Source organism: Nomascus leucogenys, chromosome 15 (genome assembly GCF_006542625.1).
Source record: "Nomascus leucogenys isolate Asia chromosome 15, Asia_NLE_v1, whole genome shotgun sequence".
NCBI classification, from domain to species: Eukaryota; Metazoa; Chordata; class Mammalia; order Primates; family Hylobatidae; genus Nomascus; species Nomascus leucogenys.
In genome coordinates this window covers 95682325-95929725 of record NC_044395.1, presented here as the reverse complement: position 1 = coordinate 95929725, position 247401 = coordinate 95682325, and the positions used below count along the sequence as shown (strand labels likewise).

At 42.3% G+C, this 247401-nt stretch overlaps 2 protein-coding genes across 7 annotated transcripts; one reads left to right on the top strand and one right to left on the bottom strand.

Annotated features, from left to right (window-relative positions):
* Window positions 1-41827: 41827 nt before the first annotated feature.
* Window positions 41828-44349, bottom strand: FJX1 (four-jointed box kinase 1). Its single transcript, XM_003254428.3, has one exon. It carries the CDS (start codon window positions 44054-44056, stop codon window positions 42743-42745), a length of 1314 nt encoding a protein of 437 aa, XP_003254476.1. The 5' UTR covers window positions 44057-44349; the 3' UTR covers window positions 41828-42742.
* Window positions 44350-55793: 11444 nt separating this feature from the next.
* Window positions 55794-236263, top strand: PAMR1 (peptidase domain containing associated with muscle regeneration 1). Of its 6 annotated transcripts, XM_030829201.1 has the most exons (12): window positions 55794-55912; window positions 170612-170788; window positions 176109-176237; window positions 193548-193662; window positions 197450-197667; window positions 200155-200262; window positions 215941-215991; window positions 226108-226320; window positions 228104-228170; window positions 231922-232154; window positions 233226-233518; window positions 235198-236263. In XM_030829201.1, the coding sequence occupies exons 2-12, from the start codon at window positions 170659-170661 to the stop codon at window positions 235732-235734; spliced, it is 2094 nt and encodes a 697-aa protein (XP_030685061.1). In that variant the 5' UTR covers window positions 55794-55912; window positions 170612-170658; the 3' UTR covers window positions 235735-236263. The 6 variants fall into 6 exon arrangements, with proteins under 6 accessions (XP_030685061.1, XP_030685062.1, XP_030685065.1 ...); XM_030829202.1 differs by lacking the exon at window positions 215941-215991; XM_030829205.1 differs by lacking the exon at window positions 55794-55912 and having other exon boundaries at window positions 170570-170788.
* Window positions 236264-247401: the final 11138 nt, after the last annotated feature.

Here is a 247401-nt window from a genome sequence, read left to right as displayed (position 1 = left end):
GAAAACATCAGTTAGCACCTTCAACAGTCTACCATGAAATATCCTTAGCTAGAACACTCAGCTGGTTAGGCACAATTTCTACTTTGCACATTACTGCAGGTGACAATGTTACTAAACTGTTGCCACTGCATAACAAGGACCCTTTTCCTCCGGTTTCCAAAAACATGGTCCTCATTTCCCTTTAAGTTCTCACCTGCAAAGGCTCTAGTGTTTTGTTTTTTTTTTTTTTTTTTTTTTTTTTGGAGACGGAGTCTCGCTCTTGTTGCCCAGGCTGGAGTGCAATGGCGTGATCTCGGCACACCGCAACCTCCACCTCCAGGGTTCAAGCAATTCTCGTGCCTCAGCCTCCCGAGTAGCTGGGATTACAGGCATGAGCCACCACACCCAGCTAATTTTGTATTTCTAGTAGGGATGGGGTCTCTCCATGTTGATCAGGCTGGTCTCGAACTCCCAACCTCAGGTGATGTGCCCACCTCGGCCTCCCAAAGTGCTGGGATTACAGGCGTGAGCCACTGCATCCGGCAAAGAGTCTAGTCTTTCACTAACATTGTCCTCAAAGTCCTTCCAGCTTCTACCCTCTGCTCAGTTCTAAAACCATTCCAACATTTTAGGTTTTTGTTATGGAAAAACTATTCTTTTTAATAAAATTTGTGTTAGTTGTCTATCGCTACATAATGTAGGAAGGGAGGGGAAACTTCACCCTCAGAAGATTTGCTGAAAAATCACCTGAACAAAGGCAGATTAATAGAAGAAAAGACGTATAAATTTATTTAATATAAGTTTTACATTACACAAGAGTCTTCAGAATGAAGACCCAAAATTACAGGGGGAAACTGTCTATTTTTATACTTAGGGTCAATGAAGTATGAACAGCCATGTAGAAATATGATTGAAGAAAAAAGGGTATGATCTAATGCTAATGTCAGGGGTGTTTGAACCAGGGCAACTCCATCTTGAATAGGGGCTAGGTAAAATGAGGCTGAGACCTACTGTGCTGCATTCCTAGATGGTTAGGCATTTTAAGTCATAGGGTGAGATAGAGGGTGAACACAAGATACAGGTCGTAAAGACCTTGCTGCTAAAACAGATTGCAGTAAAGAAGCTGGCCAAAACCCACCAAAACAAGATGGCAATGAGAGTGACTTCTGGAGATCCTCACTGCTTCACTCCCACCAGCACCATGACAATTTATAAATGCCATGGCGATGTCAGGAAGTTATCCTATATGGTCTCAAAAGGGTAGGCATGAATAATCCACCCAATGTTTAGCATATAATCAAGAAATAACCATAAAAGTGGGCAGCCGACAGCCCTCAGGGCTGCTGTCTATGGAGTAGCCATTCTTTTATTCCTTTACTTTCTTAATAAACTTGCTTTCACATTACGGACTCACCCTGAATTCCTTCTTGGGTGAGATCCAAGAACCCTCTCTTGGGGTCTAGATTGGGGCCCCTTTCTGATAACACTAACAGACTGAGTGGGGAGACAGCAGGGTCTGCCTGTCTAGATTCTTCTTGGCCTTTCTGTGCAACATTCCTTCCTTCTAGGTACAGGGCAGGACTTTCTCTGGAATGGGGGTCTTATGACCTACAATCAAGTAAAGTAAGTCAGATCGTTTCTTTATGGCCAGTTTTTACACAGAAATGTGGGGGAAAGTTAGAGTAATACTTTTAAGTTTTATGACTGGCTTTGGGGAAAAGATGTTCTGGTGTCTACTACTCACCTTACAAAAGTAGCCGGGTGTGGTGGCACATGCCTGTAATCCCAGCTACTTGGGAGGCTGAGGCAGGAGAATGGCTTCAACCCGGGAGGCGGAGCTTGCGGTGAGCCAGAGATCGCGCCACAGCACTCCAGCCTGGGCAACAAGAGTGAAGCTCCCTCTCAAAAAAAAAAAAAAAAAAAGAGGAATTCTAATTTCTATGGCTAGCCTCGGGGGAGAATGAGGGGCTAGAGACAGGAAAGTGGGAGAAGGTCAGAGAGAAACTTATGCTTCTGAAGCCTTCATTTTGGGGTATCATTTTCTGAGCCCAAACAATAACAAATTACCCCAAAACTCTGAGTCATCTCGGGGGCTGGTCATCACACTTGGCATTGCCGTTGTCTTCTCATCGTAGGTAGCGCGGCTCTAAGACATCTCCAAGATGCTCAGCAGCTGGGAGATGCGGAGGACAGGGCGGTTTGCAGCTGCAGCTGTTTTCTGAGTGCATGTGAGACTTCCAGAAATAAATAGTGTATTCCTAAATAAACAGGTGTCAGCTGTTATGTGGCTGATAGCCCTTAAGTCTTTTAACATTTGAACTCTACACAAAATGAGGAAACCTAGGTTCAGAGAGTTGTAAAACTTAAGGTTTACACAGCCAGAAGCTAGCTGAGTTGGGATTCAAACTCAGATCTTTCAGATTGGATATTACCATATTCATCTGTGGTTTGAATAGTTAATATCCCCCCTAATTGCCTGATTCTAAATAACTTTACCTATCTTTTCGTTCCAGGTGTGAAATCTATTTCTATCCCCTTCACCTGTGCCAAATATAAAAGCCGAGTTTAGTAAGAGGCATAACATAGTATATTTGATTTTAGAAAAACCTTTAGAGATTGAAAAGACAACAGGGTGGAATTTCAAAGTCCACTGCTTTAGGGAAGGTAATGCACCCCTTCAGCTGATCCCATTCTTACGTAATTAGACTGTCACTTCAGTGACTGATTTCATTTTCCCCAACAAGCCCCTGAGATCACCTGAATCTCATCTCATGCTGTTATCATATTAGCCAACATCTTATCCTATTAAAGTCAGTGCAGTGAAATAGAGTATCTCCCAGCCCATCCCAGCCCTGCCAAAATATAAAGAATGAAGCCTTTATGGCTGAGTGGCTGAGCCTGACTTTTTTCCTCAGAAGCCTCCTAGAGAGGGATATACAAAATAATTCCGTGGCCCAATTCCCTTCTGAATATTTTCATTTCATCCAGTGCTTAGAAGCAAATGCTTCATTTCTTGGTAACATTACAATGCTCTAAACACCCCAATCCCTTAAAAAATAAGCATGTGTAAAGATAATTTCAGAGAAGCCCTGATCAAGACATTTTCATTACACTCGTGGAGTATCATACTTGCTAAATAGTTCCTGTAACTATAACAATAATAACATACCCATTTTTATATTCATCATTTTATTCACTGTAAGAATTCAAAAGATTTCATTGATTGTTGTTTCATTTTTCTTCAGACACTTTCTATAGTCTCTGCTAGTGGAGTTTCCATTTTACCAGTGTGTAAATGAAAGGCCAAGAGAGTGATTTAAAAGAACATCCAGTCAATTGTGAGTTAATCTCTGACTTCCTGCCTGGTCCCCAAGCCAGCTCCCTAACCCCTGGGTGGTGCTCATTCTTTCTGGCAAAATGATGTTTTCAAACTCCTCTTCTTGAAAATGCTTTCTTAGGGGTGGTCTTCGCTTTTACCCGAGTGGGCTTCAGGGAATGGAGGCAGACACTTAATCATCTGTGAGATCAGCCCTCTTTGGGAGTGAGAAAAATCCCTAAATTTGCCTTCTATTACTCCAGTGAGAAAAGCAGTCACCTCTGGACTGGAAGTAATTAAAGTCTTTGTATTTCAGCGGTTAGTGCACTGCCCTTGTAAATCAGGGATTATAAGGGAAAATCTCCCCAAGGCTTGTTCTCTCCATTTATTTATTTATTTTGGAACTCAGGTGCAGATAGGCCAGTTAATCATACAACTCAGATCATAACCTGTCTTTAGTTTATGCAAGTTATCTTACTTTATGTAATTTTAATTTAATTTAATTTTTCTTTTATCTACAGACTCCCACTCTCATTCCCTCAACTTCTTCCCACAGAAACTCACTCTAATGTGTTTGATAAATATCCTTGAGTATATATCTATCTTTAAAAAGTGTAATTATTTTGTTTATGCACGTTAGTCCTTACATAAACATGGCACTAAGGAATGCTTTCTGTTTCTGTCTTTTTTTTTTAATACAATGCTGAGATTGTTAAAATCTTGGATATCCACTCCTTGACAACATTTGGTATTATCTGACTTTATAATTTTTGTCAATGGGTATAAAGTGATAACTTGTATTATTTTTGCATGTCTCAGATTACTTATAAAGATGAATGGCTCTTTATATTCTTGTTATATGAGCAGCGTGTTCATAGCTTTTGCTTATTTTTGATTGAGTTCTCTGGCATTTCATTATTGTTTTCATAGAATTTTCTTGTTTCTTCTGGGTAATTAATCCTGGTCAGTTTTAGATATTGTAAATATCTTCTCCCAATCTATCACCTGTCCATTATCATTGTCTATAGTGGTGTCCTTTTTGAATAGAGATCTTATGTTCGACGTAGTCAAATCCATTCTGTTTTAAAAGTTTATCTCTACGCCAAGATTATACGTGTACACTCCAATATCTTCTTCCTTCATCTTTATGATTTTCCCTTTCACATTAAGTTCCATCTAGAAGTTACCTTAGTATAAGGTTTGAGATAGGGGTCTAACTTAACTTTTTTTTTCCATAGAGTGAGGTGTTTTTCTCAATATCTTGACTCAATTTATAATCTTATCTATGAATAAATAAATTTGTATTGCGGGAGGTACCAGAATGATGTAGGTAAGAGTAGAGAGTGAGGAACAGGTAACAGGTGACTTATTTCCCCTAAGTATGCTCTCTAAAAGTGGTACCTTTTCAGAAAAGTTTTAAGACAACATATAGCCATAGTAGTTATTTAGACAATTATGACAAGATATTAGAGAAGTGGAGTTGAGGATGGAAGAGGCCTCAGTTCAAGAAACACAGATAAACCAGAGGGCCCACAGACATAGTCAAAATGAGGAAGAGCCATCCTGAAAACGCTGAGGCAGCCTCTTCTGATGGGGAGGGATGAGGAGTGAGAATAGGTAGTTTCAGAGTGGGTCATTCCTTCAGTCATTTACTTATTCATTTAGTAAGTGTTGGTAGACCAGGCGCAGTGGCTCACGCCTGTAATCTCAGCACTTTAGGAGGCCAAGGCAGGTGGATCATGAGGTCAGGAGATTGAGACCATCCTGGCCAACATGGTGAAACCCCATCTCTACTAAAATACAAAAAAATTAGCCAGGCGTGGTGGCTCGCATCTGTAGTCCCAGCTACTGGGGAGGCTGAGGCAGGGGAATCACTTGAACCTGGGAGGTGGAGGTTTCAGTGAGCCGAGATCGTGCCACTGCACTCCAGCCTGGTGACAGAGCAAGACTTTGTCTCAAAAACAAATAAATAAATAAATAAAATAAAATAAAAATAAAAATAAGTGTTGGTTACTTTCCATGGGTCAGTCCCTCTCCTAGGCTCTGAAGATGCCCCTGCAAAACAGGGCCATGAGTGCTGCCAGTGCATTTATATTTCGAGCATATGTTAACATTCTTCTATTTCTGTTCACCATCCACACTACCATCAGAATCATTCTTTCGAAATGCAAATTTAATTAAGATATATTCATCTTCTGAATATCCATTAGATTTCCATTGCCTACTGCAAACTCAGCATGTTATGCACGGTCCTCCTTGATTTGACCACCTGTTTACCTCTCCAACTTCATCTCTTGCTGCTCCCTCAACTCTACACCTTGGTTCCCCATAGACCAAGGGGGATGTTTCATATGTGCGAAACATCTGGTGACCTCAAATTAGGCAATTCCCCCATTTTATTATGAAATGATCATATAAGAAAACTTGTATTGCCAACTTGAATGTATAAACGTTTGGGGATATAACTGAAAATTTCCAGTGTCTCCTTGTAATATTTCATGTATTAATTTAGTTAAATATATTTTAAATTAAATATTATATAAAATATTAATTTAGAAACGTTGATTCTTTTTGTGTCTCAAATTTCATGAATAAGTTTATTCCAACTCTTCATAGGCAGTTCTGACAATGTCTTCTTCATCACTAGAGCTACATTTTGAGTCACAGAACACAGTTTTTCAAGGCATACCATCTTCACAGCTTTCTACATTGTTTGTAACATAGGACTTTTTGAAATGAAATGATGCAGCCACTGGAATTTTTATCACAAATCATACATATACCTTTATATAACAACAGGACATTTTTTAGAAGTCCCTTACAGGCCGGGCGAGATGGCTTATGCCTGTAATCCCAGCACTTTGGGAGGCCAAGGCGGGCGGATCACCTGAGTTCAGGGGTTTAAGACCAGCTTGGCCGACATGGTGAAACCCCATCTCTACTAAAATACAAAAATTAGCCGGGCATGATGGCAGGTGCCTGTAATACCAGCTACTTGGGAGGCTGAGACAGAAGAATTGCTTGAATCCAGGAGACGGTGGTTGCAGTGAGTCAAGATTGCGCCACTGCACTCCAGCCTGGGCGGGGCTGAGCGAGACTCCATCTCAAAACCAACCAACCAACCAAAAAAACAAACAACCAAACAAACAAACAAAGAAACCCATTCCTTATAGGTGAGAATATATATATTCTCCACAATATAGCCATGTGCTATGTTGTTGCTTTTTAAAAGTGGTCTTTAAAAGGCTACTTTACAATGACATGCACCACTAAGGATTTTGAGGACGTACCCCAGGCAAGGAATAATACTGAGTCTTTACGCCAATCTCTCTCTCTCTCTTTCTCTCTCTCTCTCTTTCTCTCTCCGTCCTTAGGGCTCTGGGCTCAGTGTGCCTGCTTTCCTCTCTTTGCCTCTCTCCCTCTTAGCAAACTCTGCTCTCAGGCTGTGCAGGGCAGAGGGGTAAAGGGCACTGGATGGAGAGAGACTCTGTTGTAAGTGAGCTCCCTCTTTTAGTCCCAGCTATTCTGGGAAGCATTATTGGGAGCCCAGGAATGTGTGCACATGCACACGCATGCACATACACTCTCTCTGTTTCTCAACTAATTTCATCTTCTTGCCTAAATGGTAATTTATTTTATTTAAGATAAAGTAACCCAGAGATCACCTCATAAAATGAGAGACTTTGGAAGAAATCAAGTATAAGATAGCCCTTTTCTGAAAAATAATTTGGGGCCAGAATCTTTCATTGCATTTGGCATTAGGAGTGATTCATTTCTATGGTTCCCTAAACCATGCCATGCTTCGCCATGCCTCCATGACTTTACACCTGCTATTCCCTCTCTTGTAATGGCCACCTCATCTCCTCTCCCAACCACTGCCTACCCCTGTGCCCAGCAGTGCCTCTGTTCTGCTTCATAAATCGTAAAGCGGCCATGTATGTATCTCCACTACTGTGCAGTGAACTCCACAGGGGAATGGGCCATATCTGTTGACTCTGATGTCCTCAGCACTCATGATAGCAACTAGTGCCTTGTTTTATTTCTTGAAACTTGAAGTGGTGGGCTGAGAGTGAAACATGATTGAAAGGAGCACTATATGACTTATTGTCCCAACTGGGATACCTTGAGAATGAAGTGGAACACTACTGACAATCATGCCAGAACACTAGGTAGAGACCAGAACCGTCCTAGGTAAAGTGTGATGTACAGTCGTCTTACTAACCAAGGGAGGCAGCCTTAGCCTTAGATTTCTAGTCTCCCAATGATCCTCTTAGACCAATAGTTTCACTTTCTTGGGTCCAACTTCCAGCTGGTCCCTTCCTTCTTTCCTGTTCTTCCTCCCTTCTTTTTTTTACCTCTCTTCTTGCTCAGCAAGACTGTCCAATCTTGCCAAAGCACAACCTTACAATTCTCATCCTTACATCACAGGTAGTTTCAGGATAATAGGAGTCCATAAATCTCAATGCAGAGTGTACAGTGGGTAGGGTAGGGTGGGAAGTGTCTTGATTGTAGTTCTGAGGGATAAAAACTCAAGACCTTTTAATTTCCTTCCTTAGAAACAGTCCTAGTGACTCAGAGAAAATGCTCAGTAAAGAAAAACTATTAGAATAATCCAAACATGTTTACTGTGTCTTCATCCTGAAACCCATATAGACCCTAAGACACATTTGAGACCTGACAAGATTCAGAGTTGAACTGAAAGGAATCACTACATCATGCAAGAAGAAAAAAAACTTGATCTGCAGTGAAAAATGCCCTTGTGAGTCAGTGGAAACTGCGTATCATGACAGCTAAAGAGTAAGGATTTCAGAACCTGACAAATCTGAATTTGAATCCTGGCTCCACCACCTACTTAGCTGGGTGACTCTGAGCACATTATTTAGCCTCTTTAACTTCAATTATCATACATGTAAAATGGGGAGGGGGCGGTCATATCGGACCCACTTCATAGGCTCATTGAGAGGATTAAATGAGATAATGCATTTAGCCCTGTGCCAAGCAATAATAAACATTCATTCAGTGCAAGCTATTACTTTATATGTACATTAGCAGAAGTTACAAGTACACCTGTTTTGTCTGGATGCAAATAGTTATACCAAGTTTTTTTTTTCTTTTTCTTTTTTTTTTTTTTAGACAGGGTCTTGCTCTGTTACCCAGGCTAGACTTCAATGGTGCAAGCTCACTATAACCTCAAAATTCTGGACTCAAGTGATCTCCCTGCCTCAGCCTCCCTGAGTAGCTAGGACTATAGGCATGTGCCACCACACCTAGCTAACTTTAAAATTATTATTATTATTTTGTAGAGACAGGGTCTCACTATGTTGCTGGGGCTGGTCTTGAACTCCTGGCCTCAAGCCATCCTCCCACCTTGACCTCCCAAAGCACTGGGATTATAGGTGTGAGCCACTGTGCCTGGCCATTATGCCAGGTTTAATGATCAGAGCAGTGGGTTGAGAATGCAGAAATCTAAGTTCTTGCCATGCCTCTGCCACTAATGAGCTATGTGGCTCTGAAAAAGTCCTTTAACTTCACTGGCTCTTCAGTCTCCTCTGTGAAATGAGTGAGCTGAAGTAGATGATTCCTGTTTCGGTTATCTATTGCTATGCCACACACCACTCCAAAACGCAGGTGCTGAAAACAATAATGATTCATTATTTCTCAGGATGGTATGGATTGTCTGGGCTCAGCTGGCTAGTTCTTCTGCTTTATATGGTATTGGCTGGGATCACTCATGCAGCTGCTTTCAGAGGGGTGCTCAGCTGGAGCTGCAACATCCAAGATGGTGTTGCCCACTTGTTTAGCAGCTATGTTTGTCAACCTCAATTCTACCCTAGGGAGAGGAACTCTTATCCTGTAGGGCTAGAATAATCCAAACATGTTTACGCTGTCTTCATCCTGAAATCCATATAGACCCTAAGGCACATTTGAGACCTGACAAGATTCAGAGTTGAACTGAAAGGAATCACTGCATCATGCAAGAAAGCAAAACTTGATCTGCAGTTCTCTCTCTACACAGTCCCTCCCGCTGGATAACCTGAACTTCCTTACGTGGTTCCAAGAGGATGAAAATGGAAGTTTGAAAGCTTCTTAAGGCCTAGCCTAGATGTCATTCAATATTACTTTCATTGTAGAATATTTATCAAAGGAAATCAGTGGTCAACTAAGATTCAAGAAGAAGGAGAAAGGCTCTACCTCCTGAAGATTTTCAGAGTTACATTATAAAAGAGCATGCAGGATGGGAAGGATGGTTCTGACCATTTTTCAAAGCAATTACCATAATCTGTGTGGTCCAGTCCATATTTAAACCTAAAGCTCTGAGACAATTCCCGTTCTTCTCAATTTGGTTTTTGAACTCTGTGAATTCCCCCACTGAGTGCCCAGTATGTTCCAGGTCTTGAACTCTCTTTGCTCTCAGTTTAGCTCTAATAGACATTCATTGTTTTTTCTACCTGGTGTCCCCTCAGCCTCCTTCTGGTACCCAAGTTCCCCAGTTTCCCTCAGGGAACTGATGCACACATAGCTGGTTAAAACCCAGCTTCCCTACTAACAGAACTCTCATCTGTCCAGATATTTAGATATTAACATTCTCAGCCTTGGAGCATGAACCGTCATAGAGCTAAGCCAATCATGAGAATCCCAACCTCTTTTGCCAGTAGTAGGTTTTGAGGTGTACATGTGACCAAGCCTTGGCTAATGAGGCATTAAGGGAGGTCTCATCGGGGCACTTCTGGAAAAGATTTCCTTTTCTAAACAGAAGAAAGAGACTTGCAAGAGGAAAGCCCTGTCCCTTCCTTCCTGCTTTAGGATCTTGTGAGGAACAAGCTATGGAAGCCATCTTATAATCATGAGAGTAAGAGACCACAGAGAAATACCTAGACCCCTGACATTATTAAGCTTTGGATTTATCCAACTGCTATGTCACCCAGTGCTATGATTTGGATATGGTTTGTTTGGCCCTGCCATGCCTCATGTTGAAATTTGAAATTTGATCCCCAGTGTTGGAGGCGGGGCTTGGTGGGAGGTGTTTGGATTATGGGGGTGGATCCTTCATGGAGGGCTTGGTGCCATTCTCAAGGGAGTTAATTAATTCTTACTTTGTCTCCCCCTGCCCCCTGCCCTGCCCCTCCGAGAACCGATTATGGAAAGGAGGCTGTCACCTCCTCCTCCTTCTCCTTTTCCTTCTCCTCCTTCTCTTTCTCTTTCTCCTTCTCCTTTTCCTTCTTTCTTTCCCTCTCTCTCTCCCCCCTCTCTCTTCCTGCTCTCGCTCTGTGACAGGCTCCCTTTCATCTTCCACCATAAGGGGAAGCAGCTTGAGGCTCTCAACAGATGCAGATGCTGGCACCATGCTTCTTGTACAGCCTGTGAACCATGAGCCAAATAAATCTTTTCTCTTTATAAATGATCCAGTCTCAGTTATTTCTTTATAACAACACAGATGAATTAAGACACCAACCCAGATCTGCTTACCTCTGGACTTCTTGTTATGTGAGATAATACACCCATATAAATAAGCAAGTCTGTTATCTGCTGTCAAAATTATCCCTCTTCTACTCCTCTGAATCTGTATGGTTCTAGAGACACTGACTCCATGAGTGATTCTAGGAAGGAACTTACAACCCAGAACTAAGCAATTAGCATCTGCATTTACCTGATCACAGTGGTTATTTCAAAGATGGGCCAGGACTCTGGCAGAACTCTGGCAGAGCCAGAGAGGAAATGTGATTTTTCTTGGGACTTCTGAGAAAGAGGATTTTTTTCCTTTTTTTTTTTTTTTTCCTGCTGGACCTAGAAGCAAAGAAGAATAGTGGCTGGAGCTGCTGGATTTCCCTACATCTTGCTGACTTGAAGAATCCACTCCAAGGAAGGTAGACACAAGAGAAAAAAAGAAAACCAATTCCCTTTTTCTAAAACAAAGTTTTCAAAAAAATTATAGATTCAAAAAACTGACTCATGATAGGATCACTGAGTCTTAAATCCAATTATGCCTGAAGCCCTAATTCTGCATTTTTCAGTTTACTTGACCCACCCTTTTTTTTGAATAGACTGTCCTGATAAGACTTTCTGTCACTTATAGAAAGTTAACAAGGATACCCAGGAATTGAACTCAGCTCTGCGCCAAGCAGACCTAATAGACATGTACAGAACTCTCCACCCCAAGTCAACAGAATATACATTCTTCTCAGCACCACATAGCACCTATTCCAAAATTGACCACATAGTTGGAAGTAAAGCACTCCTCAGCAAATGTAAAAGAACAGAAATTATAACAAACTGTCTCTCAGACCACAGTGCAATCAAACTAGAACTCAGGATTAGGAAACTCACTCAAAACCGCTCAACTACATGGAAACTGAACAACCTGCTCCTGAATGACTACTGGGTACATAAAGAAATGAAGGCAGAAATAAAGATGTTCTTTGAAACCAATGAGAACAAAGACACAACATACCAGAATCTCTGGGACACATTCAAAGCAGTGTGTAGAGGGAAATTTATAGCACTAAATGCCCACAAGACAAAGCAGGAAATATCCAAAACTGACACCCTAACATCACAATTAAAAGAACTAGAAAAGCAAGAGCAAACACATTCGAAAGCTAGCAGAAGGCAAGAAATAACTAAAATCAGAGCAGAACTGAAGGAAATAGAGACACAAAAAACCCTTCAAAAAATTAATGAATCCAGGAGCTGGTTTTTTGAAAAGATCCACAAAATTGATAGTCCGCTAGCAAGACTAATAAAGAAGAAAAGAGAGAAGAATCAAATAGACGCAATAAAAAATGATAAAGGGGATATCACCATCGATCCCACAGAAATACAAACTACCATCTGAGAATATTACAAACACCTCTATGCAAATAAACTAGAAAATCTAGAAGAAATGGATAAATTCCTCAACACATACACCCTCCCAAGACTAAACCAGGAAGAAGTTGAATCTCTGAATTGACCAATAACAGGATCTGAAATTGTGGCAATAATCAATAGCTTACCCACCAAAAAGAGTCCAGGACCAGATGGATTCACAGCCGAATTCTACCAGAGGTACAAGGAGAAACTGGTACCATTCCTTCTGAAACTATTCCAACCAATAGAAAAAGAGGGAATCCTCCCTAACTCATTTCATGAGGCCAGAATCATCCTGATACCAAAGCCTGGCAGAGACGCAACCAAAAAAGAGAATTTTAGACCAATATCCTTGATGAACATCGGTGCAAAAATCCTCAATAAAATACTGGCAAACCAAATCCAGCAGCACATCAAAAAGCTTATCCACCATGATCAAGTGGGCTTCATCCCTGGGATGCAAGGCTGCTTCAACACATGCAAATCAATAAATGTAATACAGCATATAAACAGAACCAAAGACAAAAACCACATTATTATCTCAATAGATGCAGAAAAGGCCTTTGACAAAATTCAACAACTCTTCATGCTAAAAACTCTCAATAAATTAGGTATTGATGGGACGTATCTCAAAATAATAAGAGCTATCTATGACAAACCCACAGCCAATATCATACTGAATGGGCAAAACCTGGAAGCATTCCCTTTGAAAACTGGCACAAGACAGGGATGCCCTCTCTCACCACTCCTATTCAACATAGTGTTGGAAGTTCTGGCCAGGGCAATTAGGCAGGAGAAGGAAATAAAGGGTATTCAATTAGGAAAAGAGGAAGTCAAATTGTCCTTGTTTGCAGATGACATGATTGTATATCTAGAAAACCCCATTGTCTCAGCCCAAAATCTCCTTAAGCTGATAAACAGCTTCAGCAAAGTCTCAGGATACAAAATGAATGTACAAAAATCACAAGCATTCTTATACACCAATAACAGACAAACAGAGCCAAATCATGAGTAAACTCCCATTCACAATTGCTTCAAAGAGAATAAAATACCTAGGAATTCAACTTACAAGGGATGTGAAGGACCTCTTCAAGGGGAACTACAAACCACTGCTCAATGAAATAAAAGAGGACACAAACAAATGGAAGAACATTCCATGCTCATGAGTTGGAAGAATCAATATTGTGAAAATGGCCATACTGCCCAAGGTAATTTATAGATTCAATGCCATCCCCATCAAGCTACCAATGACTTTCTTCACAGAATTGGAAAAAACTACTTTAAAGTTCATATGGAACCAAAAAAGAGCCTGCATTGCCAAGTCAATCCTAAGCCAAAAGAACAAAGCCGGAGGCATCACGCTACCTGACTTCAAACTATACTACAAGGCTACAGTAACCAAAACAGCATGGTACTGTTACCAAAACAGAGATATAGATCAATGGAACAGAACAGAGCCCTCAGAAATAACGCCGCATATCTACAACGATCTGATCTTTGACAAACCTGACAAAAACAAGCAATGGGGAAAGGATTCCCTATTTAATAAATGGTGCTGAGAAAACTGGCTAGCCATATGTAGAAAGCTGAAACTGGATCCCTTCCTTACACCTTATACAAAAATTAATTCAAGATGGATTAAAGACTTAAATGTTAGACCTAAAACCATAAAAACCCTAGAAGAAAACCTAGGCAATACCATTCAGGACATAGGCATGGGCAAGGACTTCATGTCTAAAACACCAAAAGCAATGGCAACAAAAGGCAAAATTGACAAATGGGATCTCATTAAACTAAAGAGCTTCTGCACAGCAAAAGAAACTACCAACAGAGTGAACAGGCAACCTACAGAATGGGAGAAAATTTTTGCAACCTACTCATCTGACAAAGGGCTAATATCCAGAATCTACAATGAACTCAAACAAATTTACAAGAAAAAAAATCCCATCAACAAGTGGGCGAAAGATATGAACAGACACTTCTCAAAAGAAGACATTTATGCAGCCAAAAGACACATGAAAATATGCTCATCATCACTGGCCATCATAGAAATGCAAATCAAAACCACAATGAGATACCATCTCACACCAGTTAGACTGGCAATCATTAAAAAGTCAGGAAACAACAGGTGCTGGAGAGGATGTGGAGAAATAGGAACGCTTTTACACTCTTGGTGGGACTGTAAACTAGTTCAACCATTGTGGAAGTCAGTGTGGCGATTCCCCAGGGATCTAGAACTAGAAATACCATTTGACCCAGCCATCCCATTACTGGGTATATACCCAAAGGACTATAAAACATGCTGCTATAAAGACACATGCACAGGTATGTTTATTGTGGCACTATTCACAATAGCAAAGACTTGGAACCAACCCAAATGTCCAACAATGATAGACTGGATTATGAAAATGTGGCACATATACACCATGGAATACTATGCAGCCATAAAAAATGATGAGTTCATGTCCTTTGTAGGGACATGGATGAAATTGGAAATCATCATTCTCAGTAAAGTATTGCAAGGACAAAAAACCAAACACCAAATGTTCTCACTCATAGGTGGGAATTGAACAATGAGAACACGTGGACACAGGAAGGGGAACATCGCACTCCGGGGACTGTTGTGGAGTGGGGGGAGGGGGGAGGGACAGCATTAGGAGAGATACCTAATGCTAAATGACGAGTTAATGGGTGCAGCACACCAACATGGCACATGTATACATATGTAACAAACCTGCACATTGTGCACATGTACCCTAAAACTTAAAGTATAATAAAATAAAATAAAATAAAAAGACTTTCTGTCACTTATAAAGAAATCCCAGCTAAGGAAGTGTGGATATTCATTATGAAACCATCCACCAAGCTGCCACTTTAATTTTATGATACTCTCTTGGACTTTTATTTGGAACCTCTGTTCCTCGTTCAAGTTCATCCATTCCTGTGGATATACTTGCCACCTGTAATTATATGGTCTAGCTATTAAAACTAAGGCCTTGCGACTAGGCCTGCTCCTGGGTTTAAATCCTGGCTTTGCACTGGTTGGATCTCTGTCCTTGCACAGGTCTTTTAAACCTCTGAGTTCTTTAGCTGCGGCATGTTTAAAACTAGGCTATAATTGTTTCTGCCTCATAGGGTTATTGTGAAGATAAAATGACAGAATGTATACAAAGTGCTTAGCCAGCACAGTACCTGGCACATACTAGGCTCTCACAAATGTTTGCTATTATTAATAAAAACCTAACTTAGTATGGTAGGCAGAGTAATGGACCCACAAAAATATCTATGTCCCAATCTTCAGAACCTGTGAATATGTCATGTTACATGGCAAAGGGCATTAATTGTTGCAGATGAAATTAAGGTTACTAATCAGCTGACCTTTTAATAGAAAGATTATCCTGGATTATCCACTGGGTCCAATGTTATCATAAGAGTTCTTAAAAATGGAAGAGAGAGACAGAGGAGGTAAGCAGAGTGATACAATATAAGAACTCAATCTGCTATTTCTGGCTTTGAAAATGGAGGAAAGGGGACACACAGGCCAAGGAATGCAGGCAGCCTCTAGAAGATAGAAAAGGCAAGGAAGCAAATTCTTTCCTAGAGTCTTCAAAAAGGAATACAAGCTCTAAACCTTGACTTTAGCTTGGTGAGACCTGCTACTGAGCACCTTCCCATTTCACTCTGTGATTGCTACCATCGACTCTTCAGTGAATGAGATAGGCGTGACCCTACCCTCATGTAGCTTATGAGGTGTGTGTTCTGTAGCAACTAGGACTTTATGAATGCTTATGTGTTAATGAGGATAGATTTTACCAAGGAGAATTTGGACATGTAAATCATGACAGCTACACAGAAGAGATGTAAGACAGAAACCCATGAAGAGGGAAAGTATCAGTAGAATATGGGTTGCTAATTGGAGCAAGAGCTGAGACAGTAGATGCTTACAATTCCTCCTGCTGTGGACTGAATGTTTGTATCTCCCCAAAATTCATACATTAAAACCTTAACTCTCAGTGTGATGATATTAGGAGGTGGAAACTTTGGGAGATAATTAGATCATGAAGGTGGAGTCTTCATGAAGAGGATTAGTGCCCTTATAAAAAGAGAGGCATGGTGGGGCGCAGTGGCTCACGCCTGTAATCCCAGCACTTGGGCGGCCGAGGCGGGTGGATGACGAGGTCAGGAGATCGAGACCATCCTGGCTAACACGGTGAAACCCTGTCTGTACTAAAAATACAAAAAATTGGCAAGGCATGGTGGCACCCGCCTGTAATCCCAGCTACTTGGGAGGCTGAGGCAGGAGAATCAGTTGAATGTGGGAGGTGGAGGTTGCAGTGAGCCGAGGTTGCGCCACTGCACTCCAGCCTGGGCAACAGAGTGAGACTCCATCTCAAAACAAAAACAAAAACAAAAACAAAAAAAAGAGAGGCACAAGAGCTTGCTTTCTCTCTCTACTCTCTGCCATGTGTGGACACAGTGAGAAGACTGCCATCTGCAAACCACAAGAGTACCCTCAGCAGACATCAATCTGTTGGTGACTTGATTTTGGACTTCCCAGCCTCCAAAGTGGTGACAAATTAATTTCTGTTGTTTAAGCCACCCAGTTTATGGTAATTGTGCATAGCAGCCTGAACAGACTAAACCACCATCTACAATGAGAATCCTGAAATTGACTAACTTGTCATAGCAGGCTGAATAGACTAAACATCATCCTTAATTGAAATCTTAAAATAAGACTGGCCTGGCTCCTCCATTTTGGGGGGCACTCGGGGAGGACAGAGACATCTGTTTTGGTCGTATGAAAGCCAAGCCTCCTGTGTGCCAAGCGAAGGGCCAATAGGGCTTTTCCTTTTAACATAGTGATGCCTTCAATCCTCACCACAACCTTTTAAGAGATGTTACTAGGCCCCTTTCGTAGAGGAGAAAATGAACATATGTAGAAATTAAGTAACTTAAACATGTTTACACAATAAGTAAATGGTGAAATGGAATTTTTTAATTCAAGAATTAAATTTCTTTTTTAATTTTTTTTGCCCACAAAGAACCAAATCGTCCCTGTCTCCATGCAGTGTTGACTTAGTTGCTTCAATATTCTTTTTACATTGTCTGCCTCACATTATAAATTCTTTAAGAGCCAAAATTGTTTGGGCTGATTTACTCAAAACAGTATGCCAGTAAGCTTAATGCTTAATGCCATATTTCGTCAAAACTTAGATCCCATTGATTGGAATACGTACCATCAATCCATATAGCACTAAGAAGGAAAAAAAAAGTTAGGGATTGTAAGATTTCGTGATCGGCAAATGTGGAAAAAATGCATCTTACAGTCCATAAAATAAAGTTAAAAAAATTTTTTTGATGATGGTGTTGATGAAGTGTCAAATCCCAGTTTGCTGGTCTGTTTCCAGGCTTACCCGTGATTTAGATTTCTTATACTTCAGCCCAGACTTTTTTTTTTTTCTTTTTAAGACAGGGTCTCATGCTGTCACCCAGGCTGGGAGTGCAGTGGCCCAATAATGTCTCACTGCAGCCTTCAGCTTATGGGCTTGAGTAATCTTCTCGCCTTAGAGATGGGTCACTATGTTGCCCAGGCTCACTATGAACTCCTGGCTTCAAGCAATCCTCCTGCTTTGGCTTCCCAAAGTGCTGGGATTTGAGGCATAAACCACCATGCCGGGCTCAGCCCAGACCATTTAAAAATGTCTTAATGCTTGGCACGGTGGCTCACACATGTAATACCAGCACTTTGGGAGGCCAAGGCGGGTGGTCACCTGAGGTCAGGAGTTGAACAGCCTGGCCAACATGGCGAAACCCTGTCTCTACTAAAAATACAAAAATTTAGCTGGACGTGGTGGCGTGCGCCTGTAGTCTCAGCTACTTGGGAGGCTGAGGCAGAAGAATCGCTTGAACCCTGGGAGGTGGAAGTTGCAGTGAGCCGAGATTGCACCACTGCACTCCAGCCTGGGCAACACGAGACTCCGTCATGGCGGGGGAGAATGTTTTAATTAAGTTTTCTTTGAACAATTCCTTTGCAAGTTTTACATTGTTCGAAATGTCATACTATTCAGAAGTATCACCGCAAAACATCAATAATGTTGATATTTTGAAATTGATTATGTGCTGGACACTGTGCTAACTGCATTAAATCTTCCTCTTGATTTCTCCTGACCATCTCATGAATAATTAGGTTTTTCTTATTGTCATTTACAGACAATACAATTGAGGCTCAGAAGTTTAGTTACTTCCAAGGCTACCCAGCGCAGCCAGCAAATGGTAGAGATAAATAAGACTTGAGTCTGCCTGGGACCTCAGTGCTTGTGGCCTTTGCTGTTTCAAGCAGAAGCAGGTAGATAAAAAGCTTCTGTTTTCCTTTAAAACAATTTTCCTGACTCAGAGCAACTCTACCCTTTGAATATTGTAGTTAACATCTGTTTTTCTCAGTCTTTCTGAGCTACTTACCCAGTTAAACTACAGTAAGTGTGTTTACCTCTCAGTACTTATTTGTCGTTATTCCCTTACAAATCAGTTTCCAGAATTTTAATCATTCTTGGCTCACCTCTCTGACAACCTAACCAGAAACCTGTGCTGGAATTGCATTCAGAAAAGTGCCCTGAAAACTTAGAATTTAAAAAAAACTTTTATAGTCCATCTGATCTACACAGGAAATTAGAAAACACCACGTACTTAACTGGAAAAATAGTTGAAATAAAACGAAAAGTGAGATTTACTGTTGTTTAGATTTTGATTAAAAAATGTTTATCCCTTATCTAAGGCTTGGGGACACTGGAAATGAAAGGAGCTGAATGCTTGCTTTATAGAACTTTAATGATCTTCTCTTATTATGTTATATTACCGTTTTCTAAGCCTGTGGTCAAATACAATAGCTTTATTAAAGCTGTGATTCAGTTAGAAAGCGGAATGAATTTTTCTGCCACAGGAGCACTGGTGAGAGATGAGAGAAGAAGATAGTGCTGTTGAAGGGAGAAAACTCCTCGACAAAGAAAGGATGGACACCAGTGGCTCACCTTACTAGGGTGTATTCTTCTTCACTCTTGGAGCTAAGCTTTCTTGAATTCATTCCCAAACAGCCAAGGGATATTTAGCTTCAAGTCTATTTGGAGAAAGAAAACAAAACAAAGCAAAAACCAGGGCTGTGGTTGCAGTTTGGATGCAGGATAAAACTTGCTTACGTTCTGTCTCACGTGCTTACACAGCATCGATAATGACAAACGCTCACATTTGTCAAGCATTTACAATGGGCCAGGTACTGCCATAAGCACAGTCCATTTCTTATGTCATTGAACCCCCTGAACAATCTCATGCAAGAGATATTATTATCATCTGCGTTTTACAGATGAGGAAACTGAGGCTGATAGTGTAACGTACAATAAATGGTGAAGCCAGGATTCGAATGGATAATTTGACTCCAAAGCCCACGCACTTGGCCATGATACTATACTGCTAAACACCCACCTGCTTTTGCCAGCAGGCCATGCACCCTGGCTACCAGTTAGGGGTGGAGTTGGGGGTGGGGGAGCTTCTCAGAAAACCACTAACTTCAATCCATCCTGAGAAAAGAGGGATTTGGAAGGAAATTGCTGTGGAGCCCCTTAACTGAAACAGTGTTGGCTCCGTTTGAAGGGAGAGAAATGAAGCAATTTCAAAGAGTCGGGGGAGGTTAGAGGTCAGGACTAAGCCGCCGTAGCTAAACGATGTAGAAATGCAAGCCTGTCATTGCTAAAGTGGCAAAATAGAATATCAGGACACATTCAAAACAACCTCACGTAATTATGGAAATTAACTGTTGCTATTTCTGAGACATTTTTTACCAGCCATGTGAAGGCCGTATGACATCATGAACAATTACTGATGAAACAGAAGATGAGAAATTGTGACTTGGGGCAACCATATGACCTTGGCCAAGTTTCTTGACCTCTCTAAGCCTCAGTTCCTTCATTTGTAAAATGGAGATATTAATAGTATTCTTGCAAGAATTAAATGATGATAATGTAGGCAAAGTGCTTGACACAATGTACAGTGTAAAGAAAGTCCCCAATATATGTTAATTCTTCCTTTAGCTCAATTCCACCTGCTATAAAACTGGGTCCCATCTGTTCTGAGGGAAATACATTATTTACCCACGAAGAGGAGGCTTCGAATACCAATCATTCGACAAATACTCGTTGTGCACTCTCCATGTCCCAGGAGGATGCTGGGTGCTAGAGATACAGTGGTGTGCTCTTTGGGCCTGGTTTCTGCCCACACAGTGTTTACAGGCTGGTAGGAGTTGGGCATTGAAAACAATAAGTAAGAAAGGAGCCACAGAGGATGCAATGGGAGTATGTGCTCTGGGGTATCGAAAATGACTTCCCGAGGAAGTGACTGGTTAGTTAATGCCTTCAGGATGTGTGCTAGATGACTGAGGGGAGAAGGAGGGTGTCAAATAAAAGCAAATGCTGACATGAAGCCTCTGAGTCAGTGTAGAATAAGGCAGGTCAAAGGACCCAAGACACAGATAGCCTGGTTTGGCTGGGGCTGAGAGAGAGAGAGAGAGAGAAAGAAAGGAATGATTGGTATTAGGTGAAGTCAGAGAAAAAGCCAGAGGTGGGATTATAGAGGTCTTACAGCTCTGGAAGCCAGCTCCTCAGATAAGGCCCAGGGCTTGGCAGCAGCCTCACATCTCTGTTAAAAGTCTAGGCATTAGGCCCCAAAATGGTAGATCCTCTGTGTGTGTGCCTATTATTCTGCTTTGTCAGGCATCGGTCAGGAATACAAAGGCCACTCAATGTGTTCCAAGATTGAAGGCTTGTAACACAGGGAATTTGAGTTTAACAAAACTGGGTTTGCCGGGCATGCTCATGTCTGTAATTCCAGCACTTTAAGAGACCAAGATGGGAGGATCACTTGAGCCCAGGAGTTCGAGACCAGCCTGGGCAACATAGTAAGACCCTATCTCTACAAAAAAAATTTAAGAATTAGCTGGGTGTGGTGGCACTCACCTATAGTCCTAGCTACATGGGAGGCTGAGGTGGAAGAATCGCTTGAGCCCAGGAGGTCGAGGCTGCAATAAGCTGTGTTCACACCATTGTACTCCAGTCTGGGAGACAGAGTGAAACCCTGTCTCAAACAAACAAAACAAAACAAACAACAACAATTGGGGTTGAGGAAGGTAGCTAGAGGAGCAAAAGTCAAAGAAGCATCCCCTGACCATCTGGCCTGGCAGCCACAAAAAAGCAGATTCTCAACTTCCAGTTTAGGGCTATTAAGAATGGAACTTTTGCAAACATGCAAAAGATACGGACACATTTGTGAAGATACGGACATATTTCTATTGGGTGTAAACTTAGGAGTGGAATTGAATGTGCATCCGTTGCTAGTAGCTATTGCCTCATCTTAAGTGTTGTGTACAAAAGAAGCTTTCTTGCTTTCATCCCTCATAATATGACTTTCTTTTTTTTTTTTTTTTTTTTTTTGAGACGGAGTCTTGCTCTGTTGCCCAGGCTGGAGTGCAGTGGCGTGATCTGGGCTCACTGCAAGCTCTGCCTCCTGGGTTCAAGTGATTCTCCTGCCTCAGCCTCCTGAGTAGCTGGGATTACAGGCACGCTCCACCATGCCCAGCTAATTTTTGTATTTTTAATAGAGACGGGGTTTCACCATGTTGGTCAAGCTGGTCTCAAACTCCTGACCTCGTGATCCGCCCACCTCGGTCTCCCAAAGTGCTGGGATTACAGGCGTGAGCCACCACACCTGGCCAAGAAAATAACTTTTTTGACAGCAGATGAGGAAAGCCTAAAGCAGGCACATTTTCTGCAGACAGAAGAAAGAGTTCGTTGCTGGTAAATATTCTACTGCTTGTTTGCAACTGAGGAACTTTCCACTGGAAGTTCTTCCGGGAGGGTCAGTTCTCCCTTTGCTTTATTCAACACCGGGTTACCTGGGCAGATCCAAAGTTACTGGCTTCAGAAAACTCTATATGCACTGTCGGATCTTGCATCCATGGCAACGCATGCCTTACATACCATTTTATTTCAAACAATGGGACATTAAACATTTGATGTGAAGCAATGTCAGATTTCAAGTTGGAGGGTGGGGAAGGGGGTAAGATTGTGTCTCTAAGCGGCAACTTGTCAGAGGCAATGCTTAATGCAATGCACCTAAGGAAAGTTGTTTATAGAAAGTCTCCTCATTCTGTGGTGTGCTTAAAAATGTTTCTCACTACCCTCTCCCTTGGCCTTCCCTGCTCTTGCACGTGGATTGCATCTCAGCATGCAAACCATACACACATGTGCACTCACTCTCTGTCACACACACAAACAGCAATTCTAGGGATGAAGCGGGAGGGGGAAAGCCACCTGTCTTTACAATGTAAGACCTTCTTTTTGGTGCCTCACTGGCAGGGGTAGGGTGGTAGGCACTCACTAAATATTTAGTTAATAAATAAATGAATGAATGCAGCCACTAACTCCTTGATGGAGGAAAGGTGACATTGGGGATCGGGTTTCATTTTGAGAACCAGTTTCCTTATTATGACCCTTAATGACTTAATTCTATGATTATCTTTATGTCCTAATAAAAAGCTTTTAACAATTAGGGATTGTCTGTCTGAAGTTGTATTTTAAGTTAATTAGGTAGTGTATTTAACAGCTTCCACTGTCTGTTAATGGTACGATGACAGGTGGAGAGGTAGAGCCTGTTTACAGTGACAACTGCTGCCAGTCTCTTTGGTTTTGTTTGCTTTTTTAAAAAAATTTTTTAACTTTTTGTTTTCTTCCCCCCATCAACATCAATAAAGAAGGAATGACAGGTTGGTAGAACTGGAAGAATGAGAAATCAAGTTCAGTGCTGAAAAGCAAACAAATGGTTTTTTCCTCGTTTTTGTCTCCTTTCATGTTGAAGTCGCTGGTATTAGTTTCAGGTGTACAGCAGTTTTACTGGCTCAACAGACAGGAAGCCATGCTCTTCTCTCCATGGCGTTTTCTGAGGAATAAAAGGTCTCCTATCCATTGCAGGGAATTTTACCTTTTGGGATAAGTTTTTGTTTTTCTAATAAACACACAGGCACCCACAAATGTGTGAATGCCTAATATTTAGAGAGTCAAGTCTGGCAGGTGGAAATGAGCCCTTCTGACACATCTCTATTTATTGCATTATTTCACCAACAAAGGCTCAAATGCTAACTGGCTTTGCGAATAATTTGTGGATGGAAATGTGATCATTTTTCTAAGTCAGCTGGTGGGCTCAGTTCATTGCACTCCCCACCTAAAAATAAATTCTCTGGCTGACTGTGAACATACTGATACTTGCTGCAAGTGAAGCAAACTTATGGGGACCATTAAAGTGCCAGGGCATTGGAAAATAACAGTGAAGCGAATGCTGATTTGCATTTATGTCATAAAATAACTTGTCACCTTCAATTTATCACAGTAATTGGTACCAGAGGAGAATGTGTGATGCTTATAGTTGGTTCAAAGCTACCTTTTCTCACCTCCCAGTTCCTGCCTCTCCTTCTCCTCAAATAGCAGTGGGTGCACTTCTGAAAATAAGTGATCTTAGATCTTTTCCATATCATTAGAATTTGGGAAGTAAGGTGCATCGATGTGTTCAAAGAAATTAATAATAATGGCCAATATGTTTTGTATGTTTATTTTAAATCAGGCATCCTGGTGGGTAGTTTTATTAGAGCAGGTAAATTTCACAATAATCCAATGAAGTGTATGCTATTATCGTCCCCATATCACAGATGAAGAAACTGAGTCACTGAAAAATGAAGTAACTTGCCCAAGGTCACACAACTAGTAGGTGGTAGAGCCAGGATTTGTGTTCAGGCAGTAAGACCCCAGAGCCCATGGTCTGAACCACTATGCTGAAGTGGTCCAAGCCTGGCTTAGACTATAATGTATATGCTAACATAAACATTAACAGTGGAACAAATACCTGGGAAAAGTACACAGCCCCAAGATCTTCAAACCTATGAGAAAAGCATAGTGAGAATAACACATCATTACCTTTTTCAAACTAAGAGAGATCTGGCCAGGGATAAGTAAGTTATTCCAACTAGGTTTAGAAAAATATCCAGTGGTGTGTGGTTATTACCAATGGGGTGTGGTTATTTCCAATGCCATGGAGACATGGCTCTCTTGATTATAAATGGAATGCTTTGAATTTTCTGATTCTATTTCTTACAAAGCCAGCCAAAGCCACACATGATAGATGTTGGATCTTTAGTAAGGAAATTCTCCAGTTCTCTCTCTATTTAGCTATTATCAGAGCAGACATACACTTTAGTTCTATAAATTACAAGTTGACTTCTACTTCGGCCAATTCTAAAGTATTCTGAGGGTAAGTCTCCCATGTTTCATAGAGCAGATGAATTTGTCTTCCTCTGACTCTCTGGCATGTGAACACCCTGAAAAGGGGGTACACTTTAAGACATTTTGCAGTATGTAAATTGCACTGTATTTGATGATAGGCAGATCAAGGTTTACATCTTCCCTCTATCACTGCCGTGGAACCTGGGCAACTTACTTTACTTCTCTGAACTTTAATTTCCTCTTTTGTCAAAAGAAGCTGATGATACCTCCCTGAAGAATAAGTAAGGTAAAGGCAAGTTTGCACATTTAGCTAACATTTGTAGGATACTTTATAGATTATGGCAATGAATACCCCAGCTCTCTTTCATTTGCCTTGTGATTTATAAGTACTCTGACTACATGCACTGTGCTAGGTATCTTTTTTTTTGAATTGTAGTAAAATATACATAATATAAAATTTACCATGTTAACCACTTTTAAGTGTACTGTTTGGTGGCATTAAGTACATTCACATTATGGTACAAGCTTCACCAACATCCATCTATAGAAATGTTTTATTATCCCAACTGAAACTCTACCCATTAAAAAAATAACTCCCCATTCTTCTCTTCCCCAGTCCCCTAGCAACCACCGTCTTCCTTTGTGTCTCTATGAATTTGACTACTCTATGTACCTCATATAAGTGGAATCTCACCATATTTGTCTTTTTGTGTCTGGCTTATTTCAGTTAGCACAAGGTCTTCAAGGTTGACCCACATTGTAGCATATGTCAGAAACTCATTTGTTTTTAAGACTGAATGATTTTAAGGTTGTATGTATTCACCACATTTGGTTTATCCATTCATCCATTGGTGGACAACTGGGTTATTTCCACCTTTTGGGTATTATGAATAATGCTGCTATGAGCACTAGTGTGCAAATATCTGTTTAATTCCCCGCTTTCAATTCTTTTGAGTGTATACCCAGAAATGGGATTGCTGGTCCTATGATAATTCTAGGTTTAATTTTTTGAGGCTGGATGTCCTTTGTGTATATTATTTGCAGTAGAAGGGGTGTTGAGAGGTACCCTCGGAGATTCTCAGGTGTTTCTGCAGGACTGTCCCACCATCAGTGCCCTAATGAGGTCAAGGACCTGCAAGGCAGCAGGTCTACAAGACTACACCACTTAATCGTTTAGACTTTCTGATGCCTGCCTTTCCTCCCCAGTTGTAGGTGACAGATTGGCAGAGCAGGGAAAAGTAATCCCAGAGACATCAGTATGCAAGCCAGAACAGGGAGCGTTATGGTTTAAAACTGTTTCTCCACTGTTTTGCTATGGATACGTGTCTGAATGAGACACATCCCACTCCCAGCCCACCCCCTCCTCTCTCTGCTGGAAGAGCGAAGGCAGGCACATTGGGGTGTGTTAACCCTTCCAGAACCAGCACCAATGACTTCCTTAAAGTGTTCCATGTTTCAGCAGCCCTGCCTCAAGTTATCTGAGAAGATGCCGTTCATTGGATGACATCAATTGTTCCGTAACTGACAGACACTGAAAAGTCTCATTATCACCAATAACGGGAGCATCTCATTCATATCACACCTGTCAAGGCAGTCAGCTTGGGTCGTGTATGCATCCGGCAAAAGCCACTCAGGATCACACACAAGAAGAATCATGCACTCTGGTGTGGTATCTCCCCCATCCAGCCCAGTCTCCATAAGGAAGTCACAGGAGAAGAGCAGAAGTAACCGCTATTGGATAAATGAACCCATTCTTTTGATGTTGCTTTTAACTTGTTGGTGATCTTCGCAGAGAGGTGAGCTTTTCAGAGAGAAAAGTGTTTGACTTTGTGGATCATGAGCAAGTGGCAGGAGGTCCCGAGACCGCCCTCTGAGCTGTGGAATTGCAGTTGGCTCTTCAATGGTCACTTGGCAGAGTCATTTTCCTTAGTGTCCCAGAGAGGGCTTTCTAGGAAAATCAATTCTGGCTGCATCATAAGGGGATCTGCTCAAAGGGATAAGTCACTGGATATGGTGTGAATATCATGGGCTTCAGTAGCAGATAGACTGGGGTTTGGATCAGCACTAATTAACTACGTCACATGGGGCAAGTTACTTAACCACTCTGTGCCTGTTTCCCCATCAGTGAAATAAAGAGGATTTTTAAAAAATCTGTCTTCCTTTGGTCACTTATTAGCTATGTAGGCTGAGGTAGATCAACTTTCAGTGAGCTTTAGTTTCCTTATCTGCAAAATGGGCAGGAACAATTCCTCTCTCTAAGGGTTGTTGTGAAGATGAGATAAAATGTAAATAGTACATGATAGGTACTCAATAATTGTTAGATATTACTATTTCGAGGCTGGTGCGGTGGCTCATGCCTGTAATCCCAGCACTTTGGGAGCCCGAGGCTGGGGCAGATCACGAGGTCAGCAGTTTGAGACCAGCCTGGCCAATATAGTGAAACCCCGTCTATACTAAAAATACAAAAATTAGCTGGGCATAGTGGCATGCGCCTGCAGTCCCAGCTACTCGGGAGGGTGAGGCCGAAGAATTGCTTGAACCCAGGAGCCAGAGGTTGCAGTGACCTGAGATTGTGCCACTGCACTCCAGCCCAGGCGACACAGCAAGACGCCATCTCAAAAAAAAAAAAAAAGATATTACTATTTCGAGCTACCTTTTACCCTTTTGATGGTAGATGGGGTATAAATAATTAGAATGTATGTACAGAAAATAAAGTTTAGACTTGAATAGGAAACGTCTGTGTTGAGTGTATCTGTGGACCTTTTCACTGTCATTTCTGCCAGGTTGTTTGAGCCTGAAACCACTTCTCACCTTGCCTTATAGAAGGCAGAAGTCTTTCATGATCTGATGTGTTCTCTCAGCATAGTGTTGTCGTTAAGCAAGATGCCCCTGGAAACAATGACCAGGGATGAAAATCATGGCACCTCAACTTCCAAGTCTTATGATTTTGGACAATTTCTAATTTTGTTTGTACTTCAGTTTTCTTTTTTTTGAGACAGAGTCTCTCTTTGTCATCCAGGCTGGAGTGCAGTGGTGCGATCTCGGCTCACTGCAAGCTCCGCCTCCCGGGTTCACGCCATTCTCCTGCCTCAGCCTCCTGAGTAGCTGGGACTACAGGTGCCCACTACCATGCCCAGCTAATTTTTTTGTATTTTTAGTAGAGACGGGGTTTCACCGTGTTAGCCAGGATGGTCTGGATCTCCGGACCTCGTGATCCACCCACCCCGGCCTCCCAAAGTGCTGGGATTACAGGCGTGAGCCACCACGCCCAGCCTTCAGTTTTCTTATCCATAAAATGGAGACAAGAATTGCATCTGCCAAAGAGATTATGATTAAATTCATGCGATATATAACATATGTAGTAAAGTGCCCAGAATGGTATGTGCACAAAGTAAAGTGTTAAATAAATCTTAGCCATTATTATTACCCAGAAGCTTTCCTATGCAACTGCCACAGTCAGAGACAGAGAGGCAGCAGTGTGCTGCAGCAGCTCATACTGGCTCAGGAGAGTTGATGTGTGCATTTGTTCCCAACTCTGCATTCAGTGACATCACATTTATAGCTTGAAACTGGCCACAGTGGGAATGTTTACACCATGGAAATTGGCAAACATTACAGATCAACCCCTGTCCCCATTCCCTACCCAAAGCCAATTGTTAAACATTCACCAAGATACTGCCAAGTGCAAGAGAACACACTGCACCACTGAGCCTGCTTTTCCACAGCTTCAGGGCTGGGTGAAAACAGGGATCCCAGTCAGGTCAAAGGCTACTACCCAGTTAAACAGATGGAAAGAGGCAGATACTCCTCTTCTCCTGACCATGCAGTCTTCACCCCTGTACAATGTATTAGGTGAAATATCTGTTGTCATGGGACAATCATTCCAGACATCATTTCCAACCCCCTACTACTTTTTGAATGTTTTCTTTAATCAGGAGTCTTTAACTGTAAGCAACAGAAACATTCTCTGGCAAACATAAGCAAAATGGGAATTTAATGGCAAGAATGAAGGCACTTACAGATTTGAAAGGAAGTTTGAAGTACATAGCTTGGAATAGACAGGTCCCAGGCAGCTGCAGAACTTCTGATTGCAGGCACTCCCCAACTGTCTCTACAGCTGGAAAAAATAGTTAAGAAGCACACAGTCTGACTCTGTCGCCCAGGCTGGAGTGCAGTGGCACGATCTTGGCTCACTGCAACCTCCGCCTCCTGGATTCAAGCGATTCTCTTGCCTTAGCCTCCCAAGTAGCTGGGACTACAGGCACGCACCACCACGCCTGGCTAATTTTTGTATTTTTTAGTAGAGATGGGGTTTCACCATATTGGCCAGGCTGGTCTCTAACTCCTAACCTTGTGATCCGCCTGCCTCAGCCTCCCAAAGTGCTGGGATTACAGGCATGAGCCACTGTGCCTGGCCAAGAAGCAACTTCATAAAAGAGAGAAGCCAGGCTAGGCACGGTGGTTCACGCCTGTAATCCTAGCCCTTTGGGCAGATCACTTGAGCCCGGGAGTTCGAGACAAGTCTGAACAACATACAAAACCCTGTTTCTACTTAAAATAAAATACAAAAAATTAGCTGGGCATGGTGGCACCCATCTATATTCCTAGCTACTCAGGAGGCTGAGGTAGGAGGATCACCTAAGCTTGGAAAGCTGAGGCTGCAGGGAACCAAGATCACGCCACTGCGCTCCAGCCTGGGTGATGGGAGTGAGACCCTGGCTTAAAAAAAAAAAGCAGTTGCCATATACCTGTAAGGATTTGCTACTGATTCTTTCCCAAATCAATTTCTTCACAAATTCCTCAAAAGCAAAGCCACAGAAACCTGCTGTTAAGGGAGATCATCCAGATAGTACCGAAAAAATAAAGCCATCATCTACAGAGTTGTTATAAACAACAGTAAAAAGGAAGTACAAAAGAGGATAAAACCACCATTCTGAAATTTGTCACAATGCAGGACAGAAGGAAAAGAAAACCCAAACAAGAAAAGGCATACCAAGGCCCCACAGTGTTTCTGACAGGTTTACAAAAGACTTTCCTGGGTGCTCAGCTGGTACCTAAAGAAATGTACAGGGACCTGGGAGCAAACAAATCACCCTATGATGTCATCCCAAGAGTATAGATCCCTCGGGATTCTGTGGAGCTGTCTTCAAAGCCATCATCACATTAATCACCCTGGGCAGGAACGGGAGAAACTGGAGGTGAAAAGGGCAGATTAAGTTCTTAAGTCTTTCCCCAGAGAATGCCACATGAAGATCACTCTGTGAAGTGCACGCCCGTGAACTCAGTAAACTCTGGGATTATTCAAGCTAAAGGCAGGCAGCTCTTCCTTTGAGGTCACTGTTTTCTGCAGTCTGATGGGCTTTGGGTTGTTGTTCTTTGTTTGTTTTCACAGATCTATGCTGCCCTCACATTCTGTGAAACACCATGGACATGAGGGTTAGTTTCCACGATCATCTTCTTTGCAGAAATGGACCACAAAACATTTCCCACTATGGGGACTAAGAAGGTAGAGTGAACATTTGTTGTGGTTAGGGTCACTCAGCATCTATTTCTTCAAGAACATCTGGTTTTCTTTGGAAAAGTACCCAGTTGTCGTTAATGTCGTTGAGTCCTATATCTAGTTCTCCCATACATGGTTCTCTCATACATACTCATCAGGCCAAAGAGTGGGCATATGATCTAAACTCAGGCCTTCCAAAGTGCTAGGATTATAGGTGTGAGCCACCATGCCCAGCAGGAAACTGCTTTTGATAGAATGGATCATGGGAGGGAGAGTCATTACATAATCTTCTCATGAACTATATAGCACAGACAACGTTGGTGCCTTTAAGTGGGATTATTAAGCACAGAATGTTTTTACTACATGTATTAGTCCATTCTCACACTGCTGTAAAGAACTACCTGAGACGGGGCAATTTATAAAGAAAAGAGGTTTAACTGGCTCACAGTTCCACAGGCTGTACAGGAAGCATGGCTGAGAGGTCTTCGGAAACTAACAACCATGGCAGAAGGCGAAGGGGAAGCAGGCACATCTTACCATGGCAAAACAGGAGAAAGCGAAGGGTGAAGTGCTGCACGCTTTTATTTTTATTTTTATTTTTATATATTTTTTGAGACAGTCTCGCTGTAGCCCAGGCTGGAGTGCAATGGCGCGATCTCGGCTCATTGCAAGCTCCGCCCCCCGGGGTTCACGCCATTCTCCTGCCTCAGCCTCCCGAGTAGCTGGGACTACAGGCGCCCGCCACCTCGCCCGGCTAATTTTTTTGTATTTTTGGTAGAGACGGGGTTTCACTGTGTTAGCCAGGATGGTCTCGATCTTCTGACCTCGTGATCCGCCGGCCTCGGCCTCCCAAAGTGCTGGGATTACAGGAGTGAGCCACCGCACCCGGCCAGCTGCACACTTTTAAACAACCAGATCTTGTGAGAACTCTATCACTAGAGAGTACCGGGTGATGGTGCTAAATCATTAGAAACCACCCCCATGACCCAATAATGTCCCACCAGGCCCTACCTCCAACACTGGGAATCACAACTCAACATGAATTTTGGGTGGGGACAAAAAAATGCCAAACCATATCACCACATAACAACCTTTGAACTGGGTGGAAATGAGTAGAAAAGAAGCCGCTTAACCTGTGTTTCCACTTCTTTCTTGTGTCCTAGTGGTCAATGCCTGATAATTACTGAGTCTTTACTGTGTTGGGCATTGCTGTAAGTACTTTGCATGTGTTCTTCATAAATAGGTAGGTCTTATTATTATTCCTATATTCAGATGAGGAAACTCAGGGTCAGAGACCTGCCTAAGGTCTCAGAGCCAGAAAATGGAGGAGCCAGGGTTTGAACCTAGAGAGTCCCCCTCTGTAATTCAGCCGTTACCACTATGAGATAGGGCCTCCCTAAGGGGTGAGGATTATGATATATCCATCTCTTGCCCTCTGTGCCTGGCACTTAATAGGTGCCTGCTTACCTCTGCAGCCTCAAACTCTGCAATCCCCTTCTAGGGCCGTACTCTTCAATCACACCAGCCTTTCATTTCTGTACAGCAAGCTCCTTCTCTCAAGCTCTCAAACATGCAATTCCTTCTGATTGAAATGCTCTCCACTCCTTCTTTTCTCCTCTATGCTGGCTGACTTCTGCTCATTGCTCTGGTCTCTGTTTAAATGCCACATCCTTCAACCTCCAATGTGAGGTTGTCCCCTATTAACACTCTCATAGGGCCATGTATTTTCCTGTCATCCCATTTATTACAGTGATAATTTGCTTAATGTCTGTCTCCTCTACCAGACTCTACACTACAGAAGATCAGAAACCATATCACTCCAGTTAACTGACCTGTTCCTACCACCTAACACAGTGTCTGACCCACAGTTAGCAGCCAGGAAACATTAATGCAATGAGCAGATGCTCAGTGTCTATTTGCCAAGTAAATCGAGGCTTTAAAACAGGAGAACTGGCCGGGCGCGGTGGCTCACGCTTGTAATCCCAGCACTTTGGGAGGCCGAGGCGGGCGGATCACGAGGTCAGGAGATCGAGACCACGGTGAAACCCCGTCTCTACTAAAACATACAAAAAATTAGCCTGGCGTGGTGGCGGGCGCCTGTAGTCCCAGCTACTCGGAGAGGCTCAGGCAGGAGAATGGCGTGAACCCGGGAGGCGGAGCTTGCAGTGAGCCGAGATCGCGCCACTGCACTCCAACCTGGGTGACAGAGCGAGACTCCGTCTCAAAAAAACAAACAAACAAACAAAAAAAAACCAGGAAAACTAAAGATAGGATGACACCTTTGTTGTTCCATGGATTTGAACCTTTACATCTTATACCCAGGAAATACTATTCAAATTACATAAGGGGCAATCAGAACTTACTGTTGGTCTTAGTGCCGGGTTACTGGTTCAAGAACTCTCTGCTACTCCAGGTATTAACCTGTTAGTTGCAGGATCATGGATGGTAGTGGGGATTGTTCCGAAACATGGAAGAGTCACTCTGGGGCTGCAGAGTAGGCATTTATCAACTGAGCTGGAAGTATTTCGATAGTCTAATAACCAACATAACTATACTCATACATGCAGCACATACCTGGGCCATGAGTAATCACTTGAAAACAGCCCAAGAGGGATTTCACATGGAGCACCAACTTCTGAATTGCTAAGTCCAGAGTCATTACAATAATTTTCCTGGCATGAGTCATGCATCCAGGATCATAGTATCAGAAAAGACAGACACTTTATGTGGAGTTGGGTCACAAATGTTATATTGCAGGGAGACTTTGGATGGGTCCCAGTTACAAACAGGTGGAGGAGAAGGGAGCCACACAGCAATGTTTTCTGGGCATCTTTAATTAGCTCAATGCCTTGAGAAGTCAGAGATGCTTAACCTGTTTTTTCATTAGCATTTTTGATTTTGCTAATAGGTCACTAGAGATAGGCTCACTAAATAATGAAATTGAATGTGCTGCCTCTGGAAGTGCAAGGTTGAGATTCATGTGTGATGGCAAAGCCTTTCTTTTTTGAAAGTTTGGCAGAATGTGCTCTTCAGCGTCCAGGGGCCAAAGATTAAGTGGCGATGGCTGGACTTCGCATGGTTGGGAGCTGTAGCACAGGCAGGTTGCTGACTGCAAATGAAAAGTAATTTTCCCTGGAGTAATTTGACCTTTCTTTAATCCTAAATGTAACCTGTAGGGGCACTAGCTCTTTCGCCTGCAATGTGGCATCATTTTGCTGGCTCTGATGCTGATTGAAGGTCAATGTGAGGGCTATCTGTACCAGAGGCAAAGGCTGCTTCTTTGCCACTCTACCACATGTGATTCTTTTTAATGTTCCTTCCCCTTTTCCCTTATTCCCAATCTTTTCCTTTTGTCTTTCCTTTTAATCATTTTCCTGGCATATATCTCAAACTTCCTGGTGGCAAACAGAACAGAATTTGTTATTGACTCCCGGGTCACTTGTTTTATGGATTATTTCGGGTCAAATCCTATTAAAGTAAATGTCTCCATTGTGGGGAAATCTCTCTGAATAACCAAATAGGGCATCTAATCCTCAAGTAAGGGCCAGCTTATTGCAAGCAGGATTTGATAACAGGGTTTAGAAGGAGCTCAGGTGGACTTTGTTTTTAGCAATAAGGCAAACTACATGACCTAAAAACCTTCCCTCTGTAAAACACCTATAAATGTTTTATAAAATATAGCAAACATCTTTTAAAATGCATAGCTGAGCTCATAAAAATGTAAGGAAAATACCCAGGGGTCTAAAACACAGAGAGAACCAAAAGCAGAGTGATAGGTGTGAACTGAAACTGGGGCTGCCCTGGTTTTGTGTATGTGTGTATCTGGTCTTTGTAATCAGATTGGGTTTAATGTGCCCCAGTGGGAGGGAAAGTTGGATCTTTCAAAGACCCTCCATAAAGCCAGGACTGTCAAAGGAAAACTTCGTCCTTCCAGCAAAGGAAGATGTGAGAGGAGATTGCTTGTCTTAGCTTGAACTGTGGCTGGGAAAAAAATGAAAGTCTCTGGGAGGATTCCTCTGGTTGTCGTGTGTTTGTTATTTAAATTTACACTTTAAAATGATTAATATAAAAGTGAGCCAGTCTGGCTTTAACCCTGGGGTGTCTGATACAAGGAAATGAAAACATCTTGGGAAAGACATATGTTCAACCCAAACAAAATGAGAGTCTCACAGATAAAATCCTGCTTGAACATGAGTTTACAATCTCAAATTACAAAATAGAAAGCTTCTGTGTGTCAAGTCACCAGATTTAGGAAAACAAAACAAAAACAAAATATAACAGGACACCTAGTTAACTTTGAGTTTCAAATAAATAATAAATAATTTTTAATATAAGCATATTCCAAATATTACATGCATACTAAAATATGTACATACTAAAAAATTGTTCACTGGATATATGAAATTTAAAGTTGACTGGGTTTTGCATATTTTATGTGGCAGTCCTAAATGTGCAAAAGTCAGGAGATGCACAAAAGTCTGGGGTGTAGGATTAGAGCACCCCAGAACTTCAGATAGAGTACTCAGATTGTATACTTTTAAAAGATCAAATACAATAAAGAAAGTCTTGAATACATGAGAAAAGAAGAGAAAATATTTTTCAACTGCTTGGCAATTCTTGAAAAAGAACCAAATGGGACTATTGAAAATATGAAAATAAAGTCATTGAATTTAAACAGACAAAACAAATTCTTAGGGATAGATTAAGCAGCAATTTAGACACTATCCGAGAGAAAGCTAATCAACTAAAAAACAGCTCTGAGTACCCAGAGAGCAGCGTAGAAAGATGGAAAATATGTGAGAGAGGTTGGGCCTTGAAGGATAGCAAGATAGCTTAACATATGCCCAATACCAGTTCTCAAAGGAGAGAATAGAAAGAATAAGAAAGAGAAAATAATTTAAGAGATGATGACTGAGAATTTTTCTAGACTGGGAAATAAAAGGGAATTCTTAGATTTAAGAAAAAGCATGTTTCTATCAGAAAAAACAACAATAACAAAATCCTAGTGAAGTCCCAGCATGGTATCTCATGCCTGTAATCCCAGCATTTTGGGAGGCTTAGGAGGGAGGATCGCTTGAGCCCAAGAGTTTGAGACCAGCTTGGGCAACAGAACAAGATGTTTTCTCCGCAAAACAAACCACAAACAAATCCCCAACCATATATAAACACATGATAACGAAATTACAGGACACTAAAGACAAAGAAAAAAAATGTAAAAAAAATTATTAAAGACTAATATTGGCTGGGCATGGTGGCTCACACCTGTAATCCCAGCACTTTGGGAGGCTCAGACAGGCGGATCACGAGGTCAGGAGATCGAGACCATCCTGGCCAACACGGTGAAACCCCATCTCTACTAAAAATACAAAAAAATTAGCCGGGGGTGGTGGCAGGTGCCTGTAATCCCAGATACTTGGGAGGCTGAGGCAAGAGAATGGCGTGAACCTGGGAGGTGGAGCTTGCAGTGAGCCGAGATCGCGCCACTGCACTCCAGCCTGGGCGACAGAGTGAGACTCCGTCTCAAAAAAAAAAAGACTAATATTAAAGAAGAGTAAAAAAGAAAAAGATGAGGAGGAAAAAGTACAGCTCACTCTTTGGCACTAGACAGACCTATCTTCAAGCCACAGCCCCATGTCTTCTGGACATGTGGGCAGTTTACTTAATCCCTTTGAACCTTAGTGTCCATATCTGTCACAGAAATATTTGGTGTATAACTATCATTGCTTATCCTAACAATCCTGCAAAATGCCCAACACAAAGCCTAGTTTGTTTGTATGTATTCAGCAAAAAGTAGGTATTGATGTTATTGACAGAACCAATTTCCCTGTGATATTAATTCCTACCGTACTCTCCCTATGCAGCCAATCTCAGGGTGATTACTGTTTAAATGGATGTCCTATTGCAGAAAGTACATAGTATTCCCGCTGGAAAAGTTTAAACCACTACCACAGGGCTCCCTCAACCCTCCAAGACAAGCTATAGAGATCATGCCTCACCACAGTCAGCAGAACATCTTTAGGTTGTTGAGAAAACCACTATGAAAATTCCTCTTTGTACCCTCCTTTTCTTCAAACCTTTCCTAAAATTCAGAGATAAACACAGGCCAACTCGTAAGCCTTCCTTGACCTCCCTCCAGATGAGCATCTGAAGTCCTGTCATATGGTTCCATAGCACTTTTCTCTACCATAGATTGCATTTTTTCACATTTAGCTCCTGCTAGATAATTTTCCACCTTTCGCTGTTAGACTTTAAGCTTCATGGAGGCAGGTTCTTACCTATCTTGCTTACCACTGAATCCACAGTGCCTAGTATATAGCCTGGGGCTTTTTAGGAGGAATCTAAAAAGCTTTTGAATCTACAGGTATGGAAAAGAAACTGGAAGTCAGGAATGGAATTCATTTGCGTAGTTGCTGTACATAAAAACATGGCACTTTTCTAGAGTTGAAAGGGACTCCAGAGATTATGTAGTCTTTCCATTGCTTTTCCAGTGAAGGAAATAAGGAGTTCATCAATTTGTCTTACGGTCCAGGGTTATTAAATATCAGGCTCAAATGCAGTTCCGCCAGTTCCCAAACAGTATTGCTTCACTTTTGTCATGTTGCCTCCCTGACCATGGCTGTGTAAGTGAAAGAAGCCAGGCACAAAAGGACAAATAGTGTATGATTCTACTTATATGAAATATAGAATAGGCAATGTTATAATATAGAGACAGAAAGTAGATTAGAGGTTATCGGAGGCTAGAGGAAGGGAGGAATGAGGAGTTATTGCTTAATGGTTACAGAGGTTTTTTGGCAGGGGGTCAGGGGATTGATGAAAAAGTTTCAGAAATAGACAATGGTGTGGTTGCACAAAACTGTGAGTATAGGTAATGACACTAAACAGTGCTCTTAAAAATGATCAAAATGGGGTTGGGAAGTGTGGCTTACTCCTGTAATCCCAGCACTTTGGGAGGCCGAGGTGGGCAGATCACTTGAGGCCAAGAGTTTGAGACCAGCCTGGCCAACATGGTGAAACCCAGTCTGTACAAAAAATCAAAAAAATTAGCCAGGCATGGTGGTGCACGCCAGTAATCCTAGCTACTCAGGAGGCTGAGGCAGGAGAATCATTTGAACCCGGGAGGCAGAGGTTGCAGTGAGCTGACATCGTGCCACTGTACTCCAGCCTTGGTGACAGAGTGAGACTCCATCTCAAAAAAAAAAAAAAAATCATGTTATGTATATTTTACCACAATGAAGAAAAAAAGAGGTCATGACTAATCATCCCCCAGTCACTTTGCCTTTCCAGGCCAGTTGTGAGGTGAGGACAAAGTCTTTACTGAACATTAAAAGGAATAAATCACCATGAGGAAGGTGTAAAGAGGCAAAGACAAATGCATGGCATAGGGCTATCTAATTAAAAGTGATACCTCTCTATTTTTTAACCCACAATTTCTCAGCAAAGTAAAATCTGTGACTTGGTACTGGAAAAATGCCAGTTCTACATCATTTTTCTGCTTATGGTGTAAAATAACTGATAAAACCATAAAAGACACCATATGGCAGAGATGAAAGAGAAAAAAGGAGTTCTTTTTTGTTGTTGTTACTCAATGAACAATTAGTTCTCTCTTATAAAAAAAAAACAAAACTAAGGTGCCATTAGGAGAAAAATTTCCAAAGTGTCAAGAAGACAAATTCAAAATGGAAAGAAAGTTGGAAAGATAAATACAATGAGCATTCCTTTAGCTATATTTAGTGGAGTCCTGCAGAGAAAAAAATTCTAGTTAGGCAGCATTAAGACATAGTTTATTAATGCAGTTTCCCCCACAGCAGGACATAGAAAGAGAAACTGGTAAAACAGTCACATTAAAAAATTACGACTCCTACATCTGATCTTTATGAATACACAGAAGAGAAACTGTTCTCTTGAGTCGTCCTTGGGCCATATTGAGACAGAGATGCAAAAGATTATTATTATTACTTTTGCTTCAAAGCACTATTTGCTCATACATGGTTTGAACAGACTGAAAGTCACCTCCAATATTTAGGGAATTTTTCAAGTATTTATAGAAAGACGCTACGTAAGATTTTGAGCAGTTCTCCCAATGACATTTTGAAATAAAGCACTACAGTCTTTTGTTTTTAAAGAGTGTACAAAATTGAAGTCTGTTTGTATTGCCTTTGGGGAAATATTGTAGTAGGTAGTAATCTGGTTATAAATGGAATTTCCCTAGAATCTTAGAGCTGAAAGGGGGCTTACTGATGATCTAATCCAGTGTTTTGCATAGTGCAGCCTGTGCCCCACCAATGAGTTACGAAATCAATTTAGAGGGCCACAGTTAGCGTTAGGAAATAAAGGAGGAGGAGGAATAGAATAACATTGAATGAAAGAGAAAAAGTATGTTATACATACTGTTTTGTGAAATTTTTGTTTCAGTGGTATGAGCGTGTGTCTCTGTCTGAGGTCACAATATAAAATATGTGTGTCTTACTGTGAGTTCTGGTCCAAAATATTGGAAATTATCATCCTAATCAAATGTCTTCCCATTGCAGGCAAGATAACTGAAGCCAGAGGGGGAAATGACTTTCTCAAGTCAGACAGTGTATCAGAAGTAGCCCAGGTCTCCTGTCTCTCAGTATCCTTTCCATTAGACTCTACTGCCTAAAATATGCTTGAAAGCGGATGTCAACCCTTGTCCTTTGATTTTCATACTGCCTTGGCAGCTGACATTCTATTCTCTTTTGGAGCATTTCCTATGCTCTGAATTCCCTTTTCTCCATCTCTAGCACTCCCACGGCCCTTCTACCACTTGGGATCAGCGATTTTGTGTGATGCAGGCTGGTGTGCGCAGGGACAAAATATCAGCACTTAGGCTTGCATGATCCATGACTCATGGATAGCTCACGGTAGCTCAGAAGATTTGGAGTTGCACAGCTCACTTCTTCCTGGAGCTGATGGGCCACATGAGGAATAGAATTACAGCCTCCTTGTGAAAAAGAGGGAAGTACATATGACCACTCACTTAGAGGGCATGCTCAGAAACGAGACAGCTAGCTGACAGCTGTGGGCTCTGGGTAATTCCTGCCAGACTCAACCACTCTGGCTGGTTTTACTGGGTCAAAACAGAAGCATATAGATTGTGTTCTATAACTGCAGAGATAGAACAGGATTATGAAAGAGGATCGTGTCTGGAACTTAAGGTGCTTCTGTTTTTGAGTTAGAGGAGAAATGTTCTACCTCACCAATAAACTCTTATATTGCATTTGCTGTGTGCCAGGCACTATTCTGACAATATTATAAATATTTACTCATTTAATCCACATAATCAACCTCAAGGTCTTAGAGGACTCTCCTAGCTGCAATTGTAGGCAGAAGGTTGAGAAGCATTGAGCTGTGTTAAAATAATTTGTTTTTCTTTTTGATTCGGAGACAGGAGGGTGAGTGCACTTAATAGAGTTTAGAACTATGTCACTGACAAAGCGAATTAATCAAAAGTCAAATCCAGGGAGAAAAGGTCAACTGCCTACTGTCTCTTGGCAGAAGGAATAGGGAAGAGGGTTGTTCTTGCAAAGATTGATCACTTCTTGAAGCTTTCCAGAAGTAGTGATGGATTTGCAATAAGCCATCTGCTTTTTTTTTTTTTTAATTTTAATTTAAGCCACCCTCATATACTTGTAGTATAGCTGCCTTGGTGCCGAAGTCTGCTTGGGTCCTGAAATCACCCACTCAAACCCATGTGGGCCTGTGCCCTTGGCCTTATGAACCAGTGCCTTGCATAGTTCTAGAAGAGGGTCCTTAGTAAACAATTTGTTGAATCAATTTACTATCACATGTTTAAAACTGATACTGACCTTGGAAACAGCCAGATTTGGCTTTGATGATGGAAATTACTGAACGTAAGAAGGGCAAAAGTTTTTTTTTTTTTTTTAAAGAGGAATAGGAAGTGAGGTTTTTTGTTTTTGTTAGCACCTGTATGTGCTTGTATGCTTTATATGTTAACATTTAAATCCCACAATATTCTGATTGAATCTCCATTTCACAGATGAGGGAACTAAGTTAAATGACTTGCTGAAGGTAGGTAAGGAACAGAATTCAGAATATTGTCTGCCTGTAGAACCCATTACTCTTTCCAAATCATGCTGTGGTCTGAAAGTTTTTGTTGTTGTTGTTCATTTGAGAAATGATTCGTCCCTAGCAGCATTCACTGACCATGGCGAAACTTTAATTGATCTTTCCATGCCACAGCCTACCTATTATCTATCAGGAACAGCAACAGTTAAAACCCATTCTGTAATTAAGTCTTGGTTCCATTAACAACTCCACCATGTAATTAAACTTATTTCTCGAACAAGCAGACACCAGACACGGTTCACTAAAGAATCTGAGAAGAGCCATTTAAATTATGCTCAGTGTTTTGCTCTGGGTTAACCACGATCAAGTCTGGGCTTGGAACTGAAGTTTAGAAAGAATGTAGAGAATGCTGCTGGCCCAGAACTCACCAGTGCTGAATCTTCGTGGGATCCAGGATGTATTTCCTGTGCAATCTGTGAAACTTCTATCTTATTACTGCTCATTGTTTTCCTCCATGAATATATTGGGTAAAAGTGCAGGTTGCTGAATACTTGTCCTGTTCTTGGAACAGCCTCCATTAACTAAAGCAGCAAATCTAATAGTAAAATAATCACCAGAAATGGAAAATGTTTCTTTCCGAAAGGTGTAATTATGAGACGTATCCCATTAACAATGTCTTGAAAAAAGATAAATTTCCCATTATCAGTACATTCTATGGCTGTACTGTGCAAACACTTGACTTACACCACAGATAGTTTATGGACTATTTTTTTTTAAGGCTGAGATAAGATTTGGCTTAGCAAAAGGCACTGAAAACATAAGGATGACATTAAATAGTTAAATTACACACTACGTTGTAATGCAGAGTGAGAAGGGGAACCCCCAGAGATTTAATAGCTTCCTGAGTCTATAAAACCCTAGGTTTACAAATGCAAGTCAAATAAAAACTATTAAAGTTGCAACCAAAAGTTGATTTGAGTTAAAGGTCATTAAATAAAAAGAAGGTAACAGGCAAGAACACTTGGACCCAGATACCAAAGAAAATGTCAAAATAAAACACCAAGGGCTGTAAAATAAAAATCAACCTCTTCCTCTTGAGTTAAAAATCCAAAAATAATTTGTTTGAAGTCCTGGAAAGGGTCCAAATGTCATACACAAAATACTGTACGCCTTCATGGTCTCACACTGGCTGCTCTGAGGGGACCATGCACTTAGCACCCAGAAAACAGTACAACCTCTTCAGAGAACTGGATGAGTCCAGATGTTGGAGATTATGATCTTCTGAATCCATTGGAATTTATGCCAGGAGATTTAAGAGAAGAATTAATTTATGACTTTCTCTACCCGCTCCCAATGTGGGCTCAGCTTATCATCTGTACACATTGCAATGCACTGTAATTACAAGGCTGAAAATAATTTGCAACATGTGATCACTGTAGTTAAGTTTAAAAAGGGGGTGTTTGTCATATTTTAGTCCCCACATCTGGTTCTATCATATTTGCCAAATGATTAATATAGGAATATATTACAGTGAAATCCTTTCATATCAAAGTTTTATTTGCCAGGAAATAGAACACCTTCCTCCCATCTCTCTCCCCATCTCCCCCCACATTCTAGGCTAAACTCAAATTTCCAGCACCAAGATTCATCTGAGTGAGGACAGGGAGTCTGCTCTTATCTTTGTTCAATTCTGTAAGTTCCGTAGTCACAACTGGAATGGATATGCATCCTTTGTTTTAAAAGCACATCCACCAGAAAGAAAACCTAAATCTTATTCTGAAAGCAGATGGGGCATCAGAAACATCAAACAAGTTAAAACCACAGGAATTAAATTATAAATTTTAAACTCCCTTTTATTGAAATATAAGTTTGTTTAGTATATTTACACCACACTTTATGCACATATATACAGAGAAGGTAAATTCTGTAAAATAAAAAAGTTTTTCTTAAAAAAATTAAAATCAAAATAAAGTGCATAAAACTGATTTTTTTTTCCTTCTGGTGAACATCATCATTGTCAAAATTTTGGTCGGTTGCGAGAGGGAGGAAGAACTTCATTATTTGACTTAGTGCATACAGCTGACCCTGAATTTGTAGCCTTCAGGCCAAAATGACAAGAGGTCAGGAATGAGTCAGGCAAATTGTCAAGGTCTGCAGGGCTCCCCAGAGTCTGGAGGTCCTGCTCTCTTTGTCCTATCGGGAGCCGTCCCCCTGCTTGGAACAGTGATCTCACCATCGCGGCGCTGGAACAAAGGGAGAACACAGGAAGGGGGCTCCACCAGCCAATGTCACAGCCCTGCTCCGGGGCCACCAGCGCTGTGTTTGTTAGAAAATTGCAGAATTAGCTCAACGGCTCAAACGCAAGTTTTCCTTTTTCGGAAAGGGAATGAGGGGGGCCCAAGAATGGGGTGCATCTCCCACAGGGACAGCCACTTGGGGGCCAAACCCCAGTAGCCAGTTTCTTCGGATCCAATCCCCGTGCTGGCACAGGAAAGAATCCTTTTATAAGCTGGGTGGAGAGAATGTTACACTTCTCGCCTCGGTGAGTTCGTCCTCCCAGAACTTTGAAAGGAAACAGCGTGGGACTGAAAGAAAGGGGCAGGTGGGTAAACAGCTGAAGTTTTTAGACACCTTTGCGGGTGGGCGTTGGCCGCCTGGTTTCCGACAGTGGCAGAGGCGACGGCCCTTCCTTCCATCATCCATACCGCAGCCCCAGGTCTCTCTCTTTTCCTCCCGGTGACACTAAGTCCCAGATCGGCGGTCGTACTTGGCCTTACAGTGCAAAATGTGCTTGGCGAGGAAGTCGAGGCGGCGCTGTAGCAGCTGAGCGTGGGGGTCGGCGAGCGCGGCCAGCTCGGGGAAGCGAGGCTCGTGGCGCCGGTAGAGGCGCAGCAGCCGGGCCGCGGCGTCCTGTCCGCGGTGCAGCTCCAGGACGCGCCGCGCGGTCCGCTCGCGGAACACGCACACTGACTGCAACAGCGGCTCGTTATACTTGTCCCACATGCCTGCCACCCGGTAGCCGTGCACCAAGCCCGCCTCATTGTCCAGAAAGACCAGCGCCCCGCCCGGACCGCGGTGCAAGTTGCTGGTGGCACGCTGCATGACGCGCGGGTCCCACTGCAGGCTGAAGAGGTTGCTTACGAGCCGGTCGAAGTTGGCCGTCAGGTAGTCGAAGAGGATTAAGTCGGTCCATTGTACTAGGTCCACCAGCTCCGCCTGGCTGAGGTTGGCCAGCTCACCCCCGGCATCCCGGAGGGGGCGCAGACGACCGTCCTCCGAGCGCCAGGGCGCGGGCACCACCACGTCCGTGAGGTTGGGCAGCCAGCGTGTCAGGCTCACCACGCTGCCCTCGGTCCAGTGCGCAGCGCGCAGCTCCTCCTGCACCTGCGCCCACTGCGCGCCCCGAGCCTCCACCCGGGCCAGTGCCAGCGGCGGCACGTGGCGCTGGAGGCCCAGCAGGCGCGCCAGGTAGTAGGACAGGGCCTCGCCCTGAATCTGCTCCGGGTTGATGCCGTAGCGCACGCAGGCGCGGGTGCCGTCGGCAAAGCGAGCCAGTCGGTTGGAGCTGCGCCCGCAACCCCCGCGCTCCAGGGCCACCACCCGGGCGCCGCGAGCCGCCTCCAGCCACGCCGCCGCCTGGGCCTCCGAAAAGCCCCGGGGCACCTGCTCCTCCAGGCCGCGGCTCCAGAAGACGCCTCCGTGCACCGCGGCGCTCTCCTCCGGCCGGGGCTGCCTGGCTGGCACGTGCCACCTGCGCTCGCTCGGGGACTGCCGGGGCGGGCCGTCCGCGCCGGCCGCCAGGGTGAGTAGCGCCCGGAAAGTTTTCAGGGAGCCGCCGCGGGCGTCCCACGCCAGGGGCGGGGGCAGAGGGAAGCGAGGCGCGGGCGCGGGGCCGCCGCTCCAGGCCGGGCGCCGTGGGAGTCGGTCTTCGGGCGGCCGGGAGGCGGGCAGCTCGGTCCGCGGCGGCAGGAGCCCTCCCCACAGCGCCAGCAGCGAGCCCAGCGCCAGCAGCCAGAGCCCCGCGGTGGCGGCGGCGCCCCGCATCCTCCTGCCCATGCTCCCGCGGCTGTGCCGGTGCGCCGCCGCCGCTTCAAGCCGAGCCCAGGCACCCGGGTCCCGGCGGCGAGGCGGGCCCGGCAGTTTGTGGGCTCCGGGGCTTCGGGCGCTTCGGCCCCATCGCGGCCGCGGGGCGCTGCGGGGCTCTGTCCGGCGCTCCGCCTGGCGCTGGGAACTCGCGTCTCCGCCGCTTCCCAGCTGCTTTTGTATTTCGCTGTGAGACCCTCCGGTGGGCGCGATTCACAGGCGCCCGGACCACGTGGGAGCGAGGGGGATCCCCCTCCCCCTCCTCCGCCTCCGCTCCCCGCCCCCCGCTCCCCCGCCCCCTTCCTCTCCTCTTCCGCTTAAAGCGGCGATGGCTCCTTCCGAGAGGGAGAGGCGGTCCCACACCCAGTCCGGGACTTAGGGGCCTGGAGGAAGCCGGACTGGCTGCGCCCGCGCCGGGGCGTAGGAGGGGGTGGCGCAGAGCCGGAGTCTGGGGCCTGGCGGGAGGGACGCGCCCTGGGCCCTCGCGGGGGTGTCGTGGTAGCAGGGTCCCTTCGCCTAGGCAGCGCGGGTCTCCTGCAAACTTCAGACAGATTTCCACCTCTCTCCGAGCTCCGCCAGGCTAGGATCAGGCAGGGTCCCTTCGCTTTCTCAGTTTCTGTCTGGGTGATTCACGCTGCTTTATGTAAATCCCTGGAAATGTCTCCGAGCCACAGAGGATGTGATTCCAGCGAAAAAGAGGAACCCTGTGTAGCCAACAACTTTGAACCGACACCCCCTTTTCCGAGCACGCACACCACCACCAATCAGTATTGGCCGCTCTGCCTTTCCCAAGGGACTCCCAGGGACTGAAGCCTCGCTGTGCACGTGCCCCTCGAACACCTAGGCCATCTCCCATTCATTCGTGCATCCATTCAACACAGCGACTGCCCCTCGGTTCTGGTTCTGCTCACCAGAAGCAAAATCCACAGATCCGGGTCCCAGTGCTGCTGGAGTTTACATTCCAGTGGGACTCTCGGGTTGCTAAGAGAGATTATAGCCGTCCAACCTCGTGTTGGGGAGAGGGGAGTCAGGGACGACTTTTCGAAAGAAATGATACCAATTTGTCCATGAGGAAACTGAGGCACAGAGAAGGGATGGATGTTGCTCAGGATTGCACAATTAGCAGTGGCGAAGCGAAAAGTCAAACTCAGGTCTCCTGGCCGCATGCACTTGATTTTCCCTCCATTAAGAAAGATCAGTATTTTTTTTAAATCAAGTCAGCATTCTCAAGTTTGAAATTCACTGTCATTTGACCACTTTGTTCCCCAAATGTGATTTTTCAGTTAAAAGGATTTTTCAAATGAAAAGGAAAAAAACCTCAATCCCATACTGCATTTGATTTACTGCTTTTATGATTTAAGGGAAAAAGAAATGGTGGTGGTGGCGGGGGAGGGAGGTGGTGAAGGAGCAAACAAAACAAAATGAACAACCTCTTCACCCCAACACATCTTACAGCCACCTCTGGGTTACATTTACTAGGAAAACTCTTGGATGCCAGTCGGCCCTGCCTTACCTCTCTGTATCGGAATGAGTCCCAGATCCACACTGAGATTCCCAGGGTAGACACAAGATCAGGGGCATGGTGGAATCCACCTCTCATAGGCCAGAGTTTGAAATCTGTTTCCTTACATGGTGTGTATCTTTTGTCTCCTTTCATCTTCCCATCAGGTGCACATGGGGGTTTTCAACTGGACTACCTCATGAGCTGGCACTGATTATGTTTTATTCTCCAAAGAAAAAACGTTCTTTGGAGGGTAATAGAGCGTTCTAGGGTGATAAAGCAGACACTCTTATGTTTATGGCTGAGCAGAGGCATCAAAAAACAACATTTGGAGTATTCCAGCACTGACCCAGGATACAGTCAAGTGTTTTCACTGGTGTAGTTAAGTACATATTGGCTGAACTGTTGAATCTGTTCCCAACCACATGGTGGCTATATCATGCCATTTTATAACTCTTATCTGATAATGAGATTACTATGACTCCCATATGGTTACATCAAAATATATTAATCCATTCAAAGGTCTTATTTTTTTGCCCTATGTAAGCCCCTCCTCATCTTTCCCTAGCAGGCAGGGACTATGTCTTATTAACTTTTTATTTCTTATACCACCTAACATAGTATATTACACTAAATAAGCACTCAATACATTTAATTTGTTTGTCTTTTGGTTTAACTTCTACTGGGATATATACGTATTGATTTGAAAAGCAGCCTCTTTCAGCGTGGGCAAACTATAAGCAAGATCGCCACCTAGTGGGCTTAAGTAGAGTATCATCTAATTGGAGAAAAGTATACATTTTTAACTGGATGATTAATTATTGAAGTTAAACTCGGAAGACTATTAAACGTCTACTGTGTACCAAGCTATGTCCTAGAGGATATGGAGAAATCCAAAGTAGTTGGGGGTCTCTGTCTTTTTGGCTGCTAACAAAAGCTGTAAGTAACTACCATTGTAAACTTCCTGGGGAGTCTGTCTTGTCCATTGTTTTATGGCTGCCTGGGCACAATGCCTGGCGCTTAGTGTGTGTTCAACAACAATTTGCTGAATACATCGTTAGAATGCTAATGAGATGAAGCTCTGCGAGTAGCATGTATTAAGTTTTTTTTTTATTAAACACCCTACTACTAAATAATGCAAAACAATTTTGTCCAATGGTTGTGAGTTATTGTTCAGCTGATTAAAGAATACAAAATAAGAACTTCCACTAATTTTAAAAAGAAAAAATATTGGTGAGGGTTTTGCATAATAGATGGGAGGGGAAGCACATAATTTTAATTCTGGGAGGGCTGGCTTCAAATCCAGAGACTAGAAATCCTGGAATCTCCTAACCATATTGCTGGTACTGATGAAAAAAACCCAGACTTAAATAAATTGACTAAGATCATACACCTCATAAGATGGACTAATTTTATCATTGAGCAGCCGTTTGCCTATAGCCATAGGACTGAATGCATCATGTACCAGAACAGGATGCATTAATTGAAACTTTAACAAATTAATTGAAATGCAGAAATACAGAAAACGAAAGGAACAAACACTGCCTCTTCCTCAAAGTGGAATGCAGTTTTGGAATGGTATTTGATTATTTGAGACAGGGTTTAAAAACACGCCTCTGTTTAGCTGTTAGATGAAAATACTCCCATTCTCCTTTATTTTCTGGACTGAGGACACTCCCCTGCCACCTGTGGTCAAACCACTTTGGCTCTATGGGGTAGCATAGTTAATCACCATGTGTAACCTCAGTCACTTCTGCCCTCTGGCAGTTGCTTGGGGATGAGAAATCCATTTGCACCTTTATGACTTTCTTAATACTCCTTAGAATTTATCCCTGAGCCTGAACTTCCAATATCTTCAAACTTTTCCACAGTCCTGTTTGAAGAATGATCTGGTTCATGTGATGGTGCCTCCTGGGGAAAAGAGAGGAGGTGGAGTTGAGGGTTGGAAGCAGGGGAGGAGGCTTGGAATTGGAATATTTTCCAAGTCTGGCATTAGCACTTTCTGGCTTGTTCCTTGGGCTAGTTATTTACTTTCTATGAGTTTCAGTTTCAGAACCTGAGAAATAAGTTAATAAATCCTTCCTAACTCACAGGGTTGTCATGCAGCTCAAGTGAAATATTAATAATAAGCACAGCATCAGCGGCAGCAAACACTTATCGAGCTCTTATTATGGGCTTGGTGTGGAGCTAAACCCTGCGTGTGCTTTATCTCATGAAACCCTCCCAACAAGTATTATTATCCCCACTTTACAGATGGGGAAGTGGAAGCTTAGCCAGTCACTGGAATGAGGTCATGCAGCAAGGAAGTGGCAGGGCTGAGATTCCAAAATGATGGGGACCAAACCTTTTGTAAATTATAAACTGCTAGGGAAATGTCAGGTGCAGAAATTATTACATTAAATCAAAATAGATTCAACTCAGATGAAATTTTGGTTTCATATGTTCTCTAGGGTTTGTTCCCAAGTGAAATGGTTAAGAATGTGAACTGTCAAGCCAGATTGTCTCGTTAAAACCCAGTCCTGCCACTTACCAGGCATGTGACCTTGGGTAAGTTACTTAACCCCTTTGTGCTTCGGTGTATATATCTGTAAAATGCAGTAAGAACAGTATTACTAGTATTACTAACAAAAATGATAACAATATACAATATCTCATGATTACTAGTAATTAATAAGAACAAATCTTATAGATTATTGTGATGATTAAATAAGTGCTTATATTTAAAGTGCTTAAAAGACCATCTAAGTGTTCACTGTAGAATAGCTGTTGTTGTTCTTTTTCCTATTTCCTTTCTATTTCCCTGTTTCATTGCCCAGATGGGGATGTCTTCCTTCTCTTGTTGCTGTCCTCCACCAAGCCTCACTTGGTCTTGAGAGACCTAACACAGGTGGTGTTCCAGCTCAATGCACCTGCTTTATGCCTGAAATGGTATCTTTCCTGATAATTTTGCAATATTTCTTCCCCATGGAGCTGGACCACCTGGCTTCTACCAAGGTTCCCAGTGTAACTCTTGTTAAAAGCCCAGAGCCTCCAGCCAGCCTCGGGCAGACAGCTTCTGACTTCCTCTCACTACTCTGCCTCCTTCAATCCTGACCTTTTTTGGATCTCCTGAGTTATAAGCCCCTGGAAAAGACAGAAGCGTCCAAATGTACCCTTCTACGTGCTTCCGCAAAAAGGAAGAGAGGGGACACAAGATGTCAGAGATGAGCATAATATTCCATGAAAGTGGTATGACTCCTACATTGGCCACTACTGTTTGACCCTGGGGAGTTTTCTAACCCTCTGGGCTATAATTTTATTATGTATGTATCTCTGTAATGGACTGAATGTTTGTGTTCCTCGCCGCACCATAAATTCATATGTTGAGATCATAACTCCCAATATGGTGGCATTAGGAGGTAGGGCCTTTGGGAGGTGATCAAATCGTGAGGGTAGAGCCCTCATAAATGAGATTAGTGTCCTTATAAAAGAGACCCCAGTAAGCTCTCCAGCTCTGTTTTCATCATGTGAGGACCCAGAAAGAATACCGCTGCCTATGAGCCAGGAAGAGTAGCCTCACTAGACACCCAGTCTTCTGGCACCTTGATCCTGGACCTCCCAACATCTCTTTCTCTCTATATATATATATCTATATATCTCTATATATCTATATAGATCGCTCGATCGATCTATCTATCTATCTATCTATCTATCTATCTATCTATCTATCTATAATTTTTTTTGAGGCAGAGTCTTGCTCTATCACCCAGGCTGGAGTACAGTGGCACAATCTCGGCTCACTGCAACCTACACCGATTTTCTTGCCTCAGCCAATTTTCTTGCCTCAGCCTCTCGAGTAGCTGGGATTACAGGTGTGTGCCACCACCATTACGTCCAGCTATTTTTTTTTTTTTTTGTATTTTTGGTAGAGATGGGGTTTCTCCATGTTGGTCAGGCTAGTCTCAAACTCCTGGCCTCAAGTGATCCACCCGCTTTGGCCTCTCAGAGTGCTGGGATTACAGGTGTGAGCCCCTGCACCCGGCCAAATGTTTGTTGTTTAAACTACCCCAGCCAATGGAGCTCTGTTATAGTAAGCCTGAACTAAGACATTCCCTCCTTCCCATCTTTTCTACCCCAGGGTACATTATATTTCTGCTTGAGGATCAGTTTCCTTTTCTTGGTATCTCTATTTGACTATGATCTGGGTCTTCCAAAAATTGCTTAACTGATCTCATTCTCACATTCTTGGCTGTCAAGGGTGGGTATATTGATGCCTGGTTCCAGATAAATCCTACTGGAGAGCTAGAAGGAGGTCAGGAAATAGAGTAGTCTTTGAATGCAATTAACCTATCTGCTTGAACAAGTCCCACTTTTAAGAACACATTGTGTTTCTGGAAAGAAAGTCATGGTTGACACGAACCTTGTAAATTGGGATGAGACACATTTTTACAATTCTCTTTATTCCACCTAGCTCTCTTTTGGACCCGCTTTGCAAAGGTTCCTGCAGACACTAGTGTTAAAGATTCGAATCTAAAGGTTGGAGCACTGCTGAATCAATTTAGTAAATTTTAGAGCAGTTGCCAACACATATTTCAGTCCTGGTTACAGAGTATGATGGTAAGAATTCTGGACTGGGCATTTGGAGACATGAATTTCTGTACTATAATTTAGTTCAACAGACATTTATTGCCCAAATGGTAAAGGCCAAAGGACTGAGGAATAAGTGATTGGGCATCAGATCTTCCTTCACACCTGCATCAGGGAACGTTTGTTGTCTTCTTTTCATCCTCCACCTTCCCTTCCTCCTTTTTGGCAGGTCTCCACCTTCATCCTCTGTGCCTTTAACCTTTAAGGGATGCTGAATCCTGATTGGGCTAAACCAGTCATGGTGCTTTCAATTCCTTGCAGTGACTGGTTAAGGCTTAGGCATGTGAGACCATTCTGGCCAGTGAACGTTATGGGGGAAGCCCAGTGGAAGGTTTCTGGAAAAGATGTCTGTACTCTTACAGAGACACAAGAAAGATATGGCACCTTTTCTGCATGGTTCAGGCTGGATGGGAAGCCTGGAACTCAGGAAATCATGTTAATGCAAGGGGAACTACGTTCACACAATCAGGAAGGCAGAGTAGAAAGATGGAAGGAACCTAGATCCTTGCTGATGTCACCAAGCCCCCAAGTTAATCAACTCGGAAATGTCCTTCCTCTAGACTTCCTGTGGTTTAAGCTACTCTGAGTTGGGGTTTCTGTTGTTTGCAGCCCAAAATCTCCTGAATGACATACCCTTTCACATCAGAGCTTACAAACTAAGGAAGGAGGCTGACTTATAAACAAACAGATCTCTTCCGTCACAACTGGGCTGCTGGGAAAGTAGTGTGATTTAATGTTTTGGAACATGTGCTCTGCAGCCAGGCTGAGTCTTGCACCTATGAGCTGTACCATCTTGGGAAAATCACTTAGCCTCTCTGGACCACTTAACTCATCTGTAGAATGGAGATGGTAACTGTACCTGCCTCATTATTGTATGGATGAGATGTACCTTAAGCACTTAGAAAGGACTCAATAAATATCAATCGCTGTAGCTGTTATGGAAATAGAAAGCACACGCAGGAGCATAGGATAGGGAGTGACCGATTCTGCCAGGGAAGTCCAGGAAGGCTTCACCGAGGAGGTAGGTGTTAAGATGAGTCTTGAAGGGGAAGTGGAGGTTTACAGGTGGGGTGGGAGATTCAGCCAAGTAGAGGGAACAGTGTGTGAGCTCAACAGCCATGTGCCCACAGGCAGATTACCACATCTTTCAGGAGCTCAATTTCTTTGTCTTTGAAAGCACTTGAGTGTGTTGAATTCGCTTAATCTTCTTTTGGCAAAAGAAGTAAATCTCAGGCCCCCTCCCTAGATTGAGAGGCACCTCATTAGAGACCCTCCATGGCCCCTTCATCAATAACCTATGACTGTTGGTCTCAACCCACCCTGAAAAAATTCACTCAACAAACATTCCCACTAAAATAGGTGACTCTCGTTCTTCTTTGTTGATTTCTGTTCTTCGTTGCCGCCCAGAGATTTATCCAGTGCACAATTAGTGATTCTGTGCCTCCTCAGCTTTCCAAGGCCCCACGTATCTCATCAGTCAGATAGATGCTGAAGCTTAATTAAGCTTGTAAAGCTTTCTGATTTCCTCAGATGAAAGGTAGTTCATAAGTACCAGGTTTTATTCTGGTGGCTCCTGCCAAGGGTTATTATAAATAGGACTTAGTGCGACGTGGCTAAGCTCTTAGGGTGATGATGTGTCAAGACCAATCGAGGCTGCCGAAAGCAGAGATATTATCATAATGGTTCCATCATAGGCGGTGGGTGTTAATGGAAGTAGCTGTGAAAAAAAGAAAGTACTTCAGCCAGCAAAGCCCAGATCGAGATGGCTGCAGGTGAAATATTGGCTGCTCATGGGATCTCCATCATAATCATTAACCATATTAGCCTTGGAGCCATTCTTCTGCCATCCCTCCTAGACCAGGCTCGCGCTCAAATAAAAAATGGATGCTTTAACTCCAAATGAAAATATATTCCTTTGCTGCTTTTTAAAATCCATTTACATTAAAATGATGGCCAGCAGGTAAGTAATTTATAACTGGGGGCTTACTGTAGTGCAGAAAAGTGGCTTCGGAATAGTGAGCCACCTAAGTGGGAGACCAAGAGACTTCCAGATCCAGGAAAAGCCATTGCTGCTGGACTGAAAAATGGCTGGCAAGAGTAGGAAAAGGCAAGGGATAACTTACAGACACTCACTGATGGGGAAGAGTGAGCGTAGAGGTAGTTTGATATTTCCACAATCAGGTGAGTGAAAAAACAGAAGTTCTTAGGTAATGCAGCCCTGGTTAAGAATGTGTTAGCTTCCAGGGCCCTAGCTTTGGTTGCCTAAAATCAGCTTTTTGCATTCCATAGGCAGACAATATCATTTGATGATGTTGGTGATGGCAGTGATGGTGATGATCATGATGATAATAATGATGTACCCTGTTGTCAGTTGAAGCCACCTGCTTTTTTGAGATTCAATTAGACTTAGCCTAAATTCCTATTTGTATTCCTGTTGTATGGTCTCGGTTGTAGGGAGGTTCAAAGACTTTCCCCTATTCCTGAGAGTCCCTGGAGCTTTATGCCTCAAACTTGTCTCTGTGTCCACTTCCTGCTTTCACAGTTGTGACTTTGGCTCCAATACACATCAGCATGGGTGTGAAGTTCAGTGCCTTAACTACCACTCCACCTGCATTTGGACCAAGATGTCATGAGTTCATTGACTTTCCTGAAGATTTGGTGGGGCTCGCTGAGGAGAGGTTGCGGCACTGTGCAAGGTCTTCATCCATGCAGCTGTCTTCTCTTTCCTTTCTCTCTCCCTCCCGTGTGGGGAAACAGGTGAAACTTTTACTCTTACATCATGTAAAACAGGGCTACTCCCATTCAGGATCCATTCAGGATCTCAGCTTCTAGTTCAGGTCAAGGTTTTTCTAGGGATCAAACTGGGGAGTCCCTGAAGGGATTTCTGGTAGACACAATTTAACGTTTTCAGCAAACTTTCTATCACATTTTCACATCAGGCAGTGTGCTGAGAGTTTTCCATGCACTTAATCTTTAAGATCCCTCTACAGCACCCCAAGATCTCATTTTCCCATTTCATTCATGGGAAAAAGGAGCATCATTAGAGCAAGCCTCAGACCAGGAGACTTCTGCTATTGGGTAAAAGAGGAACCCCAACTCTTGTCTACCAAAAGACCAAGGTTATGTTAACTACAATGCCACTTGGCCTCCTGGGGCTGAGAAACACTGGTGAGTTAGCAAAGGGGACTCTTACAGGGGAATTGTCTCTCTCCTTGGTACCTGCATGTCGTCTTTCTCAAGGTTGTTTGATATAGGTACTACCTGCATCCTCATCTCTGCTGAATGATTGAACCCAAGCCCATTTACTGGGAGGTACGTTGCAGTACAGAAAGCTCCACAGGGTTAATACCTTATTGAGTGGGATGTGATTGATCCAGAAAGAGGAGGGTTGGCCTGGCAATCCTGGAAATGGCACTGTCTCTGTCTGGGGAGCAGATCAGCCTGGACAAGAATGGCAATGCAAGAACACCTGCTGTCATTTCTCCCCCGGTTTTGCCCCTCCCATGAGCAAACTCTGAGATTGCCCCAGGGAAGATGCCTCTGTGGGGCTGGGTGTGTTTGTTACACACCACACATTGAGGCTTGATGCTGAATGTCTCATTCCCTTTCATTTCACTTGAAGAATAAAAGAAGAAAGAAACCTCAAAGGCCATTTCTTGCTGCTTGAGTTTAAAAAATGGCTACATTTTACAGTCTCGGCCTGAGGAATAGCAGGACAAAAGCTGAGGAATAACAGTGGTTATTATCTAGCTCCTTGCAGTTTGGCTGAGCAGTTTCACATGCTGATCTCATTGGGTTTTCAAAACAACCTGCTAGGGAGGGGTAGTAAGGCAGGGGTTAGTTACTGTTCCTACTGACGAAGAAGAAAGCTGAGCTTCAGAGAGTTGCATGATGAGCCCTAGGTTCTCAGCTAGTTCCTGACACACCAAGAACATGAATGCACTTTACCTGAGTTTCACCTCAGAGGTTTTACAGGACACTCCCTCTTTGCCCAGTGCGACTCACATCTGCAGATCCTATTTCTATCTCATGTTTTCCACATAGTTACAGGTGCATGTTACCTGTATGTTACAATGGCTGCTAAAACTCCAGTAATGAGGACAGAAAAAAGAAACCAAGGATTGCTAAAATGCTAGAATATTTAGACACTCCTCTCCCATTCCATGGTGCTTTCTCTCTCTTTTTTGAGACAGAGTCTTGCTCTGTCACCCAGGCTGGAGTGCAGTGGTGTGATCTCGGCTTACTGCAACCTCCATTTCCTGGGTTTAAGTAATTGTCATGCCTCAGCCACCGAAGTAGCTGGGACTACAGGCATGCACCACCACACCCTGCTAATGTTTGTATTTTTTTTTTTTTTTTTTGGTAGAAACAGGGTTTCACCATGTTGGCCAGGCTGGTCTTGAACTCCTGGCCTCAAGTGACCTGCCTGCGTTGGACTCCTCTCTCTGTTACTAGCACTTATGAAAGAAAGGAAGTGGGGAAGGAAAATGAGCAAGAATAGTTAAGGAAAAGAGAGAGAGATTATTTTTAAATACTTTTCTCTGCTTACCTGTTTCAATAAGCAGAAGAGCTAACCAAAGAAGTCAGAGAAAGAAAGTGCAGGTGATCACTGATTATTGACTTATTTGCTGAGTGAAATTTTTTGGGGGGAAAAAGATTATACAACAACTCTGAGATAGCTAACAGGAAATGGTAACAAGCAAAAAGCTTCCTCCTGTTTTTCTGCTCCTGTGCACGATACCCCCGCTCACTCAGGGCAAAATCAAGTCAGCAGATCAAAGCATGGTATTAAACTTTGCTCTGTCTTCATCTCTCCCCATTGGGAGGGCCATTTAGTTAGGGGTGACAACAGGTCTGCATGGCTTTTTAGGATAAGTAAGAGTAGCTGGACTATAGAAGTCTTCCCACCTTGCTTTTCTCATTTGTAAAAATAGGATATTAATGCTTGCCTTGTGGAAGTATTACAAGAATTCAATGAGATTATAGGATTAGATAAAATAGAGCAAGTGAAAAGTTCTAAAGCAGTTTCTGGCATATAGTAGGTGCTCAATAAATATTAAAAATCACACATGAAGCTGCATAGAATGTCTGGGAGGACACACACTAACCTGTTAATGGCATTACTCCCCAAGAAGATGTTTGCGTGTGGGGGGCACTTTCACTTTTTTACTGCATATGTTTTTACTTTATACCTCATTGTGGGAATGATATGTAAGTATTAATGGGTGTGTGGATGCTCACGTTAAGAGTTATGATCAGATAGAGAGTACTAATGTGACATTTTTGTACATCTGTCTGTGTGATTGTAAAATCTGTTTTTTGTGGCTTTCTTTTCAGACAGGGTCTCGCTGTGTCACCCAGGCTGGAGTGCAGTGGAGCAATCATAGCTCACTGCAGCCTCGAACTCCTGGGCTCAAGGGATCCTCCAGCCTAACCCTCCCAAGTAGCTGCGACTACAGGCACATGCCACCATGCCCAGCTAAGTTTTTAATTTTTTTGTAGAGATGTGGTCTCAATTTGTTGCCTAGGCTGGTCTTGAACTCCTGGGCTCAAGCGATCTTCCCACCTTGGCCTCTCACGCCTGGGATTACAGGCATGAGCCACTGTGCCCAGGTTGATTGCAAAATTTATACCCACTACTAGTAACAGCATCAATGGAAGCATCAATGGCACCAGCGAACACCAGAATTGAGCAACCCTGGGTATGTAAACAGGAATGCCTTTGATCAAGGGTTGTGGGTATAAGATGTCTCAGCTACAGGCACCTTCCATTCAAGCTTTAATATTCCAGGAGGGAGGAATCTGATTAGTCTATTTTAGGACCAGGTTTCCAGCATCAGCTCATCCAGCCTTTAGTATGTAAGGGAACAGTTCTTTGCTGGAATATGATTCTGCACATGTCCATCCCAACAATTTTGTGTTGTTTGATTTTTTAAAAAGTTATAATCTTGGATTTCTTTGAAAATAATAATGTGAAACCTCTAACAATGGATAAAGCAAGTAGAGCTATACTGTAAGATCTCGACAAAATGTGTTTTGTGCATCCTTTTACAAGGAACCAGCAGGATTCATCATTCATTCATTCATGTGCTTGGTGATACATCGCAGAGTGACACGTCTGCCCTAGGTCTGAATAAATGTTGATTATGATGGCAAACACACCCACACAACAATAACAACACTTGTCTTCTTGACTCCAATGGTCAGCAGATCCAGAATTTCCATAAATTAGTTTTAGTGCTGCCTCTCCAGTTAGGAAGGGAATTTGAGACCTTTATTAGGGTAAAGAAAAGTAATAGAGGATCTTTTGATTTTTCTATCACTAGCTGTCATTTTACAGCTGTCATTTGGGAGGCAGAGAATATGAAGCATACAGAAGGCACACAAAGTATAATCTGTACGTGTGCATGTGCGTGTGTGTGTGTGAAAGACAGAGAGAGAGACAAACATGTCATTGCCCTGGGACAGACTGATTTAGGGCTCTTCTAAGGCGAGCTCAAATCCAGACTGCATTTTCTATGCGGACCATCCGTGTTTCCCAGCAAAGAGGCACCCAGCCAAGGCCCAAGAGGTTGAGGATAAAGTGAGAAGCAGAGAGCTTGGCCAGTTTAGGGAGGGAGGAGGATGTTCTGTGTTCTCTGTAATGCCTCCTGGCAACATCTGCGCCACAGAGGACTTGCTCAGCTAGCTCCCCTCCGGTCAGTCCGTAAGAGTCCTTTCTAGTGGCAATAAATCCTTCCCTCTGCCGCCCACCCATTCCTTGTGATTTGTGTTTTTTTTCTTTGGAAGTGGAGTTGGGCAGTTGCCGGGGAAGAGATCAGAAATTACTTATTGGAAGGCAGAAGCCACATCGCTAACAACCAGGGATAGATTAATAACAGAAACCAGTTACCGAGTCTTGCTACATGCCAGGCAGCTCACATAGCCTCACAAACCCTTTCAGGTGGGTTTTATAAGCCCATTTACAGATGAGCAAACCAAGCTTCAGAGACTTGTAAATTGCTTAAGATGATACGACTCTTAAATGGTAAGGCCAGATTCAAACCTGGGCCAGTGTGTCTTCAGGTCACCCGGTCCTGACCACCCATCTGTATTGGAAAGCTAGCTTGAAAGGACCCAAGACTGGCAGCTTTGGTACCCATCCCTGGCTGCTCTGGGACAGGTCACAGAACTGTTGAGTAGTCGTAGTCTTGACTATAACAGATTGGAAATTATGATATAATAGTTGCTCCCAGAACCAGCACGGTATTAACATCATTTTAAGCCAAGCCTTTGAGTCAGCTCCTTTGTGTATGGTTTGGGAGAACAAGGCACCAGGAACTCTCAGGAGTTCACGCCCAGCCATGGACCCTCTGAGGAGTACTCTTTCTAAGACACCATGGAAAGCTTTTTTTTCACATTTGCAGCTTCAGATGCTGGTGCTCTACCCTCTGAAGTTGCTGAAACGGGACCATTAGGTGGGATAGTTTTATTGGAATTTAAAATATTGTGAATTTTGTGCTGCCTCTGGCTATAACTGGAGTAAAAGTGACATTGCGTCAGACAATAGCATGCACTAATTAAGTCAGTGGAGAATGTAACAACAGAAATATCACAGCAACGAAGTTGGAGTTGTGTTCCAATTGTGTTCAGAGCCCTCCCCCAGCAGGGCAGTTGAGTTTAAACTTCCATTATTTTGAGTAAATGTGGCCCTAAGGAATCATGTAGGGATGGTTTTTTATGTGATCTCAGGGCAGCCCCTCTCTTGTAGTATAGTAACTTTTATAAAGCTATACTGTGCTTTGTTGAACAAGAAAAGTAAAAAATATATTTATTCCTTGAAAAAAGTCTGAGAGGATACATATCTAACTGTTGACATACGTTACCTTGGGAAAAGGAAATTTGAAGAGAAAGGACTTTCTTCCTTTCCTTTTTCAAAAAATTTCTGATATTCCTGGACATCTAAATTCATTATACTCAGCACATATTTTTGAGCAGACTGAAATGATCAAGGGAATGCTCTCAAATGAATAATTCGTGCTTTATGGCATCAGATGATCAAAAGGCAGATAGGATGGGTGACTGTTAAGAAGTTGCCCCAATGGAGCTGGAATTAAGGTAGCAAGAGTGTGGGCTTGAGTGGCAGCAGTGGAGATGGAAAGGAAGGGAGGGGAGTTGAGTGCCATTAAAAACCAGGGGCCAGGGATATCACCTGCATTTGTTTAAGGCTTGCAAAGTGGCACTGTTTGCATGAGGATGGAGCCTAGATACTGGTGCTGAGCTATGGAGGGGCCTGAAGGAGCTAGAATTCTAATTATCAGTGAATGGGTGGGTGGGTGGTGGATGGATGGACAAATGAATGAGTTCCTTCATTTAAGCGTCCTTTTTTTTTTTTTTGAGACGGAGTCTCGCTCTGTCGCCCAGACTGGAGTGCAGTGACGCCATCTCGGCTCACTGCAGGCTCTGCCTCCCGGGTTCACGTGATTCTCCTGCCTCAGCCTCCCCAGTAGCTGGGACTACAGGCGCCCGCCACCAAGCCCGGCTAATTTTTTTGTATTTTTTAAGTAGACACGGGGTTTCACCGTGTTAGCCAGGACTGTCTCGATCTCCTGACCTTGTGATCCGCCCGTCTCGGCCTCCCAAAGTGCTGGGATTACAGGCGTGAGCCACCGCGCCTGGCCTTAAGCATCCTTTCTTTTAGGTTCAGGCTGAACTCCTTTAGAAGTCTAATTAGGTCCTCGGTTAGGGCAGTATTTCACATATTATTCCCTTGACCTGGGCTGTTCTTATCCCAGCCTGAGAGAATTAAGGCCTTTCTAAGTTCTAGGCCATTTCTGGATGCCTCATTGGGTCACCTAAGTCTTGTTTTTTTTTTTTTTTTTTAACTATAAGAATCTCACTTCCAAATTGCTTAAACAATATAGGAGATAGATTTAAGGCACAAGTACCTAGAAGGTCTTCTGGGTTGGGTTGACTTAAGGGCTCACCAATGTCATCCAACGCTAGTTTCTTTCAAGCTTCCTGTTATGCTTTTCATACAGCAGCAGCCTGACTTCCTGATGGTGGCAAAATGGCAGCAGCAGTTCCAGCCTTTACTTCCACATTATCTAGAAGGAGATAGAGAAATATTTTTTGCCCCTAGAAGTTCCTTGAAAAAGCTCAGGTCCATTCTCACTCACTCAAATTGCGTCTCATGCTCATACTTGACTGAGACCCTTTGACTGGAGAATGTTGATTGGCTTAGGTTATCTGGGCAAAGCTTACTTATGGGGGCAGTGGTGGTGGGATCACCATATCTCACCCATATGGCAGATGCACAATGCGGGTGTGTGTGGAGGGGATATTAGGTAGCTGTCAGGCTCTAGTTTAGGACAATAAAGCAGGCATGACTGGTGTTTGTAGGTGTATGGGGGAGTGGATAAAGTTGAAGTAGGAAAATATCCAAGAGGGGTGAAAGATTTCCCAAACTGAGAAGCAAGACAGTGAGTGGGCTCTAGGCTGGGGGCTGTCGAGGAGAATAATCATGAGAGTGCCTGAGAAAACTGGGCATGTAAAACCAAAGTCCTGGAGTGCTAGACAAGGGGCCTCCAGGATTTTATGTGGTTTTGTGGGAGTGAATCAGTGAAGGAGACACTTTGAAAGCCTTCCAGTCTTTCAAAGATCAGTCTTTCAAAGGCTGTCTTGGCATGACAAGGCAGGGAGCTGGGGAGGGGCACCCCATGGCAGCGTGGAGCAGCAGCAGCAGACACGTGCAGGGCCGCAGACCCACAGGGGCTCTGGGGGCATTGAACAAGTTCGTTTATGTGCAGCACTTGGAGTGCATGACACAGAGGGCATTCTCAATCGTTGTTACAAGAAGTATTTTTAATTTTAGTTGCTAGGAAGTAGTGAGAAGCAGTAACAGCAAAAGAAACAGGAGGCCAAGTGATTCCGGAGGCATCGTGGTGTGAAAGTGGCAGTTTGACAAACCTCTTTTCTGGGCTCTATAAGCCCCAGAGAAGAGAAGTCTCAAGAGTGCAGTAACTGAACTTCCTTCCAATCTCGTGTATGGGAGTTTGAGCAGCTTCCATTTTATTAGAGAAATAAAGACCTATAGCATTACTTGTGTTGCAAGAGCATGGAACAGCTCCTATCTATAGAAGTGTAAAATTTCACACACACACGTATGTGACACACATCTCACTCTAGCCTCACGACACCCTACAAGTTAGTCATTAATACTGCCATTTGACAGAGAAGGCAGCTCAATACCTCCAGCTTGGAGGTATTAAGTCCGTGGCAAGGTCCAAAGCTAGAATATGGTGGAGTTGGTCTTTGCATCCAACATCCATCTCCCACCTCCCTCTTGCTTTCTCACAGACCCTAAATTTGACCAGTTATCCCACTCTCCCCCATGAAGCCATGTGCTTTAAGGAATATGTGCTCACCCTCACCTCCAAAGGAAAGGCTGCATTTTCTCCTGATCTAATTTTGACCATTAGAAATCTGCTGATGAGATTCTGAGTAAAGTGTTCTCACTTCTGAGGGAGTGCTATCGGAGGAGTTTCCTTCATCTTCCTCTGGTTTTTATTGCATCTGGATGGGACATTTGCAACTGCTGCACAGCCATTTGCCACCAAATCTGAGGGTGAGGCCAATACCCAAGATGGAAGTGCAGGGATGGAGAGAATCTGGGTCCTTTAGGATTGGACTGAGTCACTAAATAACCCATCCTAGAAGCCTACAGCAGCAGAAACTGCGACTTGCTTTTCCAGTGGGCATTCTATTCTCCTTCAGTAACAGAAAATCTATATTGATAAGTGTAGTAATGTACCCAGATATAAAACCACATTTTCTAGATTTCCTTGTCAATGGAAGTTATGTGGCTTTTTGCCCTAACTTTCTTTACTTTCCTGCTTCTTGGAATGTGGGCATGATGGCTAGAATGATAGCAGCCATTATGTGACCATGAAGCTAACTTGAGGATACAAGTCGTATACTGAAGATGGATGGCAGTGCTGAGAGTGTGGGTCCTGCCATACCAGCTATTGAATGTTTTTCTCTGGGCTTCTTTTATGTGAGAGAAATATAGCATTTTCTCTATGTAAGCTAGCAATTGCCAACTTACATAAGCTACTGTTACTTAATGTTTTCTTTTATATGCAGCTTGATTTAATCCCAACTGAGAAGCCTATATATTTCTGAATTTCCTGTGGGTGAGAACTAATTTTCTTAATGTATAAACCGTTTGGAATTGGAGTTGCTTTTATATGCAATCAATAACATCCTAATTGTTTCCTCATTGAAACCCATATTGTTCACATCTGTACTGTGTAGTTAACTACAACAAGGGCTGTATTCTTTAGTTCTACATTATTCTTGATTGAAAGATCCTAATATTGGGATCCCTACCATTTTCTACATTTTTTTTTTTTGAGACAGGGTCTTGTTCTGTCATCCAGGCTGGACTGCAGTGACACGATCATGGCTCACTGCAGCCTCAACCTCCTAGGCTCAAGCAATTATCCTGCCTCAGCCTCCCAAGTAGCTGGGACTGCAGGTGCATGCCATTATGCCTGGCTAATTTTTAAATTTTTTTGCAGAGATGGTGTTTTGCCATGTTGCCCAGGCTGGTCTCGAACCCTTGGGCTCAAGTGATCTACCTGCTTCGGCCTCCCAAAGTCCTGGGACTACAGGTGCGAGCCACTGCACCCGACCCCATCTTCAGGCATTAAGAACATTCAGAAAGCCCAAACAAAAAACGAATGTTATGGCTTTGGTACAGCGTTGGTGGAAAATCCAGGTGGTTTCTTCGGCACTTACCCCAGACGATCCTAGTAATATCCTCCCACCTGCGCAGAGTCTGAATGTTGAATATCCTCCTGCATGCACCTTCAGTTTCCTACTGCCTACTCCTAAGATCCACACACCCCAACCATGTGGTCTGCCTCCCACACAAATCCTCAGGGAGGAGAGCTTTTAATATCTGGCAAAGCAACTATTGACTCAGGTTTTGTTTGTTTGCCATTAAGTTAGCATTTAATAAATGCAAGATTCTTGGCTTAATAGGCTGGTTATTATGTATTATCAAAATGGCAAATTAATTATTCAAAAGCTGTGTTTGAGATATACCAGAGATGTAACCGAGGTGGCCTCTTTGTTCCAAATTTGCAGTAAGCATTGCATTTCTGGCCAGTCAGTATTTATTTCAAGTATAATAATTATCTTGTTAAACCCAAATCTATTAAATTGAAATGAAAGTCAGGAATTAGTGCTGGAGGGTGGGGGAGGGTTTAGTCAGGCGATGTTGCGAGCATCCTAAACCACCGGCCTCATGACTCCCACCTCACCGTAAGGATGCCAAAGCCAGCCCCTAAAGCATAACTGCATTGATAATTGTTCATTATCCAGGGACAGAGCCACCTACTATCCTTGGCCCAAGTAACTCTCCCTTGGATATAAACTTTTAATGTAATGATGAGAAAGACAGCCACTGTTTATCAGTGCCTCTTATGTGACAATTGCTTTACATCCATTATTTCCAGTTCTCACAGCAATCTCAATTTACAGATGAAGAAACTGAGACTTGGAGGGGTTAAATAATCTGCTGAAGGTCACATATATATAGTCAGTCCCTTGGTGTTCACAGGGGATTGGTTCCAGGAATCCCTGTGGATACCAAAATCCACAGATGCTGAACTCTCTTATATAAAATGGTGTAGTATTTGTGTATAACCTACACACATCCTCCTGTATTCTTTAAATAATCTCTAGGTTGCTTATGTCTAGTGCAATGCAAATGCTATGAAAATAGTTGTTATACTGTATTTTAAAATTTATATTTTTAATTGCTGTCTTATTATTTTTTATCTTTCCTCCAATATTTCGGATCTGCATTTAGTTTTGAATCCATGGATACAGAACCCACAGATAGAGAGGGGTGACTGATATGTTAATTGCAGAGCTGAGAGTTTGACTCAGGTCATTTGGGTTCCAAAGCCATCCTCTCTGCAGCTGCAGAAACTCTGAGGTCTTGAACATGTATTTTTGTGTACTGCACAGGGGAGACTGTCCCTTGCCTTTCAGCTCAGAACCTGATTACCAGAGCAGTCTGTTTTGTTCTCTGCCCCTCCCCAATTAAGTTCCAGACTTGTTCCACTGTTGCATGGGCATGTACACTTGCCTTCTTCCACTCTCGTGGCTCCACACTGCAGCCATCGGGCCATCGTAACTTACCTTTGTGCATCCACTCTGTTTTCCATCCCCATGTGCAGGACTGCAGGGTTTGTCAACAAATTCTAATGAGAAGCAAAAAAATTCCCAAGGAGAAAAAAAATTCCAATGTATCTGAATCAGTTTTCTGGATTCTTTGTTTGTGTCCAAGCCCCTTCAATGCAGGTCTTTGGCCTAGAGCTGAGAACCAGCAGCCAGAGGGTGGAGTAAACAAAAGACATGAACTGGGGACTGCCTGAAGACTTTATTAGAGCTCACAACTTAGGATATTGAGATGACTAGTTATACCCACAGAATGATATTGCAGAGTACCCAGGCCACATGGTCCAAACAAGCTGACACAGGGAGATTCTGTTTGGGCTTCTACTTATGGGAGCCAGGTCATTCACTCATTCATTTCATCCATTCATTTATCCAACACATATTTGTCATTTGCCTGCTTTGTGTCAGGCACTGTTGTCAAGCATGAGGTCTCTGACTTTACATGAGATATCCTGGAATCCCAAGGGTGGGGCAGAGGAAGAAACACTGGCCAGAGTTAGAAGAACTGGGTTTGAGTTAGCATGACCAACTTTTCTGGTTTGCCAGGGACTTTCCCAGTTTTAGCACTGAATGTCACGTATCCTGGAAAACCCCTCAGCAACTGGGGAACAGTTGGTTGCCCAGGTTTGAGTGCCAGCTCTGCTATCTACTTGTCCATTAGTCAATCTATATTTTGTGAGTACCTATTAAGAGCCAGGCAGTGTGCCAGGCTGGGAAACAGCAGTAAGCAAAGAAGAGTCCCTGTGCCCAAGGGGTCCCCTTTCAGTAGGAGTAGACATCCCAAGCAGACACAAATAACTTAAGGTGTGTCTAAGAGCCATCAAGAAGATAAAATATGTGCTGTGATGTAGAGTGACTGCATATGGGAGGGGCTGTTTTAGCTAGGCAGGTCAGAGAAGGCGGTAGCAGGGGGTGACAATAAACAGAGCCCTCAATGAGAGAAAAAGGACAGCTATGTACAAATTTTGGGGGGAAGTTTTCCGAACAGAAAGATCATCAAGGGCAAAAGCCCTGAGATGGGAACAAATCTGCCAGGTTTGAGGGTCAGAAGGAAGGTTAGTGCGAATAGAAAGAGAGGAGGAAAGAGATGGGGAGGGGAGGAGAAAGGGGTTGGAGAAGCAGGCAGGGGCAAGATGATGGAGGGCCTTGGGCTCTGCAGTAAGTGAGTAGGTGGGGCTGCTAGCTGGAGTATCTAGGTGGTAGCTTCTACACCAAGATATCTTAGGTTTCTTTCATGGTAGTGGCAGTATATTAAGAGGACAAGCCCCAACATACAGGCACTTATCCACCTCTGTTGATGTCTCATTTGGTGATATTCCATTGGCAAAGCAGAGCTCATGGCCAAGCCCAGCATCAGTGGAAGGGAGCTAGCAAGGAGATGGGATTCATTGTGGACAATCAATGTAACAATCTGCTACAGGAGGCTATGAATGGGTATTTATTATTATCCTCAATTATAGGTTCTGAGGCTGAGTAGTATTCCTGCACACACACACACACACACACACACACACACACACACACACACACACATATATATATTCACAGTTTCTTTATCCAGTTGTTGATGGGCATTTGGGCTGGTTCCACATTTTTGCTATTGTGAATTGTGCTGCTATAAACATGCATGTCCAAGTATCTTTTTTGTATAATGACTTCTTTTCCTTTGGGTAGATACCCAGTCATGGGATTGCTGGATCAAAGAGTAGTTCTATTTTTAGTTCTTTAAGGAATCTCCACACTGTTTTCCACAGTGGTTGTACTAGTTTACATTCCCGTCAGCAGTGTTGCTGAAACCCTACCTCTACTAAAAATACAAAAATTAGCCCGGTGTGGTGGTGGGCACCTGTAGTCCCAGCTACTTGGGAGGCTGAGACAGGAGAATTGCTTAAACCCAAGAGGTGGAGGTTGCAGTGAGCCAGGACTGCACCATTGCCCTCCAGCCTGGGCAACAAGAGCAAAACTCCGTTTAAAAAAAGAAATAAAAAAAAAAAAGAAGTGTTCCCTTTTTGCTGCATCCACGCCAACATCTATTGTTGTTTAATTTTTTGGTCATTCTTGCAGGAGTAAGGTGGTATTGCATTGTGGTTTTGATTTGCATTTCCCTGATCATTAGTGATGCTGAGCACTTTTTCATATGTTTGTTGGCCATTTGCATATCTTCTTTTGAGAATTGTCCATTCATGTCCTTAGCCCAGTTTTTGATGGGATTGTTTTTTTTCTTGCTAATTTGTTTGAGTTCCTCGTAGATTCCTCGTTAAATTCCTGTAGAGTCCTTTGTCAGATGTATAGATTGTGAAGATTTTCTCCCACTCTGTGGGTTGTCTGTTTACTCTGCTGACTGTTTCTTTTACTGTGCAAAAGCTCTTTAATTAAGCCCCACCTATTTATTTTTGTTTTTGTTGCATTTGCTTTTGGGTTCCTGGTCATGAAATCTTTGCCTAAGCCAATGTCTAAAAGGGTTTTTCTGGAATTTTTATGGTTTCGGGTCTTAGATTTAAGACCTTGATCCATCTTGAATTGATTTTTGTGTAAGGTGAGATATGAAGATCCAGTTTCATTTTCCTACATGTGGCTTGCCAATTATCCCAGCACCACACTGAACAGACCAACAACAAGCAGTGAGGTTGAAATGGTGATAAAAAAATTACCAAAAACAGAGTCCAGGACCAGATGGATTCACAGCTGAATTTTACCAAACATTCAAAGAAGACTTGGTACCAATCCTATTGACACTATTCCACAAGATAAGGAGGGAATCCTCCCTAAATCATTCTATGAAGTCAGTATCACCCTAATACCCAAACCAGGAAAGGACATAACAGAAAAAGAAACTATAGACCAATATTCCTGATGAACATAGATGCAAAAATACTTAGCAAAATACCTGCTCACCGAATCCAACAGCATATCAAAAAGATAATCTATGATGATCAAATGGGTTTTATACCAGGGATGCAGGGATGGTTTAACATACACAAGTCAATGAATGCGATACACCACATAAACAGAATTAAAAACAAAAATCACATGATCATCTCAATAGATGCAGAAAAAGCACTTGACAAAATTCAGCATTCCTTTATGATTAAAACCCTCAGCAACATCGGCATACAAGGGACATACCTCAACGTAATCAAAGCCATCTGTGACAACCCCACAGCCACCATAATACTGAATGGGGAAAAGTTGAAAACATTCCCTCTGAAAAGTGGAACAAGACAGGGTGCCCGCTCTGACCACTTCTTTCCAACACAGTACTGAAAGTCCTAGCCAGAGCAATCAGACAAGAGAAAGAAATAAAGGGCATCCAAATCAGTAAAGAGGAAGTCAAACTGACACTGTTTGCTGATGGTATGATTGTATACTTAGAAAACCCTAAAGACTCCTCCAAAAAGCTCTTAGAACTGATAAATGAATTCACCAAAGCTTCAGGATACATACTTAATGTACACAAATCAGTTGCTCTGCTATACACCAACAGTGGCTAAGCTGAGAATCAAATCAAGAACTCAACCTCTTTTACAGTAGTTGCAAAAAAATAAATAAGTAAAATACTTAGGATTATACTTAACCAAGGAGGTGAAAGACCTCTACAAGGACAACTACAAAACACTGCTGAAAGAAATCGTAGATGACACAAACAAATGGAAACATATTCCATGCTCATAGATGGGTAGAATCAATACTGTGAAAATGACCATACTGCTAAAAGCAATCTACAAATTCAATGCAATTTCTCTCAAAATACCACCATTATTCTTCACAGAACTAGAAAAAAAAATCCTAAAATTCACATGGAAACAAAAAAGAGCCTGCATAGCCAAAGCAAGACTAAGTAAAAAGAACAAGTCTGGAGGCATCACATTACCTGATTTCAAACCATGTTATAAGGCTATATCACCAAAACAGCATGGTACTGGTATAAAAATAGGCACATAGACCAATGGAACAGAATAGAGAACTCAGAAATAAACCCAAATACTTATGGCCAACTAATCTTCAACAAAGCAAACAAAAACATAGAGTAGGGAGAGGACACTCTCACTTTTTAAATGTATGGGGCCTAGAGTGAATGAATGCACATCACATTTGTAGGGATGACCCTTTTTGTCTTGTACCATTTAACAGATATGCATGCACCTTTGTGGGACAAATTGTTCTTTTTTTAAGTCATCTTTTTAGCATTCAATTACAAGAAGAAAATGGCCAAGCAGGCAGAAGAGTTCTGTATTATTTAATCCATCCATCTCCTTCTCTGGCTTCTGGCAAGGGAGGCTGCTGTACTACTTCTTTCCCACCAATCAGTAGACCGATGAAAATAGGAAGTTGAGTGCTCTCCCTGCCATTGCCATCAGAAATCTTGTAGCATCTGACAGACTGAGACACATTGCTTCCCTCTCAATGAGGCCTGCATTGTTGACAGTATCCAGGCAACATGATTGAGAGGGAAGCTGGACAGTCTGTCAGCTTGGCCTTCACAGGGCTATTAGAGTGAAGCAAGAGATAAAATGTATTTTGTTTTCAACAAGGTTCCATGTCTGTCTTATATGATCAACTCCAAAACATACCATGAAATATGACTTCTTATTATCCCTACTTTTAGAGCACTTAGAAACTGTTACGCTAGGTGGAAGTAAAGAACTGGGTGTAACCAGCTGCAGCAGCTTATGCTTGTAATCCCAGCACCTTGGGCGGCTGAGGCAAGAGAATTGCTTGCGTCCAGGAGTTCAAGACCAGCCTGGGCAACATAGTGAAATTCTGTCTCTGCAAAAAATAAAAAACTAGCTGGGCATGGTGGCTCATGCCTGGAGTGCCAGCTACTTGGGAAGCTGAGGTGGGAGGATCACATGAATCCTGGAGGTTGAGGTTGCAGTGAGCTGTGATCGCACCACTGCACTCAGCCTGGGTGACAGAACGAGACCCTGTCTAAAAAAAAAAAAAAAAAAAAGAACTGAGTGTTAATTTTTCCTGAGTATTATGATGCTACTCTTTCTGAGATCACTATTTGTGGTAGATAAGATAATGCCCTCACACCCCAGAGTTATGAATTCTGCTGCTATCGTGTATGCTTAATGCCTTCCATAGGCACTAGAAAGGCACTTTAACCATTGACCATTATTCAAGGATCCATTGAAAATTAGAGTATATATTTCCTATTGCTGATGCCCTGACCTAATCCCTGGAATCTGTGAATATGTTATGTTATATGGCAAAGGGAAGTGCAGGTTGCAGACGAAATTAAGGTTGTTAATCGGCTGACTTTAAAATAGAGAAAGCATCCTGGATTATCCAGATGGGATCAATGTAATCACAAGAGTCCTTAAATGTGGAAAAGGAAGGTAGAAAAGTCAGAGTGGCTGAGAAAGACTCAGCTGGCCATTGCTGGCTTTGGAGATGGAAGAGTGTCATAAGTCAAGGGATATGTGGAGCCTCTGGCAGCTGGAAATCAAAAGAAAAAGGATTTACCCCCATAGCCTCCAGAAGGAATGCAGCCTTGCTGACACCTTGATGTTAGCCCAGTAAACCCATTTCAGACTTCTGACCTCTAGAAATATAACATAATCAATTTGTTTCATTTTAAGCCACCAAGTTTGTGGCAATCTGTTATGGCAGAAATAGGAAACAAATACTCTACTTTTCAGTGGATCCTTGAATAATGGTCAATGGTTAAAGTGCCTTTCTAGTGCCTATGGAAGGCATTGGCGTACACGACAGCAGTAGAATTCGTAACTCTTGAGTGGGGATATTACCCCATGCTTCATGTTCTGTAGAAAACCATATTAAAGCTACATTGCTTGTCTAGCCTTATACCAGAGGGACTTATCTGATTGGTGAGGCTGAGTAACAATTACTGAGCATGCTCTGTTCATGCATTAATTTAGTTACTCGAGATTTTGTGGCCTGGTGATTTGGGCAGGGTTCAGCTGAGATTGTTCATCTCCATTCTGTGTGGTGTTTGTTGGGTTCACTCACATATGTGTGGTCACTTGCCATGTTGATTGGTGTTGCCTGATCCTGGATGATGTAATTTACAGGCCTAGCAGTTGGCTGAAGTGTCAGCTGGGGCACTGTGGTTTTTATCCACAAGGCCATTCCACTGGTTTAGCTAGCTTGGGCTTCTTCACTTGGCAGGTGAATTTTGAGAAAGAGAATGCAGAGGTCGCTTGACTTAGACCTTGGCTCAGAAATTGCTTAACATCATTCTGCTTCTTTCCATTGGCCAAGGCAAGTGATGGGAACAGTAGCAACCCCACATTGCTGGGGGCATATATACAGGGATGGGAGGCATTTATAGCTATATATATATATATATATATATATATATATATATATTTTTTTTTTTTTGTTGCTGTTGTTGTTTTGAGATGGAGTCTTGCTCTGTCGCCCAGGCGGGAGCGCAGGGGTGCGATCTTGGCTTACTGCAACCTCTGCCCCCTGGGTTCAAGTGATTCTCCTGCCTCAGCCTCCTGAGTAGCTGGGATTACAGGCATGCACCACCATGCCCGGCTAATTTTTGTATTTTTAGTAGAGATGGGGTTTCATCATGTTGGTCAGGCTGGTCTCGAACTCCTGACCTCATGATCCACCCGCCTTGGCCTCCCAAAGTGCTGGGATTACAGGCGTGAGCCACCGTGCCTGGCCAGCAATGGTTTTTTAAGTGTTATACTCTCTGTGGCTCTCTTTCTAGGTTAGATGGCCTGAAGCTGGTATATGTTCTGCCTTCTGTTCCTGCCCCTTTCATGTGGTGAGTCTGCCAAGGCAAGCTCTGCCCTCAAGAGGAAAGGCTTCCAGTTGTTTAGCTGCTGTGGCCGTGAAAAGGTGGCTAAGTATAACTCAGTATGGAATAGAAAACTCATTCAGGTCACAGGGACAGTTTCCATTCACCAGACCAGGTAGCCAGTATTACCACTATTATTAGGACCGCTGATTCCTTTTTATACTTCTCAATTGCTTCAGAACATGGAGGAGAGAAAGGCATGATTAAGTAACACCTCAAGAACTTAGCAATAACCATCTGAAGGATACAGAGAAATAACCAGTGACAAGAAGGGGAAAGTTCAGGAAGGACAAAACTGGGACGTTATTCTAAAAGTGAAGGTACACATTCTACCAGTATAAACGATGAAAAAGGATGCACAAGGAAAATGGTCTTTGCCATCCTTATGGACTAATTGTAATATGTCCAATAATTAGGATGTTTAAAATATGTTGACAAAATTCTGGAAAGCATTGGCTGGTTTTGCACTTACATTCTGGTGAAGTTATTTTCTCCCTGTAATTGATATTTGGACAGTTCTCCTGAGACAGCAATGGGGCATAACATAAACTGTGATATAATCATTTAGACATTTCAATTCTCTCTATGTCATCTTTTTGTAGACAACCCAAAGGAATATGTATTGCATATACACATAAACAGACGTGTTTTCACTATTGTTGTGGATGCAATTGATAATGGAAACAAGAAATGAAGGGTCTCTGAAGATGAGTGAGATTTTTTCAGTTCAGTCTAGTTAGTGAAGTCCAGTTCAGTTCTGAACTTAATCCAGAAGTTGTTATTTTTCCACAAAAATGACAGTGAAAAATCAGAGTTACATGGGAGCTCTCGTTTTGCAGCTACAGAAGCAACAGCAGCAGCATGGAGAGAAGGCATTGGTGTGTGGCCACACGCAGCTTTGGGGTTACAGCAGGCAATAAGGAAGCAGTGCATTATAATGGGAGGAGCATGGGCTTTGGTTAAAGATAGACCCATGTTTTTGACTCCTGTCTTTGCAAATTACTCACTTTCTAACCTTTCCTGCTTTCATTTCTTCTGTAAAATGGGGCTGATTGCCCTCATCTCATGACTATTGTAAGGATTAAATAAGCTATATTTCAAATGTCTACTCCTGTGCCTTGCACATTGTATGCACACAAGAGTGATGACCATACAGAAATGAAATTTGCAGAATTGGTGAGGCGAATTGTGATTCAAGCCCTTGCATGGATCTGAGCAGTAGCTAGTAAGAACAGAAGTAGCTAGGGTGGTAGAGATAGATAGATAGATAGATAGATAGTTAGATTGTAGAAAGCTCCATGTTTTTAGGGATGCATTTTTAGCAAGTACATTATAAGAGATAGTATTAGAACTAACTTTTCACTTTCAGATAATTCTCAAGAAATAATAGGTCTGGTTGGAAAAGCCACGGACTAGTGTGACAGGGCTAAGGGGATAAAAGAATAATGTAAGATGACAACAGAATAGGCAGAACTGGACCACACTTGGGCACAGAGAGCTCTCCAAGCTGATTTTGAGTTGTGTCATACCCATGGCAGAGGCAGTATTGGTCCCCATGGGCTACCCTCCAATCTTTCCTCTTGTCGACTTGGCAAGGCTGGGACCTCTTCTGAAAACCTCTGCTCTAACAGCTCCTAAAGTGTCTCAGTGTAACAGGTAAGGAAACTGACAAGAGCAGGGACAAGGGCACACTCTTCCTGTTGAGTCCCTCAGTTGGCCTAGCAACACCTGGGAGAGGCCGCTCCCTGGCTTAGCTCTTTCATTCATAAATTAGGATCCCTGGTGCCTCTCCCAGTTCTTCTTTCTGCAACCTGCTATAGCATCAGGAGGAGGGAGGGACTCAAGCCATCTTTCTACAACTCAATGCTCATATTTCTGGCTTGTTATCACAGTGATGTATCCTTAGGGAAAGTGAGTCACATCCTAGAAGTAGCTGGCATTCTTGGAGCCATCCCTGACTTTCTCTCTCCCAACAGGGTGGGAGAAGAGCACCTCTCCTTCCAAGGCATGGAGGCAAGAAAGGCTTCCCCTTCTCGATCCTCTGTTACGGCTACAGCTTTACACACTAGAGCTCAGGTGTGCAAAACCAGAAAGGAGCTTCTTTTATTTTAATAATGGATTGTCTTCTGCTCTGAAGCCCCCATAGGAGTAGAGGGAAAAACACAAATAAAAATAGACATGCCAATAAAAGAGAACCCAGTCTCTTCCAGTTCGAAATAGTTCCCTTTGGGCAAATATTCTGAAGCGGTTCCCTACCAAGTCTGTTTCTCTCTTTTCAAGAAGTTGCTTTCTACTCTTTTTCAAGATGGCACCTGAGGTGGAGGGAAGCAGAGCCTTAAATATCCTCACAGCAGAGAGGAGGGGTTCTGCACCTGCGTGTGGTCCTCTGGGCCGCTGTTCTCTGGGCCCCAGCTTCTGGCCTTAATAGCCTTCCTTGCCTCAATGCGAAGCCTGGTGGACCTGGTGAATGTTCTCTCAGGCCATGGTATACAACCTCAGCCATCTCCAGCTGCTGACTCCAGCCACCTGAGATTTTGCTGGTGATATTGGTCCTTTGAGACATGGTCACAAGCTCCTTGAGGCCCCCAGACCTGGCCAGACCTCCCTGTGGCCTCTGCTACAGGGTTTCCCCATCTTGTGTCTCAGTGAGCACTTGCAGGCAGGCTTCTCAATTCTTAATGCTTCTTTACTTTTGCCATCCCTTTTATTGGTCCCTGAGAACTTTCCAGATCTTCTTTGTGCTCTGCTGAAGCCAAGAGAGAACTAGGGTGGGGTAGAATGAGGCTATCTCAGGCCCTGGTTATACAGGCACCCACTTCTGCCCATGCTGCCCCATAGTACCCAAACCCGATGTACACGGCACCCTTTGGAAATGCAGACTCCTCCCACAGGCTGTGGCTCTCCCAGGCCGTACCTGGGGAAGCAGAGCACCAACCATGGCCTTGCTAGGTTTCTCCGAAGTTTCCTTAAGGTCCCAGCGCATGCGCACACCCAGCCCAGCCTGGGGTTTTGATTTAGTTGTGGGAGGGAATTCAGGACACTGTGTCACACTTGCCCATCCTCTCTTCAGCCCTCTTCTCAGCTCCTCCCTCCACGGAATGCACCTTCTGTCTTCCCCTTCTCTCCAGCAAGAACTGTCCTCATATCCTCCTTCTTCCTTGTTCTTTACCCTTTGCCTTCCCTTTCCCAGGTCCAAAATGAAAAAAGGATTATAGGAGCAGAAACAAGATTTCCAACCAAGCAAAAATATGTAAAAGAAAGGGACAGGCACCTCAAGCTGTGTGTCCCAAGCCTTGGTGAAAGCCAACAGAACACGGAGTGGTTCACCTCCCATTGAGATGTTATGAAACTAGGAGGACCCTTAGGAATACTATAGTCTAGGAGGAGGTTCAGAGAAGTTAAGTGGCTTGCTCAGGATTGGTGACTTGCCCAACTAATTACCCCTACTAATTAGTTGAATGGGGTCCAGTGTTCATTCCATTTCGCCACACTCCCTCCATATTGTCAGTTAATATCAATGCTAAAACATCACAAATAAATACAAGGAGGGAATTGAGACAATAATAGCCAGAGGCACGCTGTCGTGGACGAGGAGGAATGTATTAGTCAGAGTTCTCCAGCTCTTCAGAAAAACAAAACCAACAGGATGGATGTGTGCTATATATGTAAATATATGGAGACAGAGAGAGGGGGAGAGATTTTAAGGAACTGGCTCACATGATTGTGGAAACTTGGTGAGTCCAAAATTAGATGGGAGACGTGAGGAGGCTGGCAGGTTGCAGACTCAGAGAAGAGATGCAGTTTGAGTTGAAAGACAGTCTGCTAGCAGAATTCCTTTTTGCTTGGGGCTTGGGGAGGAGAGACCAGTTTTTGTTCTGTTAAGGCCTTCCATTGTTTGAATGAGGCCCACCCACATTATGGAGGGTAATCTGCTTTACTCAAAATCTATCTCATCCAAAAAACATCTCTGCAGAAACATCCAGAATAATGTGCCAAATATCTGGGCACTGTGGCCCAGACAAGTAGACACATACAATTAGCCATCACAAGGGAATTGTGGGTCTCACTGTGAACTGGAAAGATGTTGCCGAAAAGGATCCACTATCTCATCTCAGTGGGTGGAGTTTCCAGAGAGTTAGAGATTACATCTGGATTTTTGTTGCAGCTGTTGTTTTTGAGACAGGGTGTTGCTCTGTCACCCATGCTAAAGTGCAATGGTGCAATCATGGCTCACTGCAGGCTTGACCTCCTGCGCTCAGGTGATCCTCCCATCTCAGTCTCCTGAGTAGCTGGGACTACAGTCGTGCACCACCACGCCTGACTAATTTCTGTATTTTTCATAGAGACAGGGGTTTCACCATGTTCACTAGGCTGGTCTTGAATTCCTGGGCTCAAGTGATCTGCCTGCCTTGGCCTCCCAAAGTGCTGGCATTACAGGTGTGAGCCAGCATGCCCCGCCTAGATTTTGGTTTTAAGTGGGTGACCTGGTCCCCGGACACCACATCAAGAAAGGAGGGAAGATAAATAATGTTGAGGAAGGGAACAGGGAAGAGATGTTTCCCCATCTGCTTTGCTTAGGTCATGATTGTAAGTAACAAAAACCAGTTCAACATGGAGAAACCTTAAATACATATTACTAAGTGACAGAAGCCCACCTGTAAAGACTGCATACTGTGTGATTCATGTTCTGGGAAAGGGGAAACTATGAAGACAGTGAAAAGATTAGTGGCTGCCAGGGGTTGAGGGGGAGGGAGGAGTGAAAAGGCAGAGTACAGAAGATTTTTAGGGCAGTGAAATGACTAGAGATGATACTATGTCATTATACCTATGTCCAAACCCATAGAACACATACCACCAAATGTAAATCCTAATGTAAACTATGAACTCTGGTGATAATGATGAGTTCATGTAGGCTTATCAATGGTAACAAACTCTGATGGGAGATGTTGAGAGTGCGGGAGGCTGTGCATTTGTGGAGGCAGAAGGAATTTCTATATCTTCCTCTCAATTTTGCTTTGAACCTTAAACTGCTCTAAAAAATTTAAGCCTTAATGAAAGAACAAACAAATCAGTTAAAGCTCACTTTTTCTCACAGGGGAGTTTATTATAAAGACACAGGAGTGTTTTTTGGAAGCCAACAACAGGAACAAAATGGGGCTTGGAGAAGCACTAAGATCAGGGATCAGGGCACACACAAGCCATACTCATTCTGGGTCTCTTGCCTCTGATCTCTGTTCCATTCTTCTTTTTTCCTGGAGCCTTGATTTCTCTGCTTCTCAATGTACATGGTGGCTGGAGCATGTCCATTGTACAGGTCTGGTTATCCAAAGTCATATTCTCTTTTTCTTGATTCCATTTCCAGTTCCTGGGAGAACTTTGTTCAATCTAACTCGAGTGAATTGGCCACATCTGGGCCAATCAATCATGGCAGAAGATTGAGACAATATTTTACAAAATAACTGCCAATGGCTCACTGCTGTGATGAGGAGAGAGTTAAGAGTTTCTACTTGAACTGGGTGGGTATTGCCAAAAATGATGCACTCCTTTATCTCAGTGGGTGGGGATTCCATGGCATTGAAGTTCATATCCATGAGAACTGGCATGGGGCCGCCTACCTCTCTGGCCCTCTACCCATCCTCCCTTTGGTGGATGCCAGCCTCTGTAACATTTCTCAGTAGCTGAAAGTAGCAAAGAGAACCTGTGGGAAATGCTAGCCTTGTCTCCTGCCTTCCGTTGAGGGCAGATTGGGGCTTGTAGCTGCTATCAGCTGCAAGGAACTGAGGGTCATGCCATTGCATTGCCTGAAACTGGAGATCATTCATAACTCAGTTCATGGTCCAAGAAACAAAAATAATATTTAATGAGCGAAATCTTCTTTGTCTAATTATGGTAAATGTCAAGGTTGAATCCAAGTGCTTTGCTTAAGGTCAAATTCTCAGTGCTATCAAAAAGCATTTAAACCAAAGCTGATGGGCTATTAAAGCCCAGGCTAGTTAAAATCAGGCACAGTTCTTTAGTGATTTATTTCCTCCTATTGGAAGCAGTAATGTTGAAGTTGGAAAGTCCACAGCAGCTTGTGCTTTGCTCTTCTTGGCTGCTCTCTATAGACAGGCGAGGGATTCCCTGATGAAATCAATGCTCCAAGTATCCTAAAGAGTTACTTCCAAGGACCAGGAATTTCATCTCCATTTGGTCAGTTATGTTAAGGTATTGACCTCTTTTTGATTTAATTGGTCTGAGGTGAGACCTGGGCATTGGTATTTTTTTGAAGGCTCCCAAGTGAAGTATTTCTAATATGTACTGGGATTGAGAACAACTGAGCTAAATGCTTGATTTAGTTAATTAAAATAACATGCTGAAAGCTGATGCCTTTGGGTCCTGAACTCTTCTCCATATTGCTCCGTCCTTACTCATAGTTTTCATTTAAATCAAATATGTATTCTTCTCTCCTGCCTCTTATTTTTGGAACCCAGAGCTGTCTCCTAGGAGGTGGCTTGCATTGTTATGCTCCAGAAAGGGCGAAGTAACAGTTCCATACTCCCTTTGCATTTGGTAGTGAAAAGGATGGAAACTATCCCCAAATATCTGCTAGCCCCGTATTAAATGGATTGGTGAAGACCAGTTTTGAAGGTTCAAGAAAGAGATGAGAATTCACACTATGGGACAGGTCACTTCAGAAAGTCTGAAAAGAATGGGACAGCAAAGCTTTCCTGAGCAATGAAGAAACCTTTCTCCCATTATTTATGCACACTGCTTCACTGCTCCTTCTTTCTTTCTTGTCATACAATAGAAATAATGATCTTGGTACCAGACCCTGTGTTGCGTGAGGACAATTAATCACCCACCTAGTCATTTATTTCCTCATACTCTTGCCCACCAGGACCATTATCCTGTAGGTAAACAGAGGTGCCAGTAAATCATGGACAGAACACAAGTCAGTGGGAGAATGGTTGATTAAGCGTCTCTATAACTTAAAGTTATGTAGCACCTCTCATCCCAAAGGATCTCCAAGCACCAGATAGACTGATGTATGCACTGCTGTAGAGCCCCTCTATTTGTCACTTTCTACACCATTGTGTTAGGGGGCTGGAATGTTTATTGCCCTTTTCATGCAGTTACCCTAGAAACTGCAGTCATGGGTAAGACAAGAGGCAAAGGAAGGAACTTTTCACTTTCTGTCCTTTCAAGCAACAGAAATCAACTAGCATCAGAGAGTAACCTACCCATCCTCTTGGGCAAAATTTCTTTGGTTCATGAAATGCTGAAAATATTACACAATTCCATGTTTCTTCTTTTTCTAAAGATGGCAGCAACTGAGCAGGCATTGAGGTTGAGTGGTGAGTGTGGACAAGATCTAAAACGAGTATTTCCAGGGTAAAAATATTTAGGATCTGCTAGAATCATAGTCTTGGGGGAAATCACTGTTTAAAAATCTTCATGTTAACTCTGCCCCGTAAACTTTAGTAATAAATGGAGCCCTTTGAAAGAAAAAAGCAATTTCCACTTTTCCTCCCAGTGTTTACTTAAATTGTTTAATTATAATGCTACTTTCAAATTTATCCTTATGGCTCTGATATATATATATAAAACCAAAAACAAGTTAAATTATATAATTCAGTACAAGTTAAATTCAAACAAAACTACAAAGCCAATTTAACAACATTAATTTAATTGGAAGGATGATGTTGTTTTGCTGAAACCAAATTACCTCTCAAATGAAAACATGATATTGACTGCTGCCTCATTAATTCTTTTAAATCTGGCATGTCTATGCTACAGGGTGCCATGTGATGACCCATTTTTCCACAATTTCTCTTTATTTGAACTACTGTGGCAACTGCCTTTGTAAAGTATACTATCAACTGATTTGGCCTTAATTTGTGTTAACCCAACATTTCTTTGCAAAGCTTACATCTGTGCCACTGGAATAAACAAGGCCACTGGAATCCTGTGGTATGAGTTGATCACGAGTCATTAGAATGATGCAGAAGATAGTAAAACTCAATTTTAAGACTATGATCAAAACAAAAACCTCCAATTAAAAAGATCCTCTTAAAAAATTTTAAGACTCCCCTTGGGAGTGCCTGTGGGAGCCATGGACCTCACATTAAAACACACATACCCAAAGACATTAGGTTTAGGTCAGTAGTAGGTTTGAAGTTAGAATCAATGCAAAATTCTGGGCAAAAAAAAAGAAGCCAAATAAAATTACATGATTACATGACAATGAAATTCATTACTCAACAGAATAATAGACTTGAGTACAGAATCTTGTTATAGACATGTCTGAGACTGCTATATGTCCAACTGTGTCTGTTCTCTCCTTTTCTCTTTTAGTAAGAACATTCTCCCCTACTCCATAGGTGCTTTCAGGCAACTTGGCTAATCAGCTAGAGGCCACATTTCCCAGTCTCCCTTGAAGCTTGTTGTGGCCATGTGATCAGCTTCTTGCGAATGGGAGCAGGAGTGTAAGTCTTTCACATCTACTCTCTTTTCCTCTTCTCTCTGCCTGGCACTTGGATGTGGCACTGCTGAACCAGCATCAGCCACGCAGCACCACCCTAAAAGGATCTAGAGGAAGAAAATAAAAGCAACCTGGGTCCCAGGATATCCTGACAGAGCAGAGCTGCCAACCTCCCCTCCTTACCGCTATTCTGTTGCGTAAGAGAGACATAAACCTTTTTGTTGGTTAAGCTACTATATTTTGAGGTCTCTTTGTTACAGCCTCTGAATCTCTACTTTAGCTGACAGGGGCAGTGGTAGTTTAAGATCCTGTTCCATTCATTCAACAAAATAGATTATGTGCTTATTATGTGGCAGGTGCCAGAGAAGAAGACATTTATTTGAGATTGCCCATTTAGTTAATGGTAGAGCTGGGGCAAAAATACAGGTCTTCTGACTTCCAGCCCAACACTCTTACAACTTCATGCTTCCTTCTCATCTAGCTGTGTGGCTAATGCTTCAACTATTGCAATTAATTAGGGGAGGACTGAGTGTTCCCAGAACTGAGTGTGACCTGGTAGGCTTTACTCTCACATGGCTTGTTAGACCCTTGTTTGTTTGGGGTTTTATTTCCTGAAAGGAAAAAATAACGATAGTCCAAGACAAATTAGAGGAGTTACTAATACAGAAGAAATGTTTATTCATCACTGCAGGACCAACCCTGTCCCCTGTGTATAGAGGGATGTACAGAGCAGCTTACAGTATTGGAGGGATGGGGCTTGCCAGCAATAACATTGGTAGGGAAAGGCAGAGGCTGGAGTGTATAGTCTAAGCCAATGTTTATGCCGGGGGAGAAAACAAACTGGAGTCAGGTTAGGTCGACCCGTCTCAATGTTCCAAAATAGAGTTTGTGGGACAAGAAAAGAAAGTAGCTGAAAACATGATTGGGCATACAAGTAATAGATTTTCTTCCTCCACCCTTTAAAAGTAATTCTTTATTGGATCATCCTGTTTTATTTTCCTTAGGGTATTATAATGATCAGATATTTTCTTCTTTTTTTTTTTTCACACTTTTATTGTCTATTTTACCTAAAACAAGATATTTCCATGGCTGTGTAACTTACCACTGATTCTCTAGTGACTAGAAGAATTAGACTCTTAAAAGTATTGTTAGGCCGGGAGTGGTTGCTCATGCCTGTAATCTCAGCACTTTGGGAGGCCGAGGCAGGCAGATCATGAGGTCAGGAGTTCGAGACCAGCCTGGCCAATATGGTGAAACCCCATCTCTACTTAAAATACAAAAAATTAGCTGGATGTGGTGCCTGAAGTCCCAGCTACTGAAGAGGCTGAGGCAGGAGAATCGCTTGAACCCAGGAGGTGGAGGTTGCAGAGAGCCAAGATCACGCCACTGTACTCTGGTCTGGGTGACAGAGTGAGACTCTGTCTCAAAAAAAAAAAAAAAAAAAAAAAGTATTGTTGGGTGAATAAAAGAAGAAATGAACAAGCAAATCAATAGGAAATGTGACAACACAGAAAATGACCTACATAAATCAGGAAATGTAGCACAGCTCTGCTTCTTTGGTGACAATGTAAAGATCATATATTGTCAACATAGACAAAGAAATACTATGCTGTTACCTCTTAGAGGGGGAGCTATCACTCTACAATACTCCTTTGCCCCCTGACCCACTGCTGACAGAATTTTCATTGTCTTATGCCTCTATGCTGGCCATAGCATGCTCCTTGCAAACCTTTACTATGAGGAGTGTACTTGACCAAGAGCCCCAGGCACTGCACTCTGAAGTCCATTACTGTGTCTGTGCTGAAGCCATGCTCCCAGTCAATGACCAGTGCAGCAGGGCTACTGGGGAAGACCTTTTCTAGGCAACACAGGAATCCTCCCATGCCAGTTTTGGCTTGAAGTCTTCCTGAGAGTTTTACAGGACCCTCCTTGGACTGTGCGGTAATCTGGGATGCTTCCCTTCCTGCTCTTCCTACTCAGGGCCAGGATCCCATCTCAGTCTGATGGCTCTCCCAGCCTTTTCTGACTCCCTCCCATTTTCTCTCCTAGGTGTTTCCCTTATCAAATCCTTGCATATTTGATCTCATGTTGGAGTCTGACTCTCAGCGAACCCCAACTAACATGGGCTCTAAGAACTGTCCCTGTGGGGCCTGTGCTGGTTGGAAGGCTGGCTAATCCCAAGCACCATCCCATTTTGAATCCAGTGCCTGCCCTCACGCACACAGCCACTGTCTGGTTTGCCTTCCATACCTAGATTCAGTCCAAATTTAAAAACCCTAACAGAAAAGCAGAGATATAAAGCAAATGCTGTCTATTAGCCTTTATTCTAGATAACTGGCACTGACAGGAGGAGAAAATAGCAGAAGGTTAGGAAGTTGAATAGGAAAAACAGACATAAAAATCTCTTTTGAGTTTAGAGCCTTCTCACCATGAGAGAAGATGTCGGCTCTGACACACAGCATGCAGCATGTTTCTTGAATTTTTGATAGCAAAAGAAGTGAGATTAGGGCATTTAAGGGGATGGTAGCAGCCCCTGGAATGGAGGCACTGAAACATACAGCTCTGTTGGCTTTGTGTAATCACAGAAGTGGGAGGTAATCGGACAGAGCATGTCAAAAACTAGATCTCACAGCATGCCTTGGAGAAAGACAATGCATGTGAACATTTGTTCCTGAGGAATGGGTTCCCACAGTCCAACCTGCTACATTCTCTCAACGTGGCACAGACATTTTTCTCCTCTTTTATTAAAGTAAGACAATTTTATCCATTTACAACATAACAACAGAGAATGTATTAGTTATGTATTACTTCATAACAAATGGCCCCAAAATACAGTGCTTAAAACAGCAACATAGTTTTCAAATCTCCCAGTTTCTGTGGATCAGGAATCTGGGGCAGCTTTACTGGCCCTCCGGTTCAAGGTCACTGATAGACTGTAATCAGGGTGTTATCTGGGCTGCTGTCATTTCACGACTTACTTGGGGAAGGTCCACATCCATGTGGTGGCTGGCAAAATCCATCTCCTTGAGGGCCGCTACACCGAGGGCCTCAAGTTTCTCGATGGCTTTGGCTAGAAGCTGCCCTCAGTTGCTTGTAGGGTGAGTCTCTCCACAGGGCAGCTCTCAGTGGGTGGTGCTGGAGTTCATCAGAGTGGAAAACAGAGCGGGACAGGGGAGGATTTGAGCAAGGTAGAAGTCCATCTTTTGTAACCTGTCTTAGTCCGTTCAGGCTGCTGTAACAAATATCATAACTGCATGGCTTATAAACAACAGACATTTTTCCTTCGTGGTTCAGGAGTCTGGGAAGTCCAAGATCAAGAAACTGGAAGAGTTGATGTCTGGAGAGGTCCCATTTTCTAGATCATAGATAGCACTTCCATGCCGCGTCCTCACATGGTAGAAAAGGGACAAGGAGTCTCTCTCTGACCTCTTTTATAAAGACAATATTCCCATTCATAAAGGTTTTTCCTTATAACCTAATTGTCTTCCAAGGGTCACACTTCCTAATGCCATCACATATAAATTTTGGGAGTGGGGATACCAACATTCAGACCAGAGAAGTCTAATCTTGGAATTCTTACCCCATCTCCTTCTCCATATTCTATTGGTTAGAAGCAAGTTACTAGGCACAATCTGCACTCAAGGGGAGGAACTTACATGAGGGCATGAAAGACAAGAGAAAGGGATAATTAAGAGCCATTCCACAGGCTACATGTCACACAAAAATAAGCGCTACTCGAGGGCATAATGGAAGAATGACATGGAAGAATGAGAAGGTGAAAATGTATTTCCAAGAATATGATCCTTTAATAAGGCTGTATTGGCTTTTGCAGAGAACACATGACTGGTTAACTCTTAAATTGTGCTAGACAAACCTCTCCACTGAAGTGCTAATCAACTTAAAATATCAAGGTACCCATGGAGCCAAAGCAGTTAGTTGCAAACAGAAAATTTCTTTAAGTTTTATGCTTTGTCTCAAACATTCACATGAATCGTGCATTCTAGGCCATAATATATGTGTTTGCTTAAATATAAAGGTATAAAAATTACTTCCCATGGAGAAAAATTAATTTTCCAAGGCAAGGCACCATGTGGATTTAGTTTGAACTGACTCAGATTTCATAGCACTAGTTTCCTATTGATGGGTCATCTCTGCTGAGTCATTCATGCCTATTTCCTCTGTGACATGGGGAAGCTAAATATTATCATCTGCTAACAGCGAAAAAAGGGAAGATCTTGCAACATCTATTTATTTTCCTTTTTAAAGGAATTTAGCCTCCCCACCTGCTAATCCTTGTGTGGTCCACACACCCGCCATGTTAAACAACCATTTGCTCTTCCCCGAGCAGAGCAGCTTTTTCTTGCCTTGGGTTATGTGAACGTGTAATTCTCTGAGCCTGGGCTGCTCTGTCCTGCCACGTCTCCCTGTGTGATTCCTCTTTATCCTTTTGCCTGCAGCTTGGGGAGTCAGAGGAGGTCTCAGGGAAATAGCGATGCTTCAAGGGAGTTAAAGGCTATGCCAGCCTCTTCCCAGAGCCACCTTTGCACACCTTCATTTGTGCACAAATAGATCTATTGTGACTATACAATGTTTCAACATCTCCTTTTCTAGATGTGAGCTCCTTAAGGAGAAAGACTGACTTTTCTTTTTTTTTAATAAATTCAATAATTTATTATAAGATTTATACAATACTAGTAGAATTCCAAATATTCTTTCTTAATTCCTTTTTTTTTCCCAGAGATGAGGCCCTTAATCGTAGAAGATGCAGGTTCTAAAATTTTTCTCATGCAGCCTGATTTCCCTTGTGTAATCTCTCTGCTTTAAGCAATATGTGTCTCTTCTAATTTGGAATCCATGTATTTATCACTTCAGACACTCATTATATATTTATTGGACACACTAACTATATTCAAGGAATTGTCCTATGTTCTGTGGATAACCTGAGAAAATATTCTCTGTTTTCAACATTCTGTATATAGTATTTTTTTAAAGTACTCCTTTAACTTCATTTCATCAAGACATTATTACCATCAACAATTTATATTAAAATCTGGAAGTGTAATCATAGTAATATTTCTAAAGGTGAGCCAAATAATTCTTTCTCATACTTGTCTGAAAAATTTCATAATCTCTGAAAACTAAATTCAATAAGCTGTTTATGCATGATGCAATGACTGTCATACAAAATACAACATTTTTCTGCCATGTTGGTGTGCTGCACCCATTAACTCATCATTTATATTAGGTATATCTCCTGATGCTATCCCTCCCCTCTCCCCTGACACTATGACAGGCTCCGGTGTGTGATGTTCCCCACCCTGTGTCCATGAGTTCTCATTGTTCAATTCCCACCTATGAGTGAGAACATGCGGTGTTTGGTTTTCTCTCCTTGTGATAGTTTGCTCAGAATGATGGTTTCCAGCTTCATCCATGTCCCTACAAAGGACATGAACTCATCATTTTTTATGGCTGCAGAGTATTCCATGGTGTATATGTGCCACATTTTCTTAATCCAGTCTATCATTGATGGACATTTGGGTTGGAGCCAAGTCTTTGCTATTGTGAATAGTGCCTTAGTAAACATACCTGTGCATGTGTCTTTATAGCAGCATGATTTATAATCCTTTGGATATATACCCAGTAATGGGATGGCTGGGTCAAATGGTATTTCTAGTTCTAGATCTTTGAGGAATCACCACACTGACTTCCACAATGGTTGAACTAGTTTACAGTCCCACCAACAGTGTAAAACTGTTCCTATTTTTCCACCTCCTCTCCAGCACCTGTTGTTTCCTGACTTTTTAATGTTGCCATTCTAACTGGTGTGAGATGGTATCTCACTGTGGTTTTAATTTGCATTTCTCTGATGACCAGTGATGATGAGCATTTTTTCATGTGTCTTTTGGCTGCATAAATGTCTTCTTTTGAGAAGTGTCTGTTCATATCCTTCACGCACTTTTTGATGAGGCTGTTTGATTTCTTCCTGTAAATCTGTTTAAGTTATTTGTAGAATCTGGATATTAGCGCTTTGTCAGATGGGTAAACTGTAAAAATTTTCTCCCACTCTGTAGGTTGCCTGTTCACTCTGATGGTAGTTTCTTTTGCTGCGCAGAAGCTCTTTAGTTTAATTAGATCCCATTTGTCAATTTTGGCTTTTGTTGCCATTGCTTTTGGTGTTTTAGTCATGAAGTCCTTGCCCATGCCTATGTCCTGAATGGTATTACCTAGGTTTTCTTCTAGGGTTTTTATGGTTTTAGGTCTAACATTTAGGTCTTTAATCCATCTTGAATTAATTTTTGTGTAAGGTATAAGGAAGGGATCCAGTTTCAGCTTTCTACATATGGCTAGCCAGTTTTCCCAGCACCATTTATTAAATGGGGAATTATTTCCCTATTGCTTGTTTTTGTCAGGTTTGTCAAAGATCAGATGGTTGTGGATGTGTGGTATTATTTCTGAGGGTTCTGTTCTGTTGCATTGGTATATATCTCTGTTTTGGTACCAGTACCATGTTGTTTTGGTTACTATAGCCTTGTAGTACAGTTTGAAGTCAGGTAGCATGATGCCTCCAGCTTTGTTCTTTTGGCTTAGGGCTGTCTTGGCAATGCAGATTCTTTTTTGGTTCCATATGAACTTTAAAGTAGTTTTTTCCAGTTCTGTGAAGAAAGTCATTGGTAGCTTGATGGGGATGGCATTGAATCTATAAATTACCTTGGGCAGTATGGCCATTTTCACAATACTGATTCTTCCTATCCATGAGCATGGAATGTTATTCCATTTGTTTGTATCCTCTTTTATTTCATTGAGCAGCGGTTTGTAGTTCTCCTTGAAGAGGTCCTTCACATCCCTTGTAAGTTGGATTCCTAGGTATTTTATGCTCTTTGAAGCAATTGTGAATGGGAGTTCACTCATGATTTGGTTCTGTGTTTGTCTGTTATTGGTGTATAGGAATGCTTGTGATTTTTGCACATTCATTTTGTATCCTGAGACTTTGCTGAAGTTGCTTATCAGCTTAAGGAGATTTTGGGCTGAGATGATGGGGTTTTCTAAATATATAATCATGTCGTCTGCCAAAAGGAACAATTTGACTTCCTCTCTTCCTAATTGAATACGCTTTATTTCTTTCTCCTGCCTGATTGCCCTGGCCAGAACTTCCAACACTATGTTGAATAGGAGTGGTGAGAGAGGGCATCCCTGTCTTGTGCCAGTTTTCAAAGGGAATGCTTCCGTTTTTGCCCATTCAGTATGATATTGGCTGTGGGTTTGTCACAAATAGCTCTTATTATTTTGAGATATGTCCCATCAATACCTAGTTTATTGAGAGTTTTTAGCATGAAGGGCTGTTGAATTTTATCAAAGGCCTTTTCTGCATCTATTGAGATAATCATGTGGTTTTTGTCTTTGGTTCTGTTTATATGATGGATTACATTTATTGATTGGCATATGTTGAATCAGCCTTGCAACCCAGGGATGAAGCCAACTTGATCATGGTGGATAAGCTTTCTGATGTGCTGCTGGATTTGGTTTGCCAGTATTTTATTCAGGATTTTTACATCGATGCTCATCAGGGATATTGGTCTAAAATTCTCTTTTTTTGTTGTGTCTCTACCAGGCTTTGGTATCAGGATGATGCTGGCCTCATAAAATGAGTTAGGGAGGATTCCCTCTTTTTCTATTGATTGGAATAGTTTCAGAAGGAATGGTACCAGCTCCTCTTTGTACCACTGGTAGAATTCGGCTGTGAATCTGTCTGATCCTGGACTATTTTTGGTTGGTAGGCTATTAATTATTGCCTCAATTTCAGAGCCTGTTATTGGTCTATTCAGGGATTCAACTTCTTCCTGGTTTAGTCTTGGGAGGGTGTATGTGTCCAGGGATTTACCCATTTCTTGTAGATTTTCTAGTTTATTTGCGTAGAAGTGTTTATAGCATTCTCTGATGGTAGTTTGTATTTCTGTGGGATCAGTGGTGCTATCCTCTTTATCATTTTTTATTGCGTCTATTTGATTCTTCTCTCTTTTCTTCTTTATTAGTCTTGCTAGTGGTCTATCAATTTTGTAGATCTTTTCAAAAAACCAGCTCCTGGATTCATTGATATTTTGAAGGGTTTTTTTGTGTCTCTGTCTCCTTCAGTTCTGCTCTGATCTTAGTTATTTCTTGCCTTCTGCTAGCTTTTGAATGTGTTTGCTCTTGCTTCTCTAGTTCTTTTAATTGTGATGTTAGGGTGTCAATTTTAGATCTTTCCTGTTTTCTCTTGTGGGCATTTAGTGATATAAATTTCCCGCTGCACACTGCTTTGAATGTGTCCCAGAGATTCTGGTATGTTGTGTCTTTGTTCTCATTGGTTTCAGATAACATCTTTATTTCTACCTTCATTTCATTATGTACCGAGTAGTCATTCAGGAGCAGGTTGTTCAGTTTCCATGTAGTTGAGCGGTTTTGAGTGAACTTCTTAATCCTGAGTTCTAACTTGATTGCACTGTGGTCTGAGAGACAGTTTGTTATAATTTCTGTTCTTTTACATTCGCTGAGAAGTGCTTTACTTCCAACTATGTGGTCAATTTTGGAATAAGTGTGATGTGGTGCTGAGAAGAATGTATATTCTGTTGATTTGGGGTGGAGAGTTCTATAGACGTCTATTAGGTCTGCTTGGTGCAGAGCTGAGTTCAATCCTGGATATCCTTGTTAACTTTCTGTCAACAAACCTGCACATTGTGCACATGTACCCTAGAACTGGTCCTTGGGTTTTTTCCCTGTAAAGTAAAAATGACATGAGTGCCGATCTCATGATGATCAACACAAGGCTGACTGTAGACGTACTCGGGATCTCTCGTCGACTTGTCCTCAATGACCACGCTGGAGCGTACCTTCACCCTCAGGAAAAGCACCCACGTTGGGCACCAGATGAAGGGGTGGGTTGCCCCTCCACACCTGTGGGCGTTTCTCGTCAGGTGGAAGGAGAGACTTGGAAAAGAAAGAGACACAGAGACAAAGTATAGAGAAAGAAAAATGGGCCCAGGGGACCAGCGTTTAGCATACAGAGGACCTGCGCCTGACTTTTCTTTTTTATACCACAATTATGGTTATAAAGTTCCCACTATTGGCATATAGTAGATGTTCAAAATATGACTGTTGATTAAATCAGTGGTTCTCAAACTTTATGGTCTTAGAACCTCTTTTTTTTTTTTTTTTTTTTTTTTTTTTGAGACAGGGTCTCACTGTGTCACCCAGGCTGGACTGCAGTGAGGTGATCTCGGCTCACTGCAACCTCCACACCCAGGCTCAAGCGATCCTCCCACCTCAGCCTCCCAAGCAGTTTGGACCACAGGTGCACACCATCATGCCCAGTTTTTTTCTTTTTTTTTGTATTTTTGTTTAATACAGGTCTCCTGTGTTGCCCAGGCTGGTCTCAAACTCCTGACCTCAAGTGATCCACTCTCTTCAGCCTCCCAAAGTGCTAGGATTATAGGCGTCAGCCATTGCTCCTGGCAAGGACTTCTTTATACTATTAACATATATGGAGACCTCCAAAAAAGTTTTGTTTATGTGGGTTATGTCTACTGATATTTACCATATGAGAAATTAAAACTGAATAAGAAAACATTTATTAAAATTTCAGTTGATTCATTTAAAAATAACAAATGCATTACATTAACTAAATAACATTTTTAATAAAAAACGTTTTGAAAACAGAAAACCAGTTAGTCAGAAGAATCGCATTGCTTTATATTTTTGCAAATTTCTTAAACGTCTGGCTTAAAAGGAGTCAGCTGGACTCTCATATCTGCTTCTGCAATTAATCTGTTGTGATATGTTGTTTTGGTTGAAGTTTATGAAGAAGATATGGCCTTGCAAAGATACACAGTTGGAGAAGGAAAAAGCTTTTTAATGGGCATTTTAGATAATTGTGAATATTCTTATATTTTGTAATTTGAGGTAGGATCTTGCTCTGTTGCCTGGGCTGGAGTGCAGTGGTGTGATCGTGGCTCAATACAGCTTTGACCTCCCAGGCTCAAGCGATCCTCCTACCTTAGCTCCTCTAGTAGCTGGGACTAGAGGTATATGCCACCACGCTAGCTAATTATTTTTTGTTTGTAGAGACGGAGTCTCACTATGTTTCCCAGGCTGGACTCAAACTCCTGGACTCAAGCAATCCTCCTGTCTCAGCCTTCCAAAGTGCTGAGATTACAGGCATGAGCCACCATGCCTGCCAAATCGCAGATATTATCCTTTGATACTACACAAAATTTGCTAAGTGATAGTTTCTTAAAGGTTATTTTCAGTGTGTTATCTAAAACCATATTAGTGAACTCTTCATACTCTGTTATACTAAAATCCATTGGTCTGTTTTGAAATTTGAATGGATCTTTTACCCATACATGATTTTGTAACATCGTGGAAAATATTGGCTCACTGAGGTTATGTATATATTCCAGATATTCAAACATTTCGCTATAAAATATCACAAAATCATACTTGTCAATATTACCACTGATTTTATTAGAAAAGCTCTTAGATATTGGGAAACTATTAAGCTCATAACAGTAAATAAAATTTTTCCAAATTCTAATTTTCAGTTGAAAGCTTAAATTTTATCATTGGCGACACATACTGTCAGTTGCTTTTCTTGAAATGATGAGTCTTATTTATGTATTTATTTTGAGATGGAGTCTCACTCTGTCACCCAGGCTGGAGTAGAGTGGCACGATCTTGGCTCACTGCAACCTCCGCCTTCCAGGTTCAAATGATTCTCCTGCCTCAGCCTCCCAAGTAGTTGGGATTACAGGTGCATGCCACCACACCCAGCTAATTTTTTATATTTTTGGTAGAGACGGGGTTTTGCCATGTTGAGCAGGCTGGTCTCGAACTCCTGACCTCAAGTGATCTGCCTGCCTTGGCCTCCCAAAATGCTGGGATTACAGGTGTGAGCCACCACACCCAGCCTCGTTTCATTTATTTTTGATAAAAAGTCTGCCAAATTCTCAAATTTAAATAACTGAAATTTATTTGCTATCATTATGGGCTGAATTGTGTTCTCCCCTCAAATTCATATGTTGAAGCCCTAACCCCCAGCATATCAGAACGTGACTGTATTGGAAATAGGGCCTCTAAAGAGGTGATTGAATTAAAACGAGGCTGTTAGGGTGGGCTGTAATCCAATCTGATTGGTATTTTTGTAAGAAAATGTGGACACACAGAGAGACACCAGGGGCGCACATACACAGAGGGGCTACCATGTGAAGACACAGCGAGAAGATGGCCATCTGCATTCCAAGCGGAAACCATATCTGCCAATGCCTTGATCTTGAACTTCAAGGAAATTGAGAGGCTGCTGGCTGCATTGGTGAGCGAGAGTGAGGAGGCAGGTAGTGCAGTGGTCTGAGGCTCATGGCAGCAGCTGCCATTGTGAGAAGAGAAGGGAGCTGGATGGGCTTCTTCAGCAACCATGTCCAATACACCCAGGAGGGCTGAGATTGAGAAATTTGACAGGTCAAAATTGAAGACAGAAATTCAAGAGAAAAATCCACTACTGACAGCAGTGGCTACCAACCTGGACTGATTAAAAAGGATCAAAGGACTGATGTTTTTGTAGATATTACTGTGAACAGATGACATGGGGACCAGGTAAGCACTCATCAACTTAGCATGTTATAATCCCCTCAGAATGTGTTCACAACCACAGAGAGAAAGGGCAGAAGACTGAATTCCATGTGAAGGTAAAGATTTGCCATTCAGCTACAAGTGGAGCTCAAGATAGAAATTAAGCTGTGTTACGAAAAATACAATTATATTTCTCACTCACATGAATTTCTGAGCTGAGATTTGCCCCTGCTACAGCCATTTTACAGAAGAGAAGACAGCCTTAGGGACAGCAAAGCACGTGCCCAAGGTTCAACAGTTTAGTGGCTTGGCTGGAATTCAAACAGAGCCCAATTTCTAAACTCTCCAGAAGAGTCAGCTTGAGGCTGGGGATATTTGGTGTCTAAGGTGACATGACCATTCAGGGTAAACTCAGAGATGGAACTACATCTGTTGACTTCTCAGCCTGTGCTCTTTTCTAAGCCAATGGGATTCTGTTTTTCAAAGGAATGTGGTGAATTTCTACAGTGAATTGTGTTGTAAGTGAATTACCACTGGCTTCCCAAAATGCCATGAGAAAAACCTTTTGATCAAGCATGGGTTATTTAAATCTTGGCTTTGCAAATTACTAACCTAGAAATCTAGAGACAGTTATTTAATCTGCCTTTATCTCCCTTTTTTCTAAAAAATGGAGCTCCTAAAATTTGTCTTCCCCTTCCTTAAGTGTGTGCTGTGCATGTTGACTTCCTTCCAAGAACTACAGTATGAAAAGGGGGAAACAAAGAGTAACTTCACAGTGGAGAAACCTGGCAAATACTACCTCAGCCAGATGACCAAAGTCAACATCATCCATGAAAAGCTGATAAAGCAATCCTTGCCATGTTGTGCTGAGAATGGCCCTTGACCTCTGTGATCTCTTCCCCCCAAAACACATAACCCCAATGTCTTTCCCCCGAAAACACATAACCACCAAGACATATAATCCCAATGTCATTTGCCCCAAAACACAGAACCCCCAAAACATATGACCCCAATGTCTTTCCCCTGAAAAGACATAACCCCAAAAATACATAACCCCAATGCTGTTTGCCCCAAAACACAGAACCCCCAAAACACATAACCCCAATGTCTTTTCGCCCAAAACACATAACCCCAATGTCCGTTTAGTTTCTATAACAAAATACCATAAATTGAGTGGCTTATAAACAACAGAAATTTGTTTCTCACAGGTCTGTGGCTGGGAAGTCCAATCAAGACAAAGCAGATTTGGTGATCTGGTGAGGGTCTGCTTTCTGCTTTACAGGCAGCCATCTTCTCATTGCAGCCTTACAAAGTAAAAGGGGGGAGCAGCCTCTCTTCCGCCTTTTTTATTTGTAAGGGCACTATTTCCATTCACAAGGGCTGTGCCCCCATAACATAATAACCTGTTGGGGCTTAGAAAACAGTTCCCCAAAATGAAGTTCTCTGAAGTAGCTTCAGAAGCAAAAGTTTTTGTCTAACCTTCTCTTGCGCTCCTGTTTCTCGGTCCCATTCTCCCCCCAGGCTAGCTTTAGCCACAGAAAATAGAATCCCTCTTCCCCAGGACAGGTCATAGAAACCAGAACTCCTTTTCTTCAAAGTCAGCTATAAAACCTAAAAATATTAGTCTAATTTATCCCCTACCTTTCTGGGTAAAAACTGGCCATAAAGCAATTATCTGATATACCTCGTTTAACTATAGGTCCAAAGAGGGCCCTGCCCATAGCCAGAAGGACCAAATGAATGCTCAGAGGCCAAGAAGAATCTAGAGAGGCAGGTCTTGCTGGGATTCCCCCTCAGTCTCTTAGCATTAGATAATACCTATTTTGTCCAGTGGTATTTTTACACAGCTGTCTATAGTTTGTTGAGCCTAAGCATGAAAATGGACAATCTCCCCTGTATCTTTGGGTCTTTATTCTGAAGGCTCCTGTGAACACATGTTAAATAAATGAGTATGTTTTTTTCTCCAGTTAATCTGCTTTTTGCAAGTCGATTTTTTTTTTTTTTTTTTTGGTGAAACTTCAGAGAGCCAAGGGGATTCTATACTCCCAAAGACCCTACCTCCTAATATTATACCATCACCTTTGGGTGAGGATTGCAACATATGGATTTTGGGGAGACACAAAAATTCAGACCCTAGCTCCCAGTCTAACAATCATGACAAAAGTACTAGGCGCATTCAATTTGATGGCCTTTCTGCAAAATACCTGACCAGTTCTCCTCACAACTGCCAAGGTCATAGAAAACAAGAAAAGTCTGAGAAATTACTGCAGTAATTTCAAAAGAAACCTAAGAAAACATGATGACTAAAAGTAATGTGCTATCCTGGATTAGATCCTGGACCAAAAACAAAAGACACTAGAGAAAAACTAAGGAAACAGGAATAAGGTATTATGGACCTTAGTTGATAATGTATAAATAAGGTATCACTAACTGTGACCAATGTGCCATACTAATAGAAGATGTTAATAATGAAAACTGGGTGCAGAGCCTGTGAGAAGTCTCTGTACTATCTTCGGAATTTTACTGTAAATTTAACACGATTCTGAAACAAAATCATCTATTTTAACAAGGAGGAAAGAATGGATATTGGTATGTAAGTGAGAAAATAACTTTGGTGAGAAAGTATCCTTGACTGTGCTATATTTTATTAAGAGGAAATTAATTCTCAAACTTAATTTTAATGATTTTTGGTAACAAAGCACTGGTGACATGCTTGTAGGTCAAGAAACTTGGGTTGAAAAGTGCTGAGGAAGATGGTGTCTATAAAATGCTTTTCAGCAGTTCAGCCTTCTTAATTCAGATAGTCAGATATTGCCTGAGGTTCTTTTCTGAATTCGGTCTCTATCTAGTCTTCAACTTCAGTTGTAGTCAGATTTTGTTAATCATTAGCATCACAGGAAGGCTTACAATTTTTATAAAAAGTATATATCTTGATTAATCCAACATATCTAAAATATTCTAATTTCAACATGGAATAACAAAAATATTGATGTGACTTTTTAAAAAATACTAAGCCTGTAATCCCAGCACTTTGGGAGGCTGAGGCGGGCGGATCGCGAGGTCAGGAGATTGAGACCATCCTGGCTAACACGGTGAAACCTCGTCTCTACTAAAAGTCCAAAAACATTAGCCAAGCGTGGTGGCGGGCGCCTGTAGTCCCAGCTGCTGCGGAGGATGAGGCAGGAGAATGGCGTGAATCCAGGAGGCGGAGCTTGCAGTGAGCCGAGATCGTACCACTGCAGTCCAGCCTGGGCGACAGAGCCAGACTCTGTCTCAAAAAAACTAAGACTTTGAGATCTGCGTGTGTTCCGCACTTACGTTGCATTTCGATTTGGTGAGCCACATTTCAAGTGCTCAGCAGCTACGTGTGCAATTCTGTATTACCATTTAGTGTAAGAAAAGTACAATGACACACACATACACATGCAATCATAATCTCTGAATTTTTTAAAATAAAGAAACTTAGATGAACAAAAAAATGAATTGCCTTGTTCTTATTGTTCTCCCTTCATTATGAATTCATTTGAGGACCATGCCAGTTCATGGACAGGTGCCTAGGAGTTAGGTACAGTTGGGGTGGGTCGAGTTGTCTAAGGGTACCTAGGACTGTCATACCCACACCTGAGTTGGCTCCTTGTTTCCTTCATTGAACAGATATTATTGAGAGCCTACACTGTGCCAGGCTTTGCTAGGTGCTGGGGATGCAATGGTGAAGGTGAAAAACAGATGGGTCCTTCGACTTCATGGAGATTCCAGCCTGTGCCAATGACAGGTTAATTACAAAAGGAGCTGAGTGCTCTGCAGTGGGTATTAAAGATGGGATGAGCAATGAGGGAGTGTATTTTCTGTAGAGATTTTATAAACAATAATACAAAGGATTAAAAGTTGTTTTGCTTTTTATGATCACCATGCATCTGCAATTCTAAACCATGTCAGTGATAAAATACTTGAAGGGGTCCATAATACATCATTGTAGCATAAAAATTATTTTGAGCTAAAGGCATTTGGTTCCTGAAATCTTCTATCTGATTAAAAGCAGAGCCTCCCAACAGAATTCGATTGTCATAAATTCCCTCCGTGGGGGAAACTTGGGAAGATTGATTCTTATTACTGGAGAAGAGAAGTCAGCACCACACACAGATATTGTCACAAAACTATCATATCTCTCATCTCTTCCCCTGAGGGACCATTTATCTTTCCAAAAAGCCATTTGTTTTCCCTTAAGTGCCCTTTCTCTTTCCTTTCCCTATTAAGATAGTATGTAAACGCCAAATTCTAACCACCTCCTTGGGTCACATTTCTTTGTAAACTCCAGTGTGTGATTAAGTTTGTTTTTTTCTCTTGCTAATCTATTGTCAGTTTATGTCTTTTTCCACTGGGTTCAAATCCCAATCTCATCATTTAAGAAATTAATTTTAATATTTATGGATACACAGTAGGTGTATTTATTTATTTATGGGGAACATGAGATATTCTGATACAGGCATACAATATATAATAATCACATCAGGGTAAATGGTGTATCCATCACCTCAAGCACTTCTGATTTCTTTGTGTTATGAACATTTCAATTGTCGTACCTCAGTTATTCAAAATGTACAACAAATTATTGCAGACTGTAGTCATCATGTTGTGCTATTAACTGCTAGATCTTATTTATTGTATTGAACTGTATTTTTGTACCTGTTACCCATCACCATTCCTCCTCCTTCCCAACCTCTTATAACCATCATTTTATTTTCTCTCTCCATGAGTTCAATTGTTTTAATTTTTAGCTCCCACAAGTGAGTGAGAAAATGTGAAGTTTGTCTTTTTGTGCTTGGCTTATTTCACTTAACATAATTTTCTCCATGATATGGTTTGGCTCTGTGTCTCCACTCACATTTCATCTTGTAGCTCCCATAATTCCCACGTGTTGTGGGAGGGACCCAGTGGGAGACAATTTAACTATGGGGGTGGGTCTTTCCCATGCTGTTCTTGTGATAGTGAATGGGTCTCATGAGATCTGACGGTTTTAAAAATGGGAGTTTCTCTGCACAAATTTTCTCTTTGCCTGCTGCCATCTATATAAGATGTGACTTGTTCCTCCTTGCCTTCTGCCATGATTTTGAGGCCTCCCCAGCCATGTGGAACTGTAAGTCCAAGAAACCTCTTTCTTTTGTAAATTGCCTAGTCTTGGGTATGTTTTTATCAGCAGGATGAAAACGGACTACTACTCTCTAGTTGCATCCATGCTGTTGCAAATGACAGGATCTCATCTTTTTTTATGATGGAATAGTACTCCACTGTGTATATGCACCCATTTTCTTTATCCATTCATCTGTTTATGAACACCGAGATTGATTCACTTGATTCCAAATCTTGGTTATTTTAAATAGTGTTGCATGAACATAGCAGTGCAAATATCTTTTGATATGCTGATTTCCTTTCTTTGGAGTATATATCCAGCAGTGGAATTGTTAGTTATTTCTTTTCTCTTGCTGCTTTTAGAATCCTTTCTTTATCCTTGACCTTTGGGAATTTGATTACTAATGCCTTGAGGTAGTCTTATTTAGATTAAATCTGCTTGGTGTTCTATAACCTTCTTATATTTGAATATGGACATCTTTCTTTATGTTTGAGATGTTCTCTATTACTATCTTTTTGAATAAACTTTCTACTTCAGTCTCTCTCTCTCTCTGCCTCCTCTTTAAGGCAAGTAACTATTAGATTTGTCCTTTTGAGGTTATTTTCTAGATCCTGTAAGCATGCTTTGTTCTTTTTTCTTTTGAATCTTCTATGTATTTTCAAATAGCCTGTCTTCAAGTTTACTAATCGTTTCTTCTGCTTGATCAATTCTGCTATTGAGAGATTCTAATGCATTTTTCGTTTTGCCAGTTGAATTTTTCAGATCCAGAATTTCTGCTCGATTCTTTCTAATTATTTCAATCTCTCTGTTAAAGTTGTCTGATAGGATTCTGAATTCTTTCTCTGCTTTATCTTGGATTTCATTGAGTTTTCTCAAAACAGCTATTTTGAACTCTCTGTCTGAAAGGTCACATATTTCTGTCACTCTGGGATTGATCACTGGTGCCTTATTTAGGTGTGGTGAGGTTATGTTTTCCTGAATGATCTTGATGGCTGTGGATGTTCATCAATGTCTGGGCATTGAAGAGTTAGATATTTATTGTAGTCTTCACAGTCTGGGCTTGTTTGTACTTGTCTTTCTTGGGGGGCTTTCCAAGTATTCAAAGTGAACTGAGTGTTATGAACTAAGTCTTTGGTCACTGTGGCTCTATCTGTATTAGGAGGCACCCCAAGCCCGGTAATGCTGTGACTGTTGCAGACTTGGAGAGGTACCACCTTGGTGGTCTTGGGGGAAGATCCGGGAGAATTCCTTGGAATAACAGGCAAGACTCCTGGTTTCTTCCCTTACTTTCCCCCAAACTCTCTCTCTCTCTATGCTGAGCTGCCTGGAGTTAGGGGAGGCGTGATGCAAGCACTCTCACGGCTACCACTGCTGGGACTGTGCTGGGTCACACCTGAAGCCAGCCCAGTACTGGGTCTTGCTCAAGTCCTGTGGCAACAATTTCCTGACTACTGCTGATGTTTATTCAAGGCCCAAGGGCTCTTTAGTCACTAGGTAATAAATCCTGCCAGGACTGGGCAGTACAGCAGATTCCCTTCTGGCTCAGGGTGGGTCTAGAAATTCCCTCCAGGAGGGGATGCCTGGAATCAGGGACCTTAGGAGTCTGCTTGTTGCTTTATTTTACTGTGGCTGAGCTGGTACCCAAGTTGCAAGACAAAGTCCTCTTTACTCTTCTCTCTCCTTTCCTCAGGCAGAAGGAATCTTTCCCCATGGCCACAACAGCTGGGAATGTGCTGTGTCACACCTGAAGCCAGCATCATGCTAGGTCTTGTCCAAGACCTGTGGTGACTGCTTCCTGGCTCCAGCTGATGTTCATTCAAGGCCCAAGGGCTTTTTAGTCAGCAGGTGCTAAATTCTGCCAGGACTGGATTCTTTCCTTCAGGACAATGGGTTCTCCTCTGGCCCAGGGTGGGTCTAGAAATATCATCTGGGAACTAGGGCCTGGAATGGGGGCCTTAGGATTCTGCTTGGTGCTTTATTTACTGTAGCCGAGCTGGTATTCTAGTCGCAAGACCAAGTCCACTTTACTCTTGCCTTTCTTCCCAGAGCTGGGAGCTGCACTGCCTGGAGTGATGCAATCACTTCCTTGGCCACCCTAGTTGGTGTCTCATGGGGTCAAATGCACCCCAAATCCATGGTCCCAGCTCAACACAGCACCAGGACTTTCCAAGGAACTGCAGTCCTTGTGGCCTACACTGCCTTTCAAGTTTATTTAGGGCACCAGAGTATTTTAGCCCGTGCTGATGGGGATAGCTAGAACTCAGTTTCCAGCTGCTGGGATGGATGATGTAAAAACCAAGTATTGTGATTGCTCACCTGATTTTTTTATTCTAATGAAGGTGCTTTCTCGTGTGGATAGTTTTTCAATTTAGTATTCCTGTGGAGGGACAGGAGGGATGATTGCTGGAGGGTTCTATTCGGCCATCTTGTTCCACCTCCTATTGTCAGTTTAATTCACAGACTCCTAAGTACTGAACCTAAGAGCGTGGAGGAAAGGCTTTTCCTCCCCAGGATCCTCCTCACAGGAAGACTTTTAAGCACTCAGATTCCTGTGTCCCACTCCAACCCCTAAGAGGACCTGTGGAAAGCTGGGTTAGGCATTTGAATGTTTAAGGAGCTCCCCAGGTGAGTCTGAAGTTCATTCAAGTTTGGGAACTCTTGATCTAGACCAAGTAACAAATATAATTCTTGACCATGCTGATTGGGAAGGACTTTGAGTCCTTGATAGAAACAAATACAGTCACGTGTTGCTTAACGACAGCAAACATCATAGAATGTACTCTGAGAAACCTAGATGCTATAACTTACTATGCACCTAGGCTATATGCTGTGTAGGCTCCTAGGCTACAAATCTGTACGGCATCTTGCTGTACTGAATAATGTAGGTAATTATAACAACGGTAAATATTTGGGTGTCTAAACATATATAAAACATAGAAAAGGCACAGCAAAGTTAAGGTATTATATATAATTTTATGGGACCACTGTCATATATGCAGCCCATCGTTGACTGGAATGTCATGATGCCATGCATGATTGTATTTGGATTCATTGGTGACGTCTACCAAGGACGACAGGTGAAGGGATGAATGAGGAGGGTGGGGGAAATTATTTGTCACAATTGCCACATATTTGCCGTTCTTATAATTCTTTAAAGTTTTAACAGCTTCTAGTCTTATTTCCTTCAGTCCTCTTATTTTCCTTTTTGGAATCATAGTTTTGATAATTTTAGCAAATCCTCAAAAAACTTTACACCCTTCCTTTTGAATGACACAGTCTTCTTGGATTTCAAGTATAGTTGCCAAGAGTCGCTGTCTGCATTTGTCCATTGGGCTTTTCCTTTTGGTTTATCTGTTTTTCCATTCCTTCTCTTTTGAATTCTGGAAAAACTTGGGAGTGATTCATTAATCATACATTCTAACTTTAAAATAGATGAATCTCTGGCATTAGTAGTAAAAGAAGGCAGCTAAAGTGTGATATTATTACATTCCTTTTCTTTCTCATTCATTCAGCTATCATTTTTAAGCATCTTCTAGGGATCAGTCCTCATGCTGTTCGGCATTAGGGAAACAAAGATAAGTAGAAGACAAAATCTCTGTCCTTGGGAAGTTCCAAGTCACACATGAGAGCTAGGTTCTGTGTCAAATGATTACAACATGTTAAATGCTGTAGGAGGAGGTGTTAGGGAACACGAAGGAGGGAGAGCCCATTTCTGTCTGGAGGAAATGACTGAGGTTTCTGAGGTGCTAATCATGTCCCTTCTCCCTGTTAGCTCATTAATTTGTTAAACAACTACTGAGCACCTCCTGTGTGCCAGGCTGTGATCCAGGCATGTGGGGAGATATCAGTGAACAAAAAGAGAATTTGTTCTCCTTTTGGAGAACTTGTAACAGAGGAGCCCATGAGAAGTAGATCGAAGCATCAGATGGGGTTCAACATGCCAGATTTATTAGCTTGTTATTATTTAAGACACCAGAGTACTTTAGCCCTTGCTAGTGGGGATAGCTAGAACTCAGTTTCCAGCTGCTGGGATGGATGATGTAAAAACCAAGTACTGTGATTGGGATGGGAGGATATGGCTGGAATCTGCCTTGCTCTTCCTTTCCTCCCAAGTCTCCTTCCTTCCCATCATCTTCAGGGAAGGTAAAACCTGCCTCATTCTGCCCAGCTGGCATGTACATACTGTAGAAGGCAGGCCCCACCTTACAGAAAGAAGAGTGGTCAGGTGAATCTGAAAAAGAGAGCTTTTTCTGAGATTGCAGTTCAGATAAGCTACTTCTTCTCACTAGGAGAAGAGTACAGAAGTTTGTGGTGGTGGCTGGGGGTGGTTTGGAATGGAGAGGACAGAATTTTTTCCTTTAGATCCTGGAGGAAGGTAGACAGAGTGGAAAGGAGCCTTCTTTGCTTCATATCAGAAAAAAGTTTCAGAAAGACAAAGAGTTAGACGATGAGGATTTTTTTTTTTTTTTTTTGGAGACAGGGTCTGACCCTGTCACCCAGGCTGGAGAGCAGTGGTGTGATCTCAGCTCACTGCAGCCTCCACCTCCTGGGCTCAAGCAATCCTCCCATCTCAGCCTCCTGAGTAGCTGGGACTACAGGCACGTGCCACCACGCCCGGCTAATTTTTGTATTTTTTGTAGAGATGGGGGTTTTACCATGTTGCTCAGGCTGGTCTTGAACTCCTGAGCTCAAGCAATCTGCCCGCCTCGGCCTCCCAAAGTGCTGGGATTACAGCCATGAGCCATTCTGCCTGGCCTGAAGCATAGGTTCTGCAAATAATATTTTTACTCCCATTACTTAAATGAGGAAACTTCACGAGACATCTCTTGTGCCCTGCCTCACATCCTCTTGGGCCCATCATTTATTGCAGCCATTGCTGCAGCAACCAGTTTGCACAGGTGTAGCCTGATGACACCTCATATGGGCCACACTTGACTTCTCTTGCTTTCCACCTCAGGGGCTTCTCTAACGTGGAAAATCTTTGGGAACCCATCTGGCCCTTATGCATGTATAATCTGGGAGGGTATGCCTATGGGGAGAATGGAGCCCATCAAGAACTGTCCCCACCTCTGTCCTTGGGGCATTCAACATGACCCCCAGAAGGTACCTGCACAGGTGGGCCCAATTGTCCACAATAGTGGTCAACTCCAGCCTTTGTAATGGCTTTTTCTCTTTTCCTGTGTTACTTTTTTCAGTTCTTAATCCTTTCCCCAGACCATTTCCCAAACTACCTGCATGAAAGCTCTTGACCAGGCTTTGCTTTATAGGGGAATTTGGTCTAAGAAAGAAATTGCAGTTCAAAAAAGGGTAGTGATGATACCAAGCTACCACAGACAGTATGTTGCAGAGAAGGAATTCAAACCTGAACTTCAGTCAAAAACAGGTCCTTTCCGGCCCTGCTATATCTTTCTCCTCTGCATGCTATTGGTTGCTAAATATACTTGCATTCATGGGTCTTCTAGGAAAAAAGGCTAAAATAAACCAGGGATGAAAAAGAATAAGATATTTTGTAAAGTTTGAACACATGAAATGTACAACTAGTAATTGGTTTTTTTGGAATCTTAAGAGTCATTGCCATCAATTATTAAATTTGGAAAGCTTTGCAAAATAGTGGTTTTGGAATGGTTTTTCTAAACATTATTTGTTTTGGAATCTATTTAATGTGGTTTTCATAACTTATAAGTGGTTTTTAAGGCAGTGCAAGCCTGTTTAGTGTCAAAATGTGTTTTGAAACCAGATCACTTAGGCAAATATTTTGGTAACAATTTTATGCTATTTTTTTAATCAAAACAATTTAAAACTCTTTAAAAACCTATTTATCTGAGTACCGAGATTTCTGGATGAGTTTTACTTTATTTAACTTCCAAACACTTACTCAAACTAGCTTGGATTCAAGACAGATTTCAAAGCTGTATGTTTTCAAAATGGCTTATCTAGATAACACAAAAATATATGGACCACTTTATTGCCTCAAAACATGGATTTCTCATCGTATAAATATGGGCCTAGGCAAATAACTTCGCATTATTGCAAAATCAGCTACATATTTTTAAAATTAAAACATCTGTGCAATGTGCAAATGGATTGAAATATTTTCTTTATCAATAATATGGAAACTATTTAGCAAAACTTTCAGCCCAACCTCTTCTTTCCCTCCTGTAGGATTATGACTGTGTGGATTGTGGATCATTGGATACAACCATTGGTTTACGGATTAGCCTTGTACTTTCTCTTTTACTTATGTTACTGCTTGTAATTCTCACAGCAGTGCTGTGAGGTATATACTGTATTATTCCTTTAAAAAGAGAACTTCCAGGGTCGCAAAAGGTTTTAAGTAATTTGCCTAAAGTCTTAAAAGTTTCTAAAGCACAGGACAGGTTTAAGGACTCTATTTGGGTCCACATATCAAGCTCTTAACCATGGTACTTCTTACCTAGTGCTCAGTATTCATAACTTTAAACTTATGGACCCATTCTATCTTGTCTATATATCCCTTCACTCTATTCTATTTCATAGTTCTCAACCAAAGAACTGCTATGTACCTGCAATCAGCTGCTAGATATATTACAAGTAATCTACTGGCAATCACAAAATACTGATAAGAGCTAATGATTTACATTGAGAAACTAGAGTGGATTCTGGATTATCTATAAAATCATATCATTCCCACACATTTCGATTCATATATTCTTCTTGAGTGAATGATAAAGGGGAAAAGTGCAATTACAGAACAAAAAATTACATCATCCAGAGGAAAGGAAGCATCTTTAGTATCCTCTAGGATGAGAATGGCCCTTAGCCAAGACCTGAATGTTCTTACACATGGTTACTCTAAATTCAGGCTGGAGCTAAGGGGGTTGTTATTTAGATGTCTATCACTCATCAGTGCCAGCTACCTGAGGACACCATTTGAAAGGGTGAGGTTAGCAGTTGGAGGAAAGGAAGTCACACTTCTGCATAATAAAAGAAAGGACTCACTTCTTTATGTAAGAGATAGCCTCATACATTGAGAATTATGGGAAAAATAAAATATTTCTGCTTATCAGATGACTGTACTGACTCTGAAATTGATGTTTGTCTTTGGAATTGTGAGTAGATGTGTTTGATTCTGATCGTTAGGAGGAACTGGACAATAGGGAGAATTATGAAGTTTATCTCTAACTTCCATTTGTACACCAATTTCAAAAGCATTTCAGGAAATATTCTGGGATATTTCACGGGCCTTACGGTGTCAGAACACAGGGTTGAATCTTGCTGGAGCTATCCCCAGCCCCCACTCATGATACTGCCTGCTGTGGGGGGAACGATGGATCCTGGGACAAGACAGGTTTCTTTTGATTGGGGTAGGGTTGCTCCAAAGGTTGGTGGAGAACTTTCCAGAAGAGAGTTAGAGGAGATGCTTTCCCTGAGAATCACAAACCTGAAGACCAGAAAGGAAGACTGTGAATTGTGTGTGCTCACAGGGCACTCCATGAAAGCCTTATACACAGCACATTCAGAAAGTCATTTGTTTTCTCATGAATCCATTACATTTGCCCCGTGTAGATTAGCAAAAAAATTCCCTGCTCCCAAATTGGACCCTAATTAAAATAATTTGTCATGGACAGATACTGGTTAGGACTCATCTACTAGAATTAAACAATTTTGCCTCTGACTTGCTAGGAACCTGTTAAATTAAGTAAAGAATTAAGACAATTATGCAAATAATTTAGCCTTCAAATATAGTTTTCCTTGACAAATACATCTAATTAAGGCAAAGGATTTCTTTATTTGAATTTTCCCTGAACTACTTTTGGGTTATGTTAATTAAACCATTGTCTGTGGAGGGAAATGCTACTGAGAGGAGTGGGTGTTGGGATTTTCGTGGGAAAAACTGTAATTTAATAAATAAAATGACTGCATTTCTACCTTCCAGGGGAAGGGCTAATTCAATATCTTACATTTTACTATATTTATGTTTAATTTAGTTTTAGAATTAGGTGGTTCTTCTGTGAAGGAAATCACCTTCAATAGCCTTGATGGACTTTTTGGCTTGGAATTTAAGGCCCCCTTGGCTGAATTGGGATGGGCAAGCATACATTGCTGCAGATAGAAAGTCTGAAGAATTAGAGCTGGGGGAGCTGATAGCCAAAGCAGAGAGAAAATCTCCCGAGAGAGAAGGACCAAAAGAGGAAGGAAACATTGAGGAATTCCCCATATCAGAGAATGACATATTTTAGGGATGAAATGCCAAATATTAATTTTTGGAAATGTATGATTGTGTGTGTGTGTGTGTGTGTGTGTATGTATTTGCTTTTGTAAAGGAAATGTAAATGATAAAAATACTGTTAACAGAATCCAGATTCTGGATTCAGAAACCATACTGCATTTATTTAGATTTTAGATCTAACACTTCCTGGCTCCATGACCTTGGGCGATCAAGTTCCTTAACTTCTTTGTCTTCAATTTCCCCAACTACAAAATGAGGACAATGTTGGTACCTACTTATGGAGTTGTTGAGGAGGCTAACTGAATTAACATCTGTAAAGGGTTAAGAGCAGTATTTGGCCTAGAATAAGCACTTTAGAAGCACTATAGTTACATTCCCATTATTAACTATTTTAGGGGAGTTTCTCTGAACCTTGCTTTGTCCTTGGCTATTTGATTTGTTTTGCAGCAAAGCTCATGAGAGCATTGCTTATCATCTTCCTCCAGTGCCTTTTCTCACACTCTCTCTTTAAACAGTATTTCTCAAGTTTTCTTTTTTTCATTAGTGTCTCCTTAAGGAAACTTTTTGATATTTTTTAGCCACCTCTCCCCAACCATGAAATTTTAATACTGCAGATGTTCTGTATCGCCATTTATGTACGATCCATACTAACTACCCCAGTGATCTCTTCTGATATCATGGCTCTAAGTTCAGTTATGTATTGACGGGTCCTGACTTTACATCCCCACCAAACATCTCTCTTAGACTCCAGACTCATATATTTGCTACTTACTTGATGTCTCCACTTGGATATCTAATAGATGCCCCCCCAACCCTAATGTTTTTGAGATTTAACTTTTGAAATTCCTCCCCAGACCTACTCCATCCACAGTTATCTCCTCCTGTTTTCTCACACCACACCACCCATTAGGAAATTCTGATGACAAAGTAAATCTGAAATCTGCCACCAGCTTGGTAGGAGCCACATCTTCTGATTACTGCAGCGGCCCTCTAACTGGGCTCCCTGGTATGTTCTTGGCTCATGGTAGTCTATTTGCAATGCTGCAGCTTGAGTATTTCTGATAAAACACAAGTCAGATCATGTTACTCCTCTGCTCAAAACCCTCCAATGGCTCCCCATCCTACTCTAAGAAAACCCCAAAGTCCTGATTATGACCCTGGCAGCCCTACCTTTCTGACCCTCTGTCCTCCTCCTGTCCCTTTCATTCATGCTCCTTCAACCACACAGGCCTCCCTGCTGTTCCTCTACCTGTCAGACTCTAACACACCAGGCACACTTCTGACTCATGGGCTTTGCAGTAGCTGTTGCCTGCCGCATGGAGAATGTTCTTCCTCTGTGTACCTTCATGGCTCCTTCTCTCACCTCCTTCAGGTCTTTGCTAAAATGCTACCTTCCCAATGAGGCTTTCTTGTCCACCTATTTAAAACTAACTCTCCTGCCCCCTGCACTGCTAGCTCTCTTACTGGTTCTATAGCACTTACATGGCACTTACATAGCACTTACACTTATACATTTTTAGTACGCTATTTTAATATACAATTTACTTATTTATTTTGTCTCCCCTTGATGAAATAAAATCCGTGTAGCTGGGATTACAGGTGCTTGCCACCACCCCTAGCTAATTTTTGTATTTTTAGTAGAGACAGGGTTTCACCATGTTTGCCAGGCTGCTCTTGAATGCCTGACTTCAGGTGATCTGCCTGCCTTGGCCTCCCAGCATGTTTGGATTATAGGTGTGAGCCACCACATGGGGCCTTCTGTGTATTGTGTTTGTTGATTTATTCCAAGTACCTAGAACGATGCCTGGCACACATTGGGCACTCAGTCAGTATTTGCCAGGTGAATTAGAGTCTCCCTGACTCCATGTTCTTCTGTGTAGCACATGCTTCCAGGAATGCTCTGTGCACATACAACCATATGAGATTAAAGTTTAAGCCGATTCTTATATTTGCTATGCTGTAATTCTGTTGCTTACAACCATCAGTAAAAGTCTGCTACACATAACTTTAAGGCACTTGGAAGGGCTGAAGGAGTGGGGTGGTGTTTAGTGTGTCAAAAGAGGGACAGAGAATAGACAAGAATCAAAGGAAGTGAGTGGAATGGAGAGATCATTCAACAGAAATGCAAAATCAGGGTAAGAGGTGACCAGAAGAAATGTGAGGCCCCAAAGAATCCTCAGTTATTTGGGTAATGGTATTGATTCTGATTGCCAATTCATTTACTATTCTATTTGAATGATAAATGAAAGGGCCACACCATGCCACTAAGGCTGGGGGACTTGGCGATACCAGACAACAGATATTTGATGAGAATTGAAGAATTTCCCTGATTCTTTATTTCATTATACTAACATAGATATAACCAGGGCCAAGCTTTCGAATAACAGATCTTTAGGTTTCTATATTCTTCTTTTACTCTTCTTAAGGAGACTAGCTCAGTTCTAATGGCTGGGACCAAAGGGGTCCCAAAGGTGGAAGAAAATGGGCTGCCAGCCTTGGATCATCGGGTTGGATAAAATTCTTCAGGATCCCACCCTGCTGAGTCTAGAGACAGACTTCACTTTTTCTTCCTCACTGAGGCAGTGACTGAAAATGCTGAAACTTAGACGACAACCACAGGGCTGGCCTTCTCAGTTGATTTTTACAACAGCACAAGGATATTTCCTTCTGGCTGAAATGCCTGGAATTGCAGGTCTGGAACATGTATTAGTGGAGTAATGTCTGGAGAAAAAAGGATGGTAACATGGAAACACTGACTGCTATGGCAACAGTTGGAATAATAAACAACTTCTTTTTTCCTAGGAAAATCACAGAGTTTGGCCTTGTGGCAACATTTGGAGAGGAATTATGTAATACACAAGTTAGGTCTCGTGTTTGGCTTGGTTTTCTTCCTCCTAGGTTGAAGAGAATTTCTCAGTGCCTCGTTGGGCAAATTGAGGCGATTATACATTATTCAAAACCTTTCTAGGTATTTCCTTTAAACAAAATTCATTCAGAATGTGTGAATTAAAAAGTCAAAATCACCTCTCCCCCTTCTTATAGCTTACTCTTCTTGGGTAACCACTAAATATAAGAACCATCATAAAATTTCTATACACGACATACGAATGTGTTACTAATTGGTTTGGGTTTTTTCTGTTTCATGGTTATTGAGTGGGAAGGACTTGGTAGGGTGCAGTCAGTAATTGGTACAATTTACCCCAATATTTGCTTTAAATATCCTCGACTAATTTCCCTTTTCAATCTTTTGAAGGCATCTTGTGTGGTCTCATAGCTTTACAGTCACTGTCAGGTATTAAAAAGTCCAGTCCAGTACATATTAAGTCTTCGATCTCTCATCTAGTTCAAAATTTCTTTCCCTGCCACCCCTGCCACCACCTCTGACCCACCTTAGTCCTGAGCTGACGGGGAAGGAGGAGTAGTGGCGATATGATCTGTTCTTTCAAACTTTTCACACCCTGATGTCCTTTGTGGCTTTTGGCTCCCCCAGGATGGGGAAGAGGGAGTTAGAAGAAAAAAGTCAAGTCTTACTTGACTTGCAGTGCTGTGTGGCAGGTGCCTGAATGCTGGCTCTTCAGGATATACCATTTGATGCAATTATTATCCCCAAGACCTGGGCCCTACTCCCAAGGGTACACCCTGGGGTCTACTTGCCTCCTATCCCCACTCAATGTTCACAGAGTTCATTTGGCCCAGTCCTCCCTCAGATTTGGGCAAGAAGGCTGCCAGCCTTACATCCCACACTTTAGAGGACTCCACTTTTGTTTTCTTTTTCTGGCATCTCTTTGACCAGGTGAGAACTCGGCAGTCCACAAGGATGTTCCCAGCTGAGCTCACACGGCTCCTGTAGACCTCATTTTGGGTAATGGGACTCCTGAATCCTCTGTTTGGATGGCCTCAAAGCTCTTCTAAAGCCCTTGTGGGTTTCTTCCCCAGGTTCACCTAGGACTCCTTGCAGATGTGTACACTCCTAGGCTCAAGGGGTTGCCAAGGGGTGCTGCTTGTTGGGTATATGGATGAACTTGTATGTATGTGTGGGAACAAGAACCTGGGGTGGGACAAGAAGGGAAGCTTGGCAGGGCCAGCTGTCATCATGCCTCTGTGTATAGAAGTCAATTCCAACGATTTTTAGACATTTCTTTTTGGATCTGGATTTCCAGGTCATTTTGAAAACATATTTGTCATGGTAGAATGATAGAGCATGTTTCATTGAGCTTTGTTTATACTTTAAACTATTTAGACATAGAGTATGTGGGCCTCCATTTGTACTCCTGTTGTGGACCCTGGAAATATTAGGAGTGGCTATGACTCAACCCATAGGAAACCTTATGCCTCCTTGACATGCACAACCTTTCAAGTACAGATGGGCTCTGCCTCTGCCCTCTCTCTTCTCCCCAGCACCACAAGTTGCTTTAGCTAGTCTCCCACCTTTATACTTCTCTAGGCTAGAGGAAGGCACTTTTTCTTTTTTTTCTGTGGTGGAGTCTCACTCCATTGCCCAGGCTGGAGTGCAGTGGGGCGATCCCGGCTCTCTGCAACTTCTGCCTCCTGGGTTCAAGCGATTCTCCTGCCTCAACCTCCCGAGTAGCTGGGATTACAGGCCTGTGCCACCACATCTGGCTAATTTTTGTATTTTTAGTAGAGACAGGGTTTCACCATGTTGGTCAGGCTGGTCTCGATCTCCTGACCTCGTGATCTGCCAACCTCGGCCTCCCAAAGTGCTGGGATTACAGGCGTGAGCCACCGCACCCGGCCAAGGAAGGCACTTCTATCTCCCCGTCCAGAACTCTCAAACTCTTGGGGCTACAGTTCAGATTCTCCCAGAGCTCCTTTGTGCCCCACTCAGGTAGTAGTGCCAGATGATGGGTTTGCGGATTGTTCCTAGGATGCATTAAGCTGAAGGGTGAGATGTAGCTGCCTCTCCTGGCAGACAAACTCAAAGTCCATGGGTAGTTCTCTGGAAGCATATCTCCCTCAGTTTGAAGGGAAAGGGAGAAAAAACACGATTATGCTCTCTACCCCTATGAATTTCCTTCAAAAAAAATCCTCTATGGGATCTCAACCTTTTCTTATATGACCTGGAGATGGGCGAGGGGGCCTGGTAGTAGAGGTCCTCTGTGGGTGGATGAGACTAGAACTAGAATGCGTAGGTACTTGCCGCTTACTGTTTTTAGCTTTGGGCATTAGCAGAATTTAAAGGCGATAGGAAAAGTCCCATCTAGTAATCTGTTACATGTACGTATATACTCATTTATATCTCTACACTTGCCTTACTCATTTATATCTCTAAACTTGCCTTTTTCACTGACATGACAGTTTCTACATTCTTCAACACCTGTATAATGTCTCATGTGGTATAGGTGGATGTATCAAAATTTATTTAACTATTCTCATATTGATAATTATTTAGGTGGGTTCTTGATGTTATGAGTAATGCTTCAATGAACAATCCTTTAACATCTATCCTTGTGCCCTTATGTAAATATTCCTAGAATTGTGATTGTTGAGGCAAAGGGTACATGCATTTCACGTTTTGATAAGAAGCACATTTTGTGTTTTGATGGATAGAGGCAAATGTTCAAAACATTACAGCAATTTACAATCCTATTAAAAGTATCCAGGAATGCTCTTTTCCCCAAACCCTTGCCTATACTGAATAATTATCAAGATAATCTAATCTATTCTAATCTGATTGGTGAAAAATTACATCTCGTTGCTATTTTAATTTGCATTTCTCAGATCTCTAATGAAGTTAAACATCTTTTTATACATTTACGAGTCATGTGTAATTCTGTGACTTATGTTTATATCCTTTGATATATTTAGAACTCTTTGTTCTTTAGTCATAATAACTACTTGACTATAAAATACGTTGCAAATATTTTCTCACCATCTGTTATTCTCACGATGCTTTCATTATAAATAGACAGATTCTTAAAGATTATTCTGTCTTGAATTGACTTTAGATTATTGACTTTAGGTTACTGTCTCTGAAAAATAGAGTAATGTATTAGTCAAAGTAGGCTAGCTGATACAACAAATTACCCCTACATGTCTAGAGTTTAACCCAGTAAAAATTTGTTTCTCACTTCTGTAACAGTCCACGATGGTGTTCGTGGTCAGCTCTTTTCCAAGTTATGACTGATAGACTCAGGATCCTTCCATCTGGTGGCTCCGCCCTCCTCAAGATTCTTGAAGCCTTCTTCATTTAGCTGGCAGATGAGAAGAGAGAGACAGTAGAGTCTCTCTGCTGTTTCATGGACCAGACTTAGAAGTCGCATGCATCACTTCCCTCATATTCCTTTGGCTAGAACACGTGTGGCAAGGGAGGCTAGAGATGAGATCCTCTTAGGAGTCTGCAGGAAAAGGTAAACACACGGCAGGCCCTGCTACGGTAATAAGAGCAGCAGACAAACATCTGAGCAAATATGTTGTTTCTCCAAGCCTCATGTGTTACTGAAGGAAGCCTAGTGGCTATTAGGAAGAGTGCATAGGGTGATTCCTGCTGAAGAATTTTCAAAACAGAGAGGCTTATTAAAATACCAAGGATCATGATTCTGTTGGTATAAAGTCCTGACTACATCTGTTCCTTGTGTAACAAGATTTAAAGTCTTCTTAGAAGAGACAAGGACTTCTTCTGAACATTTTTACAGAAGTAAAAGATAATCCCTCAATTCCAGAAGAATTCTTGAGTTTTTTCTGCCCTTCTCAGACTCAGAAATTTTCAGAGTGGGGTAATTGAATGCTGAGGTGATGACCAGGCAGCCCTTGCGGGGTTTGGGGCTTAGGATAATGGAAATGGGCAGGTGAATGGCTGAGAACCCACAAGCCAAGCTGGAACTAGGGTGGAGTTGAAATCAGTAGGTGGCTGCATCGGGAAATGATTGTGGGGAGGTTGAAAGATAAGCCTTGGGAATGTAACTCTTGTAAGAGATTACTTTAGTAACAGATAGACTAGGGTAGAGGAAGGAAAAAGACAAGCACAGACTGGAGTTTGAATTTCCAATCCACATCCAAAATGAGAGAGAGAGAGAGAGAGAGGCAAAAGTCCAGGCTGGCGATAGAAAGAGCAACGAGAATTGCTCCCCAAAAGTGATGTGTGGGTTTCCAGACAAATTAAACATTTTATCTGGTTATCTTCAGCAGCCCTGACCCTAGGACAGCCCTTTGGCCGTTGAGACTTTCTCTAAACCCAAGTCTCTGTGTCATCAGGAAGCAGTGCTTCACCATCTGGGTAGTCAACCATCTGCAGGGGTCATACTGGGGCCTTCTGTGCTGTGTAGGGGCCCTGAAAGTATTTGGCTAGTTGGAGACGTGATCCACTGGCATTTGTAACTAGAATGATGGCAAGATGAGCAGTCTCTGTTTCCCCATTTGTGAAATTAGAGAACCCATCTGAATGACCTCAGAAGTTTTAGCCAATGTTTACATTCCACTACACGGGATGTTAAGGCTAGCAGACATCATGACCTGTTCTTTTATTGAGGTAATTAGTCCCAGGGCCAAGCAAAAGGAGACAGCAACTTCTCCCCAGGCTCTTCACTCTCTAGTGGAGTCCCTTGGGTAAGTTGCTTTCTCTCCCTGGGAATATTTTTCCATATGAAAAATGGTGTGGAGTCAGTGGAGTGATTTCTCTTTCTGTATTAGGCCATTTTTACATTGCTATAAAGAAATACCAGATATTGGGTAATTTATGAAGAAAAGAGGTTTAATTGGCTTATGGTTCTGCAGGCTGTACAGGAAGCATGGTAGTATTTCCTTGGCTTCTGTGGAGGCCTCAGGAAACTTACAATCATGGTGAAAGGTGTAGGGGGAGCTGGCACTTCACATATCCAGAGCAGGAGGAAGAGGAAGAGAAGCGGGAGGTGCTATACACTTTTAAACAACCAGATCTTGTGAGAACTCACTATTGTGAGAACAGTACCAAGACAGGATGGTGCTAAACCATTCATGAGAAATCCACCCCCACTATCCAATCACATCCCACCAGGCCCCACCTCCAACACTGGAGGTTTCAATTCGACATGAGATTTGTGCTGGGACACAGATCCAAGCCATATCTCCTTCTGTCTCTGACTTTCTAGGAATCGAAATACAATATGTGAAAACCTGGGTTTGTAGAAGCACACGAGTTCTGCCGCAATGCAGTCAGTGATCCTCCCATTACTGAGTGTGTGTAAATACTCAGTGGTCTTTATGCTGCCCACAGCTACTCAAAGACCTTCATGGCTTCGTCATCACTTACACTGAAGCCAAGAATGTCCAAGCAGAGTGCTTCCTGCTCTGTTCTGGTGGCTTCAATGCCTAGCACCCCTCCACACCCCAATTCTTGCCATATCTTTGCATTCTTCCTTGATGCCACTCCCTGTTTGCTTCTTTCTTTTGAACAAATCCATGTTGATGGTCCCCTGGCTTTAAATTTTGGCTCTTAAATTGCACACCACCAAAGTTCATGGTTAACTCCTAACCAGTCCTTCTCGGAGTCCCAAGTGTCCCTATGGAGATGGATACTGGAGAGAAATTGTGCACCAAAGCATTTGTCCATGTTTGTCTGTGTGACCAAAGTTTGGAGGATAGCAGATGATGGTCAAGTGATCTTTCGCTCTGAGGCCCAAGAATTAGTTCTGTGAGAAGGTAATGTAAACAGTGGCCTTTTAATTAGCTGGGGATTTGGTACAGGCAGAACTCCCAGAACATAACAGTTTCTGGGGCTATCTTGGAGCATGAATTTGCCACAAGTATTGCTAAGATGTGAGGAGTCTGACAATCAAATATACACGAGTAGCAGCCAACAGGGTCTTGGAGTTATATAGGGGCTGGAGGAGGTCCTGGTCCCAGAATATTTACAGGTCCAAGGTATGCCTATCATCATCACAAATCAGGCTGAACTGTTTGAGGCCTTATATAGGTCTGGGGGTGGTTATGATGCTTGAACAGAATGCCAAACCTATTTTTCCTTACCCCAGGAAGCTTCGTCTATAATAATTCAACAAGCAGGACAGGAGAGTGGTCATTGATAGGAATGTTACATTGGTTAATTAGCTTTTTCAGAATGACCAGCACAGTACCGAGCTGATATCACTCCCGACTTTAACCAGAGCTTTATTTCTACCACTTTATCAAAACACATCTGTCAGAGAAAAATGAATTTGCTGACCCAGAAGAAGAAGAGAAGAAGAAGAAGTAATTGTGTTTTTTTCCTTTATTAAAAGAAAAAAGATAATTGCAAAAACCACAATTACTTTTGCAGCAACCTTTAACCAGCCTCTGAATTTGAAGTGAAAGGACTCTGACTTGAACACTGCGTATGCAGTGGAGAGAGAAGCTCACGTGTAGCAGAGATAATTTTCTATCAGAGCTTACTCATTCAGGAATTCCACTCTAGGTCATGGCAAATTGAGGAAGGGTGCATGTTTTGCTCACCTTTGTTTTTGGTGCCATGTTATGTGGCAGCATCAGGAATGAATGAGTGACTCTGGGGCTGTCCCTGTATATCCATAATGGAGGCTCCCGGGGCTGAGGAGCCCTCCTAGATGAGGGAAGCCCTGTAGGATCACCCCACAATCTGGCGCATACTATCCTATCTTGTTACTCTCTAAATCTCACTCTGTTTCTTACATTTTTCATTTGACATGGTCTTTAAGATCTATCTCTGTTCCCAGGAATAAATGATTATTTCTGACTGCTGCATAATATTTTATTATATTTTTATACCAAACACTCTAGAGACAGATATCTAGGTGGCCATCAAAAACTAACTCCAGTTCCTAGTTACTCTGTCACTCAAAGTGCATCCTCAAACTTGTCTTCCCTGGAAACTCAATCTGTTCTTACTCATTTTGTGCTTACTCAAATGGTTTCAAGCATTAACTCATTGCTTTCTTAACTAGTTTGTAAGTTCCCTGCAAGCAGATAATAATAGTACCTGCTTCCTAGGGCGGTTGTGGGTATAAATGAGACCACGTGTACAAAGTGCTTAGCACATTATCTGGTAAATAGAAAATTCTCAATAGATGGCGTAAGCCCTTCAGAGCCTAGAACACATTAGAACTTTAATAAATACCAATTACAATAATGAATGTTTGATTACCTTTGTTGAGCTGAGGTCTATTTCCCTGTAAAGCTAGATCCCAGAGCACTTGAAACAGGAGGTATTCAGGAGATAGTAGTTATGATAGTCACCATTAATCCTCCCAAATTATTCCCCTTGTACAGATGATGAAACAGAAACTCAGAGAAGTTACCCATCTTGCTTCTTATCATTCAGCATAGTTGTGGCAGAACTGGGGCTCAAACCCTGGGCTAACTCCAAAGCTTCTGTTTTTAATTACTTTGCTATGTTGCTACCCCAGGGAAGTAGGTTGAGATTATGATGATTTCAGCCATAATGGTTTATATTTTCTGTCTGTGTGGATAATAAAGAATTTAATATTCAATTAACCTTTACTGAGCCCTAACATGTACCAGGACCTGCTAGGATTCTTTGTAGGGTATATTTGTGCAATCTACTGAAAGATACCCTCTTTGGGTGAATGTGGCCATGGGCACATGGCGTGGTCAGTAGAAGCTGGGCTGGATTCCAGCCTCCACTTGTCCCCTAGCCTGGGCGCCTGTATGCAGCACACAAACTTCCCAGGTGTATTTGGTGCCCTGGGAACTTGCCATGTCATCGAATCTACTCTCTTAAACAGTCCCTTTGCCTCCTCACAGAACTAATTCTTGGGTTTCAGGGCCAAAGGTCACTTGACCATCATCTGCCACCCTCCAAAGTTTGGGCGCACAGGAAAAAAAAGGACAGATCCTTTGGTGCAAAATTACTCTCCAATATCCATCTCCATGGAAACACCTGGGACTCTGACAATGGCTGGTTAGGAGTTAACCATGAGCTTTGGCTAGTGTGCAATTTAAGAGAGAATGGGAGACTCAGTGATATGGAGAGGAACCAAAATTTAAAGCCAGGGACCATCAATATGGATTTGTTCAAAAGGAAGAAGCAAACAGGGAGTGGCATCAAGTTAGATCTCAGAGATGTGGCAAGGACTGGGGTGTCCAAGTACAATGCCACTCCACAGATGAAGAGGCCGAGATTCAGAGTTGTGGCATTTCCACGGCTACACAGGTGTCAACGTGCATATGCAGTGTTCAAGTCAGAGTGCTTCCACTTCAAATTCAGAGGCTGGTTAAAGGTTGCTGCAAAAGTAATTGCGCTTTTTGCAATTATCTTTTTTTTTAATAAAGGGAAAAACCACAATTATTTTCACACCAACCTAATATAGAGCAGAGTGGTTTACTAGGGTCATAGTAGAGGAAAGACTGACTTGGAATTCAGCAATCATTGGATAGAATCAGCCACATTTGACAACTACTGCTCTTAAGATCCTGTTGCTTGGTTGTAGCCACATCCCTGTTGAGTGATAACTGTGGTCTCTTGGCACTACAGGGGAGACAAAGTTCCAGGCAGGCTGAAACCCTCTGGTGAGAAAGCACCGGTGAGCTGGGGCTGTGGAATGTGAGCACTTGAAAGATATGATGAGGCTCTTGGAATAGCCAGGGTTTCAGGTTTCAGAGCATATGCCGTGATTTTCTCACTGGGGACTAGAAAGTATACCTGCACTTACAGAGTAGCACATGCTCAGCTGAGAGCCTGGAGATCCTGCCAGTGGCTGAATGGGGTGGGACAGACAGTTGGGTGCTATGGTTAAGATGCTGGGCTCTGGAGAAAGCATGGCACTTACAAGCAGACCTCTGAGATTAATATCACAGCAATATTTCCTACATGAGGAAATTTACATCACAAGGGAAGCTGACTCTGTTTCCCCATCTCCTCTCTTATTCTTTCATGGCTTTTCTAGCCCTTTGGAGATTGAGTTTATGATCTCCTTGGTAAGTCACAAAGTCAAATCAGGACCTCTGATTTTAGAATGTGATTCTAAAGCATTGGGATTTTTTTCCCCCAGTGAAAGAGATGTATATTTGGATGGACTATTCTTGATCTACTCTTTATAGATATTTCTTCCTTCCAATGCTGGAGACATTTTAACCTCAAACAACTGGGTGCTGGAAATATAGCAATGTTTCCTACATGAGGGAGTTTATATCTCAAGGGAAGCTGACTAAGAAACAAGCATTTGTAATTCAGTATAATAAGAGCTAAAATAGGCACTCACACACTCTAGGGGAATCAGAGAAGACTTCCTGAAGGAAGCGATGTCTAACTTGATGAGTTAGACATCTCATCAAGTTAGGGATGAGATGACATCTCATAACTGAGGGATGAGTAAAAAGTGGAGTGGGAAGAGGGTTTCAGGAGGAAGAGACAGTCTGTGCAGAGGCCCAGAGCAGTCAAAAACGGCTTGTTTGAGGAACAGAAAGGCAAGAAGATAAAAGACCCTGCAGAGTTTTTAAGCCTCATTAATGCATTTGGGCTTTATACTGGGGACAATAGGAGTCCTGGAAGGCTTTTGAACAGAGGATTAAGCTGCCCTGCAGTCGAGAAGGAAAGATCACTGTAGCTCAGTGGAGAAGGGAATGGGGTGGGGACAGAGACAGCAGGCAAGGAGGCCAGTTAGAAGGCTGTTGTCATAGTCCAGATGTGAGATTATTTAAGGAAACTTAAAACCCAGTCTAGCTAGAAAAAGTCAAAAGCAATTGCAACAAAAGCAAAAACTTACAAATGGGAGCTAATTAAAGTAAAGAGATTCTGCACAGCAAAAGAAACTATCATCAGTGCGAACAGACAACCTACAGAACGGGAGAATATTTTTGCAATCTATCCATCTGACAAAGGTCTAATATACAGAATCTACAAGGAACTTAAATTTGCGAGAAAAAAAAACAAACAATCCCATTAAAAAGTGGGCAAAGGATACGAACAGACAAGTCTCAAAAAAAGACATCTATGCGGCCAACAAACATGAAAAAAAGCTGAACATCACTGATCATTAGAGATTAGAGAAATGCAAGTAAAAACTGCAATAAGATACCATCTCATGCCAGTCAGAATGGCAATTATCAAAAAGTCAAGAAACAACAGATGCTGGCGAGGCTGTGGAGATATAGGAACACTTTTACACTGTTGGTGGGAATATAAATTAGTTCAACCATTGTGGAAGATAGTGTGGCGATTCCTCAAAGACCTAGGACCAGAAATGCCATTTGACTCAGCAATCCCATTAATGGGTATGTAACCAAAGGAATATAAATCATTCTATTGTAAAGACACATGCATGCGTACGTTCACTGCAGCACTATTCACAGTAGCAAAGACATGGAATCAACCCAAATGCCCATGAGTGATAGACTGGATAAAGAAAATGTGATACATATTCACCATGGAATACTATGCAGCCATTAAAAGGAACAAGGCTATGTTCTTTGCAGGAACATGGATGGAGCTGGAAGCCATCATCTTCAGCAAACTTATACAGAAACAGAAAACCAAACACCACGTGTTCCCACTTATAAGTGGGAGCTGAAGAATGAGAACACATGCACACAGGGAGGGGAACAACACACACTGGGGCCTGTTGAGGGGAGCAGGGGGAGGGAGAGTATCAGGATAAGTAGCTAATGCTGTGGTGCTTAATACTTAGATGGTGGGTTGATAGGTGGAGCAAACCACCATGGCACATGTTTATCTGTGTAACAAACCTGCACAGCCTGCATATGTGTCCTGGCACTTGAAATAAAATTAAATTAAAATTTTAAAAAACCTGAAAAATCCCATTACTGTACAACATGGCCTCGTTCCATTAGCACAGACAGTCAAACCTGGACTGCAATTCCAAAGAAAAACAACAACAACAACAAAACCCCAAAAATTGATCTAGCTGTGCCCACTGGGAAAGACACCTCTCGCCTTTCACCCTAGAGTAGCCAGGTTGAGGTCATCTACGTCTGAAATCTCTCAGACCACTGTGGTAGGTGAGAACCCAGCTCTCCTGGCCCCCAGACCACTGCTCGGCTCCAGAGCTTCCCCCTCCCTTGCCCTTTCCAGAATCAGTCCTTTCCCCCAACTGGTTAATTTTTGCTTCCAGCGCCCCAGTGGCCTCTGGACTGACCACCGCGTATTTCATCTGGTGCCCTTTCGTTTTCCTTCTGCCCCCTGTTTGATCTTCCCTTGACTTCCCATGACAGATGTGGAGATAAATTTGTTGGTTTCTTGGCTGGGAGCTGGGTCTTCTTTCTAGTTCTGGCCTGACATTTTCCTTAGCTCAGCAGGGCAGAGGCAGCAGCTTCACTCAGGCCTGAGATGGGGTAGAGGAAGAGTGAAGAAGGTCTGGTTGTTGGGTAGTCTTATTGTAGACACGAGGAAAGAAAGAGGAACTGATTCTGATCTCATCCATCAGTAGGGTGCCCTGTCTCAGTGGTTCTCAATCCCGGCTGCACATAGAATCAACTTCGGGCTCTTTAAAAAAAAAATGTCAGCTTCCCACTCCTCAAAATTCTGACTTAATTGTCATGGGAAGATTCCAGGCCTCTGTAGTTTAAAAAGCAGCCCAGGTGTTTCTAATGTGTAGCCAGGATGGGGAACCACAGCTCTATTAACATGATTCAGAGATATGCTGACACTAGGTGGGGGCATCCAGGCAGGAGTCTCAGCTCTGGCAGTTTTTTTTTTTTTTTTTTTGCTGGGTTTGAGCTTCATAGCTTCTTTGAGCTTCATCTATTTCTCCCTCTGTAAAATTCAGAAGTTACTTACTACCTCTTAAAATGGTTAGTTACTGCCTCATAAGATGGTTAATAGGCCAATCAAGTTACGCATTTGCATTGCTTGGTACATAATGCCCAACTATGAGCACTGATTGGTTATTTTTCTTATTATTTTGCCTTCACGTTAGGCATTGTTCTGTCCTTCTAGTTCTGTTTTTACCCCCAGCTACTGCAATGTGAATTAAATGATCAGATTTCTATCATTTGTCTGTGGGAGGACATGTACTAAATGATGGGAAAAGGTGCAGGATTAAAACTCTTACAAAATGATTAAATAGCCTAAGTTTGTCTCCGGGGACTCCACTCTCATTTCCTCTTTCTGTGCCCTAAGGTTTATAGATGGGATTTGGGGCCAAGAGAAGCACTTCAGTCCCAAGTGAGCAGCCCCAGGGAAGATGGAGAGAATTCCTCTGCTCTGGAAATTTTGTCTTTAATTTAAGTACTTTCAATGCCATTATGAAATAAGACTTTCTATAGCTCCCCTGCTGAAGCATGTTCCATTGATCCCTAGATGGTTACATTTCTCCTGGTGGCCTGTGCGGTCTTTTCCTATGAGTACTCTCAGAGTCACCTCCCGTTTCTCCTGTAGCTTCCTTTGGGTGTGACCAGGAGGGCTAGGATGTCTAGCATGGTGGGCCGATGAATGAGTCCTTCCAGTCACGATTAGTTCTGCGACGAACTCTGTCCCTTACTCCTGATAGCACAAGTATGTCTTGCTGGACACGGCAGAAATGTCAACAGAGGATAGAAAGGTCAGTGCAAATGCATCACCATGCTAGGAAAAATATTAATATTAATATTAATAGCTCAACACATATTCTTCCTAGTGAAAAGAACAATGCATCTCTCTCAAAAGATTTGATACTAAAGAGATAGGCTGTGGTGCTCTGGGGCAGCTGAAATTGAGTTCCAGAGGGAGGCTCAGAGGGCCGAGTGATGGCTGTTGAGAGAAGACCAGACTTTCACAGCAATGGATTTCCAGCTCAGAGGATATTACATTGCCTTCCCATAAAGATCTGCTCTCCATTAAGACAGAAAACAAACAATGGTTTCAAATACAAACCTTGAAAGGATTAAGCTAAAGAATCTAACAGCAATTCAATTTCTGAAAGTTGATGCTCTCTTAAAAAGAGGCCGTACAATAATCCTAAAGAATTTTTAAGCGTTGTAACAGTACCTAGAAGTCCTTTGCATTGAATCACTTAATAATTCAGCAAACATTAGATGCCTAATGAGCATCTGTTTCTCCTGTTTCACCACTAATATATCACAAGGACAGATTTTCCAAATTGCAGGCATCGATTTTTGATTGAACTGCTGCTCACGCAGGCAACTGACTCTGCGTAGCGTGATCCAGGGCAAGTAGCTGCATGGATTTAATTGTGTGTCCTGGTGAATTGAATGACTGACTCACTATATAAAGAAGCTTTATTGCAAAATTAAAAATGATCATAGCTTGGTATTAATTATTAGCAATTATAAAAATTATTGTGACTTCAACATTAACTTTTATTGTTTCCATTACATTTTATTTAACAATGGTTAATTCTTTTTCCTGAGCCAACCTCACAATACAGTGAGTGAGATAAAATATATCAAGTGTTTAGCATGGCGTCAGACATTTAGGAAGCAGACAAGAAACGATGGTCTTCATTTTATCACAGGAAAATTATACTTTTCCCAAAAGATAAAAGCATTTTGGAAAACTGTGGGTTTTCCAAAAGAGAAATAAAAATGGTTCCAGCCTGGGCTGGGTGCGGTGTCTCATGCTTGTAATCCCAGCACTTTGGGAGGCCGAGGCTGGCGGATCACAAGGTCAGGAGTTCGAGAACAGCCTGGCCAACGTGGTGAAACCCCATCTCCACTAAAAATACAAAAAATTAGCTGGACATGGTGGCGCATGCCTGTAGTCCCAGCTACTCAGGAGGTTGAGGCAGAAGAATCGCTTGAACCCGGGAGGCGGAGGTTGCAGTGAGCCGAGGTTGTGCCACTGTACTCCAGCCTGGGCGACAGAGTGAGACTCTGTCTCAAAAAAAAAAAAAAAAAAAAAAAGGTGCCAGCCTGATGGCTAGTCTGATTATCTAGGAATGACAGTGTTCATGAAGTTCAGGGTTGGATATTCATTGACATTGTTGTTTTTGCCCTTTCTTGAATTAATACAGTAGCTCCCCCTTACCCATGTGTATTAATCTGTTTTCACGCTCACGCTGTGGATAAAGATGTACCCATGACTCTGGGTAATTTATAAAGAAAAAGAGGTTTAATGAACTCATGTTTCCACGTGGCTGGGGAGGCCTCACAATCATGGTAGAAAGCGAAAGGCAGGTCTTGCATGGAGGAGGCAAGAGAGAATGAAAACCATGCATAAGGGGAAACCCCTTATAAAATCATCAGATCTCATGAGACTTACTCGCTACCATGAGAACAGTATGGGGGAAATCACCTCCATGATTCAACTGTCTCCCACCAGGACCCCCCCAGAACACGTGGGAATTATGGGAGCTACAATTCAAGATGAGATTTGGGTGGGGACACGGCCAAACCATATCACCATGGCTTCTCTTTCTGCAGTTTCAGTTACCTGGTATAGTACAATAAGATATTTTGGGAGAGTGACAGAAAGAGAGCGAGATAGAGATACCACACCCACATAACTTTTATTACATTATATTATTATAATTATTCTACTTTATTATTATTATTATTATTAATTTCTTACTGTGCCTAATTTATAAATTAAGCTTTATCATAGATTTGAATGTATAGGAAAAAACAGATATACAGTATGTGTGTACATATATATCTGTGTGTATATGTGTGTGTGTGTACATATAAATATATACACACACACACGCATATATGTATATATATATAGGCTTCAATACTTGCGGTTTCAGGCATCCACTGGAGGTCTTGGAACATATTCCCCAAGGATAAGAGGGGAATACTGTGGTAATATTAGCAGCAACTACTGTGGCAAGCCAGGTCTCCCTAAAGGCTGACCAGGCAGGCCTCCATAACAACTGTTTCAGCGCTGGGTGATTAAGTTAAATATTAAAAGCCGAAAGACCTAGTGCCCCTTTAGGAAGGCTGGAATGTAACAAAAGCCCGCCAGGAGTTTTGCCTAGGCCTTTCCTGGGCTTTGAAGCATGACAAGATAACGAAAGAGCTCTTAACAGGAGCCGTTTAGGATTAAACATGTCTTACTGGAGGTCTGAAGAAACTCCCCAGGCCTCCACAAAGAAGCTTATTAGGGGTCTAAAGGGACTCCCCAAACCTCCATGATTTAGCAGGAGACAAGATAAGGGTCATTACCCCAGCACCTGGATGTATTAGGATTAAGTAAATTCACTAAGGCTCCAGAGGAAGGTGTTCAGGATTCAGATCTTAGTTATAGATTAGAAGAATTTAATCACTTATGTCTTTAGATGAATGCACACTTACATGTAGACATATAGCTTAGAAGGTATATAAGCTCTGGAAAACTTTGTAATTTTGAGTTGGTCTGGCAATATATCCCAGGCCTTCTCCCTGTACCCAGTTATAGACATAAATTCTCTTCTCTCAGTTCATCTGCATTTTGTTATTGGACTGTGAGAATAAGCAGCCTGACCCTAGGAGCACTACTGCAACTTTTATTATTATAATAAATATTAATATTAGTGGGAATAGTGGTAGGTGCATTCATAATTATGGCTGGCATCAGTTGTTTCTGATTCCCCAGTATTTTGGCCCCTGCTTTCGGTAACAACTAGGCTTTCCTTTATATAATTATCCCTCCCCGTTGGATCTGGTCTTGGTTGGGATGTCAGAGTGTACACCTTCCTTTAGCCAGTGGCTCAAAGATGGCACCCTGGTGGAGCTGATTGGTCCTGACAGTGGCACCCTAAAGAGTCCATCATTAGTTCCTGTGGCTGACATATCTGGGGCTCTTCTGCTTCCTGGTTCTTTCCAAACCTTGGCCATTCAATTTAGCTTTTGATTCTTTCAGTTGTCTCAGAATCATCTAATATATTTCCTTTTCTTTTAAGTTACACAGAGATGATTTGCTGTGCTTAGTAATCAAAGAGCCCTAAATAATACTTGAGAGGTCACATTGGTCATAGTAGCTGTGGTTGTTGTTGTCATCCTTTTTGAAGTCACAGTAGTAATAACTACCACATACTTACTATCTATTATGTTCTGGGCATAGTCTAAGCATTATCTCATATCATCGTCTAACAATCCTGTGAGGTAGCAGATCCATACCATTATCACTCCCTTTTGCAGATAAGAAAACTGCGGCTTAGAGAGATCAAGTAATTTGCCTGTAGCTGGTAAGTGATGGAGCCAGGATACAAATGCAGCATCTCCAGCTGTGGTCCTTATACCCTTGATCACACCATAGCTTCTCTGTTAAATGACTCGTTGGGACGTGCCTGGCGATGTGCTCATCACTTTATATCAATTACCTTGTTTAATTTTCACAAAAATAATTAAGTCTCAGTATGGGTTCTGATGGCAGCCATACAGATGAGGAAACATGGGCTCTGATAGGTTAAATACTTTGTGACTATTGCTCAATCCTAACATTCCAAGCAAAGCCATCAAGCTGAGAAAGGTCTGAGCCTGTTGGGAGAAGAATGAAGACAAGAGCCTGGTCTGCCCAGATTTAACCTCACTCACTGTTAACGGAACAGAGAACCTTAAAAACATGTCGAGAATCAGGCTTCCTTTGGAGGATTCTCAGGAGGTTTCGGCAGAGAGGAAAAACTTCCTTGTACTGAGATAACTTCGAAATCCTCATAACGAGGCCAATTTTTTCCTCTTCCTTTCTTCTTTGAGAATTCCAGGCCTGATTAGATCATGCTCTGGACTGGAGTCGGCCAAGGGCCATGGTTTAAATCACGTGCGCCTGATGACCTTACAAGAACATCTAAGAAGGATAAATCTATTTGTTTTACACTGAGATAATGGAAAATAAAGCTACCCCTGCTCCTCTCCAGGAGACCTTGCTTGCCAAGTTGGTTTTCATAACACACTTTTACAGTTGATTTATCTTCTCTGAAAAGTGAGACAAAAACTAAAAAATAAAGCAGCACTTAGCAGTGCTTTTGCCAAAAACGATGAAAGCCAAGAGCATCATCGTAGACTCTGTTACCAGAATTGGCAGGTTGATGTGTTTCCAGACACAGGAACAAAGACCCCAAATTCCAATGAGTCTGGAGAAATTTTCAATGGCCATCTTTGTAGTGTTTTGTCAGGAAATAAATGATTGGAAGGCACTTGTGTGGCTGCTGCTTGGCTTCTATCATCAACACCACATCCCACCGCCATTTATGGCCCCCACCTCCAAACTCCCAGGTCAAGTGGAGTTGAAAATTTGGAATTTGTACCCAGGAGGTAGACTGGGGCCACTTTAATAATTGTCTGGTCGGGATGATTTTCTAGAGGATGCTGATGAGGGTGGGGTTGGGGAGAAACCAAGGGGATGGCAAAAGAGCAAGTGATTTCTGCTTTGCATTTAGTAGCAGTTACTTCTAGACTCAAACAACTTATTTGCAACTTTCAGAAACACGGAAGGATGGGATTGTCATTGACTTAGTGTTTCTGTGCCTCACATTCCTTTCTGTAAAATTGGGGCAATCCAGTGCCTAACTCAGGCTAGATGGGAGAATTACATGAGATAATGCATGCACTGTGCCTAGCACAGGGTAAGTGACCAATAAATATTAGGCTTTTGTTATTATTACACTCCCAGTTGCCTTGCAGCTTAGGTCATTCTGGGTCCCCATCTATGGCCACTCTTCTGCCCTCAGGGACTTGTGGCCTTCTTAGATTATATCTAAAATCTTTCCTGGGCTAACATTCTATTACCCAAGCCCATTCCTCTCTGTTTATAGGTGAAGAGAGAAACTGAAGAGAGGTGAAGTCACAGTTCAAAGTCACAGTTAGCAAGTTTTCTGTTGCTACTCTTACAAATTAGCTATCTATTGCTGCATAACAAATTACCCTAAGATATGGCATCTTAAAACAACTGACATGTGTTATCTCACATGGTTTCTGAGGGTCAGGAATCTGGGGGCAGCTTAGGTGTATGGTTCTCTCATCAGGTTGCGGTGAAGGTGTCAGCTGGGGCTGTGGTTTCTGAAGACTTGACTGGGGCTGGATTTCATCATTTCCAAGATGACTCTGAAGGATAGCAGAAAATGCCACCCCAAAATATGCCATTTTAGCATAAGAATTATTTTGAGCTGAAGGCGTAGGAGAAAAAGCAGATAGATACAAGAAGAGTTCTCTGCCCTCCCTCTACTTGCCAGAAACACGATGTAAGTTCGTAAAGGTGCCCTCTCTCTTCTCCCTACCAGGAAGGAGAGAAATTAGTGACTAGAGACAACACTAGACCCTTATAAGCCCAGAGTGGGCACCAGAGAAATCTTCATTAAAAACCTTACCAATGAGTCTTTCTCTTCCATTAGCCCCCATATGTATTTGCCTTTCCATAATTTGCCACCCCTAGAAGCTCAAAGTCCTTTTCCTTTGTCTTGCCACTTCTCTAAAACTGTATGGTTCTTTTGTTAAGATGCAATATAAGCCCAAGTTCTAGCCGCCCCTTTGCGTTACTCACTGGGTGTTCCCATGTGTATGTGTCATGCACATGTTAATGCAATTCTGCTTGTTTTTCTCTTGTTTATCTGACTTTTATCAGTCTAATTTGCAGAGCCCAGCCAACCAATGAATCTAAGATGGGTAGAGGGAAAACAGTTTTTTCTCTCCAGCAGCTTACTCAGATGGTTGTTGTCAGGAAGCTTTCGTTCTTTGCCTGGGAGCCTGTCCTAGGGCTGCTCAGGACATGACTTCCCGCAGGGCATGTGATCCAGGAGAGAGTGCAGATGGAGGCAGCAGTGTCTTTCATAATCTAATCTCGGGAGGGATGTGCGGTCACTACTCCCATCTGTGATGGGTCACACATACCCACCCTGGTACACTGTGGGAGGGGATCATGCAAGGTTCATGACAACCAGGAGGCCAAAATTATGAGACACCATCTTGCAGGCTGGCGACCACTCATTAAGTTAAAGACAAAGTCCTTAACAGAGAACTGCTTATCTTATCAGCATCCACTCATAAAATACTCCTTTTGATCTCTGGGCTTCAGTTTACACTGGCCTTTTTTCAGTTGCCACACACACCACGTTCCTGCCCAGCCTGCCTTTGCAAGTGTTGCTTCCCCCTATGCCTGGAACACTAATGTATCACTCCATCTATTAATATCCCATCAATTCTTCTTCATCCTTTAACACTCAGCTCTGACAACACTTCCTCCAGGAAGCCTTCCCTGCTCCCTTAGCCTAGGCCTGGGCTTCTGGTCATATGCATTGTCTTGGTTGAAATTGAGTCATCAGTTATTGAATGGATGCCTCCTTTACAGGAGTCTGTGGTCTGACTTGCACTCTCTGGGTTACAGGCAGGGAGCACGGATCATAGAGTCATGCTTAGATTCCAGGTTTCTTCACTCAGAATCCTGGATCCAGATTCTTAATAACCATTTTTTAATCCTCATTCCTAGAGGGAGAAAAATAGCTGTTATTGTGCCTTGTCCTTATACAAGGCTCTTTTCATTGCTTCTAGAAATAGAGTGGTGGATTTTCCAGACTGAGCATTGAGCCTATATTTTTGCCTCCAAGCCCCCTACATTGGCCACTAGAAAGCATTTTTTTACTGTATATTATTTTATTCCCTCATCAATTTGATTATTCTTTGTCAGCCAGCACAGAGTTTTAAAAATCACCAGCAATGCTCTTTGTCACAGGCATTCTTTGGAGACCCAGGTCTGCTTCTAGAATACACTGGGACGAAGAATTGGAGAAGATAATTCTTTATTTTTACCTGGCCTTGTGGTTTGGCATACTGAGAATTGCTTGGGACAGTGGGGATGTCTCAACTTTAGCCTAAAATGGAATTCATGTCTGCAGAAGCAGTGACGGGGAGTTGGCGGGGTTCAGGAGGTGATTTGCAGGATGGCTGTCCCACCCTTAACAGGGAGGAACCAGGGGATGGGGAAGAGCCCTTAAAGTCAGCCATGCATTTGAGTCCGGTGGAAAGGAGGCTCCTAAAGGAAAGAATGAGAAACTGTTTACACAAGAGTCTCCGTGACTCTTGAGGGCACAAGGAGGCCCTTTTGAAGGTCTGGGTGACCCCATGTGATGCTGAGGGGAGAGGGACAATCTCCTCACTTCTGAATGGACCAGAGCAGCCTGCTGGCACTTAGAGCAGCTGTGAGAGCAGTGGTAGGTAGCACCCTTGCCGTGGACATTGGCATTCTTGTGATGGACCGGCATCCACGGCCGCTGGGAGGCAAGCATTGCCAACTCCTGGGGGCCTTCAGATGCAGGCAATATAGGGGAGTGAGGTGGGAGAAAAGAAAAATCCAATGGCTGCAACTGGATGCATTGTGTCTAATGGTGACTTGTTGGTTTGTGAGCACCTGAGAGACACTTCCAAGGGATGCTGGGATATAGAAGACTGAGATCTCATGGGGGCATTGATGTTCCCTAGGATCCTATGGGAGAAAGAGCAGTGAAGTGTAGGAATGGCTGTGATAGGTGACCAGTTGCTACCCACAGGTCAGAGAGACCTGAGAAACTCAGCTTTATGTAGAATAAACCCACTGATGTTAGAAGCTTAGTGGACTTTAGAGATCACAGAGCTTAACCCTTCACTTTACAGAGGAGGAAGCTGAGGCCCAGAGAGGAAGGTTGATTTTTCCCAGAGTTGATAGCTAAGATGGAGATCTGAGTTCTAGCCTTGCGTCTCTTGGTACCTCAGGGAGTTTGAGGGAACTTACATATATACTGATATTTTCTTGAGGCCACTGAGACTTGGAAGTGTGCACTGATGCTGATGCCAGCAAGTTGTCACCAGGTTGGGTGACTCTATGTGGTGTGACTGCAGGGACAGACAAAAGCCAGCCTGGGCTGGGTGTGGTGGCTCATGCCTGTAATCCCAGCACTTTGGGAAGCTGAGGTGGGTGGATCACTTGAGGTCAGGAACTCGAGATCAGCCTGGGCAACATGGTGAAACCCTGTCTCTACCAAAAATACAAAAATTAGCTGGGTGTGGTGTCATGCGCTTGTAGTCCCAGCTACTCAGGAGGCTGAGGCAGAAGAATCAATTCAGCCCTGAAGGTGGAGGTTGCAGTGAGCTGAGATCATGCCACTGTACTCCAGTGTAGGCGACAGGGCCAGACTCCATCTCAAAACAAAAATAAAAACAAACAAACGAAAAGCCAGCTTGTCCAAGATGTCTCCCTTGACAGACCCTGGACTCAGCAACGTCCTGTACTGAGGTCATTCCTTTGGGCTAGAGCTAGGTACTTAGCACAGATGCTTTTATTAGAGGAACTGTCTCTACACAAGGAGGACAATTCCTGAGGAACTGGGCTCTGTCAGTGATCATGGGAGAGGGGCTGGAGAAGGGAGCTGGAGCCTGTAGCACTAGCAGAGATAGCAGCAACCATGTGTGATGGCAAGCCTGGGTGCAGCCTGGAGGGGAGGCCCGGGGATGCCAAAAAGTGTGAGCAGATGCTAAAATGGGGAAGGAGTGGAAGTGGAGGACAATGACAAAATGGGCTACTTCTCAATTTTACCTTGAGGCTCCCAGCCCGTTTCCCATGCCTCCTCAAGGCAGCAGTCCCTGCATCATCCATGGGCTCAAAAATCTCCCTTCCCTGGGTAACGATGGTTAGGCGTGACTCATTTATGTTTTTGAGTCTTTCTTGCCTGCAAGTCAGGAGGGGGAGAGAAGAGAGGAGAGGGGAAACCAAGGAAAAGAAAGGGGAAAGAGAGAATGAGAGGGAAAAGGAGGAGAATAGAGGGGGAGAGAGACAAATATGAGAAACAAACATGTGTGCAGAAAGAGAGACGTACAGAGAGACACAATAAGAGAAAGGGCAGACATGAACAGTAAATTGCTTCCAGAGTGGAAGGAACCAAATATGCCCGCTTTCAAGGACTTCTGGGGCCACTGTTTAATAGCATCCAGCCGCCTGGCCACAGGTGGGCCTCTCACCTAACTCCCTTTAGAGTGCCTTGCCTCTGGAAACCGGCATGATTTATGGGTCTTCTGGGCTCATGGCTAGACAGCAACCCCCACCCCCCCACCCACCGCATACAGGTTGGCCTTCAGTTGCCCTCCTGCGTGCATGTGGTCCAGCAGGTGGATTTGAATTTCTGATGACTGCAGACACCTGTGTTTCCCTGAAGTGTTCACCATGGTGATGGAGAACAGATCCAGGCCATACCCAGGAGGAAGAGCCCAGTGGAGGAAATAGGAAAGGCAGACTTGTTGGAGACATGAAATATCACTGAAAGTGTGGGCCCTGTTCGATTTCATTAACTGTTTACATTTCCCTGGCTGCATTCCACTGATCACCTGACCAAAAACAGAACTGGAAGCACAAACCTGAAATGAGATCAGATTTTCCAATGAAATATGATAAGAAAAAAGGAGTCCAGAGCCAAATCACAGGTACATTGGCCCAGGTCACCAGAGGGATATTCATGAGGAGCCCGGTGTCAACACAGCCCTGGTCCAGTCTGACTTATGGTTGTGCTGAGGCCCTGGGAGGCCCACTGTGAAGGGGAAAGGGTAAAGCAGGTTTGCAGAGCCCAAGGGAAGCATGTGTGGGCTTGGATTTATGGGGGCCCCCCCTTCGGAGAGTAGCATACTTCCTCAGATAACGATGCTGTTGCAGCTCATGGAAACTCAAGATGCAAAGTTTAAGGCCCATGGTCAAGCCAGCAGGGCAGAGGGGAAAGAGAAGACTTTGTTACAAATCCTAAATCCCTTTAGATGCAACACAATTCACGCTGCTCACCTCTAAGCCGCTTAGCAAAGAGTACCTATTTAATTCCTAGGGAGCATGCCTGGAAAATTCTCCCTAGTCCATAGATGCCAGGTTTCAAGGGCTGCTGCTTCTGCTTAAAGGAAAAAAGTGTTCCCTGCTAAAAATCTTCATGACTCTCCTTTACAGCCTATTGAAAGAGCTTTTTCTCCTCTGCCAATTTTCCAGCCTATGACATCAGAGGAGGTAACTTCTGCTTCTTTAAGTCCTCACTCCTCAAACTAGTACACAGACCAGCCTTTTTGGGATTGTTTGGGACCTTGTTAGGAATGCAAAACCTCCAGTCCCTGTCCCATTCCTGGTAGGTCAGAATAGTGCCTTCTCAGGGGAGCAGCATTGGGAGGTTGAATATGCAGGGGTTGCAGTAGTTAGATTGGCCTTGATAAGCTACAGCCTAGGCTGTTGTGGCCTGTGCAACACCTCCATCTGTGCTACTATGGCCATTCTGTTTATGTGCCCATCATGCCAGGCCTGGGTGGCTGATGACAAACACTGGCTAATTTCAACTGGATGAGCCATTTTGTCTACTGGGTTGCTCAATGCCTCTTCCATGGTGGAGACTTTCTTGTTGACCACTGTCACTATACCCACTCCCATATGCCCATCCATGTGCCTGTACTATAGACTTTCTTGCCTCCAACTATTCAGTCCATTTCACTTCAGGCTTCTGATCAGCCAGCAAAGCCATTCACCCCAGCCCATGAGTCTACAAACATATTCTCACCTCAGGCCACTTCTCCTTCCACACAAAGCAGATGACAAGCTACACTACTCAAAGCTCCACCCATTGGAAAGATCTTTTCTCAGCACTGCCTTTCAAAGCTACTCTTGAAAGTGGCTGCAATGTACTTACCACCCACCTTCAGCTTGCACTCAACTACCAAGATGTCTCACCTGTAAACCAAGCTTGGGGTTCCCTCCTTCAGGTAGTTGTGCTGGGAATTCCACTAACCATATGGCCACAGTGCAAGCTGAGAGAGGGGCACTGGACAGCCATGGAGGATGGCATGTGGGTCTGGAGTTTCCACTCATGAAGTTTGATTTTTCCCTCTGATCCTGCTTGGGCTTGATTCTGGATGGACCATTTCCATCTTAAGACGGATTGCTATGGGCTTGTATAACTTTAGGACTTGGAGGGTCTGATAGAACTCAGCTCATGATGGAGAGTTTCATACCTGTGGTCACTTGATACCCCAGAGTCAAGTGTTCTATGTCCACTGGGGTCTAGGAACATTCCAGTATTCGCTCTTCAAAAAGCATAGAATTCTCTGCTGCAGATGGCATGACCTTGGTCCAGAACATCAGGGACTTAAGTTGATTCTCCCACTGGGGCTTGTGTAAGATCCATAATACACCTTTTCCCACCATTGATATCTCCAACACAAAATCTTCTGCCAGGTCATATGTTCTATGTGGCCAAGCTAGTTGCATTACAGCCGGGACTAACCATAGATCCCTTTCTTGCTCCAGGCCCCACGCAGTCAGCTACCTTTTAGGTCTCCTGGGTTGAAGTGGCATTGAGAGGTGTGAAATGTATTGTCTCCAGAACCCAACCCAAAGAAGGGTTCTGGAGGAAACCAATGTCAGACATTGTACTTCATTCTTTGTAATAGAGGATGCAAGATGCAGCAATTTATCCTTTACTTTGAACAGGATCTCTCAGCATTCCCCTAATCACTGGATCCCTAATAATTTTACCAATGTATCATGTTCATGCATCTACATAGAGTTTATCTCCTACCATCTGAAGTGAGTTGTTTCACCAAGGCCTCCAGTGTGCTAGCCACCTTTTACTCTCCCTGCTCTGTTACTGATGTAATGGGTCAGTGTGTTATCCTGCAAGATGTCCAGATACTCCAGATTGTTTCTGACTATATTGTGATGACTGCAGGAGAGTTAACATACACTTGGGACAGTACCGTGCATGCATATTATTGTCCATTGCACATGAACAAAATTGTTTCTGATTCTCTTCTCTGATTGTAATAGAAAATAACTCATTGGCTGCATATCACGCACCTGAGTTGACATAGATCTTCTCTAGAAATGAGACCATGCGTGATAAGGCAGCCATGATTGGATCTACTACTTGGTTGAACATGTGGTAATCTACAATTATTCTACATTTGGCAGGGACTAGACTGGTGAATTAAGCTGAGGTAGGGATATATGAAAGAGATCATCATCGCTGCATCATTAAGATGTTTAGGGGTGACAACAATCTCCAACTATACCCTTTGAATGTGATATTGTCTTTGATTCACTATCTTAGGGAGAGGATGGCAGTTTCAGAGGCTTTTCCCCTGGACCCTCATTGACTGGGGGCTGCCTAGGAAGAATGTGGCCTTGGCTCAAATGTGGGAGTTAGGTCATTTTGGATAGGCTTGAGAGGGTCCCCACATATCCTGAAACCGTAAGCAAATATCAGAATGCATGTATATTTTTCTAGAATCTATACCTTTTTATTGAATTCTCAAAGGATTCTTTAACATTCAAACAATAAAGTTACACCCATATGAAGCCTCACTTGATCCTCCCATTTTCTCCAGGCCCTTTTCATATTCTCTTTTGTTTAAAGAGTTGATGATGTACTTCGGTTCCAGCTACTCTGGCCTTCTTTGTGCTCTGCAAGAACACTAAGCCCACTCCCAGCTCAGGCCTTTTGCATTAGCTGTTCCCTCTGCCTAGAATGTCCTTCCTCAGAGGCTCCCCTGGAAGGCTTTCTTTTTTTTGTTAACTTCAGTTTTCAGTTTAAATGTCACCTTCTCACAGAGGCCTGCCCTGATTCCACAAAATAGTCACTTTCTAGCATATTCTCCTGTTTCATTTCTAACACTATCATCATCTGGTTTTCTTTCTTTATTGCATATTTTTGTCTGGCAGTACATGAACTCCATGAAAATGGGAATCATTCATCTTGCTCACCATGTTATCCCCACTGCCTAGAATAGTGCCTGGCATAGAGCAGACACTCAAAATGGTTTCTGAAATAAGTCGATAAATGCTTGTTTTCTTTATCCGTCTGAAAATAGTTTCCTATGTGTTCCCCCCTTATGTCATCTTTATAGCGCTATAAAATTTATATGTAATTATAAACAATCCAAGCATATAAAAAAAGCTTAGGTAATAACAGATACCTATGTACTCATCTCAAAGATGAAACAGATGTTAACATTTTGCTTCAATTATTTCAAATTTTGCCTGTGCTTCTTTTAAATTTTCGCTAAAAATTTCATACCCCATATTTTGCTCTGCCCTTCCTTCTCAGTGGTAACTGCTATCTTAAAGAAAGAAATGGCATTTCTTTATATGTTTTAGTAGTTTAATGATATGTGCTTATATTTATAAATAATGTATGCTATTTTTTGTATGTTCCGAGATATTTTATAAATGCTTGCATGCTGTAGATATCTTTCGGTAATTTGGTCCTGGGTATTTTACACTGTTGTTGAGCCACAGGATTAAACAACTCTGGAGCCATTCTACCTGTGGGCTTATTGTTACATGAGATAATAAAATTCCTTGTTATTTAAGCCCCATGAGTTTGGTTTGTTGTTATGTACAGGGAAGCCTCCTAACTGCGATAATCTAACTCTATTTAAACATTTCTCATTGTTGAGTCCTTAGGCTCAACAATATCTATATTAAATGTGGCTGGGCTGGCAGTTTTCATTTGGCTGCATGTTTACTGATACATAGACAGTTTTAGTTTCTCCTTTACCCCATGTTGCCCAATCCAGAAAACTTTTGTATTTGTATTTTATTTCCGTGTGTATGGTCTGATTGTTTATGATTTCCCCCAATTTATATATTTAACACTAATCTCCACTGTTACAATGTTTGGAGGTGCAGCCTTTGGGTGATGGTTAAGTCATGAGGGTGGAGCCCTCATGAATTGGATTGGTAGATGCGTAAGGGGCTGTCCTAGTACAATCAGGCTGCTATGAGAAAAATACAATAGACTGGAGAATTTATAGACAATAGAAATTTGTTGCTCACAGTTCTGGAGGCTGAGAAGTCCAAGCCCATGTTGTCAGCAGACTCAGTGTTTGGTGAGGGCTCACTCTCTGCTTCTTAGATGATGCCTTCTTGCTGTGTCCTAACTTTGCAGAAAGAGCAAACAATCTCCCTCAGCCCTCTTTTATAAGAATACTAATCTCCTTCATGAAGGCTCTGCCCTCATGATCTAGTCACACCCTCAAGTTCCCACCTCTTAATACCACCACATTTGGGATTAGCTTTCAATATATGTTTAGGATACACAAACATTCAGACCATAGTGGTGACTGAAGAGATCAGGGCTCTTCCCTTCCACCACGTGAGGACTCAGCTGTGAACCACATCATCTGTGAACCAGAAAGTGAGACCTCACCAGACAACAAATCTCCTGGGACTTTGACCTTGGAACTCCCAGCCTCGAGGACTGAGAGAAATACATTTCTGTTGTTTATAAGCCACCCAGTTTATGGTATTTTGTTCAGCAGCCTGAATGAACTAACACATTTAGTTGCTTAAAACAATAAATTGCATTATCTTGCCCAGTTTCTGAGTGTCAGGAATCTGGGAGCAGCTTAGCTGGGTGGTTCTGGCTAGGAGTCTCTCATGAGGTTGCAGCCAAGTTGCTGGCTGGGGCTGCAGTCATTTGAAGGACTAGGGGATATGTTCTCAAGCTCATTCATGTGACTACTGTCAAGAGGCTTCACTTCCTCTCCATGTAAGACTCTCCACAGGGTTGTTCCCAGATTCTCCCAGACAGAGTAATCTGAGAGAGAGAGAGAACAAAGGGGATCCTCCAGCACACCACCATGCACCAGCCACAACCACATGGTCATTAAACTGGGAATCATCTTTGACTGCTCTCTCACTGCTGTCTTCCACATACCATCAGTCACAGATCTCATCCTTCTAACCTCTTCAGTGCCTCTCAGTTCAAGCCACTTCTCTCCATCCTATTTTTAAAAACTCCAAGATGAGGTGCTCAAAGATAGATAGATAGTTACAGTAGTTATAATATTAAAAAATCGTACACATTGATTGAGCTCCTATTATGTATAACAGCATCATTGTAGTCTTCTCACCAAAATTCAGAGGTAGCTATTACCCCGTTTTTACAGATGAGGACACTGAAGCTCAGAGGGACTGATGGACTTGCCCAGGTTCATACATAGTAGAGCCTTGATCCATACGGGGATCTTTTCACCACAGTGACTTTTTTGTGTGCCACTGTACTCCATTACCTTATCTTGGAATTATTCTATTTGTTGTTTTCTTCCCTACCCCAATGACTCAACTGTTTTTGAGTTAGCCACTTGGACTGTGGTCAACGTTTTTGCCAGTGGTCTTTGTAAAGCTTTGCAGTTGAGTTTCATAGCAGACAACTGTTTTAAAAATTGAAGTTTATAAATATACATATGGAAGTCAAGAACAGGTTTCCCCAAGTGATTCAGGAGCATATTAACTATGAAGGAGAAAAGCTTGCCGGCTTTCAGCAATTTGTGTGAACAATGACATAGAGCCAGAAGAATGTGGCCTGAGAAAGAACCACAGTTGTACCTACCCCCTTGCTGGCTCCCAGTGGAAGGGAGTGGAGCTGAGCCAGACCTGAGGCAGAATATGATTGCTCATTGTGTAGGTGAACAGCCGGGATTCATTAGGGCTGGAGACTTCCATGAAGGGGCCAGTTATAGCAGGCTCCAGTGGAAGGGCCCTTTGTCTTTTCCACAGTCCTGCCCTTCTCCATCTCTGGCCTTGGCTGACTTGAACTTGGTGTTTTGCACAGCTGATGGAAACCAAACTTAATTACCAGAAGTCTGGGATGCCTCTTATAGGTTTGCAGACCAGTTCTACCTCTGCCCTGTTTCCTCTGGCTTTCCCAGTGTGTGGTTGCTGCTTAGCTGCTGATCTGCAGAAGTGATAGCTGGGAGATAGAGGGAACTGTAAGAATTCACAAGGACAGTCTCCTCTGCTGTTTCTCCCTGTGGATGCACATGCAACCAGCCTCCCTGGTGGCACTGAAAAAGGTACAGGTATTGTTAGAGTGCCTCATCCTTTCATGTGAAGATTAGTGGGTATTATGACTTGTAATTAAACGGGTGGCCTGATATCTATTACAGCCAATTTTTTATTCCTGATGCTATTAGTAGATAATTCTTAATTCCAGGTATCATGCCCTACCTCCCAGCATGCCACTTTGTCTTTTTCATACACAGCCTTTCTTGTGATTTATTCTCCTCTGAAGCAAGCAGTGGTAGGAGGTGAGGGCAGAGGGAGAGATAAGCATCATAGAAACAGTTAACATTTACTGATATCTTAGTTTATTTTAGGCACTGTTTTGAGCTCTTTACTCTAGCCCTATGGCGACAGGTACTATTCTTCAGACTTAACAGATGAGGAAACCAAGGCCATCATAGGTGAAATAACATGCCCAGGTGTACACAGGTAGCGAGTGGTCCATCTGCATTCAACATTAGTCAGTATGGTCAATATTTCTGACTTAAGCAAGTGCTCTTAAGTCAGAAATATTTTTTTAAAAGTGAGGAGGAGGTGAGAGGGCCCTCCAAATGTCCACTGTGCAGTTTATAGCCTAGACTCAATGCTTGTATATATTCACAAAATCACTTTCCCCAAATCTGAGAAATATTTGGTCCATTTCTCAATTTTAACTGATGAAGATTAGTGATTCTAAAAAAGTTGGGAGTTTGCAAATGAGAAGGCTATGGCTCCCTCTTATTCAAAAACCTGCATGCAAAAATTTGTATATGATTTTGGAAGATTCAAAGTCCCTCAAAAAACCCCATCTCAACCAGGAGCTTCCAGATTAAGAACTCTTGATTTAAAACAATACTAAACTCTATCAATATGAAAAATGCAGTTGACCATAATGGGGACAGAGAAAGGTAAACTTGTGTAGGAAAATAGAAATTTGTGTAGGGCTGAATATCCTCGGTAAACTACTGACTTTTCTGTATCATAATAACAGTTCTCCTCTTTCTCTTCCAGCCCTGGGATTATTGTGCAGTTCAACAAGGTAATATCTGATTACTGCTTTGACTTCTCCAGAAAAATACATCCTTCACCTTTGCAGAGCATCTTTTTGAGAGTTTCTTTCCAGGTCCTCAGCTCTAGGAAATTTACAAACCCAAATTAGTGACAACAAACTAGCAAATCAACTCTTGAAGGGGATTCCAGAAACAGAATAAGGGCCTCTGTTTTCAGACCCCTGAACCTAGAGAAGTAAAGACCTGGTACCAGCGACTTCCTTAGTAAGTAGCCAAACAGGTTTTGTTGGGAAGGAAAAATAATCTTTCTTCGCTACCCATCTTAGATTCCTTGGCTGGGTCCCTGTAAATTAGAATGACAAAAAAAAAAAAAAGAAAAAAAAAGAAAAAACAGATTAACAAGAGAAAAACAAACAAAAGTTTATTAACTTGTGCATGGTGCTTACACATTGAAGTACCTAGTGAGGAGTAACTCAAAGGGATGGTTAGAATTTGGGTTTATATTGCATTTTTAAAAAGAACAATAAATTTGCAGAGAAGGGGCAAGACAAACAAAAAGGCCTTTGAGCTTCTAGGGGTAGCAAATTATGGGAAGATAAATAAATGGGGGTACTAATGGGAGATAAGACTAGTTAGTAAGTTTTGATAAGATTCCTCTGGGCTGATAAGGGTCTAGGGTTGTCTCCAATGATTAACTTCTGTCCGTCCTGGTAGAGAGGGGAGGTGAAGACACTACACTTTTATCAATTCAAGTTCTCCTTTTAGGAAAATGGGGGGAGAACAGAGACCTATTCTTGTGTCTACTTCTTCTTAACTGCTTTCAGCTCAAAATAATCCTTATGCCAAAGGGGCATATTTGGGGGTGGTATATACTGCTACCTTTCAGTTTCATCACCTAGAGCCCCATCCTGTCAGGGGGATGCAATTCATGTAGGGATGAGGCTGCTTGGTATTGACTCAGGGAGGTGTGTGTGGTGGGGGGTGGGAGGTGGGAGGTGGGGAGAGGGAAGATGAAAAGAAAAAGGAAGTGGTGCTGTCAGCTGGAATTGAAACAGACTCCTGAGAGGCTCTTATGCCTACAGTTATTTGGGAACTAAGTCATCTTCTTCCCACTCCCATCACCAAAGGACCAGGACTGGTTGGCCAGCAACAAGGTGAACCTCCCTTCTTCTAACCTCTGCCCTCTACCTCTTAGGTATATGCTGCCCTCTGGTATTCTGAGCCTGTTTAAGCCTACTCTTGGTGCTTATTTTAAACTGATTTCACCTCAATATGGAAGTTGAGTGTAGGAACAAGACTCATACCATGGGATGTTCTTGGGGGCAGTCTCAGGACAGATAATAGAGATAATGGTTAATATTCATTGTGCACTTAGTATGTGGTAGGCTCTGTGCTATGGGCCTTACATGCATAAACTTATTAAATTCTTCCAGGGATCTACAAAGTAGGTTTGATTATTATTTCCATTTTCCAGATGAGAAGACTGAGTTTCAGAGAGTTACTTAACTTGCTTAAGGTCACACAGCCAGAAAGTGGTGAATCAACAATTAGAACACAGGCCTGCTGAGTTCTTGCTTCCAGTCACTTCACTGCAATAGGCCCCCAGAAGCAGGGTTGGAGTTCAGAAATTCTTTCTAGTAGAGCACCTGTGTCAGGGCTCCTGACCTTCTGATCTGTCCTGAGCTTTACAGATTCTACCTTCCTCAGGTTTCTCCCCTTATCTTTTCCCTTCCACTTCCATTTCTTAATCCTTACTCCAGGCCTTCATCAATAGTCCAGGGTGACTTCTCTTCCTGAGACTTTGCTTTGAGCTCAGCACACCCTACTCATAAACCACCAGGGCCCGCCAACATCTAGAGAACAAAATTAAAACTTTTATGGGGGTAACTGTCCCCATGATTCAATTATCTCCACCTGGTCCTTCCCAGGACATGTGGGGTTTATGGGAACCACAATTCAAGATGAGGTTTGGGTGGGGACACAGCCAAGCCATATCAAATGGTGAAATATAATTCTGCATATGTAGCTTTCTAAGAAGCTCTGTAGCCTAGGGGCTAAGACTACAGCCTGTGGGCCTAAGCTGCCCGGGTTCAAACTCTGGCTCTGCCGCTCACTAACTGTGTGGCCTTGGATGAGTTATTGAATCCTCAGTGGTTCCGTTTCTCTAACTGTAAAATACAGAGGCTAGGTTTATTGTGAGGAATAATTGAGTTAATACATGTAAGGTACATGACACCTGGCACGGAGAAGTTTATAAAAAAAGTCACCTATTATCTTATAAAACATCCTTTCTTCCTCACTTCGAGATGTCACTTGCTATCTTGTACCTAAACTGAGCCCTCTCGGTGGAGGCAGTGAGGGTTCTTTGTTCTTCTCCATCCCTGCCTGGCCTGTGCGCAGGAGCTTTTTATGTTGCTGAATTCACCATCATGGGGATCACAGGAAGAGGAAAACTTTTTCCACTAGCTCAGGAGCTGTTTATGTTGCTGAATTCACCATGATGGGGATCATAGGGAGAGGAAAACTTTTCCCAGTAGCCTATAGTTGCAGAAGATAAGCTTTCCAAACTGTGATCACCTGGAGCAAACGGAGAGGAAAGGAGATAAACGAGGAGTGCTCGGTGCGGAGTGAGGGAAGGCTGCCTTCCTCCTCCCATCACCAACTCCTCCTTCTCCTCAGGCCAGGCTTTGCAGTCAGAGAGGGCAAAGCCAGCTCCCTTCTCAGCCTCCCGTGGGAAGATCTCCCGGCCTCACCTGAGCGCCCCGCAGCCCTGGGTACCTCTGCTCCCGCCCAGGGTCCTACGGCCCTTCCTTCCAGCACCCAACACTGGGACCCCACCTGTACCTGGGCTGGCCTCCCTGCCCCGCAGCTTCCTTTGCAGCCGCCGTAGCCGGGTCTCCAGGCGTGGCCACACCTCCCGGGGCCCCGCAAGGGTTAAGGCAGCAGAGAGGAGAGGTTTGGGCTGACGTCGCTCTGGCTGAAGGTGGTTCCCCTCAGATGAGGATGGGAGAGCCTGGCGAGCTGAAACCCGAGCTCCCGCTCAGCTGGGGCTCGGGGAGGTCCCTGTAAAAGCCGCCTGCCCCTGGCCTCCCTGGGTCCCTCCTCTCCCTCCCCAGCAGACGCTCGGGCACCAGCGGCGGCAAGGATGGAGCTGGGTTGCTGGACGCAGTTGGGGCTCACTTTTCTTCAGCTCCTTCTCATCTCGTCCTTGCCAAGAGGTACTGTGAGTAGCGTCCCGTCCGGGACACCCTAGGAGGACACCCTAGGAGGGAGCAGTTTCCTCCTGGGGTCTGCCTGGGAGCGGGACTGGGAGTCTCAGGAGGTGGGGGGGGTGTGTTTGGGGTGAGGATTTTGGGGGGGGGGCTTTTCCAGTGATAATCTTGGGAACTTGGCTGGTGGTGCTGGAGCTCCTGTGGCCCTCCCTGAGACTGTGACGTGGTTTTGTCATCCCACATCGTGGGGCTGTACTGTCTCAGGAAAGCGGACCAGCTCCTATTTTATTTGCTCTTTGTATCATTTTAAAAGTACCAAATTGCCTTAGGGAATCAATTCTGAGTTACCCGCTCTGACTTGCAAAAGCGAAGTTTCTCTTGGAAAGGGCTCCCTCAGAGGTGAGCAGGAAAGAAAGAAGAGAGGGAAAGAGGGAAAGGGATAAAGAGCAGGGCTTGCTTGGTGTTCTTCTGGTGAATCTTGCTTCAGGAACTCCTACAGCCATACCCCTTCCGAGTAGATCCAAGCACAGGAGATTGACTCACCCAGCATATATAGACACACTTCCTTTCTGATGAGAGTGAGAAAGAAGAAAAAGCCAAGGTTAAAAGTGCAGATTGTTTCTGGGATGCACAGAGTTTGTTTTGAAAGAGCTCTGGCTTCTTTGGTTTTCATATGTCATTTTCTAAGCCACAATCCCCAGGTCAAATGGGCTTCTGGGGACACATGAGGCTGGGACGTGACATGGAGATCCAGCTAAGGGCAGAAGCGAGGACACGGCAGGCTTGTCTTATAACAGCCTGCTTGCTGGCAGGCAGGGAAGTGGGAACGTCATAGGAACATCTGTCCTTCTATGGCCCAGGGGGTAAAGTTGAGACCTCATGAGGTGAGGGCAGCCTGAGATGTACAGAAATGACCAAATGGGGCAGCTCTGAATAGGGGCAGGTTATGTGTGAGCCTTCGCTGCTTCCCTTCTGTGCTGGTTACCTGTCACCTGAACTCTATCTGAGAGCCGGGTGCTCTGCCGCTGCAAGTAGCTGGCAAGTGCCTGAGAATGAAACAGGCCGGGTCGGTGGGGAGGATGCTAAATGCAATAACATGTGTACAAGGGAAACTCAGCCATAAGCACATCCCTTCATGATCAACGAAAAGCTGAGATAAACAACCCCACCTGCCCTTCATTTTGGTCAATACTTTCCATCTACCTAGAGCCTGCCTGCCCAGGTGGGACCTTCCTTAATGATTTACAATAAAGATGGTGAGTGTTTCATTTGGATTTTGCCTCCATGGTGTCTGGAGCGGCCCAAAGACAATAATAAAGGAAGAAGGAGCCCTTCATAAGGGCTGACAATCCATAAACCTAAACACTTGCCTAGGGGTAAGTGGGTGACTTTGCATTAAGACACCTCCCTACTTCATCTTCGCCTTTGGGCATGGTGTCGGTGGACCAGCTTCAGAAGACCTGGTTCTTCTCAGTGCCGGGGCTCAGTGGATTCGATTCCTCGGGGTTACATCAGTGTTCCCCTGCTTCCTGTTTTATTACATGGCAGGTGAGGCGCTTCAAAGCCATAAAAGTTTATTAAAAAAAGAAATCAAAAAATCTGAGCTGCCTCTTTTTCCTAGCCCAGAATCTGAAAAATCCATTTATTTCTGACCCGAGAACCTCTTTTACCTTTGACTGTGAAAAAGCTTCAGGGAGGATGCGCAGTTCGTTGGTAGCTAAACTGCTGCCTGAACCAGGGCGCAGCTTCATGTGTTTAGCAAGGATATTTTAGTTGTTGGACGTTTTACTCACATTTCGAGGGAAGACGGAGGAATAGCGTGGAGAAGGAAAATATTTCCTCAAGGAGTGAAGAGAGTCCACTCCCTGCTGGGATGCTGAATCTGGCCCAGTCAAGAAAAGCTTGGAAACGTATTTCCTCTAATTAACTTTTCTAAAAAGAGTATTTGCTGAATTGTAAACATCCACTGGGATGGTACTGGAGAGTGTTGTTGCTCACTGGCATGTGACACATGTTGGGAGGATGAGAATCCAAACATGAGGCCAAGTGATAACCCAACATAAACAGAATGAGGGGAGAAACCCAACTCCACTGACTTCACCAAATTGCAGTAGCTCTGCCAGTGTGATTCTGCCGAAGAGGAAAACCTCATTTAAAATATGGGACTCTTGGGAATGAAAACTTAATCTGGAGAACTTCACAAGTGTTGCTTCCAACAGACATTAACTTGTGGGGAATGAACATAAATGCAACCAGGGAAGATAATTTGAAGTGCAGATATTCAGTGGGCAGGAAAAGCCAGCTGAGAAAGGAAACATGGAAAGAAAGCAAGGGAGAAGGAGTGGCAAGAAAAATCAGATGTTAGATTACACTGGGATGTGTTGGCAAATTCCTAGGAGAAAGCTAGGAAAATTGGGCCTTCTTGGCAGGGGTGGATTTTTGCGGGGATCATGAAGAGGGTTTTCCCCTAATATATACTCTGAGAGCTCCTGGCATCCCCAACAGGAAAATAATTTAATGATGGGATCATGGAGTTTAGGAGCTGAGAGTGACTTTAGAGATTATTTTAGTATGAGTCCCTCAATTCCGAGGACGAAGAGATTAAACATCAAGCAAACACTTAGTGAACATTTATTAATGTGTCCAGTCTTCGAGCCAAAGGCTTTATGTGCATTAATTCTCAGACCACCCTGAAATGGCATTGCTATTATTATCCCTGTTTTACAGATGAGGTTCAGAGAGGTTCTATGGTACATAGAGGTTTAAGGATATACAGGTATGGTTCCCCCAAAAATTGAACATAGAATGACCATTTGATTTAGCAATTCAATTTCTGGGTGTATACACAAAAGAATTGAAAGCAGGGACTTGATTAGATATGTTTATATCAATGTTCATGGCAGCGTTATTCCCAATAGCCAAAAGGTGGAAACAACCCAAATGTCCATTGATAAACAAGATGCAGTATACACCTACGATGGAATATTATTCAGCCTTAAAAATAAAGGATATTCTGATACATGCTATAACACAGATGAACCTTAAGACCTTATGCTAAGTGAAAGAAGCCAGACACAAAACAACAAATGTTCTGTGATGCCACTTTGCCACTTATATGAGGTACTTAGAATAGTCAAATTCATGTAGATAGAAAGTAGGATGGTAATTGCCAGGGCCCAGGAGAAGATGGAATGGGAGTTATTATTTGATGGGTACAGAGTTTCAATGTGGAATAGCAAAAAGTTCTGGAGATAGATGGTGGTGATGGTTGCACAATAGTATGAATGTATTTATGCCACTGAACCATGCACTTAAAAACGATTTGAGGCGGGCATGGTGGCTCACACCTATAATCCCAGCACTTTGGGAGGCCAGGGCAGGCATATCACGAGGTCAGGAGATCGAGACCATCCTGGCTAACACAGTGAAACCCTGTATCTACTAAAAATACAAAAAAATTAGCTGGGCATGGTGGCAGGTGCCTGTAGTCCCAGCTACTCGGGAGTCTGAGGCAGGAGAATGGTGTGAACCTGGGAGATGGAGCTTGAAGGGAGCCGAGATCGCGCCACTGCACTCCAGCGTGGGTGACAGAGTGAGACTGTCTCCAAAAAAAAAAAAAAAAACCAACCAAACAAAAAACTATTTGAAAGGCAATTTTTTGTTATATATATTTTTCCACAGTAAATACATAAACAACTACACTGGCAGATTAGTGGAGCCCAGGGTGAGCTCAGGCTGTCTAGTTTCTGAACCCAAGTTCCTCTGTTACCTGGTGGACGTATATTCACACATCCAGCATATGGACTGATTATGCTGATGGACATCTAACTTTGTTAAGGTTTCAGGATGCACATGAAGCAGGGGAAAGAGAGCCCTGGCTAGCTCCTGTTTTAGTGGCATTGTTGCTGCTTCTTGGCTGGTTGTGGCAAAGAGGGAGACTGTGCTGATAGACCACAAACTGGCAACCTTTGGAGCCAAAAGGCCTGCAGAATTTATTTAGTAGGACGCAAGTGCTTCAGAGTGTTTTGAACCTGAATGTCTTGAGGTAGGCTGGATCCTCTCTAGGGTCTGACACTCCACCTCTCAACCCATATGTTTGATACCTGCTAATCTTTACTAGCATTTGAAGTTTTGACCTCCATTTCTGAGAGGGATGGGACAGGAAGGGGGAATGAGAGGGAGAAGGTGGAAGGCTGGATGGTGAATGGAGGGAAAAAAGGGAGTTAAGCTGCTGAGGACTAATTGGCCAACAGGATTTTTCAGAGCATCTGGTACGTCAGACTTTTATCAGTGTCTAACATGTTTTAATCTGTATATTTCATGGAACATAATCTTACCTCTCTGTGTGACCTCCAACTCTTTAGTAAAATGTTTTACTTTCATGAACGCCCTTGAGCATGAGCTTTTGGTGGAAACTGAAGACAGGGCTCGGTGTTATATCTGGGTCAATAACCTGTGAACAAAGCACCTTAGACATGGGAGCCCAGAAGCAGAGGTGACCTAGAGCGTGTAAGTCCCTCAGGAATATGCAGAAGTCTTCGGGAGGGCTTTAGAATGCCACTGGCATGGACAATGGATTTGATTTAATCTTATCCACATCTGGCCTATACTGGCTAGACAGAAATGGCCAAGATAATAGTGCCTGGGACCTAATGACAGGTCTTAAGTCTGAAAATTATTTCCATCTGCCCCACTGGGGTGGCCAATCCTGATGCAAAAGAAAACTTCTCTACCTGCCTCCCGTGAGACCAGCTCTAGAAGCTGCAGTTGATTTGGGGTGTAAGCAAATTGGGAAAAGTGCCATTTCCATGATAAATGAGGGAAGGTTGTGCCCCATTCCCCCCTCATGGAGGAGGAGCTGTCATCCTCACTTTGTGGATATTTGAAAGTCACAAGAGCCCAGCCTCCCTCCCCTCTTATTTTAAAGGGGAGGGAAATGCAATGTTTACATTTTCCAGTTCCTGAATTCCAGGGCAGAGAACACAGAGGGCAGCTGGAAAACTGAAAGCTACCAGATCAGTGGCAGAAACTCTATTAGATTCCAAGCCTGGTCTATGTTTAAGGAATTCTGTTTGTCAGTCATCTCAACACCTGGGTGAGACCTTTAGATTAAAATGAAGAGAAAGAAGTAAAAAATTCAGGACACACCAGATCTCATACCTGTAAACAGAACTGCTCAAGGAAGGCAGAGAATTGGAGTTGGCTGGAGATATTAATCTCTGAATCAGTGTGACTGCTACCCCCTACTCAACTCTACCCCTTTTTCTTGGTTGCAATTGCCTGTGAGACAGACTCGGAGCCCATGTGGGTTGAGAGTGGAGTAAGGAGGGGTTGCACATCAAGGCATCTTTACCCTTGATGATAGAATCATCAACGGTGGAAACACCTTTGAAGAGGCTTCCATCCTAGCATACCTAAGGAAATGAGTCCCAAGTTTGGCTATCCAAATAATTTATTGAGTTTGTGGTAAACACTAGGCACTCCCGTATATGCTTTATATGTATTTACTTAATCCTCACCACAAACCTAGGAGGTAAGTACTATTGTTGTTTGCCCCACTTCATACACAAAGGAACTTAGGCAAAGGGTTTCAGTACCTGCCCGGGTCATATAGCTGGATATCTGTGTTTTTGAATCCAGTCTGACTCCATAAGGCATGCCCTGAAATGTGACACACCACCACCACAGTAAGCAGTAGGTCTAATGGTGGCAGATCTGCTGGCTGTATTTTGGCCAAATGATAAAAAAATCATGGTGTTAGTAAGGGTGTCTGATTATCCCTGGAACATCCCAAGTGCCCAGATTGGCCTGCGTCAAGTCATGTGCTCACCTCTGTGGAGGTGGAGTGGATGCAGGAAAAAGACAGAGGCATCAGCAGCCCCAGTAGCACCACATGGAACCCAAGAGGAGCAGTTCCCTAGAGGAAACAGGGGTGCCAGGCAGACTGAAAGTCCAACCAGTTTCTGGGACAGCTGTCCATGGTGTCATGTACCTTGCTCTCAGTAGACATGAGAGGTGAGAATTTCTTTGTCCCATGGTAAATTTTTGTCATCCAAATCACATGTCTGTTTGCAGAGGAACAGAATTGCGAATGAGACCATTTATTTCCAGTGTGGCCCTGACATTGTGTGTGTCTGCCCCTTTATGGATGTGTTCTATGTAAACTCTTAAGCCGTGGGATGGGAGGAGCAGACCTGGAATGAACAAGGGGGAGCATTTTTCCCCCTTCTTTTTTGGCAAAACATAGCTGATGAATATTGCAGGGGATGGAGACTCAATCCCTTTCCTCTAATCCTAAGATGGGTTTTAACCAATTCATCTCAACCTTGAATGAGGATCTACTATCTACCAGACACCAATGTCCTGGATCTTATGTCAGCTATTTAAGGAAGTGGCCCCCTTGGCTGAGCAGCTATGAAGACTACTATTTCTGTCACTCTTCTGTCTCTGGTGTTGGATAAATGCCCTTATTTCTGCAGTCTGGGCGTCTTTATCATCGCCTTCTCTGAGGTTCTGGCTGTCTCAGAGGGTTGAGTTAGTGGTTTGGCAGCAAGCATCCCTGTAAGTAGAAGTCTGGTCAGTTGACTTGATTGGAAAACCAGGCTGTTGCTGCCAGAACAGAGTGAGGAACACATTTAGCTGACTTTAGCTCGGGGGAGACACAATTGTCCTCACACACTGACACAACAATTGTCCTCATGCACTGTATTTATGGTGGGTTAAAAAAATTCCAGCTAGCTTAATGAAAAACCACTGGATGGAGAGGGGATGTTGGGTTGTTTTGCGTGAAATCAAATGAATTGTTTGATGACTCCAAGAAACTAAAGCATCAATGTTTTTCAAATCCAGTTGCACTTCTATTTACTTTATAATTCCACTGGATGGTATAAGGGAAAAAGACAAAAAGAGGCTCCGTGGTCAAACAACTTGAGGTGATCAGTTAATTCCCTGATCACCTCAAGTTGTTTGACCACGGAGCCTCTTTTTGTCTTTTCCTTTATACCATCCAGTGGAATTAGTGCTCCATGGAATACAGCTTGGAAAACTCTGATCTCTTGCCCATAAGGCATAAGACATGGAAGAATATCCCACCATTAAAGAGGAAGGGGTAAGAAGGGAATTTGAAAGTCTTAAGAAACATGGGCTTCCCTTTAGACTTTTGCATCCACCATGGGATCCCTCCTTAGAAGTTAACAAGAATGATGGAGAAATGTCCTAAGACAAGTTGCCTGGGCTTAGCTTCTACCTGGTATCATCTACTCCTATAATTTTCAACCTACCTTTGCTTACTTGGATACAAGCAGAAGTGAGGACATGGCTGGTGGTAAGGAATCCTTGTTACAACACTTTTTGGTCTGGCTTTTTGCCTCCCAGGGGGTTAACTGCCTGCTTCTCAATGGTGTTCAGCCTCCATTTTGGGCAAGCCTGATCCTCTGGCCAACGCACTGGTAGAACAGAATGGGTAAGTATCTCAAGCCCTCATGGAAATGAGATACAAACTGCAGTCAACAAAAATATTCACTAATGGACCCAGTGGATTCCTCTTTCTGTACAATAGAGACTCTGAAAAGTCACAGCAAGAGAAGATTCTCACATCGGTCTTTGTCACAAATAGCCTTTACACTCGGAATCACACATGCTCCCATGTCCATATTCATGTATTTATTCAGTAATCCTTATCAAGCCCCTATCAGGTGCCAGGCATGGTTATAGGTGTTGGGAATATCAAGATGAATAGGACAAAGTCCTTTTTCTGAAGGCACTTGCAATCTACTGAGAGAACTTATGGTTCAGCTTGGCATTTCCCAAAGTGGGTTTTAGGAAATGCTAATCCTGGGAGATATTCAGCAAAAGTAAACAGAATCCAGGATGTTATGATGAAATAAGTCTGGGGGATTTGGAGATTATAGACTCTGCAGAGTCCTGCAGTAAAGAAAGCTATAATTCACTTTTTATAATGAAATATTTCACAAAGTTGTTTGACCACAGAGCCTCTTTTTGTCTTTTTACCTTATACCATCCAGTGGAATTAGTGCTTCATGGAATACAGTTTGGAAAACTCTGACCTCTTGCCCATAAGGCATAAAACATGGAAGAATATCTCACCATTACAGAGGAAAGGGTAAGAAGGGACTTTGAAAGTCTAAGAATCATGGGCTTCTCTTCAGACTTTTGCTGAGGTATGAGTAGGAAGTCTGATGTCCTCATCACTTAACATTTGCTGAGATGTTGAAAGGGCCATGAGATGATGGCACATCCATGTTCCTACGAGAAAGGTTCTTGCCAGCACTAATCAATTTGGGCTATGGAGAAAACTCATTTCTTGTATTCCAGGTGCTTGTAGTAATGTGAGTGGTCTTGGATCATTTGGCAAACTGAGGTGTGAATCTCATTTGTTAGTACGCCTGATGATGTGGCAGTCTGGGGGAGTGAGAAGAGCTGTGACTTGACTTCTCAGCTAGATGTATTATGTCAGATACAATTATCATCAGTCTACAGAGAATATTTGAGCATGCTTCTAATCCCTGGGACATTGAGTCTAGGGTCTAATCACTCCCCTCTCCCACCTCTTTTTTCCCCTCCCCCTCCTCTCACAGAGGCTTCTCTAATCCCTTGCGATTATTTGTTTGAGCTGCCCCCTGCATTGTCACTGTTTCTACCTGATTGATATTTTATTAGATCATCATCGACTACCAAACATTTGACTACAATGTAAAGTAAGAATTGTGGTCCAATTTGTGGTCAAAATTACTCTTGTGTTTGTCAGTTCTGGTAGAGCCCAGTCACTGTGACCCTGATTTGCACAACCTGAAAGTGGTCTGTCTGTTTACACTGGGGCTATATCCCATAGAGACAGCACACGGGTTTGAGCTGTTCATTGACCCCTTTTGTTGTTTGTGGGACCTACTTTATTCCTGCCTTTGCTAAATATTGTTCTTGTTGTCACGCACCATGGTTTTTCCCTTGGCCCTAGCATTGTGTGCCTCCTCTCTCTGCCCGGACTTGTTTCAGACAGGATGACTGCAGTGACAGTGGATGAGGAATGAAATCAGCTGCTCCTTTAAAGGACATCTTGCCTAGGTGGATTTTGGGAAACTATGATCTTCTCAGCCCCACTGAATATATACCGAATTCATCTTTGATACAGATTTCTTGGAGTGGATGTAAGTTTACATGTGCATGCACACAGAATAATAAAAGTAGGCATATGAGGTGCATATTTGTGGGTGTATATGTATGTATGTGCACATGCATAGGGTATAAAATATTGTAGTTTGAAACACTGATCAGGGTTTGAATCCTGGCTCTGTCATTTATGGCTGGTTTTATTTAGCAAGTTACTTCCCCTCACTGATGTGGCCCTATCACCTTCCAGTCTGCAGACTGAGGATAATTGTGTCTATATCATAGGTTGACTGCAGGTATTAAATGAGATAATCCATTTAACATACTTAGCATAGTGCCCGGCAAAATGGGAATACTTGAGAAATTAAAGTTGTCATATACTCCTTCCCTTCCTTCTCATACTATTCTCACTAACACAAGTTTCACAAGAAATTGAGAAGAAATGATACTTGGTGTTTTCATCTATAGTTTGACGAAACTTACATGATCCTCTTGAGGCTCCCTTTTTCAGGCCAAAGTCCCATTCTATTCATCTGTGACTCTGTCAGAGAAAAAAAAAAAAAAAAAAAGAATCCCAAAAGACTTGGCATACATCTGTCCTGTTGACACTTCCTCTCTCTCCTTGGTTTTAACATGCATCCACCTTCCAGCCTTAGGAGAAATGCCTTTCACATGCCATGGCTTCATTTCTCTGTGTTTGAAATAGGGCTGGTGGCAGGTTCCTGCAGGCACGTGAGGGATAATATCTTATACAACAGGTGGTTCTGGGCTAATGGTGTTCCACCCCAAACATTGAGGCCCCCTTAAAAGTCTGCAGATGAGACGTTGCTCATGACCATCCACCTGTTGTGATTCAAGCTTAGAGCCAGCCAGAAATCCTCAGGCAAAAAGAAATTTCCCTTGATCTTGTTCTAGCTTGCAGAGCTGGGGGAGGTAACTATAACAAGGACTAGCCCGCATGAAGTTGCTGTCAGCTCAGGGCTTCGGGACCCATTGGACATACCATTACAAATGCATCACCCTGGCTCAACATATTTCTACACTTGACATCTGTTGTTGGCCAGCTGCCTTTGGTAGACAGAAAATCTGGCTTCTGCTTCACATAGGGGAATCTGGATAGGAGGACAGTAACAGTTCACATAGGGGAATCTGGATAGCAGAACAGTAACAGTCTGGAAGCTTTTGGCAAAGAAGTAGACAGTGGCAGATCAAGACCCCTGATGTAGTCCTAATGCACTCTGACTCAGAAATAAGATTTTAAAGTGTGAAAGCCTGGGAACAGGTGGGATAGTTTGTAGAATTCTTGGGTCTTGGGAAAACGAGATTGGATTTTTAGGGTATAGCTTATATTTCATTGTTTTTCATGTAGTCATTCTAGTGCTTTGATTGACATAATATTTGCTGAATTGTGTTGCCAAGTTTTATTTATTTCTTTTTGAGACTGGATCTTGGTCTGTCACCCAGGCTGAAGTGCAGTGGCACAATCATGGTTCACTGCAGGCTTGACCTCCTGGGCTCACGTGATCCTCCCACCTCAGCCTCCTAAGTAGCTGGGACCACAGTTGTGTACCACCATACCCAGCTAATTTTTTAATTTTTTGTAGAAACCAGGGGGCGTGGTACGGGGGTGGGTTTGCTATGTTGCCCAGGCTGGTCTCAAACTCCTGACCTCAAGCCATTCCCCGCCTCGGCCTCCCAAAGCTCTAGGATTACAGGCATGAGCCATCACACCTGGCTGCCAAATATTTTTAGATGCATTATTCAATTATTTTTTTTGGTAACGAGTGCTAATAAAAATAAGACCTATTCAGCTCATATTCCAGCATTTGAAATAACCCAGAAGCAGCTGTACTTCAAGGATTTCCAGCACCACAGTTGTTGAGGATAATGGCAACTGGGGGCTCCTCCAAGCTCCTAGAGTTTAGGTTTTGTTCCCTTTGGGTATGGATGTAGAATTTCTGTTTTTAAAGTAAAGCAGCAGGGGGCAAGAAAAATGGAAGAGGGATTAGAGAAAAGGGACTAGGAAATGTAAAAGCAAGTGGGTGGAGCCCAGAATGCCATGATATAAACCTGAACAGACTGCTTGAAAAGGCTATGTATGTGTGGGCCCCTGGAGGAGACATTACAAGGGAACGCCTCCTTCGTTCCCTTGCCATCTGTGTCTTTTTCTATTCTGCAAAGAATAATGGTAATGTCTGACAAATATGCATTTTTTTCTTCAAAAACCCTTTATGCTCATTGTGTTTTTTCAACTGCAGTGACATCAACAATCTCATCCCTGTGCCTCCATCCTCTTGAGGCTTTGGAGAAATGCTGTGGCAAGGTGTCTTGTCCATGGTTGTCCAGCAGCATAAAGGAGGGGCAGATTCCATGGATGTGGGTCCAGAGTATAGCCCAGAAGATCAGAATCCCTTTCAAGGCCACTAAGAAGTCAGGATTATTATCTTTCATCTTTAGACAAGTGGGAAGGGAGAACCAATGCGAAGTACAGCTTTACATGGACTGGAGGGAAGGTGCCTTTTTGGTAACACATTCTCCTGGAAATAGTAAAAGCAGCATCACAGGGCTGTGATTCTCAAAGGAATATGCTTATTTGAAAGGCAGAGACTTAGCTCCCACCTCCAGAGATTCTGAGGGAAGATGTCTGGACTGTGGTCCAGGAATAAGACTTTTAAACAAGCATCCCAGGTAGTTTCAATACAGGTGGTCTGGGGAGTGTGTCGTAAATGAGAACATGGGCTTCTGATGCACACAGACTGAGTCCCAGCTCTGCCACTTACTGTGTAACCTTGATTAACGTACTTAATCTTTCTGTGCCTTGGTTTCTTCATATATAAAATGCAAGATAGTAATGCAATTGTGAGGACTAAATGAAAGAACACAGAGAAACACACAGAAAGCACTTGGCATGGTTTCCGGCTCAGAGCAAGCTCTCCATGTAAGTTTATTGCTGTTGTTGCCATTCAGAATGATGAATGACATACCTGAGAGCCAGACCAGCATGATGGTTAATGCTTTCTGACTCTGGAAACAGCCTACTTGGATTTGAATCCTGTCTCTGCTACTTACTACTTGTGAATATTTAACCACTCTGGACCTCAGTTTTCTCATCTATAAATAGAGGTGTTAATTGTCCCTATGCTATAGGATTGTTGTAAGGATTAAATGAGATGATATAGATGAACAGCCTAGAACTGTGTCTGGTATATAGAAAGTGCTGTGAAGGTGTTTGCTATTAGTATCTGAAACAGGTTATTCATCAACCATTTTCAGTGATTTCAGAGTATAACAGTATCTCCCCTAAACTTTCCTTTGGTGTCACTATTGGAAGCAGAGCTCTGTTCTGAATAGACTACTGATATGACTCAGAGCATGATTGTTGATCTTAAACATGGTAACATTAAGTGCTTACCGAGCATCCTGCTCGCCACTTTCCTTTTTTTATTTTTTTATTTTTTTTTAGACAGGGTCTCACTCTGTCACCCAGGCTGGAGTGCAGTGGTGTGATCACAACTCACTGCAGCCTCGACCTCCCAGGCTCATGCGATTCTTTCACCTCAGCCTCCTGAGTAGTTGGGACTACAGGCACATGGCACTATGCCCAGCTAACTTTTATATTTTTTAAACATGGGGTCTTGCTATGCTGTCCAGGCTGGTGTCAAACTCCTGGACTCAAGAGATCCTCCAGCTTCAGCCTCCCAAAATGCTGGGGTTACATGCATGAACCACCATGCCCACCCTAACCATTTTCCTTTTATTCAGTTTTGTATACTCATCACAACCATGGAGAAGTACTATTATTACCCACATTTCACACACGAGAAAACTAAGAAGTTTAGTGACTTGCCCAAGGCCACCTAGGAACTGGTGGAGCTGGGATTCAAATTTGGGCAGCCTCATTTCTAGATGTTTCTACTCACTAATGCTGCTTTCTTCTTCAACTGTAAAGTCAGAGGCGTGAACTCTCAAGAACCAACGTATTGTGTTGGAAAGAGCAAGGCTTTGGCCCCAAAAAGCTGAGTTCTGATCTTTCTTTCCACCTGAAAGCTGTGTTACCTGGGGCAATTTATTTACCCTGTTTCCTTATCTGCTAAATGAAGAAAATAACCTACTTCAAAGGGTGGTTATGAGAATACAATGAGCTGGTATGTGTCAAGGGCTCGTATATATCCTTAGTGGGTGCTGGGAGTAGAGGAGGATGAATGAAAAGCCACAGTGTGAGACACTGTGCTTAATAAAGGATGAGAAAGGAAAGAAAGCAACACATTCATTTTCGATCGTCTACCTCTCCCCAGGGTACATGATCAAAAATCAGATTTCTAGCAAATCCATTGAAAGTTTTATCACTTCTGGTACCCAAAACGGGGGTGATGACGGCCTTGACTCTCCAGCTGTCAGTATGCTGTTAACAGGAGCAGCTGTGAGAAGGAAGGAGAAGACCGAGGTCACCTAGGTTGAGATCCAGCCAAGCTAGACCGAGGGTCACTTGGTGATAGGTTGGCTCTCAAAAGCTCAGGGGGAGGGATAGAATCACCAAGGGCCCCAGCAAGCAATCTGTTGCCTCTGACTCACAGTCTCATCATTCCTGCCTGGCTTTGTCGGTGTCATCAGCCCCATGGAGCTAGTGGTCAGATCTTCCAGCAGTTAGGAATGTTGTGTGCTGCTTAGACATCAATACCAGAGATTCAGACAGCACAAGATGAGGGGGCAGTGAGTAGGGATGGGTGAGGAGCCCAAGCTGCCTAGTTGTATCTCTCTCTGATTCCTATGTCCTTTTTTCTCCCTCTGGTCTCAGAAGGTTTATAGAATTCAGACCGTGAAAATAAAACCTCAGTAGACATTTTAATTAAATGTGGTTAGAAGGGAGAGCTGTGGGGTTTTTGGTGGACTCAAAGGTAGGTTTTAACATCAAGGAAGAGGAGCAGGCACATGACAAAAGTGTCTTTCTTTGCCACCTTCTGGGGTGGTCTTGGCCACGGCCTTTAGTCTGACATCTGATGTTTCTATTCGGTCTGGAACAGCCTGACCCTTGTGTTTATACAGAATCCTCAGAGTCTTTTCAGGTTGACCTTAACAGCCATCATGGCAACATATTTTCTTAAAATATAATGGTGAAGACATTGCACTTGCAGACTATGCCTGAGGGGCACATTTGCTGCTCCTGTCCTTCTGCATAGCTAAGCCCCTGCTGTTTGAGGGATGACATGCTTCTCCATTTGTCAGCAGTAGAAACGGACCAGTATTGGATAGTTGTAAAGCACTTTTTGTCAGCCTGGTGAGGGGCTGTGCAAGATGATGATGATGATGACAGCTTTCTTTCACTCACTCATTCATTCATTTGTTCACCAAATATACGAAAGCTGAACCTGTGCCAATTGGTCAGCATTGTTTTCATTAACTTGCTCATTGATGAAACAGGACCAAGAGGTTAAATGTCTTATGTTTGCCAAAGTGAATTCTGGAAGAAACAGGGCTGGACTAATATAACTGGACTTCCCACTTTAGATAGGAGATGCCAGGATTGCTGCCCATAACCATGGAAGTTGAGAGAAGTATTTGGACGTATGATGCCAAAATACTTTGCAACGCTCTTAATATATTTTTTTTACCCTGATTTTAAAGAGGGGATCAGGGAGCACTTGCACACATAGAATAAATTATGCAGCAATTTAAAATTTCGTGTAAAGACTATTCAATGCCAAGAGAAAACGTTCATGATACAATAAAAGAAACAATTTCTAAAATAAAACATGTTACCAATTTTGAGAGATAATAAGACTCTATGTTTATACATTTGTTAATACCTGCATGTGGATATATATGCCCATTGAAAACATGACTTGAAGGATAGACATCAAAATGTTGACATTTTTTCTGAATACCTTTACTTTCCTTATTCAGACTTTCCTTCAGTTTCCAAACATTTCACAAGGAACTCTTTTTTGGGGGGAATAAAAAGTGTACTGTTTCCGGGGGTGGGGGCGAGGAGGGTTGTGGAGGGATGAATAGGCAGAGCACAGAGAATTCTTAGGGCAGCAAAGCCACTCTGTAGGATACTCTAGTGGTGGGTACATATCATTATACATTTTTCCAAACCCATAGAATGTATAAGACCAAGAGTGAACCCTAATGTAAACTGTGGGCTCCAGTGATAATGATGAGTCCATGTAGGTTCATCAGTTGTAACAAATGCACAGCTCTAGTGGGGATGTTGATAATGGGGAGGCTGTGCAATTGTGGGAGAGAGGGTATGTGGGGAATTTCTATACCTTCTTTTCAATTTTGCTGTAAACCTAAAATTGCTCTAAAAATGAAGTCGTAAGTGTTTTATAAAGAAAAAAAAATATTTTTTCCAATGGAAGAACTAGTGATGAATGAATGTGTGTAGCACCCAGAACTCCCTAAGCTTGATTTTGCTGTGTGATCATGGGCATATGCTTGTTTTCTCAGTGCCTTGGTTTATCCCAGTGTGGAGTCTATGAGTTCTTTGTGTTTACTTTGTGCTTATTCATTGGGAAGCACTGACAAGGTAAAATTTATTTGCAGCTTTCATAAGGCTTTGCCTTTAAATGTGAAAAGCAAAGTAAAGTTTGCTCAATTCCAGTAGCTGGCAAAACTACAAGTTGGCCCAGCTCTTTCCCCTTAAGTAGGAGGCTTGTTCACTGCCCCTCTCCCTACCCCTGGAATTCTGTGAACCCCTCTTTTCTCCCAGAATTAATTCTCTAAAAAAGATTCTTTGTTATTTCTCTTTGTTTCAATAAATAAGATCAACTCTTCCCTACTTCACCCTTTTCTTCACTGGTAAAGTGAAGGAGTTGGGTTAAATAATTTTAATTTAAAATAAAATTTATTAGCAACTTAACTAGATCATTTTTAAGATTAAATTGCATTAAGAATTTAAAAACACTTTAGCTAAAATAATGTTAAATTGCTTTAGCATACATATAAGAAAACATTCAATAATTTCCGCTGCTGTTGATATTGCTCTAAATCCTAGTTTCTGGAACTGGCCCTTAGCACCACATTGAAATTCCCTGAAATTTGTACAGCTGAAGCCAACTGGCCAATGCAGCCCTTCCACAAATGTAATTCTGATAAATGGGAAAAAAAATGCAAGCAACAAGATGTTGCTCTTGTCTATTTATTTCATTTTAAAATGTCTTTAGCTGGTTAACTTGAAATATTACTCAAAATATATTTCATGTATCTATTTCTTACACATTCATTTTTTGGGGTTACTTTTCTGTCTCTGCTCAAGCTGAGAGAGAAAGAGGGATAGTGGATTTATCAAGCCAGAGGGGAAGGAGCAAAGTTACAAAATCATCCAAACTATCACCTCCATATTGCTGGGAACTGGTTTTATTTTTGCAAATATAGTCATGTGCTATATAATGACATTTTGGTCAATGACAGACTGCATATATGATGGTGTTCTCATAATTAATAGAGGGCACTATTCATAATAGCAAACACATGGAGTCAACCTAAATGCCCATTAACGGTAGACTCGATAAAGAAAATGTGGTACATATACACTATGGAATACTACACAGCCATAAAAAATGATATCATGTCCTTCACAGCAACATGGATGGAGCTGGAGGCCATTATCCTAAGCCAACTAACACAAGAGCAAAAAACCAAACACTCCATGTTCTCACTTTTAAGTAGGAGTTAAACACTGAGTACACGTGGATACAAACAAGGGAACAATGGACACTGGGGCCTACTTGCAGGTGGAGGGCGGGAGGAGAATGAGCATAAAAAAATATCTCTTAGGTACTATGCTTATTACCTGGGTGATGAAATAATCTGTACACCAAACCCACATGATACATAGTTTACCTACATTATAAAACCTGTGCATGTACCCCTGAACCTGAAGTAAAAGTAAAAAAAAAAAAAAGATTATAATGGAGGTTCCTGCTTCCAAAATGGTATAGAAGCAAGCTAGCTTCACTCTCCTGACACAAAACCAAAAATAAATATATAGCACTGAGATTTTCAGCAGGAAAGTCCCAGAACTCAAATATGGGGATGACTGAGTTTCAAGGGCCACAGAGAAGTGAAAAAACTCTGAGCAGATGGTAAGAGAATTGAACTTCCATATCCATAATGTCCGTCTCTACAGTCTTCCCAACATGAAGCATATTGAAAATTTTCTTCTGACTCATGGTTTCTACACTGGAAAAACTGATATTGAGGTGGATAACCAGCTTCCCCACCATCTCGGGTTCTTTGACAGGAGATCCTTTCCTGCCTCAAAGTGCACAGGAACCGTTGTAAGTATCTGAAGGGAAAAATATCCCTGGCAACAGCCAGAGACAAGCCAGAGAAAGAAAGGACTACCATCCACAGCCCTGGAAACTCTGCTGTTTAACGCAGCCAAAAGAAACACCAAATCAGAGTGGTGATTCAGTGGCACTATGCTGCAGGAGGTACATCCACAAGTTCCCTAGGCATGAACTCCTAGCCAGCCTTTCAAAACTATTGGGATATTCCTTTTGGGAATTTCCCAATTTGGAACAGGCAGTGTTCTGTTTGTTTACTAGAACCAAGGCAAATCTGGGCTTAAGACACTATCTACTGCCCAAAAAGAAGTAGCAACTCAGCAGGAAAAAAAAAAAAAGATTTCAATAGGTAAATTACAAAGAATCTCTAAGCAAACATACCCAGTAAAAGATAAAACAAGCCATACAGACAAGACTAAAATAAATAATCCTTCAATGCAAAAACAAAGATGTGCATCCACAAAAAACAACAGCAAACAGGGAACCATGACTTCCCCAAATAGACAAAACAAGGGAGAGTGACTGACCCTGATGAGATGGCAATATGTGAGCTCTGACCAAGAATTTAAAATAGCAGTTTTAGAGAATCTCAGTGATTGCTAAGATAACACAGAATATTAATTCAGAAATTTATCAGAAAAATTTCACAAAGAGATTAAATAATAATAAAGAAACCAAACAGAAATCTTGGAACTGAGAAATACATCTGCTGAACTGAAAAATTTATTTGAGGCTTTCAACAGCAGAATGGATCATACAGAGGAAAGAATCAGTGAGTTCGAAGTCAGGCTATTTGAGGCCAGGTGTGGTGGCTCATGCCTGTAATCCCAGTGCTTTGGGAGGCCAAGGTGGGCAGATCGCCTGAGGTCGGGAGTTCGAGACCAGCCTGACCAAAGTGGAGAAACCCCATCTCTACTAAAAATACAAAATTAGTTGGTCTGGTGGTGCATGCCGATAATCCCAGCTACTTGGGAAGGCTGAGGCAGGAGAATCACTTGAGCCTGGGAGGCGGAGGTTGCAGTGAGCCGAGATCGTGCCATTGCACTACAGCCTGGGCAACAAGAGCAAAACTCTGTCAAAAAGAAAAAAAAAAAGAAGTCAGGCTATTTGAAAATAGAGGAGAAAAAAGAAAAGGAACAAAGATGATTTGTACAATATAGAAAATTATCTCAAAAGAATAAATCTAAGAATTATTGGCATCTGAGAGAGAGTTGAACAAGAGCAAAGCGTAGAAAGCTTATTCAAAAAAAAAGAACAAAAAAACTTTCCAAACTTAAAATATAAATATCCACATGCAGGAAGGTCAGAGAACACCAAACAGGTTTGACCCAAATAAGACTACCCTAAGGCACATGCTAATCAAACTCTCAAAAGTCAAGGACAAAGAGAGTAAAAGCAGTAAGAGAAAATAAGCAAATAACATATAAAAGGAGCTCCAATTTGTCTGACAACAGACTTCTGAATGGAAACCACTCAGGTCATGGGGGAGGAGAACAACATGTTCAAAGTGCTGAAAAAAAATTTGAATTCATTACTTTTTATTTCTAGTATATCTATTACAGATTTTTTTTCATAGAGTTACCTGCCACCCAAGAATATGGCATCTAGCAAAGCTACCCTTTGAATATGAAAGAGAGATAAGGTCTTTCTCAGATAAACAAAAGCTGGGAGAATTACCATCACCAGATCCATCTTACCAGAAATGCTAAGAGGAGTTAGTTAATCTGAAAGAAAAAAAAAAAAAACACATGCAAAAATAATTTTTTTTGAAGGTATAAAACCCACTGGTAAAATTAAATACACAGATAACCCCAGAATACTCTAATACTAAAATTGTGGTGGGTCATTCACTCGTAACTCTAGTGTGAAGCCTAAAAGACAAATCTGTCAAAAGCAATAATAGTACAACAACTTGTTAAGAAATAGGCACTGTAAAAATATGTAAATTGAGACAACAAAAAGTTAAAATGTAGGAGGGATGGAATTAAATTGTAGAATTTTTTAAAAGCTGTTTTCTTTCTTTGTTCCTGTTTTTTTTTTTTTTTAGTGATCTAAGGTAAGTTGTCATCTGTTTAAAATAATTTGTTATATCTATAAGATATTTGTGTAAACCTCATGGTAACTCTATGAAAAAAAATCTGTAATAGATATACTAGAAATAAAAAGTAATGAATTCAAACATACTACCCGAGAATAACCCTTAACCACAAAGGAAGACAGTAAAAAAGAAACAAAGGAAGAGATGAGTTACATGACAAACAGAGAACAAGCCACAAAATGGCAATAGTAACTCCTTATCAATAACAACTCTAAATTTACATGAGCTCAATTCTCCAAAATTAAAAGACATAGAATGACTGAATGGATAAGAAACAAGACTCAATTATATGCTGCCTACAAGAAACCCACCTCACTTATACAGATACAGACTGAATGTGAAGGGAATGAAAAAGAAATTCTATGCAAGTAGAAACCAAAAAAGAGCAAGAGTAGTTATACTTCTATCTGATAAAATAGCATACATGTTAAATACTGTGAAAAGAGACAAAGAAGGTCACTATATAATATGAAGAAGTCAATCAGCAAGAGGATATAACAGTTATAAATATGTATGCACCTAACAATGTATGCACCCAACAATAGAGCACCCAAGTATATAAAGAAAACATTAATAGATCTAAAGGGAGAGATAGACTGCAATACAATAACAGTAGGGGACTTCAACACCCCACTCCCTGTAATGGACAGATCATTCAATCAAAAAATAAAGAAACATTGGAGTTAAACTGCACAGTAGACTAAATGGACCCAACTGACATTTACCCAGTAGATTTCACCCAGTTGCTACAGAATACACATTATTTTCATCAGAACATGGAACAGTCTCCAGAATAGACCATATCTTAGGCCATAAAGCAACTCTCAACAAATTCAAAACAGTTGAAATTATATCAGTTATCTTTTCTGACCATAGTGGAATAAAACTAGAAATAAATATCAAGAGGAACCTTGGAAAATATGCAAATACATGGAAATTAAACAATGTGCCTATGAATGACCAATGGGTCAATAAAGAAATTAAGAAAGAAACTTAAAAATTTCTTCAAACAAATGAAAATGGAAATACAACATACCAAAATCTATGGGGTACAGCAAAAGTAGTATTAAGAGGGAAGTTTGGAGCAATAAACCCCTACACCAAAAAAGTGGTAGGATTTCAAATAACCTAACAATGCACCTCAGGGAACTAGAACAACAAAAAATTCCCAAAGTAAGTAGAAGGAAAGAAATATAAAGATTAGAGCAGAAATAAATTAAATTGAGACTAAAAAAATTAGGATCAATGAAACAAAAAGTTGTTTTGAAAAGATAAAATCAACAAACCTTTAGCTAAAATTAAAAAAAGAGGAATCCCAATTAAATAAAATTAGAAATGGAAAAAGACATAACCAAGACCACAGAAACACAGAGAATTATTAGAGACTATTATGAACAACGATAATCCAACAAATTGGAAAACCTAGAAGAAATGGATACATTCCTGGACACTTGCAATCTACCAAGATTGAACCAGGAAGAAATAGAAAACCCCAACAAACCAATAATGAGTAACAAGTTTGAAGCTGTAATAACAAGTCTCCCATCAAAGAAAAGCCCAGGACCTGATGGCTTCACTGCTGAATTCTACCAAACATTTAAAGAAAAATTAATACCAATTTTCCTTAAACTCTACCAAAAAAATTGAAGAGGGAATATTTCCAAACTCATTCTATGAGGCTAGCATTGCCCTATTAAAACCAGACGAGGATAGAACAACAGCAAACTAGAGGCAAATATCACTGATGAGCACAGATGCAAATATCTTCAACAAAATGCTAGCAAACTGAATTCAACAACACATTAGAAGGATCATTCACCATGATCAAGTGGGATTCATCCCAAGAATGCAAGGATGATTCAAATAATATGCAAATAGACATGATACATGCATCAAAAAAACCAAGAGCAAAAACCATATGATCATTTCAATAGATGCTGAAAAAACATTTGATAAAATTCAACATCCCTTCATGATAAAAACCCTGAAAAAACTAGGCATAGAAAGAACATAGTCCAAAATAATAAAGGCCATATGTGACAAACCAACAGCCAATATCATATTTAATGGGGAAAAAAATGGAAAGGTTTCCCTCTAAGATTGGGAACAAGGCAAGGATGCCCACTTTCACCACTTTTATTATTCATTATAATACTGGGGGTCTTGGCCAGAGCAATTAGACAAGAGAAAGAAATCAAGGACATCCCATTTGGAAAGGAAGAAGTCAAATTAGCCTTGCTTGCAGACCAAATAATCTTATATTTAAAAAAAATCTAAAGACTCTACAAACTGTTAGAACTGATAAATGAATTCAGTAAAGTCATAAAATACAAACCAACCTATAAGAATCAGTAGCATTTATATACACCAACATAATCTGAAAAACAAATCAAGAAAGTAACCCACTTACAATAGCTACAAAGAATATAAAATACCTAGGAGTCAATTTAACCAGAGCAGTGGAAGAGCTATACAAGGAAAACTATAAAGCACTGATGAAAGAAATTAAAGAGGTCACAAAAAATGGAAAGATATTGCATGCTTATGGATTGGGAGAATTAATACCATTAAAATGACAATACTACTCAAAGCAATTTATAGATTCAGTGCAACCCTTAATCAAAATACCAATTACATTCTTCACAGAAATAGAAAAAACAATCCTAGAGTTGATATGGAATCACAAATGATTCTGAATAGTCAAAGCAATCCTGAGCAAGAAAAAAAAAAAAGAAAAAGCTGGAGACATCACACTACATGACTTTAAAGTACACTACAAAACTGTAGTAACCAAACCAGCATGGTACTTACATAATAGTAGACACATAGACCAGTGAAACAGAATAGAGAACCCAGATACAACTTCACATTTCTTATAGCCATCTCATTTTTGACAAAGCTACCAAGAACATACAATGGGGGAAAGAACAGTCTCTTCAATAAATAGTGCCAGCAAAACAGGATATCTATATGCAGAAGTATGAAACTTGACCCTTATTTCTTATATACAAAATCAAATCAAAATGAATTAAAAACTAAATCCAACTTGAAACTATGAAGCTACTAAAAGAAAACATTGGGGAAATGCTCCAGGACATTGATCTGGGCAAAGATTTTTCGGGTAAAACCTCAAAAGGACAGCAATGAAAGCAAAAATTGACAACTGGGGTTATTAATACATGAAGCTAAAAGGCTTCTGCACAGCAAAGGAAACAATCAAAAAGGTGAAGAGACAACCACAGAATGAAAGAAAATATTTGCAAGCTATCTATCTGACAAGGGATTAATAAGCAGAAGATACAATGTGCTAAAACAACTCAATATAAAAAAAATCTGATTTAAAAATGGTCAAAACCATCAATGATAGAGTGGACAAAGAAAATGTGGTACATATACACCATGGAATACTGTGCAGCCATAACAAGGAACATGATCATGTCCTTTACAGGGACACAGATGAAGCCGGAAGCCATTATCCTCACTGAACTAACACAGGGACAGAAAACCAAACACTGCATGTTCTTACTTATAAGTGGGAGCTGAAAAATGAAAACACATGGACATGGCGGGGAATAACCCACACTGGGGCCTGTCAGAGGAAGGTGGGTTAAGGGAGAGCATTAGGAAAAAGCTAATGCATGCCAGGCTTAAGACCTGGGTGATGGGTTGATAGGTGCAGCAAACCATCATGGCACATGTTTACCTATGTAACAAACCGGCGTATCTTGCTCATGTACCCCAGAACTTAAAAATAAATAAATAAATAAATTTAATTTAATTTAAAACTGGGCAAAAGATCTGAATAGATATTTCTCAAAAGTAGACATACAAATGGCCAACATGTATATGAAAAAAATGCAGAGAAATGCAGATGAAAACCACCATGAGATACCATCTCAACCCAGTTAAAATGGCTTTTATCAAAAAGACAGGCAATAACATGCTGGTGAAGATATAAAGAGGGACCCTGGTACAGTGTTGGTGGGAATGTATATTAGTGCAGCCATTATGGAAAACTGTATGGAGGTTTCTCAGCAAACTAAAAATAGAACTATCATGTGATCCAGCAATTCCACTACTGGGAATATATCCAAAAGGAAATATATCAAAGAGACATCTGCACTCTTATGTTTATTGCAGCACTATTCATTATAGACAAGATATGGAATCAACCTAAGTACCCATCGGTGGATGATTGGTGAAAGAAAATGTGGTACTTATTTATAAGGGAATATTATTTATTTATACAAAAAATGAAATCCTGTTATTTGCAGCTACATGGATAGAACTGGAGGTTATCATGTTAGGTGAAATAAGCAAGCACAGAACCATGAATATTGCGTGTTCTTACTCATATGTGGAAGCAGTGATCCTGACCCTGTGTAGTCCTAGGCTAATATGTATGTTTGTGTCTTAGTTTTCAAGAAATAAGTTTAAAAAGTAAAAAAAAAAAAAATTAGGAAAAAAGTATATAGAATAAAAACATAAAGAAAATATTCTTCTACAACTGTACATGTGTTTGTGTTTTGAGCTGTTGTAAAAGACTCAAAAAGTGAACACTAAAAAGTTTATTGGCTGGGTGCAGTGGCTCACACCTGTAACCTCAACACTTTGGGAGGCCAAAGCAGGTGAATTACTTGAGCCCAGGAGTTCAAAACCAGCCTGGGCCACGTGATGAAACCCTGTCTCTACAAAAATAATACAAAAATTCGCTGGGCCTGGTGGCGCATACCTGCAGTTCCAGCTACTTGGGAGGCTGAGGTGGGAGGATCGCTTGAGTTTGGGAAACGGAGGTTGCAGTGAGCCGAGATTGTGCCACTGCACTCCAGCCTGGGTGACAGAATGAGACTCTGTCTCAAAAAAAAAAAAAAAAATTAAAAGTTTACAGAAAACTAAGGTTAATTTATTACTGAAGCAAATATTTTTGATAAATTGAGTGTAAGCTAAGTGTATGGTGTTTATAAAGTCTACAGTAGTGCACAGTGATGCCCTAGGCCTTCACATTCACTCACCACTCACTCACTGACTCACCCAGAGCAATTTCCAGTCCTGCAAGCTCTGTTCATGGTAAGTGCCTTATATAGCTGTTCCATTTTTAAAATATTTTATAACATATTTTTTCTGTTTAGATATGTTTAGATACACCAATACTTACCATTGTGTTACAGTTGCCTATAGTATTCAGTACAGTAACATGCTATACAGGTCTGTAGCCTGTGTGTAGGTGTGTAGTAGGCTATGCCACTTAGATTTGTGTAAATACACTCTGATGTTCACACGATGAAATTACTTAATGACACATTTCACAGAACGTATCCCTGTCATTAAGCGATGCATAGCTGTAGATGGATTTCTTTCTGTAATTTTATTAAACCTTCCTAACCCTATGAGGTCTGTAGATTTGGTGCTAATGCCCCTTCATGACCACTCATTCATTCTTATAGCATTCTAAGTTTTCCCTGTTGTGGTTTATGATTATGTATATGTGGGGTCGTTTGACCAATGTCTTCTCTATTGAACTGTGAGCACTATCACACTAGTGATGATGTCTGTTTTTTTTTCTATTGTATTCCAGCCCCCCATCTCTTGCCTAGGACGTAGTCAACACTCAATAAATACTTGTAGAATGAAAGAATGAGTTCATTGATTCACCCTTGCTCTTGGCATTGTGTTCAGTGGGGAAAACGAGGAACAGAGTGGTTCAAAGACTTGCTGTGGGCTAACCTTTCTTTCAAGAAGTCCCAGTATGTTAGTCCCCTACTGATACTGTAACAAATTACCACAACTTTAGGGCCTTCCAGTCGTGAAGGTCAGAAGTCTAAAATGAATCTTACAAAGCTGAAATCAAAGGGTTGGCAGGGCTGCATTCCTTCTGGATGCTCCACAGGAGAATCTGTTTATTTGCCTTTTCAGACTTCTAGAGGCTGCCTGCCTCCTTGGGTTGTGGTCCTAAAGTCCATCTTCAAAGTATATCACTCCAACCTCCATTTCTGTCGGCACACCTCCTTTCTGACTCTGACCCTGCTGCCTCCCTCTTACGGGGGTCCTTGTGATTACATTGGTTCCACCTGGATATTACAGCATATGCTTCTCATCTCAAAATTCTTAAATTAGTCACATCTGTAAAATCCCTTCTGCCAGGATTCCCTGGGGTCATCCCTTAGCCTGAGATGCATCTTACCTATAAAATCAATAATAATGAAGTAAAGAGGGCAAAGGTGGGCTTGCTCATTGGAGTAAAGAGAAATGGATCTTATCTATAAAGTAAACAGTAATGGAGTAAAGAGGGCTGAGGTGGGCTTGCTCACTGGAGTAAAGAGAAATGCCAATGAAGCTATTTTAGGGAATTCCTGGGTAAAAAGGAGGCCCCTGGTATGTGACAGGCCAGAGGTGAATGAATCTGCTGCTTAGGGGGAAACAGGGAGTGGAACAAACCTTAAATGGCCTTCCGTGTTGATGTACAGAATCTTATAAAAGTTGCAAATTATTTATCCTGTTGGTGTCCTCCCTTGAGTTATTAGTATTCACAAAATTCTTAGAAAACCTAGAAGGATGTAGTGTTTGCCACAGGGTGAACAGAGGGAGGGGGTGAGGCATGAGCCACACCCCATGGTCGTATTCGCTGTTCAGAGAGTGGAACAAACATACATCTGTACAGGGTGGGGGCTGGGGTCCAGAAATATGGACCCAAGGCAGGCCACCTGGACCCCCATGTCTAGATACCTCGCTGTGGGAGGAAAGGCACCCAGCTCTGGTATCAACAAGTTAGAGGCAAAGCTGGCTCTCCCGGCTCATGGCTCCAAGCTGAACCCACTGGATGGAAATATTTGACTACTGAAGGAAGGGTAGCTCTTGAGTTCAGGCCGAATTCATTCAACAGGTATTTATTCAGCGCCTCTGTGTGCCAGCCAGCCCTGCCCTGGTAGTGGTGAACAAGTTTGATGTGGCTCCTGTTAGCTTATGGGCGTGTAAGGGAGGCAGACAGTCAGCAGGTAAATGAGAACAGAAAACGATTCTAAACTGTGGTAAGGACCAGGAAACGAAACACATAGGATAGTGAGACAGAAATAACCACGGATGGGATGGAAGGGGTGTGCATTTCAGAGGGGAAGGCCAGGGAGGACCTCTCTGAACAGGTGTCATTTACGTGAAGGCCTGAGACGGAGGCCTTGGGAGAAGCAAATGGCCCAAGGTGGGCCAGAGCTTGGTGGTTTTGAGAAACGGAGAGAAGGTGGGAAACAGTGGCCAGAAAAAGGTGGACAGAGTCGGGTAAGCATAGGCCTCAAAGGCCTTGTGGGATGTGGCAGATGATTTGAGGGTTACTGCAAAAGCAGTGGGAAGCAAGGTGACCATTTTAAGCAAGAAATTGATCTGACATACATAAAAAACAATATCCTTGAGAAATATGGGCATTCTCTATTGTTTTTCTTTTTTTGTTTGTAAGCTATTAGTTTCTGAATGTTTAGTACATACTGGGTGCTGTGCTAAGCTGTTGATATGCATTATTTTGTCTAGTATTTTCAACAGGCCTAAATTGGAGAAAATGTATTCGTTTTATTGGATACTAAACTGAGGCTGAGAGTAACGTAGCTTTGCCAAGGCAAGTAGCAGAGGGAGATTCCAAACCCAGGTCTGTTGACTCCCATGTTTGAGCCTCTAACCAATTTGTTCTCTCTCACTCTCCCTCCCTGACTTTTCACAATTAAAAAATTATGGTAATGTATATATAGATGACATAAAATGTGCCCTTTCTGGTATGACAAATACCAAAATTTGAATAATTTGAATAATGGGCTATACCACATGGATTTAAAAAACTACAGCATATTATTAATAATACACATTCCACTAGGAAAACTTGGCACAGGTAGGAGCATGTGATGTAAAAAAGAACTTGCACAGGATTCATAATCTTTGCTTCTTTCAAGCAAGCTTGGTTTTTGTCCTGTGCATACGGCCTGTGTTTATTTCCATCCTGTGGCCTTTGGGTATGCTATTCTTTCTAACTGGATGGCTTCTCTTCATTCTCTCAGCCTTTGAAAATATGATTTTTTTCTATGTTAAAAAGAAGCTATATATATAAAAAAGAAAGCTGTATTGAGTTATAATTTTTAGATATTTTACTTGCAATGAGAAAGAAGAGAAGAAGTTGAATGTTATAATGTAGTACAGTAATAAATATCAGTAGAGTGACATGATATAGTTGGTCAATCACCATCTATTGAAAATTCAGAGTGGTCAACATGGTCTTAGGGTTTATGGACACACAGAAACATTTTACCTATAGGAAGATACAAATGTACAATGAAGGGAGAGCTAAGGGGTAATTAAAGCAGAGTGCAGATAATCAGAGGAGGAGTGGAAGGATAGAGAAGGCTAAGAAAATGTGCCATTTTAGCCATTTTAAGTGTATAATTCTGTGGCATTAATTAGATTCCTATGATTGTGCAACCATCACCTCTATCTAGTTCACCACCCCAAACAGAAGCTCTGTAACCATTAAGCAACAACTCTCCATTCAGCTTTCCCCCAGCTCCTGGTAACCTTTAATCTACTTTCTGTCTCTATGAATTTGCCTATTGTAGATATTGCATTTAAGAAGAATCAGACAAGATTTGTCCTTTTGTGTTTGGCTTCTTTTGCTTGGCATAATTTCAAGGTTCATCTACATTGTAGCACATAGCAGCTCCTCATTCCTTTTCATGGCTGAATAATATTCCATTGTATGCACATACCTCATTTTTTATTTTTATATTATTTATTATTATTACTGTATTTTGAGACAAGAGTCTTGGTCTGTTGCCCAGGCTGGTGTCCAATGACACAATCTTGGCTCACTGCAACCTCTGCCCCTGCGTTCAAGCGATTCTCGTGCCTCAGCCTCCTAAGTAGCTGGGATTACAGGTGTGCACCACTGCTCCCGCCTAATTTTTTGTATTTTTAGTTGAGATGAGGTTTCACCATGTTGGCTAGGCTGGTCTCGAACTCCTGGCCTCAAGTAATCTGCCTGCCTCAGCCTCCCAAAGTGTTGGGATTACAGGTGTGAGCCACTGCGTTCAGCCCATATACCTCATTTTGTTTATCCATTCATCTCTTGATGGAAAATTGGGTTGTTTCCACCTTTTGACTATTGTGAATGAACATTGGCATACAAGTATCTCTGAGTCTCTGTTTTCAATTTTTTAGATGTATACCTAGAAGTATAATTGCTGGGCAATCCTGTTTAGCTTTTAGAGGAACTGCCAAACTGTTTTCCATAGGGGCTGCACCATTTCACATTTCTATCAGCAATATACAAGGGTTCCAATTTCTCTACTTCTTTGCCAACACTTGTTTTCCATTTTTCCCTTCGTTTGGATCATAGCCACCCTAGTAAGTGGTAGCTCATTGTGATTTTGATTTGCATTTCCCAAATGACTTGTGATGTTAAACATCTTTTCGTGTGCTTGTTGGCCGTTTATATAGCTTCTTTGGAGAAATGTCTATTCAAGTCATTTGCTCATTTAAAAAACTATGTTGTCTTTTTTTTTATGGTTGAGTTGTACGAGTTTTAGAAATATGTCCCGGATATCAAGCCTTTATCAGAAACATTTTCTTATATTTTCTCCCATTTTGTGGGTGGTCTTTTCACTTATTTGATAATGTCCTTTGCTGCACAAACATTTTTAATTTTGATAAAGTCTAATTCATTTTTATTTTGTTGCTCCTGCTTTTGGTGTCATATCTAAGAATCCGTAGCCAAATCCAAGATCATGGATGGAGATTTACTCCTATGTTTCCTTCTGCTGTTCCTTGGTTTTAACCATTAAATTCTCATCCAGATTTTAGAAGTCATTCACTTTGTCAGTAAAACATCGGAGGCATGGGAAGCGCAGCTAAGTAAGTGATGGTGGTCACCCTGCAGGGGCTCAGACAGTAGTGGTGGAAAGAAATATCAGTGGTGATTATGCTATGATGATGTAGCCACTCATTCCCAAACACCAGTGTAAGGATCTTCTCTGGTCCACTAATTTGTGGAAAAATGATTTAAAAAGTCAAATTTTCATAAAACTAAATTTATTCCATTTAAGTAACTGTCCCTCATTGTGCAAGTGGCTGCCTTCTATGATATTAGCATGTTCTTATGACCTGAGGCTAGGATAGATGATGATACTTTCTTTAAATGGCTCTACTTGGAAAATTGAGAGTGATCAACCCTGTGTCACACTTCCTAATTTGGGGAGGAAACTATGAAATTCAAGGGTTTAGAAGCCACTGCAGGTGCTAGAGTTCATTTATGTGGGCCTACGAAGCATGCTGGTGATCCCTGCCTGGAGTTTCTTGAGAAGGTTTTGCGGGGATCTTGTCCAGATTCACTTCGTCAAATATCCAATTTGTTTCAGCTGTAATTGTCATCTTTGTGCAAAATTTTTAGAAATAGAGAGTGGGGAAAAAGAAGAGGAAATCAAAACTAGAAGGTATGTTTCTTAGCCTGACTTCTTCCGGGCAGCTTCTGACTGATTCCTCTTATAGGTTTTGCCAGATGGCTTTTCTCTTTACTGAAGGTACAGATGAAAAAAGAAAATGAGAGGGAAAAAATCCTGCCCAGAAAGGGATGTTTTTTTTTTTTTTTTACTTATGAGAAAGAACACTCAGTTGCACTTGGCGCCTGAATGAAGTTGGGCTAATGAGTTCACCATTGTAAAACAGTGAAATTCTCCCAAACATACTAATTAAGGTACTTTTTGTCTTTTCTGTTGGTTTTCGCTTTGAAGGTGCTATGAAAATGGCACGCTGAAAAACTGAGGGGCCAAGTTTGGAAGAAATGACATAATCTCTACTTGGCAATCGGCCTTGCACTTGAATGACCTGGTGTGGAGACTAGTCTCCGAATTTTCTGATGGCCCACATGCCTGGGCTGCAGTGCGTAGTCATGCAGTTTAATGGCTCCCCATGGATCTGTGCGGTGCACAACCTATGTAGTCGTAAACAGTGGCCTGATGTATTCTAACAAAAATATAAATGAGCGTAGACACCTAAGAGATGTGTGCTGGTTTATAAATTATATACAGTTTCTATTGTCAATCCACCTGGATTATATATTGATGAAACTTGATTTCTTTTTTTAAACATAAAAATAGAAATGAATAGCAGTTATAACAAATTTCATCTATGCTCCCATGGGTGGTTTCAAATATTCCTTTCCCTACTTTGGAGACATTGGCCTGGGGAGAATTCACATGGGTCTTCTTTCTCATTCGGGCGGGGCAACGCATTTATAGGGCAAGGTTGCCTCTTAGCAGTAGAGTACGTAAGAGTCTTAACACTCCCTGGGCCGGGTGCGGTGGCTCACGCCTGGAATCCCAGCACTTTGGGAGGCCGAGGCGGGTGGATCATGAAGTCAGGAGATCGAGACCATCCTGGCTAACAGTGAAACCCCGTCTCTACTAAAAATACAAAAAATTAGCCGGGCGTAGTGGCGGGCGCCTGTATTCCCAGCTACTCAGGAGGCTGAGGCAGGAGAATGGCGTGAACCTGGGAGGCGGAGCTTGCAGTGAGCCGAGATCGCGCCACTGCACTCCAGCCTGGGTGACAGAGCAAGACTCCGTCTCGAAAAAAAAAAAAAAAACAAGAGTCTTACCACTCCCTGCCAGGACCTAGCCTCACCTGCTGGTTTTCCATTTCAGAGTACACAGTGATTAATGAAGCCTGCCCTGGAGCAGAGTGGAATATCATGTGTCGAGAGTGCTGTGAATATGATCAGATTGAGTGCGTCTGCCCCGGAAAGAAGGAAGTCGTGGGTTATACCATCCCTTGCTGCAGGAATGAGGAGAATGAGTGTGACTCCTGCCTGATCCACCCAGGTGAGTGGAATGGGAGACTTCAAGTTGCCTTCATGTTGTCGGAGGTAATGAACAGGAACAGGCTAAACGCCTGAATTCTAGCAGGCAGCCATCAGGAGGCTGTGGTGCCATGATTATGAAAAGTGACACAATTCAGCCCATTCTAACTAAAGGCACAGGAATAAAAGGAGTCAGTACTCTTTTCAGTGTTAAACTTGTAAAACTTTGAATTCACTCACTCATTCATTTAACAAGCTGACTGAGCAGCTTTGTGTACCATGTCAGGTACTGGGAATACAATGATAAAACAAAAGACACACTTCCGGCATTCCCAGAGCTTATAGCCTGGGGGGATATGGAGAACAGGCAGCTACCATATAGTGTAGTAAGTGCTATGATAGAGAAGCACGGGGTACTATGGCAACATGGATGGGAATGGGGGCAGGTGGGAGGAAAGTCAGTGAAGAATTACTAGAGAAGGTGGTGAGCATGCTGATGGGGGAAGCAGACTAAACAAGGTGAGGGGGATGGGGAGGAGAAGTCAAGCCACAGAGGATAACATGTGCCAAGGTCCTGTGGCAAGAGGAAGCATGGGTTTTGGGAGATGCAGGTAGCACAGTCCGGCAGGAGAAATGTGTATGTGATGAGAGACCTGGGTAGATGGGGAGAGGGAGGGAGAAGGAGAGGGAGAGTGAGAGGGAATTAATGAATGAGAAAAGATTAAGAAAGAGCAATCTGAAGGGAGGAACAAGAGCCAGATCCTGAAGTGCTTTGCAAACTGTGCTTCAAAGTTGAGGCTATGTACTGAAGATATTTTGGTAACATTAGAAATCTTTTAGTAAAGAAGGGAAAGCAGAGTTTTCTCTTTAGCTGCAGTATGGGGAAAGGATTGGAGGACACGCATGACTAGAGGCAGGCGAGAAATATGGGGACCTTAATAAAGGTAGAAGCTCTATGGATGGTGAGAGGTAGAGGGATTTGGGATCTGAGAGTGGAATTGACCACACATTGGGATCTATTGGGTGGGATAGGAGAGGGAAGCGATGAACAGAGTCAAGTCTGATGCTCTGGCTTCTGAGCTGGACATTTGGGAAATGGTCCTGGTGATATGAATGTGTCTTTGGATGAAATGAGACCTTCTAGTGGTTACTTCTTTGTGGTGATTATTGACCTTCCGATATCTCCCACTTGACATGTACAGTCAAAATGCTACATTTTAAAATCAATTGATATAGTTTCTTTCTGTGTTGTGTGATGTCACCTATTTGATACACAAATAGGTTTGTTGTTTTTATGTGTTTTCTATATTTGACAACACAAGCAAATGTGTATATACATACATATTTTTCCCCTTCTTACACAAAAGATAGCGTATCATAAGCATTGCTAACCATCTTGCTTTTTTCTCTTATTATTTTTTGAGGCAGGGTCTCACTCTGTTGCCCAGGCTGGAGTGCAGTGGCTCAATCATGGCTCACTGCAGCCTCTGCCTCCTAGGCTCAGATAATCCTCCCACCTCAGCCTCCTGAGTAGCTGGGACTACAGCATGTGCCACCAGGCCTGAGTAATTTTTGTATTTTTTGTAGAGATGGAGTTTCCCCATGTTGCCCAGACTTGTCTCGAACTCCTGTGCTCAAGCGATCTGCCTGCCTCAGCCTCCCTAAGTGCTGGGATTACAGGCATGAACCCTGGTGACTAGCCTTGCTTTTATCTCTTAACAATATATGCTGGAGGTCACTCTCCGTCAGTATGAAACCATGTTCTTCATTTGTTTGTATGGTTGCATGTAACTGCATTGTGTGGATTACCACAGTTTATGAATATATTCCATCCTTTTGCTGTTAACAATACTACAGTGATTGCCCTTAGGCATACATCATTTAGTATTTTTGCGGTATATCTTCAAGGTAGATTCCTAGGAGAGGGATCGCTGGGTCAAAGGGGGATACTTATGTCACTTCCCAGCCTTGCTTTGCCATGTTTTCTCCATACTTTTGGCATTTTTCCCCGCAGTGTGTGAGAGTACTGTTTTCCCTAAGCCTTGCAGCAGAATGTGTCATTTTGGATGTTTGCCGGTCTCATAGGTGGGATCTCAGATGGCTTCAGTTTACATTTCTATCATTATGATAGACAATGATCTCTCTGCTGGTGATAGTGGAGCAGGAGGATCAGGGCCCAGGGGCACCAACGGCAGGGATGTCAATGGTGACTTCTAGTAGCATCTGGTGGCACACCAGGGTCCTCATTGGGCCTGTGTGGCTTCCTGTAGTTCTAGGCTGTATAGCTCTGCATTTGGTCCCCTGGCCCTTCTAGCAACTTTGTGAACTCTCTAGTGTCTTTTTTTCCTTTTTAATTGATACATAGTATTTGTACATGTTTATGGGGTACATGTGATATCTTGTTACTTGCATAGAATGTGTAATGATCAAGTCAGAGTATTTAGGGTATCCATCACCCTGGGTATTTGTTATTTCTATATTTAGTGTCTTTTTAGCGTAGCCTTGTTCATCTTAATCACCAGGCTAGTGTCTGTGGCTTACATCTAAGCACTCTGATGTGACTATGCTAAGAAAGAGAGTTGGCCAGGGCTGTTGATATGGTTTGGCTCTGTGTCCGCCCCCCACCCCCTAACCTCATCTTGAATTGTAGTACTCCCCACAGGTCGTGGAAGGGATCTGGTGGGAGGTAATTGAATCATGGGAGCAGGTCTTTCCCATGCTATTCTTGTGATAGAGAATAAGTTTCATGAGATCTGATGGTTTTATAAATGGGAGTTCCCCTGCAGACATTCTCTTGCTTGCCACCATGTAAGACATGATTTTGCTCCTCATTTGCCTTCCACCATGATTGTGAGGCCTCCCCAGCCATGTGGAACGGTGAGTCAATTAAACCTCTTTCCTTTACAAATTAACCAGTCACAGGTATGTCTTTATTAGCAGTGTGAGAACAGACTAAGACAGCTGCTGGGGGCAGACTCAGTCCATTTGCCTCCTCAGCAGTGATGAGATAGGGAGTTAAAGAGGGGGAATTGGCATGCGAGTGAAGATAGTCTTTGGAAGGCACAGTGACCCTGCAGGGACCCATTTATGGGTCACAAGACTACTGGAATTTGACAAATCATACAGTCATATCTCAATATCCACGAGGGACTGTTTCCACAACCCTTGCAGATACCAAAATCCACAAATGCTCAAGTCCCTCAGTTGGCCCTATGGAACTCCAGGACTCTGCATCCTGTGAATACTGTATTTTTTTAGCCATGGTTGGTTGAATCCATGCATGTCAAACCTGTGAATATGGAGGGCCAACTGTATTAGCCACTCATCTTCTCTGATAGAAGGGGACACTGGAAGAAGGGAAGCAAAATCAGGATGGTGTGGAAAGAGAGGACTATGAGTCCCTCTCTTATAGTAATCACGTGTATACTCTACAGCCCAAGGAAAACCTAATTTCAGCTGAAAGCAAAGAAGTATACTATCGGTTCAAAGAAACAATGTTTATCTCAAGAAATTCAGAAGCTTGGATTAGCCATTCCTTCCTTCCTTCATTCATTCACTCAAATAATATTTATTGAACACTTACTCTGTGCAAGCCACTGTATGGTGCTGTGGATACAATGGTGGACAACATGCAGTCCTTGACTTAAGTCAATTATAGGAAAACACATAATAGGCTGTTAAAATTGAGCATGCTATATGCAGTGGCAAGGATAAGAGTTCATATTTTGTATTATAGATACTATGTGCAGGCACTTTACTTGTGTTAATTTAATTAAAAATTAAAACAGTCTGAAGAGGAGATATGATGTTTAATCCCAGGATTAGGCCATTTTCACATTGCTATAAAGAAATACCTGAGACTGGATAATTTATAAGAAAAGAGGTTTAATTGGCTTACGGTTCTGCAGGCTGTACAGATAGGATGGTGGCATCTGGGGAGGCCTCAGGCAGCTTTTACTCATCAGGGAAGGTAAAGCATGAGTGAAAGTAGGAGCACAAAAGAAGAGGGAGGTGCCACACAGTTTTAAATAAGATCTCAAGAGAACTCACTCACTATCACAAGTACAGTACCAAGGGGATGGTGCTAAACCATTCATGAGAAATCCACTCCCATGGGCCGGGTGCGGTGGCTCACGCCTGTAATTCCAGCACTTTGGGAGGCCGATGTGAGCGGATCATGAGGTCAAGAGATCGAGACTATCCTGGCCAACATGATGAAACCCTGTCTTTACTAAAAATACAGAAATTAGCTGGGCGTGGTGGCACGCACCTGTAGTTCCAGCTACTCAGTAGGCTGAGGCAGGAGAATCACTTGAACCCGGGAGGCGGAGGTTGCAGTGAGCTGAGATTGCGCCACTGCACTCCAGACTGGGTGACAGAGCGAGACTCTGTATAAAAAAAAAACACCACTCCCATGACCCAATCACCTCCCACCAGGCCCCACCTCCAACATTGGGGATTACATTTCAACATGAGCTTTGGGTGGGGACACAGATCCTAATCATATCACCCAGTTTGACAAATGAGGACGCTGAGTCACAGAAAGCTTAAACAATTTGCCCAAGGATACACAGCTGCACAATGGCAGAGCCAGAACTTAGTTCTCTATTTTGTTAAGTGGGATTGAATCATTTGTACTTTTTCTCGTGACCCCCCTCTCCCTCAAGAGGCCATCTTTTTAAACTGGTCCTTGTTGGAGAATCACACAAACCCCTCTGGTGTGGCCTGCTGGTTGGGGGGAGCCCGACGCATTCCAGGGTGAGCCTATTGTTAGACAGGAGAGTTGTTTCCAATGGCATACTTTCATTACGGAAGTATATGACAGGAAGATATTTACTGTCTATTATGAAATTCAAAAGTAAGTTATAAAAACAATGTACCATAAGTAATATAAGTCTAATTTAAAACATGTATGTGTATATAGGCAGAGAAAGACTGTTGGCAATAGCTTGGGTGATGGGGTTTTAGATATTTTTTATTTAATTCTTTTGGCTGGTCTAAATTTTCTAAAAATTCCACAATAAACATGTAACATTTATACAAAAGACGCTATATTGATAGATTCTTCCTTTTCCTGCAGGCAATTTCATGTTACTTGAAAACACCAGCCACTACCTGGGATACTCGTTGAGACCACCCTTCTAAACTCCCCAGTCTGAATTCTGGTGTCTCTAGCAGTTTCCTTGAGATGAGAGATTCTTCCTCTGGGCTCTGACACCTTTCTAGGCCCAGATGCTCTTAGTTGAGACAGGGCCCTGAGAAGATGCAGTTGCGCTCCCATGCAGCTGATCAGAACCCGCAAGTGCTTTGGCCTAACACTCCTCTTCTTGGGAATGTTCCAGGTTGTACCATCTTTGAAAACTGCAAGAGCTGCCGAAATGGCTCATGGGGGGGTACCTTGGATGACTTCTATGTGAAGGGGTTCTACTGTGCAGAGTGCCGAGCAGGCTGGTACGGAGGAGACTGCATGCGTAAGTAGAACTTGACCTAGCTCCATCTCTAGTGCACAGTGTCTTAAAGTCTCAGCTTACAATGGACCAAAATTTATCTCCTTGGAATCTGAGTTTTGGAAAGCCTGCAGCCAGAGGGCTTTCTAGGTAAAACTATAAGAACAAAGATGGGTTTCCATCTGCAAGGTGTGGATTGTGAACATTTGTTTGAATTCTTGGCCTCAGGAGGTTTATGTCTACTCTTCAATCTCCTCTTTCTAAGTGAGGCCAAGGCTTTCTGCTCTATGCATTCCAGAAGCAATTGCATGGTAGCCTTGGTCGGCAAACAGTGAATAAGTCTTCAGAAATGTTGTCTGTAGTGCACTGTACATATGAATTTCTGTTGGCAAACTTCTTGAATCCTGAATTAAATTCCTGGAACCCACAGCAAATTGCTAGCATGCCTTTTGTCCGAGGAAAGATATTCTTTCTGGGATCTGCTTGATCTGAAAGAATTACTTAGTTTTTATTAGAGTTCTGTGAGTTTCAACAGTTCTTTGAAAATGGAGTGGAAATCTAATCTCTCATTCAGTCCAAGATTCCCCTCTGCAGTGCCCTGATTGATGAATGTCCCTCTGAGAGTCTGTATCTCAAGCAATGTACAAATTGCTTTTATTTCACTAACTTATTCCATATGCTTCCAACTTGAATCAGAAGCAGTTAGAATGGTCTTACAGTCTAATTTTACTCCTATGAATGCTATTTCCAGTTTACAGAGATGGAGGATGGAGTGTGGTTGGTATCTTTGACTGATAAAATCTGTACTGAAATACCATCAGTTTCAAGACTCTGTGGCTAAGGATGAGTATATGGTCTGCAGCTGAGAAGCTCAACTATACCAGGAGGAGAAGGGGCTTGTTGGCACTTCCAGGTGAACTGGGGAGTTCAGTTATCCATAATACAGATACTTTTTAAGTGTTGGTCTTGGGTGCTGATTTAAAACTTCGATGCCATTTTAGGCAGTTTCTAGTAAATTTAATTCAGTACCTGGCAGATTATGTTCCAGGTAGGTTAGCTGCAAGATTTAACCCTGGTCTTCTTTGGCAGCTGTTCTATGGAGACTGTATTGCATAATGAGCAGAATACAAGCTCTGGAATGAAACAGACCTGGGTTTAAATAATGTTTTTGTTTGTCACTGCCAGTATGACCTTGGACAAGTCATCTATCCTTGCTAATATCAGTGTCCTTTTATAGAAAAGGAGAATAATGCTACCTATCTCATAAGGTTGATTTGAGGATTAAGTGAAATAATGTGTGTGAAGCACTTAGTGCTCCGACAATAGTAAAAGCTCAATTAATGCAATAAATATATCACTGTTACCCTATATGCTCCTTAATTACCAAATTGTTAGGTGATTCAGAAATAAAACTACTCTTCTTCCTTTCATTTCTTTTCCTTTCTTCCGAGATGGGGTCCTACTGTGTTGCCCAGGCTGGCCTCAAATTTCTGTGCTTGAGCAATCCTCCTGATTCAACCTCTCAAGTAACGGGGACTACAGGCACATGCCACCATGCCTGACAAAACTACTTTCAATAATAGTTTGAGATAGTCATAATTAGAGCTGTAGTGCACAGCTTTAGATTTCACATTGACCTTTGGATTATGTAGGATCACTTTGGGTTTTTCCCTGCTTTAGATCATATGGAAGAGTGCTCTTTCTCTGTGCACATGAGAGGGAAAGGGGGATTTGATGGGGTTGGAGTGGTAGGCAGGAGTGTGATCACGCCTTTGATATGGTTTGGCTGTGTCCCCACCCAAATCTTACCTTGAATTGTAATAATCCCCATGTGTCAAGGGTGGGGCAAGGTGGAGATAATTGAATCATAGGGGTAGTTTCCTCCATACTGTTCTCATGGTAGTGAATAAGTCTCACGAGCTCTGATGGTTTTATAAACAGGAGTTCCCCTGCATAAGCTCTCTTGCCTGCTGCCATGTAAGATGTGCCTTTGCTTCTCCCTTGCCTTCCACCATGATTGCGAGGCCTTCCCAGCATGTGGAATTGTGAGTCCATTAAACCTCTTCCCTCTACAAATTACCCAGTCTCAGGTATGTCTTTCTTAGCAGTGTGAGAACAGATTAATACAGCCTTGTAGGTAGGTAAGCTAGGTAAGGAATTTAGATGCTGTTCCAAGTGCAGTGGGGAACCAAGGAAGAGTGGTGAAGTAGAGGATGGACCACGTGCTCTGAGAACTAGCTAACAGAACAGTTAATGACAGGGAGAGGGAGGGAAAGTTTCAGACAGGAAGTGAAGGTTGAGCTATGCCTTTGCTCATTAGTTGGCAGAACAGGAAGATATTTCAGGGAGAGGGATAGCATGGTCAGGGTGTGAAAATGCAAGGTGTGTTCAAGGAAGCATGTGACATGAGGTGTGATTATAGCAAGGTGATGGTCTTGGGGTGGCAAGCCCTGACTGTGAAGGGCATAGTGTGCCAGGGCTCAGAGCTTAGACATGGTTCTGAGATGATGGATGGTTTAATCTGGGGAGTACCATTTGACAGATAACTCTTGTAGCATAACTCCGCTGGAGTGGAGGAAGACCATATCCAAAGGTAGCCATTAGGAGTGCGGTTGCAGTGCTTCAGGGGATGAAGAAGGGAGACTAGAGTGAGAAAAGCTTAAAGGAAGAAGTGACAGGACTCGAGACTCACTGAAGGTTGGGGTAAGGAATCTCAAGAGTTTGCCTTTCAAATTCTTAGTTTGATCAACTGTCTAGAAGTTGATGCTGTTAAGTGAATAATACAAGGGAAGAGGTTTGGTGGGGGAAAGAAGGTGAGTTCCACCTGAGATAAGTTGGAATTTGGACATCTATAAGAGAGCGTGCAGACAGTAGGAAATACGTGTTTGGAGCTCAAGAGAATTTTGGAGACTTGAGATATGCATATGGCTGTTATAGATGGAAGCATGAGGTGAACAGAGCATCATGGGCAGAGGAAAAAGCAATAGATGTAAAAGGAAAGGAAGAGAAAACCAGGGAGGAGATGGGAAAAGATAGAGAGATAGGAGGAGAACCAGGAAGGAGTAGGGTTCTGGAAGCTGGAGGCAGCGTTTCAAAGGCAGAAAGGTCACATAGGATGAAGGCAGTAAAGAGGCTTTTGTATTTGATGGCGAGCATGCGATTGGTGACCTGAGCAATAGCAGTTTCATATAAAGATTTGGCGGGGCGCAGTGGCTCATACCTGAAAGCCCAGCACTTTGGGAGGCCAAGGCAGGTGGATTACTTGAGCCCAGAAGTTCGAGACCAGCCCGAGCAACATGGCGAAACCCTGTCTCTACAAACAATACAAAAATTAGCCATGCCACTGCCACTCTAGCCTGGGCAGAGTGAGACAGTTTCCGAAAAAAAAAAAAAAAAAAAAAAAAAAAAGGCAAGATTTGAAGTGTGAAAAATGGACATAAAGAATACAGACAACTTTTAAATAAGCTTAATCAAGCAAGGAAGGGGAGAATTAAGGTGATAGTTTATACGAGTAAATAAACAGCTGTGGAAAAATACCAATTTAGATGGGAAAGGCCAGGTGCAGTGGCTCATACCTGTAATCCCAGCACTTTGGGAGGCAGTCAGGTTACTTGAGGACAAGAGTTCAAGGCCAGACTGATCAACAAAACAAGATTCTGTGTCTACACAATATTAAAAAAATTCAGCCAGGCATGGTGGTGCATGCCTGTAGTTCTAGCTACTTAAGAGACTGAGAAGGGAGAATCACTTCTGCAGCCAAGAATTTTGAAGCTGCAGTGAGCTATGATTGCACCACTGCATTCCAGCCTGAGCAACAGAGCAAGACCTCATCTCTGTCTCTCTCTCAAAAAAAAAAAAAAAAAAAAAAAAAAGATGGGAAAGGGTTAAACAGGTTTTAAGCTAATGTGAGTAAACTGTCAGTAGGAGAGATTAAAGATATTAGAGTAAGACTAACTGAAGAAGTTAAGACCATGTTATCCTGAAGGAGAAGAACTTCCTATGAGATCAAGAACAAAAGTGAGAGTTAAAGGAGAGGGAGTTTCCTTTTCTGTCCTAGGCTGAGACAGGAGGAAAAGAATTATTTATAGGTAGCCTATCTTGTTTGTTAGTAATTATACGGTAGGAACTGTGCTGAGCACTTTATGTGCCATGTCTTGTTTTATCTATACGATCACCCTATGAAAATACATACTCCCACTTTATAGATAATGAAACTGGGCTCAGAGCTGTGAAGTAACTTGCCTGAGGCCATACACTTTGGGGTAAAGCCCAGGACGATTCCAGATCGCTTACTCTTGTTCTTAACCACAGTCCTAGTCTGCCTCCCGCTGGTGAGTTCCTGTTTTCTCTGGGAAGTAGGGAGTGAAATCTCTGCTGAGGATGAGTAGAAGTGAAGTTGGGGCTTGAAAGTACCAAAGGTTTGGGGCAGCCACTTGAGGAACAAGAAAAGGCACCAGCTGGTGTTAAGCTTAAAGCATGTCCAAGCAAGACGGAGGACCCAGTTGAAGCCAGAGTTCCTAGGGAGGTGATGCAGTCAGTTAGGACGTTGGCTGATGCTCTCTGGAAGTGCAGTAGCAGAAGGGAGTAAAACCAGTTGTTTTGTTGATCTAAGAATAAGCTGAGACATGACTGACCAAGGATCCCAGTTGGGAAGGACATGAAACCAGAAAGAGCCTGGTAGAGGGGGAATAGGGACAGGAGGTCTTAAGTGGAAAAGCAGGCTTGGTGGTAATAAAGTAGTGGAACACATAGGTGGAAGGGGTATTATGGTCAGAGGGTAGAGTTTCTAACTTGAAGCTTTCGGGGATGGTGGTGATAAAGTGTTCAGTTTTTTTTCTGGGTAACTAACAATCTCAAAGGACAAATATTTGCTCTTTCTCACGGGTCTGTGAGTTGGCAGGCGTTCCACTGATTTCAACTGGGCTGGCCTGGGTTGGTTGTGCTCCAGGCTGCAGGGCTCAGGCAGAAGGGACAGCAACCATCAGGGGATGCTTTTCTCAGGGTGGGTCGCAGAAGCACAAGAGGTCAAGCCAAACACACAGGTGCACATAAGGCCTCTGCGCACGTCACACTCACCCATATTCCACTGGCCAAAAGAAGTCACATGGCTAAGTTCCCAATGAGTGAAGTAGGGAAGTATATGCCATCCCAAAGGAAGAGGGGTGGATAAATATTTCTAAACAATACTCCAGTCACTCCATGTGAGTAAGCGGGTTTGTTCAGGGTGCAGGGGACAGGAGGGAAAGAATATTTGCATGCAAGAAGTCAATACAGCAAATGGTAACAAAACAAGGATAGCAGTCACCCAAATGTTATGAAACAGAAAATATTAATATTCAGAAATCCTGAGCATGTGTCTTTTTAAATAGCACCTACTGGTCAAATCTTGGGTTGCACCTTGGTGTAAAACGCTGTTTATGGACCCTCATTGGTTGGGCTGGTGATCGTGTCCATTTGAGGGTCCAGGCTTTCTCAAGGACAGCAGAACTGGCTCAGAGCAACCAGTCTATCACCTAGGCAGGCAGAACAGAGAGCTCACACCTTCATTCATTAATCTACCCATCCAGTCAAAAGATATTTCTTGAATGGATGCTTCTAGGTGCTGGATGTACAATGATAAGCCAGACAGACATGGTCTCTGACATCTTAGAGCTTGCGCTTTAGAGAGGAGATTTTTTTTAAAGTTAAAAAAATAGAGTGTGGTCAATGCTATGAGATTAAAAAAACAAACTAATGGTCAGATTCTATCCGATCTGTGTTGGTTCAGTTTTGCTTGTTCAATTACATTATGCTTGTTCTGAAAGCCTCATTCCACACAGTGTATGTTACCACTGCCATGAGCACTGATGGGGCATTTCTTACGGAGCAGAGCACTGATGGGGCATTTCTTATGGAGCACTGGGCTGGTCACCAGGGAACGCAATGATTCTGCAATGAGTTTACAATCCATCTGTGAAAACAGTGCTTGACCATAAGAAGACATCAATATGATGTTATTAGGTTCTTATCACCCTCACCTCATACTGGCACTAAACAAATGTCTAGGGAATTCATAGGAAGAAGTATTCATTTCACTCTTTGTTGAATGCCTGCCTGGTGCTGAGCACTATGCCGCCCGCCTATGTTAAGGGTGGCCTGTGCATTGCTGGCTGGAGCCCCATGGCAGTGCAAGCATTTTCCCACTAGATGGCGCCCAAGCGATCCTTTCAGACAACGTTATCCTGAAGGCGCTTCTTTGCGCGTGTCTCTGAAGAGCCTGGGCATTTTTTTTCCTGAGTACCGTACAGAGCCGTAGAAGGAGGGAGGAGTGGCGGGCAAGTGCCAGAAGGATCAGAGCTGTTTTATATGTGAGTTAGAGAGCATCTGGCACTGAACAGATGCAGTAGCACCTTTGTTTGCTCACTGTCCTTGACAATGTTTGTATTACTAACCTAATTAATGACAACCTTAAAATTCATTATGGAATTGATTCATGTATAACCATTGGCAGGTTGTATTATCCAGGAGGATGGGCAAACGGCCTGAGGCTATTGAGCCCAGGAGAGAACTCATTCACATCTTTCTGCCCAGGAAAGGTTGGTTTAGTAATCTCAGAATATCCAGACTAGGAGCTACTGGCACTTTATTGCCATTAAAAAAAAGAGCTGTTCTTTCTACCTTTCTCTACTTTTTAATGTAAAAACTTCAATTCTACAGAGAGTTGAAAGAATAGTATACATCCATAAGCTCTTCCAGGATTCCCCACTTTTATCATTCTCCAACATCTGACTCTCTCTCTCTCTTTTTCTGCACTATGAGACTCACGAATTTTAATTTTTTTCTGTTTCATAGTGTTATCATAATTTTTCTTTTGATGCTTAGATTGTCTCAGATTTGACCCTTTAAGCTGGCTGCACCTCATTGCTCCTTGAGCACTTACTTGCATTCTGCCCCTGACCCTCAAATGTTTTAAGTTCACCTTGATTTTCTATGCCCAGGTCTTGAAACAAGCTATTTCTGCCTGCATCCTGGTTTCTTATAGTGGGAAATTGTATTTAGGAACTGCGATTTGGGTGCTGGCTATTAGAGGTGCTGATATCCAAAGTCGAAACCAAGGCTTCCTCTTAGGGTTTCTTAAACTCAAAAGTTGAGTTCTGAAGTGGAACCCCTCTACTGACTTCCACTGCTGACCACCGGACTGGTGTTGGTTTAGCTTGGCCCTAGGCTGAGTTCCTTGGCTATCAAAAAAGATGAGCAGCAGGAGGGCCCAAAGGCGACCCAGAATGCCACACTTCTAGCTGGCATGGCAGTGATCCCAGCCTTTCAGTCCCTGAAGGATACTGGGCATCTAAGGAGGTTAGGAAAGCAACCCAGATGAGGGGATTTATGGGGAGAGATTATAGGTCCTTAATACATTTATCTTCTTAGTCATATTTTGGACAGAGGCAGAGAAACAGAGGAACTGGCCATAAGCCATGCGCAAAAATGTTTGTAGGGCGAGTTATCAGAGAGGAAGAGGATTTGTGCAGGCTGGTTCCTGAGCCATAAGCAGGAATGATTAAGAGCAAACTTAAGGGGAGTGGGGAGAAGGCTTACAAAGCTGTATGTTACTGACTTTCGGGGCTGCCCTCCAGGGGAGCTGCGGAATCGCATAGGGTGGAGTCACTGAAAGCTGCCTCATCTCGCTCCAGCCTTTTGTGTCCTGATGCTCCCAGAAAAAGAACAATGCCCAGGTCGATTCAAACTGGGGATGGTATTAGGTGGCAGTTAGCAGCCTGGGCTTGGATTTTAATCTCTGTTCCTTTCCTGGCTTTGGGCAAAGTTACCCAATCTTTGTGAATCTCAGTTTCCTTATTGACAAAATTGGGATCCTCATAGTGGCCTTGAGAGTTTTTGTGAAGATTAAGTGAAGAACTGTCTATAAATCCCTTAATATGGAGTCTGGTATATAGTAAGAGCTCAATAAATGGTGGATGGAGTCTGGTATATAGTAAGTGCTCAATAAATGGTGGATGCTATTCTTATAATCCAGAGCCATGAAATGAGCTCTATTTGTTACTTGTTGTTTTGGGTGGCAGAGGAAGAAATCAATATAGGGCCAGAGAAGGAAGATAATAAAAGAGAAGCCTTTAAGGTTAAAGAATATACACTGGACACAAGGAGGTAGTCTTCACCAGACAAAGTATTGTATGGCAAATAGTATTTTATATTTTACGTGCTGAAGCTCTTTGACCACAGAGAATTAATGTTGAAATCTTTGTAGAGGATTTTATGTTGTTAAAGAACTCATCAATCATAGCTCAGCTTCTGGTGAAGGTATAGAAGGATGTGAAAGACCTTCCCTCCTGCTCAAACAGTAAGAAATCACTAGATTAAACCAAAGAAAATAACAATTTTCATTAAAACCATAATATGTCTGTGAAGATGAAATCTAAAAGAATTTAAACTCCAGAGGGGTGAATTCTTCTAGAATGAGCAAGAGATTCGGGATGCTTCATACTTGAAGGCAGCTGCTGAGGTTGGGGGCAGGGCAAGTGCAGGAAGGGGCCTACCAGAGAAGGAGGAGAGGAAGCCAGGAAAACTTTTGAATCTATGGGCTGACCAGTTGAACTTAAATCTAGAGGAGACCCCAAGGCAAAGACAATCCTCTCCACCAAGTATTTTATTAAATGGAATTTGGCTGTGCAAGCAGAGGCTGGAATGAGGCTACGAAGCAGGAGATCTTGGGATGTTGTCATCTTGCAGCTTCATAAGCTTGTGGTCTCAAAGTCTCACAGTCTCATGGGCTCACAGCTTCCCAGTCTTGTAGTCACGGGAGTGCAGGAAGCTGGGGGAGGGAGGAGATGAAAATCAAAGACAGATTTCCTTAGGTTTACGGGGTTTGAATTTCAAGGCTCTTCTGGTGAGGTTATAGCTTCAGTCCTACCCCAAATCAGCTTAATCCTTGATTGGGTCAAACTGATTCATCCCTGATCAGTTCTTCTACCAGCCTAATAGAGGAGAGGGCGTTTCCAATCAAAGGGAAACAATAGATCTTCTGTTGTGAACAAGCAAGAAAATAAGATCTACATTCAAGAGAACAACCAGTCAAAAGAAATACAGCATGGGTGATGAAATAGAAATTTTCAAACAAGAAACTTTTACATAACTTTAAAATAAATGCACTAGAAGATTGACAGGAAAAGATGACTATAATGGATGAAGACATGAAAAATCCACAAAATCAATGAGCAAAAATCACAAACATTCCTATACACCAACAATAGACAAGCAGAGAGCCACATCATGAATGAACTCCCATTCACAATTGCTATAAAGAGAACAAAACACCTAAGAATACAGATAACAAGGGACGTTAACTACCTCTTCAAGGAGAACTACAAACCACTGCTCAAGGAAATAAGAGAGGACATAAACACATGGAAAAACATTCCATCCTCATGGATAGGAAGAATCAATATTGTGAAAATGGCCATACTGCCCAAAGTATTTACAGATTCAATGTTATTCCCATCAAACTACCATTGACATTCTTCACAGAATTAGAAAAAAATTACTTTAAATGCCATATGGAACCAAAAAAGAACTCATATAGCCAAAACAATCCTAAGCAAAAAGAACAAAGCTGGAGGCATAACACTACCTTACTTCAAACTATACTACAAGGCTACAGTAATCAAAATAGCATGGTACTGGTGCCAAAACAGACATATAGACTAACGGAACAGAACAGAGACCTCAGAAAAAACACCACACATCTACAACCATCTGATCGCCAACAAACCTGATAAAAACAAGCAATGAGGAAAGGATTCCCTGTTTAATAAATGGTGCTGGGAAAACTGGCTAGCCATATGCAGAAAACTCAAACTGGACCCCTTCCTTACACCTTATACAAAAATTAACTCAAGGTGGATTAAATACTTAAATGTAAAGTCCCAAACTATAAAAACCCTAGAAGAAAACATAGGCAACACCATTCAGGACACAGGCATGGGAAAAGACTTAATGATGAAAATGCCAAAAGCAATTGCAACAAAAGCTAAAATTGACAAATGGGACCTAATTAGACTAAAAAGCTTCTGCACAGCAAAAGAAACTATCATCAGAACAAACAAGCAACCTACAGAATGGGAGAAAATTTTTGTAATCTACCCATCTGACAACAGTCTAATATCCAGAATCTACAAGGAACTTAAACAAATTTACAACAAAAAAACAAACAACCCCATCACAAAGTGGGCAAAAGATATGAACAGACACTTCCCAAAAGAAGACATTTATGGCCGGGCAAGGTGGCTCATGCCTGTAATACCAGCACTTTGGGAGGCTGAGGCAGTGGATCACTTGAGATCAGGAGTTTGTCACCAGCCTGGCCAACATGGTGAAACCCTGTCTCTACTAAAAATACAGAAATTAGCTGGGTGTGGTGGCATGCATCTGTATTCCCAGCTACTTGGGAGGCTGAGGCAGGAAAATTGTTTGAACCCGGGAGGTGAAGGTTGCAGTGAGCTGAGGTCATGCCACTGCACTCCAGCCTGGGCAATGGAGCAAGAATCTGCCTCAAAACAAACAAACAAACAAACAAAACAAGAAGACATTTATGCGGCCAACAAACATATGAGAAAAAGCTTAACATCACTGATTATTAGAGAAATGCAAATTAAAAACACAATGAGATACTATCTCATGCCAGTCAGAATGGTGATTATTAAAAAGTCAAGAAATGATAGATGCTGGTGAGGCTGTGGAGAAATAGGATAGCTTTTAAACTGTTGGTGGGAATGTAAATTAGTTCAACCATTGTGGAAGACAGTGTGGTGATTCCTCAAGGATCTAGAACCAGAAATACCATTTGACCCAGCAGTTCCATTACTGGGTATATACCCAAAGGAATATGAATCTTTCTACTATAGAGACATATGCACATGTATGTTTATTCCAGCACTATTTACAATAGCAAAGACATGGAACCAACCCAAATGCCCATCAGTGATAGACTGGATAAAGAAAATGTGGTATATAATATACCATGGAATACTATGTAGCCATAAAAGGAATGAGACCATGTCCTTTGCAGGGACCTGGATGAAGCTGGAAGCCATCATCCTCAGCAAACTAACACAGGAACAGAAAACCAAACACCGCATGTTCTCACTCATAAGTGGGAGCTGAACAATGAGAATACATGGACATAGGGAGGGAAACACACACCAGAGCCTGTCAGGGCCTGGGGAGTGAGGGGAGGGAGAATATCAGGACAAATATCTAATGCATGCAGGGCTTAAAACCTAGATGATGGGTAGATAGGTGCAGCAAACCACCATGGCACATGTATTCCTATGTAACAAACCTGCATGTTCTGCAAAAGCATCCTGGAATTTAAAGTGAAATAATAAAAAAAAGAAATTCAGGAGAGATTTGAAAAGTATTTTAAAGAACAAAATGGAAACCCTAGCACTGAAAAATACAATACAAAGAAACCAACAGGAAATCCTAGAACTGAAAAAATGCATTATCTGAAATAAAACAAAAATTCATTGGAGGGGATTAACGGCCTATTTGTCAAAATAGAAGAAAAGATCAGGGAACTTAAAGACAGTTCAATAGAAATCAACCAAACTGAAGCCCAGGGAAAAGAGACTGAAAGTATTTAGCAATCTTAACTCTTTGTGCTACCCTAGCCAGACCCTGTCCATTGAGTTGTATTAGCAGGGCTATTTCCATGTGAGTGTTCTGTGATAACCCTGGCAACTGGGGGAAGAAAGACTTTCTGCAGCAAAGTGGTAGATGCTATTCTTTCTGAACAACCATTTTTTCAACTGAATGGGCAGGCCATTTGACATGGGGTGGTGGGGAGGGGCTTTAAAAATGGTTTGTTTGGACAGAAATAAGTTTGAATTGGTTTTTTGGTCTAACCATTCATTCAGTTAGTAGTTATGGTAATTGAGCACTGACTTGATGGACACAGAGGTATAAACAGGACAGATGATATCCCTGCTGTCATGGAACTGCGTCATGGGGGAGACAGACAATTCAATAAACAATCATAGAGTCAGGTGGACTGGGGTTATAGGTCAACTCACAGGCTGAGCTGAGGACTTGTCATTGTTCCTGATGAACACCTGAGGCCCTGATAAAAGCCAACACCGTACTTACTATGAACCAGGCATTGTTTGGAGTACCTTCCTGTACTGACTCATTTAATCCCCATTGCAACCCTTGTCACAGCCATGTGACAGATGAAGACACTCAGGCACAGAGGGATAAATAACTTTTCTACTGTCATACAACTTGTAAGTGGCAGAGCCAAGATGCAAATTCAGAAGCCAGCTCCAGAGCCCCTTCTATCCTCTCCACGAAACCATCTCTTGATGTGAGAGGCCCTTGGGGTCTTCATCATCCAAGCCTTGGTTCTGCTATCACTCTCTGGGATGCTAAGCCTGATGGGTTTAGGGTTCTAGCCAGTGATGAGATGAGGCTGTCATGAGCCCTGGAGCAGTGGGTCAGAACCTGAGCTGTCCCCTGTGATTCCTGGACCAAAACAGTCAGTGCCTCAGATCCAGACAAGACTCGAGAAAAAAACAATATTTGTTGCCACTTATTGAGCATTTGTATGTACCAGGTGCTGTGCTAAGTGCTTTACATACAATATCTCATTTAATCCCTAAGACAAATGAGAAAAACACATTGTTTTAGGTACAAATATTCTCATTTCCACATGAGAGATCTTGGCTCAGAAAATATAGTGGCCTTTTTTAGAGTCACACAACTAGTAAGTGGCCGAACTAAGATTCGGACCCCGGCTGGCATCCCAGACTGTGTCATCTTCGAAGGAGGAAAGAAAATGCAAATGCCTCTCTCTGAATTTTTTTAAGTCGTCTTTTTCTTTCTAAGAGGAAACAGTAAAGAAAAACAAAACCCAACCACTTCTTAGAAGTGTGTGTCTCTCCCACAATCCCCTCCCCTGCATCAAATGCTGAAGATAAGAAGACTGAGGCTAAGGGTGTTCATTTTTGTTGAGAGCCTTTTCCAGCTGTCTTACTGGTCTAGAAATTAATAAAGATTTCCTTTCAGTTCTGTAGAAGCAGGGTCTATCCAGCTGCCCCTCCTGTTTGGGCACATAGCCGTGGGGAAAGATTGGCGATGAGGCCAGGATTTGAGAGCTCAGGGCACAGTCCAGCTTCACTGACAGATATCACTACACACACACACACACACACACACACACACACACACACACACCTATACCCCTCTTCTCCTGCAGTAAGACATTGTTAAGGAATCTGAGCACATCTTCCAGGCTCTTTGCCTGCTCTGGTCTTTCAGACTCAGGACCACCTGCTAGGTTGGCCAACGATACTTCCTTGGCAGGGACACTCAGCTGTGTTCACTGTTCTGCCCTGGACAGAGAGGTGTAGTCAGGCTGCTCCTGCACCCAGCCTCGCCAGCTCTCCAAGTAGAGGCAAGAGTGGAGAGGGAATTGAAGGCGTTCCTTGATGTGGGGAGGGAGTGCAGCTTCCTCCTCCTCTTGCTGTTTCCCTAATATTCCTTCTTCCAAACACATTTCCAAGAAGTGGCCCTTTTGTCTCTGTTTGTTTGGAAGTTGTTCCCCAACTTGGGGCCAACTCTGCCCTCCCCTTCAGAGTGAAAGGAACCTCATTAAGAAGAATGGAGATGTTGCATGTGTTTAGAATCCTGGCTGCTTCTGAAGGACAGCCCCTGAGCCTACAGGAACAGGTGGTCCAGCATTTCACATGGCCAGGGATCGGGCATCTGGGTGAGGATGGGGACTGAGTTCTCCAGAGACTGCAAGAGACCCTGGAGCTGGCCAAAGCCCAAATGGATGTTTCAAGGAAGCCTAAATGGGGATGAGCACCGCTTTCCCTTGGATTTGGGGAGGGGCCTGAGGCACAGCTGGCTGCTTCCAGCTTCCATATGGAGAGAAGAAACTGGGAGCAGCCTGGCAGGATTTGCTGCTGGTTCTAACTTGGGATCCCCAGCAGGAGGTTTGCTGAGGGAGCTGGGATTTAACACCTTGCAGGCAGGGAAGCTGCCAGTCCCTGAGCGACGGGGGCTGTGCAGGAAGGCTTCTTTTGTTGTCTCTCACACCTCGCATATCACTTCCGTAGCCCAGCAGCAGATGGATAGATGGGGGCGATGAGGAGTGTGAGGTGTGCAGAGAAGGAACGTGCGTTTCAAAAAGGGAGCAGGCAAAAATTCCATATATCTCTCTTAGGGGTGGAAAAATTCTGCCGTTTCAAAATGGAATGGGAGAGGACTGGGTCAGAATGCCCCTAAGACAGTTTAACGTATAAGCAAAGACTCAGCGTTGATACTAGACAGATCCAAGGTCAAATCTCTGCTCTGCCACTCGATACAAACAGCTAACATTTACTAATTTTCCTGCTAAGAGTTTGCCATGCACGATTTAAGCTTCACAAAACCGTATACAGTAGCTGCCACTTTCATTCACATTTGATTCAAGTTGACTGAGGTTCTGACAGAGGAAGTAACTTGCCCAAGGCTGCACAGCTAGGGAAAATAAAGCTGAGTTTCAAACTAAGGGCAGTCAGATTCTGCAGTCTCTATTCTTAACCACTGCTTTACCATTAGGATAACGATTTACAGTCTTCTAACTTCCTGGCATCTGAGTTTAGGGAAATCACTTAACTTCTCCATCTTTAGTGTTCCACATCTAGAAAATGGGGAGATGAATGTTGTTCTCTTTGTTTTTTTTTATGAAGATTAAATGAGAAAATGCAAATAATAATATCAACATCCTTTTATTCAACAAATATGCATTGAGCACCTGTCATATGCCAGGTACCATTCTAGGTGTACAAGCTAGAAAAGATCCCAGCTGTATCAAAGGGAGTAAGCAAGATAATTTCAAATAGGCATGTGTATTATGAAGGAAACAAAACAGAGTAATAATATGGACCATAGAATTGGGAGGGCCTATTTTAGCTGGATAGCTGGATAGCTGGATAGCAAAGAAGGCCTCTTTGAAGAAGCGGCAGTCGAGCTTATTATTTTTATTATTCTATTTTTTTAGATGAAGTCTTGCTCTGTCACCTAGGCTGGAGTGCAGTGGTGCAATCATATAAGCTTAATTCTTACAGGAAAGAGATGCAGAAGAAGATGAGCCTTCTAGGTTTAGGAAACAGCAAGTACAAGGGCCGGAGTTGGGCACAGAAAGTAGGCTGTGTCTAGGGCAGTGTGGACAAGCAGATGAGTGGTATGTGAGATTGGGAGGAGTGTGGGTTTAGGCAGCCAGCAAGGCAGAGCTGCAAATGTCATAGGAAGGTGTTTGCACAGTGGAGAACCTTTGGAGGGCTTGAATCAAGAAGATAATGTGATCTGATTTATTTATTTAAAAGGTGGCTTTGGATGCTAGGTGGACAATAGTATGTTGGGGGACAAGGGTGAATGGAGGGTGTATTTGTTTTCACACTGCTATGTAGAAATATCTGAGACTGGGTAATTCATAAAGGAAAGAGGTTTAATTGACTCACAGTTCCGTGTGGCTGGGGAGGTCTCAGGGAACTTACAATCATGGCAGAAGGGGAAGCAAACGCGTCCTTCTTCACATGGCAGCAGGAGAGAGAAGTGCCAAGCAAAGGTGGAAAACCCCTTATAAAACCATCAGATCTTGTGAAAACTCACTCACTATCACAAGAACAGCATGAGAGTAACCTTTCCCATGATTAAATTACATCCCACCAGGTCCCTCCTATGACATGTGGGGATTATGGGAACTACAAAGATGAGATTTGGGTGGGGACACAGCCAAACCGTATTACCAGGAGATCAAGGAGGAGATGAGATTACAGAGAGAGATGATGGAGGCTGGGGCTAGACAGGAGCCCCAAGTGGAAACTAGTGGATGATGCTTCCCATCATTGGCACAGGGCAGCAGCAATAAAGATCTTAGTGAAGAGATAGATTGTATGACCTAGCAGTAGTTTTCACAAAAGTAAGAAGCCTCAGACCTCATAGCTTTGTCTAAAGTGGAGTTTGGGCTCTTTTCCTAACACTAGAAATATTACTACTGTCATCTTGTCATGGTGCAGTATCCACTAGTAATATTTTTATTTTTAGTTATGAAATTTTATATTTTTGGGGAGTTATTGAATATAACTATGCATCCAAGTTTAAGAAGGCAATCTGGATTTCTGTATAGAAATAGGGAAGGTAAACTTTTTATGTGAATAGCCGGATAGAAAGTATTTTCATTTTTATGGGGCCTACTGTCTCTTGCTATAATTACTTAACTCTGCCATTACTTAACTCTGCCGTGACAGTCCAAAAACAGACAAAGGCAATACATAAATGAATGGGTGTCACTGTGTTCCAATAAAACCTTATTTACAAAAGGAGGCAGTGGGCTGTATTTGGCCCAAGGATCATAGTGTGCCACCCCCAGGTAAAGAATATCATTTATTTCATGATCCAAATAATTTTTCCATAGAACAACTTCAAAACATTTTCCCCAAACTTTTGGGTACAAGAATACAGTGCATTTTCTATACCTGTGCTTATCGTAACACTACAAAACATGATCTAATTTAAAGACTATTCAGTACAGTGGTTTTCAAATCTTAGGGATTCCTTGGAGGTAACTCAGCAGACTAGGTAAGGATCAGGGTGGAGGGTTTTGGGCCCCTGCTTCTGCTTTAACCAGGAGCCCCTTTTTGATACATTTAGTTTTATTGGTGATCTTGATAGGAGTTTACTTGAACAAAAGGGGTTGGGAGCAAGAAAAAAATGAGAAAATCATCAATCCAGTCCAACTGGTTGGAAATCATCTCTCCTTTCCACTGTCATGCATTAAAGAGGCGTTTATTACATGACTACTCGTAGAATAAATTAATGCCTTGATTTCCTGCCTGGATGATGGTGGAAAGTGAGTAGAGCTGTGGGGAGGGTCTACTTTCTGAGCCTTTTAAGGTAGGGGCAGCAGGCTGGCATTTGTCAGGCCTGGAGAGGAAGGATGATAGGGTGCCTTGAACTTTACATTCAAACACAGTTAGGTTTGAGTCTTTGCTCTGTCACTTAGTGGCTAGACAAGATACTTATTTAACTCTCTGATCATCTATCTGTTTTCCCAGCTGGAAAACTGTGAGGACACCACTTCCCTTCCCAAGCTGTTGGGTGGATTAAATGAATTAATCTATGTAAATTGCCTGGCACGTTGCCACCTGCTTGAGAAATATTAATTTCCTTCTTCCTTTTCCTTATTCATCCTGTTCTCAGGGGTGTGGCATGTGCTCAAAGGCTCGTTGAGACCTTCTCCAGTCTCTTTCCTATTGACCTCCATTTTTATGTCCCAATCTTTTCTTCTTTTCTTAGGGTGCGGCCAGGTTCTGCGAGCCCCAAAGGGTCAGATTTTGTTGGAAAGCTATCCCCTAAATGCTCACTGCGAATGGACCATTCATGCTAAACCTGGGTTTGTCATCCAACTAAGGTAAGGAGCTGGGGCCAGAACTCAGGAGTCTGAGGTTATAAGGATACAGCGATGGGATGGAAGGCTCTTGGTCACTGATCCTCTGGAGCCTTTTTATATTGGAGCCTTTCTCTTTACCACTCTGATTCTCTGGGATAAGGCCTGGCTGAAACTACAGCCAACTAAATGCTTGTCATCACCGCCTTACAACTGTGGGGCTCAGATGATTTTGACCCAAGGATAACACCAATAAAGCAAAATACTGAGCCATCTACCCATCCACAAATCTTAAACAGTGTTTGCTACTTACTCAGGACTGGGCTGGTTCCTATGGGAGGGATGTAAAGAAATAAAAGGCACACGCCTACCTTTCAAAGAATATTGGGGCTGATGCTTGTCACAGCTCCTTTAATTGGGGCTTTCAGAAAAAAGCAAACATCCCACAACAAATAAACTAATTCTCTCACCTGTGTGGAAGATGAGTCATTTCTTTTTATGGAGCTTTAGGGCCCTCGCAAATGTTGTTTATGCCACAGTCCAAAGTATAGACCCTGTTTTATTGTAACTATTGATAAATGCTACACGAGGGTCCTGTTTTGTGAGAACTGTTCATGACTGCATCATAGTGCTGGAACAGTTCATGGCACACTATAGTTGCATGATAAATACTTGTTGCATGAATAAATGCTGAAAGAACTGCTTTCTGACTCCAGTGTATCTTCTCTCTAATGAAAAACACCTCCTCCCTTCGTCACTCACCCCTAGAATGGCTAGGGTCATTGTCCACTTAGCTCTTCTCATTTTAACCCTGTAGTGACAGTGAACGGATTTAAAATCCCTGATCCTCTAGGGCACAGGCTTTCACTAAGTATTTTCTGGGTGGCTAAATGGACACAGAGGTTACCACATGCTACCTGGCTCCTTGAATGTCTCCCTGTCCTCCAGGAGGGGCAACATGGTACCCTGAATTAGAAAAATCCAGCAAAACAGGTCCCCTTCTCAATCTTCCTCTTCAAAACTAGCGCATAACAGCTTGTGTTTCTACTCCCTGAGGACCTGGGGTTGGGAATGAGTCTCATTAATTCCTAGAGGAAGCCTGGCTCAAGGAACAAGCAATGAACCACACTGTTCTGCCCAGTAAGCTCAAGGCTGGGTCTGCAGGGATGATAAAGGTAGGTGTTAAATGCTGCATGTTAATATTTCAGCAGCTCAGGGACCAAGACATATGGTCCCCTCTGGGCCTCTGAGGAGCTTCTCCAAAATCCAAGATGCAAAAGGATATTCTAAAATAGCAAAACGGTGGAGGATTGAGAAGCATATTAGCTGCCCAGGAAAGGGCCTTAGGGAGGCATGGAAATGTGTGGATTTCTTTTCCTCGAGTTAAGTCTGGAGCACCAGGCCAGGGATAGTAATAACGATGGAAGTACTTGGAAGCATAGGCACAATGTTCAGCCCCAAAGCCCAGCAGGTGTCCCCAATGCCCCTTTTCCATCACCTACCACCAGACCACCACAAAATCTATTTTCCTACTTGAAAAATAGTCCATCCACAGCTCTCTGTCACCACTGTCACCATTCTGCTTCAAGCCACACCCATCTCCCACTGAGATTCTATCATGCCATCCTAACTGGCTTCCTGGCTTCCACTCCTGCCACCTCTGCCATCTCCTCTCTGCAGAGTGGCTGCAGGGAGCCTTTAAAATCTGAATCCAGCGATATCCCCTTGTTGAAACCTTTCAGTGGCTTCCTATAGACTTGGAATAAAATCTAGATTCCTTACCACACAAGATCTAGCACAGGCTGCCCTCACTGGCCTCGGATCCTATCACTCTCCCCTTCATTCACCACCTTGCAGCATCCCTGGCTTTCTTTCAGTTCCTCGAACATGTCAACCTCATGATTGCTCCAGGGCCTTTGCACTTACAGATTCCCCTGCCTGGACCACTCTGCCCCATGACCTTCACATGGCTGGCTCTACTGCATCATTTAAACCTCTGCCCAGCTAGCACGTCGTCAGAGGGGGCTTCTTTGACCACATTGTGTCAGAAACTTAACACCTTAGTCACTTTTTATGCTCTTACCTGGTTAATTTGATTCATGGCACTCAGCACTCTAAAATTACCTTGTTTTTTAGTCTCCTTGCTTATTATCTATATTCTAACCCAGAATTAATCTCCATGAGGGCTGCCATGTGCCTAGCTGGTAGTTGGGGCACTGCTATGCTGACAGCACCTAGTACAGTGTCTGGGACAGAGCTGGCCTCCAGAAATATGTGTTCAGTAAGTGAACAAATGGACAAATGAATGCATGAACGCAAATATAGTTGCAATGTCTCTTCAGCTTCAGAAAAAACTGTGGTTTCTGTCAGGTGGTAGCTTCTCCCTTACTCTGCAGACAAAGATATCAAGGCCAAGAGAAGGAGCTGATTCCTTAACACACACAGTGAGTGCATGGTGGCATCTGGATAAGAAATCAGCTGTCCTCTTAGATGTTAGAGCAGCTGTACAAAGCGCGATTCACAGGACCTACACCCCAAAAGCTCTGTGATCAACCCTTTGTGAAGTAAACACTGATGAAACTCGGTTATTGGATTTCTTTGTTGTAGCACCTTTTAGAACACTTAAAATCAATATGCTGATTGTCACTATATTCCAGTGTTCCCTAATGCTGGCATGTTGGGTTTTTACTGCACGTGGCAGAAATATCCCTACTCCCAACATTTTAGGCAGCAGTTATGAGCCTTTCTATTTCCATTTTTTCTCCAGAGTGTGGCGGAGAAGATACAGACGTACATTTTGTGAACCTGATACTCAGGTATTCCCTTGGGAATCCTGGAAAAATGATTTTGCCTCTCTTGCCCTGGGATGTGGCTGCTGCTTTTCTTGTCTCTTGGAATCGGGGGCTTAATGTCATCTTCTGTGTTTCCAATCTGGTGTATCTCAGTGTTTTCAAACCCAAGACCCTTTTGGATAAGCATGGATGTGTCAGGTTTCCTTAACCCCTGAAATTCTGACTTGGTGCTACTTTCTCTACTTTTTGGGTGAGAATTATCATTGCCTAGAAGATAATTACCTTCTGATTCTTCCATCAAACAGAAGAGTGTGCAGAGGTTTTGTTGTTGTTGTTGTTGTTTTCCCCTTTACTTAGTCTTGCAAAACAATGTAAGCTTTTTTTCATTCTCCAACTATAAAATTACAATAAAGTATCCACTCAGTCGTATATTTGGCAATATCTGTAGCATCTCTATAGGCCAGGCACTGCGCTGGACACTGTGAAAACTGTGGAACGAGGCAGGTGTTCCTCTCTGCCTTCAAGTAACTTGCAGGCCAGTGGAGAAGACAGGCCACACACATAGACACACAAAAAGTCAAGGAGGTAAATATAAGAGGTTGAAATTTATGTCTACAGTACAAGAAAAATAAGGGATCTTCTTTGGAAAGAGTGGTCAGGGAAGCCTCTTTGAGGAGAGAATATTTAAGCTTAGGCCTGAGGATAGGAAGGAACCAGCCACACAGACTGGGAGGAAAAAGTGCCCTGGAAAAGAGACCCAACACATGCAAAGACTCTCTGCATGGATTATGGCACCTTGCTCCACCTGGGCAGGCACTTGCATGTGCACATACATGCAAACAGTGCACAAATACATACTCCTCCGCTAAGAGAAATTCGCCAACCTCCGAGGACCATTTTCCTATCAGATCAGGCCAGTGACACCATCTGTTCCTCAGGCCTGTTCCTCATCTGGCCTTGAATGTGCCCAGCGGTCTCAGGACTGTCCAGGGCCCATCTGTCTCCCTCCGTCACCACAGGTTTGTCATGTTGAGTCTGGAGTTTGACTACATGTGCCAGTATGACTATGTTGAGGTTCGTGATGGAGACAACCGTGATGGCCAGATCATCAAGCGTGTCTGTGGCAACGAGCGGCCAGCTCCTATCCAGAGCACGGGATCCTCACTCCACGTCCTCTTCCATTCCGATGGCTCCAAGAATTTTGATGGCTTCCATGCCATTTTTGAGGAGATCACAGGTAAAGGCCAAGGAGACAAATGTGGCATTTTGTGGCTTGCTCCAGACAAATATCTCCTTTCCATGTCCCTTCCTTTCTTCCTCTCATCCTTATTAAAACCTAGCAGGCTGTGTTCTTAGAAACAGCCTACATACTGAGAAAAAAGAAATAGGAAGGTATATTTCAGAAAAGACCCAGAACCAGAATCAGGAATAATCTCCCTTATACAAATGAAGTGGCTAAAGCATGGAGAGGCTGAATGACTTGTCCGAGGTCACACAGATATAGGGGCAGAACTAGGGATTTGTACCCGAGCTGTTCGGCTCTAGAGCTCACATAAGGTGACCTCTCATGGTTGAGAGCATTGGCTTTAGATCCGTGACGGATGAAGCTATGTGACCTTGGGTAAGTTCTTCTACCCCACTGGGCCTCTGTTTCCTAATGAGTGATAAGGGAGTAATAGTAGATCCTTCTCCATTAAGGAGGCTCTGAGAGACAGAACGAATGGAGAGCTTGGCATAGTCTGTCTGGTACATAGTAAGAATTCAACAGCTGCCCAACCCTAGGCATACCTTTACCCTCCACTTGCCACCTATAAAATAGGTATTAAAAGACTATAATGGCAAATGTCATTGACTTGATGAGTAACTTTAAGCCTGACTGTAACTCTTGCTGTGATCACATTAGGAAGTAGGATTTGACCAAACTGAACAAAATGCTTAATCCTAAGCAATCACCCCACTCTCATAGTTCTGAGATCAGATTTCATCAGGTTTTACAAAATAAACACAGGCTTGATGTTTGATTTAAAAAAACTCAATTAAAAAAGAACTTGTAATGGTATTCTGATCATTAAGACTTCCTTATTCATAGGGTATGACATGAAAGTCTCAGGAAAGAAGGTGGGTGGCTGAATAATCAGTGTTTCTTCAGTCCTGTCTGTTCAGCAAGGCCAGGAGACCTTGCTCCCCGGTCTACCCCTCTTTTAGGATGCTGCCTACAGGAACTCTCAGCAGGTGCTCTTCACAGTCTCTGTGCCTGCCCCCTGTGGAGCTGTGCAGGGCCTGGGAGTTCTGATGCTTTGCTGCTGTGGTGTGATCAGCCTGTGGCCGAATCCTCTTCCCTTGGTGACACCCTGCAGGTATAGGCTGAGGAAGGTCCCACATGAGATGCATCTGTGGGGGCTTAGGACAGTCAGCAAGCCAGGTAGGGGCAGCAGTGGCTGGCCAGTCTGTGAATCTAGGACTGAGGGACAGTCAGGAGGATGTCTTTCTCCTCTGAAATGACCCCCTCAACCTCCCCTGGAGAACTTTGGCAATACTGGCCTGTGTTTTATCAATGCCATCAAATAATACCACTTCCCATTTTTCAAACATCCCTGTTTGTTCACTTGCCTTCAAGATATTTCCTCTGGCTAAAATCACCTGTCTGCAACCTGCACATCAAAATCCATCCTTCACAGTCCCTACTACATTCTTCCTCCTCTCCTAAATCTTTTCTCGTGCTCCAACAAGCTATGACTATGCCCTTTTTTGAATGTCTTGTAGCATTGCCTCTTCCTTCTTCATAATACACTAACTATATTATGCTTCAAGTCATAGTCGTTTTATATTTTTCTTCAAGTAGCTTTAATCTGGTAAGTAGGACGTCCTGTTCATCTTTGTATTTCTCCCTTGCCATGTATTGAGCAAGTAATCAATACAGATTTGTTGAACTGAGCCAAAGAATATACTTCTACATTGGGATAAATGAATGCAGGATTGACGGATAACACGCAGATGAGTGTTTCTCAAAATCTTTTCTGTAGAAAAATAGTCCCCAGGATGCCTTGTAAAATGCAGGCTTTGAGGTCAAATAAGCTTGAAATTCACAATGTATATTAGGAAACTCACAGTGTATATTGGGGCATTGAACTGAGAAGTTCTGCAGTAAAGAAATCTGGTTAATTAGCATTGAATGTCAGCAACATTTCCCTAACATATTTGAGCTCAGAACCGTTAGTAAAACACATCAACATCTCAAGGGACTAATGATTACAGAATGTAAGTTTGGAAATTATTGAATATACCTTCAACAGTGTCATAATGATTGTCTTCCAGTTGTATTGCCCCAGTACCCAGGATGGTGAGCTTTTATTTGAAAAAAGATGGTCTTCAGCTACCCCAGGATGTCTCTGTCCACTGAAACCCCTATGGGAGAGATAAAAGCATGGCTCTGCTTTCATCAGTTTAATGTTCTTGTTTGCATTGCCTTGTGGTCTTCAGACTATGGGAGTGTTAAGCATACTTCTGGGGCCCTCAGAAACATCAAATAATATCACCAACATTTGATATTTAATGAGTATCTATTTTAGGCATTTTCAAGTAATCATAACATGAATTCAGTAAAGGGAATACAAAACATTGCAAGAAGATTTTAAAAAGCAATTAAAAGACTTTGGTCAAGACTCTGGGCCTGAAGACATCGACTCAGTGCACAGTGGCACTGAGGGATGCCTTTCTCTTACAGCATGCTCCTCATCCCCTTGTTTCCATGACGGCACCTGCGTCCTTGACAAGGCTGGATCTTACAAGTGTGCCTGCTTGGCAGGCTATACTGGGCAGCGCTGTGAAAATCGTGAGTATATTTCCTAAGTGGGAGTTAAGGCGTCATATGGGGCTGGTATGGAAGGATTTTAAGAACTTGCAGGGCCTACTCTTTCTTGATGTCTAGGATGGTCTGTCCAAGATGGTGCACATTGTGGACACTCCCAGTGAGTGGTTCTCAGAGGGGCAGAGCTGCTTCTGAGTCAGGTTGTCTGCAACTTCTTAGGTTTGTCCATTGGCATTTCCAACCCCCACTTGCTGCAAGTACCTCTTAGAAAGATACAATGGCCTCTAGTAATATTCAGAGCTCAAAAACACTGAAAAAAGGTCAACAAACTTTCCTGTGGCTCAGTCTGTCTCCCTGTCCATTCTAAGATCTGTATTTTAGATGTATACTCTGGGCACCATTCACAGGCTCCAATGTGACTTATTGCATAACTTGAAGCCCTGCAATGAGGGTGGTAGATATACATTTTGCTGAGCAAAATCATTAATAGCATCCTCTTTCGTGAGCAAACTGTCTTGAATTGGATGACAAACTATATGTCATGTTTTAACACATCATATATAAGGCCTTGGTTACCAGACCGAAAACAAGTGTCGCAGATGGAAGCCATCAGCATGGAATGAGATGTGCATAAGGACAAGAATTTGGGGGAGAGCAAAGGAGGACAGATAGTGTCCTAGGTAGGTTTTCCCAAAGCAGATTGTGAGTTGAGAATGTGTATACTAGTGAAGTGTTAAGGACAGGCTCCCTGGAGAAGCTTATAGGGGAGTGGGAAGCTGGCCTGGGAAGGGAAAGAGGCCAAGTAGGGGTGCGATTTCAGGCAAAATACCAACCTCAGTGTTAACCTGTCATGAGATCTGGAATGTACATTACTCCTTAGAGTAATGTTCTAGCTTTAAGGCAAGGGATCTGGGCTTTCATATCCCCACAGCAATCAGTCACTAGGTACAGGCTGCCCTGGGAAACTGGAGGACATAAACTGTGGGCACACATGGCTTTCTATGCATGTGGGCAAAGTGGTTCCAGTAGCCCCTGAGCAGTTCCCTGAAAGAGAATCACAAGTACAGGCCATTGGAAGTTAAAATACCATACGATGGGGAGGGGAAAGGGGCCCACAGAAACACAGAAAATAGACCCGAGGGCAGATCACCAACAGTATCTACTACAGTCACTTCTAACTAGTGTGCACAGGTACTCTGTGGTCATCTAACAGCCTGGTCTGGCAGTATTCTCTAAAGTTTGTATATGTTTTGAATTAATTTTCACGTATGTTTTCTTTTCTTTTTTTTGAGACAGAGTCTCGCTCTGTCGCCCAGGCTAGAGTGCAGTGGCATGATCTCGGCTCACTGCAAGCTCCGCCTCCTGGGTTCAGGCCATTCTCCTGCCTCAGCCTCCCAAGTAGCTGGGACTACAGGCACCCGCCTCCACACCCTGCTAATTTTTTGTATTTTTAGTAGAGATGGGGTTTCACCGGTTAGCCAGGATGGTCTTGATCTCCTGACCTCGTGATCCGCCTGCCTCAGCCTCCCAAAGTGCTGGGATTACAGGTGTGAGCCGCCACACTGGCCCAATTTTCACTAACGTTCTCTTGCAAACAATGCAGATGGAAACCATGGTTTCAATAGTGGGTCCCTGTGTGTGCCATTGATTTCTACTAAAAGCATCCTTGCCCTGGTTTGGCACAGCTGACTTGAGTGTGACTGCTAGAGACATAGAAAATGATGTTCTGTTTCGTGGTTCTTGCCTCATTTGAACCTGCCATGTTGTGTGCAAGGCAGACAAGAGAAATGTTGCATTCTCTTGGCTTCAAGAATTTGTATGTAGAGTGATTCTAGATTCTTGACAATGGCAAATACTGAGCTTTACTCTTTGGATTCAGAGGAGGAAACAAAAAGAGGGAAGGCTTAATTTCTTGATGAACGAATTACACAATGCTTTGATAAAAAAAAAAAAAAAGTAGAATTGGAAAAAAGTAAAACATCACCAGATAAAGCCAAAATGTCTTTAGGAAGCTGAGTCAAATTAGGAAAGAAAAATAAATTGGTCCAAAACTTATGATTAAAATATTCATGGGTAGCTTGTGAGTCAAAACAGATTTTTCAGCATTGTTATTCCACCAAGAAAATAAGAAACGTAATGAAAAAAGAATGTAAAACATGTCACTATGAACTGATTCATAACTTAATTCACAAACTGTCTCAAATTACTTTAAAACATCGGCATAGATGGGCAGGAAAATTCTACCTTGCTGGTTTTCAAAATATTATTCAAAAGCCATAATTCCTTTAGTACCATGTAGTTATAGTGAGGTGAAGCTGTTACCGGTGGATATCTGATATGTCATTTACTGGCATCAATATGGGGGGACTAAATGTTTTTTGTTTGTCTGTTTTCTATAAGATCCAGGCTCATTTTTCCTTCTAGGAAATTTGGCACGAATTTCAACTAACTCACTGGGGGACACATCACCAAAACTGGCTATGGCAGTTTATGTTATGATTTCTGAGTAAACCTTAGCAATTTTTCCAGAGCAGTCTATAAGTTAGAAAAGCAAAAAAGAGCAAAAAGATTTATTTTCTTATTTTCCTCATGAGGATACCAACAAATTCAAAACATCCTGGTGGGAATTCTTTTGAAATTAGGAAGAAACCCAAGCATCTGGGGTTCCCCAAACTCTGAAGTGCCCAAATTAGACTAGGCTCTTTTTTTTAATCGCTTTAAAATCAATATTAATGACCAAAATCAACATTAATGAGAAATCTTTCATTTATGCAGTGCCAAATCTGACGAGGGCAAACCAGTTCATAGGTGCTGCTTTAATGATCTCTTCAAGTCTTTGTGGAAAGGTAGATGCTCAGTTTTGCAAGTGAGTGATTTGAAGCAGAGAATGCAAGACACTGGGCTTTCATATCCCCACAGCAATCAGTCATTGGGTACGGGCTGCCCTGGGGAACTGGAGGGCATCCCCATCAAATTCAAAACCAGAGGCCATAATTTCACATTTCCCACTTAGTTCACAATCTCTCAGACACAACACTTGCTGTATGTCTTGGTGACACTCCAGATGCTTCACTGATGAACTCTGGTTACCATCACGTCCCATTAGCGAGTCCTCTTAAAGGACTTCCCATCCCAGGTAAAGCTCATCTGTTTCTCTTCTCCAAATGGAATTCCAATGTACAGACTCTTGATAGAAGCTATTCTCTTTATTTTCCTTATGTATGTGTATGTCTGTGAGTGGAGTGGAATAGAAGTAGATATTCTACTTAATTGCAGAAATATATGTCAAAAAAATCAAACAGTACAGAGGTGTATAGAATAAAAAGAGAACATTGTTTTTTCCTGGCCAATCCTGGTTCCCAGTGGAAGCATTGTAAGAACTTGGTGGATATTCTTCTAGACTTTTTTTTCTGTGGTATGCAAACCTAAGTGGTCTATGTGTCATTATTTTAAACCAGTGGTTCTCAACCAGGGGTGATTTTGCTCTCCATCTCTACCCACAGGGGACATTTGGCAATGTTTGGAAACAGTGTTGGTTGTGATAATTGTAGGAGTGAGGTGGTGTGCTGCTGGCATCTAGTGGGTAGAGGCCAGGGATGCTGCTCAACATCCTACAACGCACAGGACAGGCCTCACAACAGTTATCTGGCTCAAAGATCAGTAGTGCCAAGGTTGAAAAACCTTGTTTTAAACACAAGTGGATTAAGTATTCATACAAATTTTCAATTTATTTTCAATCCCCATGTTATGGATATTTTTTCAAGATCAGTCCATGTTGGTATTCTGATTTGAAAAAATGATTGCTGAGTATTCATTGTATGGCTGAATGTATTAATACAATTATATATTCATCCAGGTCCTTAAGATGGACTTGATATTGCTTTAACATTTTGCTATTATGAAGAGCAATGCAATGGATATCCTTACATATATTTCTTTGTTCATACATAGAAATATTTTTGTAAGATAAATTCTTAGATGCTGAACTGTTCATTCAAAGGGTACATGTATTTTGATTTTGAGAGCTGCTATGGTCACTAAAAGGTTTTGGCAATTTAGAAGATGAGCCATTCATTATCAACACCTGTCCTCAAAGTAAGACTTGGGACCTGCATTTCAGAAACTAGGATCCATCCTTGTCAAGCTGGAAATGAATTTATTTTCAAGGGAATTCCATTGGTCTGGGGAGAAATTTCTCCTTCAGACTTTCATGGGACAGGAGATAAAGAATGCAAAATAATCAGCTAGATTTGGCCTAGTACCAGGTGTCAAGAAGGTGTGAGAGCCCCCACTGGGACAGTCTTCAAGGGCTGCTACCCCAGGCCTCACCTGCCCTAGATTGCTTCCGAAGGAGGAAAACTTCCCCCGGTGCCTGGGTGACCTCCTCGGAAGCATAACAAGGGGAACAGCCCCCTCCTCTGCCTTGAGGCCAAGCTAGCCTCCTGCCAACACCGTCAGCAACCTCCAGCCTCCCTGGGCCACCGTGTAGGAAACTGGGGCCCCTTCTTCCCTCTGAAGTTTCCTGTTTCTTTGTATGGAACACAACGACAAAATGGGTCCTCGAGTAAATGGTCAGAATCTTGTTTTGAAGAAGTGGAGAGCAAGGGATTCATCGTCCTGCTCTAATTTCCATGTTGCCTTTGTTCCCCCGGCCCAGTTGACGGGGCCGGGACTTCCCCCTGCATCCTAATGAAGGACGATGAAACGGGCTGACTCTTGGGGCACAATGCTCACACTGCGGGCTCTGACGCGCCTTGGAGCAAAACAAATTGGCCTCCACCAATTAAAGAAAAATGGTGAATCTGGATTCATTTGGGTTTTGGAGTCTCTGAAGGTTCCCACTGGCCTGTCCCAAGGCCTGGGAAGAAAAGAGCTCAGGCTGAGAGGCACACTTTATGCTTTAGCTTCAAAGGGGAGACCCGCGCTTCTCATCAGAATAAACAATTAGGAACTTTGGGGTGTTCATGAAAACATGAAGCCGAACCAGTGAGAATGTACTGAGACCCCTAGTGGGTAAACTATCGTCTCTCCCATCACGGACAGATGCATATACTGCAGGCTAGGTGGAATTACTGCAAATTATTTTGAGATCTCTGAGGGTGAGGCATTTAAAAATGTAATTATTTACTGCCTTTTTCACAGTTCTAAGACCTCTCTTATCCTTAATACACAGAAGACAGGTGCATCTTTGTCCATCGTGAGATGATACGCCCCAAGGTGAAGAATCACCTTAGAATCTGTGGCCAGAAAAACCTTGGTTTGACACTGAGTCTTCAAGTAACTAGTCAGGTGGTCTCGGGCAAGTCATTTAGCTCCTATGAGCCTCAGTTTCCCCATTTATAACCTCCAGAAAAATAATACCAAATTCCTCTTATGGTGTTTGTAGGGAGGGGATGAGATGATGCACATAAGGCACTAAGTTGAGTAATAGGAGCCATCCCACTGTTTCTGATTCCACATTACAGCCATTTAAAAGTATGGTAGAAAGTAAGGGATTCCCTGGATAAGGGACTAGGGCAACAACACTGGTTTCTACAATCTAGACAATTATGACATAACTTTCTCAAAGTCCTAGGATTTAAGAAAACTCTCCCAAGACTTTCTGAGTTTCCTTTGCAAACCTCCCCAAGCCATTGCTAAACACTAAATATTGCCACCACTGCACCAACATACAGGCAAGAAAGATCTGCTTTCAAAAGGACAAGTAGGTGGTGCCAGTGTCATTGTTGTAAAGAAATACTGGATCCCAGGAAAAGACACCCACATTAGGCATATTGAATGCTGAGGCTTTGTAACCTGGACAGCCTTGGGAGGGGGCTGTTAGAAATGACAAATAGAGTAATGTTGGGGAGAAACTAGATTCGGACACTCCAGAGCAGGTTGCTCAAAGCATCATGTTATCTGGCCAGCCTCCCTTTTTCTCATGGGGTTTTATTAGTCACTCATTTCGTGTGGGCTCTGTCAGTCCCCTGCTGGTCATTTTGGAGACAAGACTTCAGAGTAACATTCTGGTATTTTGTTAAAGGGACAAGGAGAAGAAAAAAAAAAAAGGAGTAATCAAGACTTCAGAGTAACATTTTGGTATTTTGTTAAAGGGGCAGGGAGAAAAACAAAGGAGCAATCTGTCTTGAGAGGGTATGAAGGGCATAGGGCTAATTCCATGGAGAACAGTCCCAAGGAATCCATGGCTATTACCCGCATGCGCTTGATAGCCCAGAGCCTTTGTAGACTGGAGAAGCCCAGGAAGACCATCAGCTAGCGGGCCACTGTTTTCTTACACATTACCTGGGTCTCTCCTCTACTCGCTCTCCCTAATACGAAATGAATCTGTAATGTCCTCCTTGGTGTATTCAGACAGATGCCATCCCATTTGGATTTAGATCCAAAAAACAAAAGCTGTCACTGAATATAGAAGAAGCTGCCCTTTTATAGTTACCAAGGTGAGTGTGTGTGGGTGTGTATGTGTGGCTTTTTTTTTTTTTTAATTTTGGGGAAAAGTTTTCTTTTCAATTAGATCAATCCTTTTTAGATGAGCTTGGGCCTACCTAGCCCAAGAGACGTCTTAGTATGAATTCTCCTGGGCTCCATGGGCCTTGACCAAAACATTGCTATGTCTCATGCAGGGCAAGAGGCTTGGGGGTTGTGACATAAGGGGTGCATTTTGCTACTCAGGAATTATTTCAGCATGGACAGCATTCTAGCCAAATACCAAGGCTACAGCCAAATACCAAGGTGAAGCCATGTAAACAATGCAGCAAGACTACCTCCAAGAGCTGGGAACAGAGCATCCATCAGTGTTAAAAGGGCCAGACCCACCACTGCTTTGCTAACGCTTTGCTTGTACCTGTCTGCTTCTTGCCAAGGCCCTTTTGGCTTTTGCTTTGGCAGATGAGGTCACTGAGACAGGACTTAACGTGGCAGGCAGATTGTATTTGGGTTCTGGATTAAGATGTAATTCATTAGAACTGGGATGGACTGTCTACCTACTAAGGGTTGAAAGAGGAGGGTGCTCATCATCACTGGCCATCAGAGAAATGCAAATCAAAACCACAATGAGTTACCATCTCACACCAGTTAGAATGGCAATCATTAAAAAGTCAAGAAACAACAGGTGCTGGAGAGGATGTGGAGAAATAGAAACACTTTTACACTGTTGGTGGGAGTGTAAACTAGTTCAACCATTGTGGAAGTCAGTGTGGCGATTCCTCAGGGATCTAGAACTAGAAATACCGTTTGACCCGGCCATCCCGTTACTGGGTATATACTCAAAGGATTATAAAACATGCTGCTATAAAGACACACGCACATGTATGTTTATTGAGGCACTATTCACAATAGCAAAGACTTGGAACCAATCCAAATGTCCAACAATGATAGAGTGGATTAAGAAAATATGGCACATATACACCATGGAATACTATGCAGTCATAAAAAATGATGAGTTCATGTCCTTTGTAGGGACATGGATGGAGCTGGAAACCATCATTCTCAGCAAACTATCGCAAGGACGAAAAACCAAACACTGTATGTTCTCACTCAGGTGGGAATTGAACAGTGAGAACACTTGGACACACTCTGGGGCCTGTTGTGGGGTGGGGGAAGGGGGGAGGGATAGCATTAGGAGATATACCTAATGTAAATGACAAGTTAATGGGTGCAGCACACCAACATGGCACATGGATACATATGTAAAAAACCTGCATGTTGTACACATGTACCCTAGAACTTAAGTATAGTAAAAAAATATATAAAAAAAAAAAAAAGAAAGAGGAGGATACAAACAGTGAGAGCATAGCACAATTAACTTCTGTTGGAAATAAGCATCCCTGACATTATGGGACCCAAGACAGACACCAGCCTGTTGGCAATGGTTATAGAACCCCAATTTTCCTTAAAGGCATCTGCCTTGTGGGACATTTACCACTTGTCCCTCCCCTTGCAGGGCATTAACTACATGTTCCTCCTCCTGTGTCAGAAAATGAAAGCTTCCTTTTTGCAAAACTCAAGGTATTCTTGTTGGTATCCATGTACTAAAGCAATAGTCATTATTCTCTCTATCATTACTATAGGCCAGGCTCTGGGCTTTATGTGACGTGGCCCATTTATTTGTCTCAATGTTCCCATGTAGTAGATACTTTGATTACCTGCACTTTACAGATTCATCCAGCTAGACATTTTTGAATGTCTATGAGGTACCAAGCACTGGGGAAATAAGGCAAGGCTATCCAGTATATGTTTTCCTCTCCTTTTGACAAAGCTATAAAACAATTTGAATCTTAGCCCTTTCCTAGTCCTTAGAAGAATGTTACATGCCATGCAGTTTCCACTACAGCTTCTTCTAGCAAGGCTTTGGTAATAGTGATGGTGATGATGAAAGTTATTACACGCTTCCAGTGTGCCAGGAACTGGGTGGGATCTCCTAGGACTCAAATGTGTTCAGCAGCTGAGGACTCTTCTGCAAGGTCATTCTCTTCATCCCCAAGGCTAAACAGAACAGAATTGCCCAGCTCAGGCCATTTCTTACAGTTTGAGCAGTTGGCTATGTATACCACTGGGGAACATTTTCCCCAGTAGTTTAGAGTTATCACCCACCCCCAAGGAGCTGGAGCAGAAATCTTCTGAGATTTGGGGAAGCCCCAAGAAAACTAATGTTACCAAGCAGATTCAGTAGAGGACGGTGAAGTTTCTAACACATACATAGGCTACCCATCTACACTGTCAAGTGGGAATGTGTCAGGTTGATTTTGAAGAAGAAACAAAATGACTAGGACTTTTCAAAAAATGTTCCAAGTTGACCTGTCTCTTAGGCACAGGCAGTTTCAGCTGTCTAAATAAATAGGCCATCCAAACACCGGAAAAGTGGTATCCGAAAGACACAGTGTACCATGCCCAAAGACAACACTGATTAAGATCAAATAGCTAATTGTAAGCCTCAGCCTCTAAATTGCTGCCGGATGGAAAAATAACAGTGTGTGCAATCCAAGCATAATTTCACATAGAGAGAGAATGAGAATTTCTCATTCACACCCCCAGAGGGCTGGAAAACATCAGGGGGGAAGAATTCCATTGGCTGGAAAGGGATCAAAAGAGTTTTCAGTGGGGATTACATCACCAGTTGGTGTCTTTATTCCTGGTTGATGAAGACCTTCCTGGGAGTAAAAAATATTTGGTTTGGTCCAGAGACACAAAACTCAAATATAAGCTGAACAGGAAAAAATGAGGAAGAGAAGAGAGGCCATGTGATGCTGTCTCTAAGAGTTGGCCTCGTGTTAAGTAGATTTCCAGGATAACAATGCCCTGATGAGAAAGTTAATGCCTTTTCTAAACAGAACCAAAATTCTGTCACAAGTTGTTTCCTTGATTTTGGTGACAAGTGACAATGGATGGATGCCAAGAGTATGCTAAGAATTGAGACAAACATCTCTCCATCCCTGGCGCTTACTACCAGTTAGATGACAGTCATCAATTTTGCTGACTCTGGATCTGTTTCCTTTGCTGGAACTCTCAGATAATCTTATAGCTCCAAAACCCAGCTCATATTAAAGAAACAGAATAGTACCCTGGCTGACTTGGTTTTTAGCTCAAGTGGTATCTGGCAATCATAAATATTTCATTAACATAACATTTGCAAAAAAAGAAATACATGTTTTGTATGTATAGTTTTGTAAATCACTGCAAACTCTTTTGGAAAGCAAGCAGGGTATAAATAATTAAAGTAAAATAAAATAATTTAGAAGCTGAACAAGAACAATAAAAAAAGAGTATTAGATGGGATGGAGATTAAAAGAAAGTGAACACACATTCATCTGGAGATGCAACCATTGCTGATTTTATTCTAACATCTACTCTTTTCTTCCCCTTATCTAAGGATGGATGCTGAGGAAATGTTCACTTCAGTTTTGTAAATTATAGAAATGTTAATTTTTCAAATATTGTATTTTTCTAAAAAGTAGATCATTCCGCCCTTCCTGAAAAGAAAAAGGTAGCTGGACTTGATCATGCATACCGTTTCTGTGCGTGCTAACCCAACTGTCTTGTACTTTCATGCTCCTTCTGCCCTGTCTGAGGCTTTCTCTGGCTCTCAGGGTGCACAGGCTCCTATAGGTGGGCAAATGGGAGGTATTTGTTAATGTTCATCTCATCATCCTTCAACAAATGATTAATGGCAATTGGTAGGTAATAACTCATATCCCTTCCTCCGTGAGTAGGATAATGATAAGACGTGCTCCACACTGTCTCCCAGAATTTCTAAACATCATTCAGCCTCAGTAATCCCCTGTGGTAACCTCCTTGATAATGCAGTCTTATCTCCTTTCTCATTTATAATAATCCCCATCTCATTTCCCTCACTCCACTGTTGGTTCTTCCTAAGATTGTCACCTAAATGAACTGCTTGCACTCAAAGCCTTGTCGCACAGGCGGCTTCTAGGAGAACCCAACCTGAGACACCTCATGAAGGTGTTTCCTTGAGGAGCTAACTTAATAGAGGTCTACAGCTTTGTATTAGTCATGGTTCTCTAAAGAAACAGAACTAATAGAATTTATATAAATATGTGTATACACACACACACACACACACACACACACACACAGTATTGGCTCACACAATTATGGAGGCTGAGAAGTGCCATGATGTGCTGTCTACAAGCTGGAGACCAGGAAAGGCAGTGGTGTAATTTGAAGGCTGGAGATCCAATAGTGCAGACTTCAGTAAGCATCTGAAGGCCTAAGAACCAAGAATGCTGAGGGCAGAGATGGATACCCCACTCAAGCATTCAGGCAGAGAGATAACCCAAATTATCCCTTCCTGCACCTTTTTATTCTATTCTAGCCCTCAACAGATTGGATGATGCCTGCCCACACTGGGAGAGAGCAATCCTTTTTACTCGTTCTACCAATTCAAACACCAATCTCTTCCAGAAACACCCTCACAGACACGCCCAGATATAATGCTTAACCAGATATCTGGCATTTCATGATCCAGTCTAGTTGACACATAAAACTAAGTACCACAGTCAGGTAGATCACCATCTGGTTGTTTCTCTAAACTATTAGATAAGCCTTTGATCAATGCTGACTAACATATATTTTAGGGTTGCATTATCTGAAGGATACTCAAAATATGAATCATCTGTATTGCTGATTAAAAAAAAAAGTTAGATCTAAGAATTGACACTCTGTACACACACGTGTGTACATGCACAAGCTCTTCTCTGTGCATAAGAGCAAGCCTAGTCCTTTGTAGGGTCATGGGAGTGAGTGGAGACTGCAGTGTTATTTGTGGAGAGAGCCAACAATACTTCCCAGAGGATTTGGTATCTTCTGAAGGGTTTGTTCAAACTTTGCCGTGCAGCATGTTGGAAAATGGCTGCTCCCATGATAAAGAAGTGTCTCTGGGTCTCTTCTAATTGTCTCATCTCTTGTAATTGTGCCCTGATCAACTGTCCACACTGCATTAACTGCACAAATGTGCCCTGGTTAAATGGTGATCTCTGCATCAACAGTTCTATCTAGTACCACAGGGAGAACACAAATAAGATAAAACTGGGAGCTCCAATTCCAACAAATCTCCAGTGATTATTCTCAGCAGAAGCATTTAAATTAGAATTTGGTTCCATTTAACTCAGCATTCTACCTGTAGATTAAGAAATTTCTTTTCAGACAGCACGGCAGGCTAAGTGGTATGAACCCACTTCAATTAATTGCATCTGATGAAATCTTTGCTACAATCCCGACTACAGTCAACTTCTGGAGTTGGCTAGTATTTGCTGAGACCCCGTACCTCATTCAAATTCATCTAAGGACCCATGATTACCTTTACTGTACTCATTGGTTCACAACTTATCCTCCAACATAATTATAGAAGCAAAGTTAAGAAAGGTACTAGTCAGTAAGAATTGGTGCAAGTGAAAAAAAAATTATATATATATATTTATTCTCCCTACTCTTGCTCTTTCTTTGTCTTTCTCCTTTTCTGGTCAGAATGAGTTGAGTTGGCCCAAAGAAGTAAGGCTGAATTTCCTGCAGTGACATCCCTTCAAGTACTAGTTGAACTATTAGCTCTCTTTTTTGATCAAAAAAGATTGTGTTGGGTAAAAATCTGACTTGGGGAATAAGTAAGTGGAAGGAAAGCCCTAAATCTTTTTTTGGTAAGTGTTTAAGTGAAGCTAGAGAGAGCCTTGAGAAGTATAAAGCACCTTAGTAGAATAGCTTGGACTGGCATCACTTCTATTTCAGGGTTTAAATAAAAAATGTATATATTAAACATAAAGAAAAACATCTTCTAATGGCTTATTCAGCTGGCCACAGAGAAGTCACTCATTAAATGTGTGAAGAAAATGGTGTCATGAGTGTGCACTGAGGAAACATTCTTCCTGAATATAACTCCGCATTGTCCTGATATAGTTATTCCCTGATATCACCATCATCGTGTTCACTTCCTATAGAATTTATGGACCTGGTCATCTCAGCTACTTTTATGTCAAGTATGGCAATCAGATAGGTGAGCAAAGGATGTCACTTTACTTGCCTTGAATCCACTAAAATCCGTCTCTCAGACCTGTAATTCAGGCTCATGAAAAAGGCAGTCGCTGTCACTCTTGGGGCCTCCTCTGTGCCCCAGACTTGTAAAAAGTTTACTTGCTTTACACAGACAGCACCAAATCATCAGAGGGAATCATCTCATGGCAGATTTTAGGTACATGCTGTTTAGTTGGGGAAGCCCAATGTCTTAGACTACCTAATTCTTTCAGGTAAAACATCTTGGCTGGTGTGGGGCTGGCCTGGAGCCCGAGGCGAGTGTATTTGTGGAGGTTGGAGGTCCTCTCACGAGGATCTGGCCTCTACTTGTTCGGCCAGTCATACTCCCCAAGATCTTTTCACTGCCTAGGAGTGCTGTACACAGGGCCTGATGCCCAGGGTTAAGACAGCTACCTCTTTGTGATATCATCACCTCCAGGAGTGAGACTGAGGGAAGGCATGAGGGACATTGATGTCCAGGGCTTAGGAAACAGCAGAGTTGTCTCAGGTTAGTTTTTTCCCCCCAAGCAGTCCCTGAGTCACGTGCTTGGGTCCAACTGATTTTTCAAAGGAAGCACTCCCAGGATCAACCAGTAACAGAGTTGGGGAAGCAAGATAAGAATAGAGATGGAATCAAGTTTTCAACTGAACTTCCAGACTCAACCTGATCTCATGGGCTCTGAGGAGTATAAATTACACCTCCAGGAACACTGTTTGGGCTTGTAAACTTCCATACCCATCAGTCATTGCCTACAGGTAACCCTGGGGTGGGCCTAGGGGGACAAAAATCTCCTAGGTATTTTTCAGCTCATATGAAGTACACATATGAAGTACAGGGTGGTGGCCAGGCCCAAAGGCAGTCCTCTGAAGGTTGCAAGTGCCGGTTCTCAGCTGCAAAGCACTCATGTAGAAGTTGAGGAATGGGTGCCTTGAGCTGGCAAAAGAATCTGGGAGACTTAAGTGTTCATTGTAGAGCCATTCCAAAGCCATCACGTATGCTTCTGTAAACTGACATGACAGGGAACCACCTCATACAGTTGCCCGGAGGAAAAGAGGAAACAAAAATAAGAAAGGTCTTTCTCTAAATATTTATCTGAAACAATATCCCAGAGAAATGCACCTTTGATTCCTATTTTTTGTTCATGCAACAGAACGTAAGGGCACGCCAAACCTAGCGTGTTTCTCTCTCCAGGATGAGTCCTGAAAGTAGCATGGCAATGTGCTGTTTATTATTAATCACAGAATATTTCACTTAGTGAAGCAGGACCTTGATGCTCCTTCAGGCCAGAAATGCAAATATTTTAAATTCTCATTTGGCTTTGCACCAAAAAAAAACCCATCCCACTGAAGACAAATGAAACACTCATTAAAAACTCAAATAGGAAAGAATCATAAATCAGTTCAATGGGGAGACACAAAGGTTTCTAAAAAGAGAATGAATAGGAAAAAAAGATAGTTTTGAAATCTGACCCTGGGGAGGAGCTCTGATGAGGTGCAGATGGCCTATGTACCCACCAGGTAGATGTCTAAACTGGGAGGGCAAGTCTTAGAATTCACTTCAAAAGCATCACAGGGGAGAGAGTGTGGCTTTGGGAAGCACAGAAAATAAATGAGAGATAAGAGAAAATAATACCCAGTAGTTGTTAGATATAGGATGCAATTTGAAGGCTTGATTGTGCAGGATTAAAAGATACGAATGTACAGACATCATGGTTGGCACCCAGAAGTGTGATCAACACCTTGGAATGAGGTATGGAAGGCCGTCGTGGGTAGACATTACCAGGAGCCCAGAAAATGGAGTGGAATATTGCATTATGTTTGAATAGGCCCAACAATGGGCTTTTATACTTCTCTGTGGGGTTTTCTTTAAGATATATTTGGGAAATTGGCATTTAAAGGCAGCTGGGTGCTTTGTGAACAAAGGCAAGTAAGGGAAAAGGAAACTGCTATTTCAGTTACTTCTCAGAACCAGCCCAACCAGGTAAGTGTTATCCTATTTTACAGATGAGAAGAGCAAGGCTTGGGGACATTATGTAATGTTTCCAAACCCTAGTTCATTAAGTGGAAGAATGAATATATTTAACCCTTTATCCCTTCCACCCACTAACAAATATTTATTGAACACCTACTATGCACTTGCTCTGGACACTGGGGAACCAAATGATTATCTGAACCTATATCTATCTGATCCTGAAGGCCATTCTTTTTCCATTAGAGTCTAGTGAATAAACTTATTTAAATAATTTCATAGAAAATTATATCACTGTATGATTATGCAAGATATTAAAGAGATTTGTATGGGGTGGTGAGACTATGGGAACACATAAAAATAGGCATGAAAGACTGAATAATGCTAGATTTAGAAACTTGGCAGGGAAGACCCAAGCCATTTTGCTTGATATGTACTTAACCCCAGAAACAACAAAAATAATAACAAAATTTTAGGGTCACATTTTCTGATTATAGAACTTTGGAAAAAATTATAAAGAAGCAAAATTTATTTTTAATGTTATAAGACAGAGATAATAACTGTAATTATTTTAAAGTATGTTCTAGTTTCTCCCCCAACCCTTGGCTGCTTCATATTTATCTGGCTTTGAACTTTGTGAGTCTGTAGGTTGAGGTCTTTCATCAGTATGGGAAAAATTTTAGCTATTATTTCTTTGCATATTATTTGTACTCCATTTTCTCTACCTTCTCTTTCTTGGATGCCAATTACATTTATTTTTTAAGCTTCTCACTCTATCCCCTATGTCCCTTATTTTTTCCCATACATTTTAAATCTTTTGTCTCTTTTTGCTTCATTCTGAGTTTTTTTAAGCCATCTTTTAGTTTACTAATACTCTTCAGTGGTATCTGATTTGCTATTAAACTTATCCACTGAGCTTTAAATTCCTGCCATTATACTTTTCAGTTCCACGTTTTTCCTTTGTTTATTTTTTATTTTTATTTTTTTGTTTCCAGTCTTCTGCTCAATCTTGCTTTATTTCCTCGAACATATTCAGCATAGTTATTTTTGAGTAGTGTTAGATAACAACATTGTCTGTATTCTTTATAAACGTGTTTCTATTGTCTGTATTTCTCTTGATTTTCAGTCTTGCCTTCTGTCTTAGTCAGTTTGGGCTACTACAACAGAATACCATAGACTGGGTGACTTAAACAACAAACATTTGTTTCTCACAGTTCTGGAGGCTGGGAAGTCCAACATCAAGGCGTCAGAAGATTCGTTGTCTGGTGAGGGCTTGCTTCAGATGCTGACTTCTTGCTGTATCCTCATGTGGCAGAAGGAGGGTGGGAGAGCTCTCTGGGTTCTTTTTTATAGAGGCACTAATCTCATTCATGAGGGCTCCACCCTGGTGACCTAATCTACTCCCAAATGCCCCACATCCTAATACCATGCTATTGGGGATTTGAATTTCAATATATGAATACTGGGGGGACACACACATTCAGTACATTGTACCTTCTATTGGATCCTAACTCAGAAGCATCACTTGGCTCTATCCTGATGACACTGCGTAAGCAATAACTTAAAACCAAATAATGGTTCCATTCTAAGATCTCATCAAGTTAAAGTTGTACCATTGATTTAATTATAGCTTTTCTGGGTTTGTGAGGAAGGAAATACTACATGAAAAGTACACATCACATGTGATTTGATTTCAGAAATGCCAGATTATAAAAGAATACACATCTAAGCATTATGGAAATATAGCTATATTCCTTGGGCAGAGGTGTTTGTATGTCCTGATTCAGTTTCTCTTTAAGTCTTCTTTTAAAGTCTGCTTAGTGAAAGAAACAAAGGATCTAAATTGTTCTAAATCTTTGTTACTCTCAAGGGCTCAAAAACTCTGTAAAGTTTCTGCTAGTTAAACCCACATTGAATATAGTAGAGCTATGAGCCATTAGAACCCTGCATTTGGAAAGTAACAGAGTGGGAGCCTAGTGGACCATGAAAGCACTTCCTTCCAAGGGCAGAAAAACCCAGCTGTCAGGCTTACCTGTCAAAGCCAACAATAGAAAGGATTTCTTATCCTCTGCTGAGGCAGATGTGGCTAGAGTATAGTTCATATTCTCTCAGTATTCCAAGACTGGTCTTAAATATCACTCAATCTTTCTTGGCCATGAGCTCTATCTAGCAATGGTCAAAATCGATGGGGAGCTCCACTTAAATTACAAAAATTATAGCCCTTTAATAGGCTAATTGGCTGCAGATTCACATGCCTGCTAGAACTAGGCAGCCCTTGGGGGCTGTGAAGAATAGGGCTCCCTTCTAAGCAAAGACACTTTTCAACTCCAGTTGATTATTGCTATGTGGGAATACAGGCCCAGGGTTTCAGATCTGAATTATGTTAGAAATGAATAATATAGATTTTTAAATGAAATCTCCCAATTTTTATGCCTGCAACGAATTCCATTTTATAAAACTTTCAAGCATAACATATTATGTTTTTGAGACAATTTCGGTCTGTGGGCCCCAATGGGTGCTTACTAAGCTCAATTTTCAGAATGAATGAATCTGTGCTATTGGAAGCTACCACCATCAGTGAAGCAACATGGACTGCTTTATCTGCCTTTTCCTCCCACATCATGGAGGCATTTCTGAAAATATAAGCACTGGAGTTTTCTGAGTCCACTTGAAGCATCAAGAAACCCATTACCCTTTTTATACCATCACAGTATTTTTAAATGGCTTACTCAGTGGGGTCCCTTTTTTATACTTATTAATAAAATGGGGGCTTTGGATTCATTTGCCAGAAAAAATGCTGATATTACATAGTCCAAAGGCATACAGAGTGTCATTGAGATCAACTTTCACATAGTCTATGGACGGTCTTAGAGTAGACAAACCAGTGATTTGGCTAATTGTTGCAGCCTTGCCAAGTTGCACATAGGAAATTATTTTTAATTCTCTAATATTTTAGAGGTGTTATCTGAATGGAGATTTTTTTTTTTTTTTTTTTTTTTTTGCCTGGAGGCAACCAAGTAAGTTTCTTGGAAGGCAATTGGGAGAGTTACAGGAAAGAAAGCATATCAAATGCATAATTGTGGGGGCCAAGATGGCTGATTAGAAGCAGCTCTGGTCTGTGGCTCCCACTGAGAAAAATGAAAACGGCAAGTGAATCCTGCACTTTCAGCTGAGGTATCCAGGTTCTCTCACTGAGACTGACTAGGTGGTTGTCATGACCCATGGAAGGCGAGGAAAAGCAGGGTGGAGTGATGGCCCAGCCAGGAGCTGCATGGAGTAAGGCAAACTCCCACCCCAGCCAAAGGAGGCGGTGAGTGATATGCTACCCTGCCAGGGAAACCACAATTTTGCCATGGATCTGTGCAACCCACGGATGAGGAGATCCCCTTGTGAGCCCATGCCACCAGGGCCTTTGGTCTCAAGCACAGAGCTGTGCAGTCTCTTGGAGGCTGCTTGGGTTGTGGCCAGTGGCAGCAGGCTGGAGACTGCCTAAGATGACCAAGTTCCCAGGGGGAGGGGAGGCAGCCATCACTGCAGTTTCACTTGGCCATTTTTCCCCACTGGTCCAGAAAGATTAGACAGTTTGGATGGAGAAGAATTTCTCACAGTGCAGCATGGTGGCTGTGGCAGATTGTGGCCAGACTGCTTCTTTAGGTGGGACCTGGATCCATCCCTCCTCACTGGGTGGCACCTCCCTGCAGGAATTCCAGCAACTCCAGCCAGAGGTTTATGGACAGAACCCCAATCTTCCTGGGACAGAGCCCCTGTGGGGAGGCAGTTATGATGTCCTGTTCAACAGACTTAGTCTTTCCTGCTTGCTGGCTCTGAGGTGACCGGTAGTCCAGACAAGTGGGATTTCCCCCAGTGCAGTGCACCTGCTCTGCCAAGGAGCAGCCAGATTGCTTCATTAAGCAGGTCCCTTATCCCATGCCTCCTGACTGGGTGGAACCTCCCAACAGGGGTGGCCAGACACCTCATACAGGAGAGTTCCAGCCGGCATCAGTTTGGTGTCCCTGTGGGACGGAGCTCCTGGAGGAAGGAGCAGGCAGCCATCTTTGCTTTGCTGCAGCCTCCACTGGTGATATCTCCAGGTGTGGGAGGGACCCAGGTGAATAGAGTCTGGCATGGACCTCCAGCAAACTGCAGCAGCCCTGCAGAAGAGGGGCCTGGCTGTTAAAAGAAAAACAGAAAGCAACAACAACATCAACAAAAAAGACCCCACAAAAATCTCATCCAAAGGTCAGCAGCCTCAAAGATTGAAGGTAGATAAACCCATGAAGATGAGAAAAAATCAACGTAAAAGTGCTGAAAATTTAAAAAGCCAGAGTGTCTCTTCTCTTCCAAATGATTGCAACACCTCTCCAGCAGTGGCACAGAACTGGGCTGAGGCTGAGATGGATGAATTGACAGAAGTAGGCTTCAAAAGGTGGGTAATAATGAACTTTGCTGAGCTAAAGGACTGTGTTCTAACCCAATGCAAAGAAGCTAAGAATCATGATAAAACACTACAGGAGCTGTTAACCAGAATAGTCAGTTTAGAGAGGAACATAAATGACCTGATGGAGCTGAAAAACACAACCCAAGAACTTCACAATGCAACCACAAGTATCAATAGCTGAATAGATAAAATGGAGGAGAGAATCTCAGAACATGAAAACTATCCTGCTGAAATAAGACAGGCAGACAAGATTAGAGAAAAAAAAATGAAAAGGAATGAACCAAACCTCTGAGAACTATGGGATTATGTAAAAAGACCAAACCTGTGACTGACTGGGGTACCTGAAAGAGACAGGGAGAATGGAACGCTGCTAGAAAACGTACTTCAGGATGTCATCTAGGAGAACTTCCCCAACCTAGAAAGACAGGCTAACATTCAAATTCAGGAAATCCAGAGAACCCCAGCAAGATATTCCATAAGAAGATCAACTCCAAGACGTATAATCCTCAGATTTTCCAAGGTTGAAATGAAGGAAAAAATGTTAAGGGCAGCCAGAGAGAAAGGCAAGGTCACCTACAAAGGGAATGCCATCAAACTAACAGTGGATATCTCAGGAGAAACCTACAAGCCAGAAGAGATTAGGGGCCAATATTTAACGTTCTTAAAGAAAAGAATTTCCAACCCAGAATTTCATATCTGGGCAAACTAAGCTTCATAAGCGAAGGAGAAATAAAATCCCTTTCAGACAAGCAAATGCTGAGGGAATTTGTCACCACAAGGCCTGCCTTGCAAGAGCTCCTGAAGGAAGCACTGAATAGTGAAAGGAAAAACTGTCACCAGCCACTACAAAAACACACTGAAGTACACAGACCAAGGCACTATGAAACAACTACATTAACAAGTCTGCAAAATAACCAGTGAGCATCACGATGACAGGATCAAATTTACATATAACGATATTAACCTTAAATGTAAATAGGCTAAATGCCCCAATTAAAAGACACAGAATGGCAAGCTGGATAAAGAGTGAAGACCCATTGGTGTGCTGTGTTTAAGAGACCCATCTCACAGGCAAAGACACACAAAGGCTCAAAATAAAGGGATGGAGGAAAGCCGGGTGCGGTGGCTCACGCCTGTAATCCCAGGACTTTGGGAGGCTGAGGCGGGCAGATCATGAGGTCAGGAGATCGAGACCATCCTGGCTAACACGGTGAAACCCTGTCTCCACTAAAAAATACAAAAAAGTTAGCTGGGTGTGGTAGCAGGTGCCTGTAGTCCCAGCTACTCGGGAGGCTGAGGCAGGAGAATGGTGTGAACCTGGGAGTTGGAGCTTGCAGTGAGCCGAGATCGCGCCAATGCACTCCACCCTGGGTGACAGAGCGAGATTCTATCTCAAAAAAAAAAAAAAAAAAAGGGATGGAGGAAAAATTACCAAGCAAATAGAAAGCAGAAAAAAGCAGGGGCTGCAATGCTAGTTTCTGACAAAACAGACTTTAAACCAACAATATCAAAAAACATAAAGAAAGGCATTATATAATTGTAAAGGGTTCAATTAAGCAAGAAGAGCTTACTATCCTAAACATATGTGCACCCAATACAGGAGCACTCAGATTCATAAAACAAGTTCTTAGAGACCTAAAAAGAGACTTAGACTCCCATACAAAAACAGTGGGAGACTTTAACACCCCATTGTCAATATTAGATTGTCAAGACAGAAAATTAACAAAGATATTCAGGACTTGAACTCAGCTCTGGACCAAGTGGACCTGATAGATATCTGCAGAACTCTCCACCCAAAAACAAAAGAATAAACATTCTTCTTGGTGCCACATAGCACTTACTCTGAAATTGATCATATAATTGGAAGTAAAACACTTCTCAGCAAATGCAAAAGGACTGAAATAATAACAAACCGTCTCCCAGACCACAGCACAATTAAATTAGAATGCAAGATTAAGAAACTCACTCAACCACACAATTATATGGAAATTGAACAACCTGCTCCTGAATGACTCCTGGGTAAATAATGAAATTAAGGCAGAAATCAAGAAGTTCTTTGAAACCAATGAGAACAAACAGACAACAAACCAGAATCACTGGGATGCAGCTAAAGCAATGTTACAAGGAAAATTTATAGCACTAAATGCCCACATCAAAAAGCTACACAGATCTCAAATTGGTATCCTAGCATCACAACTAAAATAACTAGAGAACGAAGAACAAACCAACTCCAAAGCTAGCAGAAGACAAGAAATAACCAAGAGCAGAGCAGAACTGAAGGAGATAGAGACACAAAAACTCTTTCCAAAAATCAACGAATCCAGGAGCTGGTTTTTTAAATAAAAATTAATAAAATAGATAGCTAGATTAATAAAGAAAAGAGAGACTAATTAAAGAATCAAATAGACACAATATAAAATAATAAAGGGGATATCACCACTAACCCCACAGAAATGCAAACAATTATCAGAGAATGCTATAAACACCTCTATGCAAATAAACTAGAAAATCTAGGATAAATGGATAAATTCCTGGACACATACACCCTCCCAGGCCTGAACCAGGAAGAATTTGAATCCCTGAATAGACCAATAACTAGTTCTGAAATTGAGGTAGTAATTAATAGCCTGCCAATCAAAAGAAGCCCAAGACCAGATGGATTTATGGCTGAATTTTACCAGAGGTACAGAGAGGATCTGGTACCATTTCTTCTGAAACTATTCAAAACAATGGAAAAGGAGGGACTTCTCCTTAACTTATTTTATGAGGCCAGCATCATCCTGATAACAAAACCTGTCAGAGATTCAACAAAAAAAAGCAAAACTTCAGGCCAACATCCCTGATAAACATCAGTGCAAAAATCCTCAATAAAATACTGGCAAACCAAATCCAGCAGCACATCAAAAAGCTTATCCACCACAATCAAGTTGGCTTTATCCTCAGGATGCAAGGCTGATTCAACATGTGCAAATCAATAAACATAATTCACATAAACAGAACTAAAGATGAAAAAAACATGATTATCTAAATAGACACAGAAAAGCCTTTGATAAAATTCAACATCCCTTCATGTTAAAAACTCTCAATAAACTAGGTATTGAAGGAACATACCTCAAAATAAGAGCCATTTATGACAAACCCACATCCAATATCATACTGAATGGGCAAAAGCTGTAAGCATTCCCATTGAAAACTGGCACAAGACAAGGATGCCCTCTCTCATCACTCCTATTCAACATAGTACTGGAAGTTCGGGCCAGGGCAATCAGGCAAGAGAAAGAAATAAAGTGTATTCATACAGGAAGAGAGGAAGTCAAATTTTCTTTGTTTGTGGATGGCATGACACTATATCTAGAAAACCCCATTGTCTCAGCCCAAAAACTTCTTAAGCTGATAAGCAACTTCAGCAAAGTCTCAGGACACAAAACCAATATACAAAAATCATAAGCATTCCTATACACCAACAACAGACAGGCAGAGACTCAAATCATGAATGAACTCCCATTCACAACTGCCACAAAGAGAATAAAATACCTAGGAATACAGCTAACAAGGGAAGTGAAAGATCACTTCAGGGAGAACTACAAACCACTGCTCAAGGAAATCAGAGAGGACACAAACAAATGGAAAAATATTCCATGCTCATGGATAGGAAAAATCAATATTGTGAAAATGGCCATACTGCCCAAAGTAATTTATAGATTCAATGATATTCCCATCAAACTAGCATTGACATTCTTCACAGAATTAGAAAAATCTATTTTAAAATTCACAAGGAAACAAAAAACAGTCCATATAGTCAAGACAATCCTAAGCAAAAAGAATGAAGCTGGAGGCATCACACTAACCAACTTCAAACTATACAAGGCTACAGTAGCCAAAACAGCATGGTACTGGTATAAAAACAGACACGTAGACCAATGGAACAGAACAGAGACCTCAGAAATAAGACTACACATCTACAACCATCTGATCTTCGACAAACCTGACGAAAACAAGCAATGAGGAAAGGATTCCCTGTTTAATACATGGTACTGGAAGAACTGACTAGGCATATGCAGAAAATTGAACCTGGACCCATTCCTTACACTTTATACAAAAATTAACTCAATATGGAATAATGACTGAAATGTAAAATCCAAAACTATAAAAACTCTATAAGAAAATCTAGGCAATACCATACAACATAGGCACAGGCAAAGATTTCATGACGAAAACATCAACAGCAATTGAAACAAAAACAAAAATTGACAAATTGGATCCAATTAAACTACAGAGCTTCTGCACAGCAAAATAAACTATCATCAGAGTGAACACACAACCTACAGAATGGGAGAAAATTTTTGGAACCTATCCAACTGACAAAGGTCTAATATCCAGAGTCTACAAGGAAATTAAACAACTTTACAAGAAAAAAAAATCCCATTAAAAAGGGGGCCAAGGACATGAACAGACACTTCTCAAAGGTACTGGTTTTGTACCAGTACCATGCTGTTTTGGTTACTATAACCTCATAGTATAATTTGAAGTCAGTTAGCATGATGCCTCCAGCTTTGTTCTTTTTGCTTAGGATTGTCTTGGCTATATGGGGTCTTTTTTGCTTCCTTATGAATTTTAAGGACATTTATGCAGCCAACAAACATTTGAAAAAAGCTCAACATCACTGATCATTAGAGAAATGTAAATAACCACAACAAGATACTATCTCATGCCAGTCTCAATGGCGAGTATTTAAAAGTCAAGAAACAACAGATGCTGCCAAGGCTGTGGAGAAATAGGAACACTTTTACACTGCTGGTGGAATGTAAATTATTTCAAGGTGATTGAACTAATTCGGTGATTCCTCAAAGATCTAGAACCAGAAATACCATTTGACCCAGCAATCCCATTACTGGGTATATACCCAAAGGAATATAAATCTATTATAAAGATACATGCACATGTATGTTCATTGCATCACTGCTCACAATAGCAAAGACATGGAATCAACCCAAATGGACCATCAATGATAGACTGGATAAAGAAAATGTGGTACATAATACACCATGGAATACTATGCAGCCATAAAAAGGAACAAAATCGTATCCATTGCAGGGACATGGGTGAAGCTAGAAGCCATTATCCTCAGCAAATTAATGCAGGAACAGAAAACCAAACACTGGGTGTTCTCACTCATAAGTGGGAGCTGAATGATGAGAACACATGGACACAGGGAGGGGAATAACACACACTGGGGCCTGTCCGGGGGTTGTGAGGGGGAGGGAGAGCATCAGGATAAATAGCTAATGCATGTGGGGCTTAACACCTATGTGATGGATTGATAGGTGCAGCAAACCACCATGGCACACGTTTCCCTACGTAAGAAACCTGAACATCCTGCACATGTATCTGGAACTTAAAATAAAATAAAAATAAAAAGAAGGAAAGAAAAAAAAAAACACAGTTGCATTGCACAGAGACTGTTTTATAGGGATGAGCCTGTCTGTGTCTTAGAATAAATGATTTTAAGGAAACCAGGGAGGCTACTAGAGGAGGAGACAGAAAAGGTGGCAAGGGTTGAAAACTACTGGATATTATGATCAATGCCTGTGTCACAGGATCAATTGTACCCCAAAGCTCAGCATAATGCAATATACTCAGGTAATAATTCTGCACATGTACACCCTGAATCTAAAATAAAAGTTGAAATTATTTATATTAAAAAAAGAAACTAAGGTCAGTTGTGGTGGCTTACACCTGTGATCCCAGCACTTTGGGAGGGCAAGGTGGGAGGATAGCTTGAGCTTAGGAGTTCAAGACCAACCTGGGCAACATGGTGAAACCCCATCTCTACTAAAAATACAAAAATTAGCTGGTGTGCGCCTGTGGTCCCAGCTACTCAGTAGCCTAATGTGAGAGAATCACTTGAGCCCAGGGGATGGAGGTTGCAGTGAGCTGAGATTGTGCCACTGCACTCCAGCCTGGGTGACAGAGTGAGACCATGTCTCAAAAAAAAAAAAAAAAAAAAAAAAAAAAAAAAAAAAAAAAAAAAAAAAACAGAAAGTAAAGAGAAAAGAAAGCAGGGAGGCTGATAGGCTGATAGAGTGATTGGTACCCAAATCAAGTAGTTGAAGTTTGAATTCTATGGGAGCTCAGCTTCCTTAGGCAAGTCATATTCAGTACAGTGTCATAATCTATTTGAGAGAAATATGTTACCTATCTGATAGAATATTTCCAGAATATATCTAAAAATCCTGTTTAGTGCTCAGAATAGCTGCTGATGCCATTTCTACTTTAATAGCCATTCAACAGGAGTCAAAGAATAGAAATACCTCTGTAATAAATATCAAATACTTAGATGGAAAGTTATATTTGGAGATCAAGGGAAATTTATTGTATCTCTACAATTATATTGTTCTCTAGTATTTTTAACTATAACTTTGAACACACTTATTTTCCTAGAGATTAAATATAAAATCTAAATTCACTTTATGTGTGTACTCTTATTTCTAAGCAGCTCTACTTTCTGGGTACAATACAAATAGGAAACGGGATAGTTTTTAATTGCCCAAGCTTTAAAGAATGAAGGAGATAATACAACAATACTGAAAAACAATAATCCTTGTATACCGATAATAAAATTTAGGTGAGATATTTATTTTACTCAGGGCTGCCTAGTTCCTACAGTTTGAGAAAGAAATGGACAAGATGATATAAGAGCCAGATTTGGCATCAAATTTATTTATATATAGAATTAGATTTTTCAATTTAAGAATAAATTATGAAAACAAAGGAAATACATGTCTAATGTATGAATTTTCTATTATAAGATTTATTTTAGTAATTCTTTTGAGCACCAGATCCTATATAATTGTATTTTTAGCTCAATGAAACGAAAGATTCTATTCTAAAATGGAATAATTCAGACTTTTAACAATTCTCCTTTTCTTTTACTTTCTTTTAGTCCTTGAAGAAAGAAACTGCTCAGACCCTGGGGGCCCAGTCAATGGGTACCAGAGAATAACAGGGGGCCCTGGGCTTATCAATGGACGCCATGCTAAAATTGGCACCGTTGTGTCTTTCTTTTGTAACAACTCCTATGTTCTTAGTGGCAATGAGAAAAGAACTTGCCAGCAGAATGGAGAGTGGTCAGGGAAACAGCCCATCTGCATAAAAGGTAACTTAAAATTGTTTCTGAAGTCTACAGACATTGATGAAGTTGCTAGACTTTTTGGTAGCTCCTTTGCATGTTTTTAAGCCCCTGGAAAAATGCCTTTCTCTCTTAAGTCCTTTCTGAAACCATATATAACTCTGAGGTTGGAAACCATCCTAAAAACATTTGCTTCTGTTTTTTTTTTTTTTGACCTCAAGAGGACCTGCTTTCCCTGATCACAACACCTTGAGGTGATCAAGAAGAGGAAGGTAGTTATCAGAGCAGTTTAGGAAACATGGCAGGGCTGAGTTTAATATATGCAAATCCAAGTATAGAATTGAGGCAGTGTATAAGCATTTACATAGCTCCACTTATCTACTTTCTATGCAATATTAAGTTGATACGAGAAATAAAAGAACAAAATAGACACATCATCCATGCCAGCCTATGGAGGGGGAGGATTGAAGATGTTAAGAAGTTTAAAAACAAAGACAGAGTAAACCCTTGTACATTCAAGGGATAGTTATAGGAAGAGATGAGTGGTGTAAGTTCAGCAAAAGGAGAGATCAGCATTCCTGAAATAGGGACAATTGCATGAATCCAGTAGGACTGGAGCCAGTCGGGAAAGCTGGGGAGGATTTGTAGATGTGAAGAGGAGTTGGGATGGTATTCCAGATGGAAGACAGCAGAAAAGAAAAGAGATGTAGGCAGAAGTGAAGTCATCGTGGTAAACTCAAAGTGAGGCAATCTAGGAATCAAGGGGTAAACTTAAATATGTAGGTTGGACAGAAAAGTGGAATATTGTATAGAGAAGTTTGAACCTTCCCCAATGGCAGTGGGGATGCATAGTTTCTCACTGAATTGATTCCCTAGTTGCTTCAGGTTAACAGCCTCTCTATTTGGGGGCAGGCCACAATGATCTGGCTGTTTACTGGGAAGAAAACATGTCCTTGTCCTAGATTATCCAGATAATTGTTTTAATCCTCTACTTTGCCTTCTGGGTGTTTGTCAACAACCTGAATCATGGGAAAAGGAATGAAAGGGAATGGTTTGTGAAAGGAATAAATCACTTTAGACTTTAGCCAGAAGCGACCTTCATCCCCACCAGCACAAATTCTGATTTTTATTTCATTAAGTATGGGAACGGTGTCACATATGTCCTTGGAGATTTTTGTCCAGTCTTCTCTTACAAATTAATACAACCAAAGTTCTCTAAGTTGCTAATTAGATGAATGTTGGCTGCCTGATTGGGAAAATGAGATGGGAAGGATTCCTTTTCATTCGTGAAGAAAGAGAGACTTCAACAAAATTAAACTGGGCTTTGAATTGCCCTCAAGTGATTGTTACAGACCTTAACGGCAGAGAAAGAACACGGAGGAATCAGTTTTCCAAGACTTATCTATGGTTGACACTGCTGTCTGGTGTCAAACGAGAACCTTCTAATTCCCCATGTGGGCTACGTTTTAGAACCTTCACTTTGACTTTTATTCCATTTTGATCAAGTTTGCTAATTACATTCACATGAACAGATGATCCTAATCTGTGATGCCATTGTCCCGAATCACTCAGGTGGGGCAGCCTTTCATAGGCATCTGCTCTTCTTGGATTCTTCAGAGGGTGCTGTCAATCAAGATGAAAGGCAGCAAGCTCTTTTGTAAAGTGAGATGTTCAAGCTTGGCTGACATGTCTTGCCTCTGGGAGCCTGGGGAATGGAAAAAAAAATGGGGGTCAGGTATGAATCTGAACTGAATGATGTGAACGGTGAATATGGAAAAGGATCGTGCAGCATTGTCTTTTTTATTTCTAGCCTGCCGAGAACCAAAGATTTCAGACCTGGTGAGAAGGAGAGTTCTTCCAATGCAAGTTCAGTCAAGGTGAGGTCGAAACACCTGCACTCTGCCCTGAAGACCAATGAGTATTTCCCCTTCCATTCCCCTTCCCCACTTGTGTTTGGCCAAAGATAGTCAGTTTGAGGTTTCTTAGGGACATTTAGTGCTAACTGGTCACGAAATAATAGGGCTTGTTAGATGGAGGCTTATTAGCCAGCTGCCTTTAGCCAAGAGGTAGCAACTGTTGGAAGATGTACAAATTTCACTGGATCGTGGGAAAGTAGATGACCGGTGGAAAGCAAGACTTTCAGATGATCTTTGAGAAAACGGACTTGAATCCTTGAGTCTTCCTGAAGTTACTATGTACTTGTTATGGCAGCTTCTAGGAAGATGACATTTCTGTTAAACACAGTCAGCTATAATTTAGGAAGATATGCTTGGAGGTAACCAGTGAGATGAGGCAGACTGGGGGAGCCCAGGAACTAGAGACAAATGACCAGCCATGCAGAGGGATGTGAGCCCTCTGGTATGCTCAGCCTTCCTCCTGGAAAGACAAAGATGGAGTCCACCTGGTGGGGAGGGAGTAGCCCCTTTCTACTCATCTCTTCTACATTCTCTTCCTCACTCTCTCCACTCAGCTACACGGGCCTCCTTGATTTTCCTCTATCACTCCAACACAGTTCTGCTTTGGAAACTTTACACTGTGGCTCCTTCTGTCTGGAACCTGCTTCCACAAGATCTCAGGCTTATTGCCTCACTTCCTTCAGTTCTCTGCTCAGTTTTTGCCTAACAGAGAGAGATCTTCCCTAAATATCCTTTTAAAGATAGCAATCCTATCTTCACCCTGACTGTCTAGTGGACCCCTTTACCCAGAATTCTCTAGCCTGTACTCTGTTTCTGTTTTTATCTTAGCATCTCTCTCCACCTGTTGTCTTACATATTTTTTAAGCGTTTATTTGTTCAATTTCTGTCTCCCTCACCCTCCCCAAAATGTGAAGGTTACACGTCCAGGAACATTATCTGTTTTGTTCATGCTGAAAGTTCTAGTGCCTAAAACGGTACCTGCCACATAGTAGGCACCCAGTAAGTATTTATCGAATGAATGAATTGGATTGACAAACAAAGGTTCAAGACCTGAGTCTGCCTCTGTCTTTAGTGCTGGGTATTCTTGGGCAAGTTCCTAAACCTGCTGAGCCTTAGTTTTTTCTTTTGAAAAGTAGGGATAATCATAGCAACCTGTCTCTGGGGATTGTTTTAAGGATTATATGCAACACTAATAGCTAACATTTATTGCATGTTTGCTCTGTGCCGGTTCTTCTGAGTATTTTCATGCATTAGTTCATTTAATCCTCACTATAACCTCTGAGGTAGGTATTTTTGTTATCACCATTTTATTACAGATTTTATTACCATTTATATTCCAGAGGGGTAACTGAAGCTCAGAGAAGTTAAGTAACTTGTCCAACGTCACGTTGCTAGAGTGGCAAAGCCAGGATGTAAATTCAGTATCTGGCTTCCTGGCCTGCTCCCGTATGTACTATACTTTGAGTCTTATGTAAAGGCTGTGGCAAAGTACCTTGCACACATAATTCATCGGACAGTGATTTCTCACCTATTGTTAGAAATAGTAACAGCGAATTCCGGTGACTGAAATTGACTACAGCTAAGTTCCCTGGAATATTCATAAGTCAGAATATCCATCAGTCTTTCACCCCTCCTCAGGCTGTCTCCTTCCATTTTTGTCTTTTTCCTTTCAGGGGCAAGGCATTTCCTTGGAAACGGTGGCAGTGAAATTCAAATTCTGCCCTCTTTCCTGATCTGTGTGATTTCCCAGGGCTGGACTCTCCACTAAGTGGGATCAACCTGTTCTTCCCAAAGACACATGCTGTAGACGGGCCCCTGCACTATTCGAAAAGACTACTGGGCTTCCTATTTTTAAAGCAATATTAATGGGAGGTTAGGTGGCAAAGTGCCGGGTTTCTCAAGTAAATGAAAAAGCAAGGCTGAAACTGGGTTTTAAGTATCTGTTGGGAAGACAGGCAGCTGAAGTGAAGGGTATCCCTATCTCCAGCAGCCACCTCCTCATCCAGAAGCCCTCAACGACAGTGTAGACCTTCCATGGCCAAGGGAGGAGCTTGTTTGCAAGTTCAGGAGCCCCCTGAGCTACAGACCTCATTATAAACATGAGCTAAAGATTTATTGAATGAAATCAAGAGGGTGGAATATTTGCTCTGAGCCAAGCACTGTATATGAAATAGATTTCTTATGATGATGTATTGGTATTGGGGGGACACTAGGGTGGAAATTGTGACTGGTAAGCACTGCCTTGGGTACCAAGTTTCTTTACGGCGTGCCTCTGCGTACTTCCACTTGCCTCTCTGCACTTCCTTTGTCCATTCATTAAACAGGGATGAAAACAGAGATTCCTAAAGGAATTTCAACTTTTCAGGTGACAGTCATTAGGTGCCAACATAAAATGAACACAACCTGCAGAATGTGTGCACATCTTCCCCAATAATCCCTGAGTGGTCTCTGGGAGCTCCAGCTTCAGGGCTCATTTAATATCCCCTTTTCCCATTTATACACAATGCTTCATATTTCTCCCGATCAATGTGCCCTGAGAGAAAGTTCTATTCTCTGAGGTGTACTAATTACACCTGCTAATTGCTAAATCAAGCTACTGTATCAACACAGTTTAGTTTGAGTCAATTCCTAATATTGCCCCATTATGATAATGTTTGGAGAAAAAGAAGTCTACATTTCTCTCATTCAAATTAACTCCCTTTTCTGTTTAATGTTGCAATTAATTTCTTTGTGTGTGCATGTATAATGTACCTTTGGATAGCAGCTATTATGCCAGGTATTATTCTCTTTGGTTAAAATCTTAAGCAGTTGGAATCATGCCAGTAATAGACATGGAGACATAAAATGATTGAAGTATACAAGAGAATTTGCTCAGTGGGAGAGGCAAAGTGTGTGTGTGTGTGTGTGTGTGTGTGTGTGGGGTGGAGGAAGAGAGAGAGAGAGAGAGAGAAACAGAGAAACAGAGAGACAGAAAGAAAGAAAGAGAGACATAGAATGAGATAGCCATTTTTGGCTGGGCAGAGTAGCTCACACCTGTAATCCCAGCACTTTGGGAGGACAAGGCGAGTGGACTGCTTGAGCCCAGGAGTTCAAGATCTGCCTGGACAACATGATGAAAACCCATCTCTTCTACAAATTTCCTAAAGCTGTACAAACATCAGATAATGAATATTTGTAAGGATCGATAATTTATAATGAAATTGCTTTCTCAGCTATTAATGTTAACTACATAATCTTCATATAGCCTTATAACTCATTTGTGCTATTCCATTTTCCTCTGTTCCTTTTATTTTCACTTCCTTTGTAATGTTAGTCTCTTTGTTCTGATTTCTGAAGAGTTCATTTACGATTAAAGATGTTAACATTTTGTCTAGAAAAAATAAATAAATAAATAAATTAGCTGGGCATGGTGTTGCATGTCTGTAATCCCAGCTATTCGGGAGGCTGAGGCACAAGAATTGATTGAACCCAGGAGGTGGAGGTTGCAGTGAGCCAAGATCGCATCACTGCACTCCATCCTGGAGTGAGGGACAGAGGGAGACCCTGCCTCAAAAGACAGACAGACAGAGAGAGAGATAGAGAGAGACAGAGACAGAGATTTTTTCTGTTTCTGTAACCAAATATCTACATGGAACATGGCATGAATGCTAAAGAGGCCACAATGACTTTCTCTCACCCTGCTGTTTCTCTGGGCCCATGTTTCCTGACCCAGGGAGACACCATTACACCAGCTATACTCAGCAGCCTTCAGCAAGCAGAAACTGCAGAGCGCCCCTACCAAGAAGCCAGCCCTTCCCTTTGGAGATCTGCCTATGGGATACCAACATCTGCATACCCAGCTCCAGTATGAGTGCATCTCACCCTTCTACCGCCGCCTGGGCAGCAGCCGGAGGACATGTCTGAGGACTGGGAAGTGGAGTGGGCGGGCACCATCCTGCATCCCTAGTGAGTCAAGGCTCATTCTTGGGCTTGAGCGTGCTCCAACTTTCATGGCTGCCTACTTTTTGGGAAAGCATCTCCAGTGCTTTCTCTAGTTTGGTGATATCTGAAATTCCATAGTTAGAGCTTTTTTTCCTTTAGCTTAACCTTACTACCCAGGAGAAATTGACTCACTAAATCTTAGAGGCACACATTCTTGGGTGATTCTATCATATTTACTTGGAGAAAATGGTCATTAAGTCACCAAGTGGGGAAAGGGGTTAAAGGTGCCAGAGGGCCTCAAGTTATATAATCTAGGCTACCCTGTTTAAGCCCCAATTTTTACACTCATCACCCAGTGATACTAATTGGGTATTTGTCATTAAGCAATGAGGTATTAGATCGGGCACCGGTGGCTCATGCCTGTAATCTCAGCACTTTGGGAGGCCAAGGTGGGCAGGTCATTTGAGGTCAGGAGCTCGAGACCAGCCTGGCCAACATGGTGAAACCCTGTCTCTACTGAAAATACAAAAAAAAAAAAAATGTAATGAGGTATTAATTGCATCATAAGGTTATGATGATGAGTACTGAGATAATATGTGAAAGTGTCTGGATTAGGGGCCTGCATTTACTAAGCTGCCTTCCCCATCCTCTTTGTGAAAGGAGAACAATGTGGTTTAGTTCACTGTGGTCATGACTATGAGGATAGTCATGATATTTTGAGTTTGTTTGCATGTACCATCTCATTTAATCTCCTCAAGAGCTCTGTGAGACCATTATTATTGTTCTATCCGTTTTACAGGCAAGAAGACAGAGGCTCTAAAAGATTAGACAACTTGCCCAAAGTTCTATTGATAGTAAGTGCCTGGGATCAGAACTCAGGTTTCATTTGACTGCAAACCCTAGACTTTATAGCCAGCCATGTCAGGGTGGGTTGATTAATATTTAAACGGAGAAGAAAACTGGGTTACTTATCTTAGTGGTCATCATGCCCATAGAGTTCACCTTTCCAGATTTGTGCTCTCTGGTTAAGTGACACATTCTCCTTTGGATGGCAAAGTCTGAGTTTATCTTACTAAGCTGGTACTTTCTCCATAGTCTGTGGGAAAATTGAGAACATCACTGCTCCGAAGACCCAAGGGTTGCGCTGGCCGTGGCAGGCGGCCATCTACAGGAGGACCAGCGGGGTGCATGATGGCAGCCTACACAAGGGAGCGTGGTTCCTAGTCTGCAGCGGTGCCCTGGTGAATGAGCGCACCGTGGTGGTGGCTGCCCACTGTGTTACTGACCTGGGGAAGGTCACCATGATCAAGACAGCAGACCTGAAAGTTGTTTTGGGGAAATTCTACCGGGATGATGACCGGGATGAGAAGACCATCCAGAGCCTACGGGTAAGAGAGGGCTTGTACTTGGAAGCTGGGGCACTGGCTCAAAAAACTCCAAGCACAGGAGAGCAGTGATTATGCCAAGCCCTGTCCCCTTAGCATGTCAGCAGCCAGTCCGGAGCCTCGCATATAGCAATGTTCAATATTTCATATTGAGATACTAGACCGGGGTACCTAGAAAGACTGTGGAGTCTTTTTTCCACATTGATTATTTTTTAAGCAAGATAGAGGCAAAGTCATCTATCATTGTGGTCATCGAAAGTTAATCACCTAAGAGTAAAATGTACTTCTCCTAGTAGCATATGTTACCTGGTAACATATGTCATAAATTGTAACAAATTAAAAATTAGTGAAATTATTTGTTTAATGGCTGGCTCTGCCTGAAACCGTTAGCTCCATGAATGTTGTTATTTGTCATTGTACCCTCACAGTGTGGCACAGTGCCTGGCTCAAAGTAGACTATCAATAAATATTTTTTGAATAAAAAAAGGTTAATCACCTATTACATTTGGGCACTGTCCTAGGTAGACAGAGATGTTTTACCCTAGATATACTCCTAACAAATTTACAATATGTGTCTGTCTTTCCCTGACTCCCTCTCTCTCTTTTATTCCCCCACCCATCTGTCTATCCATCTATCTATTCATCCATCCCTCCATCTATCCATCCCCTCATCCATCCATCCATCCATCCATCCTCCCTCCATCCCTCCATCCCCTCATCCATCCATCCATCCATCCATCCCTCCATCCCTCCATCCCTCCATCTCTCCATCTATCCATCCATCCAGCCATTGATCCATCCATCTATCCATCCCTACATCTATCCATCCATCCATCCATCCATCCATCCATCCATCCATCCATCTCTCCATCTATCCACCTACCTGTCCATCTATTGTTGAGCCTCCACAATGTGCCTTTCACTGTAAGTAGACACAAAAGAATAGAGCACATTTTATTTTCCCTGAAAAGTCCACAGTTAAGTGGGAGAGACAGACCAATATATCATAAACAATGTGACACAAGAGAAGCCCCAAGGCAATATACTCAAAGGAGATTGAGGTAATAGAACATATACATAAACATTTTACAAGATGTGTGTTCCCATCAAAAGGCATGACCAGCAAGGACTGGGAAAATCAGGGAAGACTTTGTGAAAAAGTCTTGTGGAATATTCTGAGTATAGCTCTATTTACTGGCTTGAATGTAAATGAAATGTTTACAGTGGGCCAGAAGTTGAAAACTTAGCCTGTGAGGGTTTGTGCCTTGATGGTGCTGACACATATTTTTAATCATTTATTTATTTGCAAGCATTGTTTAACATCAAGATATTTCAGATAAAGATTTGGAATTCATTTTCTGGCAAAACTAGAATGCTGGTCCCATTTCAGCATGGAGTGGCTGACTGCAGTGACATGGCCACTGCCCAACTTAGATGGGCATGCAGCCTCAACTGTCCACTTCACTTATTTAATCCCACCTTCCAGGCCCTAGAAAGCACTTCAGTTTGCAATTCTGGAATTAGAGTAGTTGTTTTCCATGATTTCCTGAGTGAAGTATCTCCAAATAATTATAGCTGCCTCTTAGACATTTTCTCCCAAAAATTTAGCCCCAAGCCTTGCCTGTTCTTGTCCACTGTGGAGCCGGCTCCTCACCATTGCTGCCTGTTCCTTGCATTTGTAGATTTCTGCTATCATTCTGCATCCCAACTATGACCCCATCCTGCTTGATGCTGACATCGCCATCCTGAAGCTCCTAGACAAGGCCCGTATCAGCACCCGAGTCCAGCCCATCTGCCTCGCTGCCAGTCGGGATCTCAGCACTTCCTTCCAGGAGTCCCACATCACTGTGGCTGGCTGGAATGTCCTGGCAGACGTGAGGAGCCCTGGCTTCAAGAACGACACACTGCGCTCCGGGGTGGTCAGTGTGGTGGACTCGCTGCTGTGTGAGGAGCAGCATGAGGACCATGGCATCCCGGTGAGTGTTACTGATAACATGTTCTGTGCCAGCTGGGACCCCACTGCCCCTTCTGATATCTGCACTGCAGAGACAGGAGGCATCGCGGCTGTGTCCTTCCCGGGACGAGCATCTCCTGAGCCACGCTGGCATCTGATGGGACTGGTCAGCTGGAGCTATGATAAAACATGCAGCCACAGGCTCTCCACTGCCTTCACCAAGGTGTTGCCTTTTAAAGACTGGATTGAAAGAAACATGAAATGAACCATGCTCCTGCACTCCTTGAGAAGTGTTTCTGTATATCCATCTGTACATGTGTCATTGCGTGAAGCAGTGTGGGCCTGAAGTGTGATTTGGCCTGTGAACTTGGCTGTGCCAGGGCTTCTGACTTCGGGGACAAAACTCAGTGAAGGGTGAGTAGACCTCCGTTGCTGGTAGGCTGATGCCACCCCCACTACTAGGACAGCCAATTGGAAGATGCCAGGGCTTGCAAGAAGTAAGTTTCTTCAAAGAAGACCGTATACAAAACCTCTCCACTCCACTGACCTGGTGGCCTTCCCCAACTTTCAGTTACACGAATGCCATCAGCTTGACCAGGGAAGATCTGGGCTTCATGAGGCCCCTTTTGAGGCTCTCAAGTTCTAGAGAGCTGCCTGTGGGACAGCCCAGGGCAGCAGAGCTGGGATGTGGTGCATGCCTTTGTGTACATGGCCGCAGTACAGTCTGGCCCTTTTCCTTCCCCATCTCTTGTACACATTTTAATAAAACAAGGGTTGGCTTCTGAACTACAAAACAGATGTGCTATGCTCTTATTTCTGCATGCTGTTTCTCAGAGCTACATGTGTCAGGGCTGATGGCTTGGTGATAGCCCTTTAAAATAGTGCCAAGGGCTATCATTCCCAAATAGTGTGTTTGACAAAGCCAATACCATCTTTTTAATGCGAACTCTCAGAGCTCGGTGGGTCATGGGCCAGGGGAGGAGGGACATGGGTACCCTCTGATAAGGCACAAACAGAAACACCAGAGATTAGATGATTTTGGGGGTTGCCTCTGCTTCTTTCTTCTAGATCCAACACAAAGTCCTGCTTTGAACCTCCATAAATCTTCATGGAATGCTTTTATAGCATCTGAATTGGAGTCACATATTTACTCACACTAAGTTTAGATATTCCAAGAAACTGTGGCTTCACTATTGTCTATAACTTAAGTGATTTTTCTCTCAACCCTCACACTCACCTCCCACTGGATAGTGAAGGAAGGAACATGAATTCAGTCTAGTCAGACACCTTAAGTAATCTTGGCAGTGACCCTCTTTTTGGGGTGACTTACTTTTTTATCCTTTCTCCCCTGCTCTCCTCGCCAGTTTCCTCTTCAGTAGGCTGGTGCTTTGGAGGCTTACCTTCCCTCAAGCATTGGGATGAGAGTGAGGACCCCCGAGTTCCTGCTGGTTCTTGGGTGTGTGTAGTGGGTCTTTTTGTTGCTGACATTTAATGCTAGAGTCTGTAATTAGTGTAACTTGTGCTATGTTCTCTATTTCATGGAGCCCAGCACTCCTTCCTGCAGACTCGTCCCCTCAGCTCTTGCTGGAACTGGTCTTCCTGGCATCTGGTGGTGACTCCTGTTTGACCCTTGTCTGGGTCACTCAGCCTCATGACCACAGTGACAACCTTCTCTGGCAACTGCCCAGCCAGACTCTCTGCAACCTCCTTTTCCTCCTTTGGGGGGTTGGGGGAACTTCTTGGTCTTTTCCATACCACATGACAGCTGAGAGCCCAGGCTTGTTACCGAGCATTCTGGGAGACATTTGCCTTATGTAGACCCAAAAAGGAACTCCCCTGTTCCCTTAATCTATCTCAGAAAACTTAAGGGCTTTAGCCCAAGACAGGGGGTGAGGATTTTATTTGTTTCCCAACCTGTCTCCGGCCCCATGTCTGGGTCTTGAGCCAGAAGAGAATTTCTTCTACTTTCTCTTTTTGTCAGCCTTTCCTGGGGCTTTCCATAAGTCACATCCTCCTCCTTTCATTCAACCCTCCATGCCCAACCTCCTGGCTTAATCAAAGAGCGATGTGTTAGTTATCAATGGTTGAGTACAAATTACCCATCACTTAGTGGCTTAAATGGTAAGTGTTTATTCTCTCACAGTGTCAGTGGGTCAGGAATTGGTGAGCAGCTTAACCTGAGGTTGTCATCAACCGAAGCCTTGACGGAGGCTGGAGGATTTGATTCTATAAATATTTATCAGGTCACTCAAAGGTTTTTCTTCCTTAAGCCTAGAAAGCTTGGATCTTAAAAGGTGTAATGGAACTTGGATCAAAGAGATAGATCTTAATTCAAATTCCTATCTTTTAACTTCTTTTCTAAAGTGATTTTGGGCAAGTACTAAGCTTCTCTACCTCAGCTTCATTATCTGGTAAATTGGCATAATAAAATCTTGAGATTTTACTGTGATAGCTGTGACAATTAAGTGAGATGTCGTGTAAGGCAATGAACATAATACATGGTATACCTGGCAGGGTCAGGGCTCTTCAGCTAGGCACAGCTCCACAACTGCCCTGGTAGGCACTCCACACATACATGCCCACACCCTCCGTCTCCTGACTGTGTCCTGACCCTCTGCCTGGAATATCATGTTCTCTACTTCTTTTTAATGCTCTCTTTACTACTTGTGTTATTTTCTCTTCTTGCCTTCCTACTCAGATTTGGTTCACATGTACATCATCTTAGCTATGACTCTGGCCCCCTCAGAAGCTGAATCTGGCCTGAAATTTTGGTAATGACATCCCAGGCTGCTTGGTTAATAGCTCCATGGCCCTTTGCCACCACCCCTAGATCTTCCTACCCTAGCACTGCTCTTGTGGGCTATGAACCCTCGATCACACTCACCTAAGACTTTGAGGCGGGCAAAGAGGATCACACACAAGCTTGTCCCTTGGCCATATCTGGCTGCTATCGGAATGTTGTCCATCTCTTTTTGTAACATAGCCCTTGCCTCCTAGCATAGAACTCCAAAGCTAGAAATCTTGAGCATATGTAAGTCAGGGGCTTTTCGGAGAATCAGAACTTTTAACAGTCCTATAGAATAAGGGATTACAATAACCACACAAAATTGTGGCCACTGATGGAGAAGTCTGTGCAAGACTGTTGCCTTTGTTTCTGGTGTTGGACCTAAACTCAATCAGGCCAGTGGTCAGGAAGGAAAGCTGGATGTGAAGTCAGCAAAGCAAGGACAAATGGAAAACTGTGTTTGTCTCTTGCTGCCTCCAGCCTCCATGATGTGAGTGACCTGTAGTAGAAGCAGGTGCCCTTTGCTCATAGCTGCACACTCACCCATTCCGAACTCAAGGAAGCCAGAGGAGGATTTCCAGCAGGCATTGGAGGAGCTGTGGGCCTGGGTGCTTTCTCAGCCCAACAAGGTGAGCTGACAGATAGTGACATTGCGTATGAGCTCCCACAGTGTCTGATGTGCTTAAACAATTCTCAAAGCATGAAAGTAGGCATTGCTTCACTCTCCTTTCCAAATCTCATGTCAATTTCTTTTGTGTTCACTCTAACCTGGAACCATACAGGGAAGGGAATTCTGCAACCTAGTTTCAGTTTCCCTAAGTTGACACGGAACAAAGCAGTCACAAGTTATGGAATACTAATGCTGGAAAAGTCGCTGTCAACTGAGGACACCTTCAGGGAGTGCCAGAGAAGGCTCCTGCTTCATCCAGAGTACTTTGGTTCTGATTTCTTTTGTGATGATTGCTTTGTTTTTTTAGGTGTCCATGTAGCCCTTGACATCTGACATTATACCAGCTGGGCTTTGGTGCCCAGGAGTTGATCTGGCACTCCCAATGAGACTGTGATGCTCTCTTGTTGAAGATACTTTCACAGAATGCCAATATCTGTCAGAATTATTCTGTGACTTTGATGGATAAAGACCCAAACAAGACCACTTCATATCTTCTGTAATAACAGACAAAAGCAAGGTGACTATGCAAACTACAAAGGTGCCAAATATCGCCTTCTCCTAGTTAATATGAGTGACTGCTGTTTCTTCATCAATTACAGTGGTAGGCTCTTTATAGTCTTTTTTCCTTTTAGATAAGATTTATTACATGGCCAATTACAGAATTACTCCCACTTCCTGACAGCATCCAATCCAGAACAAAGCCCCACTTTGAAACCTAAGATCACTTAACAGGAACTCAAATCCTGTAAGTCCTTTCTAACACACTCTTGATGAGACACCCCTTGGTTCACCATGACGTGCATCCTACCTCATTGCAAGGAGCAAAAAATCCCACTTGTTCAATTACAGGTATGTTTCTAGTGGTCTTTGGCTGGAATAGTGTCATTGACTATATATATAATATATATGTATATATAATATATACGTATATTACAATGGCTTGACTTGTGACTTTTTGACTTTATGATAGTATGAAAGCAATATGCATTCAGCACAATCGTACTTCAAGTGCCAATACAACCATTGTTTTTCACTTTCAGAACCATGTTCAATAAAGTACATGAGATACCTATTTAATAGTTTATTATGAAATAGGCTGTTAGATTATTTTGTCCAACTGTAGGCTAATGTAAGTGTTCTGAGCACATTTAAGGTAGGCTAGGCTAAGCTATGATGTTAAGTAGGTTAAGTATGTTTAATGCATTATTGACTTATGATGTTTTCAAATTATGATGAGTTTATTGGGATGGAACCCCACTGTAAGCTGAGGAGCATCTCTGTACGTATATAAGCATCTTTCCTAATCATACAGATTTTACTTAAATTTTACGTATCCCATAAATTTTATCATATGGTACACAAACTTTAAGTAAAATCTATATGATTTAAACAAGACTTACTTTCCTTGGGAGTGATCAGTTTTATACACTAAATGGGACTTTTCATGAGTAACTAGGTAGTCAACTCACTCTGTACTTTCTTACGTAAACTCCAACAGGAATTGAGAGGAAGGGGCAATTCAAGTAGGACAGTTAACTTTTCATTCACAGGCAGTTAGAACTTTAATCAAGTCATTGGCATGATGGACTGGAAGGAAGGAAGATATTATAAGTAAGGAGAGAGTTTGGAAAATACATAAGATTAAACACGGGGTTAGAGATGGGATTTCTCCATGTTGGTCAGGCTGGTCGTGAACTCCCGACCTTAGGTGATCTACCCACCTCGGCCTCCCAAAGTGCTGGGATTACAGGTGTGAGCCACTGCTCCCGGCCTGTATTTTAGTAGAGACGGGGTTTCACTGCGTTGGCCAGGCTGGTCTCAAACTCCTGAGCTCAGGTAATCTGCCTGCCTTGGCCTCCCAAAGTGCTAGGATTACAGGTGTGAGCCACCGTGCCTGGCCTGAATTTGGGTTTTTGTGTTGTCCTAACCTGGACATGAATGAAGACCTTGAGTCTCATTGCATTGACACAACTGCATGTTGTTCTAACAGAGAATTATCTTAAATGATATCAGATGAGTTAAAAGAAGAACGCTGACAGCCAATGGATGAGCCAAAGAAGTGAGACACATATCTTTACTCCTGCCTTATTTTTTCTCCTTCTTTAGTATCCTGTGAAAATTTTGAGTGAAATACTTTGGATCCCTAGGGCTTGGGGAAGTTTATCTTTTCAGGGCTGTTGGAAAGATACGGCTGTTGGAAAGAACATTTTGGAGTAGCTTGGTAGCAATTTGTGGTCTCTCCTTGCTTTTCTTGGCAGCAGGACTTGCTTTCCCTGGCAGAGCTCTGCCCGGATGTGCTGTTGAGGCCCAGCATTTTAAGAAGACTGTCTCAATGGCTGAGATTTTTAGGGCTCACTTCACGTTTGTATTCCAATTCACTAAGTGTTTATCCAGAGGCTTGGACGAGGTTTGATGGAGAGTTTTGTCAACAAAGAAAAAAAAGTCAGTAGATAAAATTAGAGAATAGCTTTCTCAGGTGAGGAATACATTCAAGACTGAATTCTTGGAGAAAAACAAACCACTGTTATGTTCCTGAACTTATGGTTTCTAGGAAAAAGTAATTCCACACAAGAGAGAAGGAAAGAATGATCTTTCTTAGTGCTTAAATATGTGCAATTCAGGAAAAGTTGTTTATTTTCCATTGAAAGGCGAACAGGGTGTTACAAATGAAGCTGTGTCCAGGTGCTAATAAAATGAAACCTCAGAGTGAACTGGGATAACTTCCAATTCACTGCAGTTATGCAAAGACATAATTTAGTCCTTTAGTCCTTAATTTAAAAAAAACAACAACTCTGAATCGGTAATCTCAATCTAAAACTAAATTACCTGGTTGCCATCTCTCTCTTTCTCTTATTAAGGAAAATCACTTTATAAGAAAAATACTTTTGGGATGTGATACACAGCCTCTTTCAGAATGACCAAGGAATTTCACAAAGAAGCGAACAGAGAAAATAGAACAAGAATAACATCGCTGGATTTTCTGAGGTCATCAGATTCTGGCTTGGGTCCTTGATTCAGTCCTTTATCCAAATCACTTAGCATTTAATCACAGTGAGCTGCTGTTCAGCAAAGAAATCCCCCCAAAGATAAAAAAAAAATCTCTCCATTCTTTTGTTCCTCATGAGGCTGTCACTACTGAATATTGTAATGTCCCAGCAGAACAAAGGGAAGGGGAAGATGGAGGCATTACTGGCAATCATTGCCAAGGTTAGGAGAAACCAGGGGTAGAAATTAAAATAGCAGTAATCACTCTCAAAGAGTATTTCCACTTCATACAGGATCAAGCAGCTAAAAAAAGAGACAGTTGCTCTAATTCAAAATGTTATGGTTTTTATGGTGGGCATAAAGAATTTGCACTACCCTTGACATTTAGCCTCAAGTCATCTTGTAGTAGAAATGCTGACAGAGGGAATGATATAGTGAGAACTCACAATTCATCTTTTTCCATTGTCTCCTTTCTTCATCTATACTAAACAAATGGGACGAATTCACACTTTTTCCGTTAGAATTCATCAGGCAGTAAGCGTAGCTATCCACTGTTTCAGCCTTCTCGAGCCCTCTACCTAATGAGACGATTTCTGCCTGCAGAATGGATTATATTTAGACCAAGCTCTCAGTCTGAATTGAGATTTCTATGAAGTAATATCTTTTTTCTCATCAGCTAAGTGAGTGAGGTAAAAATAGAACTCCCTGACTTCTCTTTTGCTAATGTGTGTTAACAAGAAGAGTGAATGAACTCAGCTTGTATCTTACAGCTCCAAACACCCTTAAGATGGATGATTCCCTTGAGTCTCTATTCAGTGACCACCACCAGACTGACAGGGCTACAGGCTGGCTTATCTGTAGCTGTACTGTGTTGTTGAAACCAAAGCATTACCACTGATCTTTTGGGTGATGAGAGTGCAGCAGCTAGGAAGCTGACATCATAAAGATGATAACAGCTCAGTGTGCCAGGAACTGCGCTAAGTGCTTTATGTGACATAGCCTCATTCAGTTCTCATATAAGCCCAGTGGATGGGGTCCCTGCTATACCCACTGATGCTCAGAGGGTTAAGTAACTTACTCAAGGTCACTCAAAATGGAAAGAAAGAATGATGAACTCAATTTGAATCTCACTGCTCCAAACATGGTCAAGATGGATGGTTTCCAGGTCGGTCTAACTCGGAAGACTGTTATAACTTCTGTGGCCACATTAGCATTTTTACTTCAAAGTCCTGGTGGTGCCACTGTGAACATTCTCCTCCTGCTACTTATTGCTCTAAACCCACTTATCTTTCTGAAATCTTTTCATTTTCAATTTAGTTTCAGGATTCTCCAGTTTCTCTCTTTCATGCTCTTGGCTTCAGAACCAACACTGTCAGAGGATAGTATCTTTCCTCTGAAACTGGAACACTATGTAATAATTTTCATTCATGTTTTTCATTCATCCTAAAATAGCTCATATTTTTTAAAACTAGCAAACTCATATTAGTTGTCATATGAAGGAGCCCTTACTGTGTCCTCTGTTTTACTTAATTAAAAAAAAATTAAGGTGTCTAGTCTTATAGTTAATGATTGGGTCAAAGTGTTACAGACAGATCCAGACACACAGCTTATAATTCCTTGGTTATTTAGGGAGGCAGAGGACATTGTATTCACACAGTGTATTCATACTACATGCCAGGACCTGTGATATCTGCTTTATATATATAATTTTTGAAGCTACAAGAATTATTTCCATTTTACAGAGGAGGGAGTTTAGGCTCAATGAGATTAGGTGACCCACTCAATGTCACTTGTGTAGAAACTGGGATTTGAATACAGGCCTGCTCAGCTCCAAAGCCTAGATTTACTTTACCAAGAACAGCTGTGTGGAAAGTCTGTAAGGACAAATCTGTTCCCAGAGTGGTTCTGACTTTGCAAAGAACCACGAATATGACTACCCCACCCAACGAGCTGATGGTGGATAGTTTTCTCATTACTAAGTTTTGGAGAGCATCAATAATCTTAAAAAGCAAAGCAGATGAAACAGTAATTGCACTTGGGGGGAAAAGTCAAATTCATATTTCTCAGACATTACTAAATGACAGCGACTTTTGCGTGGATAACCCTTGGGTCACTTGGCTGTTATTTCTCTCTCTAGGTCACTTTCTTCTGATAAACTTTGAACATTGAAACATTTCTCCTTTGTTGTCATCATGAGGGGGAATGGTTTTATTCAGCAGCCTTTCATGGGAAAGCAACGTAGGACTTTTTTTTTTTTCTTTTCTATATTAGGAGTTCCCTCCCACCCAACCTCCCTTATGTGGAGCTGCAATGACCAATCTGAAGCATTCTGCAGGAGAACCAAGACAGGGGATGAATCCCTTAAAAGAGCCCAATATAAGGGAATCTTTGTCTCTTCTTTGGTCCAACTAAGCTCCTACAATAATCGCCAAAGAATGTTGAAAATTGTAGCATTTAGGACTGAAAAATTTGAGGCCATATTGTGACTTCTTCCATAGTATAAATATACCTTCTTCTGATTTCTAGTAAATAGTCTGACCAAGTCTATTTATCTGCTGGAAAACCCCATAGTAGAGAGGTCCCACATGTTATGGGGGCTACCTGTTCCAATAATTAAAACTTCCTCACTCCAAGTTGCATAGAAGAGAGGTTAAAAAGCAAGGTTCTGCAGGAAGACGGCTTAATCTCAAACCCTGGCTTCATCCATTAGCCCTGTATAGCCATTCTTCACCCTTCTCCATCCTCTGTTTCTCAGGGAGGTTGGACTGCAAGGACTGCATGTGAATTGTTTCAGTGGACTCTCCTGCCCTCCAGCTTCCGTCTGGCTTTGGCCAGTATAGAGCCCTGGAAGGAAAAGAAGGACTGGAGGAAAGTGGGCATTGGGGTATTTATTCCCGGACCCCCTTCTAGCAGGCTGCTATGGCCACAGTCTCAGCTCCTGTCGAGTGGCTTCCTGCATGCAGAACTCTCCTCTGGGTCCTGGTACTCTCCCTTTGGCTTAGGATGGGCAATTGTCCCCTACTGTTAGTAGCCCAGGGAGTCTGCCCTATCCCTTAGAGTTTTCCTACCCCCTCCCACACCCTTCTAAATGACTCCTTTATTAAACTTATCACACTTTACTTAATTTAAATATGCCATCTTTTTTTTTTTTTTTTTTTTAAGCTGGGACTCCAACAAATACAACCACTGACTGTATAACCTTGGGCAAATTCCTTAATTCCTCTTGGTCTCAGTTTTCTCCTCTGTAAAATGGTGGTTTAATAATATTTTCTGCAGAAGGTCATCTTAAGAATCAAAGTACCATATATAAGGTGCAGTACATTATGCATATAGGAATTACTAAGGAAATGCTAAGCTCATACAACTACCACAAAGTTCTAGCTCACACACTACCTTAACTCAACTATAGTAACTCACTTCTGGGAACCTGGGTTAAGTTTTCAGTCAAGAATCAATAAGGCAAAAAAGAAAAAAACCCTTATGATCAAAATTCATTTTTAAAAATCCCTTACATCACCTATCAGAATATGGTACAGTTGATTTTCTTGTATCCAGTCCTGCGGAGTAGTTCTTATTGACATTGAAGTTTGAGAACCCATCAGCTAGACTTAAGAAAGGTAGATCTATATGTAAATGTCAGTCTTCTGCTTTCGCCATGACTATGGAGTCCCTAGAGGAGACTGAGAGATGCCAGCAAATTCCAAAGTGTTCCTGCAGCTTGTGGGGTTGGCCTTGTTCTGTTCTTCTTCCAAGGTTCTGTCAACTTATTGCCGGCTAAGAGACTTGTAGTTTGCTGTGAAGATTAAAAGGAGACCCTGGGGTCACACGGTAGGTAGGGAGGCTAGGTTTCAAGACAGCTCAGCTGTAAATTACACTGGGTGAATGCTGCTGTTCCCATGTGTCCAGGATGGTTCTCTATTGAGCATGAAAAAGATGTAAGCATTTCCCACACATATTCTATTTAATCATCACAACAACCCTGATGGTGATCATTATTATCTTCTCCAGTTTGGGGATGAGGAAGCTAAGATCCTGTGCCAAGAATAAGGTAACACAGAGTCTAATACTTGGCGGGGATAGTGTTTAAGGCAGGACTGTCTGACCCAGAGCTGAGTTTTTATTCAGCATGGTCACATGCTGTACAGTAGCTAACCCCTAATGCTCTGTGTGTGCACAACATAGGGAGAAAACTCTATGTTTTTGTAGCTGCTCACATTGGTTATCTAGAATAACATGCAAGTGTTTGTTTGCCTGGAAAGTTTTTTATTCCCTGTATTTAAAGGCAAGAGGATCAGCCCTGTATTCTAGCAATTTCTTTCTGAAGGCTAAATGTACCATGCTCCAACTACTTCTTGGGGCCCTATTTCTAGACCCTTCTCTACGTTGTTGAACCACCTCTAGTCAAGCACTTCCCAACTCTGGCTGCACAGTGGACTCAATCACCTGGGGAAGTCCTTTAAAAATGCCCAAGTCAGCTCCCGCCTAACCCCCAAGATGGATGGACCAGAAATCGCTGAAAGGTGGCCTGAGTATTACTATTTTCTAAAAGGCTCTCTCAGAACATTTTAATGGACGGCCAGTGTTGAAAATAACTGCTCCAGTTTGTTAAAAAATAATTGGTGTGAATATTGGCAAAAGCCCTCTGGCATGAAAAAAGAGAACCAGTTTCTTCTAGCTAATGTTCGTTAGCCAGAATTATCTGTGGCATAGTCCATGTGATTTAATAGACCTGGTCTTCCAGGGCAGCTGAATGCAAATGTTTCTCAAGTGTGGAAGGGGATGTCAGGGCTTACAGAGAAAGTGGGAAACTGGAATGACGACTCCATCTAATTCGGCCATGCTGGATGATTCACCTGGATTCTCTCATGTCCTGAGCATTGAAAACATAATGAAGAGTTTTTAAATTGAATGTTTAAAAGAGTGAAAACAACTCCATCCCTTTTTCTGTTTCCTTTTACCTTGTATTTATGTACCATCAGGTGCCTTGCTCTTGGCAGTGAGCGTGAATGAATGGCACAGCTCAGCCCCTGAAGCCTGTGTGCACAGACTGAGGGATTGTGATGGAGTAGTTCATTCATGCTCATGTTAAGGGGGGTGCTAATAGCAGAGTAGTGCTCCTGCGATGATTAATATCTAGGTCCGCGAGAGATTGCGATGGCTTCTTTTCCAGTTGCCACCTCAGCAAAAAGAGAAATAAAAAACCCTAACTTGTAAAGTTAGACGATTAGACTGTAAAGTTTGTATATGTGACAACTTCAGATACAAAATCACACACTTACCCTTGACGGGGCTTAAGAGGAGCGAGTGTCAAACATACTACTAAAGTGAAAGAAGGTAGCTCTTCATCTACAAGTTATTTTTAAACACATTTACCAGGTTAAACAGTAACTAATTTTTTGGAAGAGGAGAGTACCCAAAGTGAAATGCCCTAAGATGAAGAGATGCTTATGGCATTTTTTTTTAAATAAAGAAAATGCAAAGTTAGAGTGGTT

Excerpts from the sequence above, each read along its gene's own strand:
- FJX1 (XM_003254428.3), bottom strand. The coding sequence starts at position 44,056 with ATGGGCAGGAGGATGCGGGGCGCCGCCGCCACCGCGGGGCTCTGGCTG.
- PAMR1 (XM_030829201.1), top strand. The coding sequence starts at position 170,659 with ATGTGTCGAGAGTGCTGTGAATATGATCAGATTGAGTGCGTCTGCCCC. Across the intron at positions 176,238-193,547 it reads GTACGGAGGAGACTGCATGC|GGTGCGGCCAGGTTCTGCGA; the intron begins GTAAGTAGAACT and ends TTCTTTTCTTAG. Across the intron at positions 193,663-197,449 it reads GGGTTTGTCATCCAACTAAG|GTTTGTCATGTTGAGTCTGG; the intron begins GTAAGGAGCTGG and ends CCGTCACCACAG.